Below are 288,358 nucleotides of genomic sequence, written 5' to 3'. Positions count from 1 at the left end.
AATAGAGTACTTCTGTTTCTTTCAAAAAATAATTGTTTTATTTATAGGCATGTTTTATTATTCCCTGATGTACAGTATTAATGTTGGTTTGGGGGGGGGGTTTAACAGGTCTCATCTGGAAATGCTTCAAATTGAATAAATTTTAAATCAGTCTCTTATTTTGGAATAAGCTAAATTGCTGTCATTGATGAGGCATGTCAAATATTCAGAATTTTAGTGTGCTTCCAAGAGGAAAGGAAACCACTGTCTTTTCCAACCTTGTTGATTCCATGATTCTATGACCAATTAGAAAGAGAGAAGAAAGCCTCATGAAATTAAGGTCTGATATGAATATCCTAAATTGGATAGACTGCCTTGTCAGTTGTCCAGAAGCAAACTTTAATGTCCTAAGCAGAAGGATTTATTTTTAAGACTGCCTTAGCCTGTTCATGTCCCTCTTTTTATTTACTTTTTTTTTTAACATTTTCTTTATTATTTTTCTTTTTCTTTCTTATTTTCTGACCTCTAGTGACCAACCACACACGTTTCTAAATAAATTGCTTATAGGCCAGGTCATACCACTAACATAAATGATCTGCAAAGGTAGAGGCTATTAGTATATCACAAATTACACACATTAAAAAAAAAAATAAATAAAAGAACAGTTAAAATGTTTCAATGCTATTAATGGCTGAGCCTCTCAGGTGGTGCTAATAACAGGTGGGTTGTAACCCCTCTCCTCTAGAAAAATCCTAATCATATATGTATTGGATGGGTTTGGCACATGTCTCAGCTATGGTTTTCTAACAATACTATTGTACAGAAGAGTGAAGAAAAGCATTGAATTTTACAGGTTATTTCCTCAAGAAAGAAATACATGTATCAAAATAAAATAAAAAGTAGATTTATTTCACACGATGTGAATCTCAAAAGTTAGTGTGAAGACTATTAATAGACGAATCTTAAAATATGCTCTTTGACTTGCTGAATTCAAGGCTAACTGAATCTTGCTTTTACAGTACAACCTTTTTAATAATTATTTTCCATTCACAGAGATTTGACATAATTTTACACTCAAGCTATCAGGAAACCATACTGGAAGATGAAGTCAGACTATATATGGTACTTTAGAATAATAGTATAATTATAGTATAATTATAAATATAGTAGTATAATGATGTAGAAAGAATGGGGGAGTTTGTTTACTCTAGATCCTGCTCTTTATAATCCTGCTCTCAGTATTTACACAGGAACTTGTACTTCCACGGACAGTTCTTTCTTTAGTTTTGGAATTGAAGCAGCCAAGTTAAGTCAATTGCTACTTCTGCTGTAGGCCTGAAGAAGAGTTTATGAACTCAAAAGCTTGTATATTTTTTTCCAGCTGTGTTGATGAGGCTAATGAAAGACACAAATGGCAGCACTGCAAGTTTTTATTTTCAGTCTGTGGACCCTGAACGTAGAAAGGGCAGTTTTCACAATGCATATTTTGGAGAAGTTTGGAAGGTCTGAGCTGGCTGTAGGCTGACGACCCATATTTGATGACAGTTCTATACTGCGACATTATGGCCATGTGAGAAGCAGTGGGTGAATTACATACATGTGACAAAGCTGATAGAGGGAGTCTGGTCATAGCATGACTTCCCTGCCTGCTGAGATCAATTTGTAACTTAAGTGTTGATGGGAATAAAAGCCAGTGGGATGACAGAAAATACCCATGACCCCTCATGTGTTTGTCAAGCACATGGTTTGTCCCTGCCCTAGATGTGTCCTTCTGTCCTGCTTCTGCTGTGGCTATGCGTAAATACCAGTAAACTAAACAGTTCCAGGACACAGACACAGGCATTGAACCTTGACTTTCAACTGTAGTATGGGTTTACCCTGAGATAGCTAGTAATTTAAATAACAAAAACCAAAACAACAACAATACCTGGGCACAATTTAGACATTAGCATGTAGGAGGGACAGGCAATGTGAATGTAACTACTTTGCTTCAAAGACAGAGAGGTTTAACAGAATGGAAGTGACTAAACTGTGGAAATTAACAGCTTTGTCACTTTCCTAGTTCTTAGGCCATTTAATGTACAACAATAGTCTTCAAGTTCTACCGAGCTGTTCAAGGGAGGCACCTACCTTTCCTGACAATGGAACAGAAAGTTACTGACCCTACTGAACTAACTTTTCCCAAGTGTTTTATTATGTCACAAGTGGAAAAATAAATTTCAAAATTACCAAGTCAATCCTCTAGTAAGTTCTTTCTGAGCACAAGGTTCCCCATCAAGCTTGTTAGGCTTACAAGAGAGGAAAAATGCTTTTTCTTCTCCAAAATCTTGAACTGGTGAGTCCACCAATAGTACTTTCTAGCATGTTTTCTGAGATTAAGAAAGAAAACTAGTTTATATTGTATCATTTCCATTTCATAGCTCTTATGCACTTAACTCCATTTTTAACAGGATATTTTGCTATGTAAATAACTACATAGCGATTTTAAACGATTAGCACCAAAACACGTTTACAGGGCAAGGGGTGAGGGCAGAATAAATCCTTCAACAGTTGTCATCTCCTAAGCGACATTTAATTAATGCAAGCAGCCAAGAGGGGTTTCTATTATTCTGGGACAAATTGCTATCTCGGCATTTGAATTTTTGTGCTGCAAATGTTCCCTTTAAAAGGAGCTGGCAACAGGCTAAAGACCGAGTATGTGAGCAGCGTCTTTTACCTCGCTTTCCCCCCAGCTTTGGAATGCGTGCTAAAAAACTATTTCGCATTAACAGGTATCCGCTTTCAGATCTTGTCCGCAGCAGTAAAGGCCGTCGGGGGAGAGGAGAGACAGCACTTGCAAACAAGCGTGCACTGACATTTAAATGGCCGGAAGACCGGGACCTTAGCGGCTCCAGCACACCTTCCGCGGCTCTCAGCCCCTGCAGCACCTCCCACATCGCCCAACACAGCGACCGAGCAGCACCGTGAGACCCGCACGCCCTCCAACCCAGTTTAGAGCCTCCCGGAAGTCCCGACGGACCCCCAAGCCAGTAGCAGCAGACAAACCCACCCCTAACAGGGGGCGCCTGCGTAGTGAGAGACGGAGCAGTGCTGCTGCCGCGGTCGCTCCGCCCGAATCCTTTCGCCGCATGCGCCGGGCCCAGCGCCCCGCCCAGCGGTGTGTGCGGATGGCTGACGTCGCGGAGAGCCGCGGCCTGTGAGCGGGGCGGTGGGGTCTGTTCGGCCGTCTCCGGCGGGCCCGCCTCGGGATGGCGGGGCGGCGGTGTGCAGGCGGAGCGGCCGCCTTGGCTGAGATGCCTGGCTGTGGCGTGGCGGCGGAGCCCGCTCGGGAGCTCTTCGAGGCCTGCAGGAACGGTGACGTGGAGCGGGTCAAGCGGCTGGTGCGGCCCGAGAACGTGAACAGCCGGGACACGGCGGGCCGGAAGTCTAGTCCGCTGCACTTCGCCGCAGGTACCGGCCTGAGGCCGCCGTTACTGCCTCTCTGGGGACCCGGGGAGTTCAGCAGTAGCCGCGCTGGACGCCAGGCCCTCTGCTGGGCCGTGTACCTCCGCCTCTTTATCGACGCGGGCGGCGAAGGGCTAGGCCGGGCCTCGGAGGAGCACTGGGTGCTTGGCCTCTCCGTAAACCCCCCCCCGCAGGGTGGCGGCTTTGGAACTCTGCGGGCGTGGGAGCGTTTCCCCGGCCCCCATGTGCATCTAGCTCCTGTCCCATGGCGGTGGCCGTGATTAGGTGCTACCCGCGCGGTGCTGGTAGCTGAATGGTACAGGTGGTGGTTTGTTTCTGTCTTTTGTTTGTTTATCTGCAAAAATAAACCTCAGCTGGTATTGAGGACATCTGAACAGGGGGATTAGGCTGTTCCTGTTGTGGCATGTGAGCTTTGACAGGTGATATGTGCTCCAGGTACTGTTTCTGTTGATTTCAGCAGGCCTGTTCATTTTTAACGTTTCGCTCATGAAGAATCCTATCAGATAACACCGTTTCTAGACTTTCTGCATTCTTATCTTTAACAAATGGACTTTGTTAATTCGGAATTTAAATATACAAACAGCTGACATCACAGAACAACTGCTTTCGCTGGCAGCAGGCCAGAAGATTGTATCCCACCTTTTCAGACAAAGACCCGATTGTGACTGTTGTTTTCATGTTGTTTGTTTTGATTTGATTACAGCTTTGAATGCAAGGCCCCAAGGCTGGCAGGCTGCAGAAGACAGCAGCTTCTTTTAGCTAAACTATGCATGTTCTGTTTCTTCACTGAATTGTTTTGGAAAAGGTTTCTACTGAAGGTGCCATTTCCTCCTATTCAGTAGGCTTAATAGGTGTAAGTTCTTGAAAGTCTTTTCAGGACAGAAACTTGATCAACAAGAGACCCTAAGAGACAACTTCAGATATCCTGTTAGAAAACAATTTTGCAACTCTCTTTTTATATTCAGTAGTCCTGCTTGTTCACTAATAAACTCTGAACTTCTTAGCAGATGTGCATATTTTACAGCATTTTGGAGAAGTGAGGGGTTTTCTAATTTTTTTGTGTGTGCTGAAAGAGTTTCTCATGTAATTGTTAGACTTCTAATGTTAAACTGATTGCTGTGTAAGTAGGAGAAGCCATTTTTTTGCTTACATCTACCTCAGATTTGGTAAAGAGAAATAGCTTCTCTCACAAGACTGTGTAAGATGCCAAAAGTTTCTAGTTAAAATGTGACATAAAGTACTTGAGTCATTTCTTAACACTCTCACACTGCTTCAGGTAGGACTCTGATTGTCAGCCTACCTGCAATAGGCTTAGTTCGAAATACAGACATAAGTAATTCCTGGATTTAAGGGTTAGTGGTTTGATTGAGTTTTGTTTTGCTCTTCCTCTGTTATTCACAGTTGAGGTAATACTAGCTTCTTTTGTTTTCTGTCTTGAAAGGAATTACATTCCAGGAAGTAAAAGCAGAAGTCTGTTGTATTCCTGCTTTGTGTAGCCTGAGTGTCTAGGTGTTGGAGAGTACCTTACAAAACTTCTCTGACTGGTTTCATTCAGTTTCCAGACTTTGTTTTGTGGAACAGGTGGAGCTAAAATATGAAGATAGGTTTTGTACTGTGCTTTTTTAGAGATATTCTGGGATGTGAACTTGGAGTCTGTTTTGTAAGTCTTTTCCCAGATCTTACCTAGCAATTTACAAAATAAACCAAATTCTTCTTTTTTCCATGTGTCATTTTGTAAAGGTGGATTTTAAAAGATAGTAAAATATATTTTAAGAGATATTGCAAGTTCTGCCTAGACATGTGTCATCATTGCAAGTAACATATTGGGGTCTTGGTGGAAGTTGATCTTTGGATTTTGTAGTACACAATAGTGTGTGGTTCATGGTGATGAGATAGTTAATTTGCCTCATTGCAAGATAACCATCTGTGGTACCATTTAGCTGGTCTTTCGGAAAAAAGCTCAGGAGCCAAAAGAAACCCCCTAGTCCATGAAAACAATTTCAAAGAGGAGCCATTACAGTAGGTAGTGATCACAGTATCACCAAGGTTGGAAGAGACCTCAAAGATCATCAAGTCCAACCTGTCACCAGAGACCTCAGGACTAGATCAGGGTACCAAGTGCCACGTCCAGTCCCCTCTTGAACACCTCCAGGGATGGTGACTCCACCACCTCCCTGGGCAGCAGCGTGATCCTCTTTCCACTCTCAGTGAAAATGAGAGGAAAGAGAGAGACTGTTGTACAGTTTGGCTACCTCCTCTGTACACATACATCCTTTAGAAAAATAATGAGGAAATATTTCTCTTTCCATATATAGTACCCTCTTCTACAGATGCTTCCACGAGGAAGTAAGGAATCCCTGCTGTGCATTCAGTGCTGAAGATAAACTGCAGAAACTGGTGTGACACAAAGAAGCCCATCTCAACATTAAAATAGCTGCAGGTAGATTAGAGGTATTGCTATACTTAGAGTATTTTCTAAATAGATTCAGGCTTTGTTGCAAGCTGTGTTGCTTATGAAATGTCTCATTGAACCAGTGTACTAAATAGAGAGAAGCCAGGTGAATTCTCTGTGCCTGTAATGAGGTGTACTGCAGCTGATAGTCAGTTATGCTATTGATTCCTGCTAAGGCTGGCATTTTGTGTTCAAAACTGTAGCCATACATCTAAGCTTTAAGGGGCAGGGACAAGAATAAGTGATGTTTAGATGCCAGACATGTAAATTCTGGACAGAGAATTTGTTCAGAGGCTTTTTCTAGTGTAACTAAAGCAGTTCTGGAAAAGTATCTTAGGAAGTAGGAAGTAGAAAGCATTTTGTCATCAAGTACCAACTTTGATGTGTTTGCAGGACTCTGACATCTGAGTAGATTCTTGAAGAACTTAGCAAATTTTGAATACACATTCAAACTAGAAACAGGAAAAAAATTTAAGTTTTGAAGATGTAAGAAGAATCTGGACACATTTAAGAAAAGCTTATAATAGTTATTAAAGATACATTATGACTGCATATCATTTTCTGTATAGACAATATGACTGCATGAATATATGTTGTATAGGCACTGATCTTTTTTTGGCAGCAGAAATATTCATGCATGTTGAGTGACTATAGCTCACTGTGCCTGTGCAGATGAATTGTTATTGCTTGGGCCGTGCACCTGGTCTATCTCATCTCAAGTCCTGAACTCTGTTAGGACAGGCAGAATGCCTTCTGTTTTAGTTACAAGATGGGTAAATACAATGTCGAGTCTCAAAAGTGAGTTGTCTACACTATGTGGTTCTATTGAAGTCAAGGACCTGGCAAGCTAAGATTTGTATTAATCATGTAATTTGAAGAATTGAAGCACAGCACCAGTATAGTCCTGTGACTTTGGACTTGATGATCTTTGAGGTCTTTTCTAACCTTGTTGATTCTGTGATTCTAAAAACTTTCACAATTTTTTTTTTTTAAATAATAATCAGCCTTCAGTGGGGAATGTAAGAGCCCTTGAGGGAAGAGGAGGAACGATAGAATTTAGCAATGGCTTTTCTGAATAATTTTTCTGGCCTCTTTGGCATGGAAAGCTTGTACACAAGATCCCTCAGCAAGTAGGATCCAGTAATTGTTTAATAACAGCGATGTTTGGGGTTTGAGTTCCAAATAGCAAAGGCAAAAGTGCTTCTTGCTCCAGGATTTGGGTTGCTGGCTGTCTGGGAAAAAGGTTTTTCTAAAAGTAAAGAACATACTATGGAAAAGTTCAGTTGCAATTAAAACTGAAGAGTTCATTTGTAACTAAAATGCTGACACTTCTATGCTTTTATGACTAGGTCACTGGAATGTTGTTTAGTTATCACAAACAAACATCATTTCTAGGTTATGGTTTCAGAGAGTTAAACCTCCCTACTAATGTTCCATGGATTTGTAACAAAATATACTTTGCTACAGTCTGAGTGTCACTGATTTTGACAACTATGTGATGATTCAGTCTGAGGAAAAAGCTCAAGACTTCATCCCTAACCAGTTTTCGATCTCTTCAGGAGAATGGTTTGCAACTCAGATATTTAAAGCAAGGAAGGCCAACTTCTGCACACAGAAATTGTTTCCCAGAAGGTAATTGGCACAAGTCTGATAGATACCAAAATATGGCTTTTAACTGCTCTGAGAACCCTCTCCCAAAGAGGCCTTCATGAAATGTTTGAGGGATTTCTCTGTGCCGTGGGCTTTGGAATATAACCAGATGGGTAATGCTACAAGCAAAAATCATAAGTCTTTCTGGCCTCTTGGTGCAGATACTGGAGAAAACATAGATACAGTTTGATGTCCTTGTATATTTGCTGTTACATAAATGTGCAAGGTACAGCTGGCATTAAACAATAGTAGATACAGACTTGGCATATGAGAGCAATTACCTTATTTGTCATATTTTTCTAGACCCCAAATGTACAAGTGGCATATTTTTTTTAACACCTACTAACATGGACAGGTTTGTTTAAAAAAAAAAAAAAGGTGCCTCCAAACGTGTGAGAGCATTTTTGTGCTTCAGTTATGACCAATCATTTTAAGGCATCACTGAAAATAGACATTATTAATACCTTTCAATTATGATTGTGCATGCTGTCATAATAAATTTCCTCAACGAAAGAATTGATCTTGAATCAATTTCTTATGTCCCTGTGGGTTTTCTTATGTGATCATTTCAAAGATGGAAGCTGTGCTCACATCAGTTATTCCTGAGAAAGCAAATAGCCATGTGTCTAGTTTTAACTCGACAGCGGTGCTGCTTACTTGCTCTTTTTAAAAAATGTTTCTGTAAAATACTTCTCATGCTGTAGGAATATCTTTTTAAAGCTTTAGAATCTGAGTTATGCATGCATTGGCTAGTAGCCAGTCTCATCACTGCTGCTCCCAGGGCTCATCTACAAACTGACTGTGGGTTGGCAGAGTATCATACAAAATATTGTTGAGTTAAATAGGCCCATAAAAGAACTGAAAAAGAGGGGTTTGTTGTCAGTGGTTTGTTCTGCTTTGTTTTCAAGAAGCTGTTGACTCATGGGAGGCCTATGAAGATATGCATTGTTCCAGAAATCTTGGCTAATATTTTTCGGTTGATTTTCATCTAATTTTTAGGGATTTAAAACTAGCCTTCATGTGTAAATGTTCCTTACATGTGACTTTATGCAGAGTGGTTACTGTTATTTAAGTTTGTTGGTTTAATCTGTAGAACAGGGAATTCTCTTAAACCCAGCCTTATATCTTTTCTTCTTTTATCTCTTCCAGGTTTTGGTCGCAAGGATGTAGTTGAATATTTACTTCAAAGTGGTGCCAACGTCCACGCACGAGATGATGGAGGCCTTATTCCTCTTCACAATGCTTGCTCTTTTGGTCATGCTGAAGTAGTCAATCTCCTCTTGCGGCATGGTGCAGATCCTAATGCTCGGGATAATTGGAATTACACTCCCCTTCATGAAGCAGCCATTAAGGGCAAGACAGATGTCTGCATCGGTAATTTTCTCCCACTTTTCCTGTGACTGGTTGTTTCTTTCTACTGTGAAAAATCAAGTCCTTTTAAACACTATTTTGATTCTATGAAGCTATGGCTGGCATAAGGATTAAAACTATAAATCCTTCACAGACTCATACACCAGTTTTCTAAGAAATGAGATTTTAGATCTGCCTGGTTTTGGTAATTGCATAAGTATGAAAGCTCACATCAGCGTCATGGGGGAAATGATTTGGTGTGACATAGTGGAGCTCCTCTTCTCCAGCCTAAACTCTTACACTGCCTTATACTGCTACTCACAGTGCAGTGGAAGGAGCAAAACTAGGTTTAATAATTAATTCATTCTGTCTCTTTGCAGCAGCCATGTTAGTTAAGGATAGGATCTAAATTTTAATTATATTGTTTTGCCTACACAATTCTTAAGAGATAGGAAAAGGTAAAATGATATGTGGTGGAAAAAAAAATGTTGTGGGTTGTTCTCATTTACTTTGTTGAGGAGAGTCTTATATAAAACATTGTCTATTTGGCCCAATAATGCAAGATGCAATGGCCTGTTACTGCTGTACACAGTTTAGGCCATATTACCTTGGGGATTTGAGGCAGCATACTTCGGACTTGCTGGGAAATAGCTGCTGGTTTTTGTGGTGTTCCTTTTCAGTTCTGCTTTTTTCTTATAAAATACATCTAGGCACGTTTTGCTAGTTGAACAGATAACATTGAGGAATTCTGACATTAAGAACTTGAGATGGGAAGTTAGGATCAGTAACTGGATGTTTGTTTTGTTGCTGGAGGCTTACAGTAATGATAGGTCTCATAAGATCTGTCTCAGAGAATTTCCTCATGGAAAACTTTGGCATTTTGTAGTACTGCTGCAGCATGGTGCTGAACCAACCATCCGGAACACAGATGGAAGAACAGCTTTGGACTTAGCAGACCCGTCTGCAAAAGCAGTGCTGACTGGTACGTGATAATCTTTAATTTGACTGCTACCAGTCACAACATAATCTAATACAGTATCTCAGTTTTGTGTTTCTTTATTAGTTTAACTTTTTTTTGGTTTATAATTCAAAATAGAAACACCTATGTGGCCTTCATCATCTCGATCATGGGATGTGTTCTGGATAAATAGTTTGTGTTAGTTCAGTAATGGATTGTCACATTTTTAGCAGTTTATGTTCTCAAAAACTTCATAAAAGGAGGAGAAGTAGTGAACTTCGTATGTATAGATCTATATTTAACAACTAAAGAAACTCCCTTTTGTCTTCCAGGTGAATACAAGAAAGATGAGCTCTTAGAAAGTGCCAGGTATGCATGTTTGGAAGATCTGGAATCTAGTTAACAGTTTCAGGATTGTATGTAATGAATATACCTTTGAGCTGGCAATCCCATGTAGATGCTCAGCTTTGGCTGTTATCTATGAATAAAGCTACAAAAATAGTTGTATAAATAGATTTTTACTTTTATTGCTGACAGTAGAGAAGTGAATGTGTTACTTAAGAACAGGTATGATGGACATTATAGCAAGGAAAATGTGAAAATATAATAAGCTACTAAGAACTGGAGTAAAATGTTTCAGCCTCTTTAATTTCTTTAATTTTTTTTTTTTTTTTCCAGGAGTGGAAACGAGGAGAAGATGATGTCTCTTCTTACACCATTAAATGTTAACTGCCATGCAAGTGATGGCAGAAAGGTATTCTGGTTTAAAATGTGATTTCGAAGTTACTCTTTGACTGGATTTTAAGAATGTTAGACTCTATTTTCCTTAATATATCTGGGAAAATAAGATAGTGTCTCTGTAGGAGCCAGCTGATTTTTTTTGTTTTGTTTTTCTTTATTTGGTTGATTTGGGGTTTGAGAACTATGTGAGTATTTCTATCTAGGAGCAGTAAACAAGCACATCTTCAATTGGTACTTCTGCTTGGCCAGCCTTGTCATAGATTCTTCTTGCTATCACAGGGATACATGCAGACCCTATATTTGCCATACAGTCTAGACAAATTGCTGCTGCCTTGGAAACAAATCTGTTCATTACTGTAAGTCCTGGTAAAGAACTATGTGAAAATCTTCAAAATCTACTTTTAGAAAATCCTATTAGTCTCTTGGGTTCATCCACCTATCCTACCAAATGCTCAGATTATTTGGTATCAATTTTGAGTATTGTTCTAACTGTTCAAGGCTTTGTGGTAAGATCCTAGGATCTCCAAAATGTGTACCTGTCTCCATTTTTTCACTTCCTAGTTATGAGACTTACTCTCTGGGAACTGTTTAAACCCATTTCAGTTGATGAGTTTTGTAAATGAAGAGCGTAGCATTTCTCTTCACTAGTTTAATCTATTGATGTGCAGTCATTGTTTCTAATGGTCTTTCACAGGGGATGTAGTTTGTCCTAATAGTTTCTAGTTATGGTAGACTAAAAGACAAAAATGGACTGCAGGACTCAAAAATACTTTAAGAGGACCTTCGTTGTCAGAATATATTGGTGATGGAGTAAATACAGCATTTGTGGTCATGTTTGGTGACTGAGAAGAGTCAGTAAGCAATGAATATAATTCTCAAATGTCTGATTCAGTACTCTTTTTTTTTTAATATTATAAGTATTTTAAGGACTTCAGTAATTAGTACTAAGTTTTTTGGGGAAAAAAATGTGAATCTTGATTTTTGTGTTACTGATTGCTTCTACGTTCTGTCGTTTCAGTCTACTCCTTTACATTTAGCAGCTGGGTATAACCGTGTAAAAATAGTGCAGCTCTTACTGCAACATGGAGCAGATGTACATGCAAAGGATAAAGGGTAGGTTTATTTTTCCTTTGCACAGAATAAACACAGTTTGTTAAAATTGAGGTGAAGTAAAAAATAGTAATACTGCTTTAACCATAAGGAATTTCTGACATGAGACTGATCTGCCATCTTTACCTTGTTACTAAAATAAAAGGCAAAATATACAGGCTTAAGACATGAATCAATAGAATCAAATGTGAGCTGACCATAGAATATGATGCCTGCAGGTACCACTAGCCAAATTATCTTGTTTAATAAAACATCTTCATACATCACTGTGAAGTCAGCAAATATTTCAATGATTGTATCTATCTTGATTTTCTTTCTGCATTCAAGTTTCTGCACTTCTTTTTGCAAAGAATGTGATAAAAATTGAAGATCTGTTTCCCAGAGGTTTTAGTTAGACTGTTTTCAAGCATTTGGTTGTTATGTAAGGAAATGTTATGAAATATGGACATGCTAAGTTTTAGTTACATAAAATGATAAACCTGTTTTTAAAATGTGTGTATAGTGCATTAAAGATTATAGAAAGGAAACACTTATTCCTCCTTTTTCATAGGTTCACTTCATAGCTACATAAGTAGCTGCCTGATGAGACAGGTTTAATTGTCCTCTCAGGACTGGAATTCACTTTTGTCATTTCTTCCTCACTACCCCACAGTGAAATAATTCACTGGGTTTTGAGGGAGTATGAGGCTGTCTTTTAAACCTATGTAGCTCTGCTGTTGCTGTACAATACAGTGTAGTTACCTAAACATTAGCCAGTACACCACCTTTAGTTTTCGAGGCAGAAGATAACCTTACAGCATTTTCTTGTGAAAAAGGAAAATACTACTATCACTCCTGAAAGGCCCCTGCAAATAGTTTTTCCTGTTTGGGGTTCTGAGTCTTAAGTAGAACCATTTCATTTGCCATAAGATGGTGCAATTAATTTCTCATCTTATGATTATTTTAAATGTTTATTGTTCTGAAAAATGCTGACCAATTTCTCTGTGTTCCTGTCCAACTTATTTCTCCTTAATGTCATTTGTCTGCTATTTATTGCAAAATGTTCAAGGTGCAACATAGTACAACTTGCAGTGTTATAGATGTATTTGGAATTGAAATACGTGAACTAAGATAACCATCCTCCACGTTTCTCTTCTCTATAGAGATTTGGTGCCACTTCACAATGCCTGTTCCTATGGCCATTATGAAGTAACAGAGCTTCTAGTCAAGGTTGGTCTTTGAAGAGATGGAAATGCATGTTGTTTAATAAGAACAGTTTGTAATATACTAATGCAAACTGCATTTATTTATTTTGTACTTAGCTTTACAAAAATTATCGATGGATTCCTTTGGCTCTGTGTTAGTTAGTGATTATTAAGATGGAGCTACAGAACTTTCTGTTTGCAAGGAGGCTTTGTCCTTTTAAGTGTGCTTTTCTAATTTTTCACTCTCTGCTCCAGAGTCAAATGTTTTTGTACCACCAAGTACTTCTTACCTCTACCTTCCCACTCAAAAAAAAAACAAACAACCCAGAACAAACCAACAAACAAAACCAAAAAACACCACCACATAACCAAGAAACAAAACAAACAAAAAAAAAACAACAAACACCACCAAAACTGAGCAATATTGTGAGCTTGAACAGTAGAAAAATAATTCAGAAGACAGAGTATTGAGGCTTTTTAAAAGGATACTGGTAAATATTGTAAAAGCTTTATAATTAAAGTGTAATCAGTCCCACAAGGGAATGAACGTTACAACATCAGTTCTAGACCTGAATTGTGGCCTTTGCTCACAAAAGAAGAAAAATGTGTTTTCCTAATGTAAGTGAACCCTCAGAATAGAGACAGTTGCAGGTGTTCACCCTAGGCTTTTACTGCAACAGCAAGAAATGGGAGCTTGTTCAAAGGTGATTTGGAGTGTATGAATTAGGCTCTTTCTCCAAGCTGACCTGTAGCAGAGCTGCTCTTAGAGAGATGCTAAAGAAAGCCTGAAGAGACTAGACTGCTTTTGGCTTGTTTTAATGTGCCTGTAAGGCACTAGAGGATTAAAACCTGCAGTATGCTGAAATGTTGTGCTGTGTTGAAAATTAATGTCTGGGATACAATTTGCAGACAACCATTGACTTTTAACAGTCTACAACACTGAACTAATTACAAGTCTTTCTAATGATCTGGTTTTGATACTGCATCTTTTTTACTGCTTTCCCTTTCAAGCATGGAGCATGTGTAAATGCAATGGATCTGTGGCAATTCACCCCTCTGCATGAAGCAGCATCTAAGAACAGGGTGGAAGTGTGTTCTCTTTTGTTAAGTTATGGTGCTGACCCAACACTGTTGAACTGTCACAACAAAAGCACCATTGACTTGGCTCCAACACCTCAGTTAAAAGAACGATTAGCATGTGAGTATAAAGAGAGTTCACCTTTACAGTTACAGATTGTAATGTGTACTTAGGTTCTCTAGATAGTGACCTGACAGAAATCAGATTTTGAAAATGCTTACACTTTCCAAGCAATTGTGCAGTGTTGCACCATACACTTAATTGTTTACCATTTAAGATTGCTACATTTTCTGAATGCAAACATTTGAAATCATTTTGTTAGTTTTATAGTCATATGATTGTGATGGGGTTTGTATCTTTTTTTTCCCTGAATACATGCTTTCCCTCACAACCTTGCCAGTATACTTTAATTCTCAATATGTGCTCCTGTTACTGCTTCAAGACTCTTTAGTAATTTTTGTTAGAAGAAAGAAAATAGGTAACTGTTTGGACTATTAAATATGAGCATGCCACACTCACTGAAAGATCAAAAAAAGGATGCAAGTTACTGATTTTTGTCCAGCAAACTTCAGTAGTTGAAAAAAAAAATTGCCTTAAATACTGTCCTTAAATGATCAACTAATAACCTTCTGGGATATTTATAAAAATTATCATTAAATACTATTGGACTTCAGGTTATGATGTAGGATGGTTTTCCAAAGGCAGGCCAGAAGTAGAGGTTTATATATGCTTGAATTGGTACATATGCAAAGAGTGGAACTTAAAACAGTACTGAGTGAAACAGGTCTTACTCAGCCAATTTGGATGTCTCTGGCTTGGGTTTAGAAACAAAATGTGTACTTACAGTGTTTTGACTTAGCTAAGAAGTTCTCTCCAGTGATGTAGAAGCTTAAGTCCATGTTAGAAATGTCTGCACCATGGTCTGCTCAGGAAAAAAAAAAAATCTAAGCAAAACAATCCTTGTGGTGTTAATGAGTGTAACCTGGTATGTATTTATTTCTTTTTCAAGATGAATTCAAAGGTCACTCACTGCTGCAGGCTGCAAGAGAATCGGACGTAGCTCGTATAAAGAAGCACCTTTCTTTGGAGACCGTAAACTTCAAGCATCCTCAAACGCACGAGACTGCATTGGTAATATCTCAGGATTTACTAATTATTTTGCCTATATTGTGGCTGCCTAAGCATACAAAGTAATAGTTTAGAGCTAAAAATTTTAGAGTCAAACAGTTTAGTTCAGACCAACTTAGAACATTCAGTGTCTAGTTAAATAGCATTGATTAATATTTTATTCTCAAGGTTAATCTTAAAACTAAATTGCCTGCTTAATTTAGGTTGTCTAAATTACTGTTTCTCTGTAGAACAATCTAGTTTTACATAGCAGCAAGCTATGTATATTAGGTTTGTTTTGTAAAGCTTGAGGGTTTTCAGCAATTATTGAAGCAAGAGCTCTGGAAAATACCAGGGTAACTCCAAAGGCCCATGTGAAATCTCCTGAATTAATAAGCTTCTACATGTTTTTGTTTGGTGGTGTTTGTTTGGGTTTTTTTCTGTTGGGCTTGCACATGACCAGCTCTTAACTGCCAGCTGATCAACAAGCTGTAAAACCTGTATATTGCTAGCTAATTAATGCTACCATTTTAAATCTTCATAGCACTGTGCTGCTGCATCTCCCTATCCTAAGAGAAAACAAGTATGCGAATTGCTGCTGAGGAAAGGAGCCAACATCAATGAAAAAACAAAAGAGTGAGTGGTTACAAATGAATATGTCTTAAGTGTTTAGAAGATTTTTCAAATTATTTTTTAACTCTTTAATAATTTTTTCTTTGAAGCTTCTTGACTCCTCTGCATGTGGCATCAGAAAAGGCTCATAATGATGTTGTTGAAGTAGTTGTGAAACATGAAGCTAAGGTATGAGTTAATAATCATACTTCTTTTGTTGTTGTTGAGGTTTCCCTACCACACAGGTTTTCCCACTATGAGAATGGTCATCTGAGTAGACAGACTTTCCTAAAGTAATCCATTTTGGAAGGTTGTATATTTAAATACTTTTAAGAGGCCATCAGTCCAACAGTACAGCCCTGTATGTGGAGACAACATCCTAAGTTTGGTCCTATTTTATAAATACAAATGTAGTTTTTGTAGTTTTCACTGTTAACTAAAACTTTGTAGAGTGTCTTATTTGATGCTTTGTTGTTCAGCAATAATAATGAAATGCTGAAGTTAAAAGGTCAGTATGGGATATATCCAAACAACAAGAAGCTAGACCGGCCTGCATAATAGATAGGCTTTATGTGATGTTGTGTGCAGTTAAATCATAGCAGTGTTGAGTTCAAATTTCTGCAAAAAAGTGGAGAGAAAATACTCTCTGTAATGCTTAAATTCTCCAAAACTCTCTCAGAAATTTGACTGCAGCCTGACTGCTGTGAAATTTCCAAAGCAGTGATCAAAACCAGAGGAAGAGTGGGGAATTCAAGTAAGCTTTAGGTGTAGAGTGTTAAATACACCTTTACTGAAACATGAAGTCCTCGGTCTGGGGGGGGGGGGAAGAATAACAAAACCAACCAAACAAATCCATACAATAAACCAGTGTGTTCTTTTAATTAAAGTGAATCTTGTGAAGCTATTTCAGTCAGCAGCTTTTACATTGAATTTTTATGGTGGTATTTCTTGTTTGTTGTTATTTTTAGGTTAACGCATTAGATAATCTTGGCCAGACCTCTCTTCACAGAGCAGCACATTGTGGTCATCTTCAGACATGCAGGTTGCTGTTGAGTTCTGGGTGTGATCCTTCCATTGTGTCTCTGCAGGGCTTTACAGCCTTACAGATGGGAACTGAAAACGTGCAGCAGCTACTACAAGGTACAACTGATTTATTCAAGATCCACATCTAAAGTAATGTAGTTCTTCATTTCACTTGCCATTTCAAGTGCTATTAAAAACATAAATACTTTATACCAAAGATAGTACTGGGTTGTGCAGTTCCTGTTCTACAGCCACATGCACAGCTCTAGGTGTGGGTAAGTGTCACACACTCTCTAGTATTCAGCTACACAGATTGTCAAAGATGCTCAGAATGTTTCATTGTATAGCCATCTGGAATTATTTTGGGGAAATCTTGATGTAGGCAGGGAGGCATTTTGTAAGTAGAAAATGAATTTCAGATGCTAAAAAATGGCTACCTTGCATCTGAGCACAAGGAACAGGGCTCATGGACTTTCAAGAGTAAGGTTTGGACATACACATAGGTAAGCTTCTTGATGTAGTCTAGTTCTGAAACTGAAATAAGAATGTTTACTTGTACAATATTTCAAAATGGACAGGAAGCATGTTGCTAAAGGCAACTTTGCAAACGCTGTTACAGCTAGTAGCTGCAGCTGACAAAACTTGTCCATAATTGGGTAAATTTTTAAGGGCAATCTTTGAAATAAATTGTTTCCTGTCTTAAGAGATTTCTCCAACTAACACATCATGCATCTTCATTTGTTTTGCAGAAGGTATCCCATTAGGTAATTCTGATGCAGATCGACAGTTGCTAGAAGCTGCAAAGGCTGGCGATGTGGATACTGTAAAAGTAAGCTTAAACTTCTCCTGAAAATAAGAGGGAATTATATCCTGAACTATAATTTCTGAAAACAAGCAATCAAACACCCTTTCACTGACTGCTTTAAAGTCGTGATCCCTGTCCTAAAACCTTTGTATTGCACAAAAGTTACAAATGACAAAATGCAATGTTTGCTACTTCTAGAAGTTTGTCTCGTATAAGAAGCTTAAATTAGAAGTCACAAGTGTGAATGTGGGAGAAAGGAGTATTTAATTATTTTTTTCCCTTGGAACATGATGTGTGGAAATTAAAGGGTTTATGTGAAAAATAACTGAAGAAATTAGCTTCCTTTTTAATGAAATTTTTCCAAAATTAGATCAGTATAACAACATTCAATGACTGACTAAAAGGTGTGTCAGTGTTATAAATAGCAATGTATGTTTTGTTTTGGGAACTTCACAGAAACTGTGCACAGTTCAAAGTGTGAACTGCAGAGACATTGAGGGACGTCAGTCTACACCGCTTCATTTTGCAGCTGGATATAACAGGGTATCTGTTGTTGAGTATCTTCTTCAGCATGGAGCTGATGTGCATGCAAAAGATAAGGGGTAAATACTCAAATGTATATTCTTGGCAATTGGTGATATCTGTTGGCTCTTGAATACTGCTAGCTGATAAGCATCCTTTCTTCAAACATTATTTTTTTTATTTTTACTGGGGGGAGGAGAGAGTTCTGTTAGAGTCAATATGTTCTCTTAGAATCAATATCCACCACAGCATTTTGTTGTACTAGAGACTAGTGTTCCAAGAAATTGTGTGGTTTTACTGCTTTTCAGTGCCACTGCTGATTGCATTTTTACTACTTGGGCAGTAGATATCCCTACAATATTAGGCTGAAAATATAAAAATGTTTTTGTTGTGGTGTGATTGTGAAGGTGTGTTGTGTTAAAAGTTTGTATCACTTTGTGGAAAAGAAGACCCAATTTTTAAAGACTTGTTTTCTTTTTTTGATTCATTTCCAGAGGACTTGTCCCTTTGCATAACGCTTGCTCATATGGTCACTATGAAGTAGCAGAACTTCTGGTTAAACATGGTGCGGTTGTCAATGTAGCTGACTTGTGGAAATTCACTCCCTTGCATGAAGCTGCAGCAAAAGGAAAATACGAGATCTGCAAACTCCTCTTGCAGGTATTACATATGCTAGAGAGAGGGTCCTTTCTTTGCTTCCCTGATCAGCCTGAAATACAATTTGACTTCTTTAAAAAATTGACTTCATTTTTGCAGTTTCTAAATGATTGTAGTTGAACCTATGTTTTCAGCAAAAGGGATACTAATTAGCAACTGTGTAGTCTTTCCTCGCAAAGTAATCGGAAGGCTGTCAGTGAAGCATTTGAATGTGTGTCAGAATATTTGGTCAGCAAGGTGTAAGGAGCCCAAGAGCCAACATCTTTATTCTACTTGCGTATTTATCATCTGTTTTTGATGTGCACAGCATGGAGCTGACCCTACAAAGAAAAACAGAGATGGAAACACTCCACTAGACCTTGTTAAAGATGGTGATACTGATATTCAAGACCTGCTCAGAGGAGATGCCGCTCTACTAGACGCTGCAAAGAAAGGTTGTTTGGCCCGAGTGAAAAAGCTGTGTTCACCTGACAATGTCAACTGTCGGGACACTCAAGGACGGCATTCAACACCACTACATTTAGCTGGTCAGTGGTGTAATTTGATCAGTTACTAGTTACTGTAGTTGGACATTCAATGTTAAAGCAAGTATAAAGTACAGCCTCAAGTTGATGGATTTTGTGTTTTCTTTTCTAAGAAAAATAATTAGTATTTTATGCATATTCATGCATTTTCTTTTTCTAAACTGCTTAGCTATAATGACTTCAGTTTCCTATGCTCTTGAGCCAAAGGGGATCTTTTAGAGTTTATTGACAGAGATTGTTTAAACCAAATACTCTTAAATAGGGTGAAGCAGTCCTCACCAATAATTAATAAGGTGGCAATTCCAGTGGAGACAGCATAACTTTCAAGTCATTTAAGTGAATTACTACTTCCCCAGAGCCTCTTTAGCATGTTTATTAAACATTTTCTAATTTTGTCCTTTTGTAACCTTCAGCTGGCTACAACAATTTGGAGGTTGCAGAGTACCTGTTACAGCATGGAGCAGATGTGAATGCACAGGATAAGGGAGGTTTGATTCCTCTGCATAATGCAGCATCCTATGGGGTAAATATCTCAAACTTTCTGAGACTTCGTTTCTTTTAATAAACAAAGCATTATGAGCCAATTGTTAAGCTTTTGCCATGAAGTTGTAGTGTAATCCTATTTGTAAAACACACAAAAAAATAAATTTGACCATGGTCAGCTCCTTGTAAAGGTGCAGGCTCTCAAATTTGTAAAATCGTAGTTGAAGACTACAAGAATTGAGTTTTCTTAACATGAACACTTAGAACACCATCAGCCTGAAAGATGTTCCATAAAATGCATTTCCTTGTCTATGCCAGTCAAATTTTATCTGTAAGATCTGATTTTACCTTATTTGACTGTGCTTGAGGCTCCAGTTGTTTTTTGTGCATTTTGTGAATTTTTGTGCTTGGATAGTCTTTAATCAAAACAGTTGGATTAGTTCCTGTACTAGAAATTCAAATTCAGGCATTTTTCCTTCAGACTCCCCTGGGTTTGTGGTTCTGTTGCATTCTGTGTTTTTTTTTTCTTAAGAGAAGGTATCATAACTCTTTACTATGATGTTAAGGACAACAGAAGAAAACACCTTGTTGTCCCTGCCCATGGCAGGGGGGTTGGAACTAGATGATCCTTGTGGTCCCTTCCAACCCTGAATGATACTATGATACTTTTTTCTTTTAAACCATAACTAGAAAATAAATGCATTCTGAGGAAATTAGAATGAGGATTGAAGAGATGTATCAGTAATACTTTAATACACTATGATACCTTGGTACTTAACATGCATTTTTATTTTCCAGCATGTTGATGTAGCAGCTTTACTTATAAAGTATAATGCATGCGTGAATGCTACAGATAAGTGGGCTTTCACACCTCTGCATGAAGCTGCCCAGAAAGGAAGGACACAGCTTTGTGCCTTGTTACTGGCACATGGGGCTGATCCTACTTTGAAAAACCAAGAAGGACAAACACCATTGGACCTGGTCACTGTAAGTGATGGAGCTCTTGGGAAATTTGTACTTACACACTCTGGTTTCTCTCATTTATATGCATTTATATATGCCCGGTAATGAAAATCAGTAGTGCTTTTATGTAAACTTTCTTTACTATGTCATTGTTCAAGACTTCTTATTTCAAGGTCAAGTGGGGAAAAAAAATGGAATTAATAGTTACAATTTGATGCTTTTAATTTGGTACTTAGAGTTTGATTAATGCAAAGATTGTGGCATTGAAATGTAAGCAGGCTTTTTGTAGCAACATGAATTTAGTTTACTAACTTGCCATCAAGGTTGTGGATAGGTTTTGTTTCTAAGTATTATAGAACAATTCAAAGCTACACTCAGAGTAACTTTCTGGGTTTTCCTACAAAATGAGTTCTGTATAACTGCCACTGGAGTTTTTAGAAATACTGAAATCTTTCCTTTTAATCTTACTACAGTTTTTATTTATAAACATTTCAGTTATGTATGCTGTTGGCAAGAAAGGCCATTTGTAAACTGCATTGTAAAAGGCAGAGTTTTCCAGTGTGCATTATTTTAGGGTATGCTCAATAAGTCTAAAATAATGCATCCTAGGGGAAAAAAGTGTAAAAGCCTTCCCCTGTCTTAAGTTGTTTTCTTCTATTTAGGCAGATGATGTCAGCGCATTATTGACAGCAGCAATGCCTCCCTCTGCCTTACCAACCTGCTACAAACCTCAGGTTATAAGCATGTCTCAGACTACAGGATCTGCAGCTGATTCCCTGTCTTCTGTTCCATCTAGTCCATCCAGTCTATCTGCTGCAAGTAGTCTTGACAACTTGTCTGGTAGTTTTTCTGAACTTCCTTCTGTTGTTGGTACAAACAGTGCAGAGGGAGCTACTGTTCTGGAGAAGAAAGAAGGTGAGGCTTCCTCAGTAAGGAAAGAGTAATGTTTTCTACTGTATGGTAAAAAGAATGACACAAGTATGAAGTTTCTCACACATGCACACAGTTACTATGATATATGCAGTATCTGTATCTGTCACAATGTCATTCATGAGGAACAGAAGTCTAAAAGTCACATAGTGTAAGGTTTTAGTAGTTTCCCCTTAGAGCATCTTGTAAATATTCCTTTATTTTTGCTATACAGAACCAAAACAGTGATTTGTGTTTTTAAAAGAGAAGTCTAATGAAATTTGGCTCCATGCTAACTAGTATTGTGCTACAAACTTCTAAGAATTCTAAGAATTTCTTAGATCAGGTCTCTTGAAAAGGTTACTCCTATAACATTTTAATTCTCAAAATATGTGTTTGAATGTGTATTTCTGGTAGCTGGTTAGTTTATCTCATGGAAGCACGAAGACTGCTTTTGGGAGGGGTAGAAATCTTTTAAGTGCCCTGGTAGATTAAGTAGTAGTTGCCACAGACTAGTGATAACAGATATTTATTCTTGATCTTCTGAAGGTAAAGAATATTTATTGCCACAAACAACATGAGATGTGTGCACTTAGTTTACAGTACATCTATGAATGCTCATTGTGAGTTGTTTTTTTCCTTACCCAGTTTCAGGTGTGGATTTTAGCATAAATCAGTTTGTGCGGAACCTTGGCCTTGAACATCTAATCGACATATTTGAAAGAGAACAAGTAAGTAGCTGTGCTTATTTCCAGATGCTCACCTAGAATAAATACTGTTAAGAATAACATAATGGTTTAAAATGAGTGAGTGTCAAAAGGATTGGAATGAAGGGGTCTAAATGGGTATCTAATTTTTTTTATTGGTACCTACTTTAAAAGATGCCAATAAAAACCTGGGGGCAATAGTGTCTGTATCAGAGTGTGGGCACATTTCCTTTTAGCAGAGTGGATGGTGGGGTAAATAAGTAGTGAGCGTTGATTAGTAATTTCGGGATTGGTGTTGGCTTTAATACATCTAGAAAACTGTATTTCTCAATTAGAAATGTGATCCTTGCAAGCAATATGAGGTACAGGATTACAGTTTGTAACACTTAAAGATAGAATTTTAGAGCGAACAGTTGGGTAAAGTATAAGAAACACAATAAAGTCTCCAGTGTTCCTGTTCTTTTCACACTTGCTTTTTATCTCAACTATTATGAGGTATTTTGATTGCTACTGGCAGCTGTTACAGTGTGTTCATGCCATTGTACAAAAAAAATCTTGCTTTCATTATAGATAACACTGGATGTGTTGGTTGAAATGGGCCACAAAGAACTGAAGGAAATTGGAATTAATGCTTATGGCCATAGGCATAAAATCATTAAAGGAGTTGAAAGACTCATTTCTGGACAGCAAGGTACATGCTTGTTTCAGATTTTAATGTACTGAGCTAAGCAGAGACAGATGGGTTAGTGTGTCTGTTTATTCTTGCAGAGAGAATGATTGAGCAGTATCCACAGATTAGTGAGAATGGTTGCTCTTGATCTGCATCCCGATGCAGTTGCTGTGCTTCTTGTCATTAATAGTACATGCATGATAATGTGTGGGTAGAGATTATACCTGAAAAAGGTTGATTTGAGGGATAGCACTTTGACTTCTGCAAAAATGCCTGGCGGATAGAAGAAAATTAAAGTAGCTGGGAATCTCTACCTTCCTTAGCAGCTAACTTTGCCATCTTGTAAGCTGAGTTTTGGAAAAATGATCCCTTCTAAAAAGGAAAAACCTTTTAATGGTTATCATTCCAAATCATCAGCCTGAAAGCAGCTTCTGAAATTGTATTGTTACATTCACAGGACTTAACCCGTACCTCACTCTAAATACTTCTGGAAGTGGAACTATCCTCATAGATCTTTCCACTGAAGATAAGGAATTTCAGTCAGTAGAAGAGGAGGTATGCCTTTCCTTGTAGTTGCTCAGTATGCTTGGTATTTCTGTAAAAGTAAATGAAGAATTATAGCCAGACTTTTTAAGAGGGCAAGAAACATCTCTAAGCCTAAGTAAAACTTGCGTAAATATACTTCAGATTTCTAACTTTGACTGCACCACTTAAAATCTGCGCTCATAACATCCACACTTAATTTCTTACTTAGGTTAATGTTGCTTGCAGTATTTTTAATTTTTCTATAGAAAAACTTTGCTGTAACATATGCTTTCTGTGTTGCTGATTGCCTGTCTGCTACACACAGATTTAAGTTACTTCCAAAGTGTGATAGTCACGCAGGACAAAATTCTGAAGAAACAACAGATTCTGAATAGATTAGTGGCAGTCTTGAAGACTAGACCATGGACTATTCAATATATGATTTGATTTTTTTTAAAAAGATTCATGTGCATCCATGAAACCTAGCATTATTTAACATAGTCACTGCCTAAAAATGTCATGTATCTTTTCTATGACAATCCATTTGATTATTTGACTGTGTGAAGCATGTGCGTTTTCAAAGTGTTCTGGAATAAAATGATCTACCTTAAAATTCTCAACCTTCAGATGCAGAGTACTGTCCGAGAGCATAGAGATGGAGGGCATGCTGGTGGAGTCTTCAATAGATACAACATCTTAAAGGTAGCAATTTGATGGTTACCCTTCTAGAGTTTTCTCTGAAAATAAAATGTACATTTGTTGTTGCAGAATAGGGTAAAATATGCTGTTCTGAGACGTGCACAGGAAAAAGATCATCTTCCAGGGAAATTCAGAGAATAAGGTCATATGGAAAAATTGCTTAGGGTTTAATGGTTGTTGAAGAATTCTGTAAGAAACTGACATAGAAGAAAGTGACAGAAAATATTTGGAAAGAAGGAAGGTTTTATAGGAGACAAGAAGGTTTATGTTAAGGAAATGGCAGGGGAAAAACAACAAGAAGTGAAAGCAAAACTCTTGAATCATGAAAGTAGGGGTACCTATTTTGGCTTGATTTAACCCTAAAGAAGTCTTAAAAACCTATGAAGTTTTCTTAACGGTTTCAGTTAGTTTCCCCAGTAGAGCTGACATGCCGTATCTACATACCTAAGGCTCTGCAGATAAGATCTGTGCTCACCTATGCACCTCTGCAGGGAGTACATAATTTACTTTCATAAGAATTCTTTAAGTTTTTATGGAAGACACTTATTAATTTACTAGATAATCTTTTCACTAGTGTTTTAGCATCAAGCTATTTGGAGTGATACTCAAGTATAATTGTGACTGTACCTGCTGAATTTAAACTAAATATTGCTCAGCAGAAGCTACAATCAACTTTCGCAGGATGGGTTGAAGAATTTGAGTTGCATTCAGTTACAAGGAAAGTATTCTTATTTAAGTAGCAGTGTAAGTGTATTCTGCTATAGCTGCTATAGATTAAACATCTGTCAAGTAAAGCAAAAGAGTTTATGGTGTCATCATGTAACTTACATTTTGATTGCTTCAGATTCAGAAAGTATGCAACAAAAAGCTGTGGGAAAGATACACTCACAGGAGGAAAGAAGTGTCTGAAGAAAACCATAACCATGCTAATGAAAGGATGCTGTTTCATGGTGAGATATTGAAATGTACTTTTTGAACTCAATTCACCATCAGTAGTCTTTATTGGAGGGTTTCTACTGGCTCAAGAAAAATCTATTTTCTCAGTGGGAATAAGCTCTAGATCTTACATGAGTTTCATATGTAAAGTGTTTGTCACAATAGGGCCTCATAATGCATTGCATCTTTCTTCTGAAATTAGCATTTTCTTGCTTATCTCAGTCGAGATGTCTCAGTTCTAAGTGGAAAATGTTTTAGCAATTACAAATGGAGATTAACAAGTGTGCCTCCCCTCCATGGTTAAGTTGCTAACTTTCTTTTATTGCCTGTGTGACAAAAATGATTAAGGATAAAACTTTATTCTGCTATGAGTTGTTTAGGGGATTGGGTGTGGGATTTTTTTTGTTTTCTTGCTTTTATAATTTGGTAAGTTCTTATCCATCATTCCAGAAAAGATAGCTTCTCATTAACAAATTAAGACAAATCGAAATCTCCCTTGTACACAAATACCTAGTTTGTCCTGACAAGCAGATTAAGCGAGTTCACAGTATATCCCTGCAAATGAAAGCTATATAATTCCCATACATTTCTGTTGAAAGCAGCACTAACACAATAATTACTTGCCCAAACTTGTAGATACCTACATCTTCTCTTTTCATTGTGATGTGTACCTCTGGACAAGGAAGCTACCTCTGATGGAATGACCAGTCTTTAAAGAAGTCTTTTGAGTTAGTTATATAATAACAAAATTATCCCTGGATCAAAGCAATTAATGCCTTATGAGTGTTTCTCTCATCGAAAACATCCTTCTTTATATACAATTTGGTCATCTTTATGGTGGAAGCTGAGGCTTTGGGCTATCTTTACTATAATTCCCAGCATAACTGAAATGCCATGTTCTCTTAGAGTTTTTTTTCTTAACAGTGCTTTCATATATATTGTTCCAAAAATCCTTACTAACATAAATGGCAGTTTTTCTGAAAATGAGTGGCTACCACTTCTCTGAAGGTGAAAAATCTAACCATTTTGAACAGATTATTTCTTAGATTTTATGCCCATTGCAAGTAAGCAAATACTGGTTTATGTTTGTTGCTTTTTAAATGCAGTCTACTTAGCATGAGGTGGAAAGTGGGATTTGTGTAGCAAGTCTTGGTTAAGGTGAAGCTCTGCCAAAGGTTGAGTAGACTTACAACTCTTGCTACTAGAGAAGGCTCTATTTCAGATACTATCCTTCATAAATACTTGTTTAAAATATACACTTACCAGCTACTGTCATTTGTATAATGCATCTAGCAAATTTGCTGTGTAAAATCTGAGGCCAGAATTTCTGGAGATTGATTTCCTTGTATGCATGGACAAACTGTACAAAAATAACCTGGAATGGATGATTGAATTGTGACACACAGAAAAATTTGCATACTGTTTTTCCAGTAAATTTCTTCCTTCCTCTTAGGCTCCCCATTTGTGAATGCAATCATTCACAAAGGCTTTGATGAGAGACATGCCTATATAGGTGGCATGTTTGGAGCTGGGATTTATTTTGCTGAAAATTCTTCCAAAAGCAATCAGTACGTATATGGAATTGGAGGTGGCACTGGATGTCCAATTCACAAAGACAGATCTTGTTACGTTTGCCACAGGTAAGCCCTTCAAAAGAATCTGATTTTGCCTTTGTATGTTACAGACCATCAAGTTGGCAGAGTATGAAGATAATGCTTGGTAGTCAAACCTCAGCACTCTTTATGCTGAGCTTAACTTATTGTAAAAATCAGATTCAGATAGTGAGTGAAAAGAATAGATGCTTGTGTGAAAAATGCAGGAATGTGAGGGGTTAGTCTGTGGCCTGTTACAGAGAAAGGAGATTTCTCCTTTCTCAGTGATACTCAGATGCTTCATTTCTTTGAGGAGAAGGTGCTTTGTAACAGCCCTGTGTCACTGCTGCTTCACACACTGAAATACCAATGTGGATATTTGGACTCTCTGCTAAAAATTAAATCCACTGTTCTGCAGAATACCTGTTACCTTATTGATACCATCTGCTAAGAATAAAGTTGCTCTATGAAGTTAATTGTTGTTATTTCAGCCAGGAGAATATTTTGTGTCTTTGTGCTTACTGTTTAACATTGGTGTCAGAGAAATAATTGTCATTCTTCCAGTTTCCTTCCTTGAGACTTGCTGCTTTTCATATTGCTTACTCTTTTCTGGCACTCTCAAGTAAAGGGAATAATCTTCTAGAATTATAGGGGATGTCAGTCTTCTCATGCTTTTAATGTTTTGAATAGAAGTAGTTTGGGGTTTAGGTTGGGGTTTTTTGTTTGGCATTTGGTTTGGTGGTTTTTCATTTGTCTCATTTGAGGAGTTAGAAAAGCATAAATTTTTGGTGAGCAAAGTGGTACATTGGTCTACAGAAGTGCAGAGATTCCATTGCCATTGTAAAGAAATCAGTGCCCTCATTCAGGTAACATACTGACAAATGCTAGTATGAGGTATTTTGTGTTAACAGAGTTTGCACTTGTTGATTTGCGTGCTAGATACACATCTGTTAGAAGATGGGAGAGCTAAGTTAGAATAGAATAAACCAGGTTGGAAGAGACCTTTGAGATCATCACGTCCAACCTATCATCCAACCCACCTAATCAACTAAACCATGTAACCAAGCACCCTATCAAGTGTCCTCCTAAGCGCCTCCAATGATGGTGACTCCACCACCTCTGTGGGCAGCCCATTCCAATGCCCAGTCACTCTCTCTGTGAAGAATTTCTTCCTAACATCCAGCCTAAACCTCCCCTGGTGCAGGTTGAGACTGTGTCCTCTTGTTCTGGTGCTGGTTGCTTGGGAGAAGAGACCAGCCCTCACCTGGCTACAACCAAAGTTAGTAACCAAGTTGTTAGTATGAATAATGGGGGGCACCCTCAGAAAACTTCTTTTAAAACCCTGTGGAAAGGTCGTGACAGTCTTTGAGTACATTAACTAAATGATTTCCAGGAATTAAGATAAACATTTCTAAAGGCAGCGTAACTTTTGACTTCAGGTTCAGAATTTTGTGAACTACAAAGAGTGACTAAAGTGGTTCCTCAAGTAAAAGCTTAAAATTACAAGGTAATTTTTCTGGAGCTTCACAAGCATTTTGGACTCATAGTCCTTCTTCCCTTTTAACGCAGGCAATTGCTATTTTGTCGTGTGACGCTGGGCAAGTCTTTCCTGCAGTTCAGTGCTATGAAAATGGCTCATTCTCCCCCAGGACATCACTCAGTTACTGGGCGACCCAGTGTGAATGGGTTGGCATTGGCTGAATATGTCATTTACAGAGGGGAACAGGTAAAAAGTGCTTTTGTTTAGTTTTTCAGACTGGTTTGGGGGGGTTTTGTTTGGGTTTTTGTTGTTGGTTTTTTTAAAGGAATGCAATGTGTTCAGGTTGTTTCTTAACTTTCTAGGTTCTAGGACTTGCTTTTGTCCAACTCTGTTTGCAGGTGGAAGGTTCCATATCTCTGAATGCACCAGGCATTTTACCTTAGACATTTTGCCTGGTTTTTTGTTTTGGTATAAATCCTTTTTCCCTTCTCCAGCCAACACTCAGAATTTATCCAGCAAATGAAATCATAATAAAAAATGTGTGTCACTCTTTTTCAGGCTTATCCAGAATACTTGATTACTTACCAGATTATGAAACCTGAAGCCACCGCTGAAGCTTAAGACATTTGTGCGAAGCCATCAGACTTTGAATCGGAAGATACCAGTGGCTGCCAGCGTGTTAGTTAAAATAAGTTGTTGAAAACCTTTCATCTACAAGGTGGTGTGGTAGCAAATGTGAACAAAACATACATTTTTGACTTGATAAAGCTTTAATAATGTACAGTATGTTTTTCTAAAGTTTCAGAAATGTCCTCTTTTTCAGCACTTTAACAGATACCATTCCAGGCATAAACTGGGGTTTGGCTGTACTAAATTATAAACAACAGTTGACTTGAGACAATGGTTTTATACAATACTGCAGTGAAATTTAGCAGAAATTGTAGTGGTCTATACAAGAACTCATTTTACTAATACTGTGTTCTTTGAAACACTGCATTTACACTGAGAACAATTTCATTTGTACAACTGTAAATAAGAGCTTTTGTACTAGCCTGGTATTTATTTACATTGCTTTGTAATATAAGTGGTTTAGATCTGTAAGCTTGTACAAAACGTTTTTCTCCAGATGTTGGTTTGTTCATCTGCGTTTTCTCATGCACAATAGATTGGAAAAGCCAAGGTGTTGGGGTTTTTTTCAGGGTTTATCACACATTTGTGAGGGAGAAAGCAAATTTTATTTGAAGAAGTTTAGAAATATCCAACTTTAGCTTGAATACACAAATTATTGTCCTGTATTTTTATTTATGAAATATACATTCCTGAGAATGATGGGCTAGGAGTTATAATGTTCCAGCTGCATAACTAGAGTGGTTTTCCACCTACTTCATAGAGTTGCATCTTTGACTTCTGTAAAATGTGTCCTGAAGTTTTTTATTTAACTATAGGTGTAGTTAACCTGTATCCTCACTTCAAGGCTAGTAGGCCTTGCAATTTACCGTTTTAGTAAATTATTTTCTTTGAATGTAGTTGGAAAATTAACCTCAAGGAGGTCTTTCTGGAGTTCCTCTTGCTTACATTTAAGCTGGGAAGTTAAATAGTCTATTCCTAATGTGAGGGCAAACAGCTTGGCCTTTTTTTGTATACTGTTGGTGCCCTATGGCAGAAATGTTAAAAACCATCCTGTCATCTCCTGTGTTTCCTCCATGTTAATGTTCAAGCTGTAGTTGAAGCAGATGCATAGAAGTGTGTCTATCTGCAGTACTTTTGGCTGAGTGGAACTGGTCAGGGTGCAAGGCTTTGCTCCCTGTGCTCAGACTGTGGGGCACGGTGTCAAGTGGGATGAGCAGCTCAGCTCTTCCATGGCAACAGCTGCCTTCAGCCCTGGTAAGACTGCAGGGGGGCAGGAAGAGTACAAAAGGTACAACCCCCTTGTTTGAGTCTCGTTTGGGGTTACTGAATGCACCAATCAGTTCGCTTAGCCTTATAGTAGCTCTTCTGTGTGTTCTGCTGCTCTTCCATCTGCAGTTTTTACCTACATATTTTACAAAATATGTAAATAAAAATTAGAGTTCATTTGGGGTTGAAGTGGTTAGCAGCATATTTTAATTGTTTGGGTTTTTTCTCTATTTCTACATACAGAACGATGTCCAATAAGACAATTTGTTTGCAGAGCATGTTACCATACCATGGTTTTAAATGTAGTGACTGATCAAGATAATGAAACTGTCTTCTGATGTGGTGGTTATGTGATTATGCTCTATGTAAAAATATTTTGAACCTTACCCAGTTCTGTGAGGAACCTGAATAAGATGATTGCATAACTCTTGCAGAAAGTAATATTGGCTATGAATCAAAAAAGGCTTTGATTTTTAGATACTTTTCCCAGCATGCTGCCTGTTCCTTAGGTATAGTAATGCTGGAATTGGTGTTCATACAAAATCTATTAGGTATGTTTTAAATTTTTTTGTTATTGCTGAAATACTTCATTCTCTATGAACGATCACTTAATGTCTTGTAAAATATTGTGGTATGATAGCATTTTAAGTGGTACCACAATGTTGGCTTTGTCTGTTTGGGGATTTTTTGAGCTGGTTTGTTTCTTGGGGTTTTTTTGCATGACATACCTTGCACTCTGAAGATGGAAGCTGTAATGATTTGAGAATACTGACTATTGAGGTGAACCTTTACTCTCTTGTGCAATTAGTTCTGCTTTACTCATCTTGAAGTGTCTTTACATGTACTGTATAACATTCCATATCCATTTAACACTAAATAAATTTAATTCACTGGTTCTCTGGTAGCATGGAAGTAGTACAGACATAACATGTCCACCCGTTTGTTCTAGGTGTAAGCATGCGTGTTACTGTAACAAACTCCATCATTAGAGGGGGAATTAATTGCATTAAATAGAAAAGCTTTTTATGTGACTGAAGAACTGTAAATGCTGTGGGAACTGGTAGTTTGGTATACAGCTAACAGCTTCAGCTACCAGCAAGAATGTTTTAATAATAAATCTAGAAATAATCTTCAGTTTGTGCATTTAAAACTCGATAATATGGTCCAAAACTGAAAAAGAAAACTGTCTTATGTTGGGTTTGTAACCTGAAAATTCTTACCTTGAAAGGTAACTGGGTAGGTGACAGTATGATACATACATGAGCAACAACAAAAGTACTGCTTAGATTATTTGTAGTGTCACAGTAAGTAAATAGTTGCATTTGTGTGGTGTAGAAGGTTTCCAAGCTGACTTGTGTAGGTGGTTTAAATAGATATGAGCACTAGAGGGCAGGGCAGCAAAAGTTGGAGTAAGAGCAAGGGTAAGGAAAATCTTTTGAAGTATCTTGAGAGTACAACTTCTCATAGAATTGCTTTGGAAAATTCCACCAATCTGGGTTGCAAAAAAATCAAAATTTAACTTTCCACTCTGCTTCTTTTTTTTAACATAAACAATTAATATTAAAAAACCCCTGCTGCAACTGTGCAAATTGAACATGTTAAAGTTTTTTGCTAGTTCTTAGAAATTAAAAAAATATTTTAGCCAGAGTCTTCTGTCATGTAATTGAAAAGCTTAAGATTGAAGAGGTACATTGGCACTAATTTTGACTGGAAAGAACTGTATAAAAGGAAGTGCCCTGCCTTTTCTACCCCGATTTCATTCACTAAACACCATGCCATCTGTGTATACATATGGGTGTATGCAGAGATATGTGTACTCATTCACTCTCACTTTATTCACCAAGAAGCTGAGAGTTTTACAAGTGGCTTTTCCCACAGACCACTGCTGTGTAGGAGCCATTTTCCTTTGTTTTGTCCCTCCCCTGAATTTAACATAATAAACCAATTTTTTGCTGGAAACAACAGAATCCCATGGGTGGCTTGCCTTCTGCCTTCCAGTGAAAAAGTGTAAAGGCTTGATTTGTACTTGACTCATGCAACGATGCAGACAAGACTGCTCTCACCTTCAGTGAACTGGAAAAGCAGACTGTGCTTGGTCTGCCCCTTGTGGTTCTTCAAGCGGTGCTTTTCCTGCACCCACTGAAGCTGCTGTTGGAGGTAGAGGTAGCGTCAGCAAGGGAAGTGCTATAGTCGAGGGTGTGGATGGAGGCATGTGCCTCCAGAAAGCATAAGCAGTGGTACTCCTGAGAGTATCAAGGGGTTTCTTCTACCTGTGGCTCACTGGATCAGAAAAAGCTGTGGGCAACCTGAGGAGAAAGCAAGATAAAAAGCATGTAGATGACTGGTTTGAAATTAATGTGTCCTGCCTTAATAAGAGGGGAGAAGGTTGGTAACTGTGAGAAGATGCAAGGGGAGAGATAATAAAAGAACTAAAAAAGAAAACTGTTAAGGAAGAAAGGTAAGTTCTACAAGCACTGAAAAGTCATGGTAAGAATAATTCATATCATTATTAGGAATGACCAAAAAACTGGTGTCACACCAACATCTAAGCTTATGTCCGAGTTGAAACAGCAAACAAGTATTGATACGTGAACATCACATGAATGTCAGAGTAGCTCTTGAGAAGAATACATATTTAGGAGGTTGCAGCTAGTTCAAAACAGTAACCTCAGACCTGGGAAATTGTGTAAGAAAAAGAAATAGCATTTGAAACCAGAAAATAAATGTCCTGTACAATAGTTCTTTAAAACATTAATTTTTGATGGATTAATTAACAGAGACAAGCTGAAAACCCACGCTAGATAGCACACCAGTAAGTGAAGGTATGTCACAGAATTACCTACCTGTGTTCTGTCCAGTGAATAGAATATATATAGGAGGGTGGAGGGACGGGGGTGTTTAATGCAACCAAAAAGTTCAAAGAAGGAAGTAGAGCTCAAAGCCATCTCGCCATCTCTAATCTTGACAAAACAGCTAATTGTATTTGACTGCAACTCCAGTGTGTTTCAAGTGGGGTCTTAATGGGAGGCAGACAAGGGGATTGCAGTGGTTTCTTCCATGGTACAATTGCATTGTACATGAAGCCATTGCACAGTACATGTGCACTGATACAGCTGAAGGAATGCTTACCTGCAGACTTCAGGTCAGAACCACTAAGAGCTTTCAAAAGATTAAAGCAGTATTTGCAAACCTTAGTAATTAAATTGTTTAAGGAGCAAAAGAACCTGTGCTAGCACCTAAAAATGTATGATTGAGACTTGGTGTGATTGGGATAGCAGCCTCATATCAGCTAATGCTGTTTCCAGGTGTAGGTTGGTACATGTAGGAAAGGATTCACGTTGAGCACTGAAACACACAGAAGTAGGCTAGGAAACTGCCTTGAAAGTAGTCAGTTACTTGTTAGACTAGTGGTGCATGACTTTATGTTGTCTAAGAAGCTCTTTAGAGAGGTAATGTTCTCTAGCAACATAATCAGGAGCTTATTTAACAAAATTTTACTTAGTCTTGTGAGGCAGAATATTTTATACTACATTGGCAAAGAAGTAGGTAAATAATCAGGTGAACAAAGCAAGTAAATAGGATTGGCATGGAAGCAGAACTGAATTTGCATTTTTAAAAATGGTGGTTTATTGGTTGGTTTGTTTCAAAAATCAATAACACTAAATCATTTAGTGTATATAATATTCATGACCCAACTGTATGTAATAGTTTTTAATTATAGAAGTAGTTGAAGTGGAAGCTAACAGCAGTTACATTAAATATTGTTTTAATTGATGTGACAGAATTAATTACCAAGCAGTCCAAAAGTCTCATCTGATGACCAGTGCCTGATAGATAGTGGTTCCCTATTTGGGAGTAATTTACTGAAGCTTTGCAAACATGCAATGGAATAAATTGGATTTGAGTTGGTATTAAAGGGCTTCTTTTTAAATAATAAGTATTCCTTAGAGTCCCTGTTTTCATGGAGATCTAATTTGGGATTTAGAGAAAGAACTAGGAGAACTTAGCAATTACTAAACCCCAAAGATTGATAAATAATCCAAAAGCTACATAAATAAGGCTAGCTTCACAGGTGGCATAGTCCCAGTAAAAAAATGAGGCCCTTGAAGCACATCATGTAGATGGCGTCATTTAATGCAAGGATTACAAAATCAGGAATCAGAAAAAAAGGAAGAAATCTGACTGCAGAATAAAAGGATTAATGGTAAAGCTTGTTTTAAAAGATGAGAAGTGTGAAAATACACTAGAGGCTGCAAAATAGAGGTTTTTAAGAGAAGAAAAAATTCTGCTGAGACTATAGCTCTATGAATGGAGAACATCACTATTATGACGGATTTCTGACCGTGCAGAACAAACACACCTTAAAGAAAAAGGGGCTTAAGAAAGAAGGGGAAAGGGGGGGGAATGTCATTGACTGAATGTCTCTGATAATGGTGGCACATTACAAAATGTCTGGTCAATGGTATGCCAGAAGATCAGAAATTGCCTACACAGAATTAGAATGTAAGCTAGTTAGTGTCAATGAGACAACAATAGGGAGGAGTGCTGCTCTTAACTGGTGAAGAATAATTAGTCTGATAAATTTCTGAGATAAACAATTTCCAAGTGACCCTTCTGTCTAATGTCCTCATTATATACACCATATAAGCATTTTAAATGTCTAAAAGCCTCTGAGCATTTGTATAATTACACTCAAAATGAAAGGGAGTGGCAGAATTATAAGCTGGTGCTAGCACTTTCCAAGCAATCCTCAATAGTACTGCGAAGCATACTAGTCCCGGGGGGGAATTCTAATGGAAATAACCCATTATAGACAGGATGGGACAAAACACATGGTGCTTCTGAAATATTGCCTCCTATTGAAAGCACCCTTAATCAGCTATAATTTAAGAAGCACCTAATTAAAACAAAAAACCAAAAAACACCAAACAAACAATAAAAACCACCACACACCACCACAGCAGATGTTTGTAAAGTACAAGAAAGAAGTAATAGCATTTTCTGACCTGGACCAATTAAAGAAATATTTCATTCTTATTGTAAATGGAAAGATTTATTCAGGGAAATAGTTTAAAACCTGTTTGGGATTCTTTTTAAATATATACAAGAGATGTGTCTGTTGTGAGGAAGTAGTCCAGCAGAAATAGTGAGATCAAGATAATAATTTGATAATAATATGAGAACCTTGTGCATGTGGCAACTTTGGATAGCCAAGGACTCATTCAAAATATTCAGTAGACAAATAGCTGTGGATTTCTGTCTCTGAGATTCTGCTCCCCACTCCCCCAAAAAAATGCTAATGGTTTCGTAAAAGTTTAGCAAAATGTGAGTTAAATATTTCATACATCAAGGCTTGGTTGTGTTTATTTTTTGAAAAGAAGAGAGAGTAATGATGTGATGTGCAATTAATATTTTAAAGAATAATGATGTGCTGGGGTGCACTGTTGTGTGTTACAGGTGTTTTACTGCAGTATCAATAAATAACATGTTTTCCTTTAAAAACATTTTGTACAAATAATGCTTAGTATGTCTCCTTCACTAGACTGATTATACAATGCAGATTTGGGGGGGTTTGTACATCGTTATTGTACTTGAAATGCTGTTAAAATAGTGGGGTTAGAAACGCAGACCTACTAGTTTCAGCATAATGAAATTTTCTCCTATCTGTCAAGATGATGAAATTTCCTGTATTTACCTCAGAATTCACTTATTTTCAGCTGGCTTCTCAAACTCAGATATAATTCATTCTCTCCTGCTGGATCTAATTATGGAAGTAAAAACATACCCAGCGTTTCTCAAGCAAAGTCATGAAGTATGTCCTTCATCTTTTAAAACTTACTTTATTCTGGTTTCTCCATTTTCGTAGGGTTTTGTCTCTTCCGACCTAGCAGAATTACTTCATTTAAATGTAGCTACCTAGAAAAAGCCTCCCTTCGTTAGGAGTAGTTCTGCCTTATGCCAAGGTGGAATAGGGTTGGGCATGTGTGTAATGGTGGTGGGCAAAGGCTGTGCATATATTTTGTCCCTAAAATTTACTTCCTTAACTGAGCTTTTGCATATTCATATCAGGAGGGGCTCACGAGTAGTTCAGGAAGGTTCAGGTAGCCAGATGGTCTGCTTCTTCCCCAAGCTATACTCAGGGGTCCCTGTCATGGTCTCCATCCTCATTGCTGTAGGTGGCTCCGGAGACCCCCCCACTGTCAGAGATGTCACTAAACGAAAAATGTTGCAGCCTGCATTAACCCTAAAGACTCAAGCTCTCGATAGTGGCCATTTGCATCATCTCTTGTTACAGGACACAGAGACTCACTCCTGTTATGGACCTCAGTATCTGCCCTGCTATAGACTTGTGCGCCTGATCTGAAGCATCACTACGTGTCTATTCTGTGTGGCTGGACCTTTGTGACCTAAAATGTTTGAGTGATGCAAATGCATGTGACAGGGATACACACATCCTAAAGAAAAAACAGTTTCCATAGGGATCTCTATACTTCAACCCAGTATTGTTTTTATTGCTGGAAATCCCAGATTCTCTACTAATGTTTCCCTAGAGCATTCTCTGTGATTTTGCCTGGCTTCTTTTTTTCAAGGTAATTTGACCTGGAGTTCTGTGACAGTCATAACTGAGAAGATGAATGGCCTTTCTGTTTAAAGTGAGGTTTATCCACATTGCTCTCAGATACTTCACACAAAAATATCTGCTGTGGCACTTTATTATGAACTTTCTGAAAAAAAATCATAGAATCATAGGGTGATTTGGGCAGGAAGGGACCTTTAAAGGTCATCTAGTCCAACTCCCCTGCAGTAAGCAAGGACAAATTCAACTAGCTCAGATTGCTTAAAACCTCATCCCACCTGAGGAATGTTTCCAGGGATAAGGCTTCTACCACCTCTCTGGGCAACCTGTTCAAGGTTCACCACCATTCTCATTTAAAACTAAACAAACCAAAACAAACAAACAAAACAAAAAGCAAACAAACAAAACAAAACAAAAAACGACAACCCACCAACCCGAAACACCAAAACCCACAACCTAAACAGCAACTAGTAATTGCAAACCTTGTATTTGAGAAGGACTAAAGGAGGAGGAAATTTCTCTTCTCAATGTTGAATCCTAAGAGTAAGATCACAAGGGCTGTTTGCCATTGTAAGTATTTTCAAGTAAACAAGGAGTATCTTGCCTGAGAGAAAAGAAAGCATGTCTAGCTTGTACTTATAGTTTAGGATTCAAGAAATTAAGCTGAGGAACATAAACCACTACTTGTTAAGAACAACATAGGTCAATCTGCATGCTAATGATGTAAACGCATGTGAAATCTATAGCTCCATGTACAGAAAGCTGTGCGAGCCAGACCACCAGTTCTGCCAATCTGTCATTCACGTTTCCCACTGTTTTGCTCTATTGTAGCAAAATGTGAGAAGCTGCTCTCAGACCACACAAACAATGCTCTTTATTGGCCTTTACTAAGGCATGATCAGGCATCTCTGTTGAAGCTGCCAGCCTCACAGAAGTGCTGCTGGATGACATCTGGTAGCCTGGCTTTGCTACAGATAGATTTATGAGCTGTGAAAGATGGTCACATTAACAGCTCCTGCATTCTTGATAGAATTAGGGTTTCTGGGACATGCAGTCATTTGCATATTTCCCTGACTTACCACATTAGTATTGTGTTTATGGCTCATTTTAATAGATTTTTCTGGGGGCCTTTCTCCCTATACATCCTACTATTTTTCAGTCATTTCTGACAGTGATGCAGCTGTGGACAGACCTAAAAGAAATCATATTTCTTGCTCTGACCTTTTCCATTTACAATCTTAATGCAAATGAAGAGCATTAGCAGTGATAATAAGGTCTTTCACTCAAAAAAAAAAGGAAGGTCTTCACTAGAGATGAGGTCTTACACACGCTAGACTTCTCCAGCCTTCTGATTACCCAATTCCAATTTTTCAGACTCACTTTGATCCAAAAGACCTTCTTTGTAGAGCAAATTACTTTCACTGCAGATGATGCATGAGGGAAATATTTTCATTGACCTTATTCAGGAGTTAGCTCCAAATTTCTAATAAGAGGTCTACCCTGCTCTGGCACCTTATTTTAAATAACTTGAAAGGATTCATCATCTCTGAAAGTCCCACCACACGGTTAAGTTGTAGACAGAGGCACTATAGAGGTAGAAATGTACAGAACCACCAGTGAAGAGCATGAAGGTGGCAATGAAATACCAGCACAAGCATGGTAGGTGAGGATCCATTTAAAAGGCAGAGCAAGATGTGACAGGTTATATTCTGGTGGCATTACCTAGGTACTCCTAATTTTGTGATGTTATTTCATTTCTAAGCTATATTTGCCATGCTGGCATATTAAAAGGAAGAAGGCAAGCAGTGCCAGGTGATTTGGCCTCTCTGCACCATTCTGGTGCTATGAGAAACAGTCAGCAGGAGCCTCTTGGTGGCCCAGGTGCCTCCTGCATGTGTCTGGTCCCAGCCCCAGCACTGCCTTGTCTCTCAGAAATGAAAATAGGTGCCTTTATCTCCCTTAGGTCTATAATACTTTCTTGAACTAAACTGGGTTTTGTTTCCTGGTACCATTTTCCTATGACTGTGACGCTGTAGAGTTCCTGGCTCAGAGACTTCCATTGAAAGCAACGGTCACGTTGCCACTGCTATTTACCGTGGACTAATATAGCTTTAAAAAGCCCCCAGAAGCTATTAAGATGCCATTGATGTGTACGTGTGTGGCAGAGCCGGGCGCAGGAGGATGTTCATTGGCCCTGTGCTCGGTGGGATGACATCAGGCCCCACTTTCCATAGGGCCTTCAGCTTGCCCCCACCTCTGCTGAGGGCAGCAAGAGAATAGAGCTGAGGGGAAGAAAACCTTCACACTGCACCCTCTCAGCTCCAATGAGAACACAGGCAGCTTCAGCTAGGGATAAAAGAACTTAAAAAAAAAAAAGGCCCGCACGCCACAAAAAACAAAAAGAGACTGTAGTCTTGGAGCTGCTATTAACGGGAGATGAATCTCAAGAGACCATTTCAAGCCGGGGGACTTTAGAGTGCAGCATCCCCAAGAGCCATTAGCTCTCAGTGAGAGCCGTGCTGAAGCCCTTTGCTGTCAGGACAGAAGCATGCATATAAATTTTAAACAATTTGTCTTTGAGCAGAGACAAAAGATCAGCTCTAAATCCTCAACATCTTGTCTCAACTAACATGAAATAATACTCTCTTGTGTGGCTGCCTTGTTGCTCTTTTCCCATCAAAAATACTAGTGATAAATTTATTCATAATTTTGAAAGGTTTTGTTCTTAAAATTAGAAAAGAGCCAGCAAACACAAGACTCGAAGCTGTATTTATTCCTGTTAATGCTAATCGTGCTGCTGCTGAGGATGGTGGCTTTGGGAAGTGCATAGGATTTGTTTTAATTGAAAAGAAGCTTTAAAAAGTCAGCCACTAGTTTTCCTTCTGCTTTTCACTAAACTAACTGAGGGTGATATGCCTCACATGTTTTCTAGTTACAAGTGCAGTCTGAAAAGAAGTAAGAAATTGCTGCAGGTTTTTTTGCTCTTTTTCAACTTAGAATTCAAACTATGCACATTTTTTAATATAAAACTTTCACTTACTTGTGAAAGAAAATCTGCTGAATCCAGTGATCAGACTAAATAGGGACTCTGGATATAACATGCAGAGTAAAATGTTGTAAGATCTTTTTTACTAAATTAATGTATGCTGAAGTAGATATTACATACAATTTTACATTTTAGGATTTGGGTCTTTTATTGGATCATGTTGGACTTGATGATCTTTGTTGATTCTATGATTCTATGTTTTGATCTACATATTTCCTTTGTAAAACAGATATTTCAACAGCAGCACTTCATGAACATGTAATAAGAAATCATTTAATTCTGTGTTCACCGCAACACTTTCCTCAAGAATTTTCTCATTTCATGGTAGTTTAAATAGAACATGAGGTCATGTTAGGGTCTGAAACTGATTACAAGTCAGTCCCAGGAAGCCTTATTTTATAAGGAGCAATTATTCCTAGGTTTCCTCTGAGACATGAAAATATGACTTCTCCAGCTGATCCAACAGCTCTACAATGGGTGTAACATGGGTGATAGGAATGCACAATGCAAGTGCTAGTGTGGGGATGGTGCTGTGCATCTTGGTAGTGTACTACCCAAGCAGGCAGCAGACTCCTCTGCCCAGGGCACACACCACCAGCAAGTCATTATTAAATGTACGTACCCATCCATGGTGCAAGGTCCAGCAGCAAGGACAGAGTTTTGAAATGTATATAGGGTTTTTTTATTGTATATGTTTATTTATATATGAAAGAGTATTTGTTTTGTTTTGGTTGGTTGGCTTGTTTTTTTGCTCAGTGAAGCATCTGTCTGTTTCCTTGTTTCACTGAGCCCTCATAGGCCAACCCTTAGTGTCTGACCCCGCCAACCAGGGCTGCGTGGGAGCCTGAGTGAGTCCATGGCTGCAGGGGGGGCCTCTACTGTGGGAAGACTGGAGCTGACAGTAAAATCAGAGCACGGCAGTCAGATCGTGATGCTATTCAGCCAGCAGGAATGTGAGCTGAGCTCATGCTTCACCTTGTCCCCCTCTCACGCCCTGTTGTCCCTCAGAGAAACATTGTTAACTTTCTGAGTGCTTGGAACAAACTGGGCAAAATATTTGCTTTCCACGAAGTCAGTACAAACTGTACAGGCATGACAGAGAGTGGCACATACTGAAGAAGTTTAAACCCTAAAATGCTGAATTATTTTTAAAGCTATAGATGTTTTATACATGCTTGCACTTAACAGATCCCTTCCATGTAAGGAAGGAGTGCAAGGACTGGGAGAGTTAATCTATACTCTGTAACACTGTACAGTTAAAAGCCTCTTTCATGTAACTGTGTTCATGAACTGAGCTTGGAATTCTTAAAAATCCAAATTATTACAAAGGAAGGGGTTTGGTGTTTGGCAAAACAACAATGCCTGCCATTCACTTGCTTCTTGTGTTGCTTTGCTTTACAGTGAGTCCCAGGATTTGTAGCCCAGAGGAGAGCCTAGAACACATCAGAGACACAATAGCCACATTCCCTTTTCCAAAAAAAATTAAAAATTCTCATAAATATCTATAATAATTAAAGGACTTCTCCAGCCTAGCTGAGGCCTCAGTTTATCCAGCTTTTGGAGCAGTAACATTTATGCACATTGTCTCTCTAGCTGTATAGAGGTTTGAGTGCTGGTGTTCAGAGGCAGCGCCAAGGGCTCCCACAGAGAGATGGAAAAGAAATATGGGTGCTAAAACTTGGGCCTGGGAACCCAGCAGCACCACCCCTTGGCCAGGGCACTGGGGTGCTGGGTGCAGTCTGTGGACTGGCTGGGACCAAATGCGTTGCAATATAAGAGTACTCAGTAAGTTTTTGCCCTGCTGCACATGTAAATAATATCTTGCTGAAGCATCTCTCTATTCCATTCTTCTGCTTTTTTCTTAGCATCAGGCATTTTCCAAATGGGATTGCAGAACCTGGGAAAGGGTAAGTCCTATTGTGTGCTGGGACAAAAGACTGAACCTCTCAAAGTCTGGAGTCTGCAACTCCAGAGCCATCCCGAGAGCAGCAACCTCTGAGCTGGCAGCTCTGCCAGGGATGTCTGTGCCACTAGTCCCCATGCCATGTCTCCTGGCATGAAATGGGTTGGAAAGAGGTTAGCAGGGGCAAAGCTCAAAGTAATTTACTGGGTCAGTACAGTACTGGTAGTGTAGCTGTGTGCAAGAGTACTTACGTGCTCTGCTGCAATAGCCAATCTACTAGGGATGTATGACAGCTAGAGCTTGCTAAGCCAAAACACTAAGTATTTAACATGCCTATGACAATTCAGTAACACCATAGCACCTTAAATTGCAATAGGTATACTCCATATGGCAGGATATTGGCATGCATTGGCTTCTTTTAGTTTCAGTTTCCCGTTTTAAACCAAGAATAAATGGAAGGATGATCTTTCAGAGGACAAGAGCCAGTCCTGTTGTCCAGACAGGGCTGAGCACAGTATCCTTTTGTGGATACTGGTCTTTTCTTCCACCTCAGTCCAACATAACTTACAGGCATTAGGCTGACTTACAGAGATGGAAATACTTTAAAGTAAAACAGAATCACCTCTGTCTACAGCTGCTATTAATGTCTTGCACTTACCCTATGGAGGTTTTTGTTCTTAGTTCAGCTCTCCTCAGATAATGAAGAAAGATTTTTTTAATGTATTAGTTTTGTGGGAAGATTGCTGCAAACAGCAAGACAGCTGACTGTCTGCTTTAACCTTGCCAGTTACAGTAACATCTTGTAACTGTCCTTTCAAAATCAGAAAGTGGTGAAAAAGAGGTTATTAGTTTGCTATTTAATAAGATCAAGAGTTTTCTATGCCTAAAAAAGAGTAATTAAAGCCAGATGCACTTAAAACATACCCATATTCAGTATCCCTGCTTTCTCTCCAAAGTAAAAGCAAGAAATTGTATTACCAGCTCTCGAGATTCTGTTGGAACTTCCAGACACTGAGGTAAGCTTGTATGGTCTCATGAATACATGATGAAGTGTGAATTCAAAATGGCTACCATCTCTACTGAGAAGCCAAAGGAAGGAAAATGTTGCTGTGTGTGCAGCAGGGCACAAAGTTATTTTTTTATTATTCTTGAAAGCTTCCAAAAAGTTAGAGCACTCAGAAGTAAAAGTCCAGAAGCTAAAAAGTCAATCAATTCTTTTAAGGTAGCTCATGCTTTTCCTTGAAAGATAGACCTAGTACCCTGAATACAGTTTAGCTAGCAGCATCCTTGTGATGATAACCCAGCCTGCAGCTGCATTTTGGAAAGATGACCTCTCATTAACTATGCCCAGGACCACCTGCATCTGGGGTGGGAATGTTTATCAGGCCTGTGGGGCAGGCAGAGATAGTTTCCTTCTGTCAGGATGGCTATGCTGGCTTAACTTGCTGAGGATCTTAAGAAGCCAAGAGGAGCTGAGGAGGAAAAGATGAGTAGCCAGGAAGAGACAGCCAGGCAAAGAATCAGAGACATGGTGAAGGACTACCAGGGAGAGTAGAGGTAAGGCTGGCTGCAGAGTGATTATGTGGGCAGATTTGGGTGGCTGAAATAAATCTAGAGGGGTGATGAGTATGTATTGTGGTAGAGCTGCTGTAAAGCTGTAAAGGGACATACTCTGCTGGAGGTGAAGATCTTGGCTCTAAAGCCTCCCTGTGTTTGGTTGGCGTAACTGGTGGTGTCAGTTGTTACCTAATCAAGGCAGAGAATTAAAATGTTGCAGTAGGAAGCAAAACACCACAGTCTTCATCCCTAAAAGCACATCTGAGGACCTTGCTGTGGTTTTCCAGCCTTTGGGATCTGCAATACCCAGCATACAAAACTTGATTATTTGTTGCTGTTCAGCTGTAGGCATTGGTGTAATTAATCCCAGCAGACACAGTGAATACAGTCTCTTGGGTTGTTGTGTTTCATTACTTGGTGGTGATACAGGAAAGACTTTGAGCTCTTTTGCAGGGTCAAAGGAATAAGGTGGTGAAACACAGGGCAAGGGATCCTCTTTCTTCTCCTTCTAGGGTAAAATAACAGATTTGTTCAGAGTACCTAGTTGGGTTTTTAAACCCAGGGTGATGTGGGTAATCAGATCAGTTGCCATGGTGTTCCACCTTTGCATAGATGGTGTGAAATGCAAGCTCTAATGGCACTGCACAAAGCTGCTATGCCAGTGCCACGGAAGTGAAACAAAGCTGTGCAAGTTACCATGCAATGTCGTGGCCAGCAGCCTGCTGTATGCCTGTTTGTATAGCAGTCACACAAAGGAAAATGAGCTGGAACTTAAAAAAACATTATGCAGGTTACATATAGTGATGCTGAAGTCTTTGCATAGTGCTGCTGAAGATTATCCAAGCTACCTACTGTACAGGAACGTGCCCTGGCACTAAGAGCTGTATGCAACAGTTTGGGTCCTCTTAAGAGCCACTTGGCAGATTCTTAGTGCATCTTATTGACCTCTTCATAGTCATTCTTAAAATCATATAGGAGTCTGTGTGTGCTCCCAGTTACAGGCAGGCAAGTGGGGCTGTGTAGGACCACAGGTACTTTAAATGTGCCTGGGGAGCTGAGGAGGGATGGTTTGCAGAGGGGGCCATGCTTGTGGCTGCTCTTCTACCACCCCCCAGCTGCACTGTGACCATCCTTAGGTGTATCTGTGGCACTTGGTGTATGAACCATGTCTGAGGACTGCAAGCAGGGGGTTCAAGTTAACCATTTCTGTATCAAACACAGATTAATAATGCAAAAGAATGGTTAAATGACAGTTTGTGAAGACATGTATGCATTTACAGAGCTACATGAGCAATGGTTCAAACACATTATAGTGTAGGTTAGGTGCTTTCAGAGGTTGTTTGAAGGGGCCACATTTATGACTAGCAATAAGCAGCTCCTGTTCCATAACCTTTATGAACATTCTGTACTTCAGCTTTTTAAAAAATAATTGCAAAACTAACACTGCATTTGTGCTCTGTCTGCTTTATTCATGGCTTATGTGGTTGTTTCATTGTACTTGTCAGGGATTTGACATTTGATCACTGGTTCTATCGTGTGTAAGGGAGCCATGATGTGTGCTCTGCTGCTGCTGCTGAGATAACACTTCTCTGTGCTCAGTCTGCTGAGGCACCAAAGTGTTCTGGTTCAGGATAATTGTACAAGAAGCAGCCTTCTGAGTGACTGCAGAGGTAATTTTGAGGTATCTCTGTCTAACAGTTATAAGCCTTAATCAAACACCTCTCTGCAGATAGGTATTGTTCCAGTTTCTGCACAAGTGACTTCCCAGGAGCTCCTTTTTTATGAATGAAAGTTGCCTCAAGTGCAGCCTGTTTTCTGCACATTTGGCATTGGGGCAGAGGAGCTGTTGATACGCAGTCAAGTACAGGCTGTTTTTAAATCTTAGAATCCAAGTGGGATGTGTCTGGAGAAATTGGGATTGAGGAAAACCTGAGTTTTCCTTACCAAAATGTACCAGAGAGATGTGCTTCAGTGAACTGGTAAAACGCTTGACACTTCAGCCTGCTCTTCCTCCTTGGTATTTCAGTGTTTGTCTACTTCCAACACTATGTCCCTCTAAATGTGACTATTGCTTTGGTCCTTGCTCAATAGCTAGGTGAAACACCATTCATCTCCAAAATCCAGTTCTCTACTCAGATGCTTCTGAGTGTCTCCATCTCTTCACAGCTGGTTTCTCACCCAGCTCAGTCCATGTTCCTATTTGAAGTCAGTTAGTGGTCATCCACTCTGTGGAAACATTACAGGGCTGGCCTGCTTAAATTGTGAAATCTTTGTGAGCAAGAAAGATTTTTTCTAAGATTTATTATTTACTGTAGTTTCATTTGTTCCTTATTTTGGCATAAATGCCTGGTGTCCTAGTTGGGCAGTTTAAGTGTGACTTTAACCTTAGGTTTATAGAAATGGTTTTGTGGAAGGGAACAGCTGTCTGTCAGTGTTTGTCCTTCAAAAACTGTAATGCACTCAAACACATGAACTGTCCCTGCCCTCTTTCACCTCAGTTAGCTGACAGATGTCACGCACGATACTCAGCAAGTGTAATGGTGCTGCAAGTCTACCAGGCTTTGACGATAAAAGAGTTATGTGAGCGTTTTGTTGTGAAATGGTTACCACTTTATTGGAGAGGTAAAGGGGGAAACTGACCAAAACGAGGGTCAGTGATGGCAGGTGGCTGCGGCCAGTCAAGGCGGACTGGCACGGCTAAGCCCTGGCCCGGGGCAGATGTGGCTGCGCTCCCTCCTGGCTTGCCGGGACGACTCAACCCTCCCAGAAGCCGACGAAGAAGCTACAAAGAGAGTGCCACCGCTCTGCACAGTAGGTCTCTGTTGGGTCCGTCGTGGCCTCCGCGGTGGTGGCCGGCGGGGAAGACCCAGGGCCGGGACCCGGTAGCAGCCGGAGCTGCGCCTCGGGCGGGCCTCGGCCCGGGCCGCAGAGGCGGGCGCTAAGCGGGCCGCTCGGGGTGCAGGGGTGCTGCCGCCGCCGCAGCCGGCCCAGGATCTGCCGCCAGTACTGCCTGCTGCGGGCGCCATAGGCGGGGCAGCGCTGCGGCTCCCCGCGGTAAGCGCAGCTCCGCGCCGCCCCACCGCCCACCGGCGGCCGGCACTTCAGCCGTAACTCGCTGGCCCCCGCCGCTGAGTGCAGCTCCCAGCTGCAGCGGTGCTGCTCCGACGTCAAGAACCTGCCCGAATGCACCGCCTCCTCCGCCTCCCGGCCCGCCCCGCCGGCGGCCGCCCCGAGAGCGGACAGGACCAGCAGAGCCAGGGGCAGGCTCATCATATCGGCGGCGCGGAAGCCTCCTTCGGTACCTCAAAGACGGAGGGTCCCGGGGCAGGTCCCGCCTGCTTGCCGCATCCTCCTCGCCCTGCGGAGACAAGTACAGTGGCGGGAAGGTTCCCCCGGTGGTCCCGCCCGCTGCCCGCCTCGGCAGGCGCACAGTCCCCGGGGTCGCGCCGGGCTGAGCCGGGGTTTGTTTTGGCAGAGCGGCGCAAACTGTCCCGCCTGGGTCAGAACCCCCGGGGCTTTTCGTTGCTTTTAACTTGCTTCCCTCTGTCTCCGGACCACCATAGGCGGCGGGACACCGAGACCATCCTAGCCAAGAAGCGGTAAACCCGCGAAAGCGTGAACCGAGAGCCCGCACCTGCTAGCTGCGGCATCAAAGTAGCGAGAGGCCGCTGCTCGGCATCCAGACCCGCCTGCAGGCAAACTGCTCCCCGAGAGCCCTGCCGTTTTTCCCCGAACCCAGTTTTCCCCACCAGCGCACCCTCGCACCCTGGTATTTTCCGCTCTATCCCGAGGGCACTCACGCTGCGCCGTGGGGTGGGTGGCGGTGCCCGGGATCAGGCGTACACGGCGCTCTGCGCTCTTCTGCTGCTGGCAGCAGGGCTGGGCACGGGGATTATCAATGGCTGGGGCTGCCCCTGCCGACGCCCCTCCCCGGCCCACCACCCGCGGGAGGCGGGGGCGAGGGGAGCGGGAGGGCGGAAGACAGCGGGGGGACAGGCTCTGCGCCCCGACGACATCGACTTGCAGGAAGTTCCATAACCCTTCCCAAGTGTTTGTTCGAGGAACCCGCACGCTGGTCCGCAAAAACTTTGGGAGGCGACCGAGGGAGCGGGTTACGGAAAGCCTCCCATCCAGCGGGATGGGAATCACTTTGTAATTTATGAAGTTAGATCACGAAAGGGATTCTCATTTCAGAAGTAAAACGCCAGTGTGGATTATTCTAGGACGGTTATTTAATTATTCACGCGGAGACAGGTTTCCGTATAGGGAGGATGTGCTTTAAAAAGTGCCAGAAGTTTCAAGAGAACATGGCAGAGTCAGAAATCTCTAGTCGAAATTAGACTCTCAAAATCCACAAGTCCTTCAGTTTCATGGGTGATTATGTACTTTTCATGTCTGTTCCAAACTACTTAGCATTCTGACACTCTTGCTCAACTGGGAGATAGCTCCCCGCGGCGTCCGCAGTAGTGCATAAGCAGGGCTGTGTCCCCGCTCAGCACCCCGAGCACGAGCACCAGCACCATACCTCCCCTTTCCCAAGGCACTTGTAGAGGAGGTTCAGTCTGTCCTCTGAGCTGTCACAAGCTTTTAGAAAGATTATTATCGACCTCTCAATGGAAGTCCCTCGAGTACATTTGTAGCCTATATTTACACTGATGTAAAGAGATGTTATTCAGACCTTCATACTATTTGCCTAACTCAATGGTTGAACTTGAGCTCGTCTGAAGCAGGCAGAGCTGCAGGTGCAACACGGGCTGAGACCAGCCCTGCCTGTCATCCCTCGGCACATGGCAGTAGAAGCAGCCCCCTTGGTACACAGAGACACTTCGAAACAGTAAGGCTGAAATGTAGCTGCCTTTGCACAGCAAGATAAATGTTGCTGTAACGAGGACTGACTGGGCCAATGACATCTGCTCTAGGCTTTTGTTTTGTGTCATCCTTCTTTTACAGTGATTTACAGCAATCATCCCAGGAATGCCTCAGTTTCCCATGGATATTTGGGGGTACTAGTGCCCCTCTAATCTTCATGGGGCAATTTTGGACAAGTACTTCTCAGGGGAACTCAGTGGTGGAGGTGGCTGATCATGTCGGCTTATTTATCTTTCTATGCAGTAAATCCAATACAAAAAGGACTTCTGCTGAGATGAGATGATGATTGCTGGAGAAGAGGTGGTCTGCAGAGTCCTTTCTCCCATTTGGGGGAAGTGTTTTCAGATCAATCTCCCATATAAGCACCTGGGGGGTTACCTGCATCTCCGAGATTTTCCCAGCTCTTTCTGGTTGGTTGGGAGCAAAGAGAACAGGGGAGAGAGGGTCATGAGAAGAAAGTAAAATGGCATAGGCAACAAACCATGGAAGAGGGTTTACAATCAAGAATCTCAAGTGGAAGCTGGTATCTACTGTCCTGCAGTCGCATACACAACTATCTCTGAAAGACCCTTAATGCTTAGCTGATCATTAACTGCATGGCTTTTTGCTTGGCATGTGGCATGCTAGATTGTGTAAATTCCTCTTGTGGCTGCTGAGGGCTTCCCATGGGCTCTAGGCATCTTGGCATCTAACTTAGGGCTGTGGGTAACATGAGACATCATAAAGAACTGCATTGTGACTTTTAAACTCTCTGTGGCACCAGTGAGCATAAGGCACATCATGTGCCTTAGCTTACTCGTCCACTAAACTTCAGAGTTGCATGAGTATGCTAAGTTCTGTCCACCTAGAATTGCTATGTTATTATACTGGGATCCTTGTCCCTTTTCTACATTCTTGATATTATTTATGCAGTGTGAAGCTGAGTAATCTGTTTGAGATCAATTTTATAGTAGGCTATTTTAAGTGTATTAGGTTTGAAGGGAAATACTATGTATTTTAATGAATGTTTTGCTGTTACGCATTTTGGACTGTTTAAAGTCATGCAAGTTATAACTGCCTAGGAAAGAAGATGAATCAGAATTAAATTTTATCCTCCTTAATCTTCTTCATCCTGTTCTCCACACACTATATTTGCACATGCATTTTCCTCCACAATTGTGACTCATCTTTTGTAGTAAAGCAGATGTTAGTCTTCAATACTCATTGCTTCTTTATTAATTTTCCTGCACATGCTGCACCTTTATCTCTTGGTTTTGATGGAGATATGATGAGGGAAAGATTATTCTAACATTGCTAAAGTCACTGTATCCTTCTGTACTGCCTTTGCAGTTAAAGTAATCTAGTTAGTCTATGTTGCTGCTGTACTTGCGAGTTTGACTTCTCTTTCCCTACCCCCTGCAGAGAGTGTGAAACAAATCTGAGGAGTTAATGAGCCTGTCTGTCTAAAGTAAATGAAATAAAAGGATGTGTTAGGAGTCCTGCAAGGAGAATAAATTGGGAGGAATCTGTACCAAGTTAGATTGCAATTTGGGCTTCAATACAGATTTTAATGCAAATTCATTGTCAATCTAAATGCTCCCAGGAACAGTCTAAACAATGGGATTCAGCTCAATGGACAGAAGTGTAAGACACAGGTCTGAAACATCTGCACAAATTGAAGGTGATGAAAGCTATGTGATGTGTCTGCAGAAATTCATGTAGAGTGAAACAATGTGAATGTGAGATATTTGTCATGCAAATAACACAGACACACCAAAGAAGTGTATCACCTGTTAGATGTAAGGCATGAGTTAAAGCCAGGATTTGACTTGGGCACTGTATCCAACTGGACTGACCTGCAAAAGTGCAATAAGAATACTACAAACCTAAAGAACCTGATTTATGATCAAACAATGTAAGCAGTGGGCTTTCTAACCTAAAGCAGAGAACTAAGAAGACAAAAGTAGCAATAGCAAAAATTCAATCACTGCTTAAAGCTGTCTGCTTCTTGCACATCTTTTCACTCCAGAAGTTCAGACTATAGCTTTAATCATACTTTTCATTGGCGTATGAATCCTAGTAAATTTTAGTAAATGATCCTAGTAAATTTTAACTCTGAACCAAAAAACTCTACCTTCTGCTTATAGGCTAGTTTGCCCACACTGAAGATATGGTACAGGAAACTAGAATTGGGGCTTTGGCTCCAGAGCTTTGAAAATTTAGGTGAGGTAACCATTTATTTGTTATTAAAGCTCCAGTCACTGTGAAAAATAATACTTATTTCTCTTATTCTAGCCTTAGGATTGCAGAAACAGTGATATTAATGGCAAGAATAGTTTTGCTTTACAAGTGGAAAGTATTCACAGCCTCCTTCCCTATCATTATAAATTCCTTTTTAGGGAGGTGGGTAAAGAACATTGATGATTCATAAGCCTAAATTGTTTTAAATATACAACATGAGCATAACTGTATCTAACGTCTTTGTTTGAGCTATCAGTCTTCTGACTTCTTGTTACTGACTCAAAACAATAAAATCATATTGAATGTGATAATAAGCATTGTCTACAGGGAGACAGGCTGACCATCTCAATTACTGGGTTTGTTCAGGGCAGGACAAGTATGAAAGTCAAAGTAGTGGCTGAAGAGACACACAGAGACTGATTCCTCAGAGTGGGCATGAATTAGAATAAAATATTACCTTACGGTGTGAAAGTACCCAACAGTCTAATTCACCTCTGATGTGCATCTCAGAAATTCAGTCTCTGAAGGGTGTTGTGTATTTACTGGCTTTACTGGTCAGGGTGTCTAATGCTTCATGTCCAGTTGTGCTGGACAAATGCAGCAAGGTCCTTCACTCTGAGCTAGAGCACTGTTGTGAAACATTTTCATCATCTTTTCCTCTTCCATCACTGGCAAATAAGCATGATTACTGACAAGTTTTGTGAGATCATTTACAGGTTAATATATTATTATAACACTGAAGACCTGTAGATAGGAGTTTATGTCCTGTTTCCAATTGTATAGAAGGATCAAAGCGAAACAAGAATTCCCTCACGCAGATTTTCTTTTATTTTTAAGCATCTCCTAGATCATGTTTAAGAAGGACATTGAGACTCTTGAATGTGTCCAGAGAAAGGCCACAAGGCTGGTGACAGGCCTCGAGCACAAGCCCTATGAGGAGAGGCTGAGGGAGCTGGGGTTGTTTAGCCTGGAGAAGAGAAGGCTCAGGGGAGACCTTATTGCTGTCTACAACTTCCTGAAGGGAGGTTGTAACCAGGAAAGGCTTGGTCTCTTCTCCCAGGCAATCAGCACCAGAATCAGTCTCAGAATCAGTCTCAAACTGCACCAGGGGAGGTTTAGGCTCGAGGTGAGGAGAAAGTTCTTGTTCTTTACAGAGAGAGTTGTTAGCCATTGGAATGGGCTGCCCAGGGAGGTGGTGAAGTCACTGTTCCTGGAGGCGTTCAAGAGGGGATTGGACGTGGCACGTGGTGCCATGGTTTAATAGTCATGAGGTCTTGGGTGACAGGTTGGACTTGATGATCCTTGAGGTCTTTTTCAACCTTATTGATTCTATGACTTCTCTAGGGTCACACTGATGCCTTTATCTGGATTTTTGGTATGTTTGCATGTTGGTTCTTTCCTTCACTACCAATAACGTTCCAATAAAATGTAATCCAACCCAACCTTTCATCCAAAAGGTGACTTTCTTCAACATGACAGAAAAATTAAAGAAACTGCATAATATTGATCAGAGATTAGAAGATTTATAAGTCAGTTTCTCATACTGCAGAATCTGTTTGAAATCACCTTTATACTCATCCTTTGGTCAACAAATCATACTGCTGCTGAATGCTCTCTTAGAAGCCAGGGCATTTCAAAATCATCCTAGAATACAGTTTCCCCTCAATTAATTTTCTTTAACACAAAGTGTTCCCCATATGTTCCCAACATCTTTTCTGTCTTGCATTGCCCTACATTTTTTTTTCCACTGGTGTGAGTCATTCATCTTGTGTTCTCCAATGTTGTGTTTTTCTGACTATAATTCAGGAAATCTTAGTGATTTGAGTTTTTGGTAGTTATTCCTTCTTAGGAACCATGTGTATATTCCTTTCTTTCTTTGACTTGCGTATTCTCAATCCAGATAGTTGCTCAAATGTTTGTCAAAGACTCATTGTCTCCTTCCACAGAGAACCCACATGACCACTATTTCCTACCTTCATTCTTCATTGTATGTAATTAATGGATTGACCTCAGCATTGACAATGCCCCTTGTTGAGCTTGGTATGGGAGCTGTTGAAACACCCCTACCACTCCATGCTTTTCTGTCAGCTAATCAAAATCTTAAGCCTTGTGAAAGGCTGAACTCCAGATTTACCTTTTCCATTCCTTAAACTTGTTCAAATTAAATCAGACTCTGGCTTCTGTGATTTCTGAAGGAAATCACAGAAAAAAATTTATTGCAGCTAGTACTAAACAGAGGACTTCTTTAGGACCCCAAAAAAGACCATTTCCTTTCCTGTGCCTGGTATTTCTGCAGTTGATTTAAAGAAATAGAATAGACTTCTTGTTGTAACAGCATTCATACAGACCTATATCTAATTACAAAAAACCCAACATACAAGTATTGTAGAATGAAAATGAGTTGCCTTTTTAAATTGATCTTGGCTGCTTCTTGTAGACATATACAGAAAGGGTGGGGGGAATCCATTTATTCTTCACATTTCTAGAAATGTGTAGTGCTAAAATTAACAAATTCATCTTGGAACTATGTCTTTGCTGCCTTTCACAATGTGGTGGAGAAGGCCAGCATGTAATGAAAAGCTTGTTTCATCATTTAAGTGAGAAGAGTAGATAAAGGGGGGGCAGGGGGTTGTATAGAGATAAAATGATGCAGGAGATCAGCTATTAAAATGTTACCAGAGAATGCTTGTTTCAGATGGTGTGAGAGAGTATTTTTATTCAAGAAGCAGCAGGCATGGCATGAGGATAGCAGACGGATGATAATGTGAAAACTGTTACTGCAGCATGGACCCTGTTCACTATGTGTGGGTAGAATTGTGTTGTGCAGATCACTGAGAAAATTCAGAGGAGGAGATTGGATTGCTTCTTAGTTTTATTCTTTTTGTGAAATGGGAGGACATTTCACATTCTGAAAATAGAAATGTTGAAGGTTTCATGAACAAAATGTAGCTGCAGAGCTTTCTGAAAAGGAAACAAATTATTGTCATTTGGCAACCAAGTTGTAAAGAGAAGACTGAGTTCATTAAAAGAGATTAAATCCTTGTGGTTTGAGTGAAAAACTTCAGTTAATATTCCAGAAAACCTAAATGGCTGTGATGTGGCCTCTGACTGATGTAGGCATTAGTAAGCACTCTGTGCTCTGTGTTATTTCATGCATTCGTATATTTAAACTATGTTAGAAAATTGACAGGTCTTATACCTTTAGTTTATATCTTTTTATTTCCTGAAACCCAAATATAAAGGTCAGAGAGACTTTTCAGACTGGCCATCAAGCAGTGAGGTCATCATCTCTGAATACATGGCAAAGATCATTACCCCTTGTCAGGCTTTTAGGATGATCTCTAACTAATTTGGGTTCATTACCAACTAGTTTGCACACATGATCATATTATCCTATCTGTTACTATTGCCCATCACTGGTTGTTTCTCCCTACCCCCTGCCTTCAGCCAGAAACTAGGGAGGTTTTTTTTCTGATCCTTAAAGTACATGTCTTCACCTGGTCCAATAAATTACTCTAGACATCTGTGACAGTTTGGCCTAGATGTCCATTGATTGTAATAGGAGCTCAGGCAGCTTGCTCATGTGTAGCCAGTCACCTTTCATGCAAAAGACACCACAAGATTTGAGCCCATGAAATAGTGTTTATAACCGGCATTCAGCCAGTTCAGCTTTAAATATGAAAAAGTGATGTGTTCTTTCTGAGGGTGGGTGCAAAGATTAATTTGATGTTAAAAACACAATAAATGTTGAGCTGCAGAAACTCTCTGAAAATCATCTTTAAAGAAAAGGGAACCCTAGCAACGCTTTCTGCAAATTTTACAAATGGAAATGTCTTCTCACTACCTACACTGAAATAAAACTGGCTCAGGATTAAATACTGCTCTTCTGGTTGATGAGGATAAACCTTCATTTTCCCTAGTGTCTCCATTCATTTTATGCTATGCAGTTGTAAAGATCCTGCATGCATGTCCACAATTCTTTTATTGCTGTCAGTATTTCCACTGATAGGCAGTTTTCCTATCATGTAAGTAGTTAACTTAAGGTACATTAAATGCAGGGATAAGCCCTGGGTTTTCTAAAATTCTGGAATGATTATACAGAGGTAGGGTTTGGGAGGAGAAAACAAGCCCAGATCAGGATGATTATAAGTTCTTTTTCAAGGCAAACATGGTAATAAACTTAATTACTTCAACATATGTGTGTCTTTCTTTGGGGTCAATGCAAATCAGTTCTGAGGAATTGCCCATGCCCAGTGGGTACACCCTGCAGTATGTCCCTTTGCAGGAGGAAAGGCAAGAGGATTCAGGACAGTGAGTTAAATTATAACAGTGGGATAAACTTAAGAGTTATGTAGTGGGTGCCTGTAACCATGGTGAGGAAATCACTTAAGTACATCAGAGTCCAAGAGGACTGAACCGATAGTGCTTAACATCCAGAAAGGTACATGAAGCTCCCAGATGACAGAACTGAGAAATACTAAACTAACTGAAATATACTTAATATGTGTACTGTAGGTTTGTCATCTGAAATCCAACACAAGGGGCATGATTTTGGCAAAAACAAACCAGCAGATGGTTCTGACAACCAAGTTGTATAACAGATTTTTCATTTTGATACCTAGGTCAGCTGTTTCTCACTGAAATGAAAGGTTAACTGAAATAATAAGGCATCAGCTTAGTATCAGAGAGATAAGAAAAAACATATACAGTTGAGGTATGAACTTGTTTTCCTTTACATTAATATTTCCACTGAATTCACACTCATTAAAGTTATATCTAACTATAAATTTTGGGGGGGTTGGTTATGGGTTTTGTGTGTATGTTGTTTGTTTTGGTTGGTTGGAGTTTTTGGGGGTTTGTTGGGGTGTTTTTTTTTTGGGGTTTGAGGCTTTTTTACCTTTATTATAGAAACTATATGTAGTGGTTATTAAATCAGAACTCTATAATTTTCCATTTGGATGGAGTTGCTAAGGACACAATGTTATTTAGTCAGTATTTGAGTCAGTGAAGCAAATTATAACAATTTAGCATAAAATAAAGGGATGATGAGGAGAGAAGAATAATTTTTAAAAATAGGTATATTATTTCCTCTGATGCCTTGGAAATATACTCTGCAATACACAGGGGCTAATACCCCTCTGCAGTATCCACATGTCTGTGCATTTGCGAAGGAGATAGAACATAGGGAAGGTGGAAGATTTTCCCTTCAATTTGGATCCATGGATAGACTTCCAATCCAGTGATGGGGAGACTGGGAGGAAATCTAGTCTTTTAAAGTCTTGCTTATAAAGATTTTGCTAATGGGGAGTTTCTTCAAGAATATATTTTTCTTTTCTTATGGTTTGAATTGCAGAATTGTCCCAAGGCTTTTTCTCTTATTATGCCAAGTGCTTTTGGACACACACTTTTCCAGTCCCTTCTCATTCCTGGAACTGATATGTGTAGACACAGTGCTGTAGCTATAACAAGCCTCTAAAAAATCAATGGCAATCTCTGAAAGTTTGTGGATAATGCAAAATAAAGCCCTGCATAAATAAGATTGCAGGTAAACATAAGTATTTAAAATGTATTTTTCAGGTCCCTGTGACATTAATGGTGGTGTAATGTGGAACTTCTAGACATGGAAATGAGCTGCTCTCAGTCAGTAAAACACCTTACCTATATTGTGGGGAATACATTAAGAAGTATGTAGATTTAGTGGTCTGAGCTATAAAAAGTGTGTTTGATAAATAGCCATAGTTTTCCCTAAAACAGTATCTTCACCATTTCTGTTAACTTCATCCTGCCAAACCAAGAAAGTTGTGATGCAGAAAACAGAGAAGAAAGTACTGCCAGGTTTTTCATTGGAAGGTGTTCCTTTTGAGTGTCTGCAATGGTGTAAGCAGGAAAGAATTTTGCTTCAACTCCTGTTGAAGTAAACCTTTGGTTTTGTGTAATAATTTTTATGTATCTCATCAGACTTGAACTTAACAATGCTAATTGGATCTTGCATACTCTAACACAGAAGCCTGCCCTGTCATGAGAAAAATGGCAATTAGAAATTATATTTAATCACTAGAAAAACAAGTCTTGGGGAAATAAGTCTTGCTCATTTACAGTTTATAGAACTGTGTGGTCTGTAGTACACATAACATTCAGGAGCCTTCCCGCTCTAAGAAAATAAAAATATATAGAACATCAGTATTTCTGTTATTCAATCAGCAGCAGAAGATACAGTCTGAAGGGCTATGTGATGTAGCTTTCATATGAAGTACCTAATACCTTCAGTAATACAACATTTAAAATTACGATAAACAGTTTATAGCAGGAAATTTATCGCAGCCTTGAACGTCACACTGCACACACTACAATGGACCTTACAGCTGTAAATTGTTGTAATGGCTACTATCTGCACATCAGTAATGATCATTATTAATTAGGTACAATCATTTCCAGCATCACTTACAATGAGCAATTTTAGACTGTCCCTTTAGAAAGCTTCAGTAAAGCTTCAGCTTCTTTTTTTTCTTTTTTTCCCCCCTTTTTTATTTCTTTTTTTTTTTTTTTCTTCAGGTAAATATCCATTTATTTTGGGGTATAATCTGACCTGTTAATGAACTTTTTTTTAAAAACAATAGCCACAAGCACTGATACAAATAGCTTTTTCCATTCCTGACACAAATATAATTTTATACCATGCATCTCTGGTTATTCTTAAAAGAAAGCATTCAAATGTATTCACTACTTCATTTCTGCTGCTCCCTCTGTCATACACTAAGTTTTCATCACTCTGTGTATTAAGTCCAGACTACTTCCTGGGTAAGCAGCTGTCATAACCAGGGCAAGCCCTGTGAGAAGGAAAACATTTCCCTTCCATTAAGTAACAGTTTTTATCACTAATGATGGGACTGTATACATACATACATACACACACACACAAAATAAAAGCTCCTGTACAAAATAGTTTTATGTGTGGCTTTGGCTCCCAGAAGACTGGCTGCCCAGAGAAGGAAGATATTTGTGGGCAGGGAGAGTTAATTCTCTGAGGGATGGAGCCAACTAGCATAGTGTCTTATCAGGTGTGGCACTATATGCCCAGGATGGGTTTTAGTGTGGAGGGGGTGAGATGAGAAGTCTCCTACAGCTCAGAGATATAATTTGGAATTTTATTTTTTTATAGATAAAAGATGCTAGCACTCTTACCATACATGTTTCTGGTTTGTATAAGAAAGAAAGAATGTAGCAAGAAAAATCCTCAGGAGTTTATTGACATTTCAGCATCTGAATCCATGTACAGTTCATGTATGATCACCTAGAATATCATCAAAGTGAATCAAAACAAGCACAGATCTTGTATCTCTTTTAAGGAAATACTAGATTTATTTCTGAGTTTCTTTCTGGATGATGCACTAGGCATGCTGCATATGAGTTGTTAAATTCTAAGAAAAATGGGTCATCACTAAGAAGGGATACACCCCAATGGGGTCTCAAAGTTCTTACCTGTAGGGGAGGTTGTCTTCGAGAAAATAGCTATGAATTATTGCATGCAAAGAAAAAATTAAAATCAAGCATCTTAAGCCCAGTGCTTAATGAGTTGTGTTGTCATAGTGAAGCTGGACTAGAAACCATTACACTATGCCTCTGCCCCAGGACAGGATTAAAAATGCCAATGTCATTTCTGATAAATGTTTAGCAACATCATCTTGAAGACTTCTACTGTGAGTTATGTCATAATATCCTAGGCAATCTACTCCAGTGCTTAATTATTCTTATTCTTAGGAAGTTTTTTCCAAGTCTTGCCTTGGTCTTTTTTACAGTTAAGCCCATTACTTCTTGTCCTGCCAGTCTTGCTCATGAAGAACAAGTTAGAGTCACACCCAACTATCAAAGGCACATTACTAAAAAGAACAGGATAGTGAAAGCAATCTATGTATACTTTTAAGGGATTTTAAGAACTGCACACAGTTTAAATTCACAGGGAGCAGGAACTGTATCACTGGGAAGAGAGTCTGACTTTTCAGCGTGGTTCACTGTTCTGGAAGATATCAGCTGTAACATCTATAAGACATAATCTCCAAGAAAACTCTTGTAATGTAAGCATTCTTGATGTCTCTTTCTGGACAATTGTCTCCATCTTCCCAAGGTCAAACAACTCAATAGTTGGTGAAGGACAGAAAAAGGGGGATGTTGGTGGCTAGTGGAGCACAGTATTACATGGTAAGAATTCCTAAGTGGTGGACAGGTAAGTGGAGAACAGTGAGGTGCCACTGTATTCCTTTAATGTCTATAGAACCCTTTTACACATACTGGGGGAACCTGATGATGCTTTTTTGTATTTTCTCTTCTGCAAGCCATCCAACCCCCATTTGTTCTGCCTTTTGTTGCTGTTCTTGTATACCAGTAGTGAAATGGGTTCAGAGAAGTGAAATGAGTACTTTCTATTTTGTGACCCAGCTTCCTTTCTGGAAGGATTGGCTGCCTTGAACTAGTAAGAGAAAGGAAGGACTGCAGCTGCCTCAGCTGACAGCAGCTTATATTGCTCTGAAGTTGTAGTGTTAGTTCTCAAACACCACCTGCTCTAACTTCAGCCCAATACAACAAAACATTTTCTAATATTTGAGGATGAGAAATATCCTGCCTCAATATCACTAAGCCTGGATACCAAAGTTAGAGTCCTGTGTTTTCCAGAGTTTTGAGCAGTCTTCTGAGTCAACATAAGATAGTGCTATTTCAATATGGGAATTTTTATTTAAGACCATAAACACAGATTCAAATGTGTAAATCCATACATGCAGCTTTAAAATAAGCACAGGAGTAAAATCCAACAGAACTATGTACGTGTATGATGTGAAACCATGAAGGGGGGGGGGTGGGTGGGAATGGGTTTTAGTGATGTAGCTAAATCTAACATCAATATGAAATTATGTAATAGTCTTAAACTATGAGTTGCTTTTACTTTTATCTAATTCTCTCACTATTCTAAGTAAATATCACATTTGATTGAAGAATGGGGGTGAGCTAATGCATAGAAAATGACTACTGGCTATGAAAAACAGTAGGGGGTGAAGGTGGCCATGGGAAGAGCTAATATATGGCAGCTATGTGCTTTTGGAATGGACTTCACACGCTCATCACCCCTCTGGTGTAAGAGTAGCAGGCTCTCACCCCTCTGGGGCAGGACTTTGCTGAGGAATGGGCATAGTTTACATGGAGGCAGAGTGAACTCACCCTGTGTGATGAGTTATAATCACTTATCCCTCTGGAACAGGGTGATGGGGTCCCTCACAACAACCAAGCCCTGTACAAGGGACAACAGTTTCCAAGGATAGCTCTGCCTCACAATACAATTGTAAAATAGCTGGCATCTGATGAGTCTTGGGGCTGCTGTCAGGGGCAGCCTGTGTCTGAGAAGCCACAGATGTCTTCACCATATGTATCTCCTTACTGCTGTGCTCTCTCTGAGGGTTTTTGGCATGATGTATGGGCTGCACCCAGGCAGTGACAGCAGTGGGGGCTACTGATGATGAGGCAGCTCCTTCCTTCTGGCAGGTGGTGTCATGGTGACAGGAAACAAGCTCATTGCTGAAGTTGACCCTCTCTACAGTGGATCTGGGTGTGCCACAGCAGAAGTGCCGGCAGCCCAGGAGGTTGCTGAAAGCACGCCTGAAGTCTGCGTTGAAAGCGTAGATCACTGGATTCATCGAGGAGTTGGCCCAGCCAAACCACACAAAGATGTTGAATGTGGTTTGGCCAACGCAGGGTGACTGTCCTTCATGGTCTGACTTGAGCTTGGGCTGGCAGAAAGGCAGCAGACAGTTGAGTAAGAAAAAAGGCAACCAGCAGCAAACAAAGACTCCCATTATGATGGAGAGAGTCTGTAGCACCTTGGTCTCCTTGCGGAGGGAAATCCGCAAGGAGAGGGTGGGCTCCTTGCCAGGAGCTGGCCACTGCTCCCCTGCTCGCTCGAGGGTGGAGATGCGGCGGATTTGTGCCTGGGCAATTCGGTAGATCCTGGTATAGGTGATGATCATGATGGCCACAGGGATGTAGAAGCTGATCAGGGAGGAGGTGATGGCATAAGTGCGGTTCAGGCTGACATCACAGTGGGGTGTGCCAGGCATCCAGGAACCTGGACATCTCCTGTCCTTGGCTTTGTGCCAGTGTAGCTGCACTGGGACGAAGGAGATGAGGATGGAAAGGGCCCAGGCTGTGGCTATCATGGCACAAGCGAGGCGCTGCGTCATCCTGCGCTCATAGCGAAAGGGGCTGGCGATGGCCCAGTACCTGTCCAAGCTGATGATGCAGAGGTGGAGGATGGAGGCAGTGGAGCACATGATGTCGAAGGCCACCCAGGTGTCACAAAAGCGGCTGCCAAAAAGCCAGGAGCCGCCAGCCACCTCAGTGACCGCCTTCCAGGGCATCACCAGGAGCGCCACACAGAGGTCCGAGACGGCCAGGGACAGCACGAACCAGTTAGTTACCTTGGCACGCAGGTGGCGGAAGCGCAGGACGGCCAGACACACCAGCCCATTGCCCACCAGCGTGCCCAGTACCAGTGCGCCCAGCAGACAGCCGATGAGGGCCCGCAGCGCCCGCGGACCACCGTCCGTCGCCGCGTTCTCCATCGGGGCGCTCCGCCCGCGGGGCAGCGCTGAGTGAGCTCCCCCGAAGGAAAGGCTAGCCACGCTCCCTGGAGCCCCTGGCCGTTCCTGTCAGCGCGACTCTCCCCGAGGGGGTGGCGGGACCCCAGGTAGCCGGCGCCGTTCGCGCCTGGAAAGGGGACCGCCCGCGGAGGCATCTCTGCCCGCCACCCACGCCGCCTGCCTCAGTTTCCCCTGTGGCGGCGGGCAGCGGGCCGGGCTGCCTCGGGGCTACTCACCGCACCGACTGTCCGGGGCTGCCCGGCTGTCGCCGCCGCTGCTGCCGGGGCAGGCATCGTCCCGCTGCGGAGTGAGGACCGGGAGGCGGCAGCCCCTGGACAGTGGAGCTGCGCCGTGTTGGGACAGATCAGCGGCGTTTTGCCCGAGGCGCTGGCTCGGACGAAGGCGACTTTCCGCGGCCTCCGTGTGTCGCTCTCCGGCGCGCTGCAGCTCCCCATGCAACTGTGGCGAGCAGAAAGCCGAGCCCGCCCTCAGGTGAAGCCTCCTGCCGGGTGGGGAAGGGTGTGGGATGTCCCCGCATCAAGCGACCCTCCGAACTGAACGGAGAGAGATTACCCCACAGCATCGCCCAGGGAAGCGCCAGTCTTCGATTGGTACTTGCGTGTTCAGGGACGAGGATCTGGCGCTCTCCAAGTATCTCCTCCTTTTGGAAAGCAGGAGAGAATTTCAGGTTTCTTAAAGAGCAGGATGGCACTATGTGTCTGTTTATGTTGAAAAAGCTTCTAATACCCAGATCTGATAGCAAAGTTTTCACCAAAACAGTATTTTGCTATTATTTTTGTTTGTTTGTTTTAATCCTTTGTAAAGAAATCAAAAGCACAGAAACCCAAGACACAGGGATGTGTGGATTTGTTGCATTTTGGCAGAAGGCTGTTCATTTGTTTCCTCAGACACAAACATCCAAAACCTACCTCTTTATTTTTTCAGTCAGAGGTGTTTTCTGATGTATTTCAGCAGTCTTCCATTTGCTGTTATAATGATACATGCTATTATGTAAATGTCTTGCATGTATTTGCAGCCCACTAAAATAAGGTATCCTAACACAAACAGGATATAATCCTTTATTTTGGAAGAATTCATACAGTAATTCTGTCACGGGAAAAGCGAGATGGGGTTGCAGTGTAGACTCAACCCTTATTAAGCACAAGAGATTCCACACATTATGAATGCTCTTATTTTAAAGAAAACATAAACAGATATATTTATCTCCTAAGATACCAGAGGATCTAAGTGCAAGATGCAAATTATTAGGAAACTATACAGTGAGTCAGTGGCAAAGGCAGAAATAGAAACATTGCCCTGCTCTTGCTCCTTTATTTGGCACAGTGAGGTGAAGCATAAGCTTATTAGAGAGGAAGGAAAGAGAGACTGTGTGAAAATTGGCGTGTGCAGTGAGCTGAAAATGCTGTAAACTTTGATATTTAAGGGTTGTAGCTCCTTCTTTAGTTAATCTTACTCAGGACAGAATAGGAAGGGTCTGAGCAAAATAATGTAAAAATACTGAGGGACTAAATAAAACAGTCTTTTGTGACTCCAGAAAATATTTCAGTCTTTTTCAATCCATGAGTAAATCCCTCATTGGAAATGCCTGGAAATAACACCGTGGAGTTATAATTTAAATACAGGTATGCTCTTTTGACTATTCATGTCTCACACAAAAGCTGCATGTTTTTGCTAGCAGCATAACCACTTGATCTATAAGTTCTTTTGGAGCTCTTTGGGATGACACCTTGACACGATGACTCTCATGCTTTTAAAATTATAGGATTGCTCGGATTTATATTCTAGCTTTAGAATAGAATGTTTTATTTTCATCACTAAAAATTATTAGGTCAAAGGTAGCTGTCTTCCCATAATGTTCCCTGGTTTAGAACTGAAGTAGAGAAGACAACCTTCCCCTTCCTAGGATGGCCTGATTCTTCTTTGATTATTCCCTTTAGCCTCTGGTGATAAAGGAGATGCACAGATCCATTTAGGGCCATGTCAACCCTTCTAATTCCTCTCTTATCCTCTGACTGTTGTACCTGTTTTCTGTAGTTGGTTTTGGAGATGGTCCCCAGAATTCCAAATGGATGCATGTTGGCTTAGATAGTGCTGGGCATTAATCTTTCAGACATGTTGGGCTTTTGGTAAATGCTTTCCTTTTATTCAGAGGTACACTCTTATTTGAACATCTCAGATATCCTTCCTATCTTTGGCAGGGATGAAATGCCTAGTGTGACATCTAGGTACAGTCCACAATCCAGAAGGTAAAATCAGAGGATTTAATGCCCTGGCAGTCCTAGGACAGTACTCTTGGCTATTCTAATCTTGAGCATTATTCACTGGCAGCCTTTACTGTAAGGCAAAGCATCATAGAAAGTCAACTGGAGTAATGTTTGGACTGAGTTGACTCCTGATAGCTTATAACTTAGAAGGCAAAAAGATGGCTTTAATGCAGCCTTTACCCTCTTGCACCTGAACTGTGTTTTTGAGCAGCACAGCACAAACCGTGGCACTTTACTGAACAAAGCAATGCATCCAGCTGCTCAAGTATTTGATGACAATGGATGCCTTTTTCCAGAGACATGGCATGGTACAGTTTTTAGATTCTGCTTTTTAAACATAAATACAGAACAAAAGCAAACAAACAAACAAAAAAAGCAAAAAAACCCCCACCATCATCACATTGCTACAGTAATCAGTATCTCTGTTATTTTACCCAATGTTTAATTTAAAGTAATCAAGATAATAATAATAATATGAAAGCCAGTCTATAACAAAATGTTGAGTATTTCAAAACGCTATCTGCACATACTTTAGGGTAAAAAATGCTTCACTGACTATCAGCACATTTATAAAACAAGCTTTAAAACTGAGATTAAAAAATGCAATCCATCCTGTGTTTCCAATAGAGGGCACACGCAGCACTTGGCAGAATGAAAAACTGTTGAAATCCACTCTTACTAACCCATGTGGCAGAACTGTCACCAAATCATGTTCCTACAGAAATTAATAATCTGTGCTCTACCTAAGACAAAAACTTATCTGCTAAACCAGGAATGTATCTCTCTGGTTTGCTTGGAGCACCTCTCCTATGAGGACAGACTGAAGGCTCCGAGGTGACCTATTTGTGGCCTTCCAGTATCTGAAGGGGGCCTACAGGAAGGCTGGGGAAGGACTTCTCAGGCTCTCAGGTAGCGATAGGACTAGGGGGAATGGAATGAAGCTGGAGGTGGGGAGATTCAGGCTAGATGTGAGGAGGAGGTTCGTCCCCATGAGAGTGGTGAAACCCTGGAATGGGTTGTCCAGGGAGGTGGTCGAGGCCCCGTCCCTGGAGGTGTTTAAGAACAGGCTGGATGAGGCTCTGGCCAGCCTGATCTAATGTGGGGTGTCCCTGCCCATGGCAGGGGGGTTGGAACTAGATGATCCTTGTGGTCCCTTCCAACCCTGAATGATACTATGAAATTTTAATCATTCACAAAACCCATGCGAGTTTGCCTTATGATTTTTTTTTCCCACATCCTTTACCACGTGTGAACAGTTTTTTGAGAGGAGACGTGATGTTTTCAAATGGTGAATGGCAAACTATATACAGGACACTGCTCAACACTCAGAATGCAGAAGTGCAATTTAACCTCTATTCAAAACGTAGATTTTTATTTTTTTTAAAGAATTCCAGGCAGCCATAGCATTGCATTTTGTTTTGTATTGTGTATGTTTATTTTAGAGATTGAGTGAAACACAGCCTGTGAGCAAGCAGAAAGCTTTCTAGCAGTCAGCAGCTGTGATAGCCACCCATTTTTAGTGTTTTATAAGGACCATTTTGATCTCTCATCTTGTTCAAAGTCTGCATGCAGCCTCTGTCAGAACTGGTTAGACTACATGATTAGACAGCACAGGAATTATGTGTGATTATTTCTTTCCTGAAGAGATGAGCACCAGTAAGGCCTGGTGCTTAAATAACATGTATTTGAGAAAGAACAATTTGCTACACAGAATGCAAGCAAGGCAGAAGTGATGCCAAAAGTCAGATAGATGCCTTTTGAAGGTTACACAACCTACATTCTGTCTTGATGATCCTGCATTCCTATAATCTATTCAACCTGTATTTTAGAACAATCTTCAGATTCCTCTGAAACACTTATTTGACAGCACGAGCTTTATATTATCCAAGATAGGTTATTAGCCCATACTGGCAAGCAATAGAAAGTCTAATTTGCCTACTTACTGTAAGCTCATGGCTGGCCTAAAGCCTTTGAAATAACTAGGCATTGATGATGAAAGACACTTAGAAACACGTGGGCACAGCAGATAAGGTCACGAAGCTTATACTGGCTACTTTGGAAATTGATTCAGGTTTGTGTTCTCTATCTTCAAGGCTTTCCCAGACTTCATGCTTGTAAAGGCCATATAGAAAGTTCTAGAAAGATCATGGTTAATAACTAGTTGGGAACTGTCCCTGATCAGGAAAAAAACCCAAAACATCCTGCAGGAGCCGCTGATTCCAGTCTTTGTCCTCAAAGTTCTACCACCTCACACACCTTGTCACCATGTTTCTTCACTAGCAAAAGCTGAGCAAATTTGTGTTCAACTACAAAACATATAAACAGAAATTCTTATCTGGAGTATGGGCTTCTTTTCCTGTGGTAGAACACAACAAATATTAGTTGCACTGGCTGTATCTTGGTTGCATGATAGGTACATTCTATGAGTCACTGCAAACATTTAGATTGGGTACAAGCCCCTTTAAGTCTTTCCTTGGCTTTTCATCTCTGGAAAGCATTGCATGGAGAAGTGAAAGTATGATGTATGATTAGCTCCTAACACTGAGCCAGCATAAAATGACTTCTATCCCTGGAACTGAGGTAAGAGAAGTGTTTCACCATCCCACAACTCAGACACAGCCATTATCTAATGGTTGTGCTTACAGACATTATATAATGCAGTGCTGGACTGGGACATAACAGTGATGAGCATGGCATAAAAACTGTATAGAATAACTCATCAACACAGGCTTCCAGTGCTGCCTGGAAAATAGCTCAGGATATGTGTAAGATGCCATACTGTATTACTAGAAGGTGATGTTTCTGCATAGTAAATTTACCCCTTATGTTTCTTTTCTCATTTTCCTCATTCCTGTCCATCCATGAGGCCAAATGTTGCATATATCTTAGAAAATATACTTAACAAATAACCTTAATAAATAGTACACTTAAGAAGTTTCTCCTCTTTTGCACTGCCTGTGATTAGCCCCAGTCACACTAGCTATGCCTGGCTGCAGCATTTCCTAAGGGGCTGTCTGCCAGTTTAGTGCAGCTTAAACATAAAGTAGTAAATGGAACCTTACCTTTGTCAACCACTCCCTGTTCTGTTTGCCCAGGATAAGAGAGATGTGTTATTTAAAGGATAAACTCTTGTTTACTACTATTTAGGACCTACTTCAGCATTCACAAGCAGTGCTCTGTAAAATGAGGTAGGCAACTCTTGCTTCCAGCTATTTATTCATGTGTCTGCATCACCTAACTTCATGTACTGTGAAACCAACAGAACTGATACAATTGTAAAGTTACATGGCAAAATAATTAAGTTACTTTTAATTCATATCACTTTCCTGGTCTGGATCATTGCATTGCCACACAAACACTGAGGTGGCATAACAGGCGGCAGGATTAGGAAGGACCAAGAGCTGGGACAGAGTAAGATCTGATCCCACTAACATTGTCAATGAAAAATTATTCACCCATTTGCTCTTGTACACCTTGTGACAATGTTTTCGACTTTCTGTGAAAGGTTTGAGTGCTTCTGAGCTGGTCATACCTCAAGAAAATGATTTATAATCAAATTCAATTAAAATATTTCATCTACAGCTACTTCTACATCCAATTCATTTCTCACTGAATTCAGGAGGAAAAAAATGTAAAAGAAAAAAATCCCAGGAAACTTTTTACTGGTTTTGCTTTGTCAGCTGCAGAAGTCATCAGTATTAGTGACAGTGAGCAGAGCACAAGACTGAGACAGGAATTTGGGATAAGGTTGTAATCACCATGGGTGAGGACTAAGAAAATCTTCATCTACTATGTTAACTTTAGAAAAGTAAACAAAAAAACTAGTAAAAAAACTATCATTGCATGTGACAATAAATGTTGGGAGCAAAAATGTAAAGCAGAGCCTGTACAGTGGAATGAGCTCCCACAAAAATATTTACTTCTGTAGTCTAAGGACCGTGCTGATGCCTGAAAAGAAGAAAGGGTTGAGTCTGAATATAAGTGATTCAAAATAGGCCTAATTAGCAGATAAAATAAGTAAAGTAAGAACTGTTGTTGGTCCTAGAAAAACCCCAAATAAGCCCCAAAAAGGTTAGGTGGAGAATAACTAGCCAAAATATCCTGAGTGGAAGGGCTCAGATCTCTTCTTAATTAGAGTGACACCCCCCCATTTCATTTAATCTGAAAAATATGCCTCTACCAGCAACACAGTTACTGTGGAGTGAGTGAGTGAGGATCTCAGGCTGAGGAATATGAGATCCTGCATTGCCTGTTTACCCTCATTGGTTCCTTTTTGCCTGCTTCTTCTATGTCTTCTTCTATGTCTGCTTCTTCTTTGTCTGATCTCCTTCTATGATCAGGTGACCCGCCTGGTGGGTATGGAGAGGCCTGTGGATGTGGTCTACCTGGACCTCAGCAAGGCCTTTGACACCGTCCTCCATAGCAAACTCCTGGCCAAGCTGTCAGCCCATGGCTTGGACAGGAGCACACTGCAGATGATGGTCTCTTCTCCCAGGCAGCCAGTACCAGAACAAGAGGACACAGTCTCAGGCTGCACCAGGGGAGGTTTAGGTCGGATGTTAGGAAGAAGTTCTATACAGAGAGAGTGATTGCCCATTGGAATGGGCTGCCTGAGGAGGTGGTGGAGTCGCCGTCATTGGAGGTGTTCAGGAGGAGACTTGATGGGGTGCTTGGTGCCATGGGTTAGTTGTTTAGGTGGGTTGGATTGGTTGATGGGTTGGATGCGGTGATCTTGAAGGTCTCTTCCAACCTGGTTTATTCTATGTAATTCTATGTCTGCTCTCTGTCAGTTTGCATCTGCTCCTTTGTTGGAACTCAAGGGTGGATTTGAACAAAAAGAAAGAGAAAACATGCAATCTCTGTGAATACATCCTGAAGCATCTAGCAGGCAGATGGATAGAGACTGTGGATCAGGTAATTAGCTGGATAGAAAGAGGAAAGTAAAAGCCTTTGGGATGATAGCAGAAGCATGGGGGTGTAATTTTTGTTTTTAAACTTTTTTTTTTTTTTAATTTCTTCTTTTGTATTAAGAACCATTATAATTAAATTTCTGTTTTGGATGTGACAATAAATACTTCCGTTTACTTCTATCTTAACCTGGTTTCATGTAGGAGCAATTTCTATGGGGATACTGGGATATGTTAGCAGTCTTTAGCTTCTCACTATCTTGATGGTGATTCCCAGAGGGCACAGTCATCTTTACATAGGTATGACATCTACATAGCCCAGTTTGGGAGTGAAAAACATGGAGGTTACATGAAAGGAGTCATGCATTGACTGCCAATAACCTGGAAAGCCTTCTAGCCATATCAGAGCAATGTTAAATATAGACTACCCCAGGAAGATTCTGGCACTGTTTGAACCACAGTAAGCATAAGCATACACATAAGCAACACAGGCTGCATTATCATAATACAGGTAATACAGCATGTTTGACCCACAAGCACTGCAATTTACTTCTAGGACTGCAGCATGACAGGCAGTGTGCTAAGCAGAAGCTTGCAGTGTGCAAGAATATGCCAAATATCATGTCTCTGAACATCTTAATTAATTGTTAGTTATGCTCTGTGATAAGATCTTGTCCAGAGGACTTTGTTAAGAGTGCCAACTGCAATTAGTGGGGTGCAAATATTCTTGCCAGAGCAGCATTTCCAAAGACATGAAAGCTGCTGGAGTGAACTGCCAAAGAGTACAACTATATTGTAAATGAAGAACATTTGAGGGTTTGGGAGCTCTAGGGTACAGTTCTTCCTATATATTGATTTGAGGAAACCATTCTATATTTTAATTACAGAAATAATGAAACAGCACTGGGAAACTATCAGCTGCATATTGGTTGTGTGTGTAGCCACTGAACATGTATTCCAATTATCAGAATTGGTTGGCACAAGAGGTAAACTAGTGTCTAAGTCCTTGCTGTATTGTTCTGTTGAAAAGAAGAATATAGCGATGGGCACTGGGTTATTTTTGTCCAGTTTGTTGAAATGCAGTATGTAGCCCCCCGACACCAGATGTCAGTTTGGTGAGAAAATCACGTCACTACATTCTGCATTTCAGGAACAGGTTCTAGTTCCTGAATAAATGTTTTCCATATTACCAGTAGCACTGTGTGAGTCTAGTTCTGCAAGGACCACACACCAAAGTATGCGGAGTTTCCAACCATGCATTTTGAGCACTGCCTTCTCTTAAGTGTCTGCAAGATTAGATCCTTTGCCTGCATTCACAGCCTCCTTGAAAACAATTGCCTGGCTTATGTTATTGCAGGATATTCATTATGCTTTAATCTTGGGAGTTAAAAACAGTCTGTATCTCTTAAATCCACAACTGGATGGGGCAACACAGATTAGAGTGGGAACTAGAACTGAAACTACTGATCTGTAACTGTGCTAATTATATGAGAGGTGTGTAACATTAGTAAGTGTTCAGACTTTTGAAAGGGTGCAGTTATTGACAGGAGCTTTTCCTAATTAGGGACAGGATTGAAAGGTCATCTGTCAAAAATGGTCAGGGATGCAGACAGGCCCAGATTTCTGTTGCTGTTGCATCTAACAGCCAAGAAGGCTGTCTCTCAGGCATCAAGTCTGAGTCACTGTAGGACATTATAAATCTCTCAAACAAGAGGCAGAATTGCAATTCATGCAAATTTTAAATAAGGAGTATTGAAAAGTCTGACTTGTTCCTTACATTATATTTTAATTGTAAATTCGTGGGATCAGTCTCTACATGTGTTACTTATTTGTACACTGTCTCAGTGAGGACTTGTTTAGCTGCAAATTGTACATGCTACAAAATCATCCAGTGAAGACTGGTTCCTCTCTCAGTGACTAGCAGCTTAGTCAGACAACACTCACTTAGCTCCTCTTTTGTGTGCGTTCTCTTGCCACCACCCCAAAACTGGCATAGCACTCAAAGCTGACAGCCTTCTATGGTAGAAAATATATTGATCTCTTCTTTCTGACAGATATTGATCTTTTCCTACTGACATCCAAAATGCTTGGAGTATGTTTTCCATGGCTATTTTATAAATTGAGCTAGAAGGGTTGTTACTGTAGAAAGAACTCAGCCCCACATTTATGAAACGTGACTCACTTTTTCTTCAAAGAATCTTATTTAATAAAGTTACCTCCTTCATAAGGGTCATTCTAGAGAGATGGGAGCACAAAGATTTTTAGTAGATGCAAATTGCTTGAATCAATTTGAGGACAACACAGAATTGCTATGTAACAAGTTACTTGCAATATACAACTAAACAGCTATTTTCACCAAAAAAGAAAAAATTGCTGTTTCTCATGTGAATGTCTAAACCACTGGATAGTAGAATCTCCTACCAGAGCAGACCTATAGGATAAACAACATCATTTTTAACAGTATCAGGCAACAGCACAGATGTTGTGGTTAGGGTAGAATCCTATGTTAAAATTTCTTCAGTGTCAGGGTGAAGATAAGGGGTTCCCACTCTAGCCAGTTATTCCCAACCTCAGATATAGCTTAATTCTTTTCCACTTGTGATGACAAATTGTGTGTGGGGGATTGACCTAAAATGAATCGGTGAAATTTTGTAGGATTTTGATTTTCTGAACTGGATGATGTTGAGATCTGCTGTAATAATTGTAATATGGAACTGCACTCTTGCAAGGCTCTGTTTCTTCACATCTAGTTCTTTCAACAACCCTGCTCTTAAAATTTCTTGATTTTATAACCACCTACCTGCTGTTTAGTTCCTACTTCTCTGTGGATTGTTGACAACCCTCTAGAGACTCCAAACTGCCTGTTCATCTTTGCTTATCCAAATCAGAATGACCTTCTAACTAGTTGCCTAGGGCAGCATGTACTTTTCTGTGGATTATTGCCTTGACTTTCAGATACTTGCCTCAAAGCTCTTTCATTATCAGCTATGTGCAAACTGTATAACACATATTCCCTGCTAATAAATATTTATTATTTTTTGTCATTTAGGTGTTCCTCAGGATTGACCACTTCTGGAGTTTCAAAATCCTCATTTAGCTCTAAACTCCATCTTAGAGGAGTGATTTAAAATCCAAAATATTATTTGGAAATATGTTTTACAAAAAATCATATAAGATTTATTTGCCTGTCTAGCAAGTCCTAGAGGTGGAAATAAATGCAAGAACTGTGAACAAAGTGGTTTTATTTTGTGCAAAACAACCTGCTATGCTTTGCAGTCCCTGGCACAATTACCAACTAAGCCAACTGCATTGTCTGAACCAAGTTCACCACAAGCCATTCCTGTATTACAATTCTAGTGCCAGTCTTTATTTTGCTTAGCTTCTTTAACATCTGCTATTGTTTTGCAGCTTCTCTAATAATTAAATCACAGGAATCTATTCAAGAGTGAAACTGCCATACAGCATCCCAGGTAAACAGTGAATGCTTAGTTGAAAATAAACATGCTCTAAGGATTTATGAGTGTTTCCTTAAAACTAAAATCTTCACCAGTAAAGGCAGAGCAAGCCTCTATAGTACCCAGGATGTATGTTCACTCAGCAGGCACGGTGATCAGACTCCATGTGCCTGAGATGACCCAGAACACAGTGGAAAAGAGAAAACCTACCATCTCAGTTAGGACAAAAAGCTTAATTAAATGCTTTAGTTAATGAAAAACCTTAATCAGTCTATCTTTGCTAATAGCATATTTTGACCAAAATAGCTTTCAAAGTGTAGTTCAGTTGGCATCTCCAAAGGATAGGTAAACCTGGCTACATTCACTGGGCATTTTTGCAAGTAGCTCTGGCCAGTGATCCTTGATCCAGCACAGCTGTAGCTGGATGAGGCTGCTTGCCTGCTGTCAAGGTAGGAAAGGCAAAACAAAGCATAATCAGATTCGTTTCTTCTCCAGCTCCTGAGCTTCCAAGTATTTGTCAGCTACTCAAATGTGGGAGGTGAGATCACACTTGCTTGTTACACTGTGTCGCACAGCCCACTGCAGAAATAGTTACAAAATGACAAGAAGGAGGGAAAAACCCTATCACAAAGGGATTTGTATTGCAAAGCCCTAACAAGAAGTTATAACAGTTAAATGCATAAACGTTTTATTTAGGTGAAGATTCACATTTTAAACCTTTATTTCTGAAATGCTCACAGAAAGAAAATGAAAACCAACAAAAGAGGATGGCTGTTCCTTCCCCATTTCCATTTGGTGCTTGAGTCCACTTTCTCTGGTCATGTCCCATTTGCCTGCCTGCCACCCCTCTGCATGACCTTTGCAGGTGGGGTTAGGACATGGAGGACTTCTCTGTCAAATGGTTTCAAAGAGAATGGCACTTCCCTGTTATCATCTGTATTTAGGTAGGCACCCAAAAGCAATTGCTTGGGTTGAAGCACTACCTTCGGTGCTTGCCTAGGATGACTGGTAGCCTACTTGACCTTGTATGGAGTCTATGTTATTACTGCTTCTCTGGGGACTTGAAATCCCATTGCCTTTTCTTTTGACAGTGACTTCTGGCCTTGCTTCCTCATTGGGCAGAGGTGACTGAAATAAATTGTTTTTTCCTGTGAGAGATGTGGTAGGAAATACAAACGCGGGGACCTCCCTTCTTATACGCCTTCCATCCACCTCCCCAACGTTAACCTGAAGAGTTTTCGTCACTGTTCCCATGAGTTCGAAATGGCTATGCCATTCTCATCCCTCCTTCTCTCATTCCCGCCAAAAGCTCAAGTACATCCTATCTCATCAGAAAAGACGTACAGATAGGTCCAGACCCTACCCTGCCCACCCCCATCCGCGATGGAGGGCTTGCACTTGCAGTGTCCCCAGCTCCTCTTCGTTTCCTCCCCAAGCCGACGCGCGGCTGCCCCGGCTCTTAGATCGCCTCTGCTCTTCTCCCCAGCTAGGCATTGGCGCGGTTCCAGGGTGAGTAACTTCGCCGAGCTTCATCCCCCGTTACGCCGCGGGTGAGCAGGTAGCTCGCTGCCGTCTGCCTCACGAGGGAACAGACACCGGGTCTCCGTGAATCCTCCACTGTACTCCTGGGAGCCCGCTGCGCCCCGTGCACTCGCCAGCCTCAACGCAGCCCTGTCTGTGTGACAGCTTTGCCCTCCCCGTCCTGCCTCTGCGCCCGGGAGAGCACCTTAAAGACGCAATACCATCGCAACGCCATCGCGGCTGTTAAAAATTTATTATTATTGCTAAAAAAAAAAAAAAAAAGTGAGACTAGTGAACGCTCTGCGGGTGCCCTCGGTAAGCTCTGGCCACCACTGTTAGCCGGCTGTCCCGGTCTGGACGCTGGGAGGGTTCGTAGGTGAGCGGGACCACAGTGAGCGCCTGCACAGTGAGTCTGTCGGGCGCGAGTGGAAGCGGCGTGCCCGAAACCTGCAGGGGTCATGTAGGCTTTGTGTAACCCCAACCCGAGAGGGCAGAGACCCGACGCGGTAGCCCAGGCAGCGCGTAGTAGCTCGGCTCTGGGGGAAGGGAGGAAGCTGCCAAGCCCCGAATTGGGCGTTTTCCTTGCAGAGGGTTGCAACACTGTGGTGGAATGGAGTAATGCTGCGCGCAGCGAGCCTTTAGCTGTAATATGGTAGTGGGGGAGGCTGGACTTGCTCCGCGTCCCCTCCCTGGCTGGGAGAATCCTGCCTAGTTGGCATCTCTATGGTCCCGGATGTGGTTGCGCCGAGGAGGGCGGGCGCGGTCTTCCTGCCCTGCCTCTCTATGGTGGCTTTCCGGGGGGAAGGGCCGGCGTCGGCGCCGTGCGCCTGCGTGAGCCGGGCCCGCCGCCCCCCCGCCGAGGCCGCGGTCCGACGCGGTGAGCGGCGCCGGCTGCCAGCGCTTGCGGCGCCGCCGGTGCGGAGGAACGCGCGCGTCCCGCCCCCCTGGGCCCCCCCCCGCGCCGGGGGGCCGTGCCCCCGCCCCGCTGCGCCGCTGGCATCCCCAGGGCTCCGTGGTGGCAAATGGTGGGGCCGGACGATGCCGGGGCTCCGGGCAGCGCAGCCGTGCTTCCCGCGGGCCGGCAAGAGGTGGCGGCGGAGGAGGCGGAGGAGGAGGAGGATGGAGAGCGGGATGGGAGCCGGGGCTTGAGCCGGAGGAGCGGCGGGCCAGGGCAGGAACGGCTGCTGCAGCGGTACTTGGCGGCGCTCGGCCCTGCCGCGGCGCCGGGTGGAAAGCGCTGCCCGGAGAAGCCCGCCAATGGGGCCGCCTACGCTGTGGGCCCCTGTGGGAGGATGACCAACGGGGATGTTGGCTTCCTGCTGCTGCCGCCGCCGCCAGAGGAGCCGTCGCTGCCTTCTCGGGCAGGACGGGCCGAGCCCGGGCGGGATGAGCCGGAGGAAGAGGAAGCAAAACTACAGAACGGGGGCTTCCTCCCTTGCCCGCCCAGCCCGGGGGGTGGTGGCGACTTCCCCACGGGAACGGCCTTGGAAGAGCCTCTGAGGAGCTGCCGGCTGCGGAGTGAGGCGGAGCGGTGCGGTGGTACAGCGGCGGCCGGCAGCTCCCCGCTGCCCCTCGGTTCAGAGGACGATGCTGGTAGCCGGGCTCAGGCCGCCCCCGGCGTGCGGACCTCTCGGGGCCGGGGAGAGTCGGCTTCCCTGCCCTCGGCGCCCCTCGGCTTCACGGACGTGAACCTGAACTCCCGTAACACCTACGAGGTGAGCCGTCGCCGCAGCGCCCCGGAGCACCTGCCCACTGGAGGGACGGCTCCCGCGGCCGCGGCGCCGCCGCAGGAGTCGGCGGAGAGGGCCCAGCGGGCGGGCATCGCCGGCAGCAGCTTTGCCGAGTTCTTCACCAGGTAAAGAATCAGGCAGCGGGGCCAGTACCGGCGCCCCCAGCCTTGAGCCGGGGGAGAAAGGGTGCCTGCGGGGCCCGGGCGGGCTGGGTGCGCTGGAGCCGCGGTTAAAGTCTGCCGGGCCGGTTCGCGGGGGGGTGGGGTTGTCTGAGGGACTGTGTCTCCTGTCAGCAGTGCCTTCCTGCTGGTCAGATGATGAGCGATTCCAACGGTGGCGGGTTCTTCTGCCAAGTAAACGCTGCTATAGCAAGAACGTGGCTTTGCTTTGGACTTGGGGGTAATATGGTAACGATATTCTTGCTGCTGTGAACTCCGTGGATGTGAAACTGGAATCTGCTTCCTGTGACAGAGCTTTTTTAACTGTCTGAACCAGCACACTTCTACCGATTAAACTGCTTGGGGAATGTGGTGAAAATAGTTGGTGTTGGGAGCTGCTTTCAGGTGATTCTACGAATCATCATGAAAGTTTCAGAGGCTCGTAAAGCTTTTTCTATTTGCTGACAGTGCGGGTACAGTTCACTTACTTATTTTGACCAATTTACTTATTCTGAAGTGTGATATAAAAAGCTTCAGGGACTGGGCTTTGTGCTGTGATTTATTTGGCTTCTGTTAGGCTCTAGCACAAACCCAGAAACTTAAGGGCACCAGCCTCATTGGCAGTGGAGTCTAGCATCACTCTCTCTTTTAACATACTACACAAGAGATGCATCTTGATTATAATAGTTCATAGCATACTCTATATTACTTTTTTTTAAAGATGGCAGTTTAATTTCCAAATTTCTGGTTTTATTCTCCAAAACCCTGGGCTTATACTTAGTGACTGTTTCAGGAAAACTGAATAAGGTTAAACCTATTAACTAAAGAACTGATACAGAAGAGCAGAAGTTTCATCTCAGGGCAGGATCCTAAATTCAGAAATAGGCTTCTTCTCCCAACCCCCAGGAAGAGGAGTGAGGGATTCCTGCCAGAGGATAAGGATAGTGGCAGTTGCAGGATAAGTTTGATGCCTTCACCCCTTGTTCCAAGGATGGGTTGAGAGATGTATCTCTACTCTTGCTATTTCCTGTTAGCGCTCTTTAGCCCACACCTTTTTTTTTCCCCCCCTCTTCTTTCTCTTGGACTGCAGGATATTTACCTTCCCTTCACTGTGTTACTTGAACACTTTGACCAGTAACATTGATACTTGTTGCTTTTCACCCCAGAGTAATAGCTCAATGAAATTCTGGAGAATTTTCCTCACAAGGAAGAGTGAAGTTGGCATTCAGTAGAAGTTATTGTCAATTATATACCAATGATTGCTGTTTTCAGTGGAAGCGTGGGTAATACATGATAAAAAATTAATTGCTTCTAACCTTACAAAAGCTATAGTGCTGACACCTCAATGCAAAAAGGGGGTTTCCAGAGATCTGGTTTCATAGCCCCTGGCTGGCACTGCTGGCTGTGCCTCTTGTGCATTTGGCCTGCTGAGTGATACTGTCTTCAGGGGCTTCAGCTTCATCGCTGTCAATACATTCATAAAAATGCCTTAGTTATAGCTGATTGTATCTTAGTAGCCAATACAAGATCTACTAGTAGACCCTACTTTTACTCATTTTTTTTTTTAGCAAAACAAAAACACCTCCTCCCCCAAACAACCTCAGACATTTTTACCTTGATAGATTTGTCTCTAGATGCAGTAATACTAGAGTTCGTAGTCTGCTTAGAAAAGTGGTAATAAAGCTTTCATAATTTTGAGCGGTTTGTTAATGTCTTCTGAACTATTTCTGATACTTTAAAAGCTTACACATCTCACTTCTTTTTTTTAAACTGCTCAGATTCAGTCAAAACTGACAGTTGCCATTGTAAGTAGGTTTTCTCTAGTTTTTAGATTCAAATTGTATAAAAATTGTCTTGTGATTGAGTGTTGGTGGCAACTGTCCCTCCTTGTCAAACTTCTCAGCAAATGGTTGCTTGTATTTTTGAGTTAGCAGGGAGCCATAAATGATGTTGTTCCCCAAATTTTAAGTTGTACCAGGTGGCTGTGTTGTATCAGAAGTACTTGCTAAGAGATACCATCTTGCTCATGTTGTGTCAGAGTATGTACGTGTTCCCATAGCGTAGGAGAAAAGGTACTGCATGTGTTAAGCACAGGCCGTTCAGTAGCTTGAAGCATCTTATATAGGATGTTTTGCACTCAAAATGCTCTTTGTCTAGTTTATAAACTAAGAACTTGGTAGCTCCCATTGTTTTGTTTTTTTTTCTAATAGTCATATGGAAATACTTTCTTGCTGCTATTTAAACAATGATAAAAGGCAAGGGGGAAGTCCCACTACCTTCAGTGTGAAAACTTCATTGTTTTAACTGCCTGGTCAGACAAACTGTTTGATCGTGGCAGATCTGGGTTAGGAGGCTGCTGTTTCCAGCTGCTTGCTCCAAGCTCTTCAGTTTTCAGTTACCAGGGGAGCCTTCTTTGCAGCTCTTTCAAGTCGTTAGTGATAATTTTCTGTCTTCATTTCACTGAACCGAATAAGAAACTGATGAGGTGAGGTAGGGGCAAAATTGAGCAGCTGTCAACAGCAGCATCTTGCCCAAGCTCTGTTACAGGAAGAGTGACTTTGCCCTTGAGATTCAGTAATAATTACTTTAAGCTCATGAAGAAGCTTACCCAATGATATCAATTTTTTTTTCCCCTCTAGATAAGTATTAGGTGTAGTATTTGACCATGGGGTTTTAAGTTGTGTTTGTGCCAAATTACTAAGCCTGTCAAATCAATGATGACAACTTTTAACTGAAAAATAATTGGTTTTGATCTTTTTGTTCTACCTCTTTGTTTCTCTCAGCATGTGAAGTGGGATGCTTCAAGTAAATCAGAGGTATGTGGAGCGGAGTGCTGTGGCAAGGAAAATTGCATGACTATGGTCACTTGTCTCCACTGTGCTACTGTTATGGTCAGAGCATTAAGTGGCATCTTGAAAGTCACCTGTCACTGCTTTGTACTCCTGTGTATGATTCGTAATATAGCAATATATAGACACTGTTCTTATGGTTTGTGGTAGTATGTAGCAACTTACTGTTTTGGGGTTATTGGATCATTTTTGGGTAGCCTCGGTGGATTGTTACTGGGTACAGAATGCTTCTGTGAGCAGGTGTGTTGTGTGGACAGTACAATTAAAGCCACGATGATTACCTTTATTGCTCTATGCTTTATCCCCCAAAGCAGCATATACAGAGCAGAACAGTAAGCAGTCAGAATGAGTATTCCAGGCCTGAGATGAATCTGCAGTGATTTTGAATCTTTTTAATTCTACATGTATATACCAGGCATCTTCTCAACTTGTATAGATACTGTTCCTTTCTTAAATGTGTATTTACTAGATAAATTTAGCCACCTGGTGTTTTGTGAAGTTTCTTATTCCTGATTCAGAGTGTACTGTTGACAGCAGCAGTGATACTTTGTAGTAAAGCAACATTTTCCAATTAACTTGTTTTCCATAATACATCTGACAAGGTTTCCTAATAAGATAGTGAAGCCCTTAATTCATAACATCCATATCTCACAGATCCTTACAATGTGCTGTGTACACATTGGTGTAAGGGATTACGAGCATGTATATCCTTAGAAAAAACGTCTTTAGTCTTATCCTTCCTCACCCAGAGCAGTTGTGCTTGTTATCCAGAAGTATTGAGAAATCTTCACTTAGGGAGATGATGGAAAGTTGAAGGGAGTCAGTATTTGTAGAAACAAAGACCTGAGAAATCACTGTAGCCCGTATCTTTTTCTCCCTCTTTGTAAACACAGTTCTGTGGTTAAGTAGGTAGGTAGTTCTTCAAAAGCTGCTAATCATCTTGCTCCTACAAATGTCCTTGACTGAGACTGTGGAGGATTGCAGAGATTCACTCCCCTGCGTATTGTTACTTGTGTACATAGTAGTGTCTTCAGATCTGTAGTTGATATTTCAATTTATTACTAGGCAGCACTTGTAGCTCATTGAGCTGTATCAGTGTATACTTAATCTATAGTTGCATCTTGTAAATGTTTAATACCAGAATCAATGTTTCTTTATGTATACAGAGTTTTTCTGTTTTATATATCAGCGTGAAACTTCAGAGGATGTACAATACATCTATGGGGAAGAAATATCTTTTGTGCAGTTTTGGTCAATAACTAAAGCCAAGTGGGGAATGAGCTGTCCCTAGTTGCAACAGATCTCCTAAGCCTTCTGTTTGTGCAAGGATAAAAGAATAGATTGATGGAGGCACTTCACAATGCTTTATTTATATTCCTGTATTGCCTGTTCCTATGTCTTGGTCAATTCTTGCTGACACCCTGGAAACAGTTGCATGTGTTTTTGATTTTGAGGTGGTTTTTTGCCCTGTCGAGAAAAAACCCCAACCAAACAAGAAATAACAAGTACTGAGTGCCTCTAGAAGGTCAAGGAAATACACTGACAATATACTGTAAAGGTAATAAGAGAGAAGAGCTAAGGGAATAGAGCAATGCTTCCCCCCAAAAAATGAGAGCACCCTTCTGTCTTTGTCAGACATAGGCTTTTGCTTTCACTAAGCAATCTTGTAATTTGAGTGAACAAGTGGATATTATAATTGTAGGCAAGGGCACCTAGACCCAGATCTGTAACTAACTTCAAACAGTATCCTTTTTTCCAGAATTGGAGACATAATTAACTTGATAAAAATATGAAAAAGTACTGTCAAAATAAGAATCTTCTCTGACAATTCTTCATTTGCTGTTTGCAAATAATGATTTATTTTATGAAGTTATGTTGACTTGTTGGCCAGTTTCTGGCTTCAGTCATGAATAACAAGTGTGATGACAACTTAAGTACATGTAATCTCCAGTGTAACACAAACAGTATCAAACATTGAAGACTAATGCTTAGCATTCTTTTTTTTTTTTTTTTTGTCTACCCAATTTTAAATTACTCTGTACTTTGAAAATTTTACTGAAATGATATAAGCTTTTTATTCATAAAAAGGTCAAGGAAATGTCTCTGTGCACCTACTAAAGTTCTGGTGACAAATGTGGATCCCATAGTAGCGAATTAAATCCGTGTGACTTGGCAGGCTTGGATTTATTAGCGACCCAGTTCCAAGCAGCTTATGAAAATGAGCAAGTCTTCAAGGTCTATGGGTTGAAAATGCCTGTGTGATGAAGTTTCCCTCCCAGCCCTTAGGATGAATGTGTAGGCTTTGAAGAGTTTTGTGTTTCTGAAGAACATTGGCAATGGGTGTTTCATCACAAGTATGTAAGATGCTGTGCACCTGGGTTATCATTTGGTGGGGATGTTTGCTGAGTGGCAAACCAAAGTTACATTTCAGATATGCCAATGGAAGTATTGTATGCTGATTTAACTCTGGAAAGGTATGAGGTTCCTGTATTGCTCCAACTTCCATCTGCAGGCTTTGGTTGCGTAATGTGTCCATTAATGTAGGATCTTGCCTGTCTTGCTGGTGGACAGCAGTGAAACTGTTTGTATGCTAGATGCCAAAATGCTTCAAGAAAAACAAGCAAACCATGAGCTACCAAAGGTATTCGGGAGGTTTGTGGCTGTGAAATGGCAAACAGTGCAGATTCCAGAGTACAAAGTATCTCTAGCTTTTTGTCATTGTAAATTTCAGATATTTTGCAAGTTGCTTACCATTCCTCATTCTGTAGGCAGCTGCTGAGTGGCAGACTGTGGAATTTCTTCCTTGCTTTGTAAAACTCAAAGTTATCATGCAAAAGTGAAAGGCATCAGGCTAGTGTGTATTAACATCAGCTGTCTAACAGATCCTTGTGTTTTGTAGTATTTCTTTAGCTTATCACTGAAACAGTGACAAAGTATATTGTGAAGTGCTAACTGCCGCAGAAACCTGACACACTGGCTGCAAAAGTGTAGCACTGTAGTGCTACATTACACAATTAACTAGTTGATGGGTACTCTTTCTGTGACTAGGAGGGAAGGATATTAACTGAAGCTTAACCAGCCAAGTTTGAGTAGTAAGCATCACCAAGTCTTGTGACTGTCTTAAAAATAAAACTCTGCCCCTTGTCTGAACTTACAGTTCACAGACTCATAGGCTGTGTCAAAGACTGGAAATCTTTCTCACTTTGTCTTGAAAATGTATCTCACGTAGGAACATTTGGGCTATAGGTATGGTGACTGCCCTGATAAAGCTCATGACTTTTGCCTTAACTGAAAGTGAGTCACTGCCAGAACAGTTTTAGGTAGTTTGCTTCATTGTATTGTACTTTTGTGAGGTATCTTGGTGAGCTGATTGAAGAATTTGCTTTTGTGAGGAAACAATTTCTCTTCTCTGCTTCTGGTATTGATTCTCTGTGACCTGATGTAGCTCATTAAACTGAGGAGTCAAGAAAATGTGGATGGTTTTCTGTGGAATTTGTGAGTTGAATTGACTTGCAGGGTATAGACAGTCTCAAAATCTACGCAGCAAAGGGAGTGTAGGACATCACTGGTTCAAGGAAGAGAAATGGGCTTCCCCATAGCGGAGCTGAAACAGTATTATTCACCAAGCACTGTTAGACAGCAACATGCTGTAAGCAAACCAGCTGTGGCTTCACTGGAGTAGATACTCCTGGCCATGCAAAAAATCAGCTGTAGTCAGCTGGTAGAAATACTCCACTTCTTGCAGCTGTGATGTAGGATTTTGGTTTAAGATTTGTATGGCAAGTGACATTTGGTTGTTTTTACAGTAGATTGACCATAGTGCTTGGTGTAGTGCAAAAAATAGCTGCTGAACTGCCTCATAAAGTACAAAGATGATAGAACAGATCAGCATAGAGCATTTTGTTAGTTCACTCTGAAAAGTAAAGTTGAGACCACACTGATTACCTTCCTTTATTCTTTGTACTTGTGCATTCTGAGATTTAACCATGCGCATGTCCACTTGTTTATATATGGTTTTGAATGTTTGAGCCTGTTTGTGAAGCTGACCTCTAGAACAAGTCTTTAAGACATTAATGTAGACTGGTAAAATACTGTTTATCAGTAAGTGTTCTCTACAGAGTGTTCTGTAATATCACTAAAATACTTTCAACTCTTAAAACTTCCTGTGTTTTTGTACCTATAATAAAACTGTTTTGCCAGCAGAGTTTGCAAAGCCACTTTGGGACTGGTATCAGTAGTTCTGTTAATCTTTGTGGCCTCTAAGAGGTCAGAAGCTTCCTTTCCTGTACCTCAATCCTTAACAGTTCCTCCTTGACACTTCATTTGATTTCAGTTATACTTAATTTTAGCTGAGGCGTTAGTTGACCGCTAATATCCATGGCAATGTCATAGCTTCATCAGAAAACCCCCAAACAAACAAAAAAAAAACCCTGTAAGTCTGGTTTTGCTGAAGATTTGGTTGTCTTATTACAATTCTTTTAAGGCTGTAGTTTTGGAATATTACAGGTACAAACATTGAAGTTTCTTTTTAGTGGGTGATTTGGTATACTTTTTCGGGTCGTCTTGGTGTGGAGAGAAAGAAGAAATCTTTGAACTGCTAAAATGTTCTAAAACTAGAAAGATCCTGTAATAGATCTGTGTTTGAGGGTTACAAAATCCTGAGTAGCTTCTCTCTGTAGCAAGTTGGTGGGATATGTGAACTGTAAAATTGGTCGGGTCTCTTCTTGTGCTCAGAGCAACTGTATAAATGTATTGAATCAAAATGGGCTGATATTATTCCAAGTTATTGGAACTGAAAATATAGAATGTGTAATAAATTCTAAATTTATTACTGTTTTATTCTACATCTCCATGTTAAGAATGTTAAACTAAAGTTAAACCCATTTGCTTGTTAGTTTAGAAACTGAGGTTGAAGTGTTGGAATAAAGCATGAGCTGAAAAACATATTTGTAAAGAGGAGGGTATTTGCCTTTGTCACTTTTCCAGCCATAACTGATAATGTGAGAAAACACTTCTGAGCATGTGGAAATGAGCAAATGGCTCCTGGACAATGTAATATAATTAAAATCTGAAATACTGGGGACATCCTATCCATTGGTCTAAGAAATAATTACTGTGTGCCCTCTGAACATACGTTGCAACTTTTGGAATGCTTTTAAAACTAGATTTCTACAAATGATGTACTGTATACAAACAGTTTAAAGTGGAGATCTGGACTCCTACTTTTGTGGCTCTGCAAGCTTTGTAACTGGCTAATCTCTTAATGATTCATTATTTATGCTTGGAGTTGAGTTACAGTTGTTTCTGTATGTAAATTATTGAAAAGTCTTCTTTAAAGCAGAGGAGCTAATTGTCTATAATCAAGCAGTGTTTTTCTGCTGTTATTTCCAAATTACTGCACATATGTCTTTACCTTAACAGAATGGATGACATGGGAATATGAAGAAAAACTGTTGCCTTCTTAAGCAGTTTTTGCATTTTCCACATGGTAAAAACATGCCAGTGTCAATGTAATCATTCTGTGTACTCACGGTCATTGAAGGAATAGGGAACTGCAGGGGTGTAGGGGGTCTTTAGAATTTGTGAAGACTCTTCTGAAAGTATAGTTTTAAGTATAAATGATTAATTTTAATGCTATACCAGTTGAAAAGCATCAATAATTCTTGGGACATACGTTTACCTCATTACTCATACTGCTCTCTGGATAAGTATATAGTATAGGTATATAGTTTCCTTATTGGTTTGTCTTTTGGCTAATTCAAATTTCAACAAAATTCAAAGACAAACTTACATGCCAGTGATGGAACAAGAGCAGAGAGTATGTACAAACAGAACTCTCTTCTTTATGGAGATGTAAAATCAGTTACATTGTAATACATAAATACTTTTTAATTAATTTTGTTACTTTATAACATTTTACAAATTCTGAGGTTTTATTAGTGTTGGTGGATTTTTTTTTTAATGTAATGTAGTTACTGAGAAGTGCAACTTTTAGGATTTTTAATGGAATTTTTGTAATTAGATTTTAAACAAACATAAAAGCTAAACTTCACTTCCCTTGCCCCCCCCCCCCCCCCCAACTCCCCAACTTGGTGCTCATTTGTAGCATTAATTCCATGCTGTATTCCTCCTCTAAGCCTTTGTGATCCTGGGAGGAAAAGTTATAGGGGATGGTGAGAAGGCTCTTGTTGCAAGGCTGTTTCCTCCTTGTGTGTGTCTTGCTTCCCTGGATTTAATATGAGGCAGTTGTCTTATGCAGTGTCTAATAATGTAATATATGCTTAATAAAAGGAAAATTTAATCAGCCCTCACTTCCTTTGTCAGTTCATGTGACTTTCAAACTTGTCTTCTCAGGTCTTCCTCATTATAGGTGGATACAAGGAGAAGAAATAATTGATTGAAAATGACAGTAAATAAGATTGTGTGTAAAGTTAAAGTCAGAAAAATGTTTTAACACTAAGGGGTTTTTGTTAGTTTTCTAAAAATAGCACTATTTTTAGTACACCAATATAACTTAAGAGACCATTTGTTAGAACTGTTTTATCTGTAGATAAGTAAGAAACCTTGTAAACACTTTGAACAAGGTCAAAGTTACCTTGCAAGGTGAATAAATGAGAGAATAATAGTGTAGCTTTCAGCATCAAGATTTAAACACATTATTCACTTATTGCTAATGTAACACTGAATTCTGAATTTTTCATTTGGAAAAACCTGTTTCTTTGGTGCTGTGCTTCAAGGCTTCAGATTTCACAGGGATTGCTTTCCAGAGATGCCCACAGTTGTTGGTTGTGTGTGCTTGGGTTTTTTGTGTGTGTGGACTTTTTTGTGTATGTGTGTGACTTTTTTGTTGTCTAACGTGGAGCAGCATTTAAAATTAGATTTATTTGTGTATTAGTAAACCACAGAGGGGCACACTGTGTTGCTCAGGCGTAACAGTAGTGATGATCACGTGTTTTATACTCTCTTCCAAGACCATATTCTTGTCTCGGTAGGTGATACCACTTGAATTTTGCTATTTTTCATGGAGAAACATTTTAGTGTTTTGTAGTGGCAGTCATCTGGAATGGCTCAAGTGTAAGATCTAATCATCCTCTACACTGGATTTTTTTTTACATAAGTAACTAAAAGCAGCAGAACAGGTGAAGCTTGAGTCTGAAGGTGAAGATCTAATGATTTGATGTTCTAACACCTGATAAGTAGTAGAGTGATGTTGCAGCCTTTCCTTCAATACAGAGGAGGCAAATCCGTATTGGGACACCTGTCTGCTTTGACTAACTGGTTGTCTTTGAGATTGCTATGCTTTTTAAAAATATGATTAGGAAGAAATTTTTTCCAGTGAGGGTGGTGAGATTCTGGAGCAGGTTGCCCAGGGAGGCTGTGGATGCCCTTCCACTGGAGGTGTTGAAGGCCAGGTTGGATGAGGCTTTGAGCAACCTGGTCTAGTGGGAGGTGTCCTTGTTCATGGCAGTGGGGTTTGGAACTAGATGATCTTTAAGGTCCCTTCCAACCCAAACCATTCCTTGACTGTATGACTGAAACTGCATTACTAGATTCACTGGCTAAACAAGGCAGCTTTCTAGGCAGTCACTTCACAAGTATTTTAACAATGCAGAGTAAGCAACTTTTCCACTGGGCTTTTGTAAACTAAAGCTTAATTTGATGAACTAATTTAATACTTCTCTCCCATAGGCCTTTTAACAGGAAACACTATTCAGTTCTAAAGTTTAAGCCTTTTATAAAAAGGAATTTTGAAGTTTTTTAATAGATTTTGAGATTCTGTACCAAAATGCTATTGACTTTTCAGTCCATCTCAATGGATGACTTTTCCTGGGATCAGTGAGACTCATGAATATTGTAAGCAGCAACAAATATATCAAATCTAGTACATTTCCTGCAGTTCAGTGAGTGCAACTTCTAAGCATTCACAGATGCTGTTCCTTAACAGGGCTTTTGTAATGCTTTACTGTTGTCAACAACACATCAGATGTGATGCTGTTAGCTGCCAAAACAATGTATTAGAAGTGTCCTTCCATCTTCAGCAAAGCTTCTTTGTAAACCTTCCATTCCTTTCTCTTGGATTAGAATTCCTGTGTGAGGTTTATTCTGACATGGTATCAAGTCTGACCGACTTTTTGCCTTTCCAAGTAACAGACTTGAATAAATCTTATTAAATAAAAGTGAAGTTTTCTAATTTCACTTGTACATTCACAACAAGTTAAAGAAGTCTTTGCTTCATTCAGTACACCAAAGTATATAAAAGAACCCCAACCCCTCAAGATTCATTATGGTGGTTTAATGTTATTTAAAAAAAGTCTCGTTAGAGATTAGAGAGATCATGCTTCAGTCTTTTGTACACAAATATTAATAAAAATCTTCTGTGTTTACATGTTTTTCCTTTTGAGATCTGCCAGCTTCCCGATTAATCATTGAACAGCTTTGCTTCAGTGGCACATTGATATCTATGTTAAAGACATCTATCTTTTTAGCTTCTCTAAGTGCCAGAAACCATGGAGCTGAACTGCTTGGTAATCCTGGTGGTATTCCATAGCACATGCAGAAATTCTAATAGCTGTGTCTATCCATGACGGCATGATGCATGAGCTGGTTGCCGTCTTAGGAATGGTACTCCAGAATATATTTTCCTGCATTTTGGACAGAAAAATCTGCTCTAATAAAGTTCAAATACAGTCATATTTGAATATACTATCATAGTAGTTGCAGATTTAAGGCTGTACTACAGCATTTAATGATACACTGGTCTTTAAAATACTTTGTACTTTCTTGATGGTTCCTGTTCCTTCCCTCCTGAAGACAATGTAAAGCCCTGTGAAAAGTTGTCCTGTGCTTGTGAAATGAGCCTTTATCATTTACATAAACACACTTTTTACAGTTTTTGTTTGTTTGTTCAATTTATTTTTTCGTTTATGGCTGGACCTGGTTGTTTCAGTAATGATATGCATTCCTGGGGTTGACCATGGACAGAATCTTTTAAAGATGTTAGTAGCATGGCTTGGTTTCCTCAGCCCTTTCTTGCAGGTCACCAGTTTGGTGTTCCAGGGGCTTACTTTGTTTCCATGGGTATGGACCAAGATATTGCAGGTTTCCCTGTTGGGGTGACAGAGTTGCAGGGTGCATAGGTCACCACCAGTACTTACTAGAACACTTTGTATTAATGAAGCTATTATTAATAACAACAGCTTGGATCCATTAATGGTAGGTAAAGGTTCATACTGTGCAAGTGGTTATTCCCAAGCATTCTTTCCAAGCTTACTGGGTTGGAACAACAGCCTGGGAGACCTGTACAGAAGTAGAAGAGTGTACTGATGTACCCACAGCTTTCCTGAATGCAGTAATTTCCTTTATTTTGTGTGTGTGTGTGTTTTGTTTTCCAAGTTATTCAAAGCAGTGTGTCCTGGTGGCTTCATATGGAGCATGTAGTCTTGGTGTTCTGAGTTTCTTAGTTCTCCTGGATTCCACAGGAACAGTAGTGTTGAGTTTACTGGTTCTTGGGAGATTTTCACACTTTATCAGCATCTGATTCTGCTTCTCCCCATCTCCCTGTTTTCTGGTGGCTAGATCTTCAGCTGAATACAAGTATCTGTAGAGTCCATTCAGGCAAACTTGCACAGAAGGGATTTTTGCGACAGACATTTGCTTGTTTCCCAAATAACAAAAAGCATTCTGGGAACTGAAAAGATAGTTTGTATTTGAAAGCTATGCAATGTCTTACTAACAGTTACTAATTGTAAAACTATGCTGCATGGTCAGAAAGTCTGACAGTGCTGGAATTTAAGAGAGGCTATGTTCTTTTCAGGCAGATTGTAGTTGCTGAAGCACGCTACTCTTATCTGGGCAAAGCCAAGATGAAGACTTGTTTTCTGTGCACAAATGTGAATGCATTCCATTTGTGGAGGAAATGTATTTTAAAATAAAGTAAAGGCTTTAAATAATGAATAAATATGGGGATCTGTTTCCTGAGGAAGAGTATGAAACTACAAAAGTAGCTAGCTAGCACTACACAAAGACGTCTTCCAGTAAGAGCGCTCCATATTCGGTTTGTTCAGAGGTGAACTTGTAAGATGAGAAGTAACATTGCAGACTATTTAACTTTAAACTTTTAGTCATGAGTTTCTGGAAAGTAACTTTTCAATATCAGAATAATGCACTTCTTACATTTTCAAAGTACATACTTACATACAAAGTACATATGTACTTGTACATAGCACAGCCTGTGGGAGATTGTGATCAGAGACAAGCAATATATTTGTACATCTAGGCAATGGTTGCCTACATCTTGTGATGCTTTGCTTTCTGAGAAGTGACAGAGCAATGGAGTCATCTGCCTGTTGGAGCTTTAGGTACTGGCAAAGGTTATCTGTTAAACTGAAGCTGTATGTATGTTCCCAGGTTTTCTAGTCCATGCTATGAGAGTTGAAGGTGTGAAGAGTGCAGAAAATCATAGCAGATGTAATAGGTTACCATTTCTTTTTTAAATCTGTAAGTTACATGGTAATTTTACAGCTGTTTTCAGTCTCCAAATAGCTCCTTAAGATATACTGAAACAAACTCCAAACAAAAATTTGAGAGCTAGTGCATGCTGTTAACTTACACTTAAGGAATTGTGGTATTACTAAAAGAGTTCTGATATTGCAAAAATAGCTTAGAATTCAGAGGTAAAACTGAATGTTAAGTACAAATATATTAGTATCAAATCACCTGTAGTAAAAGGTGATCCACTTCAAGGTAATTATTGTAAAGTATAAGAGAAAGCTAAGGTAGCACACCTTCCACCTGCTGAGCAGTGTAACTCTCCAGTGGTGAACCTGATTTAAAGAAACTAAGTCAACACAAATATAATTTGTTTATATGGTTGTATTAAACAAAAAGAAAACTTTCCTCTCTTTTCAGAAACTTTTTCACTAAAAGGACAAAGGAACTCAAACCTGCTGTCCAAAGCGCTCCTGGTTGGAAGTTGTTTGGAAAAGTCCCACCCAGAGAAAACCTTCCAAAAGATTCAAAAATAATTCAGCAGGTGAGTAAACTCTTAAAAAAAAAAACCTCCAAAACGCCCAACTTTTAAAGATTAGTGTATAGATACTGCAGCTTTCTGCTGTTATCTCCACTTTGTTACTATGCAACCATGGGATGACCTGGGAAGATGCTTTTGAGGCTTCATAGTTACTGCGGGAGTGTGAGTTCTATGATTATCCGGTACAGTCTTCAGTACATCGTGGTGCTTGTGAAAAGGAGCTGTATCTTCAGAAAGCATATAAGCTGTTTAGATTGAGACATCAGAACTTGTATTAATTTCCTGCAAATTTTTTATTTACTTAACATGCTACAATTTTTTTTTCCATGGCAAATTGATTAAGAAATGCTCTAGTTTGCCTTTATGAAGTTCAGCTCTGAATTACTTGTGCCTGTTTCGTGCAATAAACACACAGTCATACTTGTATACTCAGCTTTTCTTCAAACTAGGTATGTCTAGTAATTCTTGGGTATCCTAGTGTTACCAAACTGGGTTGATTTTGTTTGTTTGGGTTTTTTTGCTTGTTGGTTGGTTTTGTGCTTTTTGGTTTTTTTTGTTGTTTTGTTGGGTTTTTGGTTTGTTGTGTGGGTTTTGGGTTTGTTTGTTTGTTTTCTTTTCAACTGGCCAGTCATTCTTGCATGGAATACTTACTATCTGAACAAATTGTAACAAAGTCCTTAGAACTCTGAAACATGTAACTATTTCATTTATACTTTGAGTGAGAATAAAAGGCCTTTGGTTTCAAAATGGTACTATATGCTGAACTAGTTTTGAAGTAACTGGAGATTACAGAAAGGTAGTTCTGATTTTCTTCCCCTGATAGCAAGTTGCACTTCCATATATTTGTTTGTGTGGAGTCTGTCCTGACTTTGATAAAATAATAATACTAAAATGGCATGATCTTTAAAGATGAGTGATTGGTAGTGTATAATAAACTTTGTGTTAACTTGCAATCCTGAACTTGAAAGATTTCTTGACATAAATGTGAATGTCCCTTGTGTTGGTGAAAACAGTAACTTGAATCACTTGGGAGCTGCTTTCTCTTTGTCTCCCTAAATTCCATACAAACTGATGTGTTTGGCAGGTGCAACTGCCTATGAATGAGACAGTGTTCAGACATCTTCTAGAAAGAGCTTTGTGGTGAAGATGGCCTTTTGGGAGCAACTGAAGTGCAAAATGAGAGGTTCTTTTTGAAGGGCTTTTAAAGGGACTGGCCACACAATGAAATGCAGGGAAATTATGAGATTACAGCGAATGCTATTTATTCTAAACTAAAACGGATGCTTTTAAAAAGTTGTCAAATACCGTTTTCCTTATTTAAATGGTTTACATGCAAGTTTTCTTTAGCTTACTTGCAGATGAATGTTGTTGGCTGTGTTCTGTGAAATGACTGTGGTAAAAATCCAGATGTCTCTACCATCCTAAGAAATGGAGAATGTGCACAATGCTACCAGTCATCTGCTTCGAGTTTTCTAGTAATGAAGATGTTTGTTCTGGACACAAAGTCATAGTCTTGTTTTATTATCCTGTTGTGTCTCAGTGACTGCTTTTCTTTTAAAGTGTAGTGTTTCTATTTATTGTAACTTCTCCAAAGTGGCAGGGCAGCAAATACATTAAACCTATGTATTGTCTTTAAACATGATTGAGCTGGTTCTAGCCACTAAGTCATGCAGTTTGTGCTATAATTGTTGATAGATTAGGGTCACTATTGGATTTATATAATTTTGAGTAATGTGATAGTAATAGCTAATATTTTTAGCTTTAAATTTAGCTAAGGCATCATGAGTTAAGATATCAAAGGGGGATCCAGATTGATGGTATAGTCTGCACAGAGTTAGATGTACTTTACCTGAGAAAATTTGATTGTTAAATTGAGAGGTGACCCTAATGTCTCCATACTTAACATGTCAAATGTCTTGCCTATATGTTTAAAAATAACAGTATAGGTCCTTGTCCTTCAAAGAAAAGCCAATGGTTTATTTTTTTCAAAAATACTCAAATTTGCTAGGATGGCCATGGACTAGAATGAATAAAGACATACTTGGTTATTGAAGATCAGTGGAAAACAGTATCTTCACTTTGGCTGACTGACATCCATAGGCTAAACTGCTCACTATGCAGGAGATGAGTGAAAAGAATATAGGCAAGAATGCAGTTATGAGGACTTGAAGTTGATAGATGACTAGAGCTTAGTATGTTCTCTTCACAAGTAATTCTGTGAACCTGGAAGAATACTTCATATCCTACATGGAATGTCTCTACAAACCTCCACATTGACTTTTTATATTGAAGTCAAGGTATCAGGTGTGATCTGAAACACTAATCTCCCACTTTCCCCTATTATTTTTTTTTTAGCTATCTGTGGCCAGAGCAATGGCTACTCACTGTTCATGAGCTGTTGTAAAGTGAGCTTCTAGGTGTAAGACTGCAGGTAGAACAGGCACTTTCCTCAGCAGCTATGGACATTCTGCATGGTTGAACACAAAATTCTGTGGCTTTGCTGATGCCATTGGTGAGGGATGATGCAAATAAACCCTGGGTTAAGGAAAAACTCAGTACTGAATCGGCATCCTTCAGATGAAAAATGAGATCTTAACTCATAACAGAAAAGCCTTTGTCATGAATGGGGTAAAGGTAATACTTATGTCAAAGGTTGTGGCAATATTGTAAAGCTTAAAGGACTTCCCTGTTAGTAAAACAAGAAAACTGTTTGCATCATTGTAGATTTATAGTGAAAGAGACAGTAGAGCTCACATGCCCCATTTCCATCCTGGTGATGGAAGCTTCCTTTATTCTCTTTCTTTTGCTAAGGATGATGGAGTAAATAGATAATTACATTTAAATGAATGCATGTGTCTTCCAAGCACTGTCTATCAACTAGACATTGCTGTATATGCCTCTGCAGAGAAGTCAGGCAGTGATCCTAATATCTTGAATAACTTCCAAGAAGATCTGGAAACTTAATTTGGGATACTGTTTCAGACATTTTTCAGGCAGTAGTGCTAGCTAGCTCTGCCATCAGAGACCATCTAATGAATATTACTGTGAATAATTTCTTTGCAAGTTTCTTAGCATAGGTAGAAGATGATAAATATTTTAATTGAAAACCAGCCTGTGGGGCTTGCATGGCTGGGGAGATGGCAGAGTCCCCTGCAGCTGTGCTGCCATCAGCATGCTCTGGGCGAGATGCTCTAGCTCAAACTGGGTCAGAGGTTGAAAGTTCTTGGCAGCTGCATCTTTCCTCACAGCTGCTGGCATGCTTGACTCTCCTTGGATTTAGAGCTGCCTAAGCAGGATGTGATTGAGGCCAACTCTTTTGCTGGACATCTCCCTCCTCTGGGCTTCCTTCCTTCGCTGTTTTTTAAAAAGAGAAAATAGTAACTCCTTAGGACTGCAAATGTCAAATGTATTTGATGGTTTTAGGAAGTGTGCCTTTCTTTTTTTCACGAACTACAGCTAATAAAACTGGCTATTATAAGAAGTATGTGGTCATTAATAATTGGTTTGGTGAATTCTTTTCATTCTATACAGAAATCTGCTTTAAATTAGACTGCTGAAATACTTTAATACAGAAGCATTTAAGGCAGAAACTGCCTTGTGGGCTGATGTGCAACGTTTTGGTGCGTTGACTAAAGTGCAAGTTCTGTTTAAAAATGCAAGCTCAATTTAATTTTTTTGTGCTTATGGTTCAAGAAAAGAGCTTTTAATCTGTAATCAAAATGGTTCTGAGTACCAACCCATTTAAGTTTAGCTCTTGCTTTTTATTAAAGTAGTATTGAATATTTTATTAATTTTGTTTAAAGCAGCATGGTGATTTATTTTTTCTAATATGCCCAAATTAAAGTAAACCCAAAATATGTAAAAACACATCACAATATAAAGTAAAGTAATACATACACAAATTCTCTTTGTTAGGAGCTTTAACAAAGTACCATCCATGACAGACTTAAGAGAATGAGGGAAAAAAAATAAGGTCTTTTCTATTTAAGCCTGACATCCCATGAAAAGCTTGCAGTGATTTAGAAATGATTCTGAAGTGAACTAGAGCCGTCTTTTCCAAAAGCCGTCACCTTGAGTACAAAATGGAAGGTGTGTAGTTTAGGTAGTCCATTAAATACTAACTGCTTTTGATGACTGGGTCGCTGTCCTACAACTAACCTCTGAAAGTATTATTTTTGGGTGGCTCTGAAATCTTAAAAGCAAACAAACAAAAAAAGTCAAATGCTGTACTTGAGTACTAAACCCTTGCATATTTTTCTGATGTTGTTATCTCCAGTCTGAAGTCTAATGGAGAAATTGCATTCACTGACTCAACAGTGGTCTCCCAGGGCAAGAGTTGGAGGTTTTTCTGTGGAGGAACAGATGCATTTTTAGTCTCTTTTTATATGACTCAGACCTTCTAACTTGCAATATTAACTCTTCCCTCCAATTTTTGTTTAGTTTAACAATGCATAAAGCTCCTAATTCTTAAGAATTATGTATGCCATGTTTGTCAGCAAATCTGAAGGATCCCAATATCTGAAAGAAGTAATGTTAGATGTTTTTTCAGAGGATTATGTTTTAAGCAGATAATTACCTAGATAGAGATTGTGTTTACTCTTCTTGCCTTACTACTGGACAGAAGAGAAAGGCAAGATTTCTCCCTGTTTAGCAGACAGGTAGAAGTATATCGGTAACAAACAGCCTGGAAATCAGGACAAGCAATGGGAGTTGGTTTTGCAAAGAACATGTAACACCTGAATTACAATTTATCTGCTAGCAGCAGTGAGAAGGCGGTGGTGGCTTGCTTTGTAGACACTATAGTGGTTAGATTTTCAAGAAATGTCCACCATCTATCCAGAGTCACACATGTAGTCAATAAGATGCTATGCTAGAGGTTAAACAAAGATGTTTCCCAGTGTTTTAAACTTTCATTGTGATAAAATGGTATTGAAATTGGTAGGACCTCACTGAGACCAGTGCCAGTACTAGGTTTACCCATCTGCTTTGATGTGGAAAACTTGTCAAGGGGAACTCTGTCAGTGCTATGTTGTGGCACAAATGCCTTGAAGACAAGGGAGTCCTCTACTGTGAGCATGAGCTTAAGGTTTTGAGAATACTGCAGAGATGTTGACTCTGCTAAAATGAGTCCTTCTGATTTGCTATTTAAAAAACAAAGTCTTTGAGGTCATCTATGAAGAGTGCTGAGGCAAACTTTCTCTTCCTAGAGCTTGAAAAAGAAGGCATGAGTGTTCTATGTATTTTCATTTTATCTCTGCAAGTTGCTGAGTTTTGGGAAAGCAAAGGGTATAAAAACAATTTTAGGTAATAAAAATGACAGCACATATTTTACTTTGTTGGCATAATAATAATTATTAGTAATGTCTTCTGGATCCTCCTTTTGATGGGATGCCTGTCTATCTATTGGACATTTTGAATTTCTTTAGCAAAAGATGATACAGATAAAAATAGTTGTTTTTTTTTATAATTCTCTTAAAAAGTGAGCTTTGCACGTTAAGCAGGTTTATGCTGCCAAGTTTGAGATGCTATGATAAAATCATTATCTAGGCAGTCTGTATCAAATTCTAAAAGGATAGGGTTTAGGAAAAATATTTAAATGTTAAAGGTTCTGTCCTTCATGGACTTTTTTAAAGTGTTGGGCTTTTTAATATAAACCATATCCTTCTGAGGCTAGGTACTTCAGTGCTGAAAAGGAAAAAATAGTATGGCAAGGGAGAAGGAAGACCTTAACATTATTTTAATTAGACTGAGTTATGTGTGGTACAAGAGCACTGCAAATATATTCAGAAATAATGTTGAAGGCATAAGAAGCTTGTTTTCCCTCTTCCAGGTGCTACAGCATGCTTGAAAGCATGTGTCTTCCCCCTACTGTATGCTGTCTTTAAGCTTGGCTTTTCCATTAGAAAACTAGCTTTGTATTTTGAAAGGAAACCTGCAGAGCTGCAGTTGCACAGGGTATCCTCTAGCTGGGCATGGCTCTCCCTGACTGCTTTGCTGCAGTTGTTTCAGATTGCTGTTTTGAGTCTTTCTCTTAAGTGACTGTTTCTCAAAGCCTTGATGTATCTTAGTTCTGATCAGCTCCCCAGGGAGGTTGAGATGTAGCCCACTTCTAAGCTTTCAATTTAGAAATACTAATTATAATGTGGCTGACAAGAAGGTGAGGGACTTAAAGGCCCACTCTAAGTCACTGTACTATTTAATGACGTTTTCTACCCTCTCACATTGACTAGAAAAACTCAAAATTTGAATGTGAAGGTTCTGTTCAGAAGTTACTCTAGTATTTAGTTTCTTGTCGAGTGCTTATCCAAGTCCAGTTAAGTTTCTTTTCCCTTTCTCCACAATGCCAAGTACTATTATTGAACATTCATTTTAAGCTTTAACTAGCTTATAGGTAAAGATGCCATTTGGTGTGAGATGCAATCTAAATTGAACTTATAAGCAGGGCAAATAGTTTCAGTTTTCATGTATCAGCTAAAAAACAGTTTTTTGTTCTTTTCTTTATAACAGTGTATCTTCCAAGGCTGGTGGTTAAGTGTTACTCCTATGGGTGATGTGGACTAGGGAGGGACAGTATATCAGAGAACGTTTGGGTATTTTTTTGTCATGCACCTAATAAGTGCTGTGAAAAGAGATTCTCCCTTTGGGAGATTGCAGAAAATATAAAACCTCAATTAAACCAGGAAAGTAGTCCAGTAGATGCTCATACACATCATGCCACAAGTGGAAGTCTTGGTGTACGTTTTTGTGTTTTGAAGGCTGGATAAGAAGGATGAACAGACACATCTATGTTTCTTCAAACACAGACTATAAATACATGTGAATTTAAATTTTGGCTTGCATGTTTCTTTATTGTAATGGTCTTTACCTTCATTTATTCACTAAGGTTTTGCTTCTGTTTTTCTCATTAGGATGACAGTTCTGGCAGTCTTGCATCAATATCTGCTCTCAGTCTATTAAACACAGGGGTATGACATTTAATATATATATATATTTTAGTTGTATTCAATACTATGCATGGGACTATGTAGCACTCATCAAAATAGAACAAACATCACATTTTCACAGCAGCATGAATATTTAATGGCACTAACCATCAACTCATTAGATACCATTAGTAAAATAAACAAACTTAACACGTGAATCTCACTAACAACTTCAAATGATAGAGTATTATTATTGCCTATATTGCATGTTCTTAAATAAGAAATAGGTAATGCTAGACCTTGAGAGTAATTTACAATTACATGTTTGCTGTGCCTCCTTGCTTAATGGTAAAAGTTCTTAAAAGGTTTAATTCATAACATTTTTTTTAACATCTTATATTAGCTTTTACATTCTTATCCTAGAATCTTTATTTCCCTGCCCCTAAGTCACACAAGCTTCTTATAGTGACACTTCAGAACTCCAGATGCTTTTCATAACTATTTCCAGTTTGGAATTGGAAACCTAGAAACATGTAGCTGTTGAAACTTTTGTTATGCCTTCTGTTTGCTGTGATCACTATCCTTCTGAAATTGGTCCAATGCAATGTGTTAAAAATCTGGTTGAGGAGAAAAATAAAGTAAATGAACAACTGAAGATGCATGGCATTACTTTGGAAGGTTGGTCTAGAAACTATTCAGTGTCTGGTTGTTTTTCATACAATATGAAGAGTGCTACCTTTCCCTACTTTGATAAAGTTTCTTCCTATGTTGCCTCTAGGTTAGGAAAAAATTTACTGTTCTGTCTGTCCTAATAGCATCTGGCATTCTTAGTTCTGGGAAAGTGTCTAGCTTATGACTCACAGAATTTTTCAGTGACATCTACTCTTGCAGTAAGCACTTCTTTACTTACAATCACCTTCTAACCATTGCCAACTCAGCAATTTTAATATTTAACCTGAGGACATGTGCACATGATGACATAGGAGAGAATCCTTATGCATTACCAGAAATTCTTCATATATAAATTCTCTAATAGTTTTATTAAATTATAGTAAATGGACACCTTCCTAAGCTATTCTGTTAATGCTTCAGTTCTGGGGGATCAGCCCATCTTGAAATGAAGGGAAATAATTTTGTTCTGTATTTTTAGTGAGCTAGAAAATAATCGTATGGATGGTTTTAGAGGCCATCTGCTCCAGAGTGTAGACGGAAGAGAGGTTTAAAACCACTTGCAGAATATATGACAATCCTAATTGCTGCTTTAACAAATGTCATGACTGATTGAATAAAACCTTTTTCAGTATCAGGATTAGAATATTGGGAGACTAAAACATGTTAAGAGAAAGTGTTCGTATGCAGAGTGCATGCTTTGTTTAGTTGGGAGTATTAATATGCCTTGCCATCTACTTTAAACAGAGACAATCTTTAAGATAATGAAAGTTAATTCAGTGTTGCTTATGAGGACACACTCTCCTCTAGCACATGTAAAACATAATAGCATCTGTGGTGCTTAATCTGTATAATTGGCACATTCAGGAGTGTGAGGACTTTCATAGCAGTCCAAAACATTCATTGTTTATTTTCAGTTTTGTTGTTGGATCTTGTATAGATCCAAACTTAGCCTGGAAAGATGCATGTTAAATTTCACAGTCAATATTTATTCCTTTAAAGCTCTGTGGGCTCTCTGGGCAATGTAGATGCAAGTTTATATTCGAAAACCGAATCATCATGTGCATGCCTAGTAAAATAATTTGTCCACACAAGCATATCCTGCTTAATGTCAGCTAATGCTTTTGGAATGCTGTAGTGCAGCTGGCTTTCCTTTCTGTAAGGTAGTTTGCTTGGATGCTGCAAGGAGCAGATATGGGCAGTAATGGCCATGAGACACAGTGCAGTTCAGTAGTGTTGAGAGATACCTAAAATAGTTCTGAATGGTCTAGCTGTCCTCTATGGTTCTTCTGAGGAAGGATGAAAGAATCTCCAGTTCTGTATGTTCTCCGTGTAGATATCAAAAGAGTATAGGCAATAAAGACCTCTGCAGGTTTGTTACTTTCTTTTGTTTTAAACACGGGTTGTAGTGGGGAGTTTTGGGTTTTTTTTTAAGCTACAGTTTGAGGTATCTTTATCTTCTTAAGCACAAAAGCAGTTAATAAATAAAAAGACTTTATTTGCAGCCCCATTTACGTGTCACCTGTCTGTACATTAATAGGCTTATCTTTACTCCAGTAGGTCTAAATACCAGAAATACAAGTCCCTCCATGTACTGAAGTGCTCTTAAATATATTGTCACAGTGGTTTTAAGGAAAAAACATATTTTTGGCCTGTTAACAGGCTAATTATTTGCAATAGATGAGAGGATGCAGTTCCAGCCTTAATGAGGAGAAAACTGTTCTTATTTTCTATTAAAGCTGAGATTTGTTTTTCTTTATTTTGGGGTTATGAAAGGTTCTATAACTTACAATTAACACCAGGTATGCTGTAATAAAGCTAGTGAAACATATTATGTGACACCTCCAAAAGTGGTTTGTTTTTGGTTATTTTTTTTTTATAATCAGGCCTTACATAGTCTTGAATCTTGGGTAGCAGCTGTTCTATCCTCTGGTATATGCCCTGCATGTTAAACATTTAACAAGACATTTGAATTTAAATGATGTTTTTCCTTTGTTACAGAAGAGTATTAGCTCACATCTTTTGAAGTGAAATTCTGTCAGGTCAAGCTTTTATCCCATGGCAAAAATTTTAGATTCTGCATCAAATATGTAGTTAAGGTATTTGATTCTTTACATCTACAAAGTATTCTAGCAGGGAGAAAAAGAGGATATATTGATTGGACAAACTACTGAGTTCCATGCATGTCTGATGGTTCTGGGATCTAATCTTCAAATAAATTTCCTAGAGTGCAGGCTTCTTGAGGAAGAAGCATCTTCCATTGGGATGTTCTGTTACTTTGGAATATGTTTTATCTTGGAGAATATGCAGCCATCGACCATGTGTGCCTGGAGCTATTTTGCTCACTGATTTGACTTCTCCTAGTAATGCTACAGATTTCTCTCTCTGCTCATGTATACTTTTCTTGCAAAACCCAGTTGTCCATGAAGTGTGCTTACTTTCAGAAGCCCAGTTAGATGATGTCCTTTGCAGAAATCGCTGTTGAAGGGTATTTATTTGGATTTTTTTACTTTCCCTGTCACTTTAGAAATAGTTTATCAGTTCTTAGCTTGTGTAATACCCAGAAGCTCCAGAACCATTCACAGGTATTAGTTCTAATAAAAAGGTGAGAGTGGCTTAATTTCTAATGTTCATAGTGCAGTGCTTTTAAAGAAGTTGCTAAAAAATTAGCTATGTAGGATTATTGAAAAGGTTGGTGATGCTTAAGTTTCCGCATCTCTGATGCCGAAATGAACTTGATTTTGTGGCTCCTGTTACAGAGTACTGGAAAATGTGAAAGTAAATCAGAACTTGTACCAAGAATGAGAGATGGTTCTGCTGCTGTACTGCAGCCTGGATGCTGACCTCTGGATGCTATTTTAGGATACATTCTGAACTTAAGAATGTACTGGGATATCCTGAGGTATAAGGCATGAGTGCATGTAATGTCTCTGGGGTTAGATGAAATCATTTTAGGCTTAAAAACATGTATATTCATTCATACAGTGAATGTTGGTTTTCTGATTCTTCTTGTGCTTGTGTGAATTACAGCAGAGTTTGATCAATCCTGTGTGTCCATTTATTCAAGATACTTGTTTGAATGTGCCCAATTATATTGGATTCTTACTATTTTCAATCAAAAATTGGGATTTACCCTTCAGGAGACAAATAAGTTCTTGTAAATTTGTATAACCAAAGACTTAGCCAGAGACTTAGAAATATTTAGAACCAAGTTGTATTTAAGAATGGTTGGCTAGAAACTTTTAAATTTACAAAGATTTTTAAATAATTAGGTTTTTAGTGTGTTTGTATGTAAAAATCACAACAGCAAATAGTTCCTCGCTCTTTTTCTTTACATGGTGCATGATGAGGCTTTTTTTGAAGACAGAAAAGCAACAGAGCTTCTTTTCTGACTGAAACAGTAAACTGGTTACTATAGATTTGTGTTTGTCTTTCCAGAACACTAACAAAATGAATTTGGTACACTGCCATGGGCCAGAGTATGATACAGTGGTTAAAGGGTAGACAGGTGAAGATTTGGCGGAGGGAAAGGTTGGGGCGGAAACCACTTCAAAAGATGCTAAGAATGTTTCAAACACATTCTTTGGTTTATTTTGTGGAGGTGCAATCCTCAGGATCTGAAAGTGTATAGTGGCATGTAATGCATGTGGCCTTACCAGTACAGACACAGCTGATTTCCTCTGGTCTCTGAAGCTGGTTAGTACTTTCATGAGAAACCACTTGGAAATACTCTGCCTGGTAAGAGTGAAGTCTTCATCCTTGGTGAAATTAAAAATCTGGCTGAACCTGTGCAACCTGCTGTAGTCGGCCTTGCTTTGATCTCCAGAGGTCCTTTCCAACCTTAGTTACTCTGTGATACCTTTCTCTTGAGATGAGATCCGTGTGACATCACTGAGGTTATACTTTCCAGATCATTTAATGGCATTATGCCTGATGTGGACAATAGAAATCTTGTTAGCAATTATTAAAATGGGTAGGGTAAGGAGATTGAGCTGAAAGCTTTAAGACACTTAAGTGTTGAGCGGACACTGTGTACCCTCTCTGGAAATCTGAGGCTGCATTGTCACATTTGTAAGAGGTCTCTTCCCATTTTGACTTCAGCTGTGTACTGAACTTTATATAATAGCTTTAAAGTTGTCAGCTCTGTTTCTGTAAAGCTGTCAGTGAACACTAAACACGTAAAACCCTCTTTCTGCCTGGGAGACCCAATGTGTACCAGAAGCTGTGTACCAGGTCTGAGATTCATTTGTGAGCACTTCTTCGAGAAGACTTATATTTGATTGGGAGGATATATGACATAATCAGTAATTGATTTTTTTCTTTTTTAAATTTTTGGTGACTTAAGATATTTTATTTAGTCTGAGACTGAATTTACTTGCTTACTAAAGCAACAGATGTGCAAGAACAAACTAGATTAAAAAAGAAAAAATGCTTGGACAAGTTAGAGCTCATTTGGCTCTGTGACCTCACTAGAGCTGTGTGGTCTGTGAAAGTACATTAGTAGGGTACCTTCAATGTCTTCTCTTAAAGATTATATTTCAGCTCTTATTGTTCTATGTAAGAATTCCAGCATGTGGGAGGCTTGCAGTGAAACATGCCTTATGGAGAGCATGAATCCACAAGCTAACCTGGTTTGTGAACAAGTTGAATGTTTTCTCACAGATAGCTTTTTAAGATTTGCTGTACCATGAGAATGGATCTCCCAGTAATTTGGCAGTAGAGTTTTATTTACAGAGGCTAAAAGAGGCAGCATGAAATTTGAGGTTTTCAATTGGCCCTGCATAGCCTTTTTCTTTCCTCTCATGGAAAAAGAAATAGGATTCTTTCTTCCTTATAGTCATCTGTGGATTAAAGGCTGTTAAATCTTTCTCTCTGAGAAAGAAATTACGTGAAATAAGCTTGTAATGATCAATATTGTTATATTGTCACTGAGTATAGTGTAGGTGGTTCTGGATAGCATGGGTTTGATGGTTTTGCTAAAGGCTTCAAGAACTTGAGGAGCTCTAGTTCTTAGGATGAGCACAACCAAATGGAAAGAAAGGGGAAGAGACACATGCTCTTGATTAGTGGTTTGCAGTGGGTTGTTTTTGCTTGGTGTTTTTTTTTTGGTCAACTTCATGTATTATTCAAATATTCTTGTGCATTAATTAGTGTGGGAAGGTTATGCAGGTTTCCTAACTGATCCTAGGATGTTTGGTAGTAATATTGAACTAGAATACATCGAAGATCAAGTTGATACAAGAAACTGCTTTCTTATTCATCTCTAGTTAGCAGCTCTGGAAAGCTGCTGCTTTTCTATAAACAATTTTGGCCTGTACTGGTAGCTCCTTGCTGTCTTAAATAATTTAATGTTATGTATTTTAACATTATTTAGCAAGTGTAAAACAAGTAATATACTTACTGGTTAGAAATGAGGCAGAAAGTTTAACTGTCATTTTTATCAATAATATTGTTTAGGAATATGAAGCACGGACAGGAAGAATGTATAAACCTCCACCCCCATCAACAAGACGTAAAAATATTGAGTTTGAACCACTTTCAACTACTGCTTTGATTCTGGAGGATCGACCAGCGTAAGTATGATTCTGCTGTGGAACTGATGATGACTGCATTGTTTAGATCTACTTCTGATTGAGGTAAACTTCACGAGTCTTACATGAAAATATCAGTGGATTATTCCATCCTCCATAATACCCTAACAAATACCTCCAGAAGAACCTTTAAGTGTATTATACTCTACATGAGGCATTTTTTCTCACTGTACTTGGGTTACTGGTTTGTTATCTACTGTATATCACAGCTGCCTATGACAGTCTTGTAGGCATCCTTAATCAGGAAAAGAGGACTTCTATGAATTTCTTCACTACCATGTCAGTGCATATTCCCTTCTCCTTCCCCCATTCTGGAAACTTCATTTCCTAGACCAGTTGGGAAAACTTAACAGGGGCAGTTGCCATTTCAGCAAACCTGCACTTGGCTTTCCAGAAGAGTTTTTTTAAAAAAGAACTAAAAAAATACTAGCTAGGTAATATCAAGAGGAGGAAGAATTGCCTTTGAAACACAAGAAGCACCTTCCTGTCACAAATGCTGAAAGCTGCAGTTAAATGTTTTTGTTGGTACCAAGATGATAGTGTTCACTGGAACTGTTCCACGCTCCTGTTTCAATTATGTTTTTGTGGCTCTTTAAAATTGCAGCTGAAGGCAAGGAAACAACAGATGAAGATGCAACAAAAAAATCTATCCTAGTGAATAAGATATGCAATAAGTGGTTTGCTGATGCTTTCTTGTACTTCCAAAATGTCACAATTCACAAACTAACATACTTATGTTCTTACACTTCTACTTGTTTTGAATTGGAGTGCGTAATGTGTTGCTATAATCTCATCCCCTGAAGACAGATTCTAGTCTCACTTTCAATGGAAATATTAATAAAGTGATTTTTTTGTTTTCTGCTTGTGTAAGAGGAGGTGGAAATTGTTTATTTTGAACCAAAGGAGGCTAGACTAAACATGTTCTGATTTGTTTTGGAATGAGTCTACTTGGTCAAAAGGAAGTGTGTTTGGCAATCACAAGATCACTATGCAGTCAAAAAAATCTAAATGTGTTTTAGGGTGGTGAACCTCTAGCACTGCAGCAAGGCTATTTAGCTTTAGCTCTAATGTAGAGTAGATCTATCCTTTCTTCCTTTGGTAAACCTATGTTCTCTTGTGGGAGTTTTAAAGGGCTAATAATAATGACTTAACCCCACGTGCCTTTTATTGAAAATACATCATCATAGATTTCAATTGAAGATATGGATATGCAGGTTTATTAATGATTAAAATGGACTAAATAGAGAGAATTTCAGTATTTCCCTTTTTCATTTCATGCAAACTTCATTTTAATATCATTCCAGATGTTCAATAAGTCTCATAAATCTGCTTTGGGGAAAGCTATAGGAGAACTAATAAACAGAAGCGGTAAACACCTAGTAGTTCTCTACTGCTGTGACTGAAACCCTGGGAGTGTGACGACCCCAAGTGTAAACCTTAGCGAGAAGCCAAGTTAAAACCTGGTTTGAAATTGTTTGGAATATCATTTATGTGTATTGAATTCAGGAACAACTTGTTTTCAGAAATCTTCCTGCCAAATCAGTGGAGGAGGCTTTACGTCACCGACAAGAATATGATGAAATGGTGGCAGAGGCAAAAAAACGAGGTATGTCAGGTGTCAGTAATCACTGTAATTATTTTTAGCTGTGCAGTAGAAATAAAATAATTTCAGGTTTGTAGGCTAGTAGGTACAGTAGAGGCCAATCTCATTTAATATCTAGGTTATTCTCTGACGTGCACATAGTTTAAAAGAGAATTTGATTAAACTGGATGTTAGGAACAGGTTCTTTACCATGAGGGTGGTGGAACACTGGAACAGGTTGCCCAGGGAGGTGGTTGGAGCCCTACCCTTGGAGATACTCAAAGTGAGGCTTGACAGGGCTCTGGGCAGCCTGGTCTAGTTGAGGATGCCCCTGCTTACTGCAGAGGTGGATGGACTAGATAACCTTTGGAGGTTCCTTCCAGCCCAGACCATTCTATGATCAAATAATTTTCTCATTCCACCACAGTGAACATAACTAGGTTCAATAGTCAGTTTAATTCTTAAGTAGAAACTTGGTGATTATTTTTTTTAAGCTACTTGTAATTTGATCTGTTATAAACTTTTTGAGTATTCAAACTCTTTTTCAAGCTGTTTTGCTGCAGTTACCACTGAGACACAAAGTACAAAAAAGCTGACTGATTAAGGAGATGTTTTTTCATGAACTTGAGATCTATTTCAATATCGTAGTATCATAGTATCAGTCAGGGTTGGAAGAGGGACCACAAGGATTATCTAGTTCCAACCCCGCTGCCACAGGCAGGGACACCCCACACTAGATCAGGCTGGCCAGAGCCGAATATGAAGACAGGTGAAAACTTGAGTGGGTGTTTTTGTGTTTTTGTTGTTTGGTTTTGGTTGTTTGTTTGTTTTTTTTTTTTTTTTTCTTTCTCCTAACAAGCTGTTATCTGTGTGATCCTTCCTAGTCCCACTAGATCTGTTTTTTTAATTTAAACATCTATCTGTAGCATCTGGTATTGTCAGTCTATGAATAGCTGTTGAAAGGACTTCTGTGGTCTCGTGCCTAGTGTGCAGGGAATAAGCTATTTTAAGAATCTCTGCTGCATGTTTTCCTTGGGCTGTTGAAAGATACAAGTTTCTGAACTGATTGGAACCTCTATGGATCTGTGGCAACTTACTCTGAAAAAAATGTAATAAAAACTCTAAGGCACTTGATGACTCATTTCACTCTTGTATTTTGCATCTTTAAAAGTGTCATCTGTGGTCTGTGTTCTCTAGCTGTGTCTTTGGAGGATTAGCCATGTGCAGTATGTTCAATATGTGCACCCTAGTGTCCATTAAATTAACTGTTGCCATGCACACAAAGCTTTAGTAAAAACTTAATGAAGCTGGTCAGCCATATCCATTTACAAGAGGTGGCATATTTACTCCTTTGTGTCTAATGCATGCATAAATAGAAAGTTGCACTTTCACAGTGGTTCTTACTGATGTCAAGATAGCACTGCTCTGCCCTTCTATCAGCCTGTTTTGTTAGAGGGATCTACAAGTGATCCGTTTTTAGAAGAAGGCAGAATACTCATCTGTTGTTCAGCACTGCAGCTTTGTCTCAGATCTTCACTTCATCTTTCTAGGAAAAAAAATCCAACATAATCCTTTTTGATGGAAGTTTCGGTAAAATTTTAATAATTTTGAAATGAACTTAGAAAAAAATATTAAAAATCTAATCTATAATTATTGCTGATTCTTCTAAGTAGTAAGAAAAGTTTAGGTAGTGAAGGTGTGAAATTCATGACAGAAAAAGCAGTGCTGATGGGCCTCCCTTTTAATCACTCTGTATGCTGCAGAAAAGAGTGCAGTGAGGTTTCTGGACAGATTTTTGCTTGTCTAAATCACTATGTATTTAAATAACTTAGCTTAAATGAAAAAAATTTCCTGAGAAATACATCTACAATAAACAGGAATAAGTACTAGCTAGCTCATGTGCAACTGTAATTTACCCGTGTCTTTTTCAGACATCTATGTAATTAGATAATAGCTGGATTATTTACCTAATAATTTCGATAAATTAATACATAGTTATTAACATCTTATGCCTAACAGAAATTAAAGAAGCACATAAAAGGAAGAAAATAATGAGGGAACGTTTCAAGCAAGAAGAGAATATTGCCAGTGCTATGGTGATTTGGGTCAATGAAATCCTACCTAACTGGGAAGGCATGTAAGTCTGAAGTTCTGTTGTGATGCAAGGCCAGCTCGTTTCTCCTCTGGAAACAGAGAACACACATACTTTGCTTTCCTTTCTGATTTGTCAAGAAGTCATTTTATGTTATTATGCTAAAGCTGTCATTACAGAGGTCATTACAGAGCAGCATGAAATGTGACTTTCCATGAGCTTGTTTTATTGTGGTTTTGTGTGTGTTTGGTTGGGTTTTTTTGGTTGCCTTATTTTAATGGGGCTTTAACATAAGCAGAGATCCTTGAATCCTTGGGTGGCATCCCTCAGGGATCAGTACTGGGACCGGTGATGTTTAACATCCTTGTTGGCAATATGGACAGTGGAATTAGGTGCACCCTTAGCAAGTTTGTGGATGATACTAAGCTATGTGGGCTGATTGACATGCTGGAGGGAGGGGATGCCATCCAGAGGGACCTGGACTGTCTTGAGAGGTGGGCCCATGCCACCCTTGTGAAATTTGGCAAGGCCAAGTGCAAGGTCCTGCACCTGGGTCAGGGCAATCCCAAGCACAAGCTGGGTGAAGAATGGCTTGAGAGCAGTCTCAAGGAGAAGGACTTGGGGGTGTTGTTTGATGATAAAACTCAGCGTGAGCCGGCAATGTGCGCTTGCAGCCCAGAAGACCAACCGTATCCTGGGCTACATCAAAGAAAATGGTGAGCAGATCAAGGGAGGTGATTCTTTCCCTCTGCTCTGCTCTTGTGAGAACCCAACTGGAGTGATGCATCTGGTTCTGGCCCCTGCAACATAAGAAGGATATGAAGCTATTGGAGTGGGTCCAGAGGAGGGCCATGAAGATCATCAGTATGAGGACAGGCTGCAACAGTTGGGGCTATTCAGCCTGGAGGGAACAAGACTTCAGGGAGAACTTATAGCAGCCTTCCAGTACCTGAAAGGGGCCTACAATAAGACTGGAGAGGAACTGTTTACAAGGGCTTGTAGTGGTAGGACTAGGGATAATGGCTTTAAGCTGGAAAAGGGTAGATTTAGACTAGATATTAAGAAGAAATTCTTTACAGTGAGGGTGGTGAGATACTGAAATAGGTTGCTCCAGGAGATTGTGGATGCCCTGACCTGGAAGTGTTCAGTACCAGGTTGGGCAGGGCCTTCATCAATCTGGTCTAGTGAAAAGTGTCCCATGGCAGGGATGATCTTTAAGGTCCCTTCCAACCCAAACAATTCTAGGATCTATGAATGCTGGTTTGGGAAATAGTTTGTTGTTTTGCATCTAAATTGCCCAATGATTTCAGAAATCCAGTATGTGCCTTTTCTCCTGTTTTGTTTTGTTTTTCACCTTGCCTAGGCGTGCTACCCGAAGGGTTCGAGAGCTGTGGTGGCAGGGATTACCCCCAAGTGTACGTGGGAAAGTTTGGAGTCTAGCTGTGGGAAATGAATTAAATATCACTCCTGGTATGTCTTACACAGATCACATTTAAATGCAGAGTTAAGTTGGTAATTTTTTCAAAGAGAAATACAGACTTTTGATTAAAAAAATTCTCAGACTATATTTGTGTTTTTAGAAGAACATATTTTGCCACCTTAGGAACAGGGATTTTACAATTAGACAGCGTATCCTGGTACATTAGGCAAACTTTTCCAAACCTTCTTACAAGAATCCCCCCCTACATTTTAGTGTTTTAAGAGTTAAGGGGTTGGTTGCTTCCTTCTCCCTGCGACCCATTCCAGAATTTTTGTGCTGAAAGTCAAGAATCTGTAAGTTTGCAGTGGAAGGGGGAATTTGTTTATTTCCTAGCTAATGATTTTAATGAGCTAAAAGAGTTATGACCTATTTAAAAAAAAATATTTAAGCCATTATTTCCCTCTTGTAATTTACATGTTCACCACAGAAGAAAGAGTAATGCAGTGCACATTATAAAAGCAGTAACCATTGAACAGATTCCCTACCTTGCCCCCAGTAGTTAAGATGGAACAAAGAAACAAAACCAAAGCCAAGAATAGTTAGTGTGCTTTCGGTTTGGATTGGTGTTTTTCTTACTTATCTCTTCCTTTTTTATTGTTGGGTTTGTTTTGTTTCCATGCAGAGCTATATGAAATCTTCTTGTCGAGAGCTAAGGAACGATGGAAAAGCTTCAGTGAGACAGGTTCTGAGAATGATGTGGAAGGTGAGGTCTCTTGAATGCTAGACAGCCTCCTAACTGTTCATAAAAAATTATGTGTGTGATTGTAAATATGCTTATCTTTGAAAAACATATGCAGTGCCCCTTGGATTTTGGGTTGGGAGTTTGTTCTCTCTTTTTCCTGGAAGTGTGGACTGAGTGGAGTGAAAAGCTTAGGTAATTTATTTATTTTGGAAATGTAGTTGCTCTGGATGGAAATGAAAGGGGACAGGGTCCATTCTGATTGTGCTAGATGTTCTGGGAAAGGTAGTAATAAGGGAAAACTTATGAGTAATAGGATTTTCATCTCTAGTTGAAAAGCAAGACACCCCTCTGTGCTTGTTACTAATCTTTAGTAGCAAAGTCTGGAAGATCAATTATTGTAGCCTCATTTGACATTAGTAGCTCTGAGGGGTTTTCCTGTTCAAGTATCTTTAACACTTTAATTTGGCAGTTAAAGACTAAAGCACAAGAAATACCTTTTCGTGTCTTGAAGACAAGATATTAATCAAAATGTGTTATATGGAATCAAAGAATCATAGAATGGTTTGACTTGGAAGGGACTTTTAAGATCATCTAGTTCCACCCCCCCTGCCATGGGCTGGGACACCTTCCACTAGACTAGGTTTCTCAAGGCCTCATCCAGCCTGGTCTTAAAACACTTCCCAAGATGAGGCATTCACAACTTCTTTGGGCAACCAGATCTGTTCAAAAGACCCTCAGCAACTCTTCCGGAGGTCCATGTGATCTGTTTGTCAGATTCTCATCTTCCTTGGGAATCACTCTAAATGGATACTGTTCCAAGTGAAATTATCACAAACTGTCCAATATAATGCCTTTTCCTCTTGAAAGAGGACAGATTAAGCAGCAATTCTTGAACTTTTTATTTTAGATTGTGTAAGCTCTTTCTCTGTAATAATGTTAGCCATCTTTCACCCATAGTCTCCTAACACACCTTGCAGCAGCTTCATTCACTTGTGAATGCATCTTATAGTTTTAGGAGGACTGGAAGGAAGTGTTGCTTTCCAGGCTTCAGTAGAGCATCTTCTGTTTAGCCTATTCCTCAAATTCTGTGATGTTCTGTAACCCAGATGGTTCTTGACTGGTTTATGCCCTCTGAAGGAGCCTTTTCCCCAATTGCCACATGGTTTTCTACTTGCTATCACTAGTATTTGCATCAGTGAATGCTGCCTTCTTTCCTGCTATTTGAAGAATGCCAGTCGTAAGGATGCAAAAAGAAAGACAAAAAAGTCATAGTTAAATGAGAACTACAGAAGCTCAGAATTAATGTGACTTGTACAGATGATAACTATGTGTCAGTTCTGGAAACTTCAGTGAAGTTTCTTTGTGTATTTTATTTTAGTTACCTTCAGTAAAAGTGAGACATGAGAAATACCTGTCTTTGAAATAGTGTGCTGACTTTGCAGGTGAAGAAGTACTGGTTTCTTGTGATAATGATCTAATTTTTATCCCCTCTAGTGTACATATTATGTTCCAGCAAATATGTTGATTAGGAATGAAAAACTTGAGATCTCATTTAATGACATTTAGATCAAGAACAGTGCTCTTACTCTGTGCTCTTGCACAGGCCCAGTAACTGGAGTCACAGTAGAATATAAAAAAGAAAACAGGGTTTTGAGAACTGGGCTAGGCAAAGTTTGAATTCTAGTGAACCCAGGGCCAGCCTGGGCCTGGATAGAATGTTGTACAGAACACTAAAAGGAGTAGACAGGTTGTATTTATTGACCCTTTCCCTCACTTTTTGGAGTTGCTGGGACATACCAGATGTCAGCAGACCATTTTAGAACTAAGTACATTTTTTTCCTTAGATCATGAAAGTCTTTATCTGTTTGTGGCAGTTTTATTCTGAAGTCTAGAATTTATCTATCAGTTTCAGTAAGTGTTGGTTTTGCTTGCAGATGCAGGTGCCTCTGTTGCTGATCGTGAGGCCAGTCTGGAGCTAATTAAGTTGGATATATCACGCACATTTCCATCCCTGTATATTTTCCAGAAGGTGAGATTTCTGTAAATTTAGTTAGGACAAGTTTAAACTTCTGAATAATTAAACAAGAAAAGAAGCCTAGCTGGCTAAATATGGAACAGTTTTTAGAAGTTGTATGAAACAACAGAAGTAAAATTGGTTCTTTACTACGTGCAACAGCAAGTAGTCATCCTTTTTTAATGAGAGTAGAGTAGGGGCTATGAAACTTCTTCTCCTGGAAAAATTTCATGTGGTTCCTGTTGATATTTATGAAACTACATGCAAAAAGGAGAATATTCCCACTGCTGCTGCAGAAATCTGTATGGGTTGTAGTACACATTTTCATTCTTTGATTATTTTTTTTTAAACATAGATATATAAGTAGACACAGATCTATGAACACACATGTAAATAAAATAATATGCTCTATTGTAATACATCAACTGGTGTTACTAGAATTTAAGCCACCCACTCTCTTGGAAAAGGAAAAGCCAACCCTGGATGTGTATGATGCGTATCCCTCTTTTTTTCATTGTGTTGATTTCCACTTAATTATTTCATAGAATTATTGGTCTGTTACTTCCCCTTTAACATCTCAAAAGCATATATGGTAATACTTAAGGTAAAAGCTAGCATTATTCGAGATGTGAGCAAAACAATAGTTCACTGGCTCATTGCATCTTAAAATACTGGCTAGTTACCTTCCTATATAAAGCAATTTTGAAAAACCCTTTTATTTATTTGTTTCCCCCTTTCTATTTCCCTTTGAATTAGGGTGGTCCTTATCATGATCTCCTGCACAGTGTTTTAGGAGCATACACATGTTACAGACCGGATGTGGGATATGTAAGTATTCAGTGTCAAATGTTTATAACATAACAAATAAGCTTAAGCTGTTGTATATTAGAGTGTAAATAAGCAGTTTATCTAAACTTCATGCTACTGGCACTGAGATAATTCAGTATTGGCACTTACTAATTTCATAGCAGTCACAATGAAATGTACTCAGTGTCAAGGATGAGCATGCTTTCTGGCTTGCATGGAAAATTTTAACTAGAAGTGTTCACAAGGTGTTACAGATTGGACAGATCCAGAATATCTACAGAAGCAAATAAACAAACAAAACACATTAGAGGACTTCCAGTGAGCACTTGGTCTGTTCCGTCTTAGTGTTGCTCCCACTGCTGCCATTTCCATAGCAATGCTCTTTGAATCACTACTGCATATCCTAAAATCCAGAAACTCCTTATTTTGGTGTCATCTAGTCAAAGATTGATCACTCCACCTGAGTTCAGTGAAGGCAAAATTGTTTGCTGCGAGCATTACTGTGGTTTTAAAAACGGTAAAAATGAACAGACCACAAAACCAAAAAACCTCACAACAAAAAACCTTCCAAAACCGTTGCAAACAACCTAACTAAACTGAACATCTCACTAAATTAAGTCATCTTACAGAAGCAGTTAAATAACAAAAAGATACTTTCCCCCTTCTTTTTCTGTCTTTGTTCCTGGGCGTAGCTAGAAACAGCTTTCACAGTATCGCTAAGGTTGGAAGAGAACTCAAAGATCGAGTCCAACCTGTCACCACAGACCTCATGACTAGACCACCACAAGCCCTAATCACTTCTGGGTTAAAAAGAACTTGAGAAGTTTTAAGTCTGATCCATGCAACAAAAGATTATTTAGCACAGGGTGTGTTTTCTCTAAATCAGACATGCTTGGGACTCTGCACCAATGTCCATTTGTTTTTTTATCCCTGAATTCTGTCATCTGTGACCTCATTTGTGGCAACCTTCCCATACTCTTAAGTGAGATTACAAACTCTGCAGATTATGAGATTACTTGTTCTCTGGGTGGAGTTTTAAAAGGCAAATAACTAATTTTTCATGGCTATGTTTTTTTTTTTTCATTAAGGACACAGCTATCCTAGATGTTTCTGATCAGAAATGTATTGGTTTTAGTGTAATATGGCAGTAAATTTAGTCTCTCACAGAAAAATGGAAAGCTGCTGGACTGTTTTTGATACATAACCATACTCTTCTCCCTAGCTGGTTGAAATACTGAGTACATTTTTTCAAATGAGAGGCAGGCAGCATAAATGCCTGCTAAGACTGGAATAATCATCATCAAAATGGTAAAATTAGTATAATGACTATATAGATCTCAAGTCAATAACTGGAAGAGTAATGTTCTTAATTTTTATTGCAGGCTAAAATTTGGGTTTTTTTGAGAGAGTAATCATGGAAAAATGCAAACTTGCATTGTAGCTAACCACGTAAAATTAATTTTGTGTGTGTGAAAAAGTACCATTTGGCAAGTGGAAAGAGATGTATTGACTCTTCTGAAACAGCATTTTGTCTCAATTCCAACATATCTGGGTCTAAACTGTCCCTTATGTGATGTTTTTCTCCATGTCAGGCCAAGTTTTGTCTCTTATGAACTCTCTTGAGCCTGTGTGGTTTTAACTTTCTTGCATTCCAAGTCCTGAGGACTTGGGATCATGAGACCTCACAGAATTTCATCAAGCACCTAAAACCAGCATCTGAAGAAACACTCTTATTTGTGGCTGAAATCATATTGACTGCATGCATAAAAATTATTTATCTCTGTTGTTTCTGGACAAGTTATACAATGGTATTTGATATATTTGCATTTCCAGAGATATAAAATGTACTGAACCTACTCATCTCTATTTACCCAATGCTTTTCCCACTTGAAGGTACAAGGGATGTCCTTCATTGCTGCTGTGCTCATTCTCAATCTGGAAGAGGCAGATGCTTTCATTGCCTTTGCTAACCTTCTAAACAAGCCATGCCAGCTGGCCTTTTTCCGTGTGGATCACAGCATGGTATGCACACAACTTTCTGGTTTTGAACCATAATATTCTTTTGACTTGAAGCATAGTTGATTTATTGGTGTCTTCCTTTTGAATAATGGAAAGCATTAACCTGTGGTTACAAAATTGAGAGTATCAGATACTAATCCGTAGAACACATTCTACTGTACTGATTTTCCCTCTAGAAACACTTAATTGTATTTCCTAAAAAGTCATGGTGTGCTGTGCTGACATCTTCAGTTCTTGGTGGGCATTAAGTTGTTTTACAACCACATGTTATTTTGGTGACTGCTTATGAAGTACTTTGTTGTCTCTACAGATGCTGAAATACTTTGCAGCCTTTGAAGTATTCTTTGAAGAAAATCTTCCCAAATTGTTTCTTCATTTCAAATCGTACAGTCTTACTCCAGATATATATTTGATAGACTGGTGAGTTCAGAGAACATAGCAAACCTAACCTTAGAACTGTTGGAACACTTTCCATTCAGATTTTTTAGCAATGGAAATGCAACATTATAGGAAAAAGCATCAGGAAGTGTTTGTGTACCTCAGTTGTCTTAAGTCTTGTGAAATCAGGACGAACTGTTTTGTGCAACCACAGTTCCTCTGGCAGGATTCAAACTTTATGGACCAGCATTAGGCGTAACATCTATTTGGACAGGAAACAAGACACGCAGTACTCCTGTGTGTCTCATTTTCTTGTTCTCCCAAGTAAGAGCCAGCTATGTCTAACATAAATAGGCGAGAGAAGGCTACTACACTATAGTTGTCTTATGACTGATTGTGACTTGATGAAATTAGTGTAATCAGCTGCTGAATACAATATGAATACAGGAATAAAGATTTCAAAGTGGAAGGAGCGTGAAATGTAGGATCTGGTTTGGGAAGGGATGAACTTGGAAACAGACTGAACATTTTGAAGTAATGAATATTCAAACTACATTACATGCCTGCAATGGAAGGCAGTAATGCCAGCATCCTTGAAGTGTGTGTAGTGCTGACAAATACAGAATGTCTATTCATACATGTGTGTGGATAAGGATGTGCTTCACATAGGATGGGGTTAGAAGTTTCTAATAGAGTAAATTGAATTGGGTAGAATTAAATAATATAAACATGTAACGACATCTGAGTACTTGGGAATGAGGAGCTTCGGCTATAAGATTGACTTAACTGTAAGCAGTAAGGCTTTGAAGGGTCAGGTTATACAGTAGCTGCATTGTGTTGGGAGTGTGCTACAGTCCTGAGAGTTTAGACAGATCAGTATAGGTATAGACCTATGTATGGTGTGGAAATAGAGCTGCTGTGCAATATACTTGAATATTCTGCTTTCTGTTACCTGTGAAAAATGAAGATTCTTATTCCTGCACATGTTCCAAAGATGGCCTTGAGATAGAGAGAACTCCTTTATAAAAGGAGAATACAAGAAGTTATGATAGTCTGCTGTAAGGAGTGTTCTGAGGTTCCCAAACCACTTCTCAATGTATTTTATGGGGAAATGGAGAACAATGTGCTCTGTATCAAAGGAACCTCTTCAAATTTATGGGAGTGGTTCTACAACGTAGTACATACTGCAGACTGAACTCTCCACTCATGCATAAAGTTTATTTTTAAAAAGTAATCATTGTAATAAGAAATGAAATTGGACTGTTCCCAGTAAGAATAGAACATGGGCTGTCTTTAGATTTCAGTGATGTTAAGGTGAAGAGAAATTCAAAATGTGTCACAACTCTGTAGTTACTGAATTCTCATTTAGTCCATTAGTGGGATGTAGTCTTCTCTTGAGACGATTTGTGGCATCAGATTTAGTTAGGACACAAATTAACAGAGCTGTTAAACTGTGTGTCTTGAAAGTGGCTAGAGCTAAGTTACACAGTTGCAAACTTCATTGATGAAATTCTTATTTGTACACCTGAGTGTAAAGATATTTGCAACTTCTCTAATGGAGGATTTCCTGTAGCAGAAAGAGTGCTGACTTCAAAAGCTAGAGACTTGTGGATCTTTGAAATACAGAAAAAATAAGACCATACGAAATAACTTGTACTTATCTTTGTGTCACTCAAAAAAAAAAGGTTGTCTTTTCATCTTTCTGAAATAGGTTAAAATTGTAATTCTTCTTTTTCTTCTCAATTGCAGGATTTTTACACTCTATAGCAAGTCATTACCACTTGATCTGGCCTGTCGTGTCTGGGATGTTTTCTGTAGAGATGGAGAAGAATTTTTGTTTAGGACAGGGTTGGGAATCCTTCGGTTATATGAAGATATTCTCCTACAGATGGACTTTATTCATATAGCACAGTTTCTAACAAAACTACCAGAAGACATTACATCAGAAAAACTTTTTAGTTGTATTGCAGCTATTCAGATGCAGAACAGTAACAAAAAGTGGGCACAGGTGAGTTTCTTGGAGATAAATATGTATAAAAACAGACATGTCAGCGCACAAGAGATACTTAATGACTACTTTATTCTGTATGTCTGACTTTTGAGCAGCGGGCACTTCCTTTCTAGTGTCTTGTTCTAGAAATGTCCATGCTAATAATGTGGTGATTGATGTTGGTCTTTTTTATAAGGCTGGGTTTTTTATATTCATTAAATAATTTACTTTTCCAGGTGTTTGCCTCACTGATGAAGGACAACAAAGAAGGGGACAAGAACCACAGCCCAGCACTGAAAAGCTAATTGTCGTAATGTTGAGGTCGATTGAAAATGGAAAACCACTTGATGACAAAGGAGGTTTCACATCACTTCTATGTGGAAAAGCACTACAGAAAATGTGAAAATGAGATGGAAAAATAACACAGCTGGAAAAATAACAGTGGAAAAATAACACAATGAAGTAATGAACTGATGAAATCTTCACCCTTTTGCCAGTATTAGCTTTTGTTGTGGGAAGATTTGTTTTCACACAGAATACTAAAAGTTATGAAACTGAGAAGCAGGGGAATTAATTTTTAATACTTTAAAAGAATCAGCTCAATGCAATAAACATTTGTAATAACTTCTGTTGGTACTTAAAAAAAAGATGAATTGAGGCATAACTTTTTTTACAAATACCACAATGGCACTTTTTGGGGGGTGGGATGAAGGAAATGCTAAATCTTAAGGCCCTAAGAATGCTATCCGAACCAAATGCTGTGGTACGAATATTACCTCCAAATCTAACCATTTGAAAGTACTGAGGACCAAATAAGGTTGTTTGGTATGCTTATGTGCAAGACAGTTCAAAATTTGGGAAGGGGTATTGTCTTTCTTACTTGTGGTGGGTGTTTTTGTTTGTTATTTTTAAGTTGCAGTTTCATTCTTCAGTCTGGGCAAATGTAATTAACTCAGGAACTGTGGAAGTATTGTGTCTAAACCCGTTAGAGCAAAAATCATCTCAATTCTAAACAGTGGTGAGACCAGGGCTTTTATTTTCAGTGTACAGCTTTCAAAGTGAGTGGTGTTAAGCGTTTGTTTTGGTGTATTGGTTGTGGAGCTTATTAAAAATGGAGTGAGTATTCTGTGAAAGTTTTGCCACCAGAAGCTTTGTTTTGTTGAGCCATTTCCAACTAAGAAATCCTTGTATGTAATGGTGAACACTAGAAACTGACAAAGTGATCTGCAGACTTTGTGTTGTCAAAGGAGCAGCCACTTTTACTACTTCAGAATAATGCAAATGCAATTGTTTTTGAAACTATCTTTTATTAGCGTGCAATACTGAAATCTAAAAACCATCTGGTTTAGTGACACTTAATCCTTTAACTTCTTTTAACAATGAGATATAAAGTCATACTATACACTGATGTATTCAAACACTTCCTGTTCTCAAAGATGTAGTACAACAGCTTGTGATTGTAGGGGATGGAAATTTAAAGTGAATAGCACTGCAGGTGAGGAACACTTGCACACTCTTGGTCCATTTTTGCTAATTTAATGTAAATAAATTCCTTACATGTGGGTTTTTTGTAACTGGTCCCTCTGTGGAAATCAAGTCAAAATTACCATGATGTATTTTTAAATACAGGAGGCCTCCAGTTGTCTGGTGTTTAAAAGCAGAGTCTACATAATTGGGGTAAAGATTTTGTGTGGTGTAACTTACATTGCTATCTGGTTTAAAAACTACATATATGCTACTTACAACATTACAATTTGAAATGTAAATGTCAGATTTTTCTTAACTTATGTATTCACTACTTTAATTGGATCCAATTTGTCTTATATTTTTGTGTTATCTTGTACAGTTTTCTTACTTTTCAACTATAAATCTGTATATAATTGTAAATAGAAGGATCAAGCCTTCCTTTAAGACCACTAGTAATACTTCCTGTGTAAATAAAACTTATAGCAGGTATGTGCTGTGGTTCTCTTTGATTCCTCCATAACTTGGTCCTAAGCAGAGTATGAGAGTGTCTCAAAGGTGACGTTGGACCGGTGAGAAGGAGCTGGTTCCGGCCCTGAGGAGCCACGCTGTTACCTGCTTTTCTTGCCTGCCTCGGGAGCTGAGGTGAAGGGCAGTGTAGTACGCTTTGGGGTTAGCTTTGCTCTTTTTAAGGTCCGAGGGTGAGCCCGAGGTGGGCACCGTGTTGCCGCAGGGAGTGTTCGGGCAGAGGGTGAGGCATTAAAGTAAATGATTCTGTTCATTGATGCAGGGACAGCGACCTCCCTTTTCCGTCCCTCGGCAGCGACCCGGTACCCGCAGCCAGCAGACCTCCGCCGCCAGGGGTCGCTGTGGCTGCGGGGTGGGGGAGGGCTCAGCTGCGCTCCGCCCGCGCCCGTCGTTTCCGCCTCAGCACAGCACGCATCGGGGCCGCCGCCATGAAGTCGGTAAGGCACCGTGGGGCTATGGGGTGTCCGCGGGGCTAAGCGGGCGGCGCAGGGGTTCTTGGGCCTCCCTTTGTCCCGTGTGGTGCCGCGGGGCTGACACGATGGTAGCGTGGCGGCCCAGCCCATCGGGCGGTGTGGGGGAGCGGCCCTAGGGCCTCGGCCGCGGGCTCCGCGGTGTGTGACTCCTGTGCTGGCCTCGCCTTCCCTCGGGCCAGGCGGGTTTGTCCGGTGCTGCCTCGGCTGTGGGGCTGTAGGAAACGACGGAAAGTCCGTACGTCCGGGGGCGGGTGGTAAAATGCCTAGAGCGGACAGCAGCTGTCCTCCTCAGTGGTGGGTTCACGGCAAAACGTGGGTTCATCTCTCGCCCTTCGAAGGTGCTTTTGCTAAAACCAAGGCACGAAAGAAGAAATGAATCACTGTTGATCGTTATACTGAGGAGCCTGGTGTCAGAGAGCTCGGCGGAGAGCAAGGCAGTCTGCAGTGTGCCCTGCTCGAATGCGCTCGGGCTGTGTGGTGGCATCAGGAGAGGAGAGGCAGAGCCTGGGAGGCACTGCTGTCTGTAGCTGGTCTAGCCCAGTGTTGTATGTACGGCGGCATAGGGATAATGTCAATTCTGCCTCCTCAGAGCTTTCCCAATAGTGAAACTAAAAGGGGAATCTGAAGATTAACTGGCAACAATTCAGATTCGAGGAGCCCCAAACTGGCTCATTCACTTGTCCGTTTACTGAGGGGACACATCTCCCCCTACTAAGACTGCAATACAATGCTCCATGTTCTCTATACAGCTCTTGTCTTCCTATGCCCCTGAGCACGTAAGTTGTGGTGCATCAGTTTCTGTCTGAACGCTCATAGAAGTGTTTTGCGGTTTCCCTGAGCTCTCTTCTGACTCCTTGAGCTTTGACACCTCTTCTAAGTACAGATCTTTGTCATGGTACTGTTCTGCGCCTTGCAGTGGGCAGCCTTGTGTCATCCATGCAGCTACCAGTCAGAGAATTTGGATCAGAAGAGAGCCAAAGCTCAGCACAGCGCAGTGTGCAGCAGGAGGACATTTGTCTGAGCTTGTGGCCTTGTATCAGTACCCTAAGGTACTTATGCCTTGCCCTGTGCTGAGGAAGAATGGTATCCTAAGCATACAGGACAAAGAACTGTGCCATAACAGTTCTGATAGAAATATGAGCTTAATGAGATCTGAAACTTCACAAAGGTTATGAGCACATCAGCTATTTGCAGTTTTCGGTTTGCTTCCTAGAAAAAAAACACGAAACGGATCCCAAGCTTTCGCAAGCTGCTGAGAACGAGTAAAATAAAACTTGACAACAAGTTAAAGAACAGACAGTACAAGCAGCAGAGTGCTGTTAAGAAGTATCGCAAAGAACAAAAGAAGCTAAGGGAGGCTGTCAGAGATGCTATCGCTAGTAAACCTTTTCCATTGGAAGAAACCAAGAAAAAGAAAGTTGGTAAGTATTTGTGCAGTTATTTTTGTAAGTGAAAACGTTTGAGGGCTACTAAATGCCCTGCTGATTCGTGGTGTAAAATTACCAATAATTGCTCTTCTTGTTTTCAAGGAAAGAGCTATGGAAAGTGTAAAAATGTAGCCATTCTGGCAACAAGATCTGACGGTTGAACATAGTAGAAATGTGTTTGCTGTGAGTGTTGTTGGATGTCACAATGAAGGAGCAGTTTTCAGGGATAATACAAAACCCACGCCTGATGAGCTGCAGGTTGAAGTACAGTGTAAAATGGTCTTGCACATGTAGGCAGGGTTAGGTTTTCAAGGTTGGACACATGTATAGGATCTTAATTTGCGTGCATCATCTTCTAAAACAGATACAAAACATGAAGAAGAGGAAGATGCTCTTCCACTGGACATGATGGATGAAGATGACTTAAAATTAATGGAGGATTTGGCTCAAAAAGCATCCTTTTTAACCAGAGATCTGTCTTCTAAGTGAGTGTTGTTAATGATGTCTACTTTGCATGCTAATTCAGCTTTGTGTGGTTAATATATAATTAATATGTAACTCATATATCATGAGGTCACTTTCAGTCCTGTGCTTCTTTGCTGATTCCCTATGGAGTTTCCTTAGTCTGTCAGTACATTCAGTATTAATGTACTGATGCATATCGGTACATTGATCAGCTCTGCTTCACCTTCAGGGTGCTGTTCCTGCTCAGTGTTCTTCACCTGAGGTCCCTGGCAGTCAGATGAGTAGCATTTCTCAAACTGCAGGAAATGCTTTAATCTGTATACAGCCTTTTTTCTATATAGAGCATTCAAGATATTCTCTGGACTTCACTGTACTTGCTATATTGCATTGCAAATTGGTGTTAAAAAGTATTCTGGAAGCTATTTCTGTAAATACGTGCAACATGAAAATATTCATACAGAAATGAGTCACCAGCTTTCCGGAGCAAGGTGTTAGGTAGAGTTCACACTGAAATACATGAAATGTTAGTGCTTCTAGTAGTAGAATTGTGTCTTTACAAAAACAATTTCTACAGAATGGGATGCTTACATAATTGTTTGAAAATCTTAACTTGCATTTTTTGATGAACGTGGAAGATTGTGTGCCTACCTGCTGTAGGGTAGTTTCAGTTTTCTCTGTAAACTCTAGTTTTCTTTAGTTCTGGAGCACTTCATTTCAGACTAAATGTTGAAATGAGCAAAAAGCATTTTTTAATGTTTTCAAGAATCATCGAATACCAGATTGGAAGAGACCTCAAGGGTCATCTAGTCCAGCCTTCCTTGACAAAAGCACAGTATAGACAATATGGCTTAGTACCCTATCCAGATGAATCTTAAAAGTGTCCAAAGCTGGGGACTTCATCGCTTTCCAGGGGAGGTTATTCCAGAGGCTGTTTGTTCTCTTCTCTTTACAAGAACAAAAGTAGTATTCCTGTTATAAGACAGACGATGTAGCTCAAACAGTGTGATTCTTCATCCACAGCTTTTAGTTTTTGACAAGATAAACAGCTAATACCCTTCATAGTGTGCCTGTACTATAAATGGTTACACCATTTATTTTTTTTTATAAATCCTAAATCAGTGCTAGCATTTTGCTAGCATGTGGTATGTGTTTACACTCAGATGCTAACATTTCAAGATGCATGAAGTTGGCTGAATTGCCAGATTAACTAAGTATCATGTTGTCTGTGCTCATTTCACAGTTAGTTTGTTATAAAAAGGAGTTTGGATATATTGTCCTGAAATTGAAGATCCTACACAGACTGGTACTGTGAATGATGAACACATTCAACCATCCCACTTAATAAGATCAGCTATTATTTATTTTCCTAAGTGTGAACACTTAATCCAGCTAGTATACTATCATACATGGTTCTTGTCTAATTGGATGGCTAACTCATTTAGTTTGCCTGGTATTTTTCAGTGAACCTGTTCATGTCAAAAAAAGAAAACATGAAAGTGTGATTGAGAAATATGAGAAGGTGCCGAGACACATGCAGACTGAGCCAGAAAAAGAACTCATCCATCTGCTCCCTATCAAAGACAAGAGTGGCATTATTCCCCGGACTATGGAAAAGCCAGGTGAGAGACAGATTCTGAAATCAGTACAGCAGCCAAGATACGTGTAGTTATTTTGAATTTGTTGCAGTTTGAGCTGGGTGCCCCCCTGCAATGTTTACTTCCTGTGTCCAGAAGTCCAGCCCAGAGGGGTGGACGCAGGAAATTATGTAGTATTTCCTACCACAATTCTTTGCACCACTATAAGATGCAGTGCGGAGTCTAGCACCTCTTCTTTTCTTCCTCCTCCATCAGCCGGTAACTGAGGGAGATGTCTCCTGGCTTTGGGCCTGGCTAAGCCCAAGGCCATGGGGGGATGGGCAGTCTCAGATCTGGCCAGCTGAGACTAGCCTAGCAGTGGGAGGGGGAAGAAGGAGCCCTGCGGGTTTTGGGTGTACCCTCAGGTGGGGATGGGATCTCTCTGGGTCTGTTTTGGGATCTTTCTTTGTCCCTGTGTTTTTGGCTTTCTGTAAAAGTTCACTGCTTTCTGTTTAAACTTTCCATCACTTTTGCAATCCATTTGCCTGCGTGTTTATTGTTGCCAGGGGTGGGGAAGGGGGCTGCCTCAACCCAGCACAGAATTTCACAGTGTTTATTACATGCCTGATACTAGACACTCTGTTTTTGCAGCTCTCAACACTGCACAGGATGAAGATGAGGATACAGAAGAAATGGAGCAAGCAGAAGGTAATAAAATACCATGTTTGCTTTTTGTTGTTTTCTGATTGTTCATTTGTTTTCCAAATCACTGTCCTATCTGAAGAGTAATTGGCTAAGGAAGTTTCTAATTTAGATGTGCTTTGTTTAGGGTGTTGGGTTTTTTAAATAAGCTTATTATAATGTTGCCCCCAAAGCATAACAGTGATTTCTTACCTGTTAGCTTGCTTTCTTAACTGTTAGGATCCCATCACTCAAGGAAGAGCTGGCTTCAGAATCTCTCTTCAAAATTATTTTGCTTTTCACATGGAACTGATGTTTGCATGAAGTTTCTCATAGCAGTTGTTCTGTCTCTGCTAGTGAGAAGTGATATCTTGGTCTTACTTAAAGAACATATGCTGTGATTCTGGTTTGATTACTCTGAGATCATTTTGCAATGCACTTCAGGACAGACTTGAGCAGGCTTTGGAGGTCTTTGAAATTTTTTACTGAAGACACCAGAATATCAGGAAATTCACATTTTGATTTGCACCTTGGTGTCCAGTTAAGAGTAACAGTTGCAGTTGTGACTCTGCCATTTCTGGATCATTATTCTCTAATTATAATCTGAAGTTGAGGAAAGATACACTTGTAGGAAAATGATACTCAGAAACCACAACTTTTTTTTTGGAGAAGGCAGGTTTTGAATAGGATGCTGCAAGTTGCAGAGCATTGCAATTTCTTGGTACAGTTGGGGTCATATATTGAGTTTGAATATTCCTGGTGTACTTAGGGAGTGCCATTTGCAGATACACTTGGGTGTAGTTATCATGGTACCCATCTGAACTGGTGTTTCTAGAGCTGTGCTTTGTAAAGGTATTTAAGTGACCCTCCTTTCCTAACTGACCCTCTTTTCTAACTGTCATGCCTTGTACTAGATTTTAATGAAGAACCCCTGCCTGTTCTCACTCCTGAGGAAATGGCTGCTCAAAGGAGACAAAAGTTGCAGGAAAGGAAGTTGCACATTGCTGCCTTAGCATCTGCTATTCTCTCTGAGCCAGACAACAATGTAGGTACCTACTTAACATGCATGTATGTGTGCCTGTGTTGTGTAGGAAGTTAATAAATAAAGCAAAAGCAGAAAAATACATGGGTAGAACAAGGAAAAAGGTCAGTGTTGTATGCTTTGCAGGGGGTGGCAAATGGTCAAACTTCTGCCATAGCTTTGTACAGAGGCATTGAATCAGGTGAAGATATAGTTGACTGAGTTTGTTCTGTAAGGAGTAATTTGTTCCTCTGAATACTTGTGGGTTTAGGAATAATACTGTCTCTGGTAAAACCTGTCTGAATGACCCTGTTCCTTAAGCATGACCCTTACTTCAGCTCTGATCTGGGGGCTCTATCTGATAGTTCCCAATATTTGTCACAGTGTAGTTCTCACAATATAGTTCTCACAGTCCAGCAGCATGAGATTTAACATATCTTAGTGCCGGGTTCTACACATTGGCCACAACAATCCCATGCAGTGCTACATGCTAGGGTCAGAGTGGCTGGAGAGCAGTCATGCAGAGGGGGACCTGGGGATACTGGTTGATAGCAGGCTGAACATGAGCCAGCAACATGCCCAGGTGGCCAAGATGGTCAGTGGAATCCTGGACTGCATCAGAAACAGTGTGGCCAGCAGGAGCAGGGAGGGCATTCTGCCCCTCTACTCAGCACTGGTTAGGCCACACCTTGAGTCCTGTGTCCAGTTCTGGGCCCCTCAGTTTAGGAAAGATGTTGACTTGTTGGAACATGTCCAGAGAAGGGCAACAAAGCTGGTGAGAGGTCTGGAGCACAAACCCTCTGAAGAGAGGCTGAGGGAACTGGGGTTGCTTAGCCTGGAGAAGAGGAGGCTCGGGGGAGACCTTATTGCTGGTTGGTCTCTTCTCCCAGGCAACCAGCACCAGAACAAGAGAACACAGTCTCAACTGGGGAGGGGAGGTTTAGGCTGGATGTTAGGCAGAAGTTCTTCACAGAAAGAGTGATTGGCCATTGGAATGTGCTGCCCAGGGAGGTGGTGGAGTCACCATCACTGGAGGTGTTTAGGAAGAGACTTGATGGGGCACTTGGTGCCATGGTTTAGTAGATTAGATTGTGTTGGGTGATGGGTTGGACTCGATGATCTCGAAGGTCTTTTCCAACCTGGTTAATTCTGTATTTGAGTCCAAAATCTTTGCATCATATCCAAAAGCATTAGATTTATATTGTATCCATAGAAATGGATAATTTCATAATTACCAAATGGAATCAACCAGGTTGGAAAATACCTCAGAGATCATCAAGTCCTATTCTATTCTGTTCTGTTCTGTTCTGTTCTATTCTATTCTGTTCTATTTCAGGATGTATTAGTAATTCTAGAATTCTGTGCAAGTTTGTAACAGCAAGATAGTTTGAACATTCCCAAGATAAAAGTTTTGTTGTGATAGCTAGCATTTCTTGGCTCTTCATGCAGTACTAATTAGAGTTTGAGTAACTGATGAGTCTCTTTCTAGTATTTAGAATAGAATAGAATAGACCAGACCAGGTTGGAAGAGACCTTCAAGATCATCGAGTCCAACCCATCAACCAATCCAACTCACCTAAACAACTAACCCATGGCACCAAGCACCCCATCAAGTCTCCTCCTGAACACCTCCAATGATGGTGACTCCACCACCTCCCTGGGCAGCCCATTCCAATGGGCAATCACTCTCTCTGTATAGAACTTCTTCCTAACATCCAGCCTAAACCTCCCCTGGCACAGCCTGAGACTGTGTCCTCTTGTTCTGGTGCTGGTTGCCTGGGAGAAGAGACCAACATCCACCTGTCTACAACCTCCCTTCAGGTAGTTGTAGAGAGCAATAAGGTCACCCCTGAGTCTCCTCTTCTCCAGGCTAAGCAACCCCAGCTCCCTCAGCCTCTCCTCAGAGGGTTTGTGTTCCAACCCCCTCACCTACTTTGTTGCCCTTCTCTGGACACGCTCCAGCAAGTCAACATCCTTCCTAAACTGAGGGACCCAGAACTGGACACAGTACTCGAGGTGAGGCCTAACCAGTGCAGTGTACAGGGGTAGAATGACCTCCCTGCTCCTGCTGGCCACACTGTTCCTGATGCAGGCAATTTATTTATATTAAATATAAATATATTAAATATATTTTAAAATGAGGCATGTTTTTGTGGGAAACTTTTGCTGAAATGTGCATTGTGCTTGCACATTGGTTTGTGGGTGTTTTTTTGCCAGCTGATTTTGTTTGCTTCTTTCATTAATCAGATCAAAAAGTTGAAGGAGCTACGTGCCATGCTGATGGAACAGGATCCTAATGTGGCCGTGATCGTTCGGAAGCTGGTGATGGTTTCTCTGATGGAAGTATTCAAAGATATCGTGCCTTCATACAAAATCCGGCCTCTGACTGAAGCTGAAAAGGCTACCAAGGTGAAGTGCTGAACATCCTGATGCAGTATTGTGAGGAGTTCAGATTTCAGACTTTTTTAAGTTATACTAAATACTGTTACTCATTGGTTGACTGCTAATATGTAGTTTTGACAAATACAGAAGTACTTGTGGAAATTCTGAAACTGTGACACATTCAGGGTCTTTGTTTTGAACTTTTAGTCCTTTTGTATTTCCTTCTGTAAGTAGGTGACATGCTCGTGGTTAATGGAGGGGGGGGGGAAAAGTAGTAGTTGAAAGTAGTATATCAAACCTGGATGACTTGATGGGTTGGACTTGATGATCTTTGAGGTCTCTTCCAACCTTGGTGATTCTGTGTGATAAGCCTTGGAATAAGGTAGTGGTTTCTGTTATGCTGAAGGGAACTAAAGTAAATTGTGTAATGTTGTCACCTCACTGGCAGAGATTTCAGGTGTCCAATAATTTGCTGAATAAATGCAGGGTAACTTGTTTTCTGGAGCTTGTTTTTAAGCAGCTCTTTAGAAAGTTTCTTGAATAGAGGTAGTGCAGTTTAGAGCTGTGGCTTTAAAGTAACATCTAGTTGAAAATTCACTTCAGTCTTTATAAATGAGCTAGGCCTAGTTGGAAAGGCGCAAAGAGCACACGAACATGTCTAGAAATATATATATAAATATTTCCTACAATATTTTTCTAGAAATACCTGATTAGCAGAAAAAAACTACTTAGACACCTGATATTTGTTTTAAAACTTTTTTTCCCCCACCTTTGACTAATTTCAGTATTTAGTTCTACAAATACATTTTCATTTGTATTATGTTTACAGGTTAAAAAAGAAACTCAGAAACTGAGAGAATTTGAAGAAGGCCTTGTGAGTCAGTATAAATTTTACTTGGAAAACCTGGAACAAACAATTAAAGGTACACTCACTTCCCATTTTTTTATAGCAAATGCAAAATCATTTCTGGCATCACATTGTACCTGCTCTGATTGAATGCCACCTGCTGTCTTTGAAACAGTGCTTGCATGAAGCATGCAGGAGAATGCTTGCAATAACTAAAAATCTAAGTGTTCAGAAGCTCCTCTAAATTCTGAATAGTAATCACTGAAAATGATATTTTGTGCAGATTGGAAGCAAAGGAAGCTGAAGAAAAGCAATGTCATCTCATTAAAAGCATATAAAGGTCTTGCAGAGATAGCGGTGAAGTGTTTGTGTGAGCTGCTTGTGACCCTGCCCCACTTTAACTTCCACAATAACATTATTGTTCTCATCGTTCCACTCATGAATGATGCATCAAAAAAGGTAAGTGATTGTCTGATTGGGGAGGGGGTTTTGTGCAGGAAAAATATTGTATTTCTGAGCATTATTCCACAGTCTTGTGGCTGTATCTTTTTTGTTATTTTACAGGCTATGTCCACTTTGTAATTAGGTAAAAACATTATTATTACCATTTAGCTGTTGCTGTGGACTTGGCTGTACAGAAGAATTTGTTTGAATTCACCTTTCAGATTTCTGAACTGTGCTGTGAGGCAGTTAAGAAGCTCTTTAAACAAGACAAGTTGGGCTATGCTTCGCTTGGTGTAGTTAAGGTCATTTCTGGCCTTGTGAGAGGTAGAAATTACGACGTCAGACCTGAGGTAAGAGCCTTTCTGTTGTACTACACTGTTTCCTTCTGTTGGTGGTTTATAGGAAATCTGAAAGTTAAAGTTAGTGCAGCTGCAAGCTATGGACAAGCAGAATTTCCTCACTCTATCAGAACACAGGCAGCTTAAGAGTGAGCTGAGACAAAATGTTAAGAGATAAGGGGACTAGGAGGAGAAGATCAGATCCTGACAGAGACATTGGTTAAGTAAGTCAGGGAGACATTTAAGTGAGAGGGGCAAATAGAGGAATGGATAGAAATGAACAGTGTTGGGTAAGGAACTGAGAGCAGAGATGAGAGGTATGGGTGTTGAGGAGCAGGAGGGGAGCAGACAGAAGAACCGCTAGCTCGCTAGCTGGAATGAAGTTCATCATTTCTTACCATCTGTTGTAGATCACCTTTCATTATATTAATTTTATTTTACAATAGGTGTTAAAAGTATTTCTTCACTTAAGAATTAAGGAAGTAGAATTGCAAAAAGATTCTGAAGACATTGCACCAAAGAAAAAGTTCATGACTTACAAAGAGAAAAGAAAAAATCTTTCAAGAATGCAAAGAAAGGTAAGAGTGTGCTTTCTCATGCTCTGCTTCAATGTCTTTATGTAGCAATTTGTTCTACCAGTGATAGCACTTCTGTTGCCCTCGTTAATGCTCAGCATTGGTGACTAGTGTTTGTATTGTAGTTGAACATTTATGAGGTTCTACAGGTAATTTATTTGCCTTCTCATTTTTTCTCCCTCTGGTGTTGATAATGCCTCTTATCGGTTGTTTCAGATAGGAAAGAATTTATCTGTTACCCTGTAGCATCACAGGATGATTTGTTCTCTGAATATCTTTGGAACCTGGATATCCAGGATGGTTGAAAACACTCAATCTGCTGTCTTAAAATCAACTTTATATTTTCAGTGGAAGAAAGCAGAAGAGAAGCTGGAACGAGAACTCTTGGAAGCAGAAGCATCAGAAAGTAAAGAAAAAAAACTGAAGTTGGTAAGTAAGCTGTGTCCAGTTCTGGGCCCCTCAGTTCAAGAGAGGTGTTGAGGTACTGTAATGTGTCCAGAGAAGGGTGACAAAACTGGTGAGGGGCCTGAAACACAAGCCGTATGAGGAGAGGCTGAGGGAACTGGGGTTGTTTAGCCTGGAGAAGTGGAGGCTCAGGGGAGACCTCATTGATATCTACAACTGCATAAAGGGAGGTTGTAGCCAGGTGAGGGTCAGTCTGTTCTCCCAGGCAAGTAGCAACAGAATGAGGGGACACGGTCTCAAGTTGTACCGGGGGAGGTTCAGGCTGGATATTAGGAAGAAGTTCATCACAGAGAGAGTGACTTGCCATTAGAATGGGCTGCCCAGTGAGGTGGTGGAGTCACCATCCTTGGAGATCTTTAAGAAAAGACTGGGTGAGGTACTTAGTGCCATGGTCTAGTTGATTGGGCAGGGCTGGGTGGTAGATTGGACTGGATGATCTTGGAGGTCTCTTCCAATCTGGTTGATTCTATAAGTAATTTAGAAATTATTGTCCTAGTTATAAAGTAGCAGGCCCCTAACCATTTTGTAACCAAGTTCTCCTCTCCATCCCAACCTGCCGTCATTCCACACTTCTGCCTATTGTTGGCAGCTTACAAACATTTTGCTAGTGCCAGAGGTCAAGGTTTTAGTAAAGCCAGAAAAAGGTTTACCAATAAAAGCCAACTTGGCCATTCCTATTTCCTTCTGTTCTCTGCACAAAAAGATATTTTAATCCATTGACATATGTCCTGTTCCATCTGACACTATGTAATGTCCTGTTCCATACGACATTGTGTAATTGCTATGACCAGCCTATCAAAGTGGCCTCTCGGCAAGGGTGGACTGTGCCTAGCATGGCCCAAGGGGAGAAGGGGCTGTTTAACTAGGTGAGTCTGAGGGGATAGAGTAGAGGCCAGGAGAGAAGACTTAAGCTTTTCAGCATAAGAACGCAGGTGCTAGGAGTGGTTTGGAAGGCCTGAGTGCAGGCATGGGCAGGAAGAAGCATTTTCAATTAAGTATAATTGTCTGTTTTCTGTGCTTCAGTATTTTGTTTTTCTTTCCTCAGCACACAGAGACCTTGAATATTGTATTTGTGACTTACTTCAGAATCTTGAAGAAAGCTCAGAAATCTCCACTTTTGCCAGCTGTGCTTGAGGGTCTTGCAAAGTAAGAACTGAGTCCACTTTCTTTTGTGTGTGCTAGAAAAGAAATAAACCACTAAAGGGAATTTTTGCTTTGAAAGGATTTACAAGCTGTGAGAGGGGACTGTCCCTGACAAATTTGTTGAAATTCTTCTATTTCTCTTCTAAAGTTTTCACCTACATCTGAGAACATTTCAATGGGATATGAAATTTCCTGTGATAGAATTGATGTGATGCACGCCCAGCAGGATGTGATTGTTTCCATTATTTGGTCTCATTACTTCCTGAAGACCACGAGCATGTCTCTAGTGCTGCAGGGGAACTGATTAGCAGTTGGGTGGTGAATCATCCATAGACACAAAGATGGTAGACATTCTGCATTTGATTTAGGTCTGCTTTTAGGATGTGGGGTTTGGCAATTCAGAATACTTTCAGCTGAGTTTGCAGGTAACGCCTGTATCTTAAAAACTGTCTGATTCAAGGTTTGCTCATCTCATCAATGTGGAATTTTTTGATGACCTGTTGATTGTTCTTCACTCTCTTATTGCCTCTGGGGTAAGCTGAGTTTACTTTTATTACAGTTTTCTTAAAATTGTGTTCCTTTGGGTACTTGATGATGTTTGTATTCTTAGGGTTTAAGCTATCGTGAGAGTCTTCATTGCATTCTCAGTGCTTTTCACATACTCTCTGGTCAAGGTAAGAGATCTTTAAACACAAACTTTTATTTAATGTTGTCTGATAAATTAATGAAGTAAACATACTCATTTGGGTTTATGTTAATAGGTGATGTTCTTAACATTCTCATTTGGGTTTATGTCAATAGGCGATGTTCTTAACATTGACCCGATGAAATTCTACACACATCTCTACAGGACGCTGTTCAGCCTACATGCAGGTAACTCCAGATACGTGTTTTCAGTGTTTACCTAGATAATGCTTATTCTGCTTCCTTGGTGTCATAGTCTTAACAGTGTTAATAAAATACAATTGTTTTAAGATACCTGACTTCTGAAAAAATCAGTCTGTTTTAATCTCCTTCTTCCTCAAGTTGCACATTGCACTGCTGCAGTGCAAATACTAGAAGTACCTGGTAACAGGTTCTAATCATGACATTTCATTAGGGAATGTCAAGTATGTGATCTTGGATAAGCATTTATCCTGCCTCAGTTGAAGTTTTCTGACTTCCTTATAATTGTTTTTTTCAATAGCAATGTAGAAATTAACTGTGTTTCCCTAATAGAGAAAAAGCTCTATTTTTTCCTAATTGTAATGGGTTGGGGCAAACCCCCTCCTCACCACGGGCAGAAACAACGACTCAGACAAAGGGATTGCAAAAGTGATGGAGAGTTTAAATAGAAAAACAATTTAAAACCAAGCAACAATGAAAGCTTTACAGAGAACCACAAGCACCGTGACAAAGAGAGAGATCCCAGAACATGCCCAAGAACATCCCATCCCCACCTGGGGGTACACCCAGACCCCCCCCCCAGGGCTCTTTCCTCCCCCCCAACCCAGCCTTGGGCCTGGGCAGGCCCAAGGGAGGCGGCTGATGCCATTTTACCTAGGCTGCAGCTGGGGATGAAAGAGGAAGTGAAGACCCTGCATGGACATTTTATAGGGGAGCAGGGCATTGTGGGATTGGAATACCTGCCTGTGACCACCCCCGGGCTGGGCCCACCCCTTGGGACCTCCCAGGTGTGGTCTATGCAGTGGCATCCGGGCCAGCACCCAGCCTAAACCACCACACAAATACAGTTTTAAAAATTATGTCAACTTAAATTCTGTTTTCTACAATCTGGTTTACATTTCTGATTTTTTTTATAATTCTGGCATTCTAATTTTCTAATCTGAATATCCTAAAAATTCTAAGAACGTGAACAGTTACTAAAAAAATACAAACTTTGCAATTAACATAACTTTAATTAACTTCATAAATGTTTGTTCACTAGGGAGATTGAGCAAAAATATTCTACAGTTCTGGATGGGTAACAGACTCAATCTTTGCATCACTTAACAAATTATAAAAAGGCATATGATGAATTCACTTGGTATTGAAACTCTTAATTGCTTCTAATGTTGTGACATTTTGTGATAGAATGAGTATTTTCCTAGAAAGCACCATGTGATCTGACATTTTTTCTGGTCTGCTTTTACCAGAAAGGGATGAATGCTCGTGTCTGTATCACATCAGTGCTGTGCTTCCAGTGTAGAGTCAATAGCAGAGTATGTGGCTGTCTGTTCATCACTGTGGCTACTTACTCTTTGTATGAAATTTTGCTTTTGAGGTCGTACCAATGATGATGTTGGGATTGTGCTCCAGTGCCTGGATGTCATGTTTGCCAAGAGGAGAAAGCAAGTTTCCCAGCAGCGATCTCTTGCTTTCCTAAAGCGGCTTTCCACGCTTGCTCTTCATGTACTTCCAAACTCTAGTGTTGGGATCCTGGCAACAAACAGAGTATTAATGCAAGTAAGTTTTATTTGTTGGAATTTTAGCTTACTGGTTAAAGGTTATTGGCTTTTTTGAGAAATTGATGTTGTGCAAAATATTTTGAAGCATCTGAAGCAAGAACAATGAAAACAGAGTATCCTTAAGTGCTGCTGAGATGAATAACATGGAATGAATCCTGAACTTAACTATGTTATAATGAGATGTGTAATAGAATCAACTCAGTACTTTTCTGTGTGTGTTGTAGACATTCCCAAGGATGGATCTCTTACTAGACAACGAATCTCAAGGCAGTGGAGTTTATCTCCCAGAACTAGATGAACCAGAGCATTGCAACGCTCAGAACACAGCTTTGTGGGAGTTGCATTTACTGCAGGTTAGTGAGGAGCCGACTTATTTGGGTAATGAAAGTCAGCAGTAAATATCTGCTAAAGGTTCATGTGCCTTACAAATAGAGAACAAAGGTCTTCAGGCTTATCAATCAAATCTGGCCTGTGTGAGCTCATTACATACAAAGAGGAAGAGCAGCACAGTGGTATAGGGAAGGAATGAGCTTCACAGTGGATGTTACACATCCTGTGTTATAGTACCACACTGGTTCTTACTGCAGGTTGCTTCTTTTGAGGCTTTTTTATTAATTTCTCTGGCAGTCCAGCCCTCCTCTGAGGAGCAACTGACACCCAGCTCTGGTTGCAGACAGTGTTCATAATTTGGGGTTTGGCGAGGTCTTTACTTTTGTTCCTGCCATCTGGGAGTTAGATTAATTGTGGAGTTACGCTTGCAGCATGGCAATACTAGTGTTACTCACTAGTATCTGTGACTGGCTGTTCTCATTCGCTTAACCTCAGGAACAGAGTGATTTTGAGGTCCTCAGTTTCTCTATCTCAAACAAAACCAGAACTTTCCATCATCCTGAAATGGAAATAAATGAGAGAATACATTATCACTTATTCCTCAGTCAACTGCTGCCTTTCTTTCAGAGACACTATCATCCGGTAGTGCAGAAGTTTGCAGCCCACCTCATTGTTGGAGCTCCGACTGAAGGCTCAGGAGCTCTTTCACTTGATTTGAGCCAAAGGTGAGTTAGTTATCAGAGTTCTGCTTTTGAAAATAGTGCCCTAAAATATTAGTGCCCATATTTTATTAAAGGAGTCCCTAAAAATAATTATCCATAAAATTAAAAAATGGTGTTCTCCAATCTCACTTTGTTCCTCTGCCAGCACAGAGTGTTGGCTACCTCTGGTTTTTGGGTTTTTTCCCTCTTTTGAGGCTTGTTGCCAGACTGTGACAAGGGTGAAAATCTCAAAGTGCAGTGTGCTTTCTTCCCACGGAGCAAAATATCTGCATTTCTTTAGGAGCAGCCCTGGTCTGAGTATGTACAAAGGTCACTGAACCATGGCTGTCCAGTGTAAACTGGAAACCAAGCTGCAGTGTGAGGTCCATAGTATGTTAAAGCATAGTAACAGACATTCTGTTTCAGACTAAGGATCTAATTCAGCATCCTGCCTTTGGCAGTGGCTGGAAGCAGGTGCCTCAAGAAGAGTAAAAACGGGGCAAGCATATAATGCACATGCTCTGAGCAGTGTCCTAGCCTCCCGCTCGTTTCAGACTAGTGGATTTCCTCAACCTGGTACTATTTTCTGTTTAGTATGGAGTTCTTAATGGGTATCTGTTCAAAACTGTTCTGTGTTCTTCAAACCAAAGCACATATTTTGCAAATACAGCATTTTTTGGTAAGGGTTCCATGAGTCCACAGCTTATATTAAGACCTACCTTTTGTTTTGAACTGGTGCCAGCATGCATTGCTTAACAGTCCCTGGTTTTTGCTCTGGGAACTGAAATGAACAGTCTGCTCTGACATACTTTTTCTGTGCCTCACATGATTTGATAGACCTCTTCTCTGCCTACCATCTCTTCTGGCTGAAGGGATCTGGCCCAGACAAGACTTACTCCATTGTCTTCATCATCTGTATTGCCTCTTCCTGAACTTTTACACATCCAGATATTCCTGGATGAGGAAACTGAAGAGTCAGGTGCAATATGTGAGATGTAGATTATCTGGCTTTATATACTGATGTAATTACCTTCTGTTCTGTTCCCTGTCTCAAACCTCATTAAGGTCACAATCCCATGAAAATAGTTGTCAGAAGGAGATATGTTTTTTCTTTAATTGACAGTGGTCAGCTTACTTTTTGGCTGAAGCCAAAATTTTCTGTTTTTTTCTTGCACACTGAATTTCATTTGCCATTTTACTGATCATCTTCTCATACAGCCCATCTGCAGTTCTTTGTGGGCAGCTTATTCTTACTAATGCAAAAAACTCAGTACTGTCCTGAACAACACAGGTCCTAGCACAGACTTAGTAGAAATCTGTAGTTTTTTCCTGTTGTTGCAAAAACTGTCCTCAGTTCCCTGTCATTTAACCAGTTCTTTTCCCATGTGATGGTCTTCTCTGTTCTCCCATGGCTACATAAAACCCTTTGGTAAGGAACTGTTGGAAATTCTAGCAGATTGTATCCGCTAGGTAATGGGATGGTTGGGGGTTTTTGTTTGTTTGGAATTTTTTGTTTTGGTTTTTTTACTTTTTCAAGTAGGTACTGGGCAAGCAGTGACTGCTTGGATCTCTGGCAAGCCAACAGAATATTTCTCTTGTCTCCCATTTCTTTTTCTGCCCCCCCCAGCTGAGTCTTTAGCCACATTTTGCTTGCCTTGTCTTCCAGGTGATGACTTCTGGTATTTTCTAGGTGATGCTCATTACAAAGAGGAGTTCTCTCAAAGCATGGTGGAGGGTGTGAATGGCCTGTATGTGTGAGAAGCTGCTCATAGTTTGGTGATATATTATTTGAAGTGTGGATCTAATGCCATTTTTCTTTCACTGTGGTTTTTGCTATAGGCCTGCTACAGAACTTTTTGAAGAATACAATATGAGGGGAATGACCTTTAATCCTCCTGTTGCACCAGTAACACCTAGAAGAAAGGTACCACCTCATTTCTCTTGTGTCCTTGTTTAACCATGTGATACAGCAGTATAACCTGTGTCTGCTGGCCCCACTATCCATTAGTGCACTTGGTTTGGCTTTCTGTTTTCTGTATTTTCTGTGTCAGGTAGGTTGGACTTGATGATCTTTGAAGTCTGTCCCAGTCTTGGTGATTCTGTCATTTCTGTGAAGTATGTTTTTTAACTGACAGAAGATAGCACTGACTATAAAGAAGGAAGCAATGGTGCATAAGCATCACTTAATATAGCAAGATGAATGCGATAGCCGTTACTTTACTTACCTTTTACACTTTGCAGTGGTTTAGTGCAGATTTCTTTTCCCTTCTTTGTAATGATGTTTGTTCAAAAAGCAGGAATAAAAAGCCAGCAGAGCCTTTGATTCACTGTGTAGGAGGATACTCATCCTCATTAGTGTCACTTTATAGCTTTGAAGTATTAATTTGAAGGGAACCAATATGTAATACAAAAAGAGGAGTGGTTGAATACTTTCAAATCTTTGGAACTTGATGCATTGTACATGTCAAATCCCATTAAATGTCCAGTGAGTGGTGTGTCCTTCAGAAATGGATGATGAGTTGTCTTTCTTCTAATGAAAATATTATAACCTGTCCATGTTGTTAGTGCCTCTGATTTATAACTCAGTAATAAGCATAACTTTCTTCCCCATTTTAGAGAAGCAACTTCTGAAAATGCATTTGTATTGCCTTACTCTGTCCTTTTACAATGGCTTCTTGATGTGTCTGTCCTGCTAGGCTGTTAGTCAGGCAGCTCATAGAACAAGGCTGCAAACAGCAGGTAGGAGAAGCGTTTGTGTAGTGTTTAAATAAAGAAATGCACAAGCTCTTTAAGGTAGCCAAGACAAAGAAAGAGGAAGATAAAAGAGCAAACTGTCAGTAAGTGCTTATAATGGACATAACTGAGTGCACAATATATACTTGACTCTGAGAGCGTTAAGATATTAAGAGATGGGTGTCAGTCACGTGCATGACCTTCCTTATCTGAGCACCAGGAAAGAGTGGAGGACTCCAGACCTGCCTGCAGACAGAAGGGATCTCCTGAGGCAGGCTCAGGGCACAACCTTTACTATTAGCATTATTGCTTTTGCTGGTCTTTTGATCAGAGATACTTGGTTTATTTTAGTAAGGTGTGTTGAACAGGAAGCAGTGTGTAAGCACCATTAAAGCTGGAAGCTGTGGTTATGTGTAGTAGGTAATCTTCTAAAGCTCAGTTTTTACAACAAAACAAAAAACCATGAGCCTGACACATCACTTTGTTGGTAACCAAGTGAAACTTACTGGCAAACCAGATACCAGGTGAGCTACCAGGTCCATGGATCTAGTGTATATGATGATGACTGCTAGTCCAAGCTATGTATGGAAACCACATACTGGGCTTATTTAGTAACTCAACTAATATTTTGTAATTTTCAGGACACATTCCCACAAATGGATTCATTTATAGATGAAGAGCTAAACAAACAGCTTCAACAACACATTGGTGAGACTGTTGTTCACAAACCCTTGGATTTTGCTAAACACCTGAAGGAAGCATCCCTGTCATAAGTGTATCTATCAGTCATGTTCAGTTGGCCTCTTAAATATGGACAAAGATTGGCTGAAAGAAGTTTCCACTCATCATTAAAGGAATTCAAGGAGGCTTTTGTCTGAATGTAGAAACACACACAAAAACCTAACAGCAGTTTCTCAGACAGTTACAGTGCATCGCCACTTAACCATCCAGTCCAGGTTCTCAGAGCTCAGGAACCACAAGGTAATTGTAGAAGATACAAACCAAAGTCATTTTAAAATTGGCTGCAACCATGTATTATAGTACTTCTGTTTATATATTTTCTGATTTTTGTAACAGAACATAGATATGAACTCAGTTGTGTTCATAAAATAATAAATAGTTTGGAAATGTTACCATAATGCTGACTTCTTTGATGTTTTAAAGATGCGTAGAGATTTTGGGGTATGTGTTGCATTTTTATTGGTTTCCCCCTGACATTTCCTCACCATTTAACTCTTCTTGAAATGATTTTGCATTTGGTGTTTTTTGGTTTTTTTCCCCCCTCTGATCAATCTTGGTAAATTGAAATTACTGAATTGCAGTTCTGAACTGTCATCATGATTGAATTCTCTACTACAGTGTCTTCAATAAGCCATCACTGTAAAGCATACTGGACAAATTCAGGGTAAGAATGTTGTCTTGCTTTGGTTTTTAGCTTGGAAGTCATTTTCTCCCCATTCCTCAAACATTAGCTATTACCTGCTTGGTTTGGAATCCATTTTCAGCTGCATGTTGTCTTTGCAGGCAGTAAGTAAAACATATGAAATAACTTAAAACTGACTACTGACTTCATCTGGATTCCATTCTAAAGGGGAGTGTGGTGGGCTAAATGTCCCTGACTAGTGGCTAATGAATTTAGTAGTGTGATAATGATAGATGTTAATTAAGTTTTGCAAAACTTTTGTCCATGTTGCTTAACCTTACCATAATTAGAAAACATTCCTTTTCCTTGAGGGCATTTAGTTCTTTATCCTGACTTTTTGTTCTTAGATAGTTTTATAAGTAATTCTTATTTTAATACATTTTTCTAGTGTTAATCAGACTAGTTTACCAAATTTCAAGTACTTAAATTCCCAAACATTTCTGGAGCAGACATCTGTCTATGAGTGGATTAGAAAATGCATACTTTACTATGAAGATTACAAACCTGCCTACATAATACTAACAGGTAATATGTGTTTCTTGCTGTGTTTAGGTTGCTACTCCCATAGCTTTTGAGTAGTTCTTTTCAGTTGTTACATGTTTGCAAATATGGATGGGGGGGTGGCCCATTTACCAGTATTTTGTGAGTTCAGGAAGGCAAAAGCAAAGGAGTCAACATCTTAAACCATTTATTTATTTTACAACATATACAAATACAAATTCAAGTCAGCAGAGATAAAATAGTCCAGGTGGAAAAGTCACTTTTAAAGTTGTTCATTTTACATAGTTTCCAAACAATAATAAAGACTGGCACATAGTGATGTTGCATTGTCAGAATACTTGGACACGTTTTAAGAGGCAGACGAAGAAAAATGTACAACTAAGTCCTTCTGAAATACCCTATACATGTATTGGAGCAAAATCTATTTACTGCTGTTTATTTTTGCATTTAATTTGCTAACTCTGCCAAATGTCTAGCACTATTGAAGGTACAAAATATTTATCACAGACAGGTACATGTAGTGGGCTACCCTAATAGTAAACCAAGTTTTATAGTGGAATAGTAACAGCCCGTGATTAAAAGCCAAATGTTAATTGAAGCATTGGAAGAGCTAGAGCAGAACAGACAGTTCAGTTTCAGAAGGTGCAGACTCAACCTTCCACGGAAATGTGAAGCCACCAGCAATTCTTCTTTATCAAAGACAGAACTATGAATGTAGGAGAATGCATTCTTCAACTACTTAGGTATTTCCATGTTAGTCTTCAATTCTTGAAAGCACATGGTTTCTAGAAGGAGAAGGATTCTAAAGATGGCTGTTGAGACAGTTCACCTACTTAACATTTGTAGCAATAAAAATAATGTGACTAGATTTTAAAAATGAAAACTGACATACTATTTTTTTATTCTTCTAACTGCTAAACTTGGGATCAATAAGGGAAACAGGAAACCTTCAGGCAGTAGGAGGTACCTCCTGGCATGCAAACTCGAGCAGTGCGGCCAGGATCTGTGGCTGCCCAGCTTTTGTCCCATACAGTCACACCACTGGAAGCAGCACATGCTACACGAGGAAAAGGTAGCAATGGTTTTTAAATAGTATAGAATAAAATACTTCTGTATTTTAGCTAACAGGCAACAGGGGGTGACGCTTCCACCTGTAAACTGTTCAGCACCAGGCCTGCTACCACTCAGAGACTTCCTGTTTCTGGTAGGTGTTGATGATTTACATTCCTTTCCTTCAAACTTTATCCTGGAAGCTGCTTCCTGTAAATAGTTTATAGTGTAAAAATGAATGTGTTTTCCTAATTGATGTCCACACCCAGCCAAAAGTACAGACCAAGTCACTTTGTCAGTCCTGTCATAGGAATGTGTGGACAAGTATTCCTGCAAAAATAAAACCTGTGGCTAGGCAGAATAAGCTTTCCTATTAGAACAATAGCTCAGCATGTGAAACCTGTTTAACTGGGCTTTCACACAAGTTAACAAACCTTAAATAAACTGTTTAATGCTGCAAGTGGTATTGTATTTTCATTATTAGGATACTTGGAACCAACACAGATTGGAAAAGGAAGGATACTGTATTCCTTTCCAACTTCACCCCAAAACCCAACAAAATTCACCAACAAAAATCTGCTTGGATGTCTACCAACACGTAAACTTGAAACTAAGTGACATATGTGCATCAGTGAAAATACCGGACCAGTGGCATTAGCCTTAGATGATTTCAGTTGTCTACGTGCCTATAAAGTTGGAGGGTTTTAAAAGGAAGCCAAGTATTTTGCAGTTCTCTTTCACTGTGATAAACAGCAGCAAAAGCAGCGTTAGCCTAATTGCTGAGGAAGATCCATACTCACATTAATAAACTGTTCCCAAATCTAGGAGATTGGTGTGTTAGCAGAAATAGTACACGACTACTCTACTCAAGGTGCTATGAACTTCAGGCCAGTGCTAGACCTGCATCGCACAATGTGACATGGCTACTCTGCTCCCTTGATTTCCCAAGGGCTTTTGCTTTTTAAATTCCTGTGACAAATCAACCTCTAGTGGATGAAGACATGGGTGTAAGAATGTTCCATGTTGAATCTCATCAATTAGCAAGCGTGTGTTCCAGACTACTGTGACACTAGAGGTGAGGCCAAGAATTTTATTTCCAGTGCTGCTGAATGCTGGGGGAGGGGAGCAGCCAAACAGGTAAGTGCAAACTCTACAGGAAAGTTAACTATTGTTTCTAAAATGCCATAAAAACACACACACAAATCCCTAGTGATGTGAAACTGCTACTTTGTTATTAAAGTAACAGACAGAAACTAACATTAAAAAAAAGGTTACATTAGCTGAACTGTGCAGTAGGCTGATGCAAGTATTTCCTAGTGACGCAGAAGTATTTCAAAGCACACTATGCATATAAAACAATGGGTGAGTTGTAACATTTTAGTCAGTGTCAGTCCTGCATTATGCATGTGCCACAGGGGTGGAGGGTAGGTAAAGTACAGAATTCATTCTTCCAGGGGCCAGCTCTGCCTAGTTAGAACTCCTGAGTGAAGAGACTGAGCTAGGAGGGAGTTGGTTTTTTTAATTGGATCGTATTGCTGAACAAATTGCTGCTGTGCTGCATCAATACTGAAGATAAATAAGCAGTGGGAAGTGTATTGGCCTCTGGGAGCATATGCCATGGGGAAGTTTCATTTTTGTGTGTCTGTGGTTTATTTTTCCCAAGAGCTGGAAATGACCTCAAGAGGGCACTTCTTTGCTTTGGTAATGGCTATTTCATAGGAATTTTCTGTTGAGTACAGTAAATACTTTCATTGCTTTTGGTGACAGAGTGCAGATTCTGCCTGCTTGTTTACAAGCCAATTAATGACTTTTCCTTCTTTTATTTTCTACTTATTGTAGGTGAGGTGTTGGTTGTCATGAGACTACTGCCTGTAACGTTTACTTTCGTCCTGCACTATCAAAAATAAGCCTCATATTAGTTGCACTGCTGTTCTACCCTTTGCATGATGCAGCTTCTCTCTTCAGAGTAGCAGTTTTGTGCTGATGTGGAGTGAGCTGAAGGCTACAGTGCTCTGTATTAATGGATTTCTTGATTTAGTCACAGCAGGTATTGAAATGCTTTGCTTAGGGATTGCTCTGGGGAGACAGAACACATGCAGAGCAGTTTATTCACCACAGGTACTCTTCCTGTGGGAAATCAAAGGCATAACTGATTTCAGTAATTGTTTCATTTGTACCCCTTTGAGTTGGTATGGATTGTTTTAACTAATCACATTAGTAACTTCCATGGAGGAAAAAAAAATGAACCACCACCAAACACAACTAACTTCAATATCAAAAGGTGAATTCAGCGAAGATAAAACTTACAACAGGGTTTCTATGTAAACAAAAATGTCAAGAGTTACGGCATAAGAGCTCTCAACGCTCTCTGGGTTTAACAGGCAAGTAAAAAGACATTTCCTTACTGTAGAGAAAAATGTATTTGGAATTCAGAATTCTGAAATGCTAATTACATTTATCAATGCATTATTTTGAGTTTGGTCAGTTTGGGGGCATTACATTTCTTGTGCTGAAAAGAAACAACCAGAAAAGTTCAACTATTATTTTTTTTTCCTTCTAAATTCAGAGAGAGGTAAAAGTTCTGCATTTCCTAAAAGGTAAGTGTATGACAAATACATTGTACAGTGGCATGTACTTTGGAACATGCTAATAAATAGTCTTTAAACACAAGCCTGGAAAAACAGAATTCATGTTGTTCCTTGTCAAAGTATCATTAGCAGTCAGGTGTATTTAGCTATTGTACATTATTTTGTTGAAGTAAATAACAACCATAAATAATCCAAGTGTTTTGTGTATGCTCAGCAAAGTTAGATATGCAAATGACGTTACAGTATATTTAAATCTCTTTACAGTCACTTAACAGTGTTTAACAGAAATCTTCAGATAAAAGTGCATTATTTTAATATAATACACATAAAACCCCGCTCTGCCTTCAGTTTCCTATAGAGGCAGCTAGCGAAAATTATCTTTTGCTTAAAAAGGGGAGGGCGAAGACACGTTTGTTTACAACATAGAGTCAAAGATAACTTCTGCATCCACCTATCAAGAACCTGCAGTTGTGAAGATGTGGGAAGAGGAGAATCTTCCTATAGCTGACAGGCATCTGCCCAATCTACACAACATCTCATTAGGATCCCTGGATTCTGGATGTTCATCCAGCAGCATTGTCTGGATTAAGCATCTACAGCACGGGACGCAATTGCTGACCAGTTTGGTCCACAGCAGCTTCCTTCAAAGGCACTGCAGAAGGATTCAGTGATGTAAATTCCAGTTTTGAACAATGAAAGAACAAATGCAGAAGAGGGAATGTGACTGGGATTTTTACATAGCTTGCTTTGCTTTTCTTGCTTTGATAATTGAAGGGAATATTTTGTAAATGAAGGTATTACTTGACTTCTCTTAATAATTTAACAGTAGTATGACACTGCATGCTAATTAATGCCTTAATTATTAGGTGTCTGTGGAAAGATAAATGTAATCTTGTGGGCCATATGCAAGCTGGGATTATCCAAACCAAAAATATTTTTTCATTTGCAATGAGCTGTAACTTCTCAGATGGTATCTCAGGGCTGATCTTACTGCATTCATGAGCACCATTGTATAAGGCTTCTGTAGCTCTTCCTGTCAGTGCCTTGTACTGCACCACAGTAACCAACTCTGACTTTGAAAAAAATACTCTGTAAATCCTGTGAGTGACCCTGAATGAGTGCACAGGGTCAGAATCGGTATCTCATACCTGACTAGACCGTACTGTACTGTAGGCAGCAGTGGCTGCTACTCCATAAGGTCGCTAAAAGTCAAACTGCACGGAGACCTCTCATCCTTGCTCTGCGGACTGTCTGGCAGGACCTGCAGAGGCGGTGATATGAATCCTCGGTACTGCTTACTTGACTTGGTTAACTTCTTGAATTCACTGGCAAAGGAAATGCCTTTTCTTTTGTCATCTCGTGCTGCCTGTTAACAAATAAATGACAAATCACAGAAGCAGTTTAAGAGACTGTAAAGCAGGCCTTCCTTCTGAATACAGCATGGCTGTGCTTTCACAGCCAACACATTCTTCTGATTGTTCTGAGTAATTTAATTGAAAATTAGGCATTGCCAAAGATACGTTTTTAACATATTTGGTATAACCTTGTATGAAAGTCTGTGCCACAATGACTTTGAAGTGACAGCTGCTGTGGATTAGTGGCATCTGCTGGAAGAGAGAACACAGCTCCGTTTTCCAGCAGGCTCGTACTTCATTCCTGCCATTTTTCAAAGCCTGAGATAAAGCAACAGAGTAACTTTTTCACGGAGCAGGAATAAAAGGGACTTTATTCCAGAAGTGTTCAAGTTCTGCCCCTTTGAATAGCCCGGCTTTGCTATGACGGGAGCCAGAAAGCTGGTAGCAAAAGAGAAAGGTCGTCATGGGTTTTGCAGACTGTGAGGGAATTGTGCTGCTAGACATAACTGATGCAGTTTTGCAAAGAAAAAATTAAGGGAGGTATGGCGGACAGGGAAATGTGCTTTTTGCTGTAGTCTCATCTTCCCACCCACCATCATGCCAGTCGTCTCTCCCTCCCACTGGAAGTAGGTTCCCATTAAACTGATCATGCACCATCTATACAACCTGCTGCAAAGAATTCAACCTTTTACCTGAACCTGTTCTTTGAGTTTAAGAATAAATTTTCCTGCACCCTTCCACTTGCTTTGGGCTTGAAACACGCATTCTTGATCAGAGAGAATCCTTTGAGATGGTTTAGATGTCATGGACTTTTTGTTTGCTGGCTCTTTAGTCACCTCTTCCAAGAGCACATAATCGCTTGGGTTTGGATTGCTCAAAATGCTGTAGGAGTACTTTGCTTTGCACAGAGTCTGTTTAAAAGCAGGGGAAAAAAGGAAGGCATTCCTTCAGATTCAGGTTACTAAACTGATTCTTCCTCTAGTCCTGAGAACAAACCCCACCTTATCTTGTGTGAAACCAGCCTCCACCCTGCATGTTACAGACCTATTGAATGGAAAGAAGCTGCTTACCTGCTGTATGACATCCTGAGCTGTGCTGAAGCGGGGAGCTTTGATGACAGTGCGTGGTTGCTCTGGAGAGACATCGTGTACCTGAACAAAGAAACTGTCATCCTCAGAGCTGATGGCTGCATCTTCCTTTGCTTCTTGAAGGGCGTTTCTCTCATTTAAATTCTAGGGGTGAAAAAGGAGAGCCAAATTCATTTACTTCAGAGGGGTAAGTAATAGCTGGTGGTCACAGGTGGTTTTTACGACATGGCAGTAGGAGACCGCTGTTGCCCCAGCTCCATTTCATTAAGTGCATGTCTCATATATAAGAATTGACAAGCTACTGCTGTGTTCCCAAAATCACCGGCTGAAATACTTGTCAGAGTAGGCAAGGATTGGAGACATGCATAGTACCACATTATGCAAAAATGGTCACTTAAATCCTTTATTTCCTTAGAGATACAAAATAATGTTTTGCTATGTAATGGTGACATTAAGGTGGGGGACAGTGGCAAGTGTCCTTTTTTCTCCTTGTCCCTGCACTAAAGCCAGGAGAATTTAGAGCACAAGAAGTCTGAGTGAACATTTTCCTGTGGAGCAAGAGGAAGACTCGGGTTTCTCTGTCCTTTTTCAGCTCTATGGCTACTGCAGTTTTCAGACAATTCTTCCCTGCACCTTCTCTCAGGGCATTTTTCTCCATCCCCTTCTCAGAAAGCTTGAATTCATAAACTGTATCACACCCTGCAAGTCACTCACTCCTTGTTTATTTTCATGTAAATTTGCAACTTCATTTCCAGCTTCAAGATCTGCAGTAAGGCTCAAAATTGCAAATAATGCTTTCAGGTCCTAGTATCACAGGACAAAACTACAGCATAATTTTCACACGCACAGAGATGTACTTTAACCCATGTTTTCTGAAAGAATGGGGTTTGGCCCTGGCACGTTTGTGGTCACATAGACTTCCAAACTAAATGTTGCAGGCATTTGAATTAATAAGGCTCCTGTTTCCACAAGCAAACTTCTACCTAGTAATTAGATATTAGGAACAGAAGAAAACAGAATACAGATTTGAGTAATATAATGATAATTTGTCACATTGAGGCATTTTAAAAAAAGTATCAAAACAATCAGTTAAAATTATATTTTCTTAACTTTAGAGGATCCCAGAGGATCTCTGTCACTTTTGTATGTAAATCTTGTGTACATGAACATTTTTGTGTCCATGACTAAGCACACATTATCATGCTGAGCTGACCAAAGGAAGTGCCTCTGGAAATGAGATCAGTAAATGCCTTTCTCCTGCTTTTTTTGTTTCTTTCTCACAAGCCTATTTTCAAGCTGTGGATGTTTCGCTTATAGTTTGAAGTAATTATTCCATCTTCTTCCTTTAAATTAGAAGAAATCACCTATTTCATTATTTCAAGCTACTGTTGCTAATTTAATAATCCTTTGAGGTTTTTTTAGACTTCTTTAATATTAAAATACTTTCTCATTTTTCTGAATAGAGAAGTTGCCGACATCTAAAGTGACTGAAAATTGAGTCCAGAGTGCTGTTATCTGTGATCCTTTGTTATTAACTATTATCTTTCTTTATATTAATTTCCTGTAACATCAAAATCCAGATTTCCATTAAATTAGAACTATCAGTCAAAGCAGTAGTCTGGTGTCATTGAACTGTTGACTAAGGACAACATGGCTGATACTAGAGCTGAGTGAAGCCAAATTAGTGTCACACAGGTGCATGAAATCTAGTTGTGCTCACTCAAGAGTTATGTTTGTTTTCAAACAATGTACCCAGCATTCACATTACTCACCAAGCAGTGAAACAAATACTGCATCCTTTTGTTTCCCGGTCATAACAGCTATTTTTAGCTACTTTTGTAAATAACGATTTATTTAAAACAGACTTACTTCCTCTCGGGTTTTAAAGAGAATCCTTCCAACATATCCTTCTTCTGGGAACCAACTGTTCAAAAGCTGCACTAGTCCTTCCTCGGGACCAATCACCCTCTGGAATGGTGGTTTTTTGCATTCACTCTTTTCTTTAGATATAAAGCTTTTCTCTTCCATCAGAAAATAGTCTGCAGCACATGACTCGGTGCCTTTTGTGGTAGCCAAGAGCTAAGACAGACCACAATAAACACACAGCAATTAGAATGCTAATTATAAACACTGCATTATTTGTAGTTATAAATGAGAATGAATAAGGAAGCTTTAGGAATCAACAACTGTGCTGATAGTGCAGGCAAGATTTCTGATGTGCTATTTATTATTCAGATACTTTACTCCAGGGTAATGTACTGTTCTTTTTACCCCGGCCAAGCAGTTCAACTATTCCAGACAAGGCAGTACTATTTAAGCTTATTTCTGTCCTGTTTGGCTGCCCAGACAATTTATTCATAATCCCAGGACAGTACAGTCTTTTCCCACTGCTAGAATAACAATCCCTGTTGAGTTAACTGATTTTTCTACTCATGAACTTAGCCCTCTAACTTTTACTCTGTATTGCTTCCTATGGTGCTCAAGTCCGAAGAATTGTTTGTCCTTGTTGTAAGGGCAGCCCATGCCTCCCTTGCTCAGAGAGGCTGCTTTTCTCCATGCACACAAACAGTGAAAAACTAATATGGGATATCTTGTAAGAGTATGAACCCATTCTCTGATGCCAAGATTGGGAAAATGTCACTGATGATATTCTGTGTTTGCAATAGAACTAATTCCACAGTAATGCATTTCTAAAATGCCTCCTTACTGTGCTGAAGGAACTGCGTGTGAGAAATGCAGGCAGGTATGTGTGTCCAAAAAGATGTCAGTGTGGATTCTTGTCATTAGAGCCTGCAGTTCAGTGGGCAACATACCTGGTGGAGAAGCTGTGCAGCTGTGGTCCCCCCACTTATATTAAAAACTGTGAAAGGCTCTGGTCCCGGAATTCCATGAATTGTCACTTTGTAAGTCATGGCAGCTTTCCTTTCCCCCATGCTAAACAACTGTTCAGACAACATTCAACAGGTTAGTGAATGTTTTACACAGGTGTGCTATTTCTCAGCTGCTTAAAGGAAATTGTACATGCAAGTTGCAAGGACCTGGACAGAGCAAAGCTATCAAGCTAATACATGACACTCACACTACAGGTCAAAGCATTAAAAAACCCAAACCAATCACAACTCAACCCCTCAAAAGATCCCACACCACCCTGCCTTTAAGGTGAAAAGAAAGAAAAAGCAAGTTTTCCAGTGAGAGTACCTAAACTGACACCAAAGGGTAGACCTCCATCACACATCCCTTCCAGCTAAGTTCAGACTAAATGCATTCAGCATATGAATTACTAGAGAAAAAAATCTACAGCACTGTTTTACCCTCCAAACCATTTGTGTTCTTCCTTTCTGCCCTACTAATTCACCAAAATACTTGTTTGGCGTGTATTCTCTGGAGGATAATACTTGCAGCACACGCAGTAGCTCAGGTTTTATCTACCAATCTAGGAATTGCAACATGATAATATGCATGTTTCAGGTTACTAAAACACATGCAACCCAGGGAAGCTAACATTAAGGGCTATTTTAAAAACAACAACAACATCAGTACATATTTTTTATATATACATATACTATACACACATCTGTATCTGTATACATGTACATATAAAGATGCATGTCTTATACGTGCACATATATAAATATGTATGCATTTATGGAAACATATGCTCCATCATTTCCTGTAATAGAATTCAATTTTACTCTCATCCTACTGTGGGTAATTTGCATCTTCCCTTTTTTTTGTGTCCCAAAAGCACTGCTTATGGATTCATGCATAAAGGAATCCATGAGGCAGCTCTGAACCTTACTGCCAGCACGGGAGTTCTGCTGTTATACCTAAATACACCAGAAGCCAGACTTTGGTAAGATTTACCACACTTTCAGCCAGGTAGGATAACTACTTCCACCAAAGCCCAAAAGAAGTAGTCATTAAGGTACTCCTGAAATATGTGTAGGTTTAAGGGCTAACATCTTTGAACAGTCTGGTTCTAGAAGTCATAAAAATCTATGGCATTCACAAAGAATAATCAAATTACCATAGACGCAGGCAGAGTGTTTCCAGAGGGACTTTCTTCCATTCTCCGGCTATTTATGAATAAACTAGAAATTTCTAATGCTTCATTGTGCAGGTTATGGAGCTGGACATGTCTATAACCTAAAAAGAAAAAAGCCTTCTGTAAGTACTTTGTGATATCCTAGGATACAAGTCTCATAAATGGCTAACTCAAATTTCCTGTATTTATAGTTACAATTTGCCACACCCATAGGATTTAATGCCCTGTAGTAATGCTGCATTAACTCTTTGTCTGTACAGCAGTGTAACCCAAATGCTGAAATTGCTGAGTGGCCCATAGAATTGCAGAATAGTTTGGGTTGGGAGGGATCTCAAAAGGTCATCTAGTCCAACCCCCCTGCAGTTAGCAGGGACATCCTCCATTACATCAGGTTGCCCAAAACCCTGCTGAGCCTGACCTTGAATATCTCCAGGGATGGGGCCTCAACCACCTCCCTGGGCAACCTGTTCCAGTATCCCACTACCCTCATGAGAAAGAACTTCCTCCTAATGTCCAACCTAAATCTACCATTCTCTAATTTCAGACCATTCCCCCTCATCCTATCACTGCAAGCCTTTGCAATCAGTCCCTTTCCAGCCTTGTGGGCACCATTCAGTTACTGGAAAGGCACTATTAATATCTCCCTGGAGTCTGCCTGTTTTGCCACAATATTCCATATGAAATAGTGAAATAGTAGAATGTAATGAAACAAGTACAAAGTCTCACTGGTAAATGCATGTCCATGGCCAGATCTCCTCACACGCTAAAGCTGTTGCGTGGTATTACAGTAGCACAAAGTGCATACAGAAGTGTTTTTACTGTTCTGAAGAGCTGAGGCTTCCTTATTTCTCTCACAGTTTTTTACCCTTCCTTTACCTCTCCTACAGCTACATTTGCAAGCAGTGCAATTCTCCTCTGCTTGGTGATTACAAATTACAGCAGTTCCTTGGGCAAAGGGCAGGGCAGAGCGTGAAATACTCCACACTTCCTAAGGGAGCAGCCAGTCCTGAGGTGAACACAACCTGACGCCACAGCTCAGGATGGCAGCAACTGTGTACATGATATCCCAGTCTCTGCAACAGCACAGGATCTGACTTAGAAGTCACTTGGGAAGCCTCCAGCTCCCAGGGAGCATCACACTGCCAGGACAAAGTATATTCTCTGATACTTGTTCCTTGTCTCCTCTAGATAAATGCAACCAGCTGATTAAAAATATCCCTCTGTCAGGAATCAGTCCAGGAATCTGCTGGACCACTTTGGCATGGGGTGTCACTGCAAACTGCACTGTACCTCTTTTGAGAGCTTTCAGGGGAATGATTCTCTGAGCTGTCACTGCGGAGCTGTTATTTTCAACAACTGCGAAGCGAAGAAAGACCAAATCCTCGAAGTGAACCCGGAAAAGGAACTGTTCATTCCACATGGGGTTGAGGGTGTTGCGGTGAATGGGCTTCGTCCGGAAGTGGCAGCTATCCAGAGGCATCCCCAGGACATCCACTTCAATGCACGGACTGCCTATGCTATTGCTAGGGCAGACGTTCTGCCCAGACACAATCTGAAGCCGAGGAGTACATGGGAACACCAGTTAGTGGAGTAATTGTTTTACTGTCACAATCCTGAGCTAAACGTTACTTAGCACACTCTTAAGCACAGTTTGCTAACATGCTGACCTAATTACAATGCTTCCCTATTTTTGTAATTGCCAGGGCAGTAATTTCAGAAGAAGAGATCCTTGAACCACCCTCCATGACACCTTTGTTTTGAAAAAAAATACACTACACATCATGACTGTAACCATTCAGGCATCTGAAAGTTACTCCAGATGAATTCAGCAGTAATCTAGTCAAAAAAGATCTGATTTTTGTCTTCATTACTCCATGGTGATGGAAGCAACCTTTGGCTTGTTTTGGCATACATAACACAAAAATTAGTGTGTAGTCCCAGGGAAAATGCTTTCAGGAATGGATTTCAATGACTGCTGTGAAGGAAACAGTGAAAGCAACTTCAGATACAAACCAGCCAATAAAGTCAAATAAAGACAATGATTTGCTCCTTCCCTCTCCCATTTCTCTTTGCTATGCTGACCTTCAAAAGGACAAGCAACAATTAAAGGTTCAATATTCCCATACAGAAGTATGACTGTAATGCTGCTTACAGACTATTAAACATTTTCTACTTCTATTTGTTTGACTGTCTGAAATTCCCCTTTAATGTACTTACTGTTAAAGAATATATAGCTGGCTCCTTATTATCCAGATCTCTTTCTAACGGGCAAAACTGCTGGTACATTGAACAGCTTTTATCCCACAGAACAGGAGGCTTCAAAACGTATCCACAGCCACCATTAGCCTCAAACATGGCTGCATTAAGTTGCAGAGGAAGATCTGTGAAAGTAAGGCAGTCAAAACTGACAAACAGCAATGAGACAGTGGAAAAACTGTAACAGGGAAGACAACAAGTTTTAAGTATCTCTTTTGGTTTAGTCATATCAATTCTTGGGTTTCAGATAGCTGAAATTTGTGTATCCAATCCATTCAATAATTCTAAAACTACAAGAAAATTCCTTTCTTCCCCCTCTTTCCATTGTCTTTATCCAACTGTAGGGTTTGCCTACACCTATTCTCTTATAGGTTTCTAGGTATTTGCCCTGAATTGCAGAATGAAAAAGCATGGACCATGTAGCTTTGTAGATGACCTAATAGAACCTCCATCAAAAAGGTGAAGGAACGTAAGACGGACAGAACATGGCCCCAGGATGATTCGAGCAATGTTAAAATAGTATCCAAGGCAGCACTTCTACGTTCAGTGCCTGTTATTAGAAAGGAAAAACAGTTACTTGAACTGGAGAAAAAAGAACAACCTTCATTGATAAAATGGAAGCTGTTGCCGTCCAGGCACTTCTGTGCTATCAGGGGATACACTGCACTGGCATAAAGTTCCTGAACTCTGGGATCACTACTCTCAAGACCCAGATTGTCATAGTATGACACTGCTTGTGCTGAGGCACACAGACAGGTACATCCCCTTGTTACTGCAGGTCAAACCAAACAACAAATACAAATTCACAGTTTAAGGACTTATTTCACATCAACATATTAAAACATGCCTCCATGTACCCATACCATCTGTTTGGTAGTTAAGAGCCACAAGCTGTATGCCATGGAGCCAGAAGATCAGTGGATGGGGATTTGAAGAATCGATGCGTGTGGCAGCGGGGTAGGTCCTCAGGAGCTGACAGGTGGTGTGCTGGATCAGCTTCTGAGAGTAGCGCCTGCACAGCCGCTTGGCAGCGTTCTCATTCAGGGAGGAGATGTGATAGCACTTAGGTGTCCTTATGATAGCACTGAGAGAAGCTGGAGAGTTGTAAGGAGAGCAAGGATCTTCCCAGGTCTGACGCATTGCATCAAAAGGGCCTGCAAAATAAACAGTACCCTCGAGTTACAGCTGCAGATCCAAAGCCTCTGAAAAGTCAATGTTTTCTAGTGAAGCACATATGCACTCCTTTGTTGTTGTAAAAAAGGATGATCCTGGAAAATGACACTACTCAGTGCTGTCACATTCATTCTTACACAGTGAGAAGAGTCCACAAGAGGACACATAATGTTTAAGAATTGATACTGTGATTAGATGTACTAACAGCTGTTTTAATAAATAAATAGTTAATCATCATTTGCCTCAGTAGAATAAAGGAATACAATGCTGCTGTTCTCATTTATACATTTTACAGGAGGCAGGGAAGCAAGTTTGAAACCCATCTGCTAAATCTTCAAACAAGCTATAGAGGCTTCAAGACTCAGGGGACAAAGCCAGCAAAAACCTTTAGAATTGAGTACTAGAGGCCTTCATTTTTAGGACACTGCCCTCTAGAAGGGAATGTCTGCTGCAGTAGTGCCCTTGAGCTGAAACAAATGTCATATTCATGGAGCCATAAAATGAGTACAAGAAAGGGTACAACTGTAACTTTCTGTTCATTCACCTGAAAGGCAGGGTATTTGGGTGCCATCCCTGCTTCAGAACCTTTTCCCTGCTTTCCTTATATTTCTTTACATCTCTTCATATGCAGAAGTACAATTTTCAAAGTCGCAGACTGAATTACTTGCAGAGTGTAAATACCTCCAAGGAGGTATTGCATGGTTATACACTTGGACTTAGTTGAAGTTTAGGGAACTCAGACACCTCGGACACTAAAAATCCTTTTCTGGATCTACTCCAATAATTCTGCCTTCATTCATAGCTTTTAAAACACAAACTTTAAGATACATAATTTAAAATGTACATTACTTTTGAATAGTTTATGAATTGAGGTCTTGATCTTCCTGACCAAATTACCCTGTTTTAACATTCCACAGTCAATGTTTCAGTTATAGCAGCGTTACCGTAATAGCTGCTGCACAACAGAAAAACCATTCCAAAGTTTAACATCTTACACATTGTAAAGTATTTGATCTACAACAACTTGGTCTGGTGCATTTGCTGGATTACAGAGTCATTCCATGTGAGTGGTGAAAGAAGATGCTAACTTTACCTTTTCCAGATGCTTTGGCAAGAGTAGCTGCCTCCCCAGGGCTCAGCCTACCAGGATTGTTGCCAAAAATGGACTTCCTGCTTTTTCTTTCTTTTCCTCTGCTAGAGCCAGATGGGTTTAGAGTTGACAAGCCTGTTCCCATAAATGTAAAATAAACGAGCCAAAAAACATGACCAAGAGGGCATGACATTTTCCATCATATTTTATATTATTTTTGAAGGCATGAATACTCCTGTTATATAGTTCACAGGGCAGGCAGTGTATTTTTCTCTGTAGCTTGATTTTAACATCTTAACATACATACATGCCTTTACAAATGTATATACTAGGTATGTTTATATATATCATGCATAGAAAAACTTACATTAAGCAATAAAACATACAGTTACCTTTGTGTGATACAACTTTTACCCATTTTACTTTTTGGCTTGAGGAGGGGAGTGGCTCTGTCTCAAATTACCAAATGCTCCTTATTAATACAAAAAAATTATCTGCACTAGCAAGGACTAATATATTCATCCTTACAGTAATTAAAAGAATAAATTAATCACTTGTAGAGAATCAATAAAATCTGTACAGTAGTGACTATCATGGAAGCCACCTAGGACAGGATGTCTACATAATTGCAAATAAATGCAGGGAGTCAAAGATATGAGGTAATGGGAAGAGCCTAAATGCTGTTGATTAAACAGTTTAACCTCAAGATGTTTCCAGAGCTCTCTTCTTCTGTTTAAAATTTCTATTTCAGTGATGGGAAACATGGTAGGTGTGTAAAATCCATTAAATATTTAATGGTCAATATATATTAGAAGCAGAGTTGGAAAGCTCTACTATAGCTATTATTGAAACATATGCATTCTAGTAAAGTAATCATTAAAATCATGACCTAAATCCCAGTAAAGTAAACAGACTTAATCCCCTTTAACGCCAGTTTCATTCCGTTGACTTGGAAAGAGTACATGGCAGAGCAGAATTAAAGAAGCATGATTGTTATTCTAACATCCACACCAATGAGGTCTGGGATTCTCTGAGACCCAAAATGTACTTGTGATGTAAACTATAACAGAGCAAGTACATTGGGACACACAAAAAAAGGACCCTCATAAACTCACTTCAGTTCACGCCTGCCTAAAGACAGTCTGTATTTAATATCAATATTGAACCTACAAATGTAAATCAGAAGATACATTGGATTTTCTTCTACCAAAGCCTCTCCACAGCTGTAAATTTTCATCTCCCTATCTTTACGGGATGCCTGTGGGTCCTTAGTAAAATTATGCTGATGGCTTCAATGGAACTGCTTGGGTTAGTAAAATTTAGCATATGCTTTCATATCCTCTCAGTGTTGGAGGTGTACTGTGTTATTGTGCCAAAGCATAAACACAAACCACACACAACGGTAGAAGGTGACATCAGGGAATATGAACTGACTATAAGAATGAAGTGTTGTGCACTGTCTGATTCTAGCACTATTTAATCCTAGTTTTCAATGGATCAAATGGATTTGGCAATCAAGACCCAGGTTTCAAAATCCTGTTGTGGAGACAATCACTGAGGAAACAGATTAATCTCATGAATCACCAGAGTGTGCAATGCAAAACATGAGGGTTAACTGAACCCAGTGTGATGGCAATGGGGTAAGCTGAAGCTGGGAGTTTTCTTTCAGTCTTTCCCATGGCCATGATTTGCATGTGGCATCTCCTTCCAGAGGCAAGCACCATTTTTCACTCCAGTTTAAACTTGACTCCAAACTATAGCACCACTTATTCACAGAATCATAAATTCATAAAATAATGGAGGTTGGCAAGGATCTCAAAGTCATCTGGTCCAATTCTCCGGTCAAAGCAGGACCAGCTTAGATCCCACAAAGTCTTTTATTTCCCTACAATCCGTATGCTATATCTTTGAGTTTCAGAATTCAGTGCCCACCTTATAAACAAACTAAACTTTTAGATTTTTAAACCAGAGGATGGTAAACTACCCTGTCCTTCATACTCTAACCATGCAAAAGTAACAGGTTAAACTGTACTTGTCACCTTCTCATCACATGTCTCAGACCAACAGCCAGCTAGTCTGTGAGTTTGCAAGCCCTGAAAAAGAATTTACAGTACTTTTGCAGGTAGGGTGTGCTTCACCTTAATTTCTTGAAGAGTGATAGCATAGGAGCAGAGATGGAGATAGTAACTGAATTCCATCATGGTTAGCTGAGGTGACTCCCTGTTCTCTGCAATTAATTATGCAGATCCTGGTTTTATGTACTCAGCTTTCTCTACTCATTGTGTAAGGATCTTCAGCACCAAGGCAATGAGCCATGTGCCACTGGTTTGTAGCACTACTGTGCTCCATTTTGCTTCACTGCCTTCAGCTTGGGTGACCCCAAAAAACAGACTTTCATCCTCTTAGATAATGGTATGATGATATCAAACAGACTGAAACTGAATTTAAGAAAGGACTGTAAGGGTCAAATCCCACTGAAACACCAAAGAGCTGTGGTGGATTCCTTGTTACCAGAGATTTTATAAACAAGAAGTGTTATTTTCTCCACATGATAAATTGTGTTTTGACCAGGGAGCACTTAGGGAAATCTGTGTTACTCAGTAACACTAGGGCAAGTGAACATAATGGTCCTTGCCCTTTTTTTAATAGCCACAAGTCAGTGATTAACATTCAGGGACACAGGCAACTGTAAACACTGAGTAGAAATACATGAAGACAGGAGAAATAAAATATTTACACCATTGATCAACCATATATTCTGTCTATTTCCATAACTCTTTCATATCCTGAGTTGGTTAGGAATCCAGTCAATACATCTACATAGTTGTAGATCTACCATTCTGGTTCTCATTATTAATGGACAATACTGGAGAATAGCAGTGCACCATGTCTGTGCCTCCAGCTGAGCAGAGGAATCTAATCGGCAATGTGGTGGCCATGAAAGCCCACGTATCTTGCACAGGAGGCAGCATTTGTCTCAAAGGAGACTAACTTCTATAGCTGCATGTGTTCATCTATGAAGGAACTCATTTTCTTAATTGTTCTATTTATGTCCCCTTTAAAGCTAGAGGAAGAAGTTCAATAATGAGAACAGGTGTTTCTTTTATAACTAAAACTGCATTAAAAATAACACAACACTTTAAAGTTTCCTTAGAACTTCAGAACTTCTTTGTGTGTTGAAATGCCTGGAGGACCTTGAAATATCTCTGTTTAATCTTGAATATAGTTCTTAAAAAAAATATTTTGTTTGAAAGATACCTCATTGTAGATTTCATTCAACAGCCTATCAGATTTGAATGTTGGGAAATTATTTTTACAAATGACACCTACTATTCTTAAAGTTATAAAAAATTATAAAAGAATGTCTCTCCATTTTTCAGCATGTTTATCTTGCCTATTTGACACTATTTGATGTTTGGTTAGCTTCTCTAATCTGATTATAGTTCTGTTTGTGTAAGATCATGATTTGGCAGAATTGCTTACTTTTCCACAGAGAACCATCCCATTAAAAAGCAGGTTTTTCATTCAAAGCATTAAGTATATCAATAAACAATAAATTATCAATTTAAAAGTATTTATGTACACAGTATGATCCAAAACTTACTCAACTTCTTGTGTCAGTACTGAACAAGTGATCTCCTCTTTAGTTTTTCCCTCTGCAAACATTATTCTTCCTACCATACAAAAGAAGACCCCTCCTTTTTCCATAACCCCTTCCACAAAGATTGTGTCTGAGTGTTCCATCAGCTGTCCTCACCCACCCCATTAAAAGGCTGCTTTACCCCCTACTCCCAAATGGTCCTCTGCTACCCACTTGGGAAAGAACCAAAGACAAAGCTATAAGCAGATGTGAAACACACATAATTGAGATCACAAAGAAATGTAACAAGCTCTTCCTGCAAGGCTTTAAGAACATTTTCCTTCCTAACTGAGTATTGTCCTTACATGGAAACTCAGATCTCTTCAGATAAAGCTTTCTGTTGTCTGTCATTTGGCAGTGAGGCAGTTGTCTAAGTCATGAAGACTGGCAAATTTCACTTTTGTAAACATTTTAATATAATAAACAACATGTCTCCACATAATTTATGAATACTATTTCTCAGCCAGGAGCTATTACTGTGTAGACTACCAAATCATCAAGAAAAAGACTCCTCAACTACTTCAATTTGCAAATGCTTGTACTAACCTATTCAAAACATAAACACAATGTCTCCAAGGATTAGAAAGCTTAAAGCAATAAACCAGGGCATTGTACTTACCAGGGAACTTTACAGCTTGACAGTAAATGACAAGATCTGATAGCTCTGGGGCTATCTGTCTGCTTTCCTTCTTGTTTTGGGGAAGATAGAATTCCTCACCCAGCTCCATATCATAAACCTAAGTGACAATTCCAAGAGCATATAACAACAAAATGACTGAAAGTAGTCTTGCATATCTCACTTATGTCCTTAAAATCCTTCCTATACAGTTTATTGTCTCTCTATCTGCAGGTTTATGAATCAATACCTGTTACTAATACTGTGGTAGCATGCAAAGGTCTCAGAGACAGTTCTACAAACATTTGGACAAAAAACATCCATGGTCAGAAGAAACTACAGTTCACTGAACAGCAATGCACTGGTTCACTTGTCAGATGATTTAACAAAAGGTAATGTGCCTATCTGATATCATAGTGTGGTATTTTAAAGTTATTTAGATACACAAAAATGCTGAAAATTCAGATACATCTTCATTTCCATTCATGTTAATGGAAATCAGATATCTACATGAACTTCTTGATCTAACTTCAATGAATCCCTTCACTGAGATCAATGACAGTTAAGATTTTCAAGCAGCCTGTATATACAATAATCTTTGAAGACTTGTCTTGAGCATGATGAACATTTGTGCTGTTTATTCTATTTCTTACGGTGTGCTTCCACGCTTTCTACTCTTTGTCTTCATCAAAGTGCATTTGCCATCTGATGTCTCAGTTACCTAAACTGCTCAAATGCTTTTTGAAGTTGGTTGTATATCAACATGTGGCTGAGAAGAAAGGGGGAAAAAAATCAGAACTACCTTTCCTTTATTATTGTAAGCAGCACAATCAGCCTTCTTTATTCGTTTGGCAGTCTCTTCATTATATTCATACTGCAGTTTATCACTTGATAATTTATTCTCAGGTCGGTCTTCAAGAATGTTATCTAAAAAATTAATGGGATTTTAATAAACACAAAGTCAAACCATTTCAACTGGAAATTTAATCTGAATTAACAATCTTTGTGGACAGTGAAAATCATCTGAATAATCAGATGCCAAAATAATGCATTTACTGGTCAAATAATGCTTTGCTCTGGTTAATATCCCACTTCTTTTAAAGCCCATCCTTTTGTGCTCAGAAGATGCTTAAAACAAAATTATTTAATGAACTAAGCTTGCTATCTGAAAACAACTCATATTCCTGAACAACAAAAAATTGCTCAAGTCCAAACACAATCACATCAAACATACACAGCTTTGTACAGCAAGTTTTAGCCTTCCTCTCCTTACATTCACCATGAAGAAGTATTTTTCACATCTACAGAAATTCCTCTTCAAAGCTAAATATTTATGAGAGAATAACACATATATTAATTTGGTCTTTCTGGATGGAAACATTGTAACTGTCACAAAAGGAATGGTTTTATTTCATTCTTGATATTCCTGATGATTTAACCACGTTCTTTTTATGCATAACCAGTGTCACACATGCAGCTTTTTAACAGTTCCTGACCAGTTAACAATACCATTTGAAAATATCTCATTGCATCTTTAATATGAAGTAGTAACCATATATTCACACTGTCATATTCAACAGGCTGGAGATGCAGTGCTGATTACATGCAGTTAAAATGCTCAACCAAATGGCCTTTACCTTCCTGGCTGTTAGGAGCAGGAGAAGCATTAAGGACATCAGCTATAGGGAAACAGAGTCAGAGAGGGAATAAGAGTAAAGGAAATTAAGATTTACAGCCAGAGAAATGAAAATTAAGTGTCAGTTGTAAAACTATTAGCCTTATGAAAATCTATTAGGCTTATGATCAGTAAGGAAAATAAAACTGAAAATCTCTTAGAAAGTTTACAGACCATTATTTAGATTAGTTTTGCCAAAATAGTAATGTAATTAAAAATCTCAAGGAATAACAATCACTGTAATAAAGTAGTAAACCATGCTGGAGATTTCTTCATATATCGGAACGTGTGAATGTTTCATGCTAGCTTTGGATTTCTCAAACCTTCTCTTAACTAAAACATTGCTGAAACATTACTTACTGCAGTTAGCTTGCAATATAATATAGTCCTGCTCTATGTCTTAACAAAGATCTGTTTTTCACAGCAATTTACATCTACAATATCTCCACCTTGTCCCACATAAGCAGTATTCTTAAGCAGCTGTTAGGCCAATTTTCTATCTAAACAGAACTAAAGGCAGCACTGGCACCAAACTCATAAATGTTGATGTTATCATAAATAATATGGCTAACCCACAGGCAGTGTCAGGTCCTGAACTGCTTTCATTAATTTTGTGACTATTTTTAAAGTCATTAAACACAGGAGCAAGCAATGTAAATATGAAACCAACTGGAAAGTCCTGCACTGCAGGGCATGCTTGAGCCTTCTCTGAACGTGGTACCTAGAACTAGACAGGTGCCCCATGACAGGACAAGGGGCAACAGATACAAACTGGAACACAGGAAGTTCCGCCTTGAAATGAGGAAAAATGTCTTCATTCTAATGATGATGGAGTGCTGGAACAGGCTGCCCAGAGAGGTTGTGGAGTCTCTTCTAGACTTTCAAGACCTGTCTGGATGCATTCCTGCGTGACCTGCCCTAGGTAATCCTGCTTTGGCAGGTTGGACTCTACAATCTCCAGAGGTCCCTTCCAACCCCTACCATTCTATGGCTCTGTGATCCTTCTCAAGATGTGGAAGCTAGAAGTGGACACAGAAATCAAGTTGTGGCACACAGAATTTTTTCACAAAAGACAAAAGATGGTTTGTTTTCAGCACTGCTCCTGATGATCCCCATCTTTTGGCTGCCACTGCACACCAACCTGAGGATTTCAGAGAACTTTCAATAATTCCATGATCTCCCAAATTGATACTGCCATTGCTGATCTTAGAATCATACAAGCAAGATTTAGGTTTTTCTCCTAAATGTATTACTTTTTGTTCATCTACACTAAAGTACACCTGTAATTATTTTGCTCCTTAGTCAGCTTTGTGACCCATTGATGAAGTTTAACACTGGTGCAGCATTTAAGTAACCGAAGAGTATCGCTTATGCCATTACTGCTCTATTTGGGCAAATGCACTGTGATCTACTTTGATAGATTCTCTGAAAATTAGCAATTAAAAATAATGAGCAATCCATTTAGATGTGTCCAGCTTGCTCAAGCCACACAATAGCGTTTTGACAAATGTCCTTTGACAAAACTTGAAAGGATTAATGCTTCCGACTCCAGCTGTGTGCTCTATCAGAATCTATCAGCCTCACAGGGAAGAGAAGGAAAAAAAGATGCATGACTTCAGCTCAGCCACCTCACTGTGGCACATTCCGTCCATCATCTGTAATTGAATCTAACATGTCAGAAGACTGGAGAGCTAAGGAAACAGTGGAAACTGCTAATAGCAGTATCATTTATCACTTCTGGCATTCTAAACATTATATCCAATCTATAAAATGCTCATAAAGGTGGATTTATACTAAACTGCCACTTCCTGAAGGCTAGGATAGGTCAGACTTAAAGTTACACTCAAGTCCTTCCTCTATGCAGGCAAATTATTTTCACAGTATTATACTGGACCAAACTGCCATCAAGGACACAGAGCACATCTTCCTCTCACAACAGATCAACTTACCTACATCATTCCTGAAGTAGGGTATTTACATGCCTTATTGCTACAGTTCTAACAACAGCACTGTAACGAATAAATAAATATATATTGTTACCATCAGAGAGAGATTCATAGTCATAGTCATACTCATCCTCTTCATCATCTTCCTCTTCATTGGTAGGTGTTGGGTTGCCAGCACCGTTGTTAGCCTGTGCTTGCATATGAGCCAGCTGGTGAGCCTACATCAACAGAACCACTCATTACACAACTGCTAAGTAGTTTTAAAAAGCAAAAGAGTTTCCACCACTGTTTGCATCTTAATTTATTTCTGTCTCAGCATACATATGCATTTATATATACTAAATGAGAAATAAGATTGTTAATATCAAACTAAAATACCATTTTAAAGCTTTGAATATAATTTGTATTGATAGAAAAACACCCAAAAAGGTATTATATTTAATTAGTATGGGAAAATGTCCCATTTTTTTTTAGAAGACAGTGAATATTCAAACGCTGATAAGATCAGTGTAATTTACTTATTTTGATACAAGAATTCAATTCCAATTCAGTTGTGTCAACATTTTGGGTACAGCAATTAATTTTCAAGGATTCAATCACTATTTCTCAACAAATATGAATAGTAAATGTTACAGCCTCAGAATGGAACTTGATTTACATTTATCACATAGGGCATGTGGCACTAATTACAATATTATGCAGTACTGTAAAACTAAATTACAGTAAAATTTTGTTATGTTGTATCCATACATCACTATATGTCTTGCTTACTTATCTGAAAGTGTTGCAATCCACTGTGAACCTTCCAAGAATGAATATACATTAGACATATTGAAATGGTAGAAACTTCAAACAAATTATTTCTACCAGAAGTTAGGTCTCACTTTGCTGTTAAGGAAGGACTTTACCTTTTGCTTCAATATATCCACTGGTGTTTGATGGGCTTTCAGCTTCTTGTTTTTAAGCAGGACTTTCCTTTTCAGTTGGCCAGGTGAAGGAAGCATGGGATCATCGGAAAAATCACTCTCAAATAAAAACTTTGTTACCAGCTTATCTCCAAATACATTCTGAAATATAAAGAATGTGAGATAAATTATGGGAAAACCCAAGGCATGTGCTTAAAATAATTTACTACAGTTTATGGCCTACCTTGAAAATTTCAGCCATCTTGCGTTGCTGAGGCAGGGAACAGTGGTTTTCTATTGATATGATAATGGGCATGTCTGAGGTGATAAATGCATTACGATCAATAGCTTCAACTACCTCCTGTGGGAAAGAAAGGTCATTGAAAGAATATGTGATTGATTATTTTGCAGCATTAACTGCTTTAACTTACTCTTAGCTGAAAGGGGGGGAAAGGAGGCGTATTTTTTTCCCTATGAAGAAAGAATCCATAATTTGCCTTTGAAAGAAGCTCCTACAGATTAACCTACTACAGTAACAGATACTTATGCTAGTCATGTTGACAACAAAAGACAGAAAATTGCAGTATATATGCTATAGAAACTAATTTGAAATGCACAATGTTTACAATTGAGGAGTTAATGTCTGACATACAGTTCATATTCTATTTGGATTTAACTCATTTGGATTTGTACTCTTCCAGTAGATTTTTTTCCTTCATTAGAGAGAAAGTTAGTGATTTGCTTTGCATTTTTTGTGTTCATATGCAATTATCAACATACCTTAAAAGAGATCTTAGTAGTAAGAGTGTGCCCATGATAAATAATAGGCATCCCATCATCACCATCCCAGCAGTCTAATTCTACACTTCTGCAGCCTTGTAAAAGAACCTACAATGCAATTGAACAGTGTAAGCATGTATAGGCTACAGCCTCATGCCATCAAAGCAGAAGACAGATACTGCAGAGCTAAATGAAGTCCAAGCTATCTGACGAGATGATGGAAAGAACAATCTCTATGGATAGTTAGAATGGACATCTCTGTGGATAGTTAGAATGGAAATGTGCCAGGTCATCTTATTTAATACTATTAAGCTAATCTGCAGCCAGCCTGCCAGTCATCCACCCACCCATTTTTAATTTATTCATGTATTTATTGTAGAAAGTCCTACTTGCCAGAAAACCACTGAAGAAAGCAGAGGAAGGGTGGAGGGTAAGATAAGCTAACCCACCTGTTAGCAGCCCAGCTATCAATATTTAGCATGCAAGAGTTATCTGTACTACAATTAAATGCTTAATTGTAAACAAAGATCTTCATAATTCAAAACCACTTCCAGTAAAAATTGGTGCACCACCACTTCTGTGAGAACCAGACACATAATTCCAGAACAAGGCAGCACTTGAGGGACTGGAAGAAGCATTTCTGAAGCATGCAGATGTTGGAGCCAGCTCAGCTCTCTCTCACTTCCTATCCATTACCAACACAATACTGACATCAGTCTGTGCAGTCCTACTTCAGGAACCTCCTTTTCAATTGCACTATTCACTACAGTAGTGTCATTCAGCCTTTCCTAACACAGCCTTATCCATCTGTCTTACAACTTGAGGCAAAGCACTGCACGGGATGCTACATCAGCCCTTCTCAATGGTGAGTCATTAATATTTAGAGTAATGAAAACACTGCTCACAGGAAGTTTAATCCTTTCTCTAGCATTTAAGTAAATACACAAACATATACATACACAAAAACAAACCGACAACCAAAAGCTCTAGGGAGAAATCTCTCTTTTCCTGTTCACCACCAATCAGGCGTAGTCTAAAAAACTGCAGAATATTCCTAGAAGCAATGTTTTTAGAAGTCATGGTTCCATTTCAAATTTGCCTTTGCAGTGAAATGTACAGTATTTGAGTAGTGTTTCTGACATCTGAATGAACTAAAATATTAGATCAGTCTTTCCTGTGGGAAAGTCTAATTTTAGTAGGTTGGGTCAGACTGACTGGTGTCTAAATGCTATGAATCTCAAACTAAGCCCAATTTTTTTGCCTTAGAAAAGGCATTTGAGCACAACTGTGCTTACAGGCAGCTTTCCCACACATCATGTTTTCCAACGTTTTGCAAGCAGGGGTTTAGAACATTTAGATTTTCAAAGCAAAAAGGTCATGTTTATGTGACTTGCCAGTTAAACAAACAAGTTCATGTTGAAAACCACACAACAATCCTACGTACCTGGCTGTAGAGCTCTACTGAGGACTCCCCTTTAAGCTGATGGCCAGTAAGGTAAGTATTGTGTGAAGATTCTATGTAGTAATATGACAGTGGAAAGTGTAAGTCCTCAGCACTCTCTTGTGACTCATCATTTTTAGAAGCAAAGTTGTCTTTATCCATCAAAAATCTGGAGATGAGAAGATGTGAAGAAATGTTATGTTATGCTGTGTATTTTGTGATGATCATAAAAGTATCAAGACACTGGTGTCATATTAATACATATATGTGGATAAAATTAACATATAAATAATTACCTTGCAAATCCTTCAAAAGATAGTAGCCCCTGCTGGCACATATTTACACTGGGTTCAAATTTCTGTAAAGAGGAAGAAATGTAAGAAATATATAACAACAGTTCTTAGAAATATAGCTTTTTTAATGTTTTCATAGTGTAGTCTGCTCACTGAGCTAACCAGTGAGCACTTTAAAACAGTCTTTTCCTGGATAAATTGGGTGCCAGTGGTACACTCATGTTTGTTTTACAAATCTCTAAACAAACATACTGAACTTGTAAATCATGGAGTAATTCAAGTTGGAAAGATGTTGGGAAATCATCTAATTCAACCTCGTGTTCAAAGTAGCACTTGACTGAAATTAAAGTTCAGAGTCAGCACTTTTGCTAAAATTAAAAAGGATCTATAATCAGACATCCTTCTTTTTTGTTCTGTGTTTTTTTACACAGCACACCACCATCTCAAATAAAACAGATGCTAACCTGATTTTTTCCCAGAATTTCTGTCTTTCAAACTTTGCAATTTTCTATTACATGCTGATAGCTGAAATGTACATCTGTTGTTAACTGAGGACTTCATTTTGGAGTATTTTCACTATATGTTTGGAGGAATTAAAATTTTTCTACCTGCTTCTTAATTCCTTCAGTCATTTTACATAAGAGGATAAAATATCCATGTCTTCTCTAGATATATATATATTTTTTGGTAGTAAAATAGAAGCATGTGGAAATTGTGGGGTTTTAAGTTCCAGATGAGGGCTAAGTTCTATCAAAGGTGGTCACAGACAAGGAGAAAACGACACACTTTCATGAATGCTTTTCCAAGTGGTAACACTCCTTTCTAAAGAATCCATACACAGCCAATAAAACTTATTATTTGCATTATTTATTTTTGTTCCTCTTTATGGACTGTTTTGTAGTTCAGAATAAAGATAGTATTAAATTTTAAGGAAACTGCAGTGACAAAATCAGTGTGAAAGGAGATATTCCCACAGGCAAATGATTCTGACTACACAGTAGACCATGCTAGAAGGAAAAACAGAAGTAATGAGAGTTCAAGTAAGGGGAATTTTGAGATGTTTGTATCACAGACCTGGATAATACTGAGGATTTCATCGTAGGTGCAGTGTTCTCCTTGGCAATTCACCAGGAAGTCATTTAGCTGCTGGATCCCCACTCCAAATATTCCCAGAGATGTGCTTTCAACACCAGTACCATTAGTTACAATACTGGCAGCAGCAATAGCATCAGATATTTGTCTCTGGTTGTCTGATAGTTGCTGCCTGCTCTTAATGAACAAACCAAGGTCTGAAACATTTCTAGTTAGCAAATCTGAAAACAAACCAAAACAAAATAGCAACTATATGTTTATTATATTTACCATATAGAATATAATGTATAATACATGAACATCTGGCAGAATATTTTAGCACCAACATAGCAAAGTAGAACAAACCCATCTTGTTTCTATTCACTAACAGAAGAAAGAGTGCTAAGTATGTATGAAAACAGTGGTAGCAGACCACTGTTCAGTTACTATAAACAAAATCCTGGAACCTTTAGAATGTATCCACATCCCCTCCATACTGTCACCTGGGACTCTTCTGTTTCCCCTCACCACTACATACACATATCTTCTTCCAGGGTCATATGCCACTTGTACTTTACCCACCCCACAAAGGGTGCTTGGCAGAAAGATTGTTTTCTTTAAATGTGGACAAAGCTTCACACTTAGATTATGGTAACTGGGGAATATGCTGGTTGCCTGGGAGACAAGACCAGCCCCTGTCTGTCTACAACCTCCCTTCAGGTAGTTGTAGAGAGCAATAAGGTCTCCCTCAACCAAAGACAATTCTATGAATAGAATAAATTTAGAATAAACTAAATTCTATTTCCATACTTGATAGCCCTTTATGAGATTGACTGAAACACTTTTTCTTCAGGCCAACAACCACAGCTGTTCAGCAATCTAACAGCTGTATTTTCCTGTTTAACAAACCTAAATCGGGCTGGAATCCACTGCTATTTTCATCAATCTTCAAATTAGTGTAAAGTGGAGCAGGGTCTAAACCAGATCGATTGCAAGGCACAGCATAGACATCAAAAAGGTCTTTCAGATCCTTGCGGCTACGGACACTGTAGAGAGAGTCGAAAAGTTCAGTATTTGCTTTTTTATAAACATGGATGAATGATGTCAATACAGAATAAAAATACATCTTACCTGAAAGACTTGAAGAGCTCTACAAATTCCACAAAAGTCATGTTGCTATCAGACACCATGAAGTTCTGAAACCCTTTCATTCCTCCTTTAACACGGCCATGCCAGCTACTGCTGCTCCATGTGCTAAATCAGAACAAGACTGCTGTAGGTTGGTTATGTCAAATTTCTACTTATTGAAAGATTATGCACTACTGCATTAACACTTTATTTGTGCCCTACTCAATGCATTTATTACAAATAGAAGAAGAAAGTAAAGCAGTATCTTATAAGGTGCATAACAAGAGTTTGTACTTTCTTGTCATGTTCTAGCAGCTATTCTTTTTTTCTCAAGATTACTGCAGACTTTGCCATAATTCATGTGCAGCTGTTTAAAACTCTTCCATGTACAAGAGCCTCATACAAATGGCACAAATGAAAGCATTCTCATTTTCCCTTTAAATAAAACAATGACAGTATTCTTGTAGTGCAGACTGTTTATGAGGTTCATTGAAGACTTGATGAGGGAAAATTAAAATGTTGTGGAACTTCTTAAAGATCTGCACTCTCAAAATAAAATAGTAACATTGTGACTGGTTGTACATTAAAAACAAGTATTCTCCTTATGCATTTGGGGTTTCTTGTATCTGTGAGCACTAAAGGTGCCTTCACTGTTCCCCACTCATGGGTTTCCCACATATTTCCCAAGAGCAAAGAGAGGTCAAGAAAGAGAGTCCTCTTCTGTTAGGCTTGGACAGTAGCCCCTGGAGGCCATTATCCTTCAGAAACGAGGTTCTAATGGTTTCCTACTTTCAGCTTTGTGGGCTGAAGGAAGGAAAGCAGAATGGAATTTCTTGAGATCAAAGGCAGAAAATGATCACAGAAACAACTAGCTGACTTGAGTAATACCAACCCAAGCCAATTTCTTTATAACTGCAATTGCTAACCTAAGTTTTGCAGCTGAACATAATTTTAAAGCAGAAACAGCACATTTGTGAAAGCCACATCCCGATATAGTTAGGCTCCAACTTGAACTATCCCTTGATCAACATTAACAAGTTCTTGGTGAACTTCATTGACTAGTCTGCAATGATGGGCTGAGCAATTGAGCCCCTTCCTGGGCCTAAACACCAATGAACACACACTCCAGCATCCTGAAAAGGGAGGGATCTAAGCAGCCAGCACAAATAACAAGAACTGTCTATTTTAAACCATAACTAATTCCAGAAGTTACAGCATTTGTTTCAAAATACCACACTATGTGACTGTCTGTCAGACTTTATTGCTCTGTAATGTGCAAGTCTGCAAATCCTCTAATCGATGAATTCTGACATCAGGTTTGGTACAAAAGCTATAGTTTCAAAAGCTATATCGAAAAAACAGGACCACCGTGCTGTCCACTGTTCCTAAAGACTTTTGCGGTCACCTGCTGCAAGCATGCAACTTTTAACATAAATAGGCTAGATCAGATTTCTCAGTTCACTCCTGGTTTGGGATGAATACATGCAATTGAAAATAGAGTATGATTTTAAATTATTTCAAAAATACCCACACAGCACCATGCATGCTGGCATCAGATGGCAGCCACCTTCCTCAAAGGGGAAGGAGGGTCTTTGCCCAGGAACTAGTGGGACTCATTGATAGAACTTCAAACTAGGTGTGAAGGGGGAGGGGGGAAGAAATCAGGCCTGCCAGATGGTCAACTCTCTGGAGACTCCTGAGGCAATAGAAGCCAGCAAGGAAACTCCCATGGAACACCTTGAGGGAATCAAGAAAGACTAAGAAAGTGAAGTAGCCAACAGCCCAGCTGAAGCCTCTGCATGAATGCATGCAGCATGCACAACAAACAGGGTTTGGAAGGGTAAATATCAAGAGTAAAACTCTCTCCAGTGCTCCAAGTCTCTTAACCACTCAGCAAAATAGGGCCAAGGCAATGGATAAAACATGTAATTCTGTTCTGAGGAAGATTTCCTGAGGGCAGACTGAACAGCCATACAGCTGTATCCTGAGTGAATTCTAGCAAGAAGGCTCATATCAAGATAGGGACACTGTACAGTTTCCAGACAACTTTGCCAGGGAAAACCTGTCATAACTTGGGGAGGCCCACAGTGCTAAGCTGCACAGGGATCTGTGCAGAAACTTAGGACTGAGAGGATTTAGAAGAACATTAGCTGCACTGCTGGGAACACGAGTTCTTCATTGAGCCTTTTAATCTCATTTACAGGAGGGCAATTATTTTGGCAGAAAAGCAAAAAGCAGATTTGCAAAACAGAGAAGCATTTTCCAAAGGTAGCAAAGCAGTATTTCTTCAGTTTTACATAAAAGAAAGCTGTTCCAACCCTTTAAAAAAAAAAATAGATGTTTTACAGAGATAAATCCTAGTCTGACATGTTCAACCCATGGTTGTGAATGACGAAGAACAAAAAGTAAAGAACGTAGTAAAAGCAATGTTAAAAGGAGACCTCAGTATTTACCCTCTTAAAAGGCACTGAAAGGTCTCTGTTGAGACTGTCTTGTATGCCATAAAGTACCATGCATATCCCTGTGATATTAGTGCTGTCAAATTACTATTACTATTGACAGAATTAGTCAATAGTGCTCTATGTCACTGCACACCTACAGCGTAAGATTTTGCACTGCCTATGTGACAAAAAGAAAAAAACAAAACAAAAAAGGATTAATGTTCAAGGAGGAGAGGCCTGTAAGAGAAAGATTTAAAATCTGTTCCTCCAGTTCCCTGAGACAGTACTGCAATCATCGCCAGGAACACCAATGGAAGTTACTACTCCCCCAGGTAGAAATTACTTGTGCTGAGAAACCTCAGAATTTCACACATCCATAATATTTCTGATGGCTTTCATCACACAGAAGGCATCTATAGCTATGTTTAGGAGAAGATCTGAAGAAAGAGTTAAACTTCCTATCTGTATAGTTTTGGAACAGCATTCCAGTCTGCTTCTCTAACAAACTGAACTTGCTGCTCAGAGACTTGCTACAAAGTCATCCTTACACTCACAGTATTTCAGCTTAAATGTCCTCTATTGTTCTACAGCGTGGTTTAGATGTCTACCAGAAGGCTAATAATATTTCTGGCACTGTTTTTAGCAGGTTTTGTCAGTCTGGCATAGCTTCATAATTGATGATAATTAAGTAACAGTAATATTTTTTCTTTTAAAATCAAAGCATTGATTTTTGTTCTTACCTAGACTGACTCTTGCTTGAAGACATTACAGGAGAGGAGACTGGCCTTGTTGGTGAAGATGTAGCTCCTAAATTAGGAGATCCAGATGCTGTCAGAGAGTGAGCTCTTCTTGATGGCAGGTTGTTAGATGGAGAAGCATTAAAAATATTTTGATCTAGGGAGAAAATGAAAGTCAACTGCAACATCTGACACAACAAAAATGCTTTTGTCCAAAAGACCCACATTGTAATTCATTGACACTAAATAAAGGCACTAAAGCAATTTTAGATTTGCTCCGGGACAATCAGAAAGATGCATTCTGAACAACACTTATATACCCATTTCATCTGAATGGAAAGAAGTGCTATTGAAACTAAATCAAAGAACAATAATGAACAACTACAGACATAAATTTAGAAGTTTACAGTATTTGAAGTTTCAACTGCAAAAGTAGTTTTGTGTCAGAAATGTGTTTTTAACACCACAAAAAATCTCTGTAAGAAAAACCTTTGAGAAAAACCCTGAAGGACTTCTTAGTACTGAAGCATATATCTACCTGGTTCCTCTTGCTCATCAATATCTTGAGGATCTGAACCACTTCTATTACGATATTCCTTACAGCTTTTTGCCTTCCGAGTTGCCATTTCATCATCAGTGGCCTCTCCACTTTCACCCTAGAAATAATGAGCACCATAATAAATATCCCAAACCCACTACTGTTCCCTCTCTGTATCAGTGCAGTCTGTAAAAAAAAACCCATAAGATAAATCAGCTATTCCTTATGAAACAGACTCCTGTAAGGACAATACCAGCAGAAAAGGGACAAACTTAAACAGGATACATAGTGAAGTGTGGGACCATTAGGTGTTACCTCAGTTTGACATCACACAGAAGACAATGATCGTGCCTCTCTAAAGTAGTGCAGCTGGTTTTACAGTATTCCACTGGTGCACAGGAGCCCTAAAGAAGATGGATCTTGTCATTTCAGCATCTCCCCTACCTGCCCACTAGAACATATGGATAGCTCAGAGCTGCTAGTCCCCGCATTTTCTTCTCTCCTGGCTATTGCTGAAAGTGATTGAGTCCAGGAAAAGAAAGGAGACTGCCAAAGTCCAGCATTCCTGTCACCCATGGAAGATAAAACCACATGCCAACCTGAGGTAGAATAACTGCGGTGATGTTTTTGGGAACATGAGAAAAAAAAAAGCTGTAGAAAAACTGACACCAGCCTCCAAACAACACTTTTCACATAAGTATTTTTATTATTACCAGTATTTTACCTTTATACTGAGGTAGCACTTAAAGGTCTCAAAAAGAATCTATCCCCTTTTGCTAGCCACAGGGCTCGTATATCTAGAGAATGCTTCAAGCACAAGAAAAGAAACCCAGCTACTGGAAAACAACAAACCCCAAACGTGAAACTGCAATCAACAGGTTAAAAATTATCAAACTTCTTTTGTCTGGTTCAGAATACAGCTAGCTACACAGTCACTATAGGAAGGAAATAAATCATCCAGATAAGCAACAAAAACATGAATAAAAAACTACTATACCCTCATGAGTACTTTCTTCTTTTTCTTAGCTGTGCTTATTCCCAGAGTGTTGTTTCTCTGTACATTAGATTTCTCGATGCCTTTGTTCTGAGTTCCTGTGCTTGTGTTTCTTGCACTCCATCGTCTGCCTCCAAACAGTTCCACAGCCTGAGCCAAGGTTGGGCCTTCAAACCTTCCATCCTCCTACAAAAAATCTCAGCATTACCAAAACAAGGAGAGTAAGAATAGACACATTTTCTTAAGCAATAATATAGACATCTATAAGGAACCATTGAAAGACAAAACATCAAGAGGAGATGATTTTTAATTACTGCATGAATACAAAAGGGTTTTGTTGTTTGCTGTTTTGTAGGGATTTGTGGTCCCTGGCACTCATCACTCAGTATTTTAACACCCTTTTCAAGTAGAGTCATTGCTTTTTCTTTAAGGAAATACTTATTCCAAAACTCACATATGAAGAGCTTCATAATAAAAAAAATATTTAACTTCAGTGTATTGAAAGTACATGAGGTTTGACAGAGCATTACGTGGAGAATCAGATCTTATTGACCTAAGCCATGTTACAAAGTTGGAGACCCAGTGCTCATCTTTCATTTTGGCTTACTAATAATAGAAACTGATTGCATTAGATTAAGTTGTTGACATCTTTGAACTTTTCTTATACAAAATTATAGCATCTTTTACCTGGTAAAGGCTGACATACTGTTTCCGTAGCCACTGTAGTCTTTGATCAGGGAATTTCCTCATTTTTCTTACAGCTTTAGTCAATTCCAGCAATCCATCATACAGCATTCGGGCAGTGTATTTTGGAGCAACAAAGTGCAGCAATTTATTATCAGTAGTCTGAAGTCCATAAAGTAGTGTTATACCATTTTCTTCAAGGGACATATTACAAAGTTTATTTTGAACACACACAGTGTGCATATCAATGCCAGAGTGTCCCATATATACAGCCTTGGCTGAAAACAAGTCCAAAAAACCTTCCACCAGTCCAGTATTACCAAGAAACTGGTATTTACCAAGCTCAGCAGTATTACCCAGCACACTTAGTTTTGCCTTAGCATTTGCAGGGCAAACTGTTGTGGGTTTTGTCCAAGTTAAAGTACTGTTGTCAGGTTGAAGTTGAAGAAAGCAACGTGCCGAGAGATGTGTCTCCTGGTCATAATGAATGACAGTTGCCCCTTGCTGCATGAACTGATAGACATCAGCCCTGATAGATAACACGTACCAGGGAATGAGTTCTATCCCATGGCAGAATGCCTTTTGTTGTTCTTCTGTTGAACTTGTGTCCCACTCCTTCAGCTGCTCAAATATGTCATTTTCAGAATCTGAAAGATCTCCGATTATAAATCTGTATGTGAATAAAGACGAGAGACTTACAGTTAGTGATACCTGTGCTGGTTCATGCTGTGATTGATGGATATTTATTCTGCTGTAGTTTAGACTGAAAGAATATCATCTGTGGAAACTGTTAGCAGGATCTAGTGAACTGAAGATAGGATTTCTAATTTCTGTTATTTTATTGATTTAATTTGCAGCCTTTTCACATCATATAATTAATACTTGTAGCTAGTGGTTAAAATACATCACTTCCTCATAAGAATGCAATGAGAATTTTATCAGATAGTACCTATCAGATAATGAACATAAAAAGGAGCCAACTGTTCCACGTACAGTAGAACTAATGAAGCACATTTTCCTAAGGATATCCAGCTAACAGAACCCAAACCAGCTGCCTCTGCATATTCTTCTGTGCATCTTGTCCCAATACCCTCATGTGCTTTCCCTTCGTATCACCACAGTACTCTCAAATCCTATCATAGCACCTGAGCAAAGGAAGGTTCATGTTTTGACTTGTCACTAAACTTCATGTCTTTATATACTATTTTATATACTATATACAAACCTGTGCTCTTCCTCAAACTCTTCGCTACCCACAACACTAATGAATTTGAAATTTTCCCTTATACTATACATCAATTCTAACAATTCTTCTGGAAATGTATTAATCAACAAGATATGTACCACTCCATCAAATTTAGCAAAAACTGGCCAACAGACTGAGGATTTATTTCTTGTAGTGAGGGTACTCACAAAGGCAGAATAACTCTATCAGCCTTAACTGTACCTCTATTTCCTTAAGACAACTTCCTAAAAACAAAGGGCATGCATTGTAACTGAGCTGGTATAAACTGCCTTGCCAGAGTCATGTACATTAAAATATTTACCTGTATTATACAAGATAACAATTTTAAAATTAAACAAACTATTAAAGCAGCTCTTCCTCCCCCATGCCCTCAAAGCAATTAAATATAGCTGTAAAAAATGCTAGAAAAGGTATTCTGAGACTAGACATCCATGGCTGAGGGAGCTTAGTATAGTGAAAACAGAAATGGCAAAGTTTTGTTTATGCTTTATTTCACATTTGATAGCACTGGCACGTTGCACATTAAAGTGTACAAGAAGCAGGTAAGCCAAGCACACACACGTAATCATATACAGAAGCCATAACCTCTGACATCAGCTGCCAAAAGCAACACAGATATCAATTACTGAGAACACACTTACAGAACTTGGTTTGAATCAGAAGCTTTCTTTATGTGTGCTGCACTGAGATGCAAGAAAAGGAAAAGAAAGGATTAAGGAAACATTAAAACAGACTGAAAGTTCAGAGTGGAAAAATGTGTGGGAAACAAAAAGGAAAAAACCATGATGTTTTCTCTATTATTTCAAAAGGTATTCAGTGTAATTAGGAAACCTTAAAAGTGAAATTGAGATGAAGTGAACAAAGTGATGCATCAGAGGATCTCAATAAGTCATTTAACAATTCTATAAAAACTGTATTTCAAACTTAAAACTTTTTGTCTTTTACTACCCACCTTTATTTGAGAACTGTCAAGACAGAATGCTATTAAAGATTCAGGGTAATTAGACAGGTTGCCAATGACAGAGGGATAAGAGTTGATTTGCTAACACAACTAGGAAAGTAATTATACTCACTACCCACTGACTTTATCAGATGCCCTTCATTTTCTTTCCAAACTAACCTACCAGCTTTGCTGGGTTCACACTCCACAATTCCAATCCAAATCAGTAAACTGCCAATTAATGGAAAATGTTTCTTGCAATTTTAAAGTAACGAGAAACATGCTACACAGTGTATTTTTCTGCCTTTATGACCACAATACTACAATTACTGGGTAATATATAATTCTTATATAATTTGAATACTATAATAGTGTATGCAAATATGACTTATGTGCCATAAGAAAGAGACATGCATTTCTTCCTTAGAACTCTTCATTGTTCAACGCATTCAATGGAACATTTCAGCCTCCATACAACAGGGAAAATAGAATATAGCCCTTCTGCCTCTGCAGCACTTTGCACCTATGCCTCACACAGACATCTGAATGTCCAGGCAAGCGATGGCAGATAAATAAGCAACTTCCAAAGTCTATGAGGTACTTGAGCTAAATGAACACTTTCAGAAGTAACTTTCTACAGGTCATTTTACTGTTAAAATCAGTACTCAGCGTACCAGAACTAGAGGTACTAATAGTTAAGCAGCTAGCAGCCTGAATCAGGAAGCCTAACTTTATCTACTCATCTGCAGCTTTGTCCATTTAAATGTTAAATTTTTATTTTAGTGTCACACCAGCATTTTATTCCTATTTAACTGGAGTGCAACTTACTATACTTTATTGGACGAGACTTTGAGCAACATGGTCTAGTTGAAGGTGTCCCTGTTTGTGGCAGTAGGATTTGAACTAGATGATGTTTAAGGTCCCTTCCAAACCAAACCATTCTACGATCCTATGATGTTGAAATACAAAGTGTAAATTTACCAAGAACCAATTTCATAAACATATAACAAGGAGAACTTAATTTTCTCCAGACTGTTCCTTTATATTTAAATCCTACTTTTTTTCCACTGAAGTGAAATGTGATTTCCCTTGCTTATTCTCCACAGTTGTAAGCTGACTTTAAAATATATTAATTAAGAAAACTAATTCCTGGAAGAAAGTATTTGAACTGAAGTAAGTCAAGAGACAACATGAATGGATAGAGAAGTGGGTCTGTGTATTTTTACTTAATCTACTGTTCCACTTCCCAGAAGCAACTAAAGCCAGATGTGTATAATTATATTAGAAAACATTCTTTCAGGAAATAATGATGATTTATTTGGAATTACATTTTGAATTCCATGTTAATGAAATAAATGCATTTAAAGCAGGAAGATGGTTGTTCCTCCTCAGGCAGTCGCTTATTAGATTTTATGTGTAAGTAGGTGAAATATGTTGACTACTTCTGAACATATGGACATTTCTGATACACACTATCAATAAAATAACTCAAGCAGTGACCTAAGCATACATTTCTGTGCAAACTGTTGTGTAATGTTACAGTGCTTGACTGCTGAATGGTACAGTTACTTAATTTGAAGTTACTCTAACACAGTTGTTTAGTTTAAATCTGACCCACCTAACTTTATATGGGCTGCAACTTCACTGCAAAGCAATTTGATGTCTTAAATGCTGCATTTACCAGAGAACACACCTGCTCTTTGAAGTGAAAACCTGAGATCACTGCACAATTTGGGCTCAATAAAGTAAACTTCTATACAAATTTGCATAGAAGGACTACAGCAACCTGAACATTCAAAATGTGTACTGACTCACAAATATTTTCTGGATATAATTTTAAAGCCTTAATTGAAAATGTCCTTAAAAGAAGAGGTCTTTTGAAGGATAATAAATAACCTTTATTTTGAAGGAGGCAGAACGTTCCCCAAGCATGCAGAATATAATGTTCTGAGCTCTGATAACGGATATGTCCTGGAGCTATTCCTGTCACCACAGATCAAAATTGTTATCGTAACTGTGGATTTTTAAAGCTCTGTGTGTAAGAGGAAAAAGATTTACCCTTATCATGAGAGGAAGTAAATATATCATGAGGGAAAATACCACTATATAGACAGTCTCCAGGCAGCTGACTACTAGATACTTAGCATAACTGTGAAGAAGAAAAGTTCTGAACAGAAAGAGGATAAATAGAAGGGAAGATGTTAAAGTTGCCCTTACTTCTAAAGACAAGCATTGGTAAAAGGAGATTAAAGATTAAAAATGTGAAGTACACAGGTGGTAACAGAAAATAAAATGAGACTTACTGGTAGCGGGTTTTGTCCTTCAAAGAGTTTTTTCTCGAATCGCTCCCTTCACTCAAATTATCTTCACCCTCCTCAGATTCCAAACTGCGATTGCAGCTCCGAATGGTTTGAAAGATATTGTTTGCTGTTGATTCTTTTTCTGGATTATTTAAACCATCTTGGCCTACTCGTTGCAAGAAATTGTCTTGTCCACTGTAATCTGAAACAAACTAGAGATATCTAAAAGATTAGTATGGGAGTAAACAGAATATTGTATTACCTACTTCTCACTGGAGAAATTTTCACAAGTCTCAAGAATATTTAGCATATATTTTCTATTAGATTTTGTTCCTACTTGCAATCCCAAATGGACCAAAACACTGCATAAATTGGGTAATACAAATCATAATACCTCCTGAAAACTTTTAAAAGCTTCAATCTTAATCTTTTCATGCAACAGGGGCATTTTTCTTTTAAAAGCAAAATTACAGAATTCAAAGGAATTGTTGCTTTTCATAGAGGAGAAGGTTGATTCACTAAGATTCTGAATTTGATTTTTAAGGAAATGAAAAACTTCCAATTCCCAATGACTTATGAGGGAGGTCAGAGCATTTGACAGAACATAGTTACATCTTTAAGGATTTACCTACTTACTTTACCTAAAGTATAAACATAATCCTTTGCTACTAATGTTAATTTCTCAGTACTCCACTACCAAACTAGGTATAAACAACCAATTTAAATTGCTACAGTAACCAGGGGAATTAAATTAAGGTCCCTATAACTGAACAGTCTGGTAACAGCCTAGTTTAGAAAATTTTAACTAGATAATGCCTTTGTATAAAATAATTAATTACATAAAATAAAAACACCAAAAAATAAGGCACTTGTTGGTGATGAACCCAACTTCTTAGAATATCAATCTCATTTACCTCTAATGTTTCATCTTGGGAGTTATATCGTGGGCACAGTCTGATGAGGCTTGATGCTCCATCCAAAACTTCACAGAGCTCTTTTAAAAATACACCACAGAAAGGAACAACTTTACAGCCTGGAATATTGAGTGCCCGATTGACCACTTTCCTGTATTCAGAGGATGACTCATGTTGGGCCATGGCATCTTTCAGACTTCGCATGGTTTCAATATCAGACTGGTCCATAAATTGCCACATTTTTAAAACTTTTCTTGACCTATTGCAAAAAGAGATAGTGGCATTTATTCAGAAAATGAAAAACAATTTACATTCAAGTACAACACCCACAGCGTGTATATATATATATTAGAGGAAATGATTATCATTACTGAGAAGTGAAGGAATGAAATCAAGTTCATTACTTTTATGAAAATCCTGGTTAGTGGACCATTTCCCCCCCCCCCCCCCTTTAAATTAGTAAAGAACAGAACTAAAAAGGAGAAACAAGCAGTCTGATTTACTAGAGAAACTCTGGGCATTTTAATAAAAGCCTGAGTGCGTAAGACATACAAGTAGGACTTCTAAGATTTTCATCATGTCATTGCCTTAAATTTATAGGGGCCTGAGAAGAAATAACAAAATGGCAATAAAGACATGTCAGATGGTTTAGTGAAAAAATATTTTAGTTGTATTATGATCAATCCCTAGATTTAGCAACAGGTGTCTGGCTATTTTTTAAACATTTTTTCAACATTTCACTCATAAAATAAATTATTTATTTTCATGGTAATTAGTAAGTCAAGATTATGCTTCAGCTCTCAGGCACCAGTACAGTGCTGTACATGAAAAGAATCTTTGATTTCCAATGGAAATAGCTCCTGATGCTACCTGAAGTCTGTGAGTACTGCTGGGAGTTCTCTTGCCTTCTCAACTGCATGTCTGTGCAATGATATTGCCTTTCTGCCCTCCCCTGGAACCAGACAAACCAAAATGTCTGTGGAAACGCCAAGAGCAGAACATCCTTAACCTCACTTTCTGACCCAAAATTAAGCTCATCAGCACTATCCTTCCTCTCCTCTCTTTCCCTTGTGCCACACAGATGCATTAGAGACAAAATCAAGATCTTAATTTGCTTTGCTTTTTCCCCCTTAGAATTTACATGGCTTTGAGACTGCGGATGCACTCTGCTCATATGAGTGTTTTATATACCAAAAATGTAAACAAATAGCTCAATGAGAATCCTTACTAAACCACAAAGAGTGACGATACAAAGACATTAAAGTTTTGTTACACAAACACAAAATACAAGGAGGATCAAAGCTAAGAGAATGGGAAATCTGATCTTAACTCTTCCCTGTTAAGTCCAGTTTGCTCTGAACTGCCTGTGCAAAGGCACTGCTTTCCTGATTACCAGTCCTGTATGAACCTACAGATCTGTAGGAAAGCTAGCAATGAATTGCCTTTACTCCCGTACTCTTCTGGAGACACTGCAGACCTGGCTATCTAAGACCATGACAGCATGAGATCCCAATCAATCAGCATAAATAAATTGCAGAGGGTTGAAAAACAAGAGGTTTAGCTGTTTGTTTGGTTTTGTTGGGTTTTTTTGCTGTTTTCAGTTGGGATTTTTACATTTTATTTTTTTAAAAATCACCACATTAATGTTTCATTTGAGTTCTGGAAACTCCAACCTCAAGTTATATTAGCTTTAGTTGACCACATGAACCACAACTGCTTTCCCATCTTTTCACATTTTAAAAACTTCAGTTAAAAAAACCCCTATGTTTTAGCATGCAGCACACTTAGCAGGTAGCAGGAAAAGTGATGGTGTCTCTAGAGCATTTTGAAAGAAAACAGATTTTATGATGCTTCATGTTTCCAAAAGGGATTACTAGAAAGTCACAGGGTGAGATTATGTGATTTAGCCACAGATTTCTGTTTAGCTTTCTGTTCTCCAGAGACATCTGTTTAACAGAAGCTGCAGCATAATCTATCACTGAAAAGCCATTTTATAAAAGAACTGACAGTACCTTAGCCCTGCCAGAAATTCCATTACAGCATTGTAGTTGCCCATGTTCCAGCAGCACTTTGCCACATGTACTAAATATGAGAAGACTTCTCGTTTCTCCTCCATAGAACCTGCAGTCAGGATCAGCCAAGTAACCCACGAGCTCACCTTGTAAAATAAAATGGACAATACAGTCAGCCAAAGTGATGTCACTTGGAGCATTCATGCATACATGATGGAGGCACATGGGTTCTTCTGATCCTACTTATACACTCACGACCAAATCACATATGCATGGCAAAGACACCTTACAACCTGACATACATTACAACAGTCAAATTATTAACTACTCTAGAAATACTTCTATTTAACAAAAAGCTACTGCATCTTAGTATCAGATATTCTGAATATACATTCAGGCAATGGGAGAAAATGGACAGCTTCATGAAGCATCAATTTCTAAAGCTGCCAGAGAGTCCCACAGCCTATGAATGTCAGTCTCACACTGAATAACCTTTGCTCTTACAACATGGACAGTGAGAGTTGATAAACTGTAATTTTTATTTTAGCTTCATTTCATAAAACTGGCAGTTGCATTTAATGGACAAATGTGCTGCGCTGAACATTTAAAAAACCTCACGCTACTCATCTGCAAGATTGCAAATGAAGTAAATAAAAAAACCCCACCTCCCTAAGTGTGACCATAGTACTGACTTCTGTTTGGTGATTGATTAATGACACAATCAGAAATTTACTTAGAATGTTACTCTGTTTGTATTTAAACAAATAAAAATCAAACCTTCATTTTATCAGAGTGCAGATTTTCTTTCCAGTTTATGTTCCCACAACACTCATAAAAAGTATCTATATTTCACATGGAAACCTAATTTAAACCAACTGTTCCTTTTTACAATATGATTCCCTTGGGGCTTGATTTTTGTCATTGTGTAAACACTTAGAAAGTAATAAACATCATTTGTTTACTGACACTGAGTTCCATTCTTTGGTCCTGAAGGAATCAAGTGCTTACAGACAATACTGAGTGACCAGAGGCATCCTCCTCAGAAACATCAGAATATATTAGTTTGCCCTTCAGGGGGCACAGACTTTTATTTTAAAAGAAAAAAAGGGGAGTGAGAGAAAGAGAACACAAGCATGCAAAATAAAGTGTAAATGCATCCCCACCAAAAAATACACAGATTTTCCATTTATGCAAGTCCATACAGACCACTGAATCTCTCATTCCTGAGGGAGAACAGTCAAAGAAAATGAGAAATCTAAGTTACTATTTAATCTTTCTGATGCCCACATGAGTCAAGAACAATAAATGAGAAATGTGCAGATGAAAAAACAAGGCATATATTTAATACATGCATGTTTCAGTGTGTAAAATAAACCATCAAAATATCACATTTTAAAGACCAAATTCCAGAGGAAATGAGGTTATAAAATCATTCTGGCTTACATACAGTACAGATATACTCAGGATTGCGTATCCTGGGGGTGAAGATATTCTAAAGTTGCGTGAGAATCAGGGGACCACGGACCAATTAAGAAAGTGTTCTGCCTGCTCTGGCCTTGGGTATGAAAGGCAAGAGCTGGAAGAAATCCACTCCAAGTCAACAATCAAAGTCAGAATCAAAACAAAACAGATTATGGACTGTTCAGTAATTACTGTAGATTTTTATCACTAACATGTAAAAGCAGAAAAGATTAGGAGCAGATAATAGATACAGAGTTTTCAACAAAGGTAGAACAAGTAGAATAGAATAGAATAGACCAGTCCAGGTTGGAAGAGACCTTCAAGATCATCGCGTCCAACCCATCATCCAACACCACCTCATCAACTAACCCATGCAACCAAGCACCCTATCAAGTCTCCTCCTGAACACCTCCAGTGACGGCGACTCCACCACCTCCCCAGGCAGCCCATTCCAATGGGCAATCACTCTGTGTAGAATTTCTTCCTAACATCCAGTCTGAACCACCCCTGGCGCAGCTTGAGACTGTGTCCTCTTGTTCTGGTGCTGGTTACCTGGGAGAGGAGACCAGCCCCCGCCTGTCTACAACCTCCCTTCAGGTAGTTGTAGAGAGCAGTAAGGTCTCCCCTGAGCCTCCTCTTCTCCAATATCGGAACCCAATGCTATACATGGAAACATGCTCAAGAAGCTTTCCCAAACACATCTTTATTGTACTGTTGCTGTAGAGGCAACAATGCAAAAATAAATTAAGAAAAGCTATCTGTATTGGCTTCCCTATACAAAATGTATCTAATTGTTGCACCAGCTCTGAATGAGAATTTGAATTTAGCTGAAAATTTATTTTAAGTCCTAAGTTGGTTATTTATAAAATGGAAAAAGTGGATCAAAAAAGCAGCACATACCTGCAGAGCATGAAGACATGGAAAAATAAAAAAACACCCAACAACCAAGGGCACTGGATGACCCAGAGGTAAAATGAGGGCAAAAGCAGAATAAAATGTAATAAACATGTTTTAAAAACCTCGGTGATTCAAGGTTGGCATACATTTCTTTGCCTGTGCTGGAATAAAATTACATATTGGTTTTGGATATTATTCTCATTTTCCAGAAGCAGCTCTGTTAGGGAATGCAAATGCCAAACATGCAATCTCACAAAAAAAAAATAATGTTTGGTAGGAAATACCAAGTGTGGTAATGACAGCTTGATAAATATGAGTTTAAACATTTCAAAGAATAGTATCACTTTAAAGAGGTATGTTTTAACCTAAGGTAGTAAATATGTAAAGGGCAGGAGAAAACAGTATCAAAATTGATAAAGAATGGCTAAAAAGGCAATTGAATTCAGACCCCCCATGAAGAAGCAACCTTCAAACTAGGACAGTCACTTGTTGAAATTTTATTTAATAGATAGTTTAAGACTGCTATAAAAAGTTATGAGGAACTCTTACAAATATTCTGTAAAAGCAAAAAAACCCAAAACTATAAAGGTCAGCATGAGCAAGGCTTTGAAGCCTTGAGATGGCATATGTATATGTAAGAGTGAAATAAGGGGGCAAAAGGCACTAATCTGCCATGAAGCTGATGCTCACTTCTCTCCAGGACATGAATTCTTGTCCTCTTCTCTTACAGTAAGAGTAGAAAATATTTCAAAAATCTTTTACTAAGAAAGAAGAAAAATAAAGTGTCTGAGTCTCTAAATCTTAAAATAGAATGGACAAAGGTGGATACAATTAATTGGGCACAATCGGGGGACAGAACTGAGTATCTAAAGAGACAATCCACTCCTGAAGAATTATAAACATGCCTGCTTTAGAACATCCGGTATTTGTATTTTTCCTTGAGATCAGAAAAAGTGTGAGGAGCAGTCTGGGATACTTGTCAGGTGCAGGTAACAGAAAATTTAGTATTGCTTTGTGTGTTGATGGCTTTAGGAATGAAACAGAATTGTTCCTCTACACCTGCTATAGATGGTTTCAAATCACAGTTCTTTTATGTCCTATTTAGCAGTAGTCAGGAGTATAAACTGAGCCTTCTGGTGGCTCTGAACAGCATCTGGTCTCCATTAACTTTTTCTAATTATTCAGACTCTTTGTTAAGTAATTTGAATGCAACATACAGCCCCCAGAAAAGGGGATTATGGGCTTCTCAGTAAGCATAACAGCCTGGTACCTCACAACTGATTTCTTGGAAGGTTTCATCAGATTGAGACAAGAACAGAGATGAATAAAGTGCAACAGTACTGTCAGAAAGGAGGGAGCAGAGGCAAAGAGCTGCGAACAAAGGTCATCTCCTTTCAGTGAGCTTCTTGCCAAGTGCTGTGCCTAACATTTGCAACAGCTTCTCTACTCCCAGCTTTTTCAGTGAAGACAGCTGGAACGGGAAGATAATTCAGTCAGGTAAAAGAGCTGAGGGTGGTATTTCCCCAAAATGAATGGAGCCTAGCTAGGAAATAAACACAAAATTATGAAGTAGAACTATCAGTTAACCACTTAAAATGCCAGGAGATTTTTCTTCTAGACGTTTTGAAGGGGGGGAGATCTGGTTGAATCAACAGGATTTAAAGGAACGGAAAATTGAAGCTGAATCTCAGCTGACTGAGATCACTTCCAGCTTTGAACACCCTGAAGATTTTATTCTGCCCAGGCAGAATGAACTGATAAATCCAAAAACTTTATCATTAGAACAATATTCTAAAGCTATTCAAGGAATGTATGGCATTAATGACTCATAATGGCCACAGATAAAATAGATGACACACAAACAACACTGAAATACAGGTAAATTGAAAGGACTGCAATCTCTCTTCAGAGAAAAATCAGGTATGACAGCTTAGAGGCAATTTAAGTATATTAATTAGAACATACACTCATTAAACACTACTCAGTAAGCATACTCTTGATTGTTGTGATTTATTGATAAATGTGAGCAATTCAGAGTATATCCCCAAAAGGCATAAACTGGGAGGCACAGATTATATTCAAGAAATAACAAATTTTCAAGATCTTCATATAAAAAGAAGTTCAGAAATAAGATACCTCAGGTGCCATCTGTGTGCACTTGAGCTAGATGCACCTTGCACAAAAGAAAAGAGGAGAACAACTCTGTATTCGTACTTATTTCTTGATGGCTATAGAATTGACCTGGAAGTTAAATTCAGAACATTGCTTGCACTTTGGCAAGCAAGTAGCACAGATAGTATTTCAGAGTGGCACTGTTTGTCAGCAAAACTAAGCATGATCTCTACCTCCAAAAGCAGTTTTCTAGAAGGTGGAAAACAGCAAGTTCTTGGCAAGTTCTGACTTCTGGACACTTCAGCAGATGGATACTGAATGGTGCCTTCTCTGAGTAGTTCATTCTCCGTTGGCCTGCAGAGCTACATCTTCAGATGCATCACACTTGACGTGTACCTAACCTGAGGATGAAGTACTATAAGGTAGCCAGCTGCCTATTTATCAGGCTGATACTGCAGCAGTACAAAGCCTTCACAGGTCAGGCAATGCCTGAACTAGCTAGCTCTGGAACCACAGACAGCACACCCCAGCCAAAAGAGTGTGCAGTAGCAGCCTTGCCAAGATCAAAATACATTGTGAGTATTCATCAGAATGAGTACTAATGCTTTTAGGACTATGTTTTTGTGTTAACTGTTACTTTAATGTCAGATCAAAATCTACATGCTGACATATTAATCATTATTTCCTTAGTTTACTTTTTTCACACTTGCCTTACATAGTTCTGTTTATGTAAGTCATTTTAAACTCCCTTCAGAACAGAAATCATCACAACAAACCTATAATTAGATTTCCGCTGCACTGCTGGTGAGTCTGAAAAGTATGACAAAATGTATCCTGGCTTCATTACTATAATCCACATGATTGCAAGAGACAAGAAAAGTAATAAATTAAAACACAATCCACTTAAAGAAGTAGATAATAACAGCTGTCTTTTCATTCAGAAGGATAAAAATGAGAGCACTTCAGGATTGCTGCATACTAAGTAGTAAATGAGAACAATCAAACCAAATAGAGACTTAGTTAAGATTTAAATATTTTCTGGTGCCCTAATGCAGTGCAGCAGTGACAACACTGTGCCAAATTAATGTCAGATACATTGCAAAACAAAGTAGCCTCATTTAAAATTTTCAGAGGTATACAAGCCTTCTTTGGATCTGAATCTGAGCACACAGGATCTGCATCAGATGTCTAGGCAATGCAAGCTCTAGCTGTGCAATGATCTCAAGCACAGTAGTACAAACAGATATGTAAAGTTTTAGGGGTTTTGAAATTAGCTTTCTATATCACTTCTTACTGTTTTAACTGCACACTGTGGGGTTGGACCAGATGACATTTAAAGGTCCTTTACAACCCAAAGCACTCTATGATTCTATTACATTATTTTTTAACATCTATAAATTACTTACTCTGCTTTCTATAGCTGCTAGAAAACACATTCTGTGATTTTATTATTTTTTTTTAAAACTGGGAATTAATTTATTGTTTATCTCTTAACAGAATGTCAATGCAGAGGTTGTACTGAGGGAGGAAACTATTAAGAGTCCCCACCTGCAAAGCCCAGTGTTTTGTCATTGTACTGCTTTACACTCATTTCCCTAGCTCTTAAGTTTATAAGGCTTTTATAGCAATTCCCAAGCTACATAGTTCAGTGGGTGATGCTACATGGAAGAAATGTCTTCTGTTTTTATATTACATTTTTTAGGAACTTCGTAACACTTGAGAGATGGAGATTTCAAAGGTAAAATTAGCCAACACAGCTGTCTACCTGAAGTTTCACACTTACCAATGCCAACAAGTAAAAGAAAATATTTGGCCTCATCACAAAGCAAGATTACAGCACCTACCTTCTCAAACACCTAACATATAAAAATTCACCATGAACATCTTTCTATAATAAATTGTAGTTGATTTAACCACTCCCTACACTGGAGCAAGAAAGTAAGCAATGTTTATACTGACAAAATAAAGCACATGTATAAGGCCCTGAAAACAAAACAAGAAGCTGATTTTTCAGGTATCCAAAGGATAAGCATGCTAGTCTGTAATCATTTAACCAAGCCACTCTCATCTAAATTATTGCATTTCATAATCAAGAAACTTAAGTAACATCAACGAACATGAAAAATCCATGTAAAGAAATAATCCTCATCAGACATCATGTAGTATTTATGGCAAGAAGAAAAAACACATATTATCTTGTTTAAATGCAGAATTCTTCACTGCACTCTGATTTCTCCCACTTAATAAAAAAGTAACTAAAGCTGCCTTCCAAAACATCACAAGTCTTTCCACAAAGTAAAAGTATTGTTGAGGGACGTTATTCTTATAAAACTCTAAGAAGCAGATTCAAATTTATGAGGCTTTTAAAAAACCCTATTAGTATGAAGCCCTAGTACTATTAGCTGGCTACAGAGACTTCCTTCACATTTCCTGCTAACTTCCACACAAACCTATCAGTGCATACCAATGGGTATAAGGATCACAGTTTACAACACAGATTTGATTTGTTTTACATGGCTCTCAGAAGAACTCTGTTATTAAAATTCCTGGGATTTTGGTCTAATATGATGCAATTCTAGATGCAATTTAAAGATTTTGAGTATTTTAAATTGCACATCTTATGAACAGATGGGTTCACTTCACATGCTTGAGTGAAATTACATAACCTTACACAGAACACTTACCATTTAAAATCTGATTAAGCTCAATTCCAAACAAGGACTGGAAAGAGTTTGATATTTGTACAAACACAATCTTTTAAAAAAATATTATGCAAACCCATGGAGGCATTGCAAAAAAACGCTGAATTCAGAGACAGAGCACAGTATTTATTTACATTCCATTATTTTAATAAAATGCTGTGCCTCTGTTGTGCTAGTGAGGGTTTAAATTTGCGTTTTGAAGGAACAATGAAGAAAACTTAAAAATTTAAACCATTTCAAATAAAACTCTCGTCAGTCAGCTTCCTCAATAGCCACATTTTTCATTAACTTTACTGATTATAAGAATGATTTAATGAATGATGAAACCTCACTACTCCAGTGCTATAGTGGAGTAACTAATTCAAGCATTTTTTTCTTCTTATATAATTTTTCAATGATGTACAAAAAAAAAAAAATCACACTATGTGTGCTTCTTGCTTTGTATTTTCAGTTCCACAGTGGGATTACATTCAGACAGCTGTTTGAATGATCTTTCAGCCTAGTGCAACTTTCAATCTAAGATATCACAAACACTTTGTTTTTATTTTAAGTTTGTATTGCTTTTCATTTACTTGAAGCTGTGGCCTGGAAGATCAAGTTACAAGAGACTCTTTACATGTTTATTTTAAGCAATGTTTGAAATTATTTAAAATGCTTACATAAACATAAATGTTTACAACGTGTACTTTGAACTTGCATTCCTGTGGTTGCCTTGCTGGAGGGAGGCAGAAAAGAGGCTGAGAGTAAAAGCCATGAACATGCAAGAGTCCGGAAGGGTAAAGATACAGAAAAAGAAACAGGTGCCCAGGAAGACTGGCATACCATAAAGGTATGATACCAATGAAGGACCACATGGCACTCCAGATAAAGAAGCAGGGCAAACTCGTAATATCAAACAGGAGTCAGAGAACAGAGCTAAATGAAAAGTGTAGTACACAAGGAGAGATGAATAAAACTATGTTATTACAGTTCTCGGGGTCTAAAACACACTTAGGTAATATTTTTCTAACCTCTTCTAAGCTACCAGCACTCTGCTAACTCCGCAGAGCATCTTTAATGGCTTCCTCCCACAGTTTTCATACATTCAGGAAAATTAAACTTCTGGTAGTCAGTGCTTTATCGGATCAGGAAAAAAAAAAAAGTCTATTATTATTGTCATGTGCACAGTCTTAGAGAATCCAAAAGCCAAAAGTTTTGCAAAGCTAGATGTTATGATATTCCACTCTCCTCCATCCATGCTAGCTACTAATTCAGAACCACCTTTTAATTACATTTAGGAAGAGAAAAAAATATCTGTCATTAGTTTGATACACTGCATTGGTCTGACATCTCTCTGTGATCAATTTGATATTATTAGAAGCAAATGAAATACCAGCTGTCTCACTGATGAGTACATCTTGTGCCCATGTCTACACTATTGTATAACTACAGTTTTAATCAAACTACGTAAGGCTATGGATTTTATTTATAGTTGGCGATACTGAACAGATGTAGCAAAAAAACCTTCATGATAAATAAAAATCAAACAGCAAAATACTACACATGGCACAGACTATAATGTAGCTTTGAATTATTCTAGCAGAGTTAATAAAAGACAAAAAAAACCCAAACACCTAAAACATTGAAGAGTATTTTAAATATCAACAGGTAGATCTGCTTCTTCCACTCCTCTGAATCTGAAGCAACTACTGGCTTGGTTACATGCTATAAGCTGGCACTTGTAACAGACCCACATTTTTTTTTCTCAACTATAACTGGCTTAGCAATGTATTTATCCTTATTCATACAGGGATGCTATACATCACTGAAACATACAGAAAGACTCTACTAGCTGAAAAATATTTAAACATATGTTAATTCCTATATTGCAACACATCTAAGTTTGGAGCTATTCACTTTCTAACAAAACAGGAAAACTCCATAATTTTCAATGTTTCCCGTACTGTCTTCTGGCAGTAAAACCAGAGTGGGCACAAACACAGAATATTCTATCAAACTTATTTAATATATGATCTTATTTAGTCAGCAGCTATTGAAAATTTAAACCAAACGCATTCAGAGTACCTGAAACAATGCTTCCTTCAAGACATTTATAAAGAAGTAACACAAATACTGATGGGAACAGGTAAGGAAATAAACAATCCACAGGAACAAGCTGTATAACACAAACAGAATTTCAGGTCAAACAGGTTAAAGGGATAGAAATGTCATTCCCCTCCTATGAGACTATTTGAAACCTCAGGCAGCTACAAGAAGGAAGTGAGAGAAAACCCAACAGCATCCATTCATTCTAGTGCCCAACTTTCTTTCTTTAATTAAAATAGAAAATTTACTTTCCATGTTTTCAGTTTGTCTGCTAAAAGTCGTCTGAAATATTACAAAGAATTTTTTTTAAGTATTCTATAGACTACAGAACCTATCTGGGGCCTAGCAGTTAAACTTTTTCCTTTTAGTAATTTAACTTCTCTGTACTTTGTATATTTGTTAAATCTGATCTAAACGTCAGGATTAAAGAGCTAGGGGAAAAAAGAGTTTAAATCATATTATTGTAAAAGAACACTTCTGATAAATAAAGTTCTAATTTCTGCTATATTTAGATGTCTAAAAACAACTGTGGATGCAAATGAGCACAATATAATTTTCTCTGTTACTTCCTGGTTTGGTTTTCAGTGTTTGATACCACATTCGCACATTATATCACTGCAAGCAAAGTGATTTATCAGATCTGCTTCTTAACATCAGAATTAGCATCTTGTGAATTGCAGAACAAGCAGGACACGTTTCCTCTTAAGCAGACTAACCTTTTCCATTAATCCTCATTAAATACTCAATCATCATTACACAGTGATCTGTACTCTTTCTGCAGCATAGTGTAACAGTGATTCAGTCTGCATCTATCACCCCTCTGTGGTTATTCACTATATTCAGCTTTTCCTTTTTCAAGCTTACTGTGTCTATTTCACCTGGTGAAAAGTTCTCTAACTATTTCATAATTTTTTAATTCAACTTTAATTTTATTAATTATTTCTTAAACAGTACTAGCCAAGCTTTTTATAGCAGCATTACAGATGTTATTTAAACTTCAGTTGACAATCTCCACCATCACTATCATTTTTCTATAGTACAGTAAGTAATAAACTGATACTTGGAAACACATAACAAGAAAAGACACAGGACAATTTAATGCCTGAATGTGTTCTAGTAACTGTATGTCAGATCTGAGCCCTAACCACACTCTCTCAATCAAAGCCAGCTTCTGTTTCCCAGCCTCAGCAGCACAGGATTCACCAGTTTCATGTTTGTGCTATTATTCGTGGTGTGCTTGGCTGGAGCTTTAATCCATGTTATTCATCTTTCACTTCATTTTTTTCCCCTACCATTCTTCACAGTGAAAAGAAAAAAAAACGTGCAAAAAGGATCGAGAGCACTATAATTTCTATCCTTCATGAATGATAATAAAGGCAACCCATCTCTCAAATCTTCATTCTTTATTTTTTTAAGGTCTTCATATATCAGAAACTAATTCAATTATTCACTTCAATCAGCACCTGTAACAAATAAAGCTATCTCTGGCTGTAGTAGAGTTCCTTGCTGTACTCATGAATTTTAGGACAAAGTGCTCACTAAAGCCATGTAAAACAGGGTAAGGTATACAGTTATTACAGGTCCCAGAGGCAAACAAATTGCACCTCTTCCACAAGACAGATGACTCAACCCACTGACACCTGTAGTAGATACTGACATGAAGACAGCTAAAGGCTGCTCAGCTTGGAGAACAGAAGGTTCAGGGGAGACCTTATAGATACATTTCAGCATCTGAAGGGGGCCTACAGGAAGGCTGGGGAGGGATTGTATAGGAGGGCTTACAGCAAAAGGATAAGGGGCAATGGTTTTAAACTGGAGCAGGGTACATTTAGGTTGGACATAAGGAAGATGTTCTTTACAGTGAGAGTGATAAAATACTGGAACAGGCTGCCCAGGGACATAATTAAGGTGTGGTACTTGGACACATTCAAGATAAGACGATGTGGCCCTGGATAGCCTGATTTACTTGGAGGTATCCTTCTGAGGGTCTCTTCCAACCCAATGCAATTTATGAACCTGTGTGTAAATAGGCAATGAAAACCTTGCCACAAAGACACTAACAAAGGAGCTCTCCTTAATGTTTTAGTTGCTTATCTTGCCTCTAAAGCAAGAACAGAGATTCTTTTTTATAAATAAATGAAATCAGACAATGCCCACAAATTAGCTACCTATTTTGTGCACTGTTACTCAGTAACACTAAGGTACTGGTTAACATCTGACTGGCCAAAAGCCTATTCAACCTTTGTCAAGGAACATGCTCACAAATCCCACTGCAATGTGAAGTCCTTCTGGCTTTCTACAACTTTTTTCTTTGAGCACTAAGTTAATTGTGGTGCAGATTTCACACTATACAATTCTTAAATTATTTTCTCTCTCTCTCTCTTTTTTTTTTTAATCCTTTTCACACTTTTCATCTCCTTTCATCAAGCTTACAACACTATGATCTCAGAACAGGTATCTGACAAGAACGGTTTTCAACTGTTACACAACAAAACACATAATTTTCAAAAATTCTCTTGAGTTAAGACTGTCAAGATGTTAAAACAAGCTACAGATATAATGAAATGCTGTCGTTGGTAAAAGCTCCAGCTATTATCATCCTGCTTTTTTACAGGAAACAAAGTTTTGGAAATGCTCCTGATGGATCACGAGCATTAATGCAGTCACTGAATCACTTCCAGTACTTTGACTCAAAACACCTTACTCAGATAATACAGCAGAAGAAAATTAACATTACAAGACATGTTAGACAGTATGCCCACTATTACACTTTTTCACAAATGAAAATTGAGCAGGGAAAATAGCAGCAGTTAGTCACTGCACATTCAGTCATGTTAATTGTCTTCAAGTACCAATTTCATCTACTGTAGAGAGCAACTGATTTCTGATTCAGTTCTGTAATTCTTCATAGACCATTTCCATATCAAACTGTCAAGGCTGACCATGCAACACAAGTGCTTTTTCCTGTGTAAGACTCTCCTATACCTTTCAGAGGTCTAAATACTGTCATTTCTGTTAAGTGAACACTAACCAACAGTAAATAGAAAGGTATAAGCAAATTATTAGAATACATTCATACTCTGTGTATCTCACCAGTAACAACATTTAAATCATTTGCATCTAGAAGAGTTTTGTAACAGCAAATATATTTACAGTACAAGGGAACCATGGGATGTTTCCCAGTATCTACTGCTTGACCTTGCACTCTGTGGTCAATGGGAGTTTGCAATTTTTGTCATGAATGGAAGTTTCTGGGAGTTACTAGAATTTACATAGTACATCTCTCTACTTCCACTTAAACTCAGTTTGTATATTTAAATCTTAATTATTTAATGAAGCTCTCATTTAAGTTTCCAGGAAAATGTCAGAATTTCTTGTTTTAAAGAAGCTCCTTTATGTCACAAACCAGCAATTATTGACTCTTATTTTAAACAAGCATCATAAAGTGTTCCTCATTAATACATAGTGTCAGAAAAATTACTAAAAAGCATATTTCTTCACCCCCAAAAATTCTCTATATAATTGTTTATTTAACAGAAGGGTGGCATGAAATTACTTTTTTCCCATTACATATCAGAAGACTGTCATCCTACAAGTCATTCTGGGTTCTGACATTATAAACACACTTCAGTATTGCTATAGGCAATGCCAAAAAAAATCAGCAAGTGCTCACTGGTTTTTGCCAACAAAAGCATGACTCTTTGCAGAAGAATTTTCTTGCCATTTATGAACACAGAGATTTTGAAAGTTCATGCTTGTGACTGGCTATGGTAACTCCACCATAAGATAAAGCAGATAGCAAAACAGTGATTTATTGCAAGCGGTAAATATTGTACAATAACTCCATTTAAACATATAACATCTATGTTTAAAAAAGGTTATTCCAGATGATTCTGAAAGTAGTTAATTGCACTAAATATTATACAATTTATGCACTGGATATTTAGGAATTAAATTATATGAAAAGTGATCCTGTTGCATTACCAAACAAGCAATGCTGAACTACAAAAACTGCAAGCTCACGAACCTCTAACACTAAAAGATAATGTTGACTGTTTCACCAAAAACCAACTTTAATGTTAAAATTCTCATTGATAGAATAGAATAGAATAGACCAGACCAGACCAGGCCAGGCCAGGCCAGGTTGGAAGAGACCTTCAAGATCATCAATATGGAACAGACTTAGTTATTTCTGAGAAAATTTCTTCACCCCCTACTTGTTCTTCAATTCTGTGACTGTTCAGTGCCAGAACATACAATGGTCAGTCGAATTTGTAGACCTAACTGCAAAATGTCCTAAGAAACTGCTCTCGAACTGTGCCTCACCATACTAGAGCTTGACCACTTCATCTTTTCCCACTACCCTCACAATGGTGATCACTCTAAGAGAAAAATGCCACAGGAAGGAAGAGCCCAGCTGCATCAGCAGCTAGATTCCTCTCCAGCTACATACCAGCCACAGTATTTTCCTAAATGACTGTGAAATTCCCATAATAGTATTAGGTGAGAAAAGCCAACATGTTCATACTATTTCACCTCCTAAATCTCAGTGACTTGCAAGAAAAAGGAAAACTTTGAAACTTGCTAAATATTGAGGCATTGATTTATATTTGACCAGGAGGAGCAGGAATTTCACTGGGGGTTAATACATATTCTGCTTTATCTACTTAACTTTGTGGTGTCTTTTTGCACAATTTTCATCTCTTATTAAAGCATTGGAATGTAGGGAATAATTAAATAAAAGAGCATAAGTAAAGACTACCTTCATTTTATTCCACTTCCGCGAATCTAAGAACTGCTAACAGTGTCTAGTTCACACACATGCACACACACACAAAAGAATAAATAAATTATTCCATTTTTCTACAGCTAAACCACGAGGTTTTATTTAGGAGTTTGCTTCTTTTGTTTTGGGTTGGGCTGGGTTTTGGCATGTAGACTCTCTTTTTGTTTTCTCAATCCTTAATCAATTTTCTATTAAAGTCATCAGAAGATAATCTTATTAAAAACAAAGTCAAGTCTTAGTACAGAACTCATGATTCAGCTTATGGAAGCACACCATACCAAATGACACTTCTTTGTATAACAATATTCAAGACACACATGCTGATTAGATAAATAATTAAACAGTGTGGATTAGTGCAGTTATATTGTACAGAATGCAGACATTTCTAGTTTTATAATACTTGTATGCTGACACCTAAGATCACGCTTAGTCTACAAAAATTCAACACAAACAAATACAACTCCACATTCTGAATGAAATAATAAACTGACTGAAACGATACCTCATACTGTCCATATATCCACAAAGAAATATAAGTTTGCAATTCTTTTCATGAAGAAAAACCTTAGGTTGTAGTTTTTCAAAATCACTGAGCAAATCAGCCACATAACTCCTATTAAACTCAGTGGAAGTTATTGAGTTAAATCACCTGGTGATCGTCACTTAAGGTTTATAAATTTGTCATTACAGTTAAATCCAGCTCTGAGAGATAAAGGAAACAACTGACCCACAAATTAGGTAGTAACCCTTGCGAAAAGTAACTTAAAATTTTGTCTTACCTCATTAAACCTTGTCACAAGATCTTCTATGGCATTCTGTTCACCACTGCAGGAAGAAAGAATAGTAGCCGATATGGAAGCTTTAATAGATGGCAGCTTGCTTTGACATTCAGCATTACTCAAATCCTTGGTTAAAAAGCAGAGGTAGTCAATGGGTAAGACTTTCCGGTAGAGCTCCTGCTCCTGCTCGGTCAGAATGCTGGCAACCTCCTCAGGGAACTGGATGAGGTGCTGCAGTTCGATCAGCTCTTTGCTGATACCAGCCACGGTGGAGGGAAGAATGCTGGAGCCAGCCATAGATGCACACGCTTGACGTTCTAAAACAAAACAAATTACAAATTTATTCAGTTTCACCTTTAACTCCTGGACTGGGCTATGCAAAAGCATGGTAATGTGTTCCATTTGCTTTGTTGCAATGTCCATTCATTCATGCAGCAGCACGCTAAACACTAACTGTATTTAAACAACCTAATATGTTCTGTTAACTGGAGTCTTTCTGCATATCTCTGTACCTCGTATTAGCTAGACAGTTGGTAACTGTGGCTTCTGAGACTGTTAAACTACCTGTCAAAATGTGCTTGCTTCCTGGCTTATCCAAATGCTTGCTTCAGTCACCTGCAGCTTTTGCTAGTAAAAGGATCATCTGAGCAGGGTGTGGCTCCACTTTAGAGTCCACTGTACAAAAGGGTTTGAAACCTTGACTGATGCATCCAGAACTCTACTGCCACAAGAAAAAAATGTATAATGACCACCTAAAACTCATGTGGGTCAGCATTTTTCTTCATATTCCTCCTCCTGTAAGATACCATTTGTCTGATCTCACTGCACTGTGAAACAAAAATTCCCAAAGTTACAATGCATTTTTCATTCCTCTGGGAGAATGCATGTATTTGGGGGTATGTGTTTTTATCTCTTATTACAAAACATTCATGGTAGTTTTATAATATTCTAGCAGTGGTGTCCCATGAAAAATAAAACTTTTCCTAAGAAGGAAGAAGCCAGACTTTGAAAGATCCTATAGGAAGCCTGAAACATCAACACGACGATTCCAAACCAGTGACTACGAGCCTTCTGACTAAGTCAGTTTAGAATGGGTTCTCTGAACAATAATTTTTCAAGAATTACTTAAATGTATAAACAGTCTTAGTAGTTTATTCTGTACTCCTCTTCCTTCCCAGGAAAAGGAGTTTATTTTTTTTATTTGCTTCTCAAAGTATCTTTAGAGATTGTTTGCACTCATGGTGCAAAAGTGGTGTTACACTCCAGATGTGTCTTTTACTTCCTTTTTTAAATATCAATAAACTCTCTTTTCATAGCGTAACCAAATATGCTTTCTGTTCTCTAAAACTAATCCAAGTTCATAATGACTGATTACAATTCATTCTCTTATAATAAACATAAAATATGATACATGGGGTTCTCTGTGTTACATCTATCTTACGTAAACTCTAATACCAATCGGTGGGAAGTTAAAAAGACATAACATTACTTTTTCTTAAGACATTCTACTAAAAGTCAAAAGGTAAATTATGGCAGTCCTAAATAAAGCCTTTGACTGAACAGAACCTGTTCAGCAATTTTAAAATAGGTAAAAGGCTTCAGAAAGAGACAGAGTAATTGTTTCTGCATGCAGACTAGCAAGGAAAAAATAAAGGACTTTACTTGTAACAAGCAATATCCTGGCTACATAGTGGAGATCAGGTATAACCTCCAGGACAGCAAGCTACTGCTGTACAGCATCTGCAGCTATCAGGAAATCTCTGTCACAAACTCCTGCACAGAAGATCAGGGGAAAAAAGACAATTAAGAAAACCATGTTGACATGCTGATTCTATTTTCCTATAATCATAGAATTGTTTCAGTTGGAAAAGACCTCTAAGATCATTGAGTCCAACCATTAACCTAACACTACCACGGCCCAAAGTGTCATGCCCTTACATCTTTTGAGTACCTCTGGGGATGGGGACTCTACCTTCTCCCTGGGCAGCCTGTTGTGAAGTGCAACAAGATTTTGGGTTTCCTTTTAGTCTTGTCTCCTTTGATACTAGATAAGACTCTAATGCTGTTTCCCCCCCTCAATCTGTGCAGAAAAATGCTAAAAGATTTTGTAAGAAAAAGCTCATTTGTACTGCTCTTGGCATTGCAAGAGAACACACTTTATACCAAAATAAAAACAATGCAAAACATTACATTCATTTTATATTTCATGGTTTGTAAACTTGCATGCTGTTTTGCATATACAGACAAAACTGTCACCGTCACAACCAGTGTTATCTCAGAAAGAAAACAATACAGAAGGCATGAGGCAAACACCTTGCTCCCTCACACTGTCTTGCTACCCACTCCATGCATGACAATTCTTCACACTCCAAGACATTCCCAGGAAATAACAGGGTGGCTTGCCAGCCAGAAGGCAGAGAAAATACAGCACACAAAGTGGATCCTTTTGCACACAAAACTGCACCAGAAGATGAATTCCCAACTAATACATAGCAATTACTAACAAGCCTCCAAGCTCTGTAGAAGCCATTAGGGTCAGGAAAGGGCAGTTGGACTAGACAGCTCACATCATGGATCGGCTGCAGGTGATCACACAACACAGGTGACAAAGCAGCTAGTAGCATAGACAACACAATTCCATAGAAATACTGGTGCTCTGCAAATTCAGTATTATTTGGTAATTACAATTATCAACACCTTTTATCTATCAATATAGTAGGAAAGAAAGACATAATTATATAAGGAGTACCCACTCAAGAAGTGACTGAAGGAAGAGAGAGAATATGCTAGCGAAGATGAGCTGTTCCCTGATGCATTGCTTGGTGACTAGAGTTAAGGGTGCACTGTCAGTAATTCGCCTTTTCTATTGCAACACCAACTACAAAAACTGCCACATTCAAACTTCAAACTATATTTCACACTGTCTCAGAACACCAGCTTTGCTCAAAGACTGCAAAGACTGGCCAAGTGTTGACACTGAATTTGCAACTCTCTAGAGCATTGTTCATGGTCCTATAGTACACTGCATTACCTAAATACAATCACATTCAGGCTCCACTTACTACAATCTCTCGTATCTCCAAACAAGGCTCAACACACTGAAGTGACCAGAGTTGAGAAGGGGGCTCCCCAGTGTATCTCCAGACTGTCAGAAACTACTAGGAATATCTGATTTTAATTTTAGTTCACTAGACTAACTGCCTATTGATCAAGTCCAGCAGAGAGCTAATGTGAGGATTTTGAAAGCCTTTAATGAAACCATTATGATCTGCAATGAAAGCTTCACAAGGCAGTTTCATTCTGATAGAAAAATGAGCCTGTCAAAAAGAAAATCTACTTGTGGAAACTATGCCAAGGCAACTCAAGCCACAGGCTAAACAAAATCAGCCACTGGTATTACTAGATTTGGAAGAAGAAAATGAATAAAATGCTTCCTGATTAAAAAGCCTCTGGATTTTAAACTGTCATTTCTCAATTCCCCATTAAACTACACAACTGCTGCACGTTTTATGTATGTCTCCACAGAACAAGCTGCTGCAGTAAGAGTGAAGCTAATAATGAAGGAGAGGCACACAGGTCAAGCAATTATAAAGGCTTACAGCTGAAGTATGAAGTAGAAATACAACTTATTTCTGTTGACTGTTTATACAGCTATAATTCTTTCATCCGTAATTCATATCTTTTCAAATCTTGGTTGGTCACTTATTTAATTTTGGATTCTGATTTTTCTCTTTCCTAATTCCAGTCATCTGTGTTTTATCACAGAAAATCTAGGATCCTCATTCTCAGCGTCACCACCTTCCATGATTTACACTCTGCACAAAACTTTGCTTCATGTTTTCTCTCTCTTTTAACATGCCTGGATTAAACTAGTATTTTTTCTGGACCATTTTTTGGCTGTCCTTTTTGACTAAGACTTTTATAATTTTTCATGCCAGGAACTGATCTACACTTGTCTGTTTCTGCTATAAAACTCCCTAACCAGTCTCATCCACATGTTGGCCAGCTTTCTGTTGTCAGCTTATGTTCTTCAGGAAATAGATTATATCTGTCTATGCTTCAAAGAAAGGCCAGGCCCTTAGGTTAACTTGCACAATGGGACTGCATACAGGTCAAATTCACAGATTTTGTAAGAGTTAAGGCAAGATACAATCATCACTAAAATTAGTTGCTGCTTCAGTAAATGGTATTACTCTTTGTGCTCTACCACATCAAGTTAATGCTAAGAAGACAATTAGGAACCTGACTGTTTATGTGCAAGTTCTCCAAAGCTGGAACTGATAGCTTTGCTTATCCTTTTGATAAACAGCTGAAGTAATCAGTCACATAGCAAGCACTATTTTTATTAATCAAAACAAGATAACCTCTGCTTAACTTTAGAAAAAGGACTCATGGGTTGACTTAATCATTGCTTATACATATGGGAACAAGAAGGTCTCATCTTCTCTAACAAAAGAATAATGTATTTAGGGATGGCAGAATAAGCACAGAATGGACATCACTCAGTGCAGGCTCATCATAAACTCTAGAAAGCACCATCTCAAGAATTATTTTCTAAAAACACTGCAATATTTACTATGGAGCTTTTCTATCAATAGATTAACTTCAAATGAACACAGGCTATATTAATATAAAACAGAATTCTCATACATCTCGTATATTTATAGGCTCTATAAAAGCTAAACTGGAAAAAAAAAACCCACCAAATTTAAAGTCTGTAACTATGTAAAAACAATGTATGTAATTTTGTGCACTGAATGGTCCATCCATCAAACCCATACTGCACCAACTTGGAGACCAAGATATGATATAAATGTTGGGTTGCTGCTGTTGATTTTCTCTAAGCAGAATTTCAGGACTGAGTTTGAGCAAAGTAAGTGGAATTCATACAAAGACAGAAGGAAAATAAATACAGCCCCAATTGTAATCAGACCAATGTCAAAAGTGCTAATCCTGCGTAAAATTGCAGTTGCCAGCCATGCAATTTGTATTTTGATAAAAATCACATTATTTTCCATGTGAACTGAGACCAAGCAAGGACAGAGGCACAGAATTGCTTTCATGTCAAATCAAAACAATGATACTTGTAGGAATGTGCTATGCATATGGGAGTACAACCAGGAAAAAGCAACCCTACTTTTTAAATGAGCACAATTGCAAAATACTAAACCTGTAAAAGAGGTGGAAACTGACTTTAAACAAAGTTTGATGAATTGACATATGGCAAATTAACAAAATTAGATTTGTGTCTTAGCTTTTTTTCTAGGTTGCCATTCTATCTACACCTAGATTGAGGGGAAAAAAATGTGTTCTCTTTACACATTCAAAATCCAGCAGTTTGAAAGCAGTAAATTGAAAATTATAATCAAGAAAAAAGTGCTCACTCTCTAGAAGGCTACAGAGTTAAGGTTATGGGATTATGACGAATTTGTGTGCTTTAAAGCAGAAAACAGATTTCTATAGTTGTAAGAATAAAAGTAATTATTCAACCCATTGTAACATCTTTTAACTCAGCTGCTTTTTATAACAGACTTTAATTACATCAAATTATACTACTGTGACCAAAATTACATAAAAATCTTAGAGGATTATTTTTCTAAGCTAGTATTAAAAGGTAATGCAATAAATCAATTGCAACAATAATCTTCTTAATGAGCCATGCTGCAAACTGTTAGCATGCTTTAAGAGAACAAAAGGATCATGTTTACAGTGAGAAAATAAAAGCAGACCATGGAAAAAAAAAATCGAAAGAGAGCCACAGGTGAACAATTGTGAATACATATTATACTGAAGTGTTCTGCTCAAAAAAGAGGAAAAATACAATAAAGAGCTTTCCCAAACAGAAGACACTTACACATGTAATCTATGACAGTTTAATTGAACACCAGCTTCATACACACACTAGCGTAAGGGGGAGACACTGGGATAGCATTGTTTTGCTGTCCCTTGGGACGTATCTCAGTCCAGTAATAACCAAGCCAACAAGCTTTTGTTAATTTCCTGTTCCTCTTGTGTATAATTAAAAACATCTGTCTCTCTTTTTAATGAATATGAATTCAGTGTTATCAATTCTGACTGCAAACAACTCACTCCTGTATCAAAGGGCCTGATACTGAACTCAGGGGATTGAACTCAGGATGAAGTTCAAGTTTAATTCACTGTAGAAATCACTGAAATCACTAGATCCCATTCCTTCTTCAAATTTACTTCTGAGTCGACGCATCAGATGTGCATGATCTCTCCGCACATTCCTAAATCTAGCAATATAAGCTACCTCTTAAAACTGTGTATCAACATGCTTTATAAATTATTAGCAGGGGAGCTCTGGAGCTACAGGGTACTTGCACTAAATAAAACTGGAGTTCAGTATGACCTGAACATCAGTGAGCAGAAGGAAATCTTTCCTTGCTGAGAGTATTATCAGATGATGACTTGAAGAGAAGAACATTCATTTAGGCAAAGTCTGTATGGCAAATAATGTTTTGTTACACCAACTAACAACACAAACACAAGATTTTTTTTTTTCAGGTTTGGAATAGAAACAGCAAACTTCACAGCTACTTTGAGAATACCTGCCTTGAGTTAAATTTGATCATGGTAATAGCAAGACATTGGAGAAAGTGATCGTCTCTGGTGGAGCAGCAGCAAGTCATGACAATGGATCAGGTGAAAAGAACAACAGTTTCTACAGCACAAAGGAAAAAAGGTAGAAATCCTCTGTAGAACAGACTTTTGCTGAAAATAGATCACTATGAAACTATAACACACAGGTTTTTCTATCAAGACTGAGATGTTCATACTTAATAAAGCTATGAAACCTCTGGAAAAGATTATTTTTTTTAAGGCAACAATCATATTGAGGTAGAACTCAAACCACAACTGGCAGCTCAGTAAACCGAAAAACATAGAGTACTTTAACAACAACCACTTATTCCTAAAGACACTTCTTGACAGGCAAAGGGATCAGTTTTGAAAACCTGGCTCTGAACTCTGTGCTCCTTTTTACCTTTTGCAGTTAGAGCATCAGACAAATGAGAAAAGAGGGGAAAAAAAGATGAGATATAATTTCTGACAAATCTACAGGCTATAAACAAATTACATACTTATGAGGACAGTTGAGATGTATAGGCATGGGAAAGAACTTTTGGGTTTTTTTACTGCAAAAGTTGTGGATAAACACTCTCACAGGGTAAAACCTATGCAGAGAGGAACATTAATGCAGATTTTAAAGCTGAATTAAAGAAGATGAACAAAAAGTATTTACTAATATATTAGCTTTAAATTATCAATTACATATGAAGAAGTTCCTACCAAACTTGAAAACCCATTTAGACTCGGTGAATGGGTTCAGAAGATTCTGACTGTAAACCACATATATGAGTACTGACATAACATGTAGAAGAAACATAAAGCATCACCATGATTTCACCACACCTGAGACTGCCATGTCTGCCTCCCACCATCCCAGGGTACAGCTAAACACTGTTCTGCGTAATTACATCTACACTGCTGCTCAGATTTCTGGCAGTGTATCCCAGGGCTTTTACCACTCCACTAGTTTGAGTCATTCACAGAAATATTTTACAGTCTACAAAAGAAGAACTTGGCTGCTTGTCTCTGAATTACCATACACTGTCAACACATTTAACCAATCACTTCCTGCTCTGTATGCAGTTTGGCTAGTACTGGCTACAGCTTATAAAAACAATCACAGACCTGTCCATAACAAATAAATCCAATGGTTTTGCTTCTGGTGGTATACTCGGGGCAGGGGGGGGAAAGAAAAAAAAAAAGATGTAGATAGGAACACGGCAATTTTGAATGCAAAAACAGTAGCAGAGTTCAGAATAAAATTTTTTCCCTTTGATATTGATTTCCCAATTCCTTTCCATTTCAGAGCCACTAGCAAAGAGTTGGGACTGCATCATCATGCAGATCCAGGACAATTAGCAATTGCTCTGGTAATATCTGTTTAAGAATCAGTGTGATATTGTGGGTTAACCCCAGTCAGCAAACATTTCTTCTGCACCTGAAATAATAGGCTTTGAAGGAAGTGCCCTAACAAATGACACTGAGGCTACCACGGTAGCAAATCGATACCTCAGATACAAAGGGCACCTCGTGTTACACAAAGTTTGGCTGAACATACACATAGATATGGAGGAGAGGCGAATCAACAGTGTGCACTGCCAAAAACCTGAAGACATTCACTGTCCACATGTTTAGTCAGAAAGCAGCCTTATTGCTCCCGGTCTATATGTTTGGCAATGGGCCATCTGAGCCCTGCTATTTTAGGGGACCTTCACCAATTGCTATAGTTCACAAAATTATATCCTGATTTCAGAATATCTGCCAGAAGAAGGCACACAATTATAAATTCAGTAGATAGACAGCAAGTGTTTGATCAGCTGGTTAAAAATTAGATCTTAAAAGCTGTTTGATACCAACATGCCATCTGTCTTGACATGGCATACTGGAGCCTGTGCTATGCAAGAGCAGACACAAGATTTTATTGCTTCAGATACAACTATCATCATGAAGGCTAAGCGAAGGAATTAAGGGAAATAATGCCTGCCTTGTAAATCCATGGCCCATGCCAACCTCATGAGGTTCAACAAGACCAAGTGCAGGATCCTGCACTTGGGTCGGGGCAATCCCAGGCACTCATACAGGCTGGGCAGTGACTGGATTGAGAGCAGCCCTGAAGGAAAGGACTTAGGGGTCCTAGTGGATGAGAAACTCAGTATGAGCCACTGGTGTGCACTTGCAGCCCAGAAAGACACTGGAACAAGTTGCCCAAGGAGATGGTAGAAGCCTCATCCCTGGAGGTTTTTAAGGCCAGGCTGGATGTGGCTCTGGGCAACTTGATCTAGCACAAGGTGTCCCTGCCCATGGCATGGGGGTTGGAACTAGATGATACTCAAGGTCCTTCCAACCCTAACAATTCTATGATTCTATGATGTAAAACTCAACCTGAAGCATGAGAGATACTACCATATTTTCTACATAAACCAAAGGAGGCAAATCTGTTGCATAAGGTATTTTGGTTATTATTCTTAGTGATTATGGGAATAAAAGTAATCCAAGTCACATCCAGTAGAAACAACACCACTTGATTAAATGTTCCAAATTTAAGCCTCAAAGCTTAGCAGAGAAAGAATTTTAAAGGAATGCAATATACTTAAAAAATGTTTGATCAAACCAGTGGTTTCATGCACGTCTAGAAGCCAACAGAAGTAAGGCAATAGATTATACAAACTACTATATCAACATTAACTTGATAACAGAGATTTCACCATCTATGACTTGTCTCAGTGTCACTTACTTCTTCCTACCTCAAATATAACTGATTTAAATACTTATTTATTCATGCAACCTTTCTTAGGCTCACTGGTTAATTCCTATAGTTCTGCTGGACTAAATTCTGATGCAATCAAGTATTTTCTATAATTGTTTTTGCTTAGTTCATGTCATTTGGGTATTAGCATACGCTAAAGATTGTGTTCAAGTAAACAGAGCATAGCTATGTGTATTACATTGTTGTAACTAGTTATCTTGTAAAAATGAATTTATTGATTCCATTTGGTTTTCACAGGATTAATACACTTACTAGATAAAAGCTCTTCTAAACAGTCACAAGACTTCTCAATGGTGTCTTTGTCATTAGCTTTAGCAGATTACACTAGAAAAGTTGTTTGCAGTCCTTTTCTAATATGAAAACTTTCAAAATTAATGGTTTTGCCATCCAAAACCAAACTCAAAACTAGTAAAATCTGAGATTACTTTCTCAAATGTTAAGGTATTACCTTTAATCTGAAGGCTTCAAATAAAATTGATTACTTACCTAAAAGCACATAGCTAAATTTCTTTCCCTTCCCTGTGGTGCCATTGCTACCTGCACTGACATTAAGCTTTAAAATGAAATTAGGGGCAACTCTGGCAACAGTATTGTTCCCATAGCAAGAAAACAGAACAGTTAGGAAAATACTTTTTTTGCTCTCAAACTTTCCCTTTTCTGCAAGATTTTTCTGAAGTTAGTCCCGCATTATTCAGCCACATGCATCTCTTTTCTCACCACGTTTGCTGCTTTTGACCTGGTAGTTATGCCAGCCAACACCACCCAGCTGGGTCCATTTTCTTTAAGTGAAGAAGCATTTCAATTTGACTGGACCCCTCCCAGTCAAATCCCCTTTCTACTGCAATATACATGGTGAGGCATTTGCTGTCCAGATGCATTTTTTGTCTCATTCCCAGCAGATACAAAAGACAACTGTTTACTTCCACCTTACACTAATTATTATTGATGTGACATTTATCACATATCTTGAAAGTGCTCAAAGCTGAACAGTAAACCATGACAAGACTGAGAGGACTACTTCTATACATGACCTACTTATTTTCGTCTCCCAGTAAACCAGCATACTTAATCAACAGATAGCTTGTGATGTACTGTAACCAACAAGTGCTATTTTGCAGGCTGTTTCTCACCAGTCCTCCCACACTGACATAAAAAGTAACAATTTTCTGCCCACTAGAATCAGAAATCAGTCACTTGCATGACTCCATCCATTTTGTTGTTGCAGCTATTAGAAATAAACATAACAAAAACCTATCACCAAACAAGTGGCTGTAACTTCCATTCATTGTGGAAGTCTAAAGCAATGGAAAAAGAGTAACTTTGTTTCCTTTTTCTAAAATCGTGGTCAATTTCCAAACTATGCAAATATTGGGGGTTAATTTTGGTTTTGACATACAAAATGCCTGCACTTCTTTACCCTTCAGTCATATGAGAGAAAGTAAATAAGCAGGAACACAGCCTGCAAGAGTCTGCTGTAAGTCAAATAAGATGTAAACTCGAAACTATCATTTTCACACTTTCTACAAGGCTTAGAGAAATGTGAAGAACGCAATTACATTTTTTAAAAGAGACAACATTTTATACATAAAAGAGGTATTTCTTAAAAAAAACACTTGTTTCCCCCCCAAAAAGTCAGCATGTTCAATGAAATCACTGCACATTTACATAAATTTACTTCATATCTGTGTGACCAAAAGGTTTACTAATTTCTGCAGGTGTTTGGGGCAATCAGTTGATGGTTTTTGTAAAAAATATTTCCTTTACAAATACCCAACTTATTTATTATTTCAAAGTCATATAATTCCACATAGACAAAAGATTAATTTTTCCTCTTAATGCACATAATGTTCTCAATGTTAACGTTGCTTGGTTGCATGGTTTAGTTGATTAGGTGGGTTGGGTGATAGGTTGGATGCGATGATCTTGAAGGTCTCTTCCAACCTGGTTTATTCTATTCTATTCATAAGAAAATTTGGAGTTTGGCTGTTTATTTTACACCAAAAAAAGTCTAGGGTTTGGTAGCACATAGAAATCCTAGTTACAGACACAGGTATAACTGTATCTCTGCATGCAGAACTTAAAATCTAGTTTAGGTTTTCCCTGTTGTCTTTTTAAAAGCTATTCACTCTATTTTTGGCTAGAGAAAATTCCTAACATTTTTTCCTCCTGAACACTAAGTTTCTATGCAAAATCCTCCTACCAACTTCAAGAAAACCAGTATCTGAAGCCAGCCCCTCTTTCTCTTTCAACAGTTTCATGACAACTTTAGGAGGCTTAACATGCACAATCCTTTACCAGTGTGGTAAAGAAGACAGATATGGACATGCTGGAACGTGTTCAGAGAAGGGCCACGAGGATGATCAGAGGGCTGGAGCACCTCTCCTATGAGGACAGACTGAGAGAGCTGGGGCTGTTCAGTCTGGAGAAAAGAAGGTTCCGAGGTGACCTTATTGTGGTCTTCCAGTATCTGAAGGAGGCTACAAGAAGGCTGGGGAGGGGCTTCCTAGGATATCAGGTGATAGGACTAGGGGCAGTGGAATGAAACTGGAGGTGGGGAGATTCAGACTGGAAGTGAGGAAGTTCTTCACCATGAGAGTGGTGAAGCACTGGAATGGGTTGTCCAGGGAGGTGGTTGAGGCCCTGTCCCTGGAGGTGTTTAAGACCAGGCTGGATGGGGCTCTGGCCAGCCTGATCTAGTGTGGGGTGTCCCTGCCCATGGCAGGGGGGGTTGGAACTAGATGATCCTTGTGGTCCCTTCCAACCCTGACTGATTCTATGATCTATTTCACAGCAGGTACAAAACAGCATGTTATGAAGATCTGAAATGAAGATTAAATTGTTTTAAAGGTTCATTTTATCTCTCAAATTAAAAAAAGTTAAATAATAACCAAACTATTTGAAGCTGGTTTAATGTATGACACTATATATAAGTTCATAAAACAGTAGTTACATTTTCTCAGTCATGAAAGACTGACAGAAAATCAGAACTAATTACAATGATTTAACTCTTCTTAGCAAATGCAGCAAAAGTTTTCTTTTTGGACCACATTAACCTTTTTTCTTACCTTTTAAAATTCAAATCAGTTATTGTACTTTTTTCTTAGCTTCAGTTATTAATGGCATAATGGTTTATTGTGTCTTTTAACAGCAGTTTTGTTTAATTTATTCACTGATAAAAATGATATGTTAAGAATCTCTCAAAAGATTCAACAAGTCTTTAACCTACACGTTCTAGCATGACCTTGCGAAGCTTAGGATAGTTGGGCATATGAAAACAAACTAGGGTATTTAGTGCATTATGCCCTTCTGAGATTTGCAGAAGTCTTACTGCAGTTCCAGTGGCTGCAGTTCAACTAAAAGTGCAGTAGAAAAAAAAACCCAACGTGTATTTTAATGCCTTTAGGCATACCAATTTTCTCTGCAGAGCTTCACAATTTAGTTCTGAACAAGCAAACACAAGCAAACAAATTCAGATAAAATCTTCTCTGTGTCTAACAGTAACATTATCTAAACCATGTTTTTTTCCAGACTGAGATTTCTTTCCCCCCACCAAAGAAAAATGCTCTCAGAAGACACTGCTATCAAAGTGGTTAATTCAAAAGGTGTGTGTCTGTGCTTTACTCCAAAGCATCAAAGGAAACGGGAATTGAAATGATGATGGGAGTGCAGGGAAAGAGGGAAAACCTAGTGAAAAAGCATCATATCTATCTTCTTTCTAGAAGATTGGAACACTTTCTTTCAAAAAAAAGCTGAAAACAGTCATGAAATCTCCTGTACTGAGTCCACGAGAAACAAAGGATGAAAATATTTAACTGCTGCACATTCATAAGAAGCAACTGAGTGTACTTTTAGCATCAAATTGTATTTCTAGTATTATGTGGACAAAAGATTTTCAGTTCATGCTTGAAAAAATTTCACTGGTAATTTATGTACTTCAGAATTTTTGTATGAAACAACTCTTTCTAAAGTGAATACTTAAAACATTAGAAAACTATGTCAATATGAAACTTCTTAAATAAAATCTAAAATTGTGCACGACCAAAAACTCTCACTTCAACTTATTTTCTAGGAAATGTTTGCATCCTTTTACCTCAAATCAAAGCCAAAACACAAAACAACCTACCAAACGCAGGGTCTGAGTTGAATGTATTCTTTTAATATTCGGGAAATTAATTAAGATATTTTTCCCTCCATTTCCTGTAATCCTGCTAGGCATCTGACACTGGTTACTAGTGACCAAATAAATAGATTAAAACCATTACTATTTTGCAATTAACACAGATGCACCTGATATCAGGGTTGGGGTTGGGTTTTTTATGTCTTCTTTTTGGTTTTTTTTCCCCACTGCTGTTGAAATCACTGAGGTGGTAGTAAAGGTATTGACAACCAGTAAAATCTTTCTATTGCAATGCGATGCCATCTCTTTGAATGGTGAATGTTCGTCATAGCTTTATAGCTAACAGCCAGGTTAGCTGGGAGGGTTTACACATGAAAGACATTCCTTTCACAGAATTAAATGCTATGAACATTCATTCAAGTTACATATGCCAGGTTAAAAAAAAAAAAAAAAAAAAAAAAAAAAAAAGAGTAAATACAGGTGTTTACTCATTACCAAACAGTAGCAAACCAGTGCTTTTATGTGATGCTATGACTCATGCCATTCACAAAGGAAAACAAAACCAAAAAACCTGCCTTAAGAATCCACAAAACACAAACTGGTTACAAGGTATAAATTTGCATACTGAAGACCCAAGAACAAAAGCTTGTTAAAGGAAAACACCAGCAGTGGATTTATATTCAAAAAAATAATTACCTGGTTCTGGTACTTTAAAAAACTTATTATAGGTGACATTCATATTATGTCCAGCTTTTACAGTAGCAATCACTTATTTTTGTAGAATAAGAAACAAAGGAATGTCCCACAACTTCATTTAATATCAGAATAATTGCCACATGAACCAAATAAATGCAAAGAATAACTGAATTATATTTACATTGCATTGCATTTGAAACATATTCAAATAAAAATATGCACTTAAGACTGAGAAAAGACTTTGTATTTCATATTGTTTATATTAAATCTTTACTTCATTTTCTATGTAGCAACAGTTTTAAGTGTCCTTAAAGGACTATCAGTAAATGTAGACATTATAGACCTGATATTAGACTAGAAACCTCCCACCCAGTCCACGTCTAACTCTGCAGATAAAGCTAACACTTTTTTAACTACCTACATATAAGCAGAACTGGTTACTATGGAGCACAGAAACGCAAATCTTACCAGCAAATATTTCCTCCATTGAATCTTAGATTCCTCCTAAAATGCCAGAAGAGCGGATACTTCCAACGCTACACAAAGTCAGCACACTGCACTTGTTCAAACTAACAGTCAGGCAACAGCTGCTCAGTTTAAAGCTACAATCTGTGTCAAAATGCATAACTGACATACCCTGAGTAAGCCATGAAGAAGACATGTATTTGGCTGGCTCACTGAAAGGTCAGGTTACCCACCTCTCCAGCTAAAACACTGGGATTCCAACGGAAGGAAGTTTAGAAATTAGGGACAAGCATACATCGTGCTAACACTAAAAGCATTTGATTTTGACAGCAGAGTTATAAACAAGAGCAATTTAAATGCTGCTGGATTTTTGTCTTTAAATATATTAAGAAATAAGTTAGCCTACACCCAAGCTTTTCTACTAGTTATATTTATATCACTGTTGTTTAAACAGGCCAAAAGTAATAAACTGAGTTAAGTTTTGTTTTAGGAAACTTCAGCTGAAACATTCCAAAAACTGCAACATGGGATTCTTTATTAGCAAATGCCCTACCTTCACGGACATGACACCCTCTGCACTAGAGTCTCTAATAAAAGGTAACAGCATTAGCTTTAACAGGACAAAAGGACTATGATGACTTAGGCAACTTTCGAGAGGGAAATAAGACGAAAACCTCCCTTAGGCTTCCAGAATTTTGATTAACCATAAAGAAATTAAAAATAGAGAGTCTCAGAAAGATACCATAGACTTTCAGGCAGCATCTATGTTCACAAATGAAGTAGACACCAGAACTCTGCCTTGATCCCAACAGCCATTAATATCAGGCTGGCACTTTTATCACTTCTTTTTTTGCACTCTAACCTCAGCCTTGTCTACACACAGTTTACATTGCTTTTATAAGCAGCAGGACTACACCAGGGAAAAGTTAGTTACAAAAGTCGCTAGAGTACACAAGTGTGAAAAACAATACACAGCCACAAGAAATCTTTCTCCATTTCCCCAGAAAGTCTGAGAGTGTGATCCATGCAGAACTGGAATGTGAGCAGTACACTCAGAGTCATGTTGTTTATACAGGGAATATACGTTTTGTCTGAAAAACCTCTGCTGGTGGAACCATGATGGGATCCAGCCAACACCCCATTATTTTTTCATTGACAACACCAACATATGACAATTTAGTGTTGCTTTCAACTTCCAGATGAAATTAATATGCTTAGATTTCTGAAGAATTTGTGTTAATTAACATGGGAATACAGTATAGAATCTTAAAATTAATTTTATTACAAATATTCATGTTATTAATGTTTTCTCCCTGAAAAACACAAAAAATCCATCAGGTTAAACCTTTCTTGTCATTAGAGGTCAATACTAAAGACTTTTCTACTAATTATAAATGCAAAATATAAAGAAAAAACCCAGAATGTTCTTGATGCTACTAAGAAAACTGTACTATATATCTTTTGAATTTAACCTAAGAAATATTGTGTCTGCATATAAATAAAACAGCATTATCCTACAAAGTTGATTTTTCCTTCTAACTTGTTTCCTAGAAACTTTAAGGGAATTTTGAGGACCTTGGGGTTTTTTTGCTTAAGATTGACAGGCTAGCATAAACAAACTGACAAAGTTCCATTCTACACTTCAAAAGTTCCCATGGATACTACTTATACAGGGCCCATTCAAACAAAATTTCAGACTTTATAATAATAAACAATAACAAACAGTTCAAGAATTAACTCTCTGCACTTAGAATCCTATTCAACTTTTTTTCCTAAAGAATTAAGAAGTTTGATTTTAAAACTGCACAAATTTCAATTCTCTCAGCCTTCATCAACAGACATCAGTATGTCTCTCATTCCCGTCCTTGCAACAAAGTTCTAATACCACAATCAGATTTATTCTATGAATTTAAAGTCTTTTTTTCTGCTGGTGGAAATAACAGCTATAGACTACCATCAAATATACTGCTGTAAGCAGAGACTCAGCTACAGAAGTCAAAGTATCATCAGTATCCCAAACTCCCACACAGTATTATTGAATTAAGACCTATATAAAACCATGCAAAACTCCATTCTGTTTCTTAACTACATAGCTCTACACACTGACTACTTAGCTCTATACACTGGTGAGGATATCTAGAGTGACACAAATGTGAACCACCCTATACCACGAGTATGATACCTGTTATGTCCAAAGGAACAATTCTGTAGATTAATCTTTTTTCACTTAGTTAACTTCAATCTACTGTCTGTATCAATTCTGTATCTTTTAATCTTACAGTAATAAACCTTACTGAACCCAGAAAGTGGACTTTAAGTATGAGAAAAGCTATGCTGGCAGAGCTTAATTCTTTGTGCCTACAATGAATTAAACATGTTAGATTAAAGGAAGTTTTTGTTAAATTAATGTTCGCAAAGATCCTCCTCCTCCTCCTTCTCCTGCTGCCCTTGCTGTGACCAACCTGGTTGCAACCAGGTTTGACCACAGGGTGAGAGGTCTGGGAGACTGACCACAGTGATCTTTCCTTCCTGCCAGTTTATAGAGACAACCATCATAGCCAGATCCAGATGGTCTTAGGTATCCCTTGACTACAGCTGTCCTCTCAAATCTTTCTCCTTCATTCTGTCATCTCAGCCTTGGTCAGTGCTTCCTGACATGTCACTTTTAGTTCTTCCCCTAACCAGATGACCTGCACTTGCTCCTGTCTTCCTGACCTACACCCCAGAGCCAATAGAGCAGCATGAAATCCTTGATTTCCTTACTCACACCCTTGCCTCGTGTCATATTATCTACTTACTGTCTGATGTATGTCCTGGATTTGACTTCCTCTCCCACAGTGTGTTATCTGACACATCTTCTTACCTTAGATTCTCAGTGAGAGACATGTTACATCTTCCCATGTTTGAATCTCAGCTCATTCGGCTTCACTCTAGATAGCCTTAAATCTTCAGCACAAACACACACAGCTCAGCTAAATCATACTGGCCTTCCTAAATCTGTGAACATAAGACCTGTTATTGCCTATGGCTCTGGCATATAACTGTCAGTCAATTGCCCCAGCTTCAGGGATCCTGGAATTTCCCTGATATTGTAACAATAAGTCTTGTGCAAAGGGTACAAGAAACAGCAGTGGGAAAAGTCAGAGAGTCTTGTGTCTTGTTTGCTGCCCAACTTTTGCTGATGGCAGAGTCTGATTACAGAAAAGGGGTAATCTCTGAATACTGAGGGATGTATTAAGTAGGTTTTCTTAAGATCAATACAGTCTGCCTCCGCTTTCATGACAAACCAATTTCCTTCTGTTCTTGGTCAAAAAGTGCTGTTGCCTACTTAAGTTCTGAGTGAACTTTCTCCGGAAGAGGGACAACAGTGATCAACGGTGTAGTCGGATTTATATCACTTAACAAAGTGGTCTCAGACTTGCACAGTTTTTAAAGACACTAAAGTGAAAAGAATACTGATACAAAATGTTTGAAGTTTGCTCCATCCTCTCAGAAACCTTTTTTTACTTTCACTTATTTCCCACCCCCCCACCCCCCACCCCCGCCCAGATTACAAAGGTACAGAATTTATCTTTGGAGGAGGGAGGAGCATGCAGGGGGGCAGGGAAGGGAGGGTATAAGCTTCTTTCCAACAATTACTCTGGATACAGGTATCAAATACAAAGCACAAACATTTTCTCATGCTCTGGTTCCTTAAGATTAAAAAAGACCCAAAACTTTTTTTTTTCCCTCCATTAAATGTAGACACGTCACATGTCCTGTGACAATGACTGAATCTTCAAATATGGTTCCAGTGAAAGTTCTGTCCCATTCACAGCTATGAACAAACCTTCTGTAACAATCAATTTGCAAGAAACAGAAGAGGCTGAGAAGCAGGATTTCCCTTCTACAGCAGGAAATCTGGTTTCAATCCAAATCCCACTGAAGGCTAGTCTCAAAACTTCTTACTAACCAGAAATTCTGAGTTACATGCAGAGGTGCTAAAACAGAGTAGCTGAAACATCTTCAGTGTTCATATGTGAAAATTATGCTCTGCATAGTAACAAAGATGCTGACAAGGATGTGAATGTCACTGACCAACTGTGGGAACTCCAGGCATCTGTGGTTCCCGGGAGTCTACTCTCAGACTGTCCCTGTGCTACCAGGACCAGAGTTGCAGATTCTCAGTTGGGAGCCTGACAGCAATGTGAGCCATTTGAGAGCTGGGCTTGCAGATTCACTGCTCCAGACACAAGAGGTGAGTCTCCTACAGAACATGTCCTACAGGAGTTTTTAAAGTCTCTCAGTCCCAAATCCATGTGACTGGGAATTCTGGCTTTGGAGGTCTGTTATGTTTGGAAGCCTTCTCTGGAATGAACAACACTGATCTGGGCACAAGACTACCCTAACCCTGGGGACATCATTCAGGGTTCTTAGCTACAGAACAAAAACTTAGAACAGTTATTTCCTAGAATTAGAACACTTATGACTGGAAGGTTCATTGCTCAGGTCACTAAATAACTCATGAAGGACTGAACATGAAGAACTCACAATGTGTTTCATGCTAGAGAGACATAAAATCAGGAGGCTGTCCCATAATCAGGGACTCTCTGACTGCAGTATTCTTATTCCCAGGGCAGATATTACAAAAAATTCCTAACTACAGAGCACATAAGGGTTTTGAGAAGTCCTTTTAAATCAGGAAGGACTACCCTAATGAAAGTAATGGGCTCCTCTTTAAATGGACTCTGCAAGAGTGCTGAACTTTATCTCCAGGAATTGCAAACATTTTGAAAGAAAATTAGTGGAATGTTATCTGGTCCAGAAGAGGTCCTCCAAACATAAATCCAACAGCCCTTGCTATCTTTTCAAGGCTGGCTGATACAGACCACTTTTAAAAAACAAGTTCACTTCTTGAAGCTTTTTTAGAACTTTCCCCAAAATCATTCCAAGTGCACTAATAATTACCATAGAATTTTCGTGATCTGAACTGTGTCCTCAGTTTCATGGCTGCACTGAAGCTTAATTTGTAGCAGGCTGAGGAACAATTTTACCTGGTGGAAGATATATATCTACTTGACGTGGCCCTTACTATCGTGTTACATGTCCTTGGCACAAAACTGGACATACTGCAACGCAAGCAATACAGCAAGTCTTCCGCAGCACTTTCATGTGGTGCGTATCTACAAAGTAAAGATCTGTTGGAACTGGATCCACCACAAAAATAGTTTACACTAATTACTTCCTACTAATTCACCACTTCTTTCAGCTTTTATTCACAAAGTTTTTTCACTAATACAACATTTATAGGACACAAAGGAAGTTTGAGTTCAAACTTCTGAGTGGCAGAACTGTAACTAGATAGTTCAACAATTCCTTACACTTATGTAATAGTCCAAATTACTGTGGAAGAGATTTTAAAATAAATTTACATTATCTTACTTTTCATAATGCATTCTAGTTCCACCTATGCCAGTGCTATTGGTGTTCGTATTTTCATTTGACAGTGGTTCTTTTTATTTATTTCAAGTAATCAATACATTTGCTGCCTTTGGGCATGGCCGCCTCTGAATAGCCAAGTATGGTGCAATGATACTGAAACTACCACCATCTCAGTTAGTGCCATTACCAGAAAGGGTCTTGTTTTGAAGGATTATTAACCAGGGCTGCTTATGTTGTTTTCAAATAAGCAAAATAGGGGATTTCCCTGCATCATGAAAATACTCCACTTCAGGTCTGAATGAGTCAGCAACAGGTCAAGTGTCTCCACACAGCACTACCCTGCACAAACCAGATGTCTACAGTTGTTTTTTTCTGAAAGAAACTGCCATCACAACAGTGTTCTCCTGTATTGCCATCAGGACATTTATGCTTGGACCTTTGATTGTAGTATGATGTCTTCTTGCATTGCAAGTCCTATTTCAAGTATAATTTTAAAAGAAGAACTATAAGACATGCTCTAACACACAACTTTAAAACATAAATTATTAAATACAAAGACTGAAAAGCTATAATTTGAAGCTTTTATGGAACCAAATTAACACTTGAAAATCTATCCTGCCACAGCTCATGAAGCACAGTAACAAGAATCATTTTATTGTTTTGATCAGGAACACTGAAACAGAATTAGTGTCTTCCCTCCATTCTTCAGCAAGATAGAACCATAGAATGAATTGGGTTGGAAGGGACCTTTAAAGGTCATCTAGTCTAACCTCCATGCAGTAAGCAGGGACATCCCCAACTAGATTGTGTTAGTCAGGGTCCAATCAAGCCTGACCTTGAATGTCTCCAGGAATGGGGCCTCCACCACGTACTTTGGCAGCCTGTTCCAGTGTTCCACCAGCCTTACCGTAAAGAACTTCTTCCTAATGTCCAATCTAAATATACCCTTCTCTAGTTCAAAACCATTGCCCCTTGTTCTAGTGCTACAAGCCCTTGTAAATAGCCCTTTCTCAGCTTTCTTGTAGGCCCCACTCAGGTACTGGAAAACCACTATAAAGTCTCCCTTGAACCCACTCCAGGCTGAACAGGGATATTAAATCACTGTGAAAAATCTAAATGTAAACCTATATACAGAGAATACCTCAATATTCTAAAGCTGCAGGACACCTCTTCCTCAATGGAGACTACTACAGTAAATAAAATCTCTATTGCCTACGCAAGCTGCCTGAGGAATTGCAAATCAAGATCTTGGCTTTTATGGTCTCATATCCCTGGGTTCAGAATCCAACACCACCATATAATATGGACATCACAGTGATCCCCAAACCAGTGCAATGTGTGCTGTTACACAAAGCACACATGCAGTCACTAGGTCAGACTCTATAAAAAGGTACAACCATATTAGCATGTCAGTGAGCCTAAGGTAATCACTGCTGGTACTTCCAGTTTCAGGACTCGGTTGGAGCCTGCAGCTCTACAGTGAGATTCACCAGCTGGGCTTTTCAGGCACTGCAGTAACATGCCCATGGGAACCTGACATTTGTACTTGATCGTGTCTGGGACACCAAAACTCTATGCTTTCTTGTCCCACTCCGCAGGAAGAAGGTTCACCGTACTGCACCACCAAGTACATGACACACTTCTTTTAACCTGGCTTTCCAGAGCTGCCACAGGAATGTAGGTGTTTATTTTACTGAAGTGCTCATCTCCCTAGAACAAGCAAAACCCAAACAAAATAAAATGGAAAAATCCTACCAAAATAGGGCACTGTATTGTACATATCCTTGTCTCTCACAGATGATGAAGGTACACGCAGTTTAGTAATGTTGCTCAACGTAACATTGCTCAACATACAACTGAAATTCCCTTAGAAGCTATAGCTTGCCATCTGTACCTGTTGTATCGGTTTAGTGCCTCTCTTTGCCATTTGATTCACCCTGAGATTAATTAAATCTAGACAGGACCACTATTTAAAATAAAATAAGACAATCTGATCAGTCTGTAAAAGTGAGATTAGTATCTGAACTAGTTAAAGACACTGAGAATCCTGTACTGTGTTATATTCCTGTAAAATTTTGGGCAAGCTGTAATAGCCACATACTTCAAATCTATCACTGAGATATGACATTTTTTGTTACAGAACCCTGAAATCCTTGAGTACCTTAGGAAATATTCTAGGCATTAATTAAAAATTAATATAAAAGGTAGTCACTAATGTGTACCAAGAATGCCTTTGTCCTCTTTACCTTCCAAAAGTGACCAAATTAAATCACAGCATGGAAACTTAGTATGTAACATCCACCCTCATTAGGCATTTTCCACACAGATTATACCCACATTATTTGAAATGCTCCAATACTAGCAAGATGATAGGCCTGGGAGAAAACCAACAAGAAGTCAGTAATTAATTGAACATATTTACCACACACTGCTGACAGCTAGTAGTATGACAACAATAATGACTGAGTATTCGCCTTGCTCAAGTCTTTAACCAAGTGAGCCCATAAGCTTGAGTGTTTGGTGAATGAGAAAAACTACACAGAGGAACACCTCAACAACAATGGCCTAGGTATTAATTTTTGATGCAGACAGTAACATTTCTAAAAAAATCAAAGACCAAAACCATATAAAAAGGTGTCCATTCTGTAATAAGAATTCTTCCAGCTTTGTATGCATTTTTACATGATTAAACTAACATAGCTAGTCCTTAAGACAGTTATTGAAAATATGAAAATCTTTTTTATCTGTTAAGTTCACTTATGAGTACATAAGAACACAGTATTATATAGCATTATATATTTTGCATTACACACTACAAAGTCAGAACAATTCAAAAATTCATATCTTCATTACCTTTAAGCATTGTTCTTCCAGTTGATCCTCCAAAGATATTCAAAAGACCACTTCTTGCTCCTAATGATGTAGTTGCTTCTAGTAAAGCACCAGTTATATAGTTAGAGAGGGCAGTTCTCTGTGAAGTGGCACGATACTGGCAGCAAGCACCTGTTACACATGGTCTGACACAAAAACCATCACCCTTGCATATAGAGTTTGTATCAAACGCTGGGAGATTTCTCAGAAGCTGAGGAAAACACTCAAAAACATCTTCTGCTCCTTCTTCTCTCACTGTATTGAATATCTGTAAAGAACACAAAGGCATGAACCATTAGTTCAGTTACTTAATAAACCAAGTATCAAAAAATTCCAAACTAGCATGACATCTTGCAAACTTCAGCAGCCTCTGCAAAAAGGATCTGTGTTAAAATATTGCTTTCATGCATTAAACCTGAAACATCTATGAATCCAGAATGGCTCTGTGAAGCTTTTCAGTTGGGTTCCCAAATAGGCTATTTAAGTTAGCACTCTGCTTCCAAGCTATGGTTAAAAGCATTCTAATGAAAGCCATTTTAAGGATCACCATCAGACAAAGAAAGTCATATCAATAGATCTAGTCAACATTTAAAATAAGGAATATACACAAAATTATTCTGCAGACTATTAAATCTATTGTACTTTCAGTGAAGTCTTACAGACATAAGTAGCAGAAAACCAGATCTGCTCTGGGTTTGCACTTTTCCTTGCTGAGTGGAGTGGGTTTTTGCAAACAGAAGTGGTTTTAATCACTGTGAGCAATCATTCAAAATGTTCTGGTGTCACGTTCATTGCATTACTTCCAGCCTCCGCACAGGTCCTCTATCTAATATTGGTTTAGTACTCTTTTTCCAATATTTGTGCTAACACACTAATGAACTTCAGCCTGTGGCTTAGCAACTAAGTAATGTTTGCTTGTTTAAGAGTCTAATGATCAAAGAAAGAATCTGGAAGAAATCTTTTCATTTAGAATACAAAAAGAAACGTGACTCTCTGTGTTCTTGTATGCTGACTTACTGATTGACATCAGTAATTCATTTCAACAATCTGTGCTTTGCAATTACAAATTGTAAACTATCAGAACAAAAATGAGCATAAAGAAAGTTACCAGAACAGGTGCTCAGATAATTTTCATGTGGTTCATCTCCATCAGTCCTTAGCTGTGCACAAGAATTAGGCTGACGTCTTAATCATCATTAAATGGGGTTTTTTGTGATTAATGGCTTGTTGTTGCCATCCTTACTTACATATAAACAAAATAGTTATCCATCAAAGTGGCAGAAATTGCATTCAGTCCTGTGATGCAAGTACTCGTGTGCTCAAAGGATAAGAAACTGTTTGCACAGTCTGTGCATGCCACACATTGGAGTCATTGTCACCCTCACTACAGGACATGTACATGCCCAGCCATGTAACCAAGGAGTGAAGCAGCTCCCAGCACGGGGATCTGTGCACATAACCTCTTCTGCCTTACTACCTGAATTTACCCTGCTGTGTAAGTGAGGTGGGTTCAAACACTCTGCTCTCACTAGGTATCTGACCCGCTATAAACAGAAGTTGTGAGCAATGATGTAATTTTTTCATCCATGTATCACAGTATAACTTAGGTTGGAAGAGACCTCGAGGATCATCGAGTCCAACCTATCAACACAGACCCCATGACTAGACTATGGCACCAAGTGCCACGTCCAATCTCCTCTTGAACGCCTCCAGGGATGGTGACTCAACCACCTCCCTGGGCAACCCGTTCCAATGACGAATGACTCGCTCGGTGAAGAACTTCCTCCTCACCTCGAGTCTAAACCTCCCCTGGCGCAGCTTGAGACTGTGTCCTCTTGTTCTGGTGCTGGTTGCCTGGGAGAAGAGACCAACCCCTTCCTGGCCACAACCACCCCTCAGGTAGTTGTAGAGGGCAATGAGGTCACCCCTGAGCCTCCTCTTCTCCAGGCTAAACAATCCCAGCTCCCTCAGCCTCTCCTCACAGGGCTTGTGTTCAAGGCTTCTCACCAGCCTTGTTGCCCTTCTCTGGACACGTTCAAGTGTTTCGATGTCCTTCTTAAACTGAGGGGCCCAGAACTGGACACAGTACTCAAGGTGTGGCCTAACCAGTGCAGAGTACAGGGGCACAATGACTTCCCTGCTCTTGCTGGCCACACTATTCCTAATGCAGGCCAGGATGCCATTGGCCCTCTTGGCCACCTGGGCACACTGCTGGCTCATATTCAAGTGGCTGTCGATCAGCACTCCCAGGTCCCTCTCTGTTTGGGAGCTCTCCAGCCACTCCAACCCCAGAAATGTAAAGAAATTGAGAACTGCCAAAGCCTTGATTCAGCTGCTAAATCCAAAGTCTGGCAATTTATTATTTTTTTTTTAAATCACATTTATCTTTGCCATCAATCATAAAATCAAATAATGCAATATTTAATGTGTATTTCTTAGCTTAGCTTTAATTTTTCTATTAATAACTTATTGTAGAAAGCAAGTAAAGTTTTATTCAAGATAGATTAGTTTATTCCCTAGTAACATAATTCAATTATTTCAAAAAGAGCAGACACTTATTAACAGAAAATAAAAGTCTTTCACATGCTGACTATGACTTTCATAGCTCAATTCCATTAGAAAAATGGCTTCTGTGATTCACTACGCAATGAAATGCTCTGGTTGTCTACCTATCTACCTCACCCCTTCTCCCACCCCTGAAAATTTTCCAAAATTTATTTGTTGAGGCTTCTAGAAATATTAAGCCTGTACTTGAGCCTCTTTATCTTCCTTCCTTTGGTATGCAAGAGTTTATAGACTCTTAGACTCTCAGCAAGAACACTGTCCATCTCTACCTTTATTCAGAAAGAAAATGCACTCTTACAGCCTGTGTTATCTGGATAGAGTATCTGCAGACCTTTTAATTGGCTATTTGCAAGGAAGAGTGGAATGTGCATAACACACCTTTCCAAAAGGTATACAATAAATTGCAACCCTCTCATGCATGGATTATGACTGTGTCACATCTAGCAGACATTAGTCTTTTTAGCTTCTTTTTAAAAAAATATTTAGTTAATGAAAATAATTTAACTTCTCAAAACTGCAGCCACCTTCAAAAATATTTTTTAAATCAGGTTCTGCAACTTATAAAGTCATGTTCTGTTGAGTGCACAACTAAAATTTCTTTCAGCTGCCAAAGCAAAGAAACCATTTGTTGACAGAAACAGGCGACAGTGTTTTGCTGGAGAGATTATACATAGAAAAATGGTGTTAATCTCTTTTGTATAAAGTAGACTTCAGGGCACTAGCTGTCTCCCAAAGACTCTGCACTTCATATAACATTTTAAAATACTGTTTGTTTTGATGTTTTAAAGTTCTGGATGTGTCACTTCTGCACACAGATGAGGTTATGAAAATATAGACTGAAAATATGTGCACTTATCAGTAACTGCAAAGAACTGAAACAATCAGGATAGCAATATATCCCTCAGGTAGCTGACAGGGAAAATCACTTTTCAGTCAGATTGCACTAGACAACTTGGGAAACTTAATCTTGCCTGGGAGGAAAAAAAAAGTTTATTCCAAGCCAAAGTTTACAGTTTAGCCTGGCAGATGTAGTTACATTGACCTGTATCACTACCAAAGAATGGCTACCATAATTAACAGTGAATGTGAACCAAAAAGGATGTAATGCAGTAGTAAACTGACAGCTACCTATAAAAAACACACGATTCAGAAGGGCATAACACTCCTAATTCACTTTTGCCTCTGTATCAAAATGAAGATTTCAAAGTCACTTGCAGTCAGATGTGGTTATGTCACATACTACATATAGAGCAGTATTTCACAAGATGCTGGGTACAATATATAGATCCAAAAGCAGTGTAATATTAATGTACTTCAAATCTAATCTAAAGTAGTACAAAGTACTAACACCTAACAAGAAAGAATTTAGAGTGAACTTTCTTATCTATACCGCTGTAATGAGCACACACATATATGATAACATGTATATGCCATTATATTACTTCAAGATTTTACTTTAGTAAATAAACATATACATTTTGGTAATTTTTCTCTCCTTTTTATTTTTCTCCCCCAAATAGTTTAAAAATAAGAAATAAGCTGAAACTAGTAACGCAAACACTCCAAAGCCAGTATACTACATGTTGGACAGCTATTTACTTTCTTCTACTTTTAAAGAGATTATAATGGTAAGGAAAAAAAAAAAATATATTATTTCCAGTACACTAAGAAGAAAAATATGTCCTCAACTCAAAAATAAAAACTAGAATTAAAACAAATATTAAATTCAGGCAGAATTCCATCCTTGTATGTTTACAACCAAGTCCATATTTGGAAAATAAATGGAAACAAAACAGGTTTTTTAGCTTTCAATAATGTACACAATAAATCATTACAACATTACTTTAAAAATCCCTCAGTTTTGCTTCTAGTAACTTAAAATGGTATCTACAAGTTGACTTATTGATAACCTTTAGGCAAATAAACTTTCCTACAGCAACAATATTTTGTTAGGACGTTCTTTAAAAATATATACTAGGACAAGTAACTCATGGTAGCCTTGAAACTATTCTGCATTTTTCACTTAGAATCTTTTCTTCTATTTATCTCTACAACTGCAAATTGCATTATGTCCCCTTCTACATGCCTATTACTGTGGGTTTACTACACAGAAACCTGAACAACATAGCCATTCTTAGCCCTATAGTCTATTGTTGCTGCACTGAAAATATTTGATGTAGTAGTTCATAAAAATAATTCCTCCAACTTCTTACTTAAAGTTACATGTAACTCTTCCTCCTGATTACTGTAAAGTATTATTTGTTTCTCTTTTCGTATTTTTTTCTGCTGCAGGAGTTTAGCTTAGAATCTGGAAGGATGTTACCACTCTGCAAAACATCTAAGTGCTGCTTGGCACATATGAAACCCCCAAACTGGAATTAAGAACAGACCAAATACTATCAGGACATTAATTTCTCTAATATTGCCACCATTATACAGAATATGCATACAAAAGTTCACTGTAAAGAACAGCCATGAAAAATTATGCTTATTGCTATAAATATAATAGAAAACAGGCCCTAAAGGGGCTTTCATAATTCACTGCCCGTGCGCAGCATTCCTGCAGCATGAAGCCTTCATTTGTTGCATGTTTTTGAAGCAATTTTAAATGCCTGTAAACCAGAATGGTACATCAACAAGTAATAACTCCCAGGACACTGTGTCTTGAAAATCACCTAAATAACTCCTTCGAAAACACAAAGTTTTTCTAGAACATACAAGCCTAAACACAATTAATAACTTTACAGGAAGTCCTGCTCTTCCAAATTTGTTCTAAGAGAAATTTCATCGAAATCAGTAAACAGCCTGAAGGTTTTTCAGAAGAAAACTCTCATTAATGTTGACCAAATAAAGCTAACAGTGATCTCTTGGAAGCCACAGACAAGTTACAATCACATTGTAGCTCAAATATCTATAGCATGGCACAAGACAGCAGTCTGCTCTGGAACAAACACTTTAGGGAGAAAGAAAATAATGTATAAAGTGTACTTCAGTGCAGAGGAGGAGACACTGAAAGAGCAATCACACCAGAGTAAGAATTTGTTCAGAACACAAGAGTCAGGCATTAACAGACAGTTAGTCAATACTTTGGTTTTGTGTCTTCATAAGCAGCATTCTAGCATCACACTTTGGAGCATTTAATTACTAAAATTTTAAAAAGAGGAGGTGCTGACAGTCACATCAGTTTCTGAAAGGTATTGGGTTTTCTCAAATTTATCTCTTTCAGGTTATGACTAGGCTCACACTGACTAGCCCATGACTGCTGAAGTACAAATGCAGAATAGATTAAGAAATGCTTTTTTGTAAACATGTTGCATGCCTGGAGTCAGCACTTGCCACTGGCCAGTTTCTTCCAAGGATGTTAGGTAGTAGTTTGTGGGCGGGTTTAAAAAAACAAAAATTGTCCTATTTGCCCTTTTATCACCTTTTGAAAACACAATACTATTTTAAAAGTGGAAATAAGCACATTTCATAATGCCATTTCTGTTAATAAATTACTTTTTCCAACATTCTTCTCTGAAAAATTGTTCAGCTAATTAATCTCAAAACACCATCCAACATTATTCTGATAAAACGAGAGTGAGGCAACAGGCCAAGGGATATTTCTTTTAGCTACAAACACAAAAGCCATTTGGGACAGAATTATTTTTAACACTTATGCTTTGATCAAGGTCAACGTGAGAGAACCAGACAGTTAATTACTCTCAGAGCAAAACTAAGTTGCTAACCAGTCCGTTTTCAAAGATGTTGGAACAAACAACTGTCAGTTGGGATCCTCAGAAATTCTGAAAAAAAGGCCTGCTACTGATCTGGGATTAAAGTCAGGTCACATGAACTGATACAGATTTCCTTGCTAATACAGAGTAATTAGTAGCCTTGGTTTTAATCTAGCTCATATTTTCAAAAATAATGGTAACTGTGCAAAACCAGAAATGAATCACACTATTTTGGACAGTCAGTTCTCCACATTTTATTTACAGTAACCAAGTCTGAGTAAACACTGCAGGTAAAAAGACATTTGGAGAGTGCTCTAAAGGCCATCTCCAGAAAAGGACTGCAGCTTTCTGTTTTCTATCTCCAAACAAATTACCTGTTTCTCAGCACTCTGTTTGCCAGAGATCCCATTTCTGAGAATGCTTACTTGCTTGTGCATGCTTAGAGTTTACAGTAATACAGAATCTAGTTACAGTGATTCTTTCATCTACTTCCTCTCTGTGCTCCTCAGGCATCTCTGCAGAACAATCTCTACAAAATCTGGTTAAGACAGCAAGAAATCAAATTCTGTGCAGATGGATGCTTGCTATTTCAAGGGGAAAAAAAGAAAGAAAAAGGGTTAGGTTTCTTTCTTCATACTCAACAGTTTGAATGTCACCCTTCATTGGGCTCTGCAAGCCAACGACTGCCCTTCAAAGCAGAAACTGATAGCAATTTCAGCAGTGATTCCTGCCAGCTAGCCTGCCCGAAGCAGAAGAAAAAGAATGATCATCACTTGAATACAGGCATTTGGTGCAGGTTTGCATTTGTGTTTAAAAAAACAAACAAACAAAAAACCAACATCAAACCATACACCACCAGTAAAGGACTCTTGTCAAAGTGTCACATGGTCACCATCTGCTACAGCATATCAGGATGACAAAGAATAACCTTGGGAGATGCAGGCAATCTCAGAGCTGCTGTAGCATCTCATCAGTAAGAAAGTTGGAGCTACAAAAACCACACTTGCAGTGAAATACATGCAACTGTGCAAAGACTCTTGAGCACATCAGGGGTTAACAATGTCCTCTACATCTTAATTTGCTCACATGCTGTTCTCTCAATGTATTTTCACATGGTGCTTAAACAGAGTATTTTGACTATGAGATGTTAATTTTTGTAATGGAAAAAAAACTTAAAATAAGCCTAGACTGCTGAAATGCTCTTTTCTGTTTGAAAAAATGCCTAGAAAATCAGTGAATACATCTGAAGTGTACCTGATAACACACTAGAGAAACCGGCATCTTGAGGAGTATGGTGACAGAGAGAAGACCTTGCTCAGAATATGCACACAAGTAATTAATACTGCTACAATTCTGCCCAGTACTTGACGAATGCACTATTTACTATAGGGCATTTCAGGCATGCTCAGGGTGGTGTGGTTCACAAGTGTTGCCCCTTCTTTGCCTGGGATGCTATATAGAAGAAAAAGAACTATTTTGAGAAGCAAGAAATAGGAAAGTTTATTTACTGCAGCAGCACACCAACATGGAAGCATCAGGAATGAGAAAGCAGATTTGTGAGCAGATAGCTGAATTAGAAAGAACCTGAGTGTCACTGCATCGAGGATGTTTTAAATGCAGCCAACAGAAGGAATAACTAAAAGAGGAAAGAAAGCAGTAACAGTAGAATTAAGTAAGGCTTTTATTTTTCTCTTTTGTTTGGTCGGTTGGCTTTGTGTGTCCTTGTAAAAAAATGCATTTAACAAGACTGTGCTTTAAAAACAAACAAACAAATCTCTGCTTGCATAATTTGCCAGTTCAGGCACTAAGAAAAAACAAACAATTTGTTACACCCTCACTGCCCAGAAACTAGGGTGACACACAATGCTAAGATACAGTCTAGCATACATTATCACTTTCTCCTTAAAATAAGAATAAATCATAGAATTATAGAATTATTTCAGCTGGAAAAGACCTTTATGATCACTGAGTCCAATCACAGCCTAATTCTACCAAGTCTGGTGCTAAACCATGTCCCTTAGCACCACATCTCTGCATGTTTTAGACACCTCCAGGGATGGGGATTCGACCACCTCTCTTCAGAGCCTGCTTCAGTGTTTCATAACCCCTTCAGTGAAGAAGTTTCATCTAATATCTAATCTAAATCTCCCCTCAGGTGCAGCCTGAGGCCATTTCCTCTTGTCCTATCACCTGTTACTAGGGAGAAGAGACAGGGACTCACCTCACTATATCTCCTTTCAGGTAGTTGTAGAGAGCAATCAGGTCTCCCCTTAGCCTCTTTTTCTCCAATAGGGGAAAGGGATCTGGGGCTCCTGGTGGACAGTAGGATGACCATGAGCCTGCTATGTTCCCTTGTGGCTAAGGCGGCCAATGGCATCCTGGGGTGTATTGGAAGGGGTGTGGCTAGTAGGTCAAGAGAGGTTCTCCTCCCCCTCTAATCTGTCCTGACAAGACTGTATCTGGAATATTGCGTCCAATTCTAAGCCTCTCAGTTCAAGAAGGACCTCAGGAAACTGCTTGAAAGTATCCAGCACAGAGCCACAAAGATGACCAAGGGAGTGGAACATCTTCCTTATGAGGAAAGGCAGAGGGAGCTGGGTCTCTTTAGCTTGGAGGAGAATGAGGGTTGGCCTCATTGATGTTTATAAATATGTGAAGGGCGAGTGTCAGAAGGACAGAGACAGGCTTTTCTTAGTGATGTCCAGTGATAGGACAAAGGGCAAAGGGTGCAAGCTGGAGCATAGGACGTTCCCCGTGAACATAATGAAAAACTTTTTCACTGTGAGGACGACAGAGCACTGGAACCGACTGCCCAGAGAAGTTGTGGAGTCTCCTTCTCCAGAGACATTCAAAACCCACCTGGATGCATTCTTGTGTGACCTGCTCTGGGTGATCCTACTCTGGCAGAGGGGTTGGATTAGATGATCTCCTGAGGTCCCTTCCAACCCCTAATATTCTGTGATTCTGTGAACTCCGGTTCCCTCAAGACCTATTTGCCACACAAGACCTGCTCCTCTGGAGCAGCCTCATTGCCTTTCTCTGGACCCACTCCAGGACCTCAGCATCTTTCTTACCCTATCATCCTTTCAGCCCTTTTTGTAGACGGGTGTTATGTTGGCAAGCCTCCAATCACCTGGCACAGAATTGAACACATTACACAAATCTACTGATTCAAAAGGAAATTTCCTCTCCCAGGTAGGGTGTGTATGCCTGGCAGATGAAGTGCATGCAGCAGAGTCTGACCAGATCCCTTACACATGTGAAGGAAAGAACACGTCACAGGAAAGGAGTAACAGTCTTCAGGTACCATTCCAGGAGATTCATGACAAACTCTAATTCACTCTTGGCTTTTCTAAAAACCTCTAGTGTTACAGTCACTGCAGGAGGCCCAGATGTTTTCCTTAGCTTTTCACAAATGAGCTTCAGTTTCTAACAGTTTAAATAAAGCACTGCAGTGATATGTCCCCTTAGGTCACCCTTTCAGCAATTGTATTGCCAATATTGTTGTTGTAAAGTCTATTCTCAAAGGCTTCTCAAACTTTCGCTCTCTCCTCAATGATTAGAAAGAATTTAACAGTCCCAGGGCAGAGCACAAGACAGACTACTGTGAGACAGAGCAATAATGCCCACTTACAATTTTTGCTGTGTATGAAATTTCACACAGCAAGTTGTAACCAGGCAACATGGCATGGAGCAGCAGGAAAACAGATGAGTTCACCCTGGTAACATGAGCAGCAGTATTGATGGCAGCTGGAAGGTTGCCAAGAAAGTGAACAAGGACAGATGTGCACAAATATTAATATTCATTAATCGATGTTCTGTGAACTTTCTACAGCTTCAATTGCAATTACAGAATGTGCATTACCTCACCAGCCAATATTTCTTATGAATTGCATCCTGTTAAGGATGAGATCATTTGAAGGAACAGAATTTGATGAGGATTAGGCTGTCTTGACTTAAACATAACTGAACATTCTGCAGATACAGTATCAGCCATCCCCATTCAGTTCTGGTATGTGCCCTATGTCTTTAGTAAGGAAATCTCTTTATCTGTGAGCATAATAAAATGGTGATACAGTTAAAAAAAAAAAAACAACAAACAAACAAAAAAACCAACAAACAAATACACTTGAGAGTTGGATTTACATATGACAAGAAAATGTAATAGCAGGCCCAAACTTCTAAAAAGTTGTCACTTTAACTTGTGATAATACTTGGTTGATATTACTTACTAATTTTACATTTCTGTAAGGTAATGGTACTAATTATTTTTAAAGCCATTACCTGCCCTTGCCAGTGACAAGGACTTCAGTAATTTTATCCAGAAAAGGCCTAAAATACAATTTTCTTGTCAGCCAGATCAGCTATTTATATTTCTGGTGGCACAAAAAGATATGTAATAAAGAACAAAAAATTCTTACTAGCTATTAATTGTTCAATCACAAATTTCTCTTTTTCACTTCTTCAGTCTAACTATTAATTTTTCTATTTTTTAATAGTTCCTAATGTGGTATTCTCAGCTAAAATTCTGTTATATGTTCTACTCTTGTCAATTCTTTGTGCAGTTGGTATTATTTTTTTTTTATTTTCTAAATGAGTGTTTATTTACTTCAAACTTTTATCAACAAATCCACTTAGAAACAATATGCTGCCCTTCTACATAAATTAACACCCTCCATTCAAACATCTGTGCTATTTCAGCTCCATTCAAAAAAGTAACTACATATTCTAAATGTAACTACTAAGCCAATACACACCTTTATTTACTGAGAAGATGATAGTTTTACTAGTCTGATGTGGATCATGTCTTTGAACACCTGATTCCAAATCACACAGATTAGAGCTTCGTGAGCTACTAGCTTTCAAAATTGTCGACTGACTTTTTAACATGGAATTATATGCACCACACAAACTTTTGCTCTAAAATTATATTACTTTTTAAAATAAATTTTAATAATGACTTTTGACAACTCTCACTGTTGAAAACCAAAGATATTCCATTCATATAAGTCTTAGGTGTGCTAAAAAAAAGCAATTAAAACAAGAAAAGACTAGTAGGTTGACTTTTCAATAGAGAATAGAAGTTCTACTGTAGCTAAGTACATTATCTAAAATAGACAGTAATGAGGATTAAAACTTCATGTCAGAAAGCAGACTGAAATAATTCACAGTCAAACCACTTAGATGTTAGAATAATAAGTGTGCCATGACTGAATAATTTCAACCCAGCATTTTCATTTTAAATTCCACCTTTTGTTGTACATCTTGGGAATATCAAACTGTAATGGCATGCCACTATTATAAGTCATCTTTGAGCTTTCAAAATTCAAGTGGAAAAACAGTAAGAAACATTAACAGAAGCCACCCAAAATTCTGTTTAGTGTATCCTTAAAGGCTTACTTTCTTCAAAGGTAGACATAAATTAATTGTTTTAATTAGGTCATTAGAGATTTCTAACTGGCATCATGCTAATCTTTCTCATTTTGAAATGCTGACAGCATGACAGGTGCACTCAAGACAGGCGAAAGCCAAGCATTCAGTGCAGAGGAACCCAGCAGCCCCCTTCCCACATCTGATTTTTTTTAGCTGTTGTGCTACATACGGAGTGTTTCTCCCTCAAACAGAAAAATGCACACACATTAGCTACACAGCAGAAATCTGCATGGATTTGTACCTTACTACCAACCATTATCTTCCCATTTGAGGGAAGACTTCCAAAGAACTCACACATTTAAAAATAACTGCATCTCCACACATGTGAGCAGATTATTCAAACAACTTTGAAAGATGAGCTTAGTTGCATATTCCTGAATAACAACTGACAGTAGGTATGAGGGGTAACAGAACAGGTTTGAGGATTTGAGAGTACAGGAAAAAAAACTTTAGAGATCTCCTCTCAACAAGGCCATCTTAAAAACAAAGAATCAAACAGAAAACCTTAAAATCATGGATGTCAAAGACCCTGTCTCACCAGCCCTTACATGTCCAGATTGTCATCCTCTTTCTATTTTCCAAAGTTAGCTATTACTGCTTCTGCAGAACTATTGCCATTGTTCTTTTAAAATGTGTAACATTTTAATATGTATATTTACATAACTGACTCAGAAAGGATACAGTCTATTCCATTCCTGTGTTTCTGATACTAAAAGTTGAAAGATAATCAATGGCAGGTGTTAAAGAAGTTCATGGCACTGGCTAATTCTGGTATTACATAGTATGGTGACTAAAAAGAACTGCTTGGAATTGCTTATGAAGGGCTTACACTTGAAGTAGAAGTGTCAAAGCTCAATGTACATGCAATAAAATGGTCTTCATATTTATGCAATCATCTGTATAAAAGAAAGATACCTAATGAGATTTTATTGTACTATATACATTCTGGATTTATACTGAAAATCAGATTCTTCCAAATCTATCAGAAATAGTCTATAGTTCAAATCTACCATCAGAAACATAGGTATTATATAAAGTGCAACACAACTTTGCTGTATCTATAAATATTTGCATTTCTAACCAACTGCAATTGATATTTTGTAAAAAATCAGTAGGTTTATTACTACAGTTGTAAAATTTATGTGTCCTACCCATGCACACAGCTAATAAAAGGGCAACTTGGTGCATTTTCCTTAGCACAGGAAATCTAGTTCTCATTTTCTAATTTTGAAGACATTGATTCTATGCCTATTTGTTTGCTTGTACTTCATCTGCTGGGTTCATAGGGTCACATGCATAATTGTAAGATTATTTTGGATAGTACTTAGGGGCCAGGAAATTCTCAGAGTTTTCATGACCGAATTGTTTAACAGAGTTTTAGGTCAGGCTACAGAACATGATTCCATGAAACAAAATAGCTATGTTCTATAAAGAGGGATTTTCCACTTTAAGTTTTTTTTTAATTACCTAGAAATAGAAAAGGCACCATTCCCTGCCTACAGTAGCAACAGAATAATGCTACCCTGAACTTAATTTTCAAATTACACATCTAATCTTCATTTACTGATAAGAATTGACTCTTCATTCATCACTGCCCACAATGAATATTTAATAACAATCCCAAAAAGGCTATCTTGTAAATTTTTTAGAAGAAAATTTTTAGCTAAAACTAAGAAATCACAATAATGCAGCATGGAACAATGGAGCCATTTTAATTGATGTTGGAATCTTGAATTCTTGAATCAGTAACATAGTAGTTTCAGTACTATTATCTTGCCTAGTCATTAGCTGCTAAGGAAGACTGTGTTATATCTACAGAAAATATCACAAGTTTAGGAAAGTTTAAGATCAGAAGACAGCATGAACAGGTAATACACAATGCAGTGACCTAAAGAAATTATTTCCTCTCTTCTTTATTTCCAGCTAGGGTGTTCAAATACTGCCTTAAACTTAGTAACTGACCTGCAGAATGCAGCATGCTCAATTTTCACATTATATTTTTATTTTATGACACTAGTTTGATGATGGATACCTAATACACATCAATTCCCATACATACTAAGATAACTGTGTACTACAATAAACTGTATTTACCGAAGTAATTGATACTGGAAGAGTTTCTGAGTTTCATTCAAATTTGCTAAAAAAGATGAAATTCTGGTAACACTATGATTACACTAAAATTGATTAGTTTACTTTGCTGTCTCCAGATGGAGTTTTGGAAGCCAATTTCAAGATCTAAGCACAGCACAATGAATCATTAACTGGACTTCCAATTTAGTTCTATTTGCCTGAAATGCATAAAATAGATAATCTAATGTTTTTCAATTTTCAAAGTTTTCCTTAAAAAACATCTTTTAACTGTGATAAAAGTAAATATGCTGGGTTCTCTGAGAGAGGATTAGAGTGAGTGGGAAAAAGAGAGCATTAGTTCAGTTTTTGAATTATACTTTTTAATTGTTAATAAGCGTGATTCTGCAGAACCACAGTGCATGTTCTCCTTTCTTTTCCCACTGGAGTGGAATGTCACTTGAGGCTTGATTTGCAGAATTCAAGGCATCTGGCTTAAGACCAGAAGAACAAAAATATTTTAAATTAACTTTCCCTATTCTCTGGGGATTGTTATAGACCAAGGGACTACAGTTTTGTCATCCACGAGATTTATTTTACTTTAGCGTTAGTTTCAATTGCACTTTGTATACTCAACAGCTTCCTTACCAAATTGCATAGCCACTCTGCTCAGTGCAGTCATTTATAAATTGCAATTACTTTGCACAAAATTACATGTGTGAGCTCTGTATATGCTTAACCTCTCAAAATGAAGGACAAAATTCAGAACTCTATTATAAGCTTCTCTTTCACACCATTACACCAGTTTTTGAAATAATTTTGACTCATTTATCTAGAATTACTCAATCAGGACTTTAAAAACTTTCTCAAAACTTTCCCCTTAGTGAGCAACAGTGTCCTCCAATACCCTTGGGGCAGCAGAGTACAGATTTGTTTTGAATTAACTGCACAAAGTTTTCACATACATAATAAAGTATTCATGTGCCTCAGGGAGGAAATGTTTAGTGAATGTTTATGTTAACTCCCAAGCAAAAATGGCTGTTTGCTCTCTCATTTTAAATAATTATCATACAAGGACAGAAAAACCTTAAAACACTGTGTGTTTCCATGAAACTCTAGTAACAGCAAAACCTTTTACTGAAGTCTCAAATACTCTAAACTTGACAAGTACACTGTAAAGATCTTTAGAGGGCATTTTTGTCACAGTAGTATCATTCTGAGAATAAGCAGGTCACTTTTTCAGTTCAAATACTGCTATGATAAGGACTTGAGGAAGCCATCAGAAAGAAAAAAAAAACAAACAACCCAAAAAACCACCAACAAAAAAAAGTACTTTAAAAAGGCTACATAGATCTAATGGATCTTTACTGTAGTACAGAATAAACAAGCAGCGAGAATTTCCAGGCCCTTATTTTCTCAGTAGCGTATCAACAACATTCAACTCCCATGGAAAGTAAAGTTTTCATGTCTTTAATAAACAACAGAGGTTTCATCTAACACCAAACCTACACAAAATGTATAAACTTGCTACAATACCAGCATAGAAAAGGGCAATGCTGTGGTGGAAAGAAGTAATTTCTATCTAAGACATGTTCTTCTAAATCTATTTTAAAACAGAGCCTTTATATTCCAGTAATACATTCTTCTATAATTAAACCTGCCTGTGAAGATCTATCTATCAAAGACCACATGAATACAGAAAATGAAGCAATGACAGAATTTTAGCTGCCTATCAAAGGTTAACATGGAAAGTTTGGGCATTAGTTCATTATTATTAAAATAACATACAAAAATGACACTTCTTAAGAGTCACAGCTTCTCTCAAACTTTATAATAGAGAAGTAAAGAGGAGTAAAGATGGCAGCAAATACTATTCCATAAAGGAAGTTACGATGGTTTTGATAATGTTGCACCCTTAACATGTACTTGACATACATATGACTATCATTTAACATTGTACTCTAGCCATTATTTTTTCCATCTCCTGACTGGCTTTACAGAGCATTACTTGTCTGAACTTACATCATCAGTGAAAGTCCACATTCACATACATGCTACTTATCAATATGATCAGTATATTTGTATATCCTACAGCTCACCTTTTCTGCAAGTATACACGCTTTAAAACAGGAATTTTATCTTCCTATGAATATATTCAGCTCCTTGAAAAGTAAGTCCCACAGTCTAATGCTATCAGACATTATCACTGCATATGTAACTTTCAGCACTCTTCATAATGTATCAACCTTCAGTTACCTTTTGTTTTGTCACTTAATAGCGGCACAAAGTAGATGATTGGGCCCTTTACTGAAAACCTCAAAGTTTTGTCATAAGGCTTACGGCATATTTGCTTTTAACATAGTAAAGCTACAACACTAAACTACAAAACTATCAAGAGAGATAAAACTCCTACAGCTTTGTAAATGAAAACAAGGGCAAGTTGTCACAGAAATAGAGTCTGTGCTAGTTGAGCATAACCATCACAATGCAGTCTTACTAATTGTTAAAGCTTACGTACAAAAAAATGTAAAATTACTATGTTATTTTTGCAAGTGGGTACTTGGATTTCTCATTAACCAACCAACACAATAAATTGCACGGGCCAAGTCAAAAGCACTGTTCATAGTTTAAATTCCTGAAACATAGTACTTTACTGAAAGACTAACTAGTCCAGTACATTGAATGTTATACAATTTTATATGTTTAAGAAAAGGAAATAAATTCTCCCACTATCACCACTAGTATGTAGTGTACTGCCTGTAATTTTAATTTCATGAGCATTATATTTTTTGCATTTATATAGCCATGTACAATACTCAAATATCATCCTGATTGTTATTTCTGCTGAACATTTTTCTGCTGATTGCACTGGGGGAATTTGCTTTCATTTATACTTTTACTGACTATTCAAAAACCCAAGTCTTATATATTCACTTTGATTTCAATACACTTTACTAAAATAGCAAGCATTTTTTACAAGTCCTTGCTGTACATGCAATATTTTTTCACTGATTTACAATAACTGTGACGTATTCACTGGGGGCTTTAATGCCGACTTCATTAACTAAGCATTCTACCAAAAACCAAAGTAAGAAAGAGAAAAGCCTGTAATCATATTAGTTTGTTTAAAGAATTAGAACCCAATACTAAGCAAACAAGTAGATAGACATTAATGGAAGTTTTATAACTTTAAGTACTAGAAATCTGTAAGTGGCTCTACAATCAATTAAACACAGCGAGCCAGTAAACATTCACATACAGTATATGTTTAAATAAAAAGGGAATAACACAGGCTTTTAGAAATTACTAGTTGTTTAAATCTGCAGGCTAAGTACTGCCTGGAAAAGAAGCATGTTCCAGTAAGAAATATCCTGCTTACTATACAAAGAATAACTTTTTCTGCAGCACTTCCCTCTTCTGAGGAAGGCAAGCCTCCCTGTTATTCCTGCTGAAAGAAAAAGTTTATTATATTTTATATAACATGTACCATACCTTTTGCCCCTGTGTTTCACCATATCCATATCACACCAAGTGGTAGGAAAAATGACAAAATAGTATAGAAAATTAAACAAGCTGCACCAAGCAGAAACTGCAAGTTAGCTTTCAGCAATAAAAGATGACAGTCTGTTCTCGTCTACAGAGACTGCCTAAGAGCTTGGGGAGAAAAGTACTACACTGCCAAATCTTAATCCCGTCGCTGCATTTCTCATGGTGCTGCCTCACCTCTGCAGCTCCTACAAGTCTACTCTTCCAAGTCAGTGGAAATCTGTTCATTGTAAAAACTCTGTGAGGATTTCAGTTTAATCACAGGCACACAGATAATAAAATCTGAGATATTTAATTTTGCTGGCATACTGGAGTTTGTGTTTACATTACTGCAAATGAAATGATGCAATGCTAACTTTATCTGAAAGCACTGCTTTAGATGCCTGGTATTGTATGAATTTATAGGAAAAATACTTTACAGTGTTAGAAATAATTTCTAAAATATATTTATAAATACAGAAAATGATGTCATTGGAATGATGTAAATTCATTATAAATAGAAGTGAAACAGTTCTTCCCACTTCTGATTTCTCATGTCTAAGCCACTAATAAAATTATAATATTGCAGAAAACATGCATATTAATAGGAAAAAAAAACTTTGAGCCAAAATATACAAACAAAAGAAGATTATTTCTAATTACTGTCCTTGAAACAATTCCCAAGCCTGTTGCTGCACACTGCTCTGCTGTAATGCTGCAGGCATCTTTTTCTACTGACTCCGTTCTTCACAAGGGGGCACAATTCAGAAAGGAAAGGCCTCTTTCACTAGTCTATTTTGCAGACCTAAAAACTCCAAGGATAACTGTATGCTACTTTAAAAGAGTCAGAGTAACACAAAGGGGTGTTTTTGTGTTGATTTGGGTTTTTTTTATTTTTTTATTTTGTGGTTTCATGGCCTTATGCTCCTCTGGAAGACTCTTTAAAGTGGGTCACATCTGAAATAAACTTAGAATCATAGAATCACTTTGGTTGGAATAAAACTTTAAGGTCATGGACTCCAACTGACTACCTAAACACCACCATGGTCATTGAACCATGTCCTGAAGTGCCATGTCTACATGGTTTTTTGAACACCCTGAGAGATGGTGACTCCACCACTTCCCTAAGCAGCCTGTTCCAATGCTTGACCACTCTTTCAGTAAAAGAAACTATTCTTAATATCCAATCTAAACCTCCCCTGGTACAACTTGAGTCCATTTCCTCTCATTCTTTCATCTGATACTAGGGAGACTAAGACACACCTCACTACAACCTCCTTTCAGATAGTTGTAGAAAGCGATAAAGTTTCCCCTCAGCCTCCCTTTCTCCAGATGAAACAATCCCAGTTACCTTAGCCACTCCTCATAAGACTTGTTCTCCGGACCCTTCACCAGCTTTGCTGACCCCCTCTGGACATGCTCCAGCAACTCAATGCCCTTCCTCTAGGAAGGGGACCAAAACTAAATACAGTATTCAAGGTGCAGCCTCAGCAGTGCTGAGTATAAGCACTGCTCCCACTGGCCACACTATTGCTGATACAAGCCAAGATGTTGTTGGCCACCTGAGCACAATGCTAGCTCATCTTCAGCTGTCAACCTTCCAGCCACTCTGCCCCAAGCGTGTAGAGTTCCATGGGGTTATTGTGACCTAAACAACCTAACTGACCTAAATGCAGTACCTGGCCTTGCTAATCCTCATAGATTTGACTTAGGCCCATCAATCCAGCCTGTCCAGATTCCTCTGCAGAGCTTCCCTGCTTTCAAGCAGATCAACACTCCCACACAACTGATGTCCTCAAATTTGAATAAATCTCTATCTGGTAACCTGAATAACTTCATCTGAGAAGTAGGTCTTGTTACTGTTTAGTTTAACCTCAAATACTGCTCTTGAACACTTACCTTCATCCATGGACAAACACTGACTGAAAATCATCAGTAGATGAGAACAAGTCACAGAAGGGGGGGGGGGGGGAGAGTGAGTGCGGTAAGGGTAATGATGATAAAGGTAAAAGTAGAAAAAGCCACTGAATAGGAGATGTGACAGTTTTGTATCTTCTGAAAACTTATTTTAAATAACAAGACTCACCCATTACTTTATCTTCCCCCCAGTTAAGACCTAACACAGAAAAAAAAAAAATGCAAATCATCCAGCTATCAGTAAAACCTGACAGCTTCCTTCTGTTAGCTTTTTTAAGACAACACTGACAGCAACAAATACAGAAAAGGGGAACACAGCAGACACCATTGTTCCTGACTTCTATCCACAGAAAACAGATGCAATGATTTCTGAAAAATACTTACAATCAATGTTTCAACATTATTGTACTAGCAGTACTTATCAAGAGTATAATTATTAAATATGCCCTAGCAAGTAATATAAAAATAGTGGAAAATAGATGGGTTCTATTAAAACAACAACAACAACAACAAACCAACGACAAAAAACCCAACAAATATTCACAAAACCTTGTCATTAAATTTAAATTATCATTTAAACCTTGTCATGACTAAAGATCAGTACATTATAGCCATTTTAAGTACTCTAAGTTCTGGCATTACAATACAGTTTTTTCACTGTTCCAAAAATGAAGCAAAGACCATTTCATATGCATGTTTTTGTTGACTAAGAACTTCTAGAATATCTTGTTTCTATTTTTCTACAGAATCTTTACTTTTACTAAATCTAATTAAATATCATTCAACTATCACCTCTGGAGAATTGATCTTCAGAAAAAAAAAAAATTCCTTATCTCTAATCACTGATTTTCTTGAATTGCCTTGATATTATAACACCTGCTTTGGTAGCCAAAATTCCCTAATCCCAGTTGGCATTTATTTTCTCAAGTGCTGGAAGCCAGAAGAAATTTCTTACCTGTTATTGTCAGTGAAAACATACTTTTACTGGACAAGGCATGAATATAGGATGTTATAAAATCTCATTCTTTTTTTACTGTAAGGATATGCAACTAAAAGACAACCTGCTTTCATGATATCAATACTGACATAAGCCTTTACACGGAATTTCCAAGCATGAAAACAAAAGTTAAACACCTCTTCCACATACACCAATTTCATTACATTATTTTGAAGCGGGGATTGATCAATGACATTTGAGCACTGGAAGGAGTGCTCATGTGGATAACCAGTAAGAGGGAGAGCTATAGTCTCTGCCTACTTCGTGATCGTGTAGTAGGTACATACATTCTGCTTTCTAGCTATTGATTAACTCTCTTGAAGAGCATTTGTCAAAATCAAGAATATTTGATAGAGACATACCACAGAACACAGGCTGGATACACTTCTAAGCAGCTGAGGTTTGCAACACACATAAGCTCCTCAAACAAATTCCCTATCATTATACATGTCTTGCAACTACAAGTTACAGAAAACAGCTATTCTTCCTTAGCTAGCCTGCCAATTTTTTAACTGGGTCTACAGATACTCTACTCACTAATATTTAGAAAAAGGACATCTTGCATGGTAAATCTGTTCCTTCATTTCGTTGAAACTGCTTCACAAAGAGTAGCCCTACTTCAGCCATTCTGAATTAAACAAGCTAGGGAATATAATAAAGTTTGGATAAGTGTTTTTAATTGCTTTTGCTAAATACAAGAGAATTTATTCCAAGATAAATTTGAAGTTTGTTGGCAAACATCTATAGGCATTTAGTTAATAATTTATTGACATTTTCAAATCCACAGACATTTTAAAGGACATATTAATGACTTGTTAGCAAAATGGCTTTGGATAAAAAAAAAAAATAATTTATAAGAAACATGACTAAAGTACAAAGACAATGGCTTAAAAATATGCAATGGATTCAGCTAAGCAGGTCCAGAATCTTTACCCATATATTATATGCTGCTAAGACTTACATTCCTTCATAGCTACTCTGTGTCCTCTGAAAATTTAGAACAAAGCATCTGAACAAAAGCTGTAATTTGAACTGAAAATTCCTAACTCCTGGAGCCCACAATAAAATCTTCAGCCTAAATGACTGTGACTATGTCATTATTCAAATCGTGTGAACCCTGATACCATCTAGTACAGAAACTGCTTTACTCTTTTAAGCTTCTTTAATGTGCAGCATGATCCACTATGCAAAGAAATAGTTCAAGACAGCCAATCTGTTCTTGGCAGTCCCAACAAAACAAAATCTATTTTGCTTTGATTTGTTCAAATACAATTTAAGTGCACTTCTGGCAGATAAACAATGAAATTCTCTTTCCTCTTTGGGGACTTAGGGTTTGTGCTGAAGAACAAAACACTATCTACATTCCATATATAGTTTGGTAATGTTCTCTCAGTCAAATTAAAGATCATCATGTCTCATGTCTTTTCTACACAAAGAGGCTTGTTGAACTAAATTCACAGCACCCTAACCTGCCTCCCTACACACAAAAGGAAAAAAAAAGGAGACTGGGAGAAGGAGGCTGACAAGTCTACTATGTTCATTTAAGTTTTCAGGCCTGAGCTGTTCGTAGTATCTCTTCAGGAACTCCAAGTATTTCATGCAGGATACAAGTTAAGTGTTGCATGCCTAAGTCAGTCTGGAGTAAAGCACTAGTAAGATATTCTAGCTCTCTTCATCTTTGCAAAAGGTTAGCAGAAAAAAACAAACACATTTTTAGTCTATTTTTCAGTGCCACAACCAATGGACCTAGTAATGTGAGTAGATTTTTTTCTAAGAGATTCCACTCATCTGTGGAATACAACAGATGTTGTTGCCTCCAACCCCCACCAACAGTTCTTCTGTTATTTGTAGTTCTTCCAGTTCAAGAAAGAAAAGCTGTTTTCTCCATAATGTCAAAGCATTTTAGGTAAACAAGCCACTGCAGAATGCCTGAGGGGTGACAGTTTAGAGTTTATTGTGCCAGCACAAGGCATAAATGGTGCAACCTGCTTTAGTCTAAGATGACATTCTCCCCAGCTGCAGGACTTTCTTGACAAAAAGGTGGAGGTGCACTATTACTCAGCTTTGTTCTCCTTCCAAAGAGAACAAACCATCTCTGCAGGAGACTAATTATATGACTTCTTAATTACAAGTCTATCAATTCTAAAACTGTTTTAATTTCACAGTGACTTTCTTTGACACTGCCAAGAGCAGAAAATTTGTGTTAACAGCATGGATGCAAACTTCCTGTTTCCTACAAACCATTAAATACACATCTCATTAACTTCCTACTTCTCTATATGAACGGAACTGGAGAGTGCACATACCTGCACGGAACTGCACTACAGTACGCAGTCTGGGGGCAGAGAGGAGGGAATGGAAATTAAGATAACATCCAACATACCCTCTTTGGTCTCCTTGCCAAGTCTGTCACAAAGTTGAAAACCCAGATGTAGAACTCTGGTGTTACAAGTTCTCCCACATACTTTTAATGAAATTTGTCTGTGTAGGTTTATCCCAAAGGGCCTTCATTTTTATGAGATTTGGAACCTGTCTCTGTACCACAACACGCATTTGCAATACATTAAGTACTCCAGTCCTTTCACTGAGAACGTGTGAGCTATGCTTTGAGCTCCATCAGATATATTCTGTATGATTTGATCCAAACTACCCCTGGAAAGCTGCTTCTCAGTGAAGGGACAAAAACATTCTCATGAAAAATTATTTCTTCCAAGAACATATCTGGCAACTGCCCAGCCCATAACACTACTGTTAAGAAGGAAGGAAGACAAAAATTCACAAGATCATTTTAGAGGATTTCAAACTGAAGGCTAGCTTTCATTTCCTATACCAAACAAAGACCAACAGTATTTGTAGTTTGAAGATTTTAATTTCAAATTTCCATGAAAAAAAAAAATTACCCTGAAGAATCTGCCTACTGGATAGCTATGGATACTAACAAATAAGAGGAGTTTCTTTCACTCAGACAATGCAAAAATACCAGAACATACTCCAAGAAAATATTCAGGACAAAGTTTTAGAGCCTGACAACATCAAAAAATAATGGTACATCTTTAACCCATCCAGGAGTACTCCTTGAAAGTGCATATACAGAACCAGTATCAAAGCCATACTATACTTAAATATAAATGTTAAGTTTCTATCAATCTAATTTGTGTACTTCTGAGTAAAATGGGGTTTAGAAAGCTGGTATTATTAGCGAACTTCCAAAATGGAGCTACTCAGATTTTTGGTCAGATCAAAACACACAGCTACACACTGTGGTTAACAGTTAAAACTTTCATCTGATTCCACCTACTGGTAGGAAAATTGTTTTCTATATCTATGACAATAGTACAAACAAGCAAAAAGGCTTTGCCCACAATCTTACTCAGTTAGTATAAAGTAAAAACGACAATCGGTTTTCTTCCATCAAGTAATTTGAGATCCAGCATTTTAAAATCTGCCAGTGAAGACTTTAAGGAGAGATTTTCCTTTTATTCTTTTAATTCACAGGCTGTTCTCAGGCTTCACTAACTTTTTTGTAAACATGTTAACTTTAAAGACTAAGCTTGCTTGAAATGCATAGCAGTGAAGACTGAAAAAAATAATTTAAAGTGATTTTTACAATCTATCTTAGTGTTTGCATTGTTCTTCACATGAAAACAGAAACTTTCTTTTTCATCATTTTGCCAAGCACAACACTTTCATAAACACAGACTTTTAAATGTTTTTCAAACATATAAGTGAACACAGAAGACATTTTAAGCAACAAAACAAAGTAAATTAATCGGTCATATTCAGATAATTTCCTCAGAATAAATCTTCTTTTTTGTTTATATTCATATAAACATAGCTGTCATGACATAAGACAATCCAAGAGAAAAATATCGTCTCTGCTGAAGCCATATAAGCACAAAAAGCCAGGGAGGTTGGCTCCATGATGGGCAAATTCACCTCAGAGAAAGATTATTTTGTCTGGTTTGTAGAAGAAAGTCAGCAAAACACAAAACCTCCAACTTTACATCATTTTGGGTGGATTCCCAAGCTGGTAAAGGGGGAGCAGAGGAGAAATCTCAGCAAAATGAGGTTTAACTTACAGGTCATGGACCTTACACTTCTCAATAAAATGTGTGATCTAGACTAAGTGACCTACATGACATCACAAAAGCTATGAAAAGAGTTAAGTCTTCTGCTTGTTCCCACAGTGTGGAAAAACACCTGCCTTCCTAACTGTGCTCTTCAGTTGGAAATGAAAACAAGAAAATTTCTGCCCAACTTTTCAAATTGCCTGAAGGAATCCTAGAATAATTTTGAAGTACCATAAAAACACTTCCCTCCTCCCACCAAACATAAGAAAAACAAACCTACTCTCCAGATGTCTGCTGGAAATACAACACAGCAGATTAGAAACAATGTAAGAGGTTCCTGGAGTGTATGGAAAATAATTTTCTGACACAGCGGTTAAATGAACCTACCAAGGGAGGTGTCTCGCTAGACCTACTGTTGACAAACAAGGAAGGACTAGTGCATGATGTGGTGGTCAGAGGCTGTCTTGGGCTTAATGATCACAATGGAATTCTTGATTCTTGGTAAAGTAAGGAGGGGGACTGCTACCATGGACTTCTGGGGGCAGACTTGGGATTGTTCAGGACACTGATTAAGAATGTCCCTTGAGAGACAATCCTGAAGGGCAAAGGGGCCCAGGAAGGCTAAACTGTATCCTGAAGCCACATCTACACACTGCTTGAACACCTCCAGGGATGACAACTGCGCTACCTCCCTGGGCAGCCTGTTACAACACCTCACCATTGTCTCAGTAAAGAAGTTTTTCCTAATGTGCCATCTAAACCTCTCCTGGCACAACTTAAATCCATTTCTGCTCATTCTACCACTAGTTAATTGGGAGAAGAGACCAACACCAGCCTCACTGCAACCTCCTTTCGGGCAGTTGTAGAGACCAGCAAGATCTCCCCTTAGCCTTCTCTTCTCCAGACTAAAGAGTCCAGATTCCTCAGCCACTCCTCATGTGACATGCCATCCAAACTTGTCACCAGCATCCTTCTCTTCTCTGGACATGCTCCAGGACCTCAATGTCTGTCTTATCCTATCTTCCTTTCAGCTCTTTTTGTAGATGCGTGTCATCTTGGGAAGTCTCCAATCATCTGGCACCTCCCCTGTTAACCAGGACTGATGACAGATGATGGAGAGTGGCTTGGCAAGCTCCTTCATCAACTCCCTCAGCACTTATCTGGACCCCTAGACTTGTGAGTGTCCAGGTGGCGTAACAGGTCATCAGCTGCTTCCTCCTGAATTATGGGAAGTTGATGCTGCTCTCAACCCCTATCAGGAGGCTGAATACCCTAAGGATAATGGGTCTGACTATTAAAGACTGAGGCAAAGAAGGCATTAAGTGACTCAAACTTTTGCTCATCCATGATAGAAGTGTTCCCCAGTACAGGGTGGATATTTTCCTTGGCTTTCTTTTTGTTATTGATGTATATGTAAAACCAATTTTTGGTTATCCTTCACAGCATTGGCCAGGTTGTGTTCTAGCTGGCCTTTGGTGATAGTTGGGTTATAGTTGGACTCAATCTTAAAGACACCTTCCAGCCTTAACAATTCTATGAAAATGTTTCAGACACAGTAAGATTCATAGTACTAACCAGATAACTTAATTCCAATGTGGCATACACACCTTTCAGAAAGAATACAAGGCCACGTGAAGAAGTAAAAACCTGCAGCTGTTTTAGTTGAACAAGTGCTTCCTGACCATTGAAAGAGTTAAATGTGGGTAAGCTTGTACATGCTGTTCCATTTTCATGAAATACTCAACACAGAAAAGTGCCAAAGCAGCTTAGTTCAGAAAGAAGCTCTGTTATACTACAGTGCAAAAACATTTCAACTGGTTTTTTGCAAATAATGTGAACACTCGTTCTTCTGGAGTTTTAAACATTATTTATCTTTGCACGTTGAGAAATAAATTAGTAACAAGAAGAATAACAGAGCCATGAAGTTTGGAGTCATATGTATAATAAAGTCTGTTGAGTCTAAGCCGAGAAGAATTATTTTAAATACATCTAAAGTAGCCAGTTACATCCAGTAATAAACCAAACCGTGAATGTTTCCACGTGCAATTAAATCACCATCTTGTTTGTGTACCATGACTGAACCAATAAACCTTCAGAGTTGGGAATGTGGTGCAGCACAGTGCAAGGCCCCTGAACCAGATCTGTGAAATCAGGAGCATGTGGAAGCAATAGCATTACCTGTTGTTTTTTTTCCATTGTGTTGTATTTCAACTTTCTCTTTGCCACTACATTAGCTAATGGAAGGATGACATAACATGGTAATGACAATTTCACACATGCATTGATTACAATGTATTTGAACAAATAATTCCTTTTCAGACTACAAGCACAAAATTGCTTTTATCTCATCCAATCTGTAGAATATTACCATATGAAAGATATATGAAGTATTTTTTCAATTAGTTCCTAATTTGCTAGGAATAAACTTAGAAAAATTATATGGTTTAATCAGTTTTAATATAAATTGGGGAGGTTGCAGTGTCAGTATTCCAGTAGATAACAGCATGTTAGACTCCTCCATGTCCACTAAAAGAGCAAAGAATAAAAACTACCTATCAATATAATAGCCATTCTCTATCAGACTCAATATATATTAACTGCTCTACTTGTTATTCCATGCTGTGTCTACTGTGTAAACCCATCCTGAAATGCTATCTTGAATGCATGGCACCCATGTGCCATGATGTGAAAAGAAAAATGTCTGATACTGACCACAGTCTTTACTGTATCTGCCTAATCTACACTTTTAAAATACCTAAGTCACACATACATTGACATCTGCTCACTGCCTAAGATTTTAAAAGCACAAAATTCTGTACAAAATGGCTGGCAAAAATCAGTTCTGACCTGCAAGCAAAGAACTTGCGTCTATGGGCTCTGGAAGGTTGCTCTATTCTCACCTGCCACATCAGTGCAGATGCAGAGGAATATCTAGTCTTTCTGCTAAAACCATGCTAAACAGATCATAATTTGCAATAAGGTTGAGAAAAGTACATCAGAGATGCTTGTCTAATTGGCATGCATTTTTAAATCTTTAGAAATAAACACCATTCTTTCTTGAATTCAGTTTTCCAGGCTTTCCCCCCTTTACTTCTGACTAAAGACATATTCGTTAATGCCAATTAAAAGTGGTAAGGCAGCACAGAACAGACATAGCTTTAAAACCTTAAGACATGCTGCTTGTTAGATATATGAAATGATCAATAGAACTGTATGAAGAGTTCTATCCACCAGATGGCAGATGCTTTCCATTTTGCTTCAAAGATAGTCGAACTTCAGCTATATGGGTAAAGATCAGACTTGTGCTGTTTCTTTCTTCTAATGTACAAATTTCAGTAATAGTTCAGATTTTTACAGTTTCATCAAGGGAACAAATATGTGTTGTAGAAATGAATCAATTTCCACATTTACAATACACATAGTCATTAATGAGCTGTTTTGAAACATTAGCCTTTTTTCCTCTAGCAAGTAGATGCTAATAGTGTTCTACCAGGAAAGGGATACCTGTAAAACTACACTCACAGAGATCTGGGTCAGCATAAATATAGTATAAGGATTCCTCTATCACTATAGTTCATCCAGGTTCTCTAACGAAGGTTCTGTGGTCAAACAGAACATAGAAGCTGCAGCAAGACAAAGATTTTACAATTTTGTGTATTCAGTTACTTATGATTTGAATATATGTGTGTGCAAATGTTTTTATATATATTTATGCAAACCAATGACAACAGTTATGCAGATACTGTAGTCAAATGAAAGAAACCTTATCAACACTTCCAGAGCATTTCAGTGGAATTTAAGCCCCCTAAAATCAAACCTGTAAATCCCCAAGACTTGTAAATGTTGCTGGGGTGATTATGAAACATACAAAGCATTTAGCATCTCTAAAACCATTATTGTTTTGTCCAGTAGACTACTCAATTTTTTATGTCTAATTTAAATGCCTTTTAAAATTTTTAGCTGTAACTTTTTTCTTCCCCCCCCCCCCCCCCCCCCCCCCCCAAGGTATAATGAGAATTACTGTATAAACAAAGTTTTCTCATGTCATCTCCCCTCCTGTTTTGGGGGATCAGTTCTGATGAAGAATAGTTCTAATCTAAAGATTCTTTTCACTGATGTCAGTCAGATAATTTGCACCAGCCCATGGTATCTGGCCAAGACAAAGGCACCATGTTAGACATTATGCCAACATCTAGTTGGACAGCAGTAACTTCTAAAGATTAGAAAATAGACCAGCCTTTGCACCTGGAATCTACAAAGTCTCATGGACCTGGAGACATTTAATCCAGTCAAGTCCTGCAGTCAAACTTTGCTCAAGCAGGAAACAGAAGAATTTCATTCACATCCTTCATTCTTACCTAGATCTCATGTTAATAAATGCAGAGGATCAACAGCTACATCATGTGTATTAACAGACATAATAGGGAGATCTTCAAACTACAGGAGATCAGATGACATAGTCTTGAAAGAATCAAGATACATTCCTCAATCAGCAGATGTTTTGTGCTACAGAAAAACTGGTATCAGTCACTTGCTTATACAATGTATGATAAAAATCAGAGAAATACAAAATTGAAACTGCAGAATGTTCAGTGGTAGCAACACTTCCACCTTACTAAGCCAGCGTGCTTTCAAATTTCTAGTTAATAATGTCTGTGTTTAATTTGTTTTCATTTCAGTGACCTTTCTTTCTGGGGGGGAAAAAAAATGAAGCAAACATCTAGAATCCAAAATGACATGTTTTTCAGTAACGATTCTAGATAAACACACCCCAAACTACTTCTTTATCCCACAATGGTAACCTTGACAATTTATTAAGAATTTGTTTCCCAGACTTAAGGGGTTCTGAAGACTTTAATGCCTTAATATTTTGGCCTAAAAACATGGCAAGAGTTTTTTCAAAACTAAATGATTGGAAAACTTGTTTTACTATCCTCTGAGCATGCTGTGCAATTCAGGCCTTACTCACCTAGAAGCTGCACCTTAGTACAGTTGTAGGATTCCCTCTCAAGCAGAAGGAGCTGACACAAGCACAAAGAGTACAAATAGAAGCTGTGGAGTGTGATTCAGCATAAGCCTAAGAGATAAGCATCTTAGGTATGCTAACAAAAGGAACAGAGTTTCCTTCCAACCCCCCCTTTCTATCTGGGGATAAAATGGTAGATGTGGATGGTGTGTGGTCTGCAATAACTCTCCAGGTCTGCAAGATTTCAGCAAACAGTACTTTTAGTGGAGTTAGGCTCTGAGCTTCAGTGTCCTCAGGCTACTAAAAATGTTGAAGGAAATTAACAAAAGGACCATAGTGAAGAAAGCAGCAGTTTAAAGTCCAAACTTTAAAGTTATCTACACTGCAGGTTGTAGTGCAGACAAGAGGCACACAAAGAAACAGGAAAATATGGACATGGATAGGGCAGAAGCACAAGTTAGACTACAAGAATATATTTGTTGGGGGTTTTCTTTTTAATGTATTTTGTAAAATTAAATTTAACATCAACTTTTCTTCTGTGCTCCAAAAAACAAAACCAGAGATTCAAGATATCAATAGCAGTGTTGAATTTTTTTCATACGCCTTGTATTAGTCTTCTAAGAAACTTTGTTATTCTAAGCTTTCCAAAATTAAGTTTCATCCAATTTCACTATTTAATTTGTTGTCCAGGTAAGAATGTGAAATTCATTTTTATGAAACCTGAGACCCAGTCACTTTGTTTGCAGATTTTAATTTTTTAACTCAACCATTTTTTACAAAGCATATAATTTTCATCAGATACTTTCCACAGCAGAAAGTGTTAAAAAACCAAACCAAAACAAACAAAAACCACTAAACAACCAGCTATAAAACATCATCTAATTAAAAACCCAAGAAGCTAGCAAAACAGCTGAAATACTAAGCCTTGCCACACATGCTTGGCCTTGTTACACCCAGCCTTGCCAGAGTGCCTCATTTCATAATGGTTTAGAAAACAAATCATGACTAACAATGTCTCTCCAAATACTATTAATTTTCCTTACATTTCCTCTTGAAAGTTCAACCTTTGTACATAACCATCATGCAATGGTTCACGTGTGTCTTAGATGCACAGAAAAACAGCAAATTCTTTAGGCCTAGTTAGATTTGGAAACAAAATTTTTGTTGTTGTTTTTTTGCTCTCTACATTTTTTAAGTCCCAAAACTCAAAGGACTCTTTGTCAACTATCTCTTTTACTTTCTTTCCAAGTTCTTCATAGAACATTGACTCCTTTTCATTAGTTCTTTCAGTTAACTACCTTTCACATCTCATTAGCAAATTCTGCCCAGTACTGTTAAGTCAATTACCTCTTCTTTTACTCAATGAAAAAGGTTTTTTCAGTTTCTGTTCTATTGGACCCCCTGAGTCACAACCACATAGGTGTGTCCTATGAATCTGCTTTCATCTTGGCTGTTGTTTTCCTTGTGTTTCTTTGCCGACTGGAGAAATTTAAATTAAGCAAGAGAAACCTGGTCTTTAATGCCTCATGAATTAGCAACTGATTACTAACAGCAATCACAAACCAATAACTATTTAACAAATACTTTTTTCCTAATGAGTACAATAGGAAAAAAGTTACAAATATACTATTCTCTCTGATACTTTAAGGAAATGGACATTTCAGTCAGAACTACCAGCTCTTTTTGGAAGTTCCAGTCTAGAAGTAAAATACTACAAGCATTTGCATATCAGTCATCCAATGTGAACTTTAAATCCTGTTTACTTAAATTCATTGGGGGGAAAAAATCCCCATAAAGAACATGAAAAGGATCAAGACTTTAAAAAAAAGAAAACTAAAAGCAAAACATAATAGCTACAAATGGTACAGATGCCACATGTAAATTTATATGAGCTCAACGAAGTTGGACTCAAAGCTACTAGGAGTGCCCATTAAGACCACACAACTATATGAAGAAGGAACTTCAGCCTTAACTATTAGACTTGGTTGTAGAATACATTGTGAATACTATGAAAAATTACTATTTAGTAATTTTGGTAACTAAAGGGAAATACATTAGGAAGTCTTTTCTCTATATCAAAGCCTGAAAGATAAAAGAAACTACATAAAGATCACCAGTCTAGAGAACACTAAGCAAGATGCAGGTAAATGGCGCTAAGGAACAGACAGCTACAGATAGGCTTGAAGTACAAACTACTTAGGAGGAGTTATAAAAACTAGAGCTTTCAAGGAAGGAAGGGGATCAATCCCCCTTCCCCTCACAGAATTTACTAAGAAACCCCATGGAGACTTCCAAGGTTAGATGCCCAGAAAGGGACAGACAATCCTGGAGTCATCCATCAAAAAGAATCTGGGGAGAAGCATGGAAAAACCAAAGAGAAATTAAGACAGTGCAAGCTGCAAGGATCTTTGTCAAATAGCAACAGCAGAACCATGCCCTAAGGTAAATGGTATCTAGGCTGGCATTTATAGAATTCTGCAGGGCCCTAAAGACAGTATGTGGTAATGGCCACAAGGCCCAGCTCTTCTGCTGCTCAGTGATAAGAAACTCAGGTAAAGAATATTTAAAGCCCTCAATCCAGGAAGCATCACTGCCCCTTGGAAGCTGATATAATATAAACTGTCTCCTATTGTGTGCTTTTCTGCCAGTGCCAGACTAATAAAATCTGACCACTTAGGTTACAGGGAGAATTAAAGAAGAACAAGGGACAAGTGATGCTATATGTCACATAAGAGCCTGCCACAAGAGGACAAAAAAAGTAGGGGCAGCAAGAGATCCTTCCTACAGAAGTGACCACCTCAGTTCTGTAGACAGAAGGTAGTATTTTCGTTACCAGCTACATAAACACCTGTCTGAAGCCAGGCAGGTACACCACAAACAAGAGGAAAGAGGGTACTGCACAAACGAGTTCTAACAGGTAATATACTAACTCTTCCCTGTGTTCCCTGTTAAATGTGTTTCACTTTATTCTGCAAAAATACATATACATGCTTCATTATGTAATTCCAAATAGTTTTGTATAATTACAAAAAAATGAACATATTCTCTACCAAATCAGTCCAAAAAACACTGAGCTGAGGCTGAACAGGACAAATATGAGTATCAAAATATTCTCACATGAACACAAAAACTTGGAAGAGCTTGAAAATTTTGTTCATACACACCCAACTTCCCCACACAACGCTTTATCCTGGTGTTTCTGATGCTGGATTAACTTTCTTGTATGAAATGAGCAACTTGTGTGGCAAAAACTTTGTAATCTACTAAAGATCGTGGTACAACAAACAATACTTGCTCTTCCAAATTTCACCATGAATTAACTTGTAATGGTGTCCAACTTATTTGTGTTACTCTTACATCATTTTATAAAGTTAGTTTTAATTCAGAAGCAAACCGCTGATGCATGTCTCCTCAGAAAGAGAGTCACTGGGAGAAAAACAGTAGGAAACAGCTGGTCAAAGCTAAAGTGTGATGAGAAATATGCTTAAAAGGTAAAAAAAAAAATATTAAAAATTACTAAAATAATTGCTCATCATTTACAATGTCAAGGAAAGACTGTGCAAGCTACACTAAATATGCAATTATCCACAAAGGTCTGCTAAAGATGAAAATCTAAGGAACTCTGTTGCTCAAAAAAGGGCATTCAAATGATTATCAAAGTCCATCTCCAATTTGTTGCTTAAAGGGGAAAAAAAAAAAATCACAGTGCTGTTATTAAATGTGATCAGGTTTATAGTTCATGCTTGTTGATAACCTCTATCTTTTCTACAGCCTCAACCTGTTGAGTGACCTGGTGCTACTAGACTAAAACCTCCTTTACACCAATGTCAAATCACTAGTTCAGTATTCAGTATTCCTAAGGTTGGAAGGGACCTCAAAGATCATCGAGTCCAACCTGTCACCACAGACCTCACCACTAGAGTAGGGAAGACACTACTGCCCACTGCAGGCTTGAACTCATGCCCTTCCCATTAAGGGTCTTATGTGCTACCAACTGAGCCATCTTTGTAGTTAACAACAGAATAGTCACAGAGCAAATTATTTTTGCACTGACTGTATTTAAAGTTTCAAAAGGACACATAGGTGAACCAGAATACAAGTTAGTTTCATACAGGGGAAATATTCTGAATGCTCATGAAATAATTTCTTTTTCCCTTTGGAAGATCTATGTTTATATTTACACATGGAAACTACTTACTGTAGTCCCAAGACTGTAAACAACAGACAAGAAGTCCAAATGTTATGGTTCCCATGTCAACCACAAAATGCTTATATATGCACAGTCAGAATTACAACTGCTTCAAGTTTGTGGCAATATGCTTTTAAGTCTACAAAATTATGCAAGATAAATTCCTAATTTAAAACAGAGAAGACTGATGATATTTTTTTTCCTCAGGAGACTTTTTCTTCATCCAACTCACAATCATATTAACAGCAATTCCCCACAGCCCAAATGCTTTCTTATGTTTTTGCCAAACAATACAGTATTCAGAATTATCATTTAGACCTTTATTCAGTCTACAAGCAATTCAGCATTGATTTGCCACATACATTAAAAAAAAAAAAAAAAAAAAAAAAAACACCCCACATGGTTTTGTCTTTGCTCTTATGAATATAACTCCAAAATTACCTAACACTAACAGTCAGAACTGTTGGGAAATGGTTTTTCTTCTTTTTTGCTTCATTGGAAACTTAGGGTTTGTCTGTTCTGCAGACTACAGTGCAGCACACAGCTACTAAGCCTGCTGAGATAAAAGAAAATGCAGCCACAGCATATGGGGAGTGTTTGGGAGAAGTTTTATCTTCTCCAAAACCTGAGTGAGCTCACTAAAAACTAACTGCTTCTAAGTCTACAGAACAGATGAGAACAAGACTTGTTTGTAAAAAACCTACCACGGCAAGTTCAAGTCCAGAAGCAGGGATTCCAAATAGTATGGTAACACAAACAGTAAATAACAGCATATGCAACTGAAGGGTACTGAAGAAAGTGATATGTATATCACGTTAACAATACTACTTGAATTGCTTTACAATGCATTACACACACTTATACAGACAATATTTTCAGTTTAAAACTGCTTAATTTATGTTTAACATGTTTGCCTATTAAATGTTGGATGTAAAATTATGGTTCCCATAAAGCCAATAGCTCCATTTTGCTTTTCTCCCTCCAAGCAACGTTACCTCAATAGGTGATTTTAAATGGATTACAATACAGCCAGGATTTCACTCACTCTCGAATACTTGCAGGGAATTCCTAAGCACTTTAAGAACTAAGACTTACTTAGCAAGAAATTAGAGCAGCTAATAATAGAACCTTTGTTTTGCCCACACTTCATTAACAAAGGTCTATATCTGTAGTGATTTCTTGAAATGCATTTTTAGAGTGTCAGAAAAGTAAAAAACAAAAGGAAGAACACATAAAAATCACTTCTAATCATTTTCAAAGAAGTCCACATTATTTTACTGTGGATTCAAAGTCCAAACGGTGGTAACAGTCAACAGGCATTACACTTATGCTAAAAAAAAAAAAATTAATCTTTTATTTTCACAAGAGTTAATTATTCAGAGTCCTGCAAACATATGCATGTTGATAAAAACTTCTCCATTACTGTTCCATGTTCCATACTATGACAGAAAACTTATCTGTAGGCATCTATCTTTGAGTATCTGCTATACAAAGGAAATCTTGGGTTTTTACAGTACATATTATAAACCCAGAGATGAAAGGCTCTTCTGAACTTCACACAAATGAGAGGACAAGAATATCCATCTGTAAAGTAAGAATGAAAACAAGACAACCCAACATATTTTTCTCACTCAGCTAAGGGATTGATGACTGCATCTCAAAAGTAAGTCTTCAATATCAGTTCAAAAATTATATGTGGTTACAGTGAAATTAATATTTCCACACAAACTGCAGGACAATATGAGCACTGCCTGATACATGTGTTTTCAAGGTAAGGAATAGCTTCTAACAATATCATTTTCTAGTGAAGTTATTAGGAGAATGAAAACAAAACAGCAGCAGACCAAAAAAGTGGTTACAAATGCCAGAGCTGAATGTTTATGTTTCCAGCAGTGTCCCACTTCCGACATTCCTGATGAAAGTTGTATGCTGTCACACTGCCCTGAGTCACGCTGGCTCCAACTGCTGCACTGAGGTAATTAGCTTTGGTAGGTGTGGGAGCACTCTCAAAGCTTTCCTGTCCCTTGATACTCCAGCTCATATGTACTTGGACAGCACCTAACAGTTGTATTAAGCTCAATTGCTTTTCTTTTCTCTAAGCTATCACCAGTCTGTATTTTCAAGGAAAATTATTCATGATCAGAGGCTCACAACTATACTATAGCAAATAACTTTTCACAACTACAACGTCTCATATCTCACAGAGGATGCCTTAGATATGGTGGCAAGCATAATTTTACAGTAGAGATTTTTCCTCTAAGTCCCTTCTGAAAATTCATACTAATAAGACACATGCCTACCAATTCTTGACAACCCGAGCTCATGCCATTTTAGAAAACTTTCTTCTCAATCTCAAAAGATCCTGAATGACTGCAGAAAAGCAAGACAAATTAAAACATGTATGTGATCTCATAAATTCAGATTTTAATTATTCACTCACCACTAGAGTGACCTTTATACAGCAGTTTTTATTCACTCATATCAGAGTAAACACCCTAACTTTTCAATGGTTCATATAGGTAATGGAGATAACTTAGTTTCAACTGAGAAGGAATTTAGAAGAGCATCCAACTCTAACACTCTAAAATGAACTCTTTAATGGGCTGCAGGGAGATTTTTCTAAAACAGTTTCTTTATAGTTAATGAACAGTCACTAGAAGGAAAGTCAGAAAATGTGGAAAAAGTGAAGGCATAATATATTAGTCTTGCCAAAACTCCCACACTATTGGCTCTGAATACCTAAGTGTGCTCACAGCTAAAACTTATTGTTCATAATTTGTCCCCAAACTGTTAAAGCTATAAGACAACACTAAAATAATATAAATTATTAAGAGATTTATCTTTAACTGGATCACACATTATGGTAATGAAACTGACTACCTATGCAGAGGGTACAGTTTCTATTTTTAAAGCTAGTCTTTAAAACTGGAGCAACTCAACCCAAAGTAAATATAAGTACAGAGCTTCATTTAACAAAGTTTGTTTGTTTGTTTTCACAGTACTTAGTGAAGATAAACATAATTTCATGCCTATTTGGCTTCTCTTTTGCCCCCCTGATTTTTTTTCCAAATAGTCAATTTTGTTTGTGAACACTGTGCTTTAAAGAAAAGACTAAAACTCTAAAGCAAAAACCCAAGAAACAGAGGATCCAGGTAGAAAAAAACAACAAACAAAAACCCAACAGTTCACCCATACCTACTAACTGCTTTAATGTATGTATATAAACCTTTATGTTTAAAAACTTTATAACATTAGTAGTAGGCAAAATACTTATGCACAGTCAGATAAAAAATTGTTAGAGTGCATGACAAATCCAAACACTTGCAGATTATTTACATTTCTTATTGTAAATTCCTTCTAGGATGCTGGACTAGAAATTTCATTTCAAAATGGAAACCCAAAAAATCTCAATCCCTGTATCTGTCTGTAATCCACAAGACAGAACGCAAACTGCCTTAAAAAAAAGGACCAGTATAGCACAAACTTCACTATAAAGAGCAGTCTTATATTTTTTACCTCCAAATCCTTTTCCTCTCTTTAACTCTTTGTTTACAGATGCTACCAACTGACTACAGCTCAGCTTTAAAATAATTCTTAACATAAGGCTCCTTACATTAGCCACACATACATCAGCATTACATTGATTTTACACATCAATCGCATTACATTGATTTTACACATGAATCATAAAAACACTATTTACACTAGATGAAAAAAACCTTGATGCTAACAACCTTTGAACTACTAGACCAAACGATTACATTAACTATGAAAAATTCCTACAAATATTCCTACAACATAAATCTATAACAAAAATCACTATTCTATCTGGAAACAGATGTGTGAAAAACAAATGACAGGGGATCTTATCAACATCTATAAATATCTGAGGGGTGGGTGTCAAGATGAAGGTGATCTCTTTTCAGTGGTGCCCAGTGATAGGACAAGGAACAATGGGTACAAGCTAGAACACAAGAGTTTCCACCTCAACACAAGGAGACACTTCTTTGAGGCAAGTGTGACAGAGCACTTCAATAAGTTGGCTGCCCAGAGAGATTGTGGACTTTCAAAACCTGCCTGGATATGTGCCTGCTGAGCCTGCTCTACGTGATCCTACTTTGGCAGGGGGGATGAACTCAGTCTGGAGGTCCCTTCCAACCTCTAACATTCTGTGATTCTGTGGGGGGCATTTTTTAAATTGTTACCCGTATTACTATCTGGATTTTCAACAGTGACTTAGCAGCTATGAAAAGCAAGAGACATATTAGTGTGCTAACTTCGATCTGAACAGAATTAAACAAGACAGCAGAATTCTTGCTTCTTAAAGCTCTAACTACTGGCATCAGGAATGTAATGACACAGCAAAGATGGTACTGATGCCTACAAAATAAGCTTAACTAAAGAATTCAGATATTATGCATTGCAACTATGTTGTTGCAGCTGTTATGCGGAGATTTTGAGGTCACTACCTGGTCTGAAAGAATCACCCTGCAGTGGTCTAGTGCGCTGCTCAAATTTAGTATCTAGTTAATGGTGGAGCTGGCTACTTTTGTTGTATTACATTACCACCACTGCAGAAACATCATCATATGAGGAAAAGCAGCAGCATACCTAACATCTCACAGACACAGATGGTTCAACGATCCCAAAAGCTCTGATTTTTGTAATTAGTCAGACTTCTAACATAATACAGCTGAGATGAACCCAAGCAGTGGCTACACTGTGCCAGGCCAAGCAAAGCCAACACCAAAGCTTGCACTCACTTTATTTGTTTCTAGGGCAAATTCTTTGCATTTGCAACATCTTTAACATGCACTAATGTGAGGGGCTTGCACTATTTCAACATAGACAAGCACATTTCTCATTAATAGATACAACAGCCATGTTACATCCATCTGGTACGGTAAGTACAGAACTGTATATAGCTGCAAAAACTACATGGAGAATCAGAAATACATTCAACGTTAAAATCTTTTCATGCAACACATATCAAATCCAGAGCAGTCCACATCTGCATATAAAATATCTATAACAGTGATCATATTTTACATAAATAAAGAATTTCATGTATTTTCTATAGAATGCAAAGCCTCAGTCCCATCTTCCTATGTAGGGAAATGAAAAAATTATTTGTCAAGACAACAGTTCAGTGCTTTTCCTTTCATAGTGCTAGAATTTTTATGTAAGGGGTATGAACAAATAAGACCCACATTTTCCTACTTAAAACATAAAGTCTCTTTTGTTCCACGTTACACCAGTACTGCTATGAAAACTTAATTTCTCCAAGTTTTTTCCCCTCTTGAAGAACAGAACTACTGTTCACTTAGCTGTTCCAAACAGAATGCATGCTCAAAGGGTGAGATAAGGGGAAAGAAAGAACAAATTACCACATTCATTTACTACTTTCTCCTTCTTCCTTTGAATATTAGCATGAAAGTTTCCTAAAAGTGCCCAGAATTCATTATTTTAACTCAGTGAATATATTCAACAGGTCCATATATTTGTCACATCCACTAAGTCAGTTTCTGTGTTTGAGTAAAAAAATCTATATTGCTAATAATATAAGCCATAAATACATAGAAATATTACTGCATTAATAATATTTGACACTAAAATAACATTAAAATAATGCTAAGAATGCTTGATGCATATTATGCATAAAAAAAAAATCAAATACAGAAGTTGATAAGAAGAAAAATACTTGCAGTCATCACTTGAATGAACAGAGACTTAGAATTATGTGGGTTTGAGTTTCTTCTGACCATAAGAAAATATTCTGTGAATTGTAATTACAGAGAGTGCTGAGCAGATATCCCGTTAGGAAAATATATGACTTACATTCATCCCTTCATGGAAGCATGATCATGCACCACACAGGGCATGTGCTGTACCAGCAAGACAGTACTTTCACTGGTTAGGATAGGGAGTACCACAATAATGAACAGCACCACCAAACTTTACAACCTAGTACAAAAACCTGACATACATTTTCATAGAATTCTTACACTATTTAAACAGAAAAACCACTAGTTTCTAGAAGCACAGGAGGATATTACTGGAGGGTACAACTGACACAGAGCCCCTGAGCCAACAAGGCCAATCTTCTGTTATCACTGATAAAATGATATAATCCACTTCTTCAATTTTACAGTTGGGACTCTATGATCTGATAGATATTTTCCAATCTAAATAATTCTGTGATTCTACATCTATAAACTGTGTATATGGGTTTATCTGTATATAGGTATATTACATTCTTATATATTAATTATATCAAGATATACATTTACATATACAGATGTATACATTTTGTACAGATATAAAGTTATATATTTTACCTGTAAAATATTTTAAAGGACGAGGCTACATGCTTCTAAAAAGCAGCGTTCAACATAAGGTTCAGTGAGGTTAAATGACACATCCTATCTTGTGCTATTAAGTCTTTACCAGGGAAGGCCTTTTCTGAATAAGGTCAACATGCTATCAAAACCTTTACAGGTGAAAAACCAAAACCAAACAACATTATGGAAAGCTTACCTCATGCCATAAAGACTTCTCAAGAAAAGTAAACTCCCATTTCATTAAGGGCTGAATTCTAGTTAGCTGTTCTGTTGTAATCCTAGAAAGTTTCAAGTCAGTGTTGTTCCTTCTTTGCTCAACGTAATTCCAAGCAACAGTTCCTATATGCCCTGAAGGTAAAGTCCTGACAATTGCTCTTGTTCCAGTATAAACTGATTTTTTAACTTCTTTATCATTTTTACAGAAGCGTCTTATTAATAAAGTGGAACGATCCTTTTTGTTTTTAAAAAAATTCTCTTCCAGCTCTTCTTCACAGTTATCATTACACTCTTCAAAATGGCTCAGAAAGGGCTTTGAGGGCATTCTTCCAGTAAAGTTATTTCCACAGAAGTTGTGACCTGAGCATGCCATTTTAACTTTTCGTGGTGCTCTTTCCAGACATAAATACTTATCCCTTAAAGTGTCGTCATAAAACTTCTGCCCGTTCTCATTCTCACAATTATTTGTCAACTCCATTAATCTGCAAGTGCAAGCTGGGGAACTGGTGGTGTTACCTTCGCCAACACTTGCTGGCTGCAAGCAGTCATCCAAAATGAAGCTGTTGTGCAAACTGCACAAAGCCTTTGAGATATTCCTTTCACTAGCACAATGAAAGTGAAAAAAGGCCACTTGATCAGTATCATTGCCATCCTTCTTACTTACTGTTGTCTGACTTCTTAATGGAGGTCCATTCATTTTCAACTGAATTTCAGCAAGCATGGCTCTTTCCAGTGAAATAGGAATTCCAGTTTCCAGGCATGCTTCTCCTGCTAAAGGCCCACAAGATTTATACAACTGGCTGCAGGGGATACTGCTCTTGATTTTTTTCTGTACAATGTTACAGTTAATGTTAAGAAATTCCACTGAATCAGGGATGGAGCTGTTCCTCTCCCAGAAGTTTTCATTACTATTGTCATTAGTCAGTCGTTTTTTTGCCAGAGAGAATATTTTGGGCACTGAGCCCTGAAGACTTTCTTCTTCAAGTCTGTGTAGGTATGAGAGAGCATGTGTGGTTTGCCTTCCCAGACGGGCAGTATGTCTTTTTATAACACTGGCGTCCAAAGCATTTTCAGTATTTTCATCTCCAGCTGACTGGGCAGGTATCACTTTACTCTGGACCACAGAGACAAGAACAGACGCTGTCATCTCCTCAGAGGTCATCTTGATATAGCCTCTAGTTGCTGGATGTGTGCTGGGGACTGGGGCAGGGCAGGAGGCGTTGTCTTCCAATCTTTACACCATAATTTCAGTGCAATAAAAGATTTAGCACTAAACAGTCAGGGAACACACAGGAAAATATGCATTGACTACGTTTTTGTTCTTAACTGTTTGGTTTTTTAAAAGTAATTTTTGGTTTTTTACTTCTGGGCTACTAGGCTTTCCCAGCCTTGGATTACTGACATAAAATACAAACATTTTTAAACCAGCTCCTTACTACAACATTGGCATTCAGCTTGTTTCTTCCCATAATTCCCTGTAGCACATGCAGTACTGCTGCAGCTTGTAGAAGACAACGAAAGGCATAATCCATGTCAAAGATGCATCGCCCCGTGTGACATCCAAAAAGTCTGTGTTCTGTAAAGAAAATAAATACATATATAATGAACAGAATCCTTGGGGGGGGAAATAAAAATCAATCATTACAACTACAACAGAAACTTTTTTTTTTTAGGTAAAGAGAAGGAACACATAAAATAGAAGTTGACTATACTGAGACCTAGCTAGAGAATTCCAGAACACACATTTAGAACTGTCTTAAAGTCCCACTTTACAATTTGGAGAAACCACAGTCACGTTTTACATATTTAAATAGCTGTCTTCACTTTACTGTGGAAAGCTATGTGATTGCAAAAAATAATTTTGCTGAAGCCATGACACTGAAATTGAACATAAAAAAAAAATAGGTACTAATTTAAAAACAAATTATCTTCTCTAGAATTTTTCTGACTCATAGCCAGGACTAGTTATAATATTTTGAAGAACAAAATATTTTTTTACATGTACACTGTCTTTTAAAACTAATTATTTTTCTGTTCAGAACTGAACTCTATCACAACTACAATTGTTTTGGTGTTACATCATTTTTGTTTTCACTAAACTTTGTAGTTACCATGAAATCATGAAGAAAATACAGTACCCTTGCCAGATGTTTATGACTGAAAAAGCACGACGGCAGAGAGGGTAAAAGACTGAAGTATTATCAATAATCTTTTTGACCCCTTTACTTATATGCCTTAAGTTAAAAAGCTGCAACTGCCCTTTAATGCTGCCATGAATTCTCAGCTTCTTTCCTGCAAACAGCATGATAGAAGTAAATCTTGGAATTAGAAAACAAGAGGTTACAGAGAGTTCAACAAGGGGAATAGAATAATAAAAGAGACACATCCAGATAAATCACAGTGAATTAAAATCAAACAACTATATGCTTTATATTTCAATTCATCGTATTTAATGTTTTTAAGCATTAGCAGTATTACTAAAAGTGTGGAAAATGCAGACAGTTAAGGCCCAAGTTTACTAAAATCACCTAAATTCCATAGAAACAGGCAAAGAAAAAAAAATTCTTGCAACTTTAGCAGTAAAATATATCACAAAAATAAGGCAAATTACTTGCTAGGTCAAACAATTTAACCTCTGATCAGTCAGGGCTGATCTAGGCACTATCTGCATAAACCAAAGGGACTACCTTCTGCAACTCAGTCCAAGCAGTTTAGTTAAGCATAATAATTTCATCACCTGTAGTTGATAAAAGAATAGTCATAAGAGGAGAGGTTAAAAAAATAAATAAAATCAGGAAAGTGTAGTAATTAAAGTAGTTTAAAGTGTAAATTTGATTCTGATACTCTTCTCAAGAAACAATTTTCTTTTAAAGCATTGTAGAGTGTCAGCTTTCATTCTTATTTTCTCACACAAAATACAAAAGCATCATTAAATGTATCATTTATCTCAGCGGGAGCTAGGGGCTGGGGGGTGGGTATAGGGGTGTGTGCGCTGCTCTTCAAAAAGGAAGCACAAATTTATGAGAAGTTACATTTTGCTACAAACCCAGGGCCTGAAGTTTGCTAGCCTGTGAACAGCGTACTTTCTTCAGACAGCAACTGCCTTAGAAGCACGTTGAAAAAACAAATAATGTGATTTAGTATTTCACTTAAGACTTCAAATTTATCAGTTTAACAACAGAAAAGAGATTGGAGAGCGTCACAAAGGAAAGTGACAGAGACAGAACAAAGAGCCATAAGTTTTACATTCTCCATGCATTACAAAACTCATGTGCATGCCAGAGCAGCCAGAGCAGAGTCAGGACGGGAAACTCAGATCAGTACAAGAGAGAGAAGAGAGATTAGGTACCAGAAACTAAAATAAAAGCTACAGTTCATAGAAAAGTTGTATAGTAGGAGATAGCAGTAGTCAAATAGAGTGGCAAGGACAGGACTTGAACTGGGGTCATGTTACCAACACAAGTTCACAGGGCACCCTATGAAATACTGCGACAGCACAACTGTAGAGGAGATACAATGAGAAACCAAGACTCGAACAAATTTTTTTATGGTCGCTGATAGCCCCTCTAGAATTAAATACATTTTAGTTCACTTTCTTCAATTTTATCTATTTCACTTAAAAACTGCTGTTGTATAGTTGGTCTGTTTATCTTGAGCACAAAACAAAATAAAATCACGCTTAAGTAGACACACAAAAGAGAAAGTGCTTCAATAATTACCTTACTCTAGCATTTCCTGCCCCTCTTCCCTGTCCTACTTCCCCTTCAAATCTCCAGATAACAGCTTACATAACTTTTTGCCACATCTCCATCTACTGATTCATCTTTCCTGTTTGCATCAGGCAATTGAATGAAAATACAAGCCACCAACATACATTCATAAATGTACTCTCTGTAATATTGCTAAGCCAGAAATAAAAATTAACGGAATGTGTTGTTACTACAAGTAATATACCTCCTGTTATGCTGCCTGCCAAATGACATGCTCACAAAACAACATCATTCTATGAGGCAAAAAAGACAGTATCATTATGCTACATTTACATTATACAATGAATTTGAGATCGCAAAACTGAGTCTGCATTTTAACCTGAAATTTTATGCATCATTCTTCCCAGAGAAACTTTTACAACAATAAATAAATTGTTTTGCATCTATAAATAGAAAGTTGCTAAAATCAGAACTGCATTTATATCCCAGACTCTGTAAACAAAGTTCATTCAGAGGCTAGTGACTAGTCTTCCATAATCCTTTCAACAACATTCTCTCACCTCTTTCATGACAAAGTGTCTCTACAGGTGTTCTCCCCAAACTGCTTCCCTCAGATCTTTTTCTTTCCTCTAGAAACTTTATCTCAAATCATCTCCAACAGTGGTTTTGTTGGCCATCTCCCCTCTACTCCCTGAGGCTACATGCCTGCCCATTTCTCTCTACCAGCACTCTATCTGTGCTGTGTTTGAAATTAATCTCATTGAGAATATTGTCTGCTTAAGGAGCTCCCTACATACAGCTGTTCCCATCCTCTCATGGCCATTGCAACATGATAGGGAACTGATCCATCTCAAGAATTTTTTGCTTAAGTTACTTCACAGGACATTTTCTAAATCCAGTTTGTATATATGGTTGTACCACCATGACTGCTGTAAGAGCACAAGGGAGAAAATTAGTAGTATGAGAAAGGGAAATAAACACTAAAGTTGTTTTACACATTTCTGCAATCTGCAAAGGTAATTTGATGTTTCAATTATGCTAATCTAGCAGGTAGCTCCCACCAAAGCTGCCAGACTCACTCCTTACTCTTGACCTTTGGTCCCTATTTCATGGATCTAGAGATCATGAGTACACAGAGCTAAGCTGATTCAGCTGGCTGATTTGTGAGGAAACTATTCTTTTCATCCAAATGAGCTGTTCCACCTTGTGGCCACATGATCATTATATTCCATGAAAAGGAAATATTAGGAATACCAGGTAGAGACTACATGTCTCAGTAGGAGCTTCAGTTTAAATCATGTTTCCTATGATGTCTAAACTCACATTGAACATAACAGACTAAGAGAAAAGTTATCTGATGTACAATATGCTGAAAAGCTCATAAAATAGTAAGTAAAAAAACATGATGGCAGAGTCTTTGATCTATGGACAACTGCAAAAATATCTGGAGCTGAAATTCTGCTGAACAGATGACATGGGTTTCATGTGTTCCCCATTACACTCTTCTCACTCTGTTTTCCACTGCAATCAACAGATTTCAATTTACTGTGCCCAGCAAATTCCTTAAACTGCTGGAATTCATTAGACATGAAGTGCATTAACACAGTGTTAATAAGTGCTATCAAGCGTAAAACTTACAGCATCAACCAATAAAACAGTATTTTGCAACTTACTGCAAAATCCCAGAATTATCACTCCCAGTGACTTCCCTTACTTGCATATCTGTATATGGGTGGTCAAAGTCCAGATCCTTATATAAAATCCTCATGCAAGCATGTACATGCATTTGCATATAAAAGCAATTGTGAAATTATTCAAAGTCATATTCTTCCTCTTGTATGTTCAACTCAAAACACAGCAATTCGCAGTTAAATCTGAACATACAAGTACATGAAGTAGACAGCTAAGTTTGCACTGTATTCAACACAGGCTGACATTTTCTAAAGCAACTAGATTAGCTGATGAAATCCACTAATAACTACCCTGGTTCATTTTACAAGGCCCAAGTTATGTCAGAAATGTAATGTGTTCCTTCTGTCAGTAAAGGAAAGTAAAAATATAAGAAACTTGATCCAGCATTAGTGAATCATCCTAGATGCAGAGGTCAGCCAACAAAGACAAATGAATAATGAAAATAAACAATCTGGCAACCTTTAGCATGCACATTCACAAATGTATTAAGTCTGAAAATCTGTGACACAAAACTGATTTGTCTGCCTGTTGTTTTTTGGTTTGTTTTTTTTTTTTACACTACTGTATCCACTTTGAGACTTGAAGTGTAAGCTTGTTCTGGTTAGTATTAACAGTAATGAGTAGTAACATTTAATAATTCCTTATTCCCCAGCCATCGGGGATTAAAGTCTAAATCAGTCTAGGTAAAATATCAAACATAATTGAAGACAACATGGTTGTATTAATTTAGTATCAGTTTAATCTATAATTAATTTCCTTTTGAAGTCAGCAGGAATCCTGATGCAAATTAAACAAAAAATCCCAAACAAACAGACAAAAAACCAACCAGAAAGTCTGTTAAGACATAGTACAATTTGGTCTAAGGAGAGGCATATGAAGGATCAGAATCATCACTCAAAGTAGCAAATTTGAAAGTCTTTCAACTCTAGGCTGTCAAGGAAAAGATAATTAGATAAAAATTTGAGGATACTCATTGGACTGTGGGAAGACACAGCAACTGTGTAAGAATTGAGGAAAAGATGGGTGTCATGGTAAAAATGGAGTACATAGGATGTTGGAGGATGTTGGGAGTCCACAGGGAACTCAGTGAATGCCCAGCAGAAGCCAAGATAATGAGTGTAGAGAATGGGGAGCACTGACAGACACATGACATTACAAAACACATATGGGTGGTTTCCATGGGCAAACTGCTGTTGGATTGGCACAGAAGGTAATTCAAGACCGCTAAAGGGCTAGTGGAGGAAGCCTGACAATCCTCCCTTTTCTCCCTGTCTGAGCTGGGATACTTACAGCTGTTTCTCCAACTCTCATCCCACATATAAATAGTGACTATCTATTCTAACAGAAGACTTTTCAGCATACAAAAAAAAAAAAAGGCAGCCAACAAACCACAACCAAAACCAAACACTCAACCACCAAATAATTCTATTAATTAATCCAAATTAATTAGTATTTATAAAGCATCTAAGGCATAAGTAATCAAAAAGAGACTCTTGGGAAACAGAGAACCACAGAAATAATTTGGCACAGTAAGTGGGCGCAAAAGTATTAATCATCTCATTCACACTGCCCCCAGAATCGCGTTTAAACAACAACCTCAGTTCAAGCTCTCTTAAGGAAACCACTAATTCATGAGGAAAGTTGTTATTATACTACAAGTATCCATTTACAAAAACAAAAACAACTTTCTTTTTTTTCGGTAAATAAGCTAGTTTGTTCCAGACAAATTCACTGAAGAGAATAAAATCACATTTATTAACTCCTCTTTAATTACACTGTATCATACACTACTAGTTTTTCAGTACAGTGCCTTAGTTCAGAAACAAGCAGAAGATAACACTACAAGAACAAGCCACTAATATGTCACCATCAGTTCTCTAAACCTTTCTTCTGCCCAGGAAACCATAGGCAAACAGTAAGGAGGGAATAGCCAGACTCTTAAGAATCACTCAAGATGTGCACAAACTCTATTTGAACAGTTGGAAACAAGTTACAACAACATTTTATTTGGCACAGAGCATCATGTGGAACCTCAGATGTACCACCAGTGTCTGTTTCAACAACAAAAATATTTCAGAAAACTACAGTATTTATATATCTTGTCAAGTTAGAGAGTCTTTTTTTAATTTCTAGTATACTTATCTAAACATGATCAAGTATTAGATGTCTCAAACTATGCAAATGGCTGCCAGATGGTGAATCCTCTCAACTGCCTCATCATTCACCACTGCATCAGGCAGAATTTGAAGTTACTGCCAGATAGCAGCTCCACTCTTCATTTGTTTACAGAATTTCCTGTTCTGTATGAGACCCAGAGAGAATACAGGACTCAACTGATCTTGCTTTCAGGATCTTCTTTATAGATCTGCAGTATGCTGTTTAAATAAGAAATCCGTTTAGTGGTTACTTGATTTTGCTAACCAGCATTATCTGAAAGCTGTCATTTCATCAGCAACACTCAGATGAACAAGTCCATCCACCAGAGATGCATGACAATTCTAACTGTTAAAGGCAGGATTATCCTTCTCTGCCTTTGAACAACTACTTCTTGAATAATTTCCCTCTTGAACAACTGTGGAAACAGTCTCAAATGAGTGAAAAAGATTTTGGAAAGACTGTAAAGGAACACCAGATAACTGACAATTAATAAAAGGTATTATAAAAGACAAATATGAACCACTGTGGTATTGAGCATCAACTCAATACTCCTGAGTTATACTGATCAGAGTTAATAACGACTTATTAAGTGAATTAATTCTTCCTCTGCCTCTAAGCAGATCATCATAAAATCAGAGCTAAATCTGTTTAAAGTTAATACAAAGAATTACATATATTAACCACACTCTCACAATTTTTAATCATCAAATAGACTCAAGCGGTACCAGGAGAGTTTTAGATTGAATATTAGGAAAAAATAGTTCTTCACCGAACGGGTTACCAAACACAGGCATAGGATCCCCAGGAAGGTGGTTGAATCCCCATTACCGGAGGTGTTTAAAAAGTGGAGAGATGTGGTGCTAAGGGACATGGTTTAGCATCAGACTTAGAGTTAGAGAATGGTGGGACTCTGATCTTTAAGATTTTTTCTAACCAAAATGATTCTATAACTAGCTCTAATTGTAGCCACACTGGTGAGAACAGAACAAACCTGTAACAAAAATATTTCCATCTAGTAAAATGTCTGACGGTATTTTGGAGGCACGTATATCACTACAGGTTATCTTCTGTACACCCAAGCTAACACTTTTATTCACATTATGCTAAGCCACAGTAGTTCTATTGAAAACACTACTTGAGTAATAACTTACATGTTATTGCTCAGCTGTCATAACTGCAACAAGAGTAAGTCTGAAAGTATGTTTCAAATGAAAAAGAAAAGCTAACTGTATATGAGCGAGAGTCCATACATTTGTCAATTTATATATTTACACTTTAATTCTAGAAAAGCACAGAAAAACATTTCAGATGCTGAAGACTAATGTTATTAAATTACTGTACCACTCTTGCACTTTCAGAAAACAGATTTTCTTTGTATACCGTTCCTGACCTATTCATACCATTTGTTCATAGTATTTATTATATTTTGACTTACTCTTTTTGAACACCTCCTATTTCATCTGCATATTATTATTATGCCCAATAGAGAATGCAAGAGGAAAAGAAAAAAGAAAAAAAGGTTTTCCTTAGAGGGTAATTATCTGCTCAAGAAGGATGCAATTTTTAGAAGATAACTGATCAAGCATCCGTGAAAATACGTGAAACAATTTCTACACTACTGTTCCATCATTTATAGATATTAAGCCCTGTGACACATAAAACAGTACCACAGAAATACAGCAAATGACATTTGCTCAGCAAATCTGTATTTTGTTTATTTTTTTGCCTGTGATGGCTTTAACAACCACATCATTCTCTGGTAGATACCTGACTCATTCATGTAATGGAATGATCTGTACCATGGTGTCTCTTGCCAGAATTAAATGTGCAAGCAGCAAGTCACCACACAGCTACAACAAGTTTTTCACAATGTTGTAAGATATTTAGTCTGTTAATACGAGAGGTCATTACCAACACAATCAATTCTAAGCGTTGATTTTAAGTTGAAAGTTTTAATATTTTAAAACTCTTGTAGGCATCATTCTAATTCACATTATAACTATTAGTAATTGGATCTTATTGAATATAGATGGAATATATCTAGGGTCAGAATTACAAGATTTCCTTTACAATATACTGTTATGTCTTTTAAGATAAATGAAACCAGACACAGAAAAGTCTAAGTTCACAGAAACTTCCATCGTCCTAAAGCTCCAATCACATTTCTTATTGAAGGAGAAACATGTCTGAAGATCAATGTATCATGTCTCCATATATGATTCTGAGATATTTACATGTTCTTTTACTTGAAGATCTTTAACATTGTATCTATACCCTTGCTGAGAAGCTGCAGATTTATTTGCTTTTCTTGGTTATCTTTCAGAGCCTCTATCAAAGTAATCAATCATTTGTAACTATTTGCAAGATTCCCTGTTTAGGACCTGTGGCTTTTAATGGTCCATTTGGACTACAGCCCTTCTTTTGGGATAAAACATCCAGTAAGTCCTCAAGTGCAGCCATCATAAAACAACTCAGTCTCACATAATACAGTCAAGCTCCTTGCTTCAAGAATAGTAAGAATTTGGATTTCTAAACATAAAAATCTGCTCCCTTGATAACATGGGACTCTATCCCAGATTTTTAGTCTTCGCTCTTCACAATACAGTGAATTAGGATAAGAGTATACAGCAAAAGCTAATTCTATACTTGCCTAACATAAACTATCACTCATTCAAAGTTTGTTACATTTCTCAAAAGTTCTTGTACTTTCAGCTGAATAGATGGAATGCAATTTTTACACAGTGAAGTTGTTTCTAACCTTAATGGACAAGTATTTCAGAGGATATTTAATGCAGAATACTCAGTGGCTACAGGTACACTGAAAAACAACAGAGCACATAAGCAAGTATAAACCATAGTTACTTCTAGAAATAACTGTGATACCTAATGAGATGTCAGTTTAAACAGAAGCTTTCCTTACAGTTGAGGTATTACTAAGTACAGACCCTACTCTATACAGACCCTCCTCTAACGTGTGATATCTCAAAGCAACTTCTTCACAGCCAGAATGATTTATGTACCTTCTGTTCTGTACCTGAGTAACCTTTGCAAGAAATTTGTTGAGTCTTCAACATCTTTGAGGTATGCACTTTTGTAATAAACCTGATTGGTCTAGGCCAAGTTAAAAGTTTTAAGAAAAGACTTACAGACACACAGTGTGCCTTTGCCAAGACATTTACATAAGAAATTAGGCTAAAAAAAGCAGTCATTTGGAAAAAGACACTTCCTTCTCTGGAACAGTCTTTATTATTTTGACATAAATGGCAATACATGTCAGAGACTCTTCTACTATCTAAATAACACTGCTTCATTAAAATCTGAATATGCTACTAGGGAATCTTGTTGGGTTTTTTTTCTTTACCCTAAACTAGGTACATATATGGTACAATACCATGTGATATGGTACAATACCATGTCTCAGTGATAACACACTATATAAAATAAGTGTTACATATATAGGCTACACTTTCTCAGTCAAGCAGGAAGAGTAGTTTGCATCTATTTGATTGTACATCCCTGCTGCTACCACATAACTTAACATCCCTATATTTAGCTTAAAAAGGTCCTAGAAGGGTGGAGGTATATACATCTGCCTGATGCATACCCTAAGATTGAGCAGAGGAAAAGCAAAAGCACCAGAAAGCAAATAGTCACTGCCACAGTTAAGCAAGCCAACAAATCCAACCACAAAAAGACTGTAAAAGATAATGAACGAGTGAAGGAATGCCGAAACACTCAAGGTTATTTCTGCTGTCGCAGTTAAAGATGACAAAACTACCCCAGTTTGTGTAACATACTTGGGTACGATAACAACAAACAAATGCTGCAACTAGCACAATGATATGTGATGTTAACCCAGGACAGAATCATTGTGCCTTTCTGTCACAGCTCTTATGACAAGCCTATTAAAGTCAAGGTACTGGCCCCACCTGTGACTCCCACCAACAGCAAAGTAGTCACTACAGCTCAGGATTGTGCCCCTAATCTTGTCTCAGCTATGCCATTGTGTTTAGGCCCTTTTTTTTCCATTGCTTTCTTCTGCTTTCTACCAGACTCATCAGACTGGTGTGGGATCTGACAAATCCACTTACATTGGTCTAGGGATGAGGCATCTATCACAGAGCCTCAGTCCCAGATCATCCACACAGTTCCCCCACTCTGCAACTCCCCAAAAAGGGAGATCATTGGCTTCACCACCAGCCACACCCACATTCTCACTGCAAGTGATAGAAGTTGAGGTAACTGATCAAGTAATACCCAAACAGCACCATGAATATAGACTTTTGCATGCCACCAACAAGGCCAAGAGCAGTTATGAAGAGGTTACTCTGAATACACTGAATCAAACACTATCAGGCCAGTACTGAGGCAACAAACCAAAAGATAAGGAGCAGCCAAGGCATTCTAATCAGGCTTCTCTTGGGCAAGATGACAACACTGACTTCATCTCACTGAGGGGAAAACCTATGGACTAGATGCCGGCTCACCTGCAGGACTGATTGTTCAACAATGACCTTAGCAGACAGCTGAGTGCATTATGAAGTAATACTGGCATAAGAAAAGATCCCAAAGGGGAGGCAAAGTAGCAGTGAAAGCTAATGGTCTGTGCAGTCTACACAGCTTTGAACAAAACAAGGGCTGATGCTAGCAACAGTACTCTGCATACAACAAAAGCCTATGTAATGTTTCAAAATAGTGTAAAACAAACCAAAACTGCTTTGAGACAGTTTGTAAGATGATTTACATCAGTGGCTTATCACAACTAGTCAAGTTCATTGATGACAGGTAGAGAAAGTATTTTTAAATAGTAACTCACTGAGAGTATCATCACCTGTACCAGTATTCACAAGGTACAACAAGCAGTCGGAAGCTGTCCAGTTTCCCAGCTAGTATCTTGCATACTACACAGAGTTCTTTGTTTGAATAATAACAGTTTCTAATGTGCATGGTATTGCTTTCCCACATGTCACTTCTGGTTGTTAAGAAGCCAACAAGAAGCAAGCAGATCATATGTAAGAGCTGAAATGAAGAGGAAAAACAAAATAGAACCTATACATCTAGAATAAAGTTCATGGATACCAGTAGATGACCTATGAAGAAACAACATATTAAGTCAGCGTAAGTAAATGAAAGCAGACTAACCTGTCCTTTGAGATTTCAGATCAGATTTGATCACCAACCCTCTTAGGCATACTACTGCCACACCTCAAAACAGTGCTCATGCAGATCTTTCTTATTTCTGTCCTTTCCAAATCAGTTGGCATCCCTTAAGTTGTAGGGCATTTGGGGTTTTTTTTCCCTTTTTTAAAATCAAAAGTCTTCTTGTTAAAAAAAATAAAACAAAATTTCTCTTTTTTTCTTATGAATTATTTAGCACATTTAAGTGCCTCCTTGGACCTGCTGCTGTTAATTTAACAGGGACTATGTCATGTTCCGATTCCCTATACATTCAAGACATCTTTGTATTGAGTTCCAAAGCTATTAAAAATTATTGAATACTGCCCTCCCTTTTTACCTACCCTTAAGAAATATAAAATCAGCAGAATGAAATTTACTTTAGGAAAGGCAAGCTCTACCTTCAAAACCAAAATCTACTATAGACCTCTGGAAGTATTTGATGAACTTAGAACCATTCCTAAAAGTAATGAGAGAACAGGTTATATTAGAAAGCAACAGTGCAGTCCTCACACTAAAATCTTCATGGATTCTGCATAGTTTTCTGGCTTTATTAACTGTTAATTAATGCTAGCTGGTTTTACTTAGGCAGAGGAAAAAGCGTAGGTTGATCTATACAAGTTCACTATAGATTGGAGGTCTTTTCCTGGGGGCTTTGGACCCCATCTAGCAAGCAAGAGACACACAAGGCCTACCAAGAATAAGCCAGGGTCTCAATACTTGCAAAAATCTGTAAATAGAAAGATCAAAGCTTTCCTTTTTTCTTTGTCAAAGGAAGGAGCCCAGTTTTCATGCTTCTTTGTCTAGTAGAGGGAATGTGGCCAATTTTCTCTGCAGTTTCTGGCCAAGAGTTGAGGAAATCTACTTCAATTTAAACTTTAATACTTTTATTGGAATGTGCATAGTTGGTAACAGAATCGAGCTTTATTGAAAGCAGGGTAAGGCAGGAAACCCAGGAGACAGAGGCCACTGTTACTTTGTTTTGGGTTTTGTTGTTGTTGTTCATTTTTTTGTTTTGTTATTTTTAATTGACTGATTTCATCAAGTCAAATGGACTTAAAATGTTTGAGAGAGTTTTGGTGTGTAAATTGAAGCAAGAACAGCAACAGAAAGGTGTTGGATTTGGGGCTTTTTTTTTATTGTTGTTTGGAGCTTTCTGCTCTTCTCAATAGTGTCCTCAGAGCTCAAGAGAACAGTTGATAAAAGACTATGAATGGCATTATAAAGAAAAATAATTAGAGCACCATGTCAAGTCAGAAGGTAGCACATGAGTTTAGAGCAGAGTGACTCACATACAGATTAGATATTTCACTTGCCATCACAGCTCCTAATGATGTTATACCAATTTTGCCTTACACACACCTCCCTCAAATATTTTTACAGCTCTCCCACTAACTCATAAGCCAACTCCATGCAGTTTTCTATAAAGCACATAGTTAAGATGAAGTTTGGGGTTGCACAGCTGTTGTTATATAGGATAATACTGTGCCATTGTATTATAACTGTGGTAGATTATATTTTAGCCTCAACAACAGCTGTATGTACCTAACCAACAGCTGACTTTTAAGGATAAACATTTGCATTATCAACTTGCATAATAAAGAGTAAGTGGGGCAACATGAGTGGATGACACAAACATGGAGGTAAGTTCCTGGTAAAGTAGAATGACATTTGAAAATCTAAGAGAACATGTAAACTTGCCTCCTCTAGAGAGGTGGACAGGAAGACTTACTGACAATTATTTACTATCTACACATCTCTATCAGTCCTAGTCTATCAGGTAACAAAACTCCAAACAGATGTTATGATCCAAATCTTGAAAGATAATTCAAGAAGGCACAGTAGTCTAACACTATACAGACATTTGATAGATGTTACTGCGTATTTGAACACTGGCCTGTTTTATAACCTGCTACCTAGGTAACTTTATTTTATGTGAACCTCTGCTACCTGTTTTGCAAACCTAGATCACATTCAAACAGAATTAATTTCTAATGAGACTTCACAATACTGTTAATTCTTACAGCCATGTACTCAGAAAAAGCAATCTTATTCTAGAAGCTCCTAGTCATATCATTATGTAATTACTTATAATCTCAGTTTTTAAAACAGACCTTTTAGTTATAAACACAAGAGGGAAATAGGAACAATAAAGGCTTAGGAATTTAAAGACAAAAGGGAACATTCCATATTTATTACTTCTAAGCTAAACTAATTATAGAACACAGTTATCATAATAAAACCAGTCTGTTGGGATGCCCCCCGAATAGATTTGACTTGGGTGACTAGAAAAAACTGTGAAAATAGATTTCAATTATGGATAATATCAACTTATTTATTAATATCACAAATTACCTCCTTTTTTTCTGATTCTATCCAAGATATCTAAAATTTCAGTATTCCCTCCTCTTGGAAAGGACCATTTTCATCCCAAAATGTTGCTAATTTCGAAGAAATTCCTATGCTTTTACAAATGAATCTACAAAAATGTACTGAAAATATCTTGTTTTCCATCTCCTCAAGTCATTATATCTCCAGTCACACAGAAGAAAGAGTTCCAGAATTTGCTGCATGAACATAACCACAAGTAAAACATTCTTTCAAAAAATGTTCATAATTAACTGAATTTCTGTGTCACTCAAAAATAGAACATTTACTATAGGTCAGAATTTGTTGGAATAACAAAAAAAATACATCTGGTCACTTTGAAAAAAGGAAAGAAAAGGGGGGGGGGGGGGGGGGAAGGCCTTTCATGATTTAAGAGACTCAGAAAACCTCACTTACTCATGTCCCTAATCTAACATTTTAGAAGAATATGCTTTCTTTACAGCAAATCCAAATTAAATCTGTGTGACCAGACTTGTAGTTGACAATAGATTCTTTCTTTACAGCAAAACTTGTCACTAAAGCCATATTTTTAAAGATCACAATACTCTGATATCAGGGTACTACCTATGCACTTCCATTTTCTTTCAGGAAAGCTAGATGAGAATGAATGGAATACTGCAGTATTCCCAAACAAGTTTAAACTCTGTCTTCATCTACGTACTTTCTGATTATGTACCAAGAGGACTAGTTAAAACCTTTTTCTTCACCTTCCCACAACTAGAGTAAACGAATAAAAAATCATTTCTGTTTCATACTGCAAAATTAGTTCAACTAATTAGCAGAATCTTACAATAGAGTCTCTGAAATATGTTTCAATAGGGGTCGGACCAGAAGGCAATTGGATAGCAAAAACTGTATTTTTACACACATCATATTTCTGCCAGAATGGAATAAGTAATGCAATAAAAACAAAAGTATCCAGTGTTACATGAATTTGGGCTAAACTAATATTATTTTCAATAGACAAACGAAGAACCCATCCAGAAATTTCCTAACAGATACAGTACAGATCCAAGTCTTTTCAGCCTTTCAGATAAGAGGTAACAATATGCACGCACCTAGCATTTTTAAACCTCAGTTTAAGTAGTTGCATGGTAACATCTTTATGTTAACTATTCAAGAATTTCATCTGTAACAGAACCATATTTCATAAAATATATATTCCAAATGTAGGAAAGGTATATAGACTTCCATGACATGGTATACTCAGAAAAGCCTGCATGAAGACAAAGAACTGAGTCAGGAGCACACACAGCGCAGATTTAACGCTTTGGAAAGAAAGAAACTGTTCACTTTTTCCTTCTCAGTAAATTACAATAATTGTCCTTTTTCAGAAACACTGCAGACTTCAACCAACACTGGATGGGAAGGCTGACTGAGCTGTTCTGCTAGACACAGGCTCAGCAGGAGGTCTTGCGGTGAGAAAGGGAACAGTGTTTGCTGATACTCTTGTTAGATGAGCACCCTCTGATGCAGGCAAACACACAACCTTTTATGTGAATTGACCCTTTCAGCTGCCACATAGCTTCTGCAGGTGTCCAGTCTGCAGGAGTACAAAGGTATGCTCACAAGTATCTCTGACAGGAACACACCCTGAAAACAGATACTCCTTGCTTCCATGCACATAACCTCACACTGCAGGGAACTGAAAGCATGCAACCAATGAATTTTCTCTCGTGGAAAGCAATCTGTAACTCCACATACCACAGTATCAGGTAGCAACTGGCAAAATGCTAATACCATACCATGGTTACATCAAATGGAAAGTACCAAAGACACAGAAGAATTCAATAGTATCACCCTCCCCGGGTATCAACCACTCCCTCTTATAACCTAACTCTCGGTAGGAGGGCACATGACTCGGGGCTACGGTAATGGAAGAGAAACTGGAAAGCATCTAGAGCAAAAGTAAAATTAAAAAATGGATGAGTTACTCTGGGCACCAAGTTCTAATTACCTCCTTCCAGTAGTGTCCTCCAACAATCACATCTTACAAGAAGGAAAGATCATTTTGAAAACAGCAAACTGTCATTAAGTGTACCTATTATTGCATATTTTTTAACATATTAAGACATATTCAGAGGAGTAGCAAATTTAATTTGGATGGTATAACTCACTGTATTTGTTATGCCGTGACAGATGATGACATATTCATAGCTACTTTTTAAATATGCCATACAAAAATGAGGTAAAAAATCCTCGTAACTGGACTTACTATTTAAATTAGCCAGGATGATAGTACTGGAAATGCCTCTAAATGGGATTACCATGGAGGTACTAGTTAATGACACATAGGAAACCATGCATTTTTATATAATGTTTCTCCAAATTTCATTTCTGTGTCTACTGAGTGAACATCACCACCAAAGCAGAACTTCTTGTTTATACTTTACTGAATCAAAGCACAGAATATGAGCAGGTGCATAGTCAAATAAAAAAATAACATCAACATTTTGAGTGGTTATGAAGATTACAATACTTCAATCCAAAGCAGCTGTCCAACTGCTTGGTTTTAATGATTCTATTTTTGTTGCCTCTTTCATCAATTAACTATTTAGAAAAACAAACAGAAGAGGTGCAATCACAACAAAGTAAAATGTAATTATGTGAGATTCCCCCTTCCTGTACATCCACTTTGTTCTTTGGGGGAAAAATACAAACAACAGACTATTCACAAAAGTAGCAGCTACACTGAAAGATTTCAAGGGCTCTGTAGGAGACAAGTTGAGAAAATTTTTTCATCTAAAAAATGCATAAGTACTACAAGAATGCAGAAGTAACACAATACAAAAGATTTCATTATCACCCTGGTACTCTTTGTCACCCTTGTCACTGAAAAGCAGCCCATTGTGTAGTTAAAGAGTGAACATGAATTACAGAACCAAACAGGGACTCAGCTTGTTTGTCAGACTCTCCTGCATTCAGAAATCTAGGGTTTTACAGCCTTGGAAAGATATTCCTCTACTTCTCAGAAGCCCATTGAACTAAAAAGGGGTGCACAGAGTAACCAGAAATTTAAAACATTCACAAGAAATACCTGCAATTAGCTTATTTTCCCACAGCTTTCAGTACAAACAATGCATATACTCACAGAACACCTGATATATTTGAAAGTCATCAAAACTGTGCATTTTTCTAGCAAAAGTTAGAAAAATACTAACCAATTCTTAGAAACCTCTGCCTACCAATGAAATTATGAGATTATAAATACAGTCTAACACACCTGTCCAAACTGAACAATAACTGGTTGAAACTACATCTCTGAAATATATCAGAGTATGAACATTACAAAAAAATTAGACCAGAAGAAAAATACTCTCCTCAGAGAAGAATACTGTCCTCAGAAGACAATTTAGCCTGGATATTAAAACATATTTTTTTTTTCCCCTTGCAATTTCACACATAGTAGTAATCCAAAACAACTGCAGCAACCCTAAAGGAATCAAAACGGAGGCATCCATGTCAAGAAAGTTCCTCAAGAGGAAGTCTATGCGTTGGTTTTTAATGTGAACTGTTGGTGGTACACATAGCAGTAGCTGCCCTGCTACATGACTCCTTTTTATCTTGTTAAAATTCCAAAGTGGAACAAATTTGGGTTTCCCCAAATACTGCTGAAAGACATTGCACTGCTACAGAAAGAAGTTAACCTAATCCAAGCAACGGACTTTTGTACTTGGAGTAGAGGAATGCATTATGAGGGTGTTAAAAAGAAGATGCAGTGTAACAAAAACCACAAATACCAGAGATCACTGCTGCAGCATTCTTGCTGTATGCACAGACAGGATAAAATACTGTGGGAGGAGAGGTCTCACATCAGAGCGTTGTCTGAAACAGCAGACAGCAAGATCCTACAACACAAGGCAAGGTCAATGCAACTGGAGAGTCATCTGTTTAAGTTATGCAGCACTTGTGCATACTAATAGAGTAAAAACATTGCCCCCAAAATAAATGTTTTCAAATGGCAGCTTTGACTTTGCACTCAATGTTTCCTTTGAGACACTTTGTTTCATTTAAAACACTGAGATGAGTAAAATAAAGAATATTGAAAATATCTCAGTTTTTAATTACTTATGAAATATTTCAACAATTGGAAAATACTTTTTTTTTTGAGATGACTCCACTGAGAATGTCATCACAAATTATTTAATAGCAATATGGGGGGGGGGGAAATTACCCCAGATTCACAACCTATTTGAACTACTACGACATGCCTCAGTCCACTGAGAGTTAAGTATTACACTAAATATACTGACCTACAGAATGTGATTCCTTGTACAAGACTCCATACTCCACAGTTATGCTGGACTAGGTGAAAGTTTTACATGTAAAGAATACAGAAGGCAGCTCCCTGAGCCATGTCACATATTCCACAAGGTGTGTGTCCCTGCCACTCTAAATCATTCACCGAAAGTACTGGAACTACCTAGGGCACCATCACTGACACTTGGTAAATTGGAAAAATACAGTGGGCTCTGAAAGAAGAATAACTCTGATGGAGAGTTTCACTCATTCCCTCTAGCTATTGTACTTGACCATTTTTCGGTAACAGATGTCACACCTAGCTCTTGGATTATTTATGAATGACTGGGCAATTAAGAAAAGAAAATTATGACTAGCCTGGTTTAAAATCAGGGACATGAAGTCTTGCACAGAAATGTCTTCATTAGAGTGTATACACACAGTGAAACCACTGAAGACCAGGCTTTGATCCCACAGTGACATAACACAGAATGTTAGGGGTTGGAAGGGACCTCTAGAGATTGAGTTGAAGCCCCCTGCCAAAGCAGGATCACCTAGGGCAGGCTGCACAGGAATGCATCCAGGAGGGTTTTGAAAGTCTTCAGAGAAGGAGAATCCACAACCTCTATGGGCAGCCTGTTCCAGTGCTCTGTCACCCTCACCATAAAAGTGTCTCCTTGTCTTGAGATGTAGCCTCCTGTGTTTTAGCTTGTACCTATTGTTCCTTCTCCTATCACTAGGCACCAGTAAAAAGAGACATCACCTTCATCTTGACACCCACCTCTCAGATATTTATAGATGTTGACAAGATCCCCTCTCAGCCTTCTCTTCTACAGACTAAGCAGCCCGAGGTATCTCAGTCTTTCTTCACAGGAGAGATGTTCAAGTTCCACAGTTATCCTTGTAGCTCTCCACTGGACTCTCTCCAGCAGATCCCCGTCTCTCTTGAATTAGAGAGCCCAAAACTGGACACAGTATTCCATGTATGCCACGGCAGAGAAGAAGGGGAGGAGAACTTCCCTAGACCTGCTGGCCACACTTTTCTTAATGCACCCCAGGATGCCCCTGGCCCTGTTGGCCACAAGGGCACATTGCTGTCCCATTGATAATTTGCTGTCCACTAGGACAAGATAAGTACCTACAAATTAACTCTATTAGTTCAAGGAAGATCAAAATTCTGTGCCTCCAAAACAGAAGAGAAATAGTAAGGATCTCCTGATATAGGAAATGCAGAGAAAAACTGTCATGACTTTATCCTCAGCTCTTAACCACAAGTCTTACTTCAGTAGATAAGACATTCTGCTAAAAAAATAAAACAACGGAACACACCTTACAACAACTACAAAAAATTGAAGAGTGAAATATGACCAATATCTGGCAGAACCACGACTATGGAAACCCCACCCACAAGCAGACATACATATAGGTTTGCCAAGACAAATAAAGCAGTATGCAGAGTAAGCTGGACTGCTCTCATATAATATGTACTCTGCCATGTAAGCGCTCAAGTACATGTGCAACAACTCTCTTCTAAATAAGATTAAGAAGGCTCAAGAAAGGACAAAATTAACCTAACTAAAAACAGGGATTTTGGGCTAGCATGCTAACAGCTTCCTACAGCAGAACCATGATGAAAGGTGTTATTTGAAAATTAATCAGACTGCATACAAAAGTTACAGACAGACTTTAACCTGCTGTCTGCCTATAAAATGATAGCCATTGCTCAAATGAAACTATCAATGGCTGTATTGTGAACACGCATGAGAGTAAGTCTGTCCACGCTGGAGCTGAGTGATTTATGCCAATGTTTCAGTTACTGGTATTTTTGAAAGAGTGTTTAAAGCAAAAAAGATGTGACCTCCTGCTAATAACATTATCATTTATAAAGTTTAGGACTCATGGGGCTCCATTTTGCAATAGGTGATGTACAATACAGAAAACAGTATTACCACTCTTGTTCCAAAGTAGGGTCTTTGGTGATTTAAGACAAGCAAATCTTAAAGGAATACTTTTGTAAATATGCAGCTATACTGACTAACAAAACAATAACCTTCATTTTCATGTTTAGTGAAAAACCTCTATGCAAATTATGGACTTCTAATGAAGTAATACATAAATTGCTTTTTGCCTTCTTTCTAACTCACGTCTCCCTTTAATTCTTGTTTCAAATCCAAGAACTGTGGCTAAATTACAGCTGCTTTTCTTCAAGAAAGAAGAGCTACTAACTTGAGCTAAATGATTCCAGACATTGTAAGTCTACCACAATCCTTCATGAAATGTTACAACTGTCACTTTTCAATATGTGCTTTGTTTCTATACTAGATTTCAGTGCAGGTTCTAGTCATTGATCTTAACATTCATACTTCTCTTCAGTAAAACACCCCTTTGATACAAGAAATACTCTATTCTATGGATACTTACAAATGGTGATCAAATTGTTTCACAACATTCTTTTTGGATAATGTAACTTCTTTTGCTAATTTTACAAATCTCCCAATCTTAAATTATCTTATAATCTCCTTCAGAAAAAACTTCTATGATTTCCAGTAAATAAATTTCAGACATTTTTTTATTCTGCAGTAAAAGTTTCATGTGATTTTTCTTGAAGTTTTACCTGCCTTTTTCTTTTTTCTTTGCTGTTAGAACCTGACTTGAACACCACACTTCAATTGGTTAAGATGTGTCATGTTAATGTGAATTGAGAGGACAGGAACTGCACTATCTGGTCTGCAGTCACAAAGTCTTCACAACAAATTTATTACCAGGTGTGAAAATAGGAATGAACTTATTACAGTAAAATAAATACTTCAATGCAGCAGAACGTGAATGGATTCTATTTAGATAATGATGAAATATTTTAGTAATCCTTCCTGATTATATGCAGAGACAGGACATGCTCTTTTATGACTTGGGCACTTCTCTAGGAAGCCTTTTCTAATACACAAACTTTCTTTTTCACCTTCTTTGTTCATTTTCCCCAGACTGGTTTAGGTGTATTTCACTGTAAGGAATGCAAACATTAGTTGTTTGCCATTGACTTTTCACAGGATGAGATACCGCAGATTGAAGATGATTATCTACAGTTGGGAAGCATGACTTCTTAAACTATATAATGGTCACTGCTTTGCAGTAATTGCTAAAAAGCTTTGACATAATTGCCAGGTTCTCTGAGCCATTTTCAAATATACAAACATGTAAAATATATAGGATTTAAATATTTTGCAAACTTTTGTCTTACAACAGCAAGCCCATTTCTGGTTTTGACACAAGTGACTCACCATAAAACAAAAAATAAGTTTGACTGTTTCCTTGAAGTACAGCTGATCCTCTACCATTCTACCTAGTTCTTACACTTCCTTTATCAGAAGCCTCATTTGCAACTACCTGTATAGGCTCTTCGCCATATCACTGGTGGCATTCCAAGAGCAGCAGAACTGATAACAATTGCACCCAGCCACTTTGGTCTTGATCCTACAAACACTTCAGTGAAGCTACTTCTCTAAGTGTTTGCAGACTCAAGAGTCTTTGTAACGCAACTGCACTTCACCAAGCGGGCCCAAGAGAAGTCTGGAGCTGGAAGGAATGCATGCACCCTTACTGTACTGGGTACCAGGGCCTGCAGCACCCACAAAGAGTGCTGAAAGCCCATAGGAGGGGATCGTCAAGACTGTTTACTGCTGGAGTCTCCTTCCAACGCGGGATCTCTGATGAGCTACACGGCTCATGTCGGTCTACAACTAACCAGGCTTTAATGTAAAAAACCATACCTGTTTGTACGCTCAACATTGGTAAAAAGAGAACAGAGAAGGTGAGGAATTAATTTATAACAACTCACAGCATATGGGATAAGGGCAACCCACCCCAGTTTGCTTTTGCATTGGGATTTTCTTGAATCCTCCCAGAGGAAGAGGGGAAGACCCAAAGCAAAGGTCAGGCGGGGAGGGAGCAGGCAGCAGGACACCGGGTGCTGCCGGCGGCGGCCCGGGGCTGCGAAACATGGCCGAAAGCAGAGCCCCGGCCCGCCCCGGTGCAAGGCCGCAGCGGGCAGCCCTTCGCGCCCCACTCGCTGGGACCAGGAGGGCTAGAACCGGGGATGCCCGGGCCTTGCCCCAGGGTTCCCCCAGGCAAAGCGTCTGCTTGTCTCGGGAGCCGGGGAAAGAGCCCGTTAAAGCGGGCGGGGGTGAGCAAGGGACGCACCTTTCAGCGTCCCCCCAGCATCTTCTTCTTCCTCCTCCTCGGGCCGGCCGGTGACTCCAGCAGCAGCAGGGCCTCGGCGGCGGAGCGGTCTGCGGGACGGGGTCACCCCCGCCTCGCCAGCGCTCCACGGCCGCCGCTGCCCGGAGCAGCGGAGTGAGCGCGGCGCCTACCTCGGCTGGCCGGGGGCGGGGGCTGCAGGCACGCACCGCCCCGCCGGGCCGAAAGAGGGGAGGGAGGGAGGTGCCGTGGGGCACCGTCCTGGGCTGACTCAGCCGCGGACCCACGGCGCGGGGCTGCTAGGGCCAGTTCCCCCAGGACCGCCCCGCCTCAGCGACAGGCAGGAAGGGGGCATCCTCTCGCCCGGCGATTGCTCCCGGGACGGGTCGCTAGGGACATTCCCCATACACGAGGCAGTCGGGGAGCGGGCAGCTCTTCCTCACCCTGCCCCACGGCAGCCCCGCGCCTGCAGACACGGCGGCGAGGTGGGCGCGCGTGGCTGTGCAGCCCCTCAGCAGGCAAGGCGCCCGCACCGCTATTAATGTACCCTCGGCCAGCGCTTCAGCAGGATGCGTGGTCCGCGGCAGCTACCCAGGGCCGTTCCGCTCGCTCCGGGCGGCGTTTTAACTACTCCACGTCCTACAAGCCTGACGGGTAACCCCGCCGGCAGCGGTGGCCCTGAGCGACACAAATTCAACTGCTTCCTCCATCCCCGCCCCAGATGTGTGTGTGCCCGTTTGCAAAAGACCAGGCGGCAGCAGTTGAGGCGATCATCGAAGCCAGAACGCCGTCCCCCGCCGGGCAGCGGCCAGCTGGCGCTACCCACGGAAGAACTTTCTCCTGCCTCCCTCAAACGGGTAGCGTCGCCCGCGCGCCCCTGCCCCGCGCCTCCCCCCAGTAGTGGGAGCCGGTCCAGCGCCGCGGCCGTGAGCGCCCGCCGAGCGAGGCTGGGGCGGGGGCGGGCCGGGCTGCGGCTGCCTCAGCGCATCGGAATGTCGGCGCGGCCCCCGTGCGACCCTCCGCGTCCCCCGCCGCGGATTCTGCGCGCTGCCGGGTGAGGAGGGCGGCCCGCGGCAGCAGCGGCCCCGTTTTGGAGCGGGTGGGGAAGCGCGACGCGCAGCCTCTGCCGTCTGCTCCGCTGACACCCATTATCCTTGGGAAGAGAACACGGAGCCCATGGAAGGGGAGAGGGAATCGCTGCACTGTTCCGTTGAGCTGAGCTGTGCATCTTCCCCTGCGATCTGGGTGCAGTCTCGTAAACTTGCAGTCTAAAGGAAGCACTCTCACTTTTCAAACAGGCGAAAGCTAGCCATAGATAACATAGTTTTATTTAGGACGTTTTTACGTGAAGGGCACCGCTTCTCACGACTAAGGTATGTGGGGACTGTGTTCCAGTGTAGGGTCGTAAAACTTGAAGTTAATTTACTTCCTTCCCTTCCACTGTAAGGAAATCATCGTACTATTTTCTAAAGGAAGAACAAATCCCAGCGCTTGAAAGTCAGATTACTACATATTCTACTCTGTTACCCCTACAAATGTTCTCTACCTCATTGCAATAATAGAAGTACAATAGCATTGACACCCATCGGAGAGAGTCCAGTACTATTTCAACAAATGGATTTAAAAAGTCGATGGAGTTACCCCCCTGAAAGTCAACATAATTTAAGTGTTTTCAAAAAGTTTGCATTGTGGGTTTTTCTTTTACAAATTATGTCAGTGTCACATATAATTATTCACTTACTACTTACAGGAATTACGTTTTTTACCTACTCTGACTTTTTCCATGGAAGCCTTTTCTAGTTTCTCTCTGCTTTTCCAGTTGTTTTAAAGAGTGCAGAAAAGTTATTATCACAATATTCCAGTGGAAAATACATACACATTTTCCTCCACAACATGTTCACACTATGTTTTTTTTCAGGTTTTTTTTCTTCAGTTATTCCAACAATAGAGAGTATCCTGTACTGAAAAGCAAGGGATACATTTTACAGAATGGAAAATTTTGAGAAACCACCATATCCTTGACTCAGCAAAAGACTAAGACATGAATCTAACTTCAGGCACACATCAATGTGACAGTTTAGCATACCAGGGCCCAATAATATTGCTTGAACAATTGCATTAAGAATCTCTTCCTGAGATCCAGGACCTCAGCTGTAAATTGACAACTTTCATGTTTCACCAGTAGGCTAGAAGTTTAGGCAGTAACAGCATGATGGAAGATACAGAAAGTTTACAAAAATGTGGAAGTTTTAAGTTAGATCCAATGGTGACAGGTGTTTTCTACCAGATGGATGCTTACCTCTCTGAATACTGTAGGAAAGAAAAATGACAAAGATTACAAAGCTGCAGGACTGCTGATGTAGCTGCTGTCTTCTTAACATGTATTTAGGCATTGAAATTGCGTCCCTGAAAAGCATTGAAGACTGAAAAAAAAAAAAGGAATAATGTACCTAGATATATCTAAGAAATAAGTTGCATACAAATCACACATACATGGTCGAGAGAAGCCATCTTCTTTCCATTCCAACAGCAGTACATGATACTCTGAGATGCTGCAAGTGGATTTATTGGAGAAGAACCTAATTTTCTCAGTAATACAATGGAAAGCTGTCTGTTAGAATAGTTACTCGAGTAATCTGTTGCCTCTGTTAACTGCAAAATTCACTGGGTTCGGACCTCTCTTCCTGACTGTACACACAACAGAAGTAACTCCCCTCAACAAACTGACCACTGACCTTCTGTCAAAACTAATTTGATCCCAAAGTGGGAGAAGTATGCAGGCACTCATTATCATCCACTTCCTCTGCTGGGGACTCCCACGCCCAAGATTTGCAGCAAAGAATTTTGAGCTGCTAGATGACCTCAGCACTATACAGATGAAGAAACTATTTGTTGCTGCACTGGACTTGACTCTTGGATCGTGACTTCTTATTAAATTCTTGGCCAAGCAGAAAGTGCTTTGCGAATGCTTCAGTTTTCTCTCTCTTTGTACATGAGCGTCCATGGTGTTCTCATGAGAACCAGCTTAGTCATCACACTGTAACCTACTCCATCAGGCTTGACAATATAGAAAGACAACACAACCAGCTCAAATTGACTCTACTGCTAGATTTACTAGCAACACAAAATGAGCATATAAGCTCAAACTGGATAGTCAGATATGAAATTTCACTAATCTAGGATTCACAGAAACACAAAATTATAGGAGTCGAATGGGACTTCTGGATCATCTAATCCAAACCCTCTGCTAAAGCAGCTACATAGGCATCTAGGGATCAGATTGCAGAGTTTTCAATGTCTCCTGAGAATCCACAACCTCTCTGGGCAGCTTGTTCTAGTGCTCTATCAACCTCAAAGTAAAGAAGTTTCTCCTTAAATTCAAGTGAAACCTCCTCTGTGCTACTTTGCACCCATCGCCCCTTGTCCTATCACAGGGCACCACTGACAATAATCCAGCACCCTCCTCATGACCTCCACCCTTTACGTATTTTTATGGCTTTGTAAGATCCCCTCTCAAATCTTTTCTTTTCCAGGCTAAAGAGCCCCAGACCTCTCAGCCTTGATTCTACATATAGTAGTTATACATAGAGAAAAATATAGGACTATCAGAAATACCATGTCTTTTAGCTCTAAGTCTTCTACCAACCACATATTGTGGAGTTGGGGTTACAAAACCGATTTAGAGAACTTCAAAGTGATGCATAAATATTAAATTCCACACATTCCTGCAAGATGGCAAGTATCATTCCCATTATACAGATGGGGAAACTAAAGCAATATGAGCTTACTTGGGCAATTTTTCCACAGTCAGGAAGAAAAAGTTCCTACAGAGGTAGAATCAGTACTCCCAATACCTGGCCTTCTTTCTGCACTCAGTCTGAACTGTAGATCACTTGCTTAAACCCTGCAGTGTAATGTATAAAGGAATAGTTTGTCTCTAATTGCGGTATTCTATAGTGATATTTTCCAAACAATTTACTCAACAACTTTCATAAAAGACTTAAAATGTGCTTTTAACTTAAAAAAAAAAAAAAAAAAAAAAAAAAAAAACACAACACCAACACCACAAAAAAAAATTAGCCAAAAGGTTTTTTCCTTGGGCTTTGCTCCAAAATTTACTCTTCAGCTAGGACTAAAGAAAAGCATGCACGCTTGCGCACATGCAAACAGAAATTCTGAAAGAAAATTAGAAACACATGAAAACAAGGACTGAGGGTATTTTTTCAGCTGCACTCTGTTTTCAGTGCAGCAAAACTTTGATTTACTAACAGATAGCAATTTCTCTGGTGAAGGCAAACATTGGCCTGATCTTCAATTAATTCTTCCCTTCCATTAGACGACTAATCATTCTACACAAGAGCTGCCCATGGATGCAGGATGGTGACATGACTACTCTGCCAGGGCAGCTCAGCTCTCTCCATAAAGCACATTTCTGTTCCAATCATAAGGTGATTCAGCCCTATGAGCAGAGTTTTTACAGAAAGACAGTTTCACTGACGACAACTATTATTTTAGTAAAAGTCCAAGTTTGAGACTATTTTATCATGATTGATAAATAATAATACCCAGCACAATTTCTGTACTGACTCAAAATAATAAGCGTATGGGAGAAAAAATGTTTGAATTCCAGAAACTGTTTTTAAATTAGTAACTCTGTAATGGGCATTTCTTATCAAGCCTGCTATTCTATAAATCTCACAGGGGCTTTGTAATTGTATTAGAGACCTAACGACACTTTAGATGACACAAAGTCTGTTTTGCCCACCTGATTATTACAAACACCAGCAATTCTGAAGGCCTAATGAACAAGCTTACAGACTTTCTGACTTTTCAATTAGGAATAAAAAATTAGATCAAATACATCATTATCTAAAAAAATATTAATAAGCTAAAACACTTAAGAGTTTTGAAATTGACATTCGCCACGTGATTTTCAAATCATCAGTAAAGTCATCTTCCAATTAGTCTTTTGAAGAGATACAAAAGGGTCTGGAGTAAGCTTTAAAAAAAACCCACATATATTATTCTCAAATATCTCTAAGATAGAACATGTCTAATCAGGATAATTAATTGTGGTAATGCAATTATTCCATACTTACTTTTTTGGCTATAAAAGTTTCAGTCTAACAAATTAGTCTAACAGTGGAGTAACGCCTCATGTAGGTCAAATTAAAGGAAGCCTTTTATATCTCAACTCTATTTCCATCATATAACTTAGCTATGTTTTTATTATTAACTTTTGCTACACTATAATTTTTATTTTTTTTAAAGTTGGAGGCTATATTAGAATACAGGTCTTTGAAACAGTGGGAGAATAACTCCACTTAATATTAAAGTTCAGGTACAATGGAAGTCAAACAAAGTATTCATGCTACTAAGTGTGTGGAGTTAATAAATTCAATAAAACTGCATACGAGAACATGATTTTCTGTTAATCCTCCCTAAAAGCAGAAAATGGAAAATACTATCTATTAATGGATTAATCTGTGAGAATCTTGGGGTCAAGAAGAGTACCTAAGTGTTAATGATATTAAACTGGCAATAAATACTGACATTCCAAATCAAATTATACATCCCTAATGAAAATATCTTGAGAAGCCTGTTTTATTACTTTCCTTTAATCTTAGACTTAAAGGTTCCTCAAATGCACAATGAAGTCTTTAATATAAAGAAAAAATGTTCTGTTTCTTGAATGAAATTACATGGTCCAACCAGGATGGAATATTCTCCTGAACATCTAAACAATAAAGCCTCATTTATTTAAGACTGTTAGATCTATCTTTGTATAATCCCATTAACTGTTCAGGTTCACCTGATTAATTCTGTTGAACAGTATTATTTTCTAGGCTTGTTTCTCCTTGTAGATATTTCCAAGGAAGCTTTATCAAAAGACAGTTCTTCTATTCCCTCATGATTGTGCCTTTAGTTTGAATAACAAATTATTATTGTACTCAGGGATTCACTTCCTCCACATATCCTGACCTATCTGTACTGTCATCACTTTGGTCAAGCAGCCAGGACAATGAGTTATTCATGTAATAAATTATAAAACCTGTATTGTCCTTAATGTCCATGTCTAACTAAACAACTGCCAGTCTACAAGGTCAATTTAACACTCAATTCCTTTACTGGCAACCTGCCATAGTATACATTTGACTAAATTAATGAATGAACACAAGAATTTGTTTAGGTAACTGACCAAACCTGTTAAAGCCATAAGAAAATTCAAGCATTTGTTTATTTTTCTTTTAGCAGAAGAAAAATTTGCACGTCACCACCACGGGCAATGGTATTAGAAAACATGTCATTGCAAAGAACGTCAGTATTCTTGCTCTTCTTAAATGTTAAGATACTTCATTTGAAACATTTCATGTTGGACAATTCAAACTAAACCCTACTTAATTTTAACTCAAAGTATTGTACTGTTTTCCAGTGATGTGCATGTGTATTGCACAGATATGCAATACACATGCACATCAAGAGATTTAATCACTAAAAACATGGAGGATCTGGGGAGGTACATGCATAAAATTGGCAAGAATTTTGTTTCCTTTTTCCAGTATGCTGCTCTTGTTTCAGGACGTAATTCTGCTATTTGATGTTAGTATAATTTGTCTTCTGTGCTACAGAAAACATGTTTTCTTGCTATAGCCAAATAAGGCTATTTTAGGCGTTATTGCATATACATTAAAACTTAAACATCCACAGTCACTTCATTTTACGCTGCTCCTCTGGATATTCTTAAAGGACTATGCTTGTAGATGAAAGATTAAGCTTGTTTTAAATTGTTAATGCTTGAAATAAGCAAATCCTATTTCCTACTGCTACACTCTTAGCATCAAAAGGTGTTTTTTTTTTATATCTGTGTAATACACAACTTTGATGGAACCCATAATATCACAATATAATTACATTGTGCATAAACTGACATGTTTCAAAGCACAAACCTGGGTATACCTGATTCTCCCAAGACTGCTTGAGAAGGGACTTTATAAACTTTGTAAAAAAATACTCTAGCATAACTAAGTTACAGCTAGCTTTTCAATAAAAACTTACTTGCTGGAATTGCTGATGTATAAAGGGTGCAGAACAGACCAATGTTTTGTACAGTATTGGCATACACAATTCAACTGAAAGTTTGCCTCATCCAGAAAGCAGATATTTAGGAAGTGCTTTTTACAGTCTAACATGGGGATATTAAATTTTATGCAATAAAGTCAAAAGACAAATTGGTTAGATAGGTTTTTATATCATTCTTACAATTCAAATAAAAATAACTGGCAAATTTTTCTGATCCTTCTAGTAAAAATATGTTTTGTAATTCATCTACTCTGAATGTCTTTATCATGTGTGTTTCGTGTTTACTATAATCTCTTACCTTATGCAAGCACTTGCAAGAAGAGATCTTCAAATTCTAATGGATGACCTTACATGTGACACACTTTAACCTAGTATCACTAATTGGCTAAAGGATGCATTTGAGTTTGGGCAGTGGATGTATTTGGGAATAAGAGTACTCAAAATCAGCACACAAAATTTTCATGGCTGTTTGGGGAACTAATGTGCTAGAGAACGTAATAATATACAAAGCAGTATTTAGAAAGAGAGGAGGATGTATATTGACAAGCTATCAACTGATTAAATCCAAAGACGACTTCAAAGCTAGAGTATCATTCACAGGGTGAGATCAATCTTCAGCCTTCTCTGGGCAATTTGTGGACTGCATTGTACAAGGAGTTAATCTAGGCTGGAAGCCTCACTCCCATGTCACATAACACAGGGGCAATTTCATCCTTAGCACTCTCGCATTTGAGAATCCCTTATTTCTACTGCAGATGAATGGATTCCAAATAGAAAGCACAACTTGGACAATGTTCAGGAAACCAAGGCGGTTTTGGTTATACAACACAGTGTTTAAAAGAGCCTGGCCCCTCGTGTCTTTTTCAAATTTAGTTCATCGATGTTTTTCTCATTAAAACCTATTGAACCAAAGTAGATTCCAACATGTATTTAAAATGTTAGTTTATTGAATCTGGCAAAAATAAAACTGAACCCATTTTACAAGGAAGACAGATGATTGGACTATTCAACTGCTCCAGTGCGTAACCAATTACCATTTGTTGAGGCTTTTTTGCCAGCTTTGATTAGCATTTGCTTGCACAGAGGAATTCTGGACACGTAACAAAACAAACAAAGAAGTTGAAAAATAAGCATCTGACAATTTATGTGTTGAAAGATTCATCTTTTCCATTAATGATGGAAGACTAAATTCTGTAATTTTACATTTAAAAGCAATCCCATTTTTTAGATTGAGTTCCTTTGTTAATATATTGGCTTTTGCTGTCACAATGCTTGTCTATGTGCTGTTTGTCGTAGCAACATACAGCTATACTACCAGCAGCATTTGACTAATCCATAAATTCAACATAGTTTCTTGGATACTTAGGGACATGAAAGATGTCTGCAATTTTACCACTTCATCTTTCTCTTTTAGAAATGCTAAGGACAGAATAAAAAGTAATGAGTATATGGCTCTAAACAGTAGGTTTGTGAAAAGGAAGTAAGTCCATTATCTGCCAAAATTCTTCAGAAAGGTCACAAAAAAGTGTTTCACACTGAATAGTAATCCACCACCATTGTAAGGTAGCATAGTTTCATAGTTTCATAGTTTCATTCAGGGTTGGAAGGGACCACAAGGATCATCTAGTTCCAACCCCCCTGCCATGGGCAGGGACACCCCACACTAGATCAGGCTGGCCAGAGCCTCATCCAGCCTGCTCTTAAACACCCCCAGGGACGGGGCCTCGACCACCTCCCTGGACAACCCATTCCAGGGTTTCACCACTCTCATGGTGAAGAACCTCCTCCTCACATCCAGCCTGAATCTCCCCACCCCCAGCTTCATTCCATTCCCCCTAGTCCTATCACTACCTGATATCCTGAGAAGTCCTTCCCCAGCCTTCCTGTAGGCCCCCTTCAGATACTGGAAGGCGACAATTAGGTCACCTCGGAGCCTTCTCTTCTGCAGACTGTACAGCCCCAACTCCTTCAGTCTGTCCTCATAGGAGAGGTGCTCCAGCCCTCTGATCATCCTCGTGGCCCTTCTCT

At 38.7% G+C, this 288,358-nt stretch overlaps 6 protein-coding genes across 9 annotated transcripts; 3 read left to right on the top strand and 3 right to left on the bottom strand.

The window, feature by feature from the left end:
• The first annotated feature begins 3,142 nt into the window (after positions 1–3,142).
• TNKS2 (tankyrase 2) lies at positions 3,143–31,211 on the top strand. Its single transcript, XM_068139688.1, has 27 exons — positions 3,143–3,429; positions 8,696–8,920; positions 9,783–9,878; positions 10,187–10,223; positions 10,533–10,608; positions 11,614–11,708; positions 12,848–12,914; positions 13,901–14,087; positions 14,977–15,098; positions 15,619–15,710; positions 15,797–15,875; positions 16,655–16,826; positions 17,459–17,538; positions 17,971–18,116; positions 18,531–18,696; positions 19,001–19,220; positions 19,631–19,740; positions 20,499–20,687; positions 21,326–21,578; positions 22,221–22,303; positions 22,850–22,970; positions 23,407–23,504; positions 24,102–24,176; positions 25,018–25,123; positions 26,563–26,749; positions 28,271–28,427; positions 28,740–31,211. The coding sequence occupies exons 1-27, from the start codon at positions 3,228–3,230 to the stop codon at positions 28,800–28,802; spliced, it is 3,504 nt and encodes a 1,167-aa protein (XP_067995789.1). The 5' UTR covers positions 3,143–3,227; the 3' UTR covers positions 28,803–31,211.
• Positions 31,212–45,788: 14,577 nt separating this feature from the next.
• On the bottom strand, positions 45,789–46,480 carry FGFBP3 (fibroblast growth factor binding protein 3). The gene has a single exon (XM_068139244.1). It carries the CDS (start codon positions 46,431–46,433, stop codon positions 45,915–45,917), a length of 519 nt encoding a protein of 172 aa, XP_067995345.1. The 5' UTR covers positions 46,434–46,480; the 3' UTR covers positions 45,789–45,914.
• Positions 46,481–58,972: 12,492 nt separating this feature from the next.
• Positions 58,973–60,853, bottom strand: LOC137441614 (D(1)-like dopamine receptor). The gene has a single exon (XM_068139243.1). The coding sequence runs from the start codon at positions 60,851–60,853 to the stop codon at positions 59,480–59,482; it is 1,374 nt and encodes a 457-aa protein (XP_067995344.1). The 3' UTR covers positions 58,973–59,479.
• A 12,969-nt stretch (positions 60,854–73,822) lies between these two features.
• TBC1D12 (TBC1 domain family member 12) lies at positions 73,823–116,988 on the top strand. Its single transcript, XM_068139687.1, is given in 16 exon segments — positions 73,823–73,888; positions 73,890–73,943; positions 73,945–74,894; positions 88,685–88,808; positions 95,714–95,770; positions 101,855–101,970; positions 103,512–103,594; positions 105,590–105,707; positions 107,026–107,132; positions 107,765–107,845; positions 109,759–109,853; positions 110,595–110,666; positions 112,539–112,667; positions 112,975–113,084; positions 114,792–115,050; positions 115,269–116,988. Coding segments are annotated over 16 exon segments (2,490 nt in total). The 3' UTR covers positions 115,338–116,988.
• A 398-nt stretch (positions 116,989–117,386) lies between these two features.
• On the top strand, positions 117,387–136,209 carry NOC3L (NOC3 like DNA replication regulator). Its single transcript, XM_068139686.1, has 21 exons — positions 117,387–117,461; positions 118,711–118,918; positions 119,289–119,409; positions 120,851–121,008; positions 121,615–121,671; positions 122,559–122,689; positions 124,913–125,074; positions 125,877–125,970; positions 126,178–126,353; positions 126,560–126,688; positions 127,123–127,254; positions 127,600–127,680; positions 128,762–128,862; positions 129,320–129,392; positions 129,470–129,533; positions 129,661–129,732; positions 131,123–131,304; positions 131,531–131,659; positions 132,264–132,361; positions 134,177–134,261; positions 135,712–136,209. Exons 1-21 carry the CDS (start codon positions 117,453–117,455, stop codon positions 135,841–135,843), a joined length of 2,394 nt encoding a protein of 797 aa, XP_067995787.1. The 5' UTR covers positions 117,387–117,452; the 3' UTR covers positions 135,844–136,209.
• A 971-nt stretch (positions 136,210–137,180) lies between these two features.
• On the bottom strand, positions 137,181–279,416 carry PLCE1 (phospholipase C epsilon 1). 4 transcript variants are annotated; one of them, XM_068139681.1, is made up of 34 exons: positions 279,254–279,416; positions 255,676–257,271; positions 215,673–215,958; positions 192,763–193,079; positions 177,941–178,086; positions 175,929–176,187; positions 175,018–175,226; positions 172,416–172,457; positions 170,532–171,198; positions 169,848–170,030; positions 168,851–168,968; positions 168,316–168,469; positions 165,138–165,260; positions 164,916–165,052; positions 164,010–164,248; positions 162,939–163,000; positions 162,646–162,811; positions 161,202–161,309; positions 160,666–160,782; positions 160,425–160,583; positions 159,611–159,734; positions 157,533–157,574; positions 156,698–156,822; positions 155,899–156,016; positions 151,643–151,774; positions 150,240–150,530; positions 149,338–149,501; positions 148,411–148,672; positions 147,103–147,221; positions 145,889–146,017; positions 144,945–145,154; positions 143,058–143,219; positions 142,680–142,898; positions 137,181–141,998 (listed from the first exon to the last, which is right to left on the bottom strand). In XM_068139681.1, the coding sequence occupies exons 2-34, from the start codon at positions 256,855–256,857 to the stop codon at positions 141,819–141,821; spliced, it is 6,951 nt and encodes a 2,316-aa protein (XP_067995782.1). In that variant the 5' UTR covers positions 256,858–257,271; positions 279,254–279,416; the 3' UTR covers positions 137,181–141,818. The 4 variants fall into 4 exon arrangements, with proteins under 4 accessions (XP_067995782.1, XP_067995783.1, XP_067995784.1 ...); XM_068139682.1 differs by lacking the exon at positions 157,533–157,574; XM_068139683.1 differs by lacking the exon at positions 172,416–172,457.
• Between the last annotated feature and the right edge of the window lie 8,942 nt (positions 279,417–288,358).

This window comes from Melanerpes formicivorus, unplaced genomic scaffold, assembly GCF_026170545.1.
Source record: "Melanerpes formicivorus ecotype bairdi unplaced genomic scaffold, bMelFor1.0.p_v2 SCAF_6, whole genome shotgun sequence".
Taxonomy (NCBI): domain Eukaryota; kingdom Metazoa; phylum Chordata; class Aves; order Piciformes; family Picidae; genus Melanerpes; species Melanerpes formicivorus.
The sequence above is the reverse complement of the archived record's forward strand: the minus strand, read 5'-3'. Positions and strand labels throughout refer to the sequence as shown.

What these genes read in the sequence shown, in the direction of transcription:
- FGFBP3 (XM_068139244.1), bottom strand. Translation starts at nt 46,433, where the DNA reads ATGATGAGCCTGCCCCTGGCTCTGCTGGTCCTGTCCGCTCTCGGGGCG.
- TNKS2 (XM_068139688.1), top strand. Translation starts at nt 3,228, where the DNA reads ATGGCGGGGCGGCGGTGTGCAGGCGGAGCGGCCGCCTTGGCTGAGATG. An exon ending in AAACGCACGAGACTGCATTG is followed by an intron (nt 15,099 to 15,618) that starts GTAATATCTCAG and finishes AAATCTTCATAG; the next exon opens with CACTGTGCTGCTGCATCTCC. An exon ending in ATAGATACAACATCTTAAAG is followed by an intron (nt 24,177 to 25,017) that starts GTAGCAATTTGA and finishes TGATTGCTTCAG; the next exon opens with ATTCAGAAAGTATGCAACAA.
- NOC3L (XM_068139686.1), top strand. An exon ending in TCTCTGAGCCAGACAACAAT is followed by an intron (nt 122,690 to 124,912) that starts GTAGGTACCTAC and finishes TTCATTAATCAG; the next exon opens with ATCAAAAAGTTGAAGGAGCT. An exon ending in CCTGGAACAAACAATTAAAG is followed by an intron (nt 125,971 to 126,177) that starts GTACACTCACTT and finishes TATTTTGTGCAG; the next exon opens with ATTGGAAGCAAAGGAAGCTG.
- LOC137441614 (XM_068139243.1), bottom strand. Translation starts at nt 60,853, where the DNA reads ATGGAGAACGCGGCGACGGACGGTGGTCCGCGGGCGCTGCGGGCCCTC.
- PLCE1 (XM_068139681.1), bottom strand. Translation starts at nt 256,857, where the DNA reads ATGACCTCTGAGGAGATGACAGCGTCTGTTCTTGTCTCTGTGGTCCAG. An exon ending in AAATCCTCAGTATTATCCAG is followed by an intron (nt 163,001 to 164,009) that starts GTCTGTGATACA and finishes TCCTCTTTACAG; the next exon opens with AAATTTGAACCCAGTGTAAA. An exon ending in TGGATATATTGAAGCAAAAG is followed by an intron (nt 159,735 to 160,424) that starts GTAAAGTCCTTC and finishes CTGTTGATGTAG; the next exon opens with GCTCACCAGCTGGCTCATAT.